This window comes from Amphiura filiformis, chromosome 9 (assembly GCF_039555335.1).
Source record: "Amphiura filiformis chromosome 9, Afil_fr2py, whole genome shotgun sequence".
In the NCBI taxonomy this organism is placed as follows: domain Eukaryota; kingdom Metazoa; phylum Echinodermata; class Ophiuroidea; order Amphilepidida; family Amphiuridae; genus Amphiura; species Amphiura filiformis.
The window spans coordinates 54,132,904-54,421,261 of record NC_092636.1 but is presented as its reverse complement, the minus strand read 5'-3'; the positions used below and the strand labels follow the sequence as shown (position 1 = coordinate 54,421,261).

General features: G+C 38.0%; 9 protein-coding genes, 1 long non-coding RNA gene and 2 other non-coding genes across 17 annotated transcripts in view; 4 read left to right on the top strand and 8 right to left on the bottom strand.

Annotated features, from left to right (window-relative positions):
• The window catches only part of LOC140161180 (proteolipid protein DM gamma-like), a 170,156-nt gene extending 151,439 nt beyond the window's left edge, over positions 1-18,717 (top strand). For all 3 annotated transcript variants that reach the window (XM_072184629.1, XM_072184628.1, XM_072184627.1), the window contains exons 5-7: positions 7,992-8,074; positions 14,836-14,901; positions 16,590-18,717. In XM_072184629.1, the coding sequence (XP_072040730.1) occupies positions 7,992-8,074; positions 14,836-14,901; positions 16,590-16,760 (320 nt within the window). In that variant the 3' untranslated portion in view covers positions 16,761-18,717. The remainder of the gene's footprint in view (positions 1-7,991; positions 8,075-14,835; positions 14,902-16,589) is intronic.
• Positions 18,718-29,933: 11,216 nt separating this feature from the next.
• On the top strand, positions 29,934-51,779 carry LOC140160153 (acid-sensing ion channel 1C-like). The gene is made up of 6 exons (XM_072183430.1): positions 29,934-30,335; positions 31,440-32,004; positions 32,719-32,817; positions 50,249-50,396; positions 50,606-50,662; positions 51,616-51,779. Exons 1-6 carry the CDS (start codon positions 30,049-30,051, stop codon positions 51,777-51,779), a joined length of 1,320 nt encoding a protein of 439 aa, XP_072039531.1. The 5' UTR covers positions 29,934-30,048.
• A 2,818-nt stretch (positions 51,780-54,597) lies between these two features.
• Positions 54,598-76,867, bottom strand: LOC140161179 (ribonucleoside-diphosphate reductase large subunit-like). Its single transcript, XM_072184626.1, has 18 exons — positions 76,722-76,867; positions 76,509-76,597; positions 73,183-73,360; positions 71,872-71,972; positions 71,052-71,111; positions 70,357-70,396; positions 69,818-69,894; positions 68,886-68,971; positions 68,347-68,488; positions 67,627-67,710; positions 65,891-66,132; positions 65,381-65,582; positions 64,035-64,187; positions 63,164-63,385; positions 62,720-62,932; positions 61,653-61,748; positions 60,980-61,168; positions 54,598-56,679 (listed from the first exon to the last, which is right to left on the bottom strand). The coding sequence occupies exons 1-18, from the start codon at positions 76,738-76,740 to the stop codon at positions 56,479-56,481; spliced, it is 2,394 nt and encodes a 797-aa protein (XP_072040727.1). The 5' UTR covers positions 76,741-76,867; the 3' UTR covers positions 54,598-56,478.
• Positions 69,197-69,344, bottom strand: LOC140161448 (small nucleolar RNA SNORA79). Its single transcript, XR_011860137.1, has one exon. It is a non-coding gene; the product is annotated as a small nucleolar RNA SNORA79 (small nucleolar RNA).
• On the bottom strand, positions 70,501-70,648 carry LOC140161447 (small nucleolar RNA SNORA79). The gene has a single exon (XR_011860136.1). It is a non-coding gene; the product is annotated as a small nucleolar RNA SNORA79 (small nucleolar RNA).
• Positions 76,868-91,308: 14,441 nt separating the features above from the next.
• Positions 91,309-124,273, bottom strand: LOC140161178 (metabotropic glutamate receptor-like). The gene is made up of 2 exons (XM_072184625.1): positions 122,134-124,273; positions 91,309-92,950 (listed from the first exon to the last, which is right to left on the bottom strand). The coding sequence occupies exons 1-2, from the start codon at positions 124,162-124,164 to the stop codon at positions 92,447-92,449; spliced, it is 2,535 nt and encodes an 844-aa protein (XP_072040726.1). The 5' UTR covers positions 124,165-124,273; the 3' UTR covers positions 91,309-92,446.
• A 37,211-nt stretch (positions 124,274-161,484) lies between these two features.
• On the bottom strand, positions 161,485-200,409 carry LOC140161177 (97 kDa heat shock protein-like). The gene is given in 19 exon segments (XM_072184624.1): positions 161,485-163,049; positions 163,846-164,007; positions 164,480-164,599; positions 165,157-165,264; positions 165,934-166,059; positions 166,551-166,766; positions 167,101-167,384; positions 167,878-168,011; positions 168,417-168,520; positions 169,575-169,726; positions 170,358-170,434; positions 171,169-171,279; positions 171,281-171,411; positions 179,399-179,532; positions 180,360-180,459; positions 181,229-181,351; positions 189,428-189,567; positions 198,523-198,581; positions 200,092-200,409. Coding segments are annotated over 19 exon segments (2,598 nt in total). The 5' UTR covers positions 200,199-200,409; the 3' UTR covers positions 161,485-162,839.
• A 1,629-nt stretch (positions 200,410-202,038) lies between these two features.
• On the top strand, positions 202,039-229,489 carry LOC140161176 (asparaginyl-tRNA synthetase-like). 2 transcript variants are annotated; one of them, XM_072184622.1, is made up of 13 exons: positions 202,039-202,217; positions 208,033-208,142; positions 208,547-208,667; positions 209,863-210,021; positions 210,602-210,664; positions 215,300-215,421; positions 215,908-216,040; positions 217,380-217,478; positions 218,505-218,542; positions 219,168-219,234; positions 220,034-220,165; positions 226,253-226,377; positions 228,829-229,489. In XM_072184622.1, the coding sequence occupies exons 1-13, from the start codon at positions 202,053-202,055 to the stop codon at positions 228,971-228,973; spliced, it is 1,479 nt and encodes a 492-aa protein (XP_072040723.1). In that variant the 5' UTR covers positions 202,039-202,052; the 3' UTR covers positions 228,974-229,489. The 2 variants fall into 2 exon arrangements, with proteins under 2 accessions (XP_072040723.1, XP_072040724.1); XM_072184623.1 differs by lacking the exon at positions 202,039-202,217 and adding an exon at positions 206,381-206,646.
• A 153-nt stretch (positions 229,490-229,642) lies between these two features.
• On the bottom strand, positions 229,643-248,611 carry LOC140161175 (protein-cysteine N-palmitoyltransferase HHAT-like). Of its 2 annotated transcripts, none has more exons than XM_072184620.1 (11): positions 248,229-248,611; positions 246,435-246,706; positions 244,572-244,639; positions 243,176-243,292; positions 242,305-242,502; positions 241,266-241,457; positions 239,670-239,841; positions 235,241-235,427; positions 233,875-234,076; positions 232,622-232,766; positions 229,643-232,090 (listed from the first exon to the last, which is right to left on the bottom strand). In XM_072184620.1, the coding sequence occupies exons 2-11, from the start codon at positions 246,661-246,663 to the stop codon at positions 231,975-231,977; spliced, it is 1,626 nt and encodes a 541-aa protein (XP_072040721.1). In that variant the 5' UTR covers positions 246,664-246,706; positions 248,229-248,611; the 3' UTR covers positions 229,643-231,974. The 2 variants fall into 2 exon arrangements, with proteins under 2 accessions (XP_072040721.1, XP_072040722.1); XM_072184621.1 differs by having other exon boundaries at positions 246,435-246,674.
• Positions 248,612-254,318: 5,707 nt separating this feature from the next.
• On the bottom strand, positions 254,319-268,160 carry LOC140161174 (protein-cysteine N-palmitoyltransferase HHAT-like). Its single transcript, XM_072184619.1, has 11 exons — positions 267,935-268,160; positions 265,048-265,320; positions 264,606-264,673; positions 263,496-263,612; positions 261,832-262,029; positions 259,926-260,117; positions 258,981-259,152; positions 257,315-257,501; positions 255,940-256,141; positions 255,181-255,325; positions 254,319-254,624 (listed from the first exon to the last, which is right to left on the bottom strand). Exons 2-11 carry the CDS (start codon positions 265,274-265,276, stop codon positions 254,509-254,511), a joined length of 1,626 nt encoding a protein of 541 aa, XP_072040720.1. The 5' UTR covers positions 265,277-265,320; positions 267,935-268,160; the 3' UTR covers positions 254,319-254,508.
• A 3,049-nt stretch (positions 268,161-271,209) lies between these two features.
• On the bottom strand, positions 271,210-274,749 carry LOC140161173 (ankyrin repeat and SOCS box protein 16-like). Of its 2 annotated transcripts, none has more exons than XM_072184618.1 (2): positions 274,684-274,749; positions 271,210-273,273 (listed from the first exon to the last, which is right to left on the bottom strand). In XM_072184618.1, the coding sequence occupies exon 2, from the start codon at positions 273,260-273,262 to the stop codon at positions 271,919-271,921; it is 1,344 nt and encodes a 447-aa protein (XP_072040719.1). In that variant the 5' UTR covers positions 273,263-273,273; positions 274,684-274,749; the 3' UTR covers positions 271,210-271,918. The 2 variants fall into 2 exon arrangements, with proteins under 2 accessions (XP_072040719.1, XP_072040717.1); XM_072184616.1 differs by lacking the exon at positions 274,684-274,749 and adding an exon at positions 274,455-274,593.
• A 1,607-nt stretch (positions 274,750-276,356) lies between these two features.
• Positions 276,357-286,729, top strand: LOC140160362 (uncharacterized). Its single transcript, XR_011859970.1, has 3 exons — positions 276,357-276,473; positions 284,960-285,057; positions 286,145-286,729. It is a non-coding gene; the product is annotated as an uncharacterized lncRNA (long non-coding RNA).
• The last annotated feature ends 1,629 nt before the right edge of the window (positions 286,730-288,358 follow it).

Genomic DNA, 288,358 nt, shown 5'->3' with positions numbered 1-288,358 from the left:
TGATTACGCCCGCCTAAATTCTACGTACAGACTAAAGCGTTACTTTGATCAGTCATGTTTTTGCGCACTTTCTATATACTCTATTTCTAGGTAAAAGGCAAAAAACACCAAAAGAAGCCAATGCAAGCAATAAAACGTAAAAACGAGACGTAATTCTTTATCATCTGTTGACTTCGCAATCAATTCAAGGTCAATTACGTTCATCTACTGGATTTGTTTTCATAATATTGTGCGCGCCATAAGGCCTGTATTGGATTTCTTCACTTTATTTCTGCATTCTGTTATCTTCTACTTTATTCTGGAACACATTGTGGAACAGGTAATTGTAAATGTTGCCTGCGCTTTAAAGGATTGTAAGAAACCGCCCAAACTTGAATAGTGAACATATATCAGGTAATGTCACCGTATCCACGTGTTTTTAGAATGACTAATGGTAGCTCAAAGCAACCACTACATTTCGACATTTGTGGTTTGAGGGATGTAGATAATTAAGACAAAGACATTCAGTGCTGATTTCTTTCATATCTTGCGGCTAACGATGAATGAAAATTACACACGAAGTGTGGCAAATGTTAAGAATCTAATTAGATTGCATACGCAATATTTTTGCGCACTATGTGTCTTTGAACTGAGGTTAGTAGCCGCGATTATCGTTTACTTAGAACAAGATCAAATTTTGCCACATTTTAGTTTTGGCAAAAATGTAAACTCTAGTGAATAACTGGTGAATAAGCTAATTAAAAGTGGGCCATAGCGTATAGTAACGATTTTATTGCACAAAATTAATAGCAACAATCGTTTTCCAATGTAAGAACAGCCCGTAATGAGTTGAACAACCTTTTCGCAATCTTTAAGAAATGAACGACATAGTTTACATGGGATGGTGTATTCTAAATGACAGAATGACCAGCATCTCATGTTAATTACCACGTGGTACTATCTAATAATGTTGGGTGTCATGACATCTTTGTACGATAGCATTGTTTGTGTTTAAGTAAGTGAATGATAACAAGTTGCCAAGTACTATTGTGGAGACACTGTCACAAAAGCAAAATGAAACATTTGCTCAAATCACACATACAACACAAGCTATACGAATGTCCCGGATGACTATAAACAGGTTCATCATAGAATCACAGAATACCTATTTAGGGCACTCCAACATCGTACTATTTACTACGAAACTTCTCAAGATTAAACGTCTTATCATATAGTTCAAGTTGCTACAAAGCGTTGGCTAAACTGACACTTTAACATACCGTTTCATCTTTCAGCCACCAAAGCGTCATTCCTTGATGTATAATATGCAACGATCAATTCAACGCTTTTCCAAGCTGACTGATATACCAGGTTGAACCATTCAACTTTGTGTTAACTCATAAAGATGTTCACGCTACCTCACGATTACCCCCATAGTATTGAATTTCAATGAAGACACTTCGAAACGTCGTCAGTACATGCATTGACTTAAATGTAGGAAGTTCCTGTAACCGAAAGTCCATATATCTGAAGCCCGGGAGGTAAAAAGAGGAAAAATAAAAACGCAAGAAAGCTAAGATTGTGACAGTTTCCGTTAGCATGTGTGTTTATCTAACCTGCTAAAAACTCGGCTATATATATGTATTTATTAGTATCCGGCGGGAGTATAAAACAGCCTCAGGTATCGAGGAACTGTTGACATTCTGTGTATTGTTTTGTAACCGATACAAGGGAAACACCTCACAGGCGTAAGATTTAACAACGCTTTTGTTGCTGAAAAACGATCAATATTCGTTGCTCATCTTAATATAAACATAATTCCATTATGCTTTACTTGCAAAATACAAAAGGATATTTCGGAGCGATTTGGCGCGAATTCATCGCGGAATTCATATGAGGTTTTGAAATGCATATTTTTTCTGACAAATCAGTCATCTAATCGAGCAATAAACACTCGAATGTATCAGTGACTGAGAAATGCTAGTGGTATTATTTCCACATGGCTCGCGGCTATAATATGCTAGGTACGTGCACAATTTGTTCACATTTTGAGATTTTGAGAGGGCGCTGTTCAGCTGCGGCCATAATGTTATTGTTTCCTATCTCAGTTTTGTGTCGTATTTTTGCTGTTTTAACTATTTTTAATTTCTACTACCAACACAAGTGCAATAGTAAGTATTCTGTGAACTTGATCAATGAACATGAATTTCCTGAGACGATACGTTCTGCTCAAACACGACATGTTCGTAATGCGTCACATGAGAGGTGCAAAATTTGGCACCCTTGCGAAGACATCTACATACACGATAACTGTAGTAGTAGCAGAATTTTGAGCCCAGTAACTTTACCGATATTGACTGAACCTGTTACATATTCTACTATTCCTGAAATAACACGCCCTACAGATGCATGTATTACTTACACGAGAACTGATCTTTTGCTTTTCAATCATGGCAAAACCCTTCCTGATTTGTCTCCAGAAGTGATGGCCAATTTGCACGATCTCGGTATACAGAAACGTTACCGTGGTCGCCGTGGTGGCCGACATATACACAGGAGCATTCCTGTCAGAATTACTGAACATGTTTCACAATCAGTTTCTGATTACCATGATGAGTACGTACAACCATCTGTTGACTTTCGTCCTAGAACTTTGATCAGTATTCCTTTGATCGATAGCCATGCCAGCAGAGAACAAAACAGAACAGTTACCAATAGCAAGTCCTCACGACACAGTTTGCCCACAATTTTTATGACCAATGCCCAGTCGCTTGGCAATAAATTTGATGAAACTGCTGTAATTTTTGATCAAAATCAGGTGGATATAGCTGTGATAACTGAATCTTGGTTTTCTAACAACATCCCCGAACATCAGTTGAACTTTGGTGGTTACACAATGTTTTCAAAACACCGTGAACATCAGCGCGGGGGAGGTGTAGCAATTTACGTAAAGGAGGACATTCCATCATCTCCCATTACAGACATCATTGTTCCTGACCAACTCGAATGCAGGTGGGTGAAAGTTCGTCCGAACAGACTTCCGCGTGGTGTGTCAGCTGTGGCAATTTGCGCCGTTTATATAGTTACAGACTCGCCGTACCAGGAACTTTTAACTGAACATTTATTACAAAGTGTTGATTTCTTACGTTCTAAATACCCGGAAATAGGGATTGTTATAACAGGTGATTTTAATCGTATGAATATCGCGCCTATTACAAGAGGTAATGACCTGTTTCAGTTAATTGACTTTCCTACACGGGGGAAAGCAACGCTTGACTTTATCATCACAAACAGTAAATTACAAGAGTATTATAATAAACCTCAACCTATTTCACCTCTAGGTTTTAGTGACCACAGCTGTGTTTTGTGGAAACCAATTGTAAATGTAAGAACTAAAAACAGTGCTAAATATTATGTTGGTCGCCCAATTACAGATTCTGGAATTGAAGTCCTTGGTAGTTGGTTACAAAATCAGGACTGGCATGATGTTTTGAATTGTATTGGTACACAGAACAAGGTTGATTTATTTTACTCCATGCTTGAATCTGTCACTAATGTGTGTTTTCCAATCAAAAGGAAGAAGGTTCATTGTAATGATAAGCCCTGGATTACTACTCATATTAAAAATCTCATCATAGCTCGTCAAAAAGCTTTTGAATCTGATGTACATGAGTGGCGTAGATTACGCAATGCTGTAAAAAGAGAGGTAATTAAAGCAAAAAAATCTTATCATGCTGATAGAATCAGAGTTCTTCAGGAAACCAACCCTCGTAAGTGGCATCAGCAGATTAGAGTTATTACAAACAACACTAAATCTGAACTCAGATTAAATATCCCAGGTATAAAAGAGGATGACTGTGCAGGTAAAGCAAACGCTGTTAATAACTTGTTTGCCAATGTGTCGGCTCACATTGAGCCACTTGATAGAAAAAAGCTCACGCCTTTTTTACCTGCTAAATCAGAAATCTGTCAATTATATCCCTGGGAGGTTTACTCTGAACTTCAAAAAGTTAATCCTTCAAAAGCTGGAGGTCCAGATGGTATAAAACCCCAGCTAGTCAAAGAGTTTGCTTATGAACTCAGCATCCCACTCACAGACATTCTCAATAGCTCTTTTAGAGAGGGAATAGTGCCCAATCAGTGGAAAAAAGCTATTATTGTTCCAATTCCAAAACAAATCCCCCTAGTATTGACAAGTTAAGACCTGTGTCTTTAACATCCATCTTCTCTAAAGTTGCTGAAGGCTTTATCACCAAATGGATTTTAGATGATATTGAATGTTTGATAGATGTCCGTCAATTTGGCAACGTCCCAGGGGTTTCCACTAGTCACTATTTACTCAATCTCATTCATTTCCTTAACCTGGGTGCTGAAAAATCACAAAACGTGGGTACGGTAGTGCTTACAGATTTCTCCAAAGCTTTTGACCTGATCAACCACACCCTCCTCATTGAGAAGATGATCAACATTGGTGTGCGTAGATCCATCATACCCTGGATTTGTGATTTTTTACACAACAGGCAACAGTGTGTTAAGTTAAATGATACCCTCTCTGAATATGTTTTTGTTAACGGCGGGGTACCTCAAGGTACAAAACTGGGCCCGCTGGGTTTTCAGATTTTAATTAATGATGCCGCATCTGATGCAAAAACTGAGTATTGGAAGTATGTCGATGATATGACTTTTGCAGAAAACCGTAATGTAAAGCAAAAAGGTGGCTTACAGGATGACCTAACCAAATTTGAGGATTGGTCTGAGACTAATGGTCTGAAACTCAACCCTTCAAAATGTCAGGCTCTTCAGATTAATTTTGGCAAGTCTGAACCTCTTTTCTCTGAGCTCACTATTGGCAATGAACCCCTTTCTGTCGTTAATAAAGCTAAAATTCTTGGCTTATGGGTGCAAAATGACCTTAAATGGGATGCCCAGATCAATAATATGCTTGTGGCAGCCAATAGGAGGCTCTTTATGCTCCGTTCTTTAAAAAATTTGGCTTTGACAAAAAGGAGCTCACTGTAGTTCTCAAGAGTTATCTCAGACCTGTCCTTGAATATTCTGCTGCAGTCTGGCATTCAGGTATTACTGTTAAACAAAGAAATGAATTAGAAAGAATTCAAAGAAGGGCATGTAAAACCATTTTAGGCCCTGATTACACCACCTATAATGATGCTTTGTTATCGTGTAACCTTGAATCCCTTGATACTAGGAGAACAAATCAGTGTTTGAAATTTGCCATTGGTCTCCCAGATAATATCAGATGTAAACACCTGCTGCCACCAACCCGTATTCAATCGCATGGCAGGAACCTCCGTAATGCAAATTCTGTTTCCCAATTTAAAATCAGAACATCTCGTTTTCGTAACAGCCCAGTGCCCTATTTTATCAATCTTTTGAACAATCAAGGTAAATGTAACTAGTGGCTCATCATGTACTCACTTTGTGTTGTAATATTAATTTTATTCATTGTATGCTTTTGTTGATGTTTGATGTGCAATAATACATGTATTGGGGCTTTGGTTGGGATTGAGAAGTGTATGAAAGATGTCTGATTTAGTATGTGTGAGTAAAGGGTCTTGTGACTTGAGTGGTGTTAGGTGTACATGGTAAGTGAGAGAATGCAAATGAGTTTGTGAATCCATATTTTGTTTGTGTTGGCTGTATGGAGTTTGTGTACATGGTGTAATTAAGTTCTGGCAAGTTTGTGAATGGTGTGCTATACATGTGAGTTTGTGGTTAGTGGCGTGCCTGTGTGTGAAGTTAATGTGTATGTGTGAGCAGGGTATAGGTGAATGAGGTTTAATTGCTGTGGACATTGATTATTATGCAATTTTGATATTTTTTATATTGTGCAATATTATTATATCTTTTTTCTTAATTAATGCTATTTTGTTCATTTATGTGTAATAATTTGGTTGCAATTTTTTGATGTTTTAATATTTTTATATTGTAAAAAATGGCAGCAATTTGGCCGGTGGGCCACGATGTTATTTTTAATAAAATTGAATTGAATTGAATTGAATTTTCCAAGAATTTAAGAGCTATCTAATTTCGATAATCATTGAAAGAAAGCTTTGTTCCCATTTAAATGTCTTATTAAAATCTTGAAAATGTGGGGAATTTGAGTATGGTTCTATTATTTGAGCGGCAACAGTTTGGGCGTTACAACCACTACAATGATAAAATTATTAGCATGATTTTTAACCTTTATTACAAGATTTAACCTTGATGTAGACTTCTCCGTAGTCCACTTGCCCATTTTGTATACTTTGGCTGTTACATTTAAGCATAAAACTCTGATTTGTATTTAATAATTGTGTGCAATTGATAGAATTTCACATCTGATCTTTTCAGTCACCGTACTCCCTCTGTTTACTAGCTTCCTAAGTGGACTACTTACTTTGGGTTGCGGTTAAGATTCTTAACACGGGACACGAGAGTTAGGCCAATTTCTGGCCTAACTAAAATTGGCCATGATGTAATGCATCTTTAAATGGATCTGGCCAATACCATTGATAACTACACCGTACACAACTATGCGGCCCTTTGTGTACTAGGTGCATGGGCGCGTCTTGTACGTCCAGGCTTTGTGCCTGCGGTTAAATTGGATTGATAAACAAGTATGATTGACAGTGTGTGTTAGGGACTAAGTCCCCTGTTAAAAAGGCAATGTACATAGTCGATTTTTAACACGGGCTTTCGCGATTAATAACCTGGTAGATTCTAAAATCAGAATTGTTCAGTATTGAAGTGCAAGTGCCATTATAATTATGCCGTTATAATATGTTGCATTCAATAATATAAGCCTACGTATAGTTTACTGTTACAAATGAACTGTCAAATATAATTATAATAAACTTTTTCATAACCATTTATTAGTATTTTGATGTCATAGATATAAGTATAATTTCCAGTTCAACTGAATGCGTTCATCATGATTAATAACATAATTATTTATCAAAAATCGACTATGGCATAGTCTAACCTTGAGGCTTGATGTTGATGAAGATATATTTTCGATACCCAATGTGTTTGCCAATTTTGGCAACAGAACCTTATTCTCAAAGATTGTCAAACATGCATCAATATGTAATATCACAAGGTAATAAAGATAGGATGCTGGTTATTATGTCAACTAGAGTACATCACTCCGCGTCAACAATGTCGTTTATTCCAGAGAATACAGAAATATTATGGTATATGTGGTACAAATCTATTGTTTATTTGCACGCCCTACTACTTATATAGATTGACTGTGATGCACATGCCATTGTCAGATGTTATTGTTAACACAGGTGCATGTAAACCACAATGCATAATGACGTAATATGTCAAGGTTTTGACGCTATTTAACTGTTGCCACTGTGCGCCGTACCTGTCCCCGAGACCTGTAACAACAAAAAAGATTTATTACTTGACGTATTGCCTTACAACAGGCTGCTGCTGCTCATCTTGGTGAATGACCTCTGGATATGTAATCCAATACAGATAATATCTTTTAAGGTACCTTTTTACCATTGTATCCAACAGGTTATATTGGACTGCTAAAAGGTTCCTGTGTAGGTGGTCAGAATTGATACGCTTATGACAGTAATAAATTGGCTAGATAGATTGTTGAAACTGAGCTATACTACGTGTTGAAGATGTGCCCTAAAATACTCGTTTGCTCTTTTCAGAGACTGCTGAGGGCATTACATTGATGATATTGTTGGATAGTTTCGAATTTATATTATGATTACCACGTCAGCACATATTATAGGGGCAGTATTAACACATTGTATGCAAATAGAAAATAATGTTATCTATATCTAAATGTTCCAAATGTTCTAATTTCTATATATTCTATATCTACTAGGAAGGTGATTTGAAAATAACTCTTGTAGACTACAAATTCTGCCATAAAAATTAAATCTTAGATTTTGGTACACTTACAGGAAAGAAACTAAGTTTAGTATCGTGTGATTTTTTTTTCTTATTAGTCTTTTCTTTGTTATATTTTATCTTTGTGCATACAGGATTAGTGACTCGTGAAGGCGCGCCTACCGCTGCATCGAACACGACCATATGCGGCGATAGCCTCAAGAACTTCTGCGGACAGGTAATGAATAGGTTTATAAAAGTATTACACAATAGTATTGCGGGCTATGATAAATCCACGTTGCCACTTGTGGTCGAATCATGTTATTTTTGAGTATATTTTTATGGCTGATATTTTGTGGGTGTGTGGGTGTGTGAGCTCATGGATCAGGCTGTGATTTGTGTGTTTGTTGGCGTTTGCTTTGCATTACTTCCGAGGACTCCTAATATAACAACACACCGACACACCACGCGTCCTCCCTACGTAAAACTGCGAAAAATGAGATCTTATACCATACTACCCCTCTATGGCTTATGTCCTCGCAGCGTTAACCTTATGTTTGCCTGCTTCTGGCTCACTTGTGCAGGTAATAGCCAAATATAGCTAAATATCTTTAGAACAAAAACGTTTTCAATTGATTGAGCAAGGTTCGCTTGCCTGTCATGGAAAGAGGGTCAACTATCAAGCTGACGATTAATAAATCTAGGCACGTTTGTGAGATCTTAATTGTTAACTGGTTGTTGTAAACCATTCCGATGATCTAAGCACTGGGCACGCATTAAATCAGACATAGATCTACCCATCAATATCCGTGTGATGCTCCTTGGTTACAAATTACAAGTTGATATTGGTTTTTATTCTTTTTATCTGAAGCTAGGAAGTAATTAGTATAAATGTACAGAATATTTCAATTTGTTTGATCGTCTTAATAGAAAGAAGTATGCAGTTTTAAACAGGACTGATTTTTTAATTTTCATGAATATACTCTAAAATGCATTACTCAATTTGTAATCGCCTATAGAAGTGGAGCAAGGTTGAATTAAAGACGTGTTGCAAAGCTTCTTTTTCATGACTGCTCGAAAACGTGCGAAATAAATTATATATTTTTGTCTTAGAATGATTATGATAATAAATATAGCTGAATTTGACCTACTTTTTCTGGCAGACCATTATAACTTTTCATAGGAATAAAATGCGTCTATTGAAAATGAATTTTGCAATGTCTGTATTAAATAATTCCATTAAAGGAAGAAAGATGGACTAAGTAAAACGACCGGTTTTTTTACTGAAACTGATCGAAAACGTCATTATTGGCCTGACGAGCGAGACGTCTAGTCGCCATTTTGATTCAATATGTCATCAAAACAACAATCCACATAATGTTTTAACAGAAACTGAAATAACTGGAAGGTTTAATGGGCAAACGAATATCCACAGAAGTGCCTAGTATGGAAGTAAGATACACCCTAATTTACATCCATTAGATATAAAGACAATGCTGGACTATTTTAACATCTTTTAACAGTTTTCCGTCATGGAAGGAAATTTCAAAGGTAACCAGTTGCCCTATGCCCCACAAATATGTACAATGCGGGTACGGCAAAGAGAATAATAATTTTAAATCATTTGCTGCATGTACTCAATTTATTCTGCTTCATATCACCAAATATATCGTAAGGAATTGACCTTTCAATTAATAAATTGTAAATGTAAAATTCTCTTTTTTTGAAAAGGTTGAAACACCTGACAAGTAAGAATATTTACTTACGCCTCGTCAATGAATCATTTATAGCCGGGATTTATAGTACACATCAGCGACTTCTCAGATCTGAATGAAAGCGATATCTACAAGCAGTCCTATAAACATACAACTACAAGTTGATTCAAGGTGTGACACAGCGAAAATGTACTATTGACTACACCTGCTTTGATGAAGAAAACACAAGCATGACAACATGTTTAAACTTCTTACTTCTTGACATAGAGTCACAACATGGCTTACATTCTTAGAGCTCCTGGGAGTTGATTATTTGAAATATCACTCTCTGCTGTTATCGCCTACCCAATATAGTATGGCTAATCTACTCATTCATGAACACGATAATCTTTAATCCCGACATTAGTTCATCTCACATAAACTCAATGCATTAATTACTCAGTAATGCAAATGGAACAATAGACAAGAACCCTGAGGAAATTAACGATGCCAAAGTTGTATACACTAAACACTCACAGTGGTGTAATCATGCGAGCTACTAATTTTTTCAACCAAAATGAGAATGACATTATGCGTAAAGAAACTTATGTAAATCTCTTTTGCGTCATTACGAAGTATAAGGTTGGGGTCAATGCTCCAAGATACAATAGTTAACTGAGGGAAGATCTGATATTGTAGCCCACTTATCTCCGAGATAGGCGCGTTAATTTGCATCGATGTTAGATACTGTTCCCTCGCGGCCCTCGGCTTGAATTGACAAAGGGAACAGTGTCCTATATTTAACTCTATATTTCTTTGATAAAAACATTGAAATCGTGTTTTATATAGACAGAATGAAAGTTGTTTTGAACAAAAATCGATTTGTTGTACGCGGGGTTGTACTATGCAGAATCCATCTGTTGTAAACAATAATAAGATTAAAGCCCAATAAGGGAAATACATGCGCAGAAACATACCCTTCTATCGAAGAAAAAATACATACACATTTTGATGTTTACTAAGAACAGAATTCCATTCACTTCGTGGCATCAGAACATCCAATATGTTTTAAATTGCATTTTATTCCATAAACCTCTCATTATACGATTATGTTATACAGTTTACAAAAGTAGTAAGCCCTAAAACATCTCTCTGAATAGAAACCAATCACCTTATACCATACTATCATCACGTGAATCGTTACTCGAATCAGAGAGAGAACGGGTCATCGTATGAATAAAACAATCAATTTAGTGACTTCCTGACAATCTTTTGTTTCTACATTTTCGATTTACCTTACACATATTTACTGAACTTACAAAACCCTTTGAAGTACACAACTGTACTCATAAAAACACTTTTATGTTTAAATGAATGATAGAAATATGATTAAACAGGATTTTTCATGAATATACTTCTCTAAAATGCATTACTCAATTTGTAATCGCCTATAGAAGTGGAGCAAAGTTGAATTAAAGACGTGTTGCAAAAGTTTTTTTTAATGACTGCTCGAAAACTTGCGAAATAAATTATATATTGTTGAATGTCTGCGAATGATTATGATAATAAATAGGCCTATAGCTGAATTTGACCTTTTTTTCTTGCAGGCCATTGATACTTTTCATAGGAATAAAATGTGTCTATTGAAAATGAATTTTACAATGTCTGTATTAAAAAATTCCATTAAAGGAACTTTTGAAGACCGAATTAAAAAGACTAGTTTGCGTATGACGTTCTGTTAACCTGACTAAAATGTTGCTCTGCGCAGGTCAGCAACCAATCACGTCGCGCCTTTGCCCTGGCGTCAGACGCAAACTAGTCTTTTAATTCGGTCTTCAATATTAACAGTTTTCCGCCATGGACGGAAAGGTCAAAGGTAACCAGTTGCCCTATGTTCCACAAAAATGTACAATACGGGTACTTCCGCTATAGCGATCATGATGGTTATGTTCGCGTTCGAACGCCGAATTGTAGCATCGCGTTGAAAACCCGTGCGTGGACATGAGAGTGTCTGAACCATTGGAACAATGGAACGGTGTTTGACAGGATAATAATAATTAGTTTATACGGCAAAAATAATAGTTTTAAATGATTTACTGCATGTACTCAATTAACTCTGCATCATATCACCAAATATTCACATGGAATGACCTTTCAATTCAAAAATTGTAAATGTAAATTTTTTTTGAAAAGGTTGAAACACCTGACAAGTAAGAATATTTACTTACGCCTTGTCAATGAATCATTTATAGTATATATCATCGACTTCTCAGATCTGAAAATGATGAGAAATCGATTTCTACAAGCAGTCCTATAAACATACAACTACAAGTTGATTCAAGGTGTGACACAGCGAAAATGTACTATTGACTACACCTGCTTTGATGAAGAAAACACAAGCATGACAAAATGTTTAAACTACTTACTTCTTGCCATAGAGTCACAATATGGCTTACATTCTCAGAGCTCCTGGGAGTTGATTATTTGAAATATCAGTGTCTGCTGTTATCACCTACCAAATATCTTATGGCTTAATGTACTCATTCATGAACACGATAATCTTTAATCCTGTATTAGTTCATCTCACATAAACGCAATGCATTAATTACTCAGTAATGCAAATAGAACAATAGACAAGAACCCTGAGGAAATTAACGATGCCAAAGCTGTATACACTAAACACATACAGTGGTGTAATCATGCGAGCTACTGATTTTTCCAACCAAAATGAGATTGAGATATGCGTAAAGAAAGTTATGTAAATCTCTTTTGCGTCATTACGAAGTATAAGGTTGGGGTCAATGCTCCAAGATACAATAGTTAACTGAGGGAAGATCTGATATTGTAGCCCACTTATCTCCGAGATAGGCACCTTAATTTGCATCGATGTTAGATACTGTTCCCTCGCGGCCCTCAGCTTGAATTGACAAAGGGAACAGTGTCCTATATTTAACTTTATATTTCTTTGACAACAACATTGAAATCGTGTTTTATATAGACAGAATGAAAGTTGTTTTGAACAAAAATCGATTTGTTGTACGCGGGGTTGTACGATGCAGAATCCATCTGTTGTAAACAATAATAAGATTAAAGCCCAATAAGGGAAATACATGCGCAGAAACATACCCTTCTATCTAAGAAAAAATACATACACATTGTGATGTTTAAGAACAAAATTCTATTCACTTCGTGACACTAGAACATCCAATATGTTTTTCATTGCATTTTATTCCAGAAACCTCTCACAATGCTAAAACATCTCTCTGAATAGTAACCAATCACCTTATACCGTACTATCATCACGTGAATCGTTACTCGAGTCAGATTTCAAGAGAGAACTGGCCATCGTACGGGCCATCGTATGAATAAAACAATCAATTTAGTGACTTCCTGACAATCTTTTGTTTCTACATTTTCGATTTACCTTACACATATATACTGAACTTTAAAAATAGACCCTTTAAAATACACACCCCACACATTAAAACATATTCTGTTTAAATGAATAAATATTCAGCATAAAAGTTCTAAAACTTGTACGTAAGAATCCGCGTTACGCAACCAATATAGTTTGATGTTAAAGCTTGGATATTAGTTATTCTGTCATCTCGAATACATCATCCCGGACTCATTCCGCCGAGAATATCAACCAGGAGATGCTCTCGCAGGATTCCAAAGAAAGGAATCCATTATATTTGCGTGTTGTATACAATGTCCTGATTGGCTGATTATACACCAGACCTTCTGCAAGCTATATAAGCGATGTTGATCACTTATTATAGCGTAATGTTCTCGTAATATTTCAGCAAACGCCCACATTATGTTAAATTTCGGTTTGTATTATATTTCAATTTGGTCAATGTGTTTTTGTTTTTTATATATTATGTCATGTCCTACACAGAGAATTAACAATAAACCATTATAACATTCAAAACAGATTGATTCATTTAGAATGCAAACTTGCTCAAGAATAAAATAAAAAATAAATCAGTTTTATTGTTTGTGATATTATACTCGTACACATCTGAATTTACAGTCTTTATAGTGATTTCAAATACTTAGTGCCACTGCTGATTAATTATGAATGATGTTTTGAAATATCATCCATTTAAAGGCGCTATGTGCAACCTGCCTGAATTGAAAATTGAAAACAGACGCAACATACAACCGTTATTTTTAAAAGTGTGCATTTATTTGTGATTGTACAAAATTGTATAAATTTGTATACAATTATTGTATTGAAAACAAACCAAATGAGCGTTACTAAGATAGAAGAGAAAAGTGTGTATTTCCCGTTTTCATTCTTATTATAGACACACTTTATGAGGTTAAAGTTTTAATTTGGCTACTTTTCCCATTTTGATATGATAAGAATATTAGGTGCAGAGATTGAGCGTAAAACTGTAACGGTCCAACCGTACTGCAACGCTTGAGCCAATAGTTAATTTAACGCAATCATGAAAACAATTTGTTGATATTAAGTCTCTGTGTTAAATGCAATACCTTGTATAATTGTCTATACGAATTAACCATCCTACGCACACACCTCATGCCTACCAGCCCATTCAGTGCACACATAATACAAGATAGCTTACAGACCTATGGTTCAAGTGCATTTAATCACTTTATTATGTTAGAATTAAGAGTACGACCCCTATATCAAACATTCAGCGGATAAATTAGTCGAATCACCGTAAGGTTTTCTCATTAACTACATCATACTATATATTGCATAAAATGTCAACTTGTGAAATCAGATCCAACGATTTAAATTACCTCTTAGCTCATAGCAAAAATCCAACAAACAGTGTAATTCTCTATAGCATTGAAGACAAGTGCGTATTGATTACCCAGCCTGGCGGATATGCCTGATAAATCCAGCTCTGTTAGGGACCACCAATTCTTTCTATTTTATTATGTTTCCGTGGGAGGACACTTCTTGACCTCTATTCCGCAATATATTCGATGCTTACGGAGGAGCTTTTAGGTTTGATGAATAGAATGAACAAATTGAATAATAAATTTTGGGAATCTTCCCAGATTCTTACCTCTTTCTGAAGAATCAAACATGTTTTATCCCCTATTTATAAATAGATCGAGGGGACCCATCAACCAAACATGTTAATAAAAGGCAAAGTTATCATCATGTGCAAATTGGAAGCTATGAAATGAATTGAAGCAGGTTAACGATTATAATAGTGACAAATACCGATGAGTCACCTTTCTTTGACGGGATTGGGTCCATTTACAAGTATTATTCTGTAAGTACTTAACCATATCTTTTATTTTTGTCCTATTTCTCTAGAATGAGGAAATCCATCTATGTGTTTATCTGATCATGGTTGCTTGTGTCGTCATAGTCATCGGAATGGTAAGATGTTGTGAATAGAAATATGAGTACTAGTATTTACACCCAGTTATGGACTTTTGTCCATGTTTTAAAATTTGCTTCTTTATAATAGCAACATTGTTTGTGAATTGGATGTTATTCCGGTTAGAGTATATCGGTATCTTACACCTTACAATGACTCTTTCTCATTGATCTTCGAGATGATCACGAGTTTAAAACACCACACCAATTCCATCACGTAAAATTAATATGTAATAATAAAACAAAGTATACGATAAAGCATGGCGAGTAAAACAAAAATAACACTCAGGTCATTAAGATTTAATTTAAATCTGGTCAACCAGACATACCTATTTTTGACGGACGAACCGACGTTGCGACTGAAACCTTCAGTCTTCAGCTGGGTTGTGATGCAAATGACCTTGAGTACTGCACACTTCCGGTATTGATGACAATCGGCGAGGAATGTCCTTTATGATCCTGCCCGGACGCCTCCCCCAGGGTTGAGGGATGGTTGCTCAGCCCTCACCCAGATTGCCTCTTTCACACCACCCTCAAACCAACGCTGCTTCCGATCCAAAATTCGGACATCCTTGGTGTCAAAATGGTGTCCGCTGGCTTTCAGATGTAGTGTTTCCACTTGAGCTAGCTCTGCGATGTTGTAACATGCGATTATGTAAGATTCTTGACAGGCTTGCTCTCCAGAACAGTGTACCCCGTAGACCACTCCACTGATCCTTCCCATGGGCTGTTTGTCCTTGGGATGTACTAAGGACTGGCGGATCGTGTTTGTGGGTTTAAAGTGAGTGGTAATCCTGTGGTCGCAATAATTCCTTTTGAGTGTCCGGTACTCAAGGTCATTTGCATCACAATCCAGCTGAAGACTGAAGGTTTCAGTCGCAACGTCGGTTCGTCCGTCAAAAATAGATATGTCTGGTTGACCAGATTTAAATTAAATCTTAATTTCAACATACCCAGATGAATGAGAGTCTGCACAGTTTAATACTCAGGTCCATATCAATGGTATCATCATATAAAGCAATCTCAAAGAGCGTGGCGGGTTTTTTTTATGTGTACGCCATTTAAAAAACTGTTAAGTATGATATGGACATAACAACATGAATAATAATTTTTAGATGCTGATAATTAGTGGAATTATGTTATTATCTTCATTTGTAAAGTTTACAATATGGTTAAAAATCTCATTTCTTGACATGCTTGAAGGAGAGCGTCAAAATCCACACGATGGTCGATGAATTTAGAGCTGTGTTCCTTTTGTTCATATTGGTGCCGATCTTACGATTAACGATCGGACCAACCTGTATTCATCGCCGTAGCCCGCGGTAAGAGGGATGTCCATGATCGAAAGTATTTGATGAAGGTTTATTTATTCAATCAGGATCTGTGGTCCAATGGTGCGCGGTAGACTTCAATTCCTTATAAGAAGCTGTCTCATAGAATAATAATGTCGCTTCACTGGTGGTTCGTTTTGATTTGTTACATATTACAATCAACCATCAAAAGTTGCACTTCGGTAAATTACCGAATGCACGGTGTACAATCCGCGTACATGGCGTAATTACTCAGCGAAACTTCAAGCAAGCAACAAGTCATGTGAATAGTGGATGTTGTATACGAACAAGGATAACAATTAAAAATAGCGCCACTTGTATATTAAATTATTGTTTTCTATATGTTTTACTCTTCAGATCCACTTCTTGATGTCTTTGGCTGCAAATCACACGTATCTTAAAGTCTTTCAGAGAAGTGATCCTCCCCGCACTAAATATGGGAATGATTACCGTAGAACGTACACTGGCAACGACTATCCGGGCTTACAAGAACCACTGAACATGTCAGACGAAACAACGCGCTTCTGAGAGCTGAATCAACTAACACTGATAGTTCTCAATGACAACGACAGTGGGATGTATGTCATACCAAACTATAAACGCAGCGCCCTTCCCTCCCCCCTTAAGTGCGCGGGCGGCTAGCTAGGGCCGGCGCGGCGGGGAGAGGGGAATAAATCCAGTTGTTATTAACTAAGCAGGGTTGGTCGGGAACAAGTTGTGGCAATATCTTTAAATGGTTCGGTTACAAATATGCGACCAAGTTTAATACGCACGTTTCTTTTGATGACAATTTCATAGGTTTATTTCGTGTGTGTGTGAAGAAATGGCGTGGCAGCCCCTGTGACCGGCAAGTTTGATGATGTTGCGACAAATATTGTTCAATATGTTTGATGTATATATATTACGATGGAGAATATTTTTAAAGTCCGAATTCTGTGAAGACTGTGTAAGCACTTTACAGAGCAGAATTCGGAAAGGTCTGCCTGCCCTGCGCCATCGCAATTGGACAGTACTGGTAGTTTCCTTCGTTGTGTTTACGGTAGCGATGTATTGTTTCAATGCTATAAGCAACTCAATCTATTCTTTAATATTTTAGTAAAATTGTTAATATGAATTTGCTTTGTACCAATACAATTGTCTGCGTGCTCTTGTTGCGATATAAAGACAAAAGTTTAAAACTTTTGGATTTTAATCGTTAATTTGCTAAACACCAAATATCTAATAGCGTTTTGTAGCCAAAATTGTTTTAGTTTTGTATAGCCCTCCACAAGAAAGTTGTACACTTATTGTAGCCAACTTAAATCAGTAATAGCTGTAGTTTGGCGCCAAAAGAAAAACCAGGCGGATTCGTTAATTTCTCTGCGTTGATTCCCGCCATTTGCCATTTTTGAAGATAGAATGAATCAAACATGTTTACCCCTATTTATAGATCGCTATCTGTATCAGATAATATTATTAGAAACTTTGAATCGGAAAAAACAGAATGATTGGCAATGTGAATGTTACTATTGTAATATTGGAATGTATCAGTTGTGTTAAGTTAACACGTGCTACACTCGAGGCTCAAAAATCTGAGTAAATACAAACGGCAAAAACCAAGGCTTGTCAGAAGGTTGTTTTGTCTTCTAATATTACAACTCTGATTGCTCAAATCAATGTTTTTGCAATAAAAACACAACCTCAGACGTACCTTTAGGTTGTAATTCGTGTGTGCAGATACTACCAACCAGTTTCCTTTTCAAAAACACAGTTTACTAACCTCTATTTATAAATTAACTCTTGGAAATTACCTCTCTTTGGTATAGGTATGAGATTAACAACAATACTAGATGTCATTTCATGGGTGCTTATGGATATTCACGGTAACATAGCTGTGTCTCAAGAATATTTGCTATATTGTAAGATCTTAGAGCCTGAAGGTACTAGAGCATACTTGATGAAAGTGTCCAGAATCACATACGGCTATAGTGCACATTGGCGGCACCTTCTGCGTGATCACAAAGCTGCATCGGCAACGAGGTTGTTTCGCTGGAAGGGTTAAGGTTTCTTATAAAATGAGAGTATTTTACCAACCAATCGATAAATCATCGCAACCTGTTGCCTTCAGCTGAGCTGGTGCAATACACATGATCATCTCCTCATATCGTTATTAAAGAACGGACACTAGCTTTAGGTTATTGGAAATATGTTCAGTTTGTTCAACCTTGTCGTTTCAACAACCAACCATAATTATTTGGCTTCTGCCTGGTAAACAATTATGTTAAGAATTATCTTAACATTAAAACAAGTTTGTGTTAATTAACATAAGTGTAATCATTAACAGGTTAACAAAAACACAAAACAAAAGTCCTTTAAACAATTAATATTCAAATCAATTGTTTCCACAAAAAGGGCCACCGATTAAAGTAACATATCCAAGAGCTAGCAAATTGTTTAGTTTTGTTTGATAATATTCTGCACCTTGTTAATATTTTGTCTTTTAATTTTTTTAAATATAAAGTTAAGGTGAATTGACACTGATTGGTCGAAAGCCAGTTGCTCGTCGTTCAAAGGCGGAGTGTAAATTCAACTTTTCATGTTTGTAGTAGTATCGTTAGGGTCACGTTTTGATGCACACTCGGTAGTTCCTGGTTGATTTTAAAAGACTTGCTTTATTGACTTTGTTTAAGCAACTTCGGCTTATAGAATCGCTGAACAAGAAACTCCGAAAGCTTTGCAAAACATTTCCCTAACTAAAAATGTATGTGCCTCCCAATGCAAACATTGTTTCTGTTATTAAATGTATATTTTGCAATTTGTTCTGCAGATCGCTAGATCATGTATATTGTGATCTGCCTGCATCGCTATGTTTTAATAATATACTGCACAGGTAGGACGTCAGTACGTGACGTTACTTGAACGTTTTGTATAGAAGATACATTCATACAATCAGCGCTCATCAATCTACAATGGAGGCGTCTTGACAATGTCTTGTTACTGGCATGCACGGGGTCAAAACATTTTATCCAATATCAAAATTTCGCGATTCGCAATACGATGCGCCGCCAGCGGTTGTTCTAGCCAGTCAATTATTGAACGTCTGGTCGACATCCCAGTTAGAGTTTCCGACGTACGTAAATTACGATGAAAACAGCTCAACAAAGAATCCAGAGTGGTATATACATGTAGAAAGAGAAATGATTTAGTATAATCAGGGAAGTACACTTCCCTGTGTGACCATAATATTACTAAACGTAACAAACAATGCTATAATCAGTGGCACCGTCCCTGGTATAATATTCCCATGTAATATCAGTATTACGCGAGTTTAGGATTTCCCATGATGCATCACGGTGACGTCGCTTCTCAGAGCAAACCGTTGGTGGCGCAACGTTATTTCGAATCACACAAGTCATTCTATGGGACATAAATGCAACGACTGATTACACAGCCGTGACGTTAGTCACGGCTGTGTCTTTTTTCTTACAGGTTCTTACAAGCCGACGACGGATGTCGGCTTGTTCTGTCTCTTCTCAATTCTTTCTTCTTCTTCTTCTTCTTACCTAGCTGGGGGGTTTTCAACCCCCCGAGCTAGGTACTGTTTTGCTATCCGTTCTTTCTTTCTTCTTCTTTCTGGCAATAAATTTCAAAATGCTTCTACTCCTACACGTTACACCCTACAATTACGTAACTTGCACATATGTATTGGCTATATCCAGTGCCCATAGTGTCTAAACAGAATTGGGGGCAAAGGTCATTAAAGGGGCATTTCCGGTATTTAACCAAATATTTTCAAAATGCATCTTCTGCCACATATTATATAGTACAATGATGTCATTTGCATATATGCATCGGCTATACCACACGCCTATAACTTGCATACAAAATTGGGGCCAAAAGGTCATTAAGGGGTAAAATCTTACAATTGCATTATCTGGACATCTGTAAGGGGTATGGGGCTCAAACTCGGTGACAACAAATCTCATGACCAGGGGAACAATTTACAGGGGTCAGGTCAAATGTCATGCTGAGGTCAAATCTTATAATTTCTTTTTCTGGACATCTGTAAGGGTATGGGGCTCAGACTTGGTGACAACAAACTTAATGATCAGGGGAGCATTTTGGAACACTTTGCAGGGGCCAGGTCAAAGGTTATCTGGGGTCAAATCTTCTAATTTCATTTTTGGGATATCTGTAAGGGGTATGGGGTTCAAACTCTGTGACAACAAATCTCATGACCAGGGGAACATTTTGCAGGGGTCAGGTCAAAGGTCATGCAGAGGTCAAATCTTAGAAATGTACATCTGTAAGGGATACAGGGCTCAAACTTGGTGACAACAAACTTAATGACCAGGGGACATTTTTGAACATTTTGCAGGGGTCAGGTCAAAGGTCATCTGGGTTCAAATCTTAAAATTGCATTTTCTGGCTGGACATCTGTAAGGAATGTGGGACTCAAACTCGGTAACAACAAACCTTATGACCAGGAGAACATTTTTGGAACATTTTGCAGGGGTCAGATACCTCCACAACCCCCACACGCCCCAGCTAGGTTTGTGGTCTAAGACCACCATTTGCCACTAGTTCTTCTTTCTTTCTTTCTTCTGGCAACCGCAATCAACTGCATGTAGCTCCGCAAGGGATTGACAGATTTCAACCAAAGTTGACCCAAATGACCATTGGGCTAGGCCAAACCTTCCATTTGACTTTGACCTCGCTGTGACCTTTGACCTAGCTATAATGGTCAAAAATGTGATTTCACAAAAAATGCTACTCCTTCCACAAATTTCATGCAATGATCATGTGACTCATGCATATGAATCAACATGTGGCAGTGCTTAAAACTTCCTAAAAAGAATTGAGGTCAAAGGTCATTAAGGGGGTCATTTCCGGTCTGAAAGCTAAAAAAAAAAAAAAAATCACTGTCTTTACAAAATATATAGCAGAGAGTCGCCATTAGCACACATGCATTGCTACTAGCCAGGGTCTTTAGGATGCCTACAGGTTTGGGGTCAAAGGTCATTAAGGGGTTACTTCCGGTCAAAAACCAAAAATGTTCAAAAAAATTTTATCTCAAAATGTAAACAGACCAGAATAATATAACCAACATACATGAATTAGTGTTCCCTGATGTATGCATGGTATTTTTATTTTGGGGGTCAAAGGTCATTAAGGGGTCACTTCCTGTTTTTAGCTGAATAACTTCAAGAATTTTTATCTCAAGAATTGAACATGTTAGAATTTTTTAATTAAAATTGGAACAATGCATTTTGTCGGTGTAAATAAGGTTTTTTTTACATTGAGGTCAAAGGTCAATAAAGGGGTCAAAAGGTCAATCAAAAATTTTCAAAAAATCAAAATCCATGTATAAGTTCCGATTAAGCTGAAATTCACCAGGAATATTTCTTATGACATCCTAAGCACAGTGCAAGAGCAGTTGACCCCATCCGTAACCCAGGGGTCAAGTTATAGAGGTCAAATTGCGGCTTGTATTCAGCGTCTGTTGACTCTAGTTTCTTCTTCTTCTTCTTCTTCTTCTTCTTTCTTCTGTCAACCATTACATTTGCTCTAGCACTCACATGCTTACATCGATTTTGACCTAACTTGGTCACAATGATCATTGACCATGCCCCTACATGTCACATGAAACTTGTGGGGTCAAAGGTCATGCAGGGGTCACAGGGGTCAAAAACGTGATTTCAACTAAAAATGTATCTTCTCCCACAACTTACGTAGGACAGCGACCCTACTTGCACACATGCATTGCTATTACCCAGTGTCTATGTGGTGTACACAGATTTGGGGTCAAAGGTCATTAAAGGGTCACTTCCGGTATAAAACGAAAAACCTTCAAAAATTTGTATTAGCTAAGTAAAACATAGCACAGTAACGGTATGTTCACATATGATCTGCAGTCACCCAATGTATATGTGGTATTTTTTTATTTGGGGTCAAATCTCATTAAGGGGTCACTTCCGGTATAAAACGAAATACCTTTAAAATGCATCTTCTTCCACAGATTCTGTAGGACAGTGATGCCACTTGCACACATGCATTGTTATTATCCAGTGTCTATGGGGTGTACACAGATTTGGGGTCAAAGGTCATTAAGGGGTCACTTCCGGTATAAAACAAAAATCTTTAAAATGCTTCTTCTTCCACTAATTACGTAGGACAGTGACGCCACTTGCACACATGCATTGTTATAACACAGTGTCTATATGGTGTACACACATTTGGGGTCAAAGGTCAGTAAGGGGTTACTTCCGGTATAAAACGATATACCTTCAAAATATCCTTCTGCCACAAAAGCATAGCAAAGTGATGCCACGTGGACACGTGCATTGACATTAACCAATGTCTATGGGGTTTTCATATATTTTGGGGTCAAAGGTGATTAAGGGGTCACAACACGGCTGTGTTCGTGGTCTTAGACCACAGCTAATTTGTATTGTATTGAGTATTGATAGGCATTTAATAACTTCGCAGTGTAAAATGTATACCCCTTTCCCCTATTGTTTATCACAAGTCCACTTTAGTCAATATTGTGGACGCTTTTAAAAAGGTGCTGCTAGCAAATAAATTGATATAGTATATTACGCTAAATATGCTATAGAATGAGATTACCAAAAAATAAGAGCTGTGTTATTTTGTAGGTACCTAAAAATTGTATGTTTTTAGACGAGCTTAAATTAATGACAATGAGTTTGTTGTTATTTCAAATTTTAAATATTCACAATGATGTAACATTTGTATATATTTGCTATAATCCTACATGCTGTCGTTAATGTTATAATTATGTGTTATGCAGTTGATAGAAGTTTTGTTTGTATTTTGTATTCATAATATAATAATTTCACAATCTTATAAGATATTCTGTAATTCGGAAGGTTTTCATGCTAATGCTTCTGTTAATTTGCATAAGATTAAGCATCAGAGTTGTCATCTCTCCTTCAATGGATATCACATTCAGTATATTTCAATACTAGATTTCACCAAGACGTGAAACTCGAAAAAAACACCAAACCTTATTGTAACTGAATTATTGTAACCTAATTGTAATGAAAAGCTAAATGAATACTCCAATTGACAGAAACAATGGGGTTTGTTTGGAACTATTTGGTTGGTTCTCCTATGCTGCTATGTTGGTTAATAGAGTGGTATAAGATGTTTATTCTGTAAGAATACCATTAGCTTTAGAAGTATTGGTAGCCGTGTAATCGATCTCAGTGAGAATATTGTCCTTGGCAGTATCTTTAAACCCTCCACCACAGGGCTAACAATACTTACTGCACAGACAGACCTGGCTATTGAACCCCGGATAGAACCTCAGCATAAGATAATAACATTTATTTGAAGCCGGTCATGACATTAATTAAATTGTATCCTCAGGGGCACATATTTTGGTAGCTATCGACACAAAAATATTCGAATCTTTTCCTAAATTCAAATTATTACCTGCCTTTACAACACTACCATGATGTCCATCGATCTTTATCATTGCCTCGATCCATACATTGTATAGTTGCAAAATTGAGGCATTTTGCGGTAAAGCTAGTATGAGACAGCACTGATTAAGCCATCCATCTGAGCAGTGTAACATTGTTGTGACCCGTGATCATCATTCAGCCGTTAGGTAATGTTTTGAAGACAACCCTAAAGACAATCAATTTTATTAGTGCCTTGAATTAACCAATCATCCATATAATGATACGAACATCGAGATAAATGAATAGTGCAAATTAACAAGCTCAACCTTAGATTGCTATATTAATGTTTCTTTATTGTTTAAATTTGTTAGAGATGACTTCAAAACCCAACCGTCGGTCGACAACTGGCTAACCGGCTGGTGTAACCGCGAACTATTGTTCCGAACAGTATAAACCATGTCCTGAATCGCCGATTCTAACAGGGCGCCGGCGGTCGACCGGTAGTTGGATTTTGACGCCATTCCTTATGTAAATATATTTAAATCATATAAAAAAAATCCTTGTTTGTTTATTGCAATTATATATTACATATTTCGTATTGACTTTTGTAGTATGTACATGCCAACACTAGTTCCATCTATAACTCAATAAGCGCTATCATCAAATTAGTTGCTAAGGCTCCACTTCTACGCTTCATAAAGTTTTTTTTTAATTCAAGCTGACAATCGTACTAAACCGCTTCACGTTTTTCAAGTGAAAAATTCCTCCAACCATAACCTTATTTATGTCTTTCTTTAGTTTATAGCCAAGATTTGGAAGATTTACATAAGATTTAATCAATGTGTTTTTGTTTTGTTTTTTGGTGAAGAACTTTTAAGATATTAAAAGTAATATCTTTCAAATTAATGATCCACCCAAGATTGTAACTGTCGATATTTCACGCGAGATAAGGCAGGTTATGTGTTATGAATTTCAACACCAATCGTACTTTAAAAACAAGGTTTTACCGATGATAATAAGTTGATATAATTCAGATAGTAACTTAGGATTCTGCACATTGACATTACTACGTGTAGTAACGCTTATGATCATTCCTCTTCGTTCCGGCAATGGTTTTTTTCTTCTAATTTTGTATCATTCTGTATTTGATTTTATATTCTCAGAATCCAAGTTGACTCCGAACTGTAGACAATAAAATACCTAGAAGTGTATTTGTTAATATAGGCCAATGTTCATACATAGGTATGCCCTTAAAGTAAGGCATACCGAATTTAGTTAAAATATGCCACAATTTGGTCAAAAGTCATGTTTAAGACTTTCTAACATTTAGTTTGCATCACTTGAAATGTGCAATAACTCTGAAGAACTTTCTTGTAACCTATCAAGACGGTGTCCCAAAATGTATCTTAAAAACGGACTATTCTCGTTTACTTCTATTTACTTCTTTTTTACAAAAAGATCGATGATTAAGATTGTTTAAGGTCAGCGCCAGTCATCTTGCCCCATAGCGTCTGTGAACGACCCAATTTCACAGCGATTTTTATCGCAACAACATGAGCCCTATCAAGCTTCCCCCTTTCTTTTAATCAGTGTTGACAATACTTGTACATTATATAGGCATCGAACAAACATAAGAACCCTTTTGGCACAACACGCGTTTTATCCATTCTACAAATGGACCAATGGCGGCAATGGCTGTGCGCCTGCGTGATGGTGTTTAGTAGTAGCTATGGTAACCATATTTACCAGCAATTTTTTATGCGTTCATTGCTTGGATATATTTTTAATCAGCATGTTTTGTATGATATATTTTAAAAATCATACAGATATTTATTGTTGTAATGATGTAAAAACTTCCTACAAAAATGTATATTGTAAAGTAATTCTGTGTCACCTCAATATTTGAGGGACGTCTTTTTGGACTTTTTATACATAGATCTGTCATCCGTTATGTCAGGGTATTGTGATGAAGTGCATCATGGGTAACATTATTTAATGCAACAAAACCTGGCTTTTTAATCATAAAATATTCTTTTGATTCATTAAGATAGTTTCGTACTTTCCCAAAATCCCTTTGAATATATCACGCAGTTCTGGTGTTACACGTTTAGTTGCTACATTTTTCAAGCAAAGGCTATTGATAGAGTTCAAAGGAATTTCGAGAAATTTATAAATGAACAAATACGTAAGCACAGTTGCAGTTATCTCTAAGTGGTGCTTTTGACCTTTTGATTCAAAACATTGAGTGAATACAACCCCGAATGCACTTCATACAATAAACATCTTTATACACATAATAGTATTCATCTATTCATCTATTCGACAGAATGTTCAATATTTTACTAGAATACGAACAGTTTAATATGACTTATGTAATTGTATTTCATATTCTCTATGGATGTACTTTTGAGCTGGTTTATCGTATTTAATGTCATTTGTGGAATATGCTTAATAAAACAAAACAAAACTTAACTAATATACCGGTTCCATTATTATTAGTGTCAAATCGTCATCTGTCATCCATAATATTATGATGAAAACTTGGGGAATAACTCCTTTCATGACTATACAAATACGATATTTACTTCGCACTATATAGTCGTGCGGAAGATTCTTTCCATGCTCATTCAACTGTATAGAAACGGTCTTGATGCACGTGGAATAGGGAAATAACAAAAAGATAGTTCCGAAATCTCTGTGTAGAAGCTACGGAAGCGTAAACTGTCTCATTTGCATAACAAGGAACGACGATGTTATAAACAAAACGTCTTTTACAATGGCATAATCTTATGCACGAGTAATGGTCTCAGCCGCAGGTAGGTGTTGCATGGCATATATAGTGACAAGCATGAACAACACTGGGTATAAAGTTGGTAACAATTTTGATCAAATGTGTCACTGAAGCAGATAAGGCGACAGTATAATAATTGCTACAGGTAGACCACGCCAGACGCCAACATACCCCACTGAAGCACAAGATTTATACGCTTTTTATACATAATTTGAAGTTACAGCGTAAAATTGCTATAAAGATTTTGTTCAAAAATATTGCCGAAACAAGCGCAAGTACATTTTTCTGTTACCCGAAACATTGATTTGGGGCTTTACCTTCTGTGCACCGTATTTTCTTTAATAGTACATGTACATGTACATGTTACAATATAACAATTCGATATGCTTGTTTTAGTTTCAGGGCATGTAAGACGTTTATCTTTTTGTTGTTAATTTATATTTAGACTAACAGGAAGTTATGAAGAAATTATCTCGGTCGCACCATCAACGTTTGAATGTAACAAATAAAATAAAACAAGCTCAAATGGGTCATTGTCACATTGTTTGAATAAAAAATTCAATTTTACTCAACAGATCATTTCTAATCTAGTACGGTAAATCGTGTGAGACTTTTACTTCTAATTTCAGTTGATAAACAAATGTCACTCTCAGCATCCTTGATGAACTTGATAAATAATTTAGGTATACTTACAAACTCGAACTCGTACATTTTGAAGACCTTAAAATTTCTTGTCACATTTCACGATATCCCATGGTTCCAAGCTCCACCCAGTATATAAGTCATGTACTAACATGTATCTTCATTTTCAACGCTGAGCAAAATGCAGACGAGAATGATGTCGTAATAGGTCTGTCACACTACGACGGACTGGATCAACGTACATCACCGAATACAAAAATATTTTATTCGGTGGAAAAATCACCAGTCCGGCAGAAGATTCGGTGGGATTTTGGGTCCGATTCCCGTTCGTCGCTCTATGCGTTGTGGCCGCTAATAATCCTGCAGGCGTCTTATTTTCGATCGTTCAACGTCCGACAAATGACCGGATTTGGGGGTCCGATTCCCGTTCGTTTCTCTATGCGTTGTGGCCGCTAATAATCCTGCAGGCGTCTTATTTTCGATCGTTCAACGTCCGACAAATGACCGGATTTGGGGGTCAACGTCCGACAAATTTCCGGATTTGGGGTCCGATTCCCGTTCGTCTCTCTATGCGTTGTGGCCGCTAATAATCCTGCAGGCGTTTTATATTCAATCGTTCAACGTCCGACAAATGACCGGCGAATCCGTCGCATGTGGCACCAACAGGGATGTCCACCCTATCAGAAAAGTGGGGGAGGAGAGGGTGTTTGAGAGGGTTTTGACCCTTAGAGGCAGTGACGTAGCAAGCACTTTTTCAGAGGGTGAACAAAGTGGGGAAAGACAACTTTTAAGGGGGTAAATTTTGACGAAAATGGTCAAATATTGGCTAATAAGTACCAAAGGTCTACAAATCTGATATATCAGGGCAACCAGCGTCCGGGGGCAATAGAGGTGAGAAACCTTTGGACAATGAAGGCCCAATTGAAGCCATTTGTCATTTTTTGGATCAAGCACTATTATTGGGTACTATTTTAGTTTGAAACAGCCGCAAATTGGTGAAACGAAAGCCTAATTGAAGCCATTAAAAAGTTTTCACCATTATTGTATAATATAAACAATTGTTTTAAAAATAACACGTGGATGTCCATAGCAGAAACAAAAAGGAAGACTTGTCCATTTTTGAAAATGAAGGTCCAATTGAAGCCATTTGCATGGGGGCTGTAGGGCCTATTTACATTATTAGGCCTAGGCCTATTGTGTATAAATTTAGTTTTAAAAATGGAAAATTTGGAAAATTGCATCATTTGTACACTATTATTGCCTTAAACAAAAAACAAAGAAGGCCCGATTTGAATTAGCAAAATTTAAAATGTTACACTGATCCACTGACACTTAGATATAAGACTTCAGACTCGTAATTTCAGGTAAAGCATGCATGGATTGATATGTTTAAGTCAGGAATAGGCCTATAAGTCCGTCTTAAATACCGACTTTGGTGACAAAATATCACGGGCCCTGCATATGGACTGGCCGGCAGTAATTTTCACAGGCTTTTGAGCCAAGGAACCACATTTAAGCACTGTCTATAATAATCACAGGTCTATACTTAGGCTTACTAGTACTACTATCCTGGGCCTACTCAATAACGTATACAATTTAACCTTTTCCATGTTTTCTCTTCTTTTTTCTTTCTTGTCAATCACTAAAACTGGTAGGAATTTGATATTGCGTCCTCTACCCTTCAGAAAGTGCCCCTCCCTCAATACTACTTACATGCATAGGCCTACTACTAAATTACGTGCAATTTAACTTTTTCTCTTCTCTTCTCTCTTCAATTTTTCTCACTTTCTTTTCTTGTTTTCTCTCCTTTCCCCCTTTTTTCTAAAGTACTGGGGGAAATATGATATTGCGTCACACACCCTTCAGAAAGTCCCCCCCCCCCATGATCGATGCACATGTTCGCCATAGGCCTACATCCGGCACAAGCGCCTGCGAAACCTTGCAAACACCCGCGGTATATAAACGAAAGAATAACGAACAAACCCAGGGTATATATACAGAACAGTACGAACACACATCGGACAACTTCCGAACATGTGTATTCGAGCACACTCCGTTTCAAGTTTTGTGCATGCACAAAACTTGAAACGTATTAATCGACGGACTAAACAAACATCACCTAACACGAAACGCATTTGGCGGATAATAACAGGACATATGAAGAACATAAAACGAACACTGACGAACACTAACGGATTTGCTAAAATACCATCCGTTTCTTATACGGAAGACCGATCCGGTGTAGTGTGACACTAACACGGTCTGGGTCAACGTACATCACCGAATGCAAAAATATGCTATCCGGTGGTGAAGGCCTCACAGGAACGTATTTGCAACGAACACGGGCCGAGTGCAACGAACAAAGAACGAATATGAACGAAAGGAGAGCGAACAAACTCCGGCAATATGCAGCACCATACGAACACACATCGGATAAATACCGAACATGTGTATTCGGTACACACCGTTTCAAGTTTTGTGCATGCACAAACTTGCCGACGGACTTAACGAACATCACCTAACACGAAACGCATTTGGCGGATGATAGCAGGACATAAAAAGAACATAAAACGATCATTGACGAACAACAACGGATTTACTAAAATGCCATCCGTTTCTTGTACGGAAGACCTATCCGGTGTAGTGTGACAGACCTATAATTGAAAGCTAGTGCTGATCTCTGGGATTGCTATAAATTGACAAATTTGCGCACAAACGAACAAATTAGAAATGTATTGATTTTTCTGCTAGCTAGCCTTCATAGTGTATTCTTACAAACACGAGTGACATACATTTGACATTATGAAACAAATTGAAATGCACAGCTGACGCTTGGATTTTGGAAACAATCAAAATATTATGCCGTTTTACATGCAATGGCAACCATACTTTACGAACAAGGCTACTTATTTGAGCGGTAACCATTATGATCAGTAATATATTTCAAAATACCCTTTTGGAGTAACAACTAAAAATGGCGGAAAACATACTTCCGAATTCAGTCACCCCAGCGGAAGACAATAACATCATTCCATACGAAGGAATTTTATCTCGACGAAAAGTACCATCAGAACCAACAAGGAGACATTCAACAGTGATTGAAATGGATGATAATGGTGAAAATCAAGGTACAACTGAACAACAGGAAACCGGTGAATTATTGGTGAAGAGTTACAGCGAACATGCGGAGGAATTTTGTGACTCAACTACACTACATGGAATTAGATATGTGGCTACAAGAAGATTTCACATCATACGAAGGTAACCCATGAGCATCGGCGTCAATCCGGGGAGTAGGGGCATGTCCCTCCATCTTTTGGCAAAATGACAAATTTTTTTTGTTCTTTTCAGCCACAATTTGACAATTCAGGTCGATTCAGTCCCTATATTTCAAGACGGATTGACGGTAATGCCCATGAGTATTAAACAATGGAGATAAATAAACCATAACGCCAAATACGATTATAAAAATACAAGAAGATTTTAGGCTTTCTTGTATGTAAAGTCACATCTGGCATTTGACAAAGGTAACCTATATGAAGATATTCATTGTACAAATCACCAGTACTTTGTCAACCTTATAGCACCTGAATATCAGCCAATCGACCATTTTGGAATATTAAAACCCTGATGACGTTTGCGCACATCTTTACTGCGCATCCATCGTGATTATTCAACGTTAGTCTCCTCCGCAGCCAGTTTGGTTACGCTCCCTCCACACAAACAGTCTGCCAATGATCACGAACTGGTCCTTTTTGATTCGCTAACGGTTTTCTGCCGACGTCATCCAGCTTGACGTCAAACAAAGCTTTCAATTGGTCGATCGGCTAGACGGCTACTTTATTATTCATGAGTAAGTTTGACCCGCCATCTCGCGGCATTCTCGCCAGCTGACTGAGGTCAATCAAGTTCCCGTATGTACAGCTCTACGGCTACATTCGTGTAGCTAATCAGAAACGGCGTTATAAGTGGCAATTGGCAGACTGTTTGTGTGGAGGGAGCGGAACCAAACTGGCTGCTGTGGAGACTAATTCAACGTGCGCAGTAAAAATGTGCGCATCGACGAAATGTCATCACGGCATCAACTGCAAAGGCTTTTGGGATTTTCCGAAAATGGTCTATCCATATCCGCGTAGTCATGGTAGTCGAACATGCAACTTTATAGCACCTAATATTTAAATGTTTGCCTATTCTCTCTATAAAAATATGTTAAATATGGAATGTTGCACTCCAAAGGGTAGAATAACCAAATTATTCTAGCCAGCTTGTTCCTATATATCACACATAGACTAAATTCATTAGTGTCACTGATGCAAACATAATCCTTAAGAGCTCTTAAGACTCTGTATTTTTAAATCTCCTCAGATTCATGTGGTTACTTCTTCTCTTAGCGATGACGGTATGGTTAATCTATGGCATGATGGATAGCATATTCAAGTTTTTCAGATACCCAATGTCTAGCGTAGTGACGATGAATTACGTAACGTACCTACCCTTCCCTGTTGTAACTCTATGTAACTACAACCAATGGAGAAAATCCACTATTGATCCAGCATCAGTTGTGTTGTTACAAAAATTGTATAACCCTACGATGCAATCAACAGGAAACGACGAGTCAATCAACTGGGATGCGTATGAAGACGCAGTTGGGATTAGCCGTTGGAACCTAACTGAACTTGCGTTTAATCAATCACATCAAGCTGAGGATATGATACAGAAGTGTTCATGGAGAACGGTAGAATCTTGTGGTCCGGAGAATTTTACTCGTGTGATTACTGACTCTGGTGTATGTTATTCGTTTAATCATCATTTATCGATGAGAAAAACTCTAGAAGTACGACAACCCGGAAGTCAAAATGGGCTTTACTTACGATTGAACGTAGAACAGAACGAGTATACCTCCTCTGAAAATGCTGGCGCTGGGTTAAAGGTACTAGTATTGATTGATATAAACATGCAATACTTATCAGTACGGGCCAACTGCCTGATCAGGCAACTTTGTAACTCTTCCGAATTTGGAAGTTAACCCGAAATTAGTCGCGGCAATCGGGCGATATTTTTCTTTTACACACTTGAATGACATCTCGTTTAGTGAATCGCCATCAAGAGAAAATATTACTGAATGCAAAAGCCATGGATAAAAGATTAAAATTAAACTAATTTGAGCTCTAAATCAAGAAATAACGAATATATATATTATTTGAATTGGAGTATTACATGTTTCCGGAACAGGCAACATGCTGCACTATTAAAAGCGTTTCCCGATCAGGCAGTTGGCATGGACGGCTTCCTTTATATCGAAATACTTTTATAATACAAAAATATTTCGCACAAGGTATTAAAATATTGCACGAGTCACAGGCGAGTGCGATATTTTTATTTGAACTTTCTCACATTTTTATTTGAATGTATTCTCGCATTGCCCGTTCAATATTATTATTGTAACGATCATTATTTGTAACAGAACTACTTATAATTAAAAAAGATCCAAACTTAACAATAGGTATGGGTGTGTGTGAGGGTGATCTTACCAGGGTCCTTGCGTTTAATGGTGATCCTAACCAATTTGTAAGACGCTGCAACATACATGTACTGTCTTTTTCGCTTAGGTTTACATATTTGTATCTTGGCAATTTTTCGTCAGATATTGATGCATCCTCAAGGTCAGCCTGCTCTGGTGAAATCTCTTGGATTTTCTGTGGCACCAGGCTTTGCTTTTTCCGTGAGCTCAAGATATACCAAGGTAAATAAACATATTTTACAACACTACTCGCTGTTACATAATTATAATAACATTAAAAAATGTCATTATGCTATTTATGTCCTAAATTATGGTAAGAATGATTAAAGGTATAGGAAATACAATTAGATGAAACAGCTACAAACGAGCCAATATCTTGTTGAAATTAAATCTGTTCAACCTGAAATACTATTATTGGCGATCTAACCGACGTTGCGACTGAAACCTTCAGTTTTCAGCTGGGCTGTGATGCAAATGATCTTGAGTACCGGCAACGTCAAATATATATTATAATCGACAGGGAATGTCCTTTATAATTCTGTCCCAGGCGTGAGAACATTTTGTCCGATTGCCATCTATAGCGGAAGTCGCCGGTACTCCAGGTCATTTGCATTGGAACCTGCTGAAAACTGAAAGTTTCAGTCGCAACGTCGGTCTGTTCGTCAAAAATAAATATTGTCTGGTTGACCAATGACAAAGACTCGGCTCGGCTCGGACTCGGACACAAAAGGACTCGGACTCGAAGCCGAGTCCGGTCCGAGTCCATGCAATTAAATCCATGTTAAATGTGAACTGATTATACCTAAAAATGTCAAAATAGATCTAAAATTTGATTTCAAATTTGTTGAATTCACTTTATTTGCTCTTTTCCCTAAAATTGGGGGCTGTCAAATAAGTCATCTGTCATGTATCCTACATATCCACCATATTATTTAATAATATCTGTGAATTAGCATAATCATATTATTGTTAGCAATGATGAAATAAACAGGTTAGGTCTTGATAATTAATTATGCATGATTTTAATAAATACTGCATAAAATATCAAAAATTTCTTTCATGGAACTTTCTAATTCATGCAACTCAGTGAAAAAGAGAAAAAGTGCACACTGGACCATGCAGTATGCAATGCATGGCAGCTCATCCTAATGTGTAGTAACTTTGTGCTCCTCCGTTACATACATTTATGTATATGGTTATTACATAGGGTATTTTACATTCTGTCGATCACTCGCGATAGATTCGGCTATTCCATCTTGCGCTCTCAGACACAGGGGACACTCACCGTACGGTTGTACTCAATGGGGGAAATCACAAAACATGTCATAATGATAAATATACCTCTTTGTGAAACAATTTAAAAATGTTTGATTTCTAATCAGGGGAGTACGCTTATAAATTACAAAAGGAAAATTAATGCACATTGATGTGTTCTATGTGGAGAAAATTGACTGGAAATCAAAGGCCCTGTACAATCCAATAGGGATGTCATGAGGGTGTCCCCTTTGACAGATCTGAGAAATGGGTAAGTGCTCTAGATGGAACAACCCTGACCGAGAGAATACATACATGTGTAGTTTGTATGTGTTCACTATTCGCTGCACATTTGTTCAGTTTTGAAAAGATATTTGGAATTAATATCACAGGTACAAAGCATACCGCATGCTTGAACTTTTGTTTGGTAACAGCATAATCCCCTAGACTGACTGATAAAAGTGTGTGTGTGTGGGGGGGGGGGGATGGGTCCCACCCCTAACTGATTTGTATACATACAACAGTAGTTATTCCAAATTTTCAGGCCTGCTTTAATGAATGTGGTAAAGGTAAAGCTATACTATAATTTATCCCACCCCCATTGAATACAATGCTCTCCATGACCATGTACATTTATGCTGCACACAGCCTGGTGCCCCTTCCCGAGTCCCTGTGGCCTGTGTACATCTGTGAGTTACATGTCACTAATGTGACACACACACACACACACACACACACCAACACCTCCACATTTACTGTTGTCTGGTACATGTAGATACATGAAGTTTTTAGAGAACTTTTAATATCTGTGACCCCTATCGTTTAAAATGTTTACCCAATGACCCCCTTTTTCATTTTTTATAACCAGTGACCCCCACCCCCACTTTTTAGGCCCCTACTTCACTGATAGACACATACATGTCAGATATAAAGTTTAGTGCCCCACCACAGGCATGGACTCTGACCGAGTCCGGACCCGAGTCCGGACTCAGGTCATATTTTTGGTGGACTCGGACTTGGCTCGGACACGGCACCCCCGGACATGGACTCGAGTCCGGACTCGGACAGAAAAGGACTCGGACTTGGCTCGGACTCGGGTTCAACTGGACTCGGCTCGGCTCGGACTCGGATGAGCTGGACTCGGGTACAAGTCTGATGACCAGGTGTATGTTGTTGAATATTGACACTTGCAAAAGTATCAGCTTCGTCCATTTTTTGTATGCTATTTTTTCTCTTCTAAAACACTCCGTCCCACCCCAATGTTGAATCAAGTTCTTGAACAGTCGAACAAGAATCACGTTTTGGGCTATCTATAGATAGCTTAGAATACTTAAACTTTAACTCTAACCCATAAAACCTAAAGTCAAACCCGAACCCCAACACCGACACTTGAAACAAACCCAATTCCAAATTTTATGCCTTAGCCCTAATCATGCTAATATTCAGGTTGTGCATTGTAGCCTATTGCACATGCATTCAATTTTTAAACTCTAAATTGAAATACTCCATTACCCGTCAGAAATTAGATATAATTTTAGATATAAAATTGCTATTCTTATTCAACTTTAAGAAATTCAACTTTGTAATCGACTATTGACATTCATATATGGGTTGACAGAACAAACGTTAAAGTCACGAAAGTCATGTATTAGGGATATGGTTTAAAGCGTTTGCGTGTCTCTGGCTGTCCAACTTCATACTCAAATGCATCTGCGGTAAAACTGCCCATACTTATATTCACAATTTCTAACCAATTACGAATATTTATGTTCCGTAAACGTAATGCTCACAAAAATTGCTACTAAGAACCACGATTCGTGATATTTAAAGCGACCAAGCTTATGGTAGATTTGGCCACATATTCTTATTTGCTGATTATGGCGACTACAGCGTAGAACATCACACCTAACAGGCAGTATTCCACGAGAGCATGAGATAGAAACCAAAGGTAGACAAAATAAAAGTGTTCTTGCATGTATAAAGGCGATCAGCAGAATGTCAGGCCAAAATAATTGATGTACGTTGAAATACAATAAGCTTCTTTGGTACAATTTGAGCTAATTTGTACTCGTTCTAATTCTGCAAAGCAAAGAAAATACAATAAAAAGTCAAATTTCGGACAAAATGTCTAGCATAATGAACCGGCAACAGAAGGCGTATAGGAATTTCTGCTTCTTCGTAGTTTGTTGGAGTTTCATATCATTTGTTATCACGTTCATTTATCATCAGTCAGTTGTGGAAAGCCTTAATAGTGATGATCATTTCGATAAAGATACCATCATGTCTAGAGCCATTGATATTGGTTCAGATAGTGAGATTGCATACGAATCATACGTAGCCACGGATAGAAAGAAGGCAACAAAGAGTGCTTCCTGCCTTTGTTGTAGGAAGGACACAAACATTACAAACTTATATACCATGGATAATACAACTGATATCGAACAATGCGTCCATAACAAAACATTCTTCATGCCAGAGGTGATCAATCCGCATTTTACGAGATACATAATCCAGAATTCGCATATTTGTCAACGGACTAACAAAAATGACAGCGAGGTGTTTGTTCTGTTGCTTATTCTGACTGCAACGAGTGAGAGATTGCGTCGGGATGCGATAAGAACGACTTGGGGAAAACTTACCCGTGAGAAAATATTAGGTAAAAAAGTAGCTTACGTGTTTCTCTTGGGTAGAAGTTTAAGCACATCGGATGAAATCAATATCTTTAAAGAAAATAAAATATATCATGATATTTGTAAGGAAAATTTCATCGATACCTAGTACCTATAACAATCTAACCTTAAAAACATTGATGGGTCTCCGATGGGCAATAAATTTTTGCAAAGAAGCAAAATTTGTTTTAAAAATCGACAGTGATGTCATCCCGAATCTTCCTAATTTGGTAAAACATTTAAAGGAAACTACGCATGAAACTTTCGTGGAAGGCCACCTCCATTTTAATTACGCACCAATAAGAGTCTTCGATAGCAAGTGGTATGTGAACATCTCAGAATACCCTTACTCAGTATACCCTCCCTACGTCAATGGACCGACCTATCTCATATCCAACGATCTACTTCCACTGATACTGACAATATCGACACACGTGAAGTATTTTAAACTTGAAGATGTTTTCATGGGGATGGTGTTAAACGTGATAGGCGCTGAACCAAGGCAAAATCATAAATATACATTAATACCTGTATCTAAATATTCTAAAAGTAAAAGAAAAGATAGTATAATGTGTTATTTTTCTAAAGCAATTACCGGGAAAAGTCCCCACGAGAAATTCCTAAAATCATTTTGGACGAGGTGGAAGCATTTTAATATTGATAAATGCCATGTTACGGAAGACATGTTGTATTATGTATAATGTGCATGGCTACATTTCCGGCATTGTATATGTATTGTATTGTATTGTATTGTATTGTATAATGTTATTGTATTGTATAATATTTAATTTAGATCTAAATTGTCAATTAAAACTGTTTAATGGGAATATTATTTTGCTCCCGTCGATCACAGAAGTTGGTCCAAAATATTCGGTAAGAAATAATTCCCTTCGTCTCGATTTCTTACCGAATTTTTTCGATCAGCTTCTAGCGCCACCAACGGTAGCAACTCAGGAAAGAGGAAGAACCCTCGTGGGAGAATCATATTTCACAATAAATTATAAATTCATATTCATAATTCATATACAGTATTGTGAAATATTTATTATATAATTAATATTTATTTGAACAAATAACAATGCTTTTAAAACTGTCAAAACTGTGCATGGTGTCTTTTATGGGAAATATCCGTCAACAAGAGGTATGACTCTTTTCCAACTTATTCAATACACATTCCTTTGTAATCAGCTATTGACATTCATTAATGGGTTGACCAACCTGACGTGAAAGTCACGAAAGTCAATACTTAAAAGGATATGGTTTAAAATATGTGCGTGTCTCTGGCTGCTCGACTTCATGCTCAATTGCATCTGCGGTAAAATGATCTATTTATTCACTTTTTTTAAACCAATTACGAATATTAATCTGTGTGAATTTTAATATATAGTGTCAAGAATCCCTCGTTGGAGAGAAAAGCAAATGATCACATAGTCGTTATTAAACTTATAAAGAGGTGAATTCAGAACCACAATTCATGACGATTAAAACGACAAAGCTTGTGATATCTATTTTTCTAGATATTTATATCTGCTGCATCTCAACTATAGATCAACACACCCTACATAGAAAACTCTACATGTAGAATTTCACAAGCATAGGCTTAGGAACCGGGGGGTTTGCAGCCCCTCAATAATTTTGGTCGGGGCTCAGCCTCCCCCCCCCTAATTCGAGATGAAGTAAATAATATGACCAGATACTGGGGAAAATGGGCGTTTTTGACCTATATTTCGCAAAATTTCCTGACACCCAGGGGGAAAACCCCGTCGGGCACCCCCAGGATGGGTTACCAAAATTGTTTGTTTGTTAGCCCCACATGTTGAAAATCGTCCTAAGCCAATGACAAGAGCATGGGCCACTAACTATTAAACGCAGATAAACAACTTGAAAATCAGAGGAATTTTGTTTTTGTGCTTGTGTGTAGACATAGTGGAAAAACTGTTTGATTACAATATGTCATATCGGCAGACCCCCTGCAGACCAAACTTGATTGATTGATTGACGCGCGGCAAATCAAAAACCCTATAGAAATAAAAGATGCAATCGGAGCATAACTAACACCTATTCACCAGTTTTGAAGCGATTCATGAAATGATGTGGTGATGTGTTTCGCCTGGTACAAACCAGAAAACAATTACGATCAACGTACATAAAAAAAAACTTGATATGAAATGACTGTTAAATAAAAAGTAGAAAGAATGACGTCCGCTCAATTCAATCGGATCCAATGGTGCGTTTGGAACAGGCAGGATTTTCAATAACAACAAGAAACGGAGATCAATTATTTTGATACAACCTGTATACCGACCATTAACCCCTGTAAATCACATCTGCCAGAGAATATAATACCATACCATCAAAATCTGAGACAAATTCGTCTCAGATCAAAATATCATTTTGTCTGCTGCTAGCATAATCTCCAGTTCTTGCGTAAAATGTAAAATTCTTGATGAACTGAAGTGGACTTTCACTTCGTAGTTACAGGTCTCTACGATTAGCATGATCGGATTTAGAATTGCTTAAAACATTTGGTACAAGTTGTACTGGTTCTAAATCGTCATGCAAAGAATGTACAGTGAAATTTTGGATACAATGACCAGCATCAGGACCCGTCAAGCGATGGCGTATAGGAATTTATGCTTGCTCGTAATTTGTTGGAGTTTCATATCATTTTTCATCGCCTTCCTTCATCACCATTCACTTATTGAGGAATATCTTCATACCGAGAGCATACCCGGAACCATTGATACATTCTCAGAAATTGAGATTACACATAAATTCAAAGTAACCAGGACCAGAGTGATAGCAGGGGATGACACTCACCTCATTTGCATGGCAAAATTACCCGTCTCCTCTGCAGCCAATTTGTTTTCGCTCCATCGAAATCAAGCTGGTCACGGAGGAGACTACCTTCCTTTGTGTTTGTTCATTTGTGTATGGAGAGCCCTTCTTGGAGTCCGTTTGGACTTAGGCTACGCTCTCAGCTAGAGTCCGACGCTGTATTGTACTAGAAACACCTTCTCTGTGAATTCGCTAGAGCAAGGAAAATAAAAACTGGTTTCATTACTAGGCCTATCTGTTTTTGAGCTTTTTTGCATGTCTGCGACCATGGTGTTACCACAACTGTCTTTGCGTCATTAAGCCGTTTCTCATCAAAATGTCCGTTTTCTCATCCAAAACTTCCTTTAGTGTATTAAGTTAGCTTACGCCTAATGATCCTAAATTTGCTGGTAGGGTAAAACTCGTTTTAGGGGGTGTTTAAAAAAGTCATGCGTTTAGGCCTACACTATCATACTTGAGTGCCCCCCCACCCCGGTGAAATTTGGGACTCATTTGGTCACCGTCCTTGCCCACACGAGTCGCCCAGGAGTAGGCCCTACTCGGCATTATTAATTATTAGTGCTTAGCCCCTAAATACAGTCGCGTATCGTGTTGTCAATTATCGTTACTTGTGTCCATGGATATGACCCTATGTATAAGTAGTCTTCATAGAATTCACACAGTCTATGCCATGTCATTTAACGGATACAAAGAGGATAATAATGTTGAGGGCGCCCACAAAATCTTACACCGTCTTACACAATGTTCCAAGGCAAAGTTCAGTTTAATATTTACTCATCGTACAAATACAGACGTTTTATTATGTTATGATCAGGGACAGGCGATTTGCGCGGAACTTTCTTTCCGCGCAATTCCGCGCAATTTAGGTATACATGATTTGCACTGAAAAAAAAAGTTCCGCGCAATTTGCTATTTTTTTCCGCGCAAATCGCCTGTCCCTGGTTATGATGTTGTCTGGATGGGTGGACAGTTGTCACACTGTGGAAAAACAACAACCGGGAATCCGCATTCATTTACAAATAGCATTAAATTAGTATCACATAGTGGCCTCCGTGCAGTGGAAAACCTTAATTCTTTCATCAAAAAGAAATGAAAATGACCAAAAAACCGGATCCACCTGTACGCCTATAAAATGGGCACAGAAATTTGTCTCAAATATGAATGAATTTTAAGAAACATACGGGATATGATGAACCAATGACCTGACGCCATGATAGCAGGATCTATTAGTTGTTTTATATACAATGCATATACCGTGTTGTCATAATACCAATATTTGGCATAATATATAACGACTAATATTTAGTATTGTAAATATGCAGTTCATATGCACAAACGAACACTGATCTTTATGATATTCAGGTTGTTGTACATCTCATATAACATGTCATATAGGAGGTCATATGTGTTGACCTTCTCCTATTGTATTTGTTCATCTGTGTATGGAGAGGATTAGCGCCATTAAACGCCATTAAAACTCCATCAGTATTAGGGCGTAGTTCAGTGAACTCACCAGATTGCTATTCCAAGTACTTTGATAAATACAGATAATATGTATTGATGGGTCGAGGCGATTGCATTGAAAACCTAATACATTATTCATAACAGTTACGTAATCAATCGATAGTGCGGACACTTTTCATTTGCAAACCACCAAAATTCGTGATCTTTTAGCGTTGGAAAAGAAACCACGTGAATAGAGTGCCCTCTCAAGAATATCAACTCTCTGGTGATAGGAACAAAGGGTGTTTCTTGTCCTTGCTGTATGTTATATGGAAAGAACAACATCGTTACAAACTTATATAACATGGATAATACAACTGATATTCAACAATGTGTTCATAATAAAACATTCTTCACGCCAGAGGTGATTAATCCGCATTTTACGAGATACGTAATCCAGAATTCGCATATTTGTCAACGGACTAACGAAAATGACAGCGAGGTGTTTGTTGTGTTACTCATTCTGACTGCACCGAATGAGCGAATGCGTCGTGACGGGATAAGAGCAACTTGGGGAAAATATACTCGCAAGAAAATATTGGGTAAAAGAGTAGCTTACGTATTTCTCTTGGGTAAAGGCTTACGAACATTGGATGAAATCAAAATGCTTGAAGAAAATAAAATATATCATGATATTTGTAAGGAAAATTTCATCGATACCTATAACAATCTAACCTTAAAAACATTGATGGGACTCCGATGGGCGGTTAATTTTTGCAAAGAAGCAAAATTTGTTGTAAAAATCGACAGCGATGTCATCCCGAATCTTCCTAATTTGGTGAAACATTTAGCGGAAACTACTGGTGAAACCTTCGTGGAAGGCCACCTGAATTTCAATCACGCGCCAATAAGAGGCTTCGGTAGTAAGTGGTATGTGAACACCTCAGAATACCCTTACTCAGAATACCCTCCCTACGTCAATGGACCGACCTATATCATCTCCAGTGATCTACTTCCGCTGATACTGGCAATATCGACACACGTGAAACATTTTAGAATTGAAGATGTTTTCATAGGGATGGTGTTGAACGTGATAGGTGTTGAACCAAGGCACAATTATAAATATACATTAATACCTGTTCACGAACTTGTATCTAAATATTCTAAAAAGAAAAGGAAACTAAATAACGTAATGTGTTATTTTTCGAAAGCAATTAGCGGGAAAAGTCCGCACGATAACTTTTTAAAATCATTTTGGACGAGGTGGAGACATTTTGATACTGAAAAATGCCATGTTAGGGAAGACATGTTGTATTATGAATAATGTGGTATTATATTGTATTGTATTGTATTGTATTGTATTGTATTGTATTGTATTGTAATGTAATGTATTGTATTGTATTGTATTGTATTGTATTGTATTGTACGTTAGTATAGCATCTCGACTGCTCAGTCCCAGAAGCTGCCATGTCTATCTGTCATGTGTAGATGAGTATAATATACGACGTGTATTGTAAAATGTTCACAGCGCAGCTATTGCACTTTCCGGCACTTCTGGCACTGAGCCTGAGATTCTTATCCTTCATACATTTACAATCAAAGAGATTTTCTCTTAAAACCCATTTGGTGAGAGAGATAAAAGCCCACAAAATGGAACAAAATATCATTGCAGATCTATGATTCCAATTTAACACCATCAAAGATATCACACTTGGCAATAAATATCGGATGTTGAGTACAGCACCACACATTAGAAATATCAGTTATTACGCAGAGAATAAAGTCCATAGTATTGGGTATTTTAAGGGATGGGGTATGAACGTTTGGACAGTATTTATTGCTCATTCCAGATCCCTTAACCACATTGAGTTTTTTAAGCTTTTTTACACACAACTCCATGTTGCCATGCTCATGTACGCATTTCGTCATTGTCAATAATTAATTTATACATTCATATCCATAACATTGTGAATAAAAAATTATTTTACCAGTGTTAAACTGTGTTTCATTTCTTCTTTTTCTTAGGTTGTTTAAATATTTTTAAACACCCCTAAACATGCGTCATGAGAACAACTTGTTTGAGTTGGGCTTCCATGGTGAAATAAAGCTTCCTATCTTAAACCTATCATATCCTAATATGACCAACACCAGAAACTAAATGTTGCTTTACCTGCATCTATGCTACAAATAGGGGAGACAATCATGCTTTTACTGGGCAACCAGAAGACCAATACTATAAACAAACATTGGTGTTTTACCCGGATGACCAGTTGGTGTTTACCTCACCGGATTACCATAAACAGAAACAACTGCGCAAATAGATTCATCAGGATTGTCCATTAAAATTATTTACAAGGTTCTAAAACAAATCCACTAAATATGTGCTGTTGGCATACCTCAATGACGTTTCGTGCTGTAGCACAGCATTTTCTCAAGTTTTGACCATCGACGTCTGTTGCTTCCTATTGGTAGTTGACGTAGGTGGCGCTGTTAGTAACTGATCATAAATATGCGGAAGGAAGTAGTTCCTTCCGCAAGAAAGAGTTCCTTTCAAGCCACACAAAACGCTTAAAAACCACCTAGTTCACCCCAAAGATAAAGCTGGACGTCGAAACTACAGCAGATTGTATGTATGAAATCCCCTGCTTAGGTTGCCCAAAATCTTACATCGGTGAAACTCTTTGGCACGAGAATGAAGAGTACAAATCTAAATCGGAAAAACATAAGCTACCATACACCAAGGCCCAAAGAAAAACATCTGTTGAAAATGCCCCTAGGAAATCGTTCTTACGGATCATGTCGCTGAAGACCAAACCAAAATACATGAAATAAGAGACATTGAAACCAACAGAAAAAGAAGACACATGAAGGAGTCAATTATGATAAGAAAGAGGGGGCAGGCTAATACACTCAACAGGGATTGTGGCAACTACTTCCTTCCGCATATTTATGACCAGTAACTAACAGCGCCGCCTACGTCAGCTACCAATAGGAAGCAACAGACGTCTAAGGTTTTAGAACTTTGTAAATAACAGAAACCAAAAAAAAAAAAAAAAAAAAAGATCAACGCTGTGACGGGGTTATTGTACATGATTACAGTTCACTTTTAGCGTCTACTTTTATTTCCATATAATATCCCTGATCGTCGCACATCGTCCACGCCAGGTAAAGAATTATTTTGTATAGGCATCAGTGAAGCAATTCCGGAAAAAGTATAAACAACATCTTATGCAAAGCTATTCTTAGTCTTTCAATCATGTGTACCTCACCAATATTTTGTTCACTAATTTCATTAATTTACTTTCAATAAGGCCCATGAAAGTCAATTCCGAGTTTATCGTCCCTTTTTTTTCCCAGGTTGGTGAGGTGACTTTTTCATTTTTCATTATTTCATCAGATTTCATTATTGACCTAATGTGCGTGTTGATTTAAAGCCACACTCATACATGTTATTTATAAACATGTTTTTATATGGGTAGGGACTAGAAAAGTTAGAAAAGAGCCTGGTTTTGGTTGCAAGTTATAAATTTAGATGTTTTACAAACAAAAATATATGTTTCCAATTGCTAAAACTGGTGAAAACACTGATACTTTGAAAATAATGAATTATTTTGGCATTTTTGAAAATTTGACGCGGGTGTTTTTGGTGTCCAAAAAGTGACGCGGGCGGGGGACGATAAACTCGGAATCGACTTTCACGCGCCTAATTAGTTTTTGATATGTGCATTTTGTTTTTCTTTGTTTTTTTCCTTAAATGTTAACATAGGATATGTCATTGATGGACATGACAGCTGGTTGGTTGGACTCGGCATTTTGTTGTCTACCAACCTGCTGCCATGTCAAATAAATGCCATATACCTGTATCAAGGGGTTACAGAGCTACAGGCCTTTGGGCCTTTACTGTAATTCCTTCACTCATCGTTGTATTATGCATTTCCATAGTTTATTATATATGTATTATTCCTGATATCTTTTATAATGTATTATTCTTATGTATTATTCTTGTATCATGTAATGAGTGAAAAGATAATAATAAATCTATCTATCTATCTATCTTTGTATAGGCATCAAAGCACGTGTCTTTATAAACTGCTCGCCGGATGTTGAGCGTAGCTTCTATTACAAAATAAGCTTATACAAGGTGTCCCATAAAAAGGTTACATGTAGAGAATGAACCGCATTTTGTGATGGTACAACAAAACAATGTAATTTTTTCAGATATTATTTATTGATACTTCTTGTAACTGTTTGCTAAGTTTCAATTCCGTACCTAAAAGCAACTTAACCTATGAGCGCAAGATGACAGGGGTGTCAAGAGTGGCTAACCATCAAAATATCGCACAACAATAGTTGAATACACACACATCTTTGTTTTCAGATTTTTTTTCTTTATTACTTTTATGTTTTTCTTATTTTTCATTGTTGAACTTATTGCACAAAAGAAAGATATTGAACAACTAAATATTGTACACTGAAAATAAATCAGTTTTATAACTTCTTGGACTCTTGGTGGTAACAAATAAAAGAAGATGGTCATTAGAGAAGAACACGTTTTTGGTGAAAGAAGTTCTGCACGCTGTAACTCCTGTCATCAACATAGTGAAATGAATAACAATCTTTTGCATTTAGGCCTTGTTTGGATTTTGTTGACTTGAAATCGCTGCTCTTTGTTTTTAAATTTCTGCCTGAACTCTTGAAATAAAACTAAACAAGTTTTATTCTTTGTTTATCAGAATAAAATACTGCATCTGCCATGGCTGAGCCTACTCAAGTGCCCCGCCAAATGCATGTGGGCTGTGACGGTAAATGAACCGCGGGGCGCGTGTTGCATTATGTCATGTAAAGAGCTTGCTCAGGAATGCGTAGAATGCAGACAAAGTACGTAGGTTGTGAACTTGACATTCACAGGGGTACTAGTAGAGGGTACATAGATTATGTCATGAAAAGGATATTTATATTTGTCAACATTAACATAGATTATTTTCAAAAATCTACATATAACCTTTTTTTGGGACACCCGGTACTATATACTCCGCGCTCGGTGACGATTGGTTAAAACCTAATCATTGGCTAAAAACCAATCGCCAATAGCTCAGCGGTGTAATTAATTCAGCTATGAGTTTTCTTTCAAAATATCCAGGCTAAACCTATTGTCAACGTATTGTTTAAGGTCGAGTCTTTTAATGTTTGTATAGAATAGTTAACTCGGGGACAAAAAGATCACATTCCTCAGTTGCATATTGAGATGAATTGGTTTTATTCCTAGTTATAATGAAAATGATGTGGTGATCTGTTGGTGTAGATTCTTTTGATATGATTATATTATCCTTGAATATATCCCGTTATTTTTGGTATTTGTACAAAACTTTTGTAAGACTTGCAGTTGAATATATGTGTTGAAAGAATATGATAAGCGCCACTGTGCATATTGACTACCCAACTTGCGTCTTGAAAACAAAAACTGAAAAAAATTGTTGAGTTGGCAACATTACAGAGGGTTTTAAATGAGCATGTGCAGATCGTAAAAATGAGTCATTTCAGCTGATAATTTGCATTTGTAACGGAGAAGAAACGTATATTTTTTATCGTAACCGGTGGTGCGCTTAGCCTGAGTCGATCGGCCTTTCTCGAACAAAATCGCCATGTGGGACTGTTGAAGAACTAGTGGATTCGCCCTACTATCATGGCAATTTCTGACACGAAGATATAGGGATGATGACGCCGTGCATCGGCTTTTTATTTTTACCAATCACATTTAGATCTTTATCTCGACAGCCTTGATCTTAATCCTTTTATACTGCACTAGTCTTTTTTACCATCTTTATCTCTATACAGTAGCCCCATCACAGCATCAATAATTATGAATATTTTCATAGTACTGTTGTGGGCTAGGTAATGTGCTTACAAGTACATATGCCTTATAAAATAATCTTTTGCAGTCAATGTATTACTATCCAGTAATAACGGAGAAGATCTAGAATAGGTCAAAGTGCGTACTCTTCCAAGAAAGGACTATATTCGTCTGTCGACTTGTTGAAGTTTGGTTTATGAAACAACACATCTGTCAACGTAAGTGGAAAGCAAGACAGGCTTGTTTTCTATTAGAAATTGAAAGAAAGGTGAACATATCAATTTGTAAGCGCTCTTTAGAAAAGTCATAGTTCATTGAATTTATAACCGTATGACAAAACAGGCAAAAATGGTAACTTTTTGCACAATATTTGCAATTTAAAGAGAATTGGCCATTGCTCATTCTAATGACGCTAGTATATGGACAATATAAGTGTGCCTTTTCATTTAATGACATAAAATTTGAAAAAATATTGTAAGGAACACTTCAGGTTTTGACTTTTAAAAAATGTGTTTGGATAGGTAGTTTTCAACAGATTTACCACGTTCGCCTTGCTATAACATTGAATTGCGTTATCTGTTGACCTAATGACGAAAAGTGCTTTTAGGGGGAAGTGTTAGCTTAGTGTTAGTGTTATATCCTTTGATATAAAACAAAATTCTGATTGGATGAAGAGGACACTTGAGGTTCTCACAAAAACCAATCACAGAGGCCCATTTTCCAGCTAGAAGCTCTACAGCTCTTACGATGCTGTGCACTCAACCGTGTAGTAAACACTGCCAAAATAAAAAGCCTCCACTAGTTCCATCCCCATTTAATCAGAGTTTTTAATTTGGCTGTGTTTATAATCAAAGACTGTGTGGAGACATTTCACTGCTTGTTTGGAAGATCTTGGACGAAAATGTGCGCTCATGTGTATCGATGTGGAAACTGTGCATAGATGGTTTATAAGAGAATCGTTTTTGTATAGAAACCTTTCCATATGATTGCAGAGATTGTCATCGGTGCGAGGATTTCATACGCAAAGGATATATTCAAGTCAACAGTGGACTTCGCTGCACAAGTGAATTAGGATAAACACCATTAGTCCAGAACCATGTAGTGAATCAGAACGTTGCAATCATTAACAAGAATGCTGCTGGTGAAGTAACATTCCTAAATTTATGCATTTGATTCTAAATGATTGTATGTATTTTATGTTCGTTTGAAATATCAACGATGAATCATACTTTACTTTTCATTAAAATATTCAGATATTGTTAACTCGATCAAACACTGCGTTTTGTTGTGCATTCTGGGAAAAAGGTGTTTTATTGTATAGAGATAAAGATGCTGAAAGTGAATTACATAGAATAAAAATAATAAAGATCAAGTCTGTGGCTATTATACAGGGTGTAACAATAAAATTTATACAATTGCATTTTGACTTCTCAGGAAAAAACTAAAAGAGTTATGGCACAAATGTTATATGCAATACAATCAGTAATATCTTGGCTAAAAGAACACATTTAGTTGGTTTCTTTTCTAGCTTGGGTTCAAAAGTTATGTCCGATTAATTAAATCGTCCAGAAAACGTGTTGGGCCACTTTTGCCATGTTTGCGCATATCAAGTTTGAAGCGCGTAGATATGCTTATCGTGTATTAAACATCAAAGAACTGACACAAAAGAATTATAAGTGGTATTTCTTCATATAATTAACATGAACTTAATAATGATAATTATGATATTTCTTTAAAATAAAGGAAGTCATGACATTTCTTTCAAATAATCTTATAAAGTAATTAATTTTCTCATATCCCTGAGATACTCGTATCATTGGTAAAACTGAGAACAGTTTTTGCATCCATAAGTACAAAAATTTTGAAATTAAGTTCAGCTGGGCTTCTAGTTGTTTTAGGGCGACCCTAATGCCAGCATTTTTGTTAACAAATTCTACACACTTCTCACAGTTCTATGTAATTGTATGTCTTGATGGAAGACGTGAGTTTGGAAAATGAGCTGTAAACAATCGTATGGTTTCTGCTTGACTCCATGTGCTACCGAATGTCACAACCATAAAAATACGCTCTTCCAACGTGAATTGCGGTTGAAGTTGTTAAGCTGCAGCCACGATTTCTAGTAAATGAGGTTGTTATATCAGTGCTTAGTTGTGACTTTCAAAAACTCAAGGAGATATTCTATTATGTAATCATTTCTACCACTTTGAATACCCCATTGTTTAAAACTAGCTATCATAAGAGCACCGTCCAACTGGTCCATGGTTCAACTCTATTCAGTCACTTTTGTAACCCTTAGACAAAAAGTGGCCCAAGCGATTTTAAGACTAGGTTACATAATTGGCCATGTCTTCACTTGTATACCATCGATTTTATTGGAACAAAGCTTATCTGGTGGCTAAAGAAATTATCTTGATAGACATATAAATATCAACCCAAAAAATAAGCGGCATACTTGTGTCATTCTATTATCAAAATTGTACAAATTTTATTGTTACACCCTGTACACAGACAGGTAATGAATCTGATACGTACAGAATAAAGAGTAAGAGAGTGTGATGTATATAGAATAAACAGATAAAGATCAAGGCTGTGATAGAGCTATTGTATAAAGAAATAAAGAAGCTGAAAGGTGACTAGTATATACTCAGTTAGCTTCAGTTCATGCCAAAACAGACTGAGTGTACACCCACCCTCTTAGATTTTGCTCTCCTTTGGCTCAAACTGGTACCAAGCCGGCGGCGATGCTCTACTCGTACACATGTTGGTTTTACTCGCGGGTATTAATCAGTTTTCCAGTTTGTATTACAGGAGGGAAGATTTGGAATGGAATATGAATTATTTTTTGTAAAAATTAAGCTGGATTTCTGTTGAATAATGCATTGAATTGAAGGAGCTAGAGCAAGATTTTTTTTTTATGTCGGGCATATCTAGGCATTTAATAACAGCTGAAATCTAGGAGATAACGCTGACGAAACTTCGGCGAGGCACAAGTGACCTGGTGAACGAAGGGGGTCGCCGTAGATAGCTGGTCGGGGTATTTTTACAGGACAGGCAAGTGTAGCCGACAATCGGGCGTTACCCTGATCGGAACCGCCTGTAAACGAGGTCTTTATCATGGATCATCTGCCCCGCCAATACCAGATGAACCACGGGGAGAGCGGAGATTTTTTTTGGTCCTGCGGGGAATTGAACCCGGGACCTCTCGCACCAAAGGCAAAGACCTTAACCAGTGTGCCACGCTGGTTTAATCCTAATATTGGAAGAGTGGTAGATAATCAAATAACTTCTCTTGCCCAAACTTATTTTCGGTTCTCAGCATTAAACTCTCACAATATTCAATTTTATTGTTTTCTAAAGAAATTAGCTTTTTTTGATAGTAGCGACTGCTTTGTGCCTTTCGTGATTTTGCTGTGTTCCACAAAAGGCTACCCAGCACATTGCAGCCCATTCGATGAATCCTCTTAAATGAGTCGGACGGACGGGCATAATGTAGTCACAATGGCCAATGATCCTGACCCTTAGTGCATAACCCTCTGATCCAATATCGCTCACTTCTTTTAAGAATTCTGAATTTTCCTGTTTCTTTTCATGTCTCCAGGTTGAAAATCTACCTTGGCCATTCCAATCTAACTGTACCAACGCAGACCTTCAGTATTCCACGGTGTATACTGTTCCATTATGTCAACATGAATGTAAAATTAATTATGTGTTAAGGAAATGTGGTTGTCGGGACTACCGCTATCCAGGTATGTAATGGGGTAACTTTGACATGCAGGGGTAAGTTTGTTAGAATTTTGAAGAAATTTTGTGATATATATTTAAGCTATTAATATTATCCTCCTGTATTTCATTAAATTAAACTAGTATAACATTGTATTTCATTCCTCTTTTCCCCTATTTTTTTTCCCCTTGACGTCTTTTTTTTTATCTTCCTCAACCATCACATCTGTAATAGGAGAGGTGCGTGTGTGTTCACCACGGGAGTCTTACGAGTGTATTACACCTGCTGAAGGTTTGATGAATTTCTTTAATTACTTAAACCACCATCAGTAGCTATCAGTGTACTTCGGTTATATATAAATGCGCGTTTATAAATGTGCACGTGATCACCTCCGCGCTGCCATGACAGTAATACATAGCGAGTGGTCTTTCTATACATTTGAATGCAAAGACGGAACAACGTCAGACTGCTGTGCAGCAAAATTGTCTATTTTGTTCAACTTTGTGATTATATTGTAAAAGTTTCCGTCGTTGAATATTTATTTCCGTCGTCAAATACTTTCAAAATGTTGTTTTTGATAACATATTACAAATTCGGAATTGCGAAATGTGTAATAATTTTGCAATTCAATTAATACTTAAATTTTGATGATATTTATCTACAGAGTTCCTATCCCTTTCTGTGTAGTGGTCAGTGCATGAGGATTTGGTCACGCTATTTATAGATATAACCGAAGTACACTGACCATCGGCGCGCCATACTATGTATCAATAGTTTGATTCAAGTTTTTGATTTTGGTTTTTATAATTTGTAATTCCATTGAATGTGCTTTGCACCTTACGTAAGACATGATCAACATTATTGTGTGTGAATTACACAACATTTGGACGACACTTCCGTTAATCATAATAGGCTATCAACAGTCATATTTCATGATGTTAATTTACTAATCTATAGTCAAGAATTTGCAACTTCATGGCCAAAATTTTACTGTTTGATACTAATTTGAAGTGAAAGTTGATACACACACATTGGGTTTATTTCGCGCGAAATGCGAGAATATTTGCAATTTTACACTATTTTCTTTGGCCGCTAAAAGCAATAGTGGACCGACAATATGTGTGAAATAAATCACCAAGGTCAAGGATATGTTCCCATAGCTCATGTTTTTACCATGTTTTTTAGAATTATCATCATTGTCATTAATAAAGTATTTTTGTTGTTTGTTGTTGTTGTTGTTGCAGCCAATTTTACTGCCAATAATATTCATTGTGATTGCCCTGTACCCTGCAATTCTAGTTATTATGATGGATTAGTGTCTATGGCATACTGGCCTAATACACACATCACTCAAGTATTGATAGAAGAATATGGTAATCTCAGCGAAACCACTCTCAGGTACGATTAATCCCCGTTAAAAACGTCCGTTCATAAATCCATGTATATTCCATATTTCTCTCTCTTAATGTAACATAATGAAAAAGAAGGGTAAAAATCAACCCAAACGAGTGAACAACACCCCGGCTCTAAAAGACTGATAAGCACTCCTAAAAGAGTAGGAACCAAAGACATTCCAAGATATGACATGACAAGCATGAAAGGTATGAAATTTCTTGAAAAGGAGTAATGTTCCTTTATGACATATCTTTGATTATTTGATGTGACATGTTCATATCGTGTTGCATATCAATGGATAGCTACTTTATTCATCTTTACAATGACACCACATTTGAAACAATCACCTTTTTCATGCCTGAGTACACATCTTGTGAATGTAGTGGGGTCTCAAACAGAATGTGCCACATTAACCATTAATCTGTGCAGCAAGCTATAATCCCATATCTCCATAATCTGGGGCCAAATGCAATCCTCCAAGATGAAAATGCTCGCTCCTACAATTCAACATGGTCAACGACTACCTATAGAATATGGGAGTAGAGAGAATGGAATGACCTGTCATCAGCCCAGACCTCAACCCGATTGAACACTTGTGAGACCAGCTTGAGCTTGGTCGTGCTATATGCGTGTCAGAGAAGCCAATGCAACCACATTGAATGACCTGCGACGAATCCTAGAAGAATGGAATGCTATTCCACAGCAACGTGTGACCAGGTTGGTGAGCAACATGAGGAGGAGGTGCCAGGCTGTTGTGGCTGCGTATGGTTTTTCCACCCGCTATTGAGGTCAGTGACTAGTGTTGTTTGAGCACAGAATAATGGTCAATTTGGCATAAACGTGTATTATGCCGTGAAAAAGGTGATTGCTTCAAATGTGATGTCATTGCAAAGGGAAATAACGCAGCTTTCCATTGCTATGAAACACGATATGAACATGTCACAAATAATCTGAGATATATATAGATGCTTGAAAAAAATTCCAAACTTTTGTTGTGGAGTTTAGAAAAGAGTAATGCCCCTTCATCTTGAAAGGGGGGTGTCCTCTCTGGAGTTATTTTTACTTTTCTCACTTATAGAGTGAGATGTTTTACTCTTTTACATTAGAAGAGACAGGGTAGAAGGAAAGGGAGAGAGTTTCTAATTGCAAAACCAATTTACCAACAAGTACATTCGTGGGCATATCAATCAAGGTCAGGAAAAGATGAAGATACATTTGTCGAGATTTTTATAAACTCCTCAACAAAAGTTTGGAAAGTTTTTTCAAGCATCTGTATCTCAAATTATTTGTGACATATTCATATCGTGTTGCATATCAATGGATAGCTACAATACTCCCCTTTACAATGACACCTCATTTGGAACAATAACATTTTTCACGGCTGAGTACACGCCTTGTGAATGTAGTGGGGTCTCAAAAAGAATTTGCCAAATTGATCATTATTCTCTGCAGCAAGCTGCAATCCCACTTCACAATCTGGGACCTAATGCAATCCTCCAAGATGACACCGCTCGCCCCACATATCCACGGTAGTCAACGACTACCTACAGAATATGGGAGTAGAGTCAAAATGGCCTGCCATCAGGCCAGACCCGGGGGCCAGACCTCAACCCGATTGAACACTTGTGGGACCAGCTTGATCGTGCTGTGCGTGCCATATGCAACCACATTGAATGACCTGCGACGAATCCTTGTTGACGAATGGAATTCCATCCCACAGTAACGTGTAACCAGGTCGGTGAGTAACATGTGGAGAAGGTGTCCGACTATTGCGGCGGCCTGTGGATATATGGGATTACTGTGTGGAATGAGCTTGGTAACTATTGTGGAATTTGCGGATTGTATTATTGTAACATGTTGTATAAGATGCCATCAAAAGAAAGGCAGGGCATCGCGGACATGAAGCGGATGCATTACACCCGACAGAAATGTGGTAACCAACCCGATGCTATAAGTATAAGCCTTCAGATTCCAAATACTGTCCAACTCTAAATCGAGGCAGCGATATTTCCAGGACTTGTCCAGGATTTGCAAAGGAATGGTTGTATACAACTTTCAAGGGGGACAAATTAGACAAACTATCACGGTGGCCAGCATCACAAGGGTACAAGATATTGCACAGGGGACGTCTACATCACTTAATAGTTGTTGCACAAATGGGTTCTATCCGCATCCCTATTCACTGACGACTGTAGAAGTGACGTAATAATCGGATTAACTACCATAGCAATAGATTAATACAATTTTTGAATAGATCGCCCTGCACTACAAGCAGATTACACTAATTGCCTGTGTATGTCAGCAAACATTGAATACAATATCGCTCTTTTCAAAGATACTAATCTTAGAGGTGCATATTATCAGCCTTTCTTTGACATCTATGGTTCAATGCATCGGTACCGCGTGATTAATGTTATAGTGCAAAATTCAAAATTGTATTCATCTATTGCTATGGTAATTAATCCGATTAATTACGTCACTTCTACAGCGTACTGAAATTCAAATTGAGTGTCTAAAGCGCTCCACAGATGTACAATATTGTATGTAACATATCTACGTTATTTAATCTATTACCATTCTATTTCCAGTAATGTTTAAGTTCTAACGAATGTTTGATGACGAAAAATCTATATGTTACATACAATATCTAGCAGAAATATATTATCGATTTTACGTCATCAAACATTCGTTAGAACTTGGAACATTACTGGAAATAGAATGGCAATAGATTAAATAACGTAGATATGTTACATACAATATTTTACGTACAATAAAAAGTCTGCATACTGCTTTATGTACACACATACATGGGTAAATAAATAACACAAATCTGATGTCTCCACAATTCACTTTATTTTCTGTAATTGCATCTTGTATTGTACTACATCATTATAGTACATGGGTGCATGTAGTATAAAACATTAGTATGTTATACGGAATTTCAAAGAATGTATTTGCAGACATTGTATCATACTTGTAATCAGAAGTTGCAATTGTTTCTAATTACAGGTATTGAATAACATACCATGAATACAAGTTAACGAATATTTGACTGTTCAATGCAAGGATTCTGGTACTGGAAAAAATATTACATGTTGTCAACTTTTTGTGACAAATTTGGTCTGCTGATTAACTTGCTTGCATTAATGTTATTTGTTAACATGTGGGTAAGAAAGATCGATTTTTTTCTAAAATTTCAAATAAAGATGTACATGTTGTCATGTATCATACAAAATAACAGATAGTAACTTGCTTGGTAATGGATCAATGTTATCAGTTGCATTTGTCAGTAAGGAGAGATGGTTTTTTTTTATACAAAATAACAGCTGCATTATTTGAAAGATGGTTAACATACAAAATATTTTACCACTAAAGATGACAACTCATTTATGGTTTTTGTTTTTCTCAAGCTCAATAGAATACAATAAATAGTGAATAATTTTATTTAGAGCCTAAAGCAATTTTGGAGATTTATCGTTTTGTTTCAAATATTATATAATACATATGAAATCTATAACAAACAAATAACTATCTACTTTAAGCTGTGTTCAAACTACTCATTTATCACACATGCTGTGTTGGATACATGAAAACAGAAAATTGCAATCCTACCGGTAAGTTTATTAACCTATAATAATTACACTCAAGTATATACAAATGAAGACCTTTTAAAATGCTTTACATGTATATCCTATACTAAATTTGTACATGGTGCAGAATAGCTGGAGAAAAGCCAAAACTAGACTTACTGTACGAATATTAAGTATAGAATAATGCTGTATAGCTTTTCCTTCTTCCAAAAGAGTTAAACAGCCCTTACAAGGGCTCTCTTTTCCACCAAGATTGTTTATCTCAGATTTTCGCCAAATACAAGTTTGATTACAAATATATATCTCTGATACCTTTCAATTGCAGTTTTCTATCCATCCGAAACCCAATCTACAGATGCTGAATAAAATCAGTAAGTTTAAACACAGCTTCATTATTAGTCCTGCCGTGCCCTGTCAACACTCAAAACTCTCAATAAATACAAAACATTTGCCTTCAAAAACTTGATACAAATCAAGGACTTTGGTTGCAGGCAAATATTATACACACCAATATTTCAAATCAAATTTGCTTTCAATAATTATATTCTGTAAATAAAGGACATAAATCTATTTCATTGATATATCTCTTTCTGGAAGAAATGTTTGTGATCATGTTTGTTTTTGATGAGGTACATAAATAAACTCAGTATATTATTATGTCTGGTTTTAGTTTCAATTAAATCTGAAACAATTTTAACCAGCCAGATGGTCCACAGAATCTATAAAAATAATGAAAGGCTGAAAATCGTGTCTGTTACACATTAAATCTTGAAAAAAGACACCTGAAACTGGTATGGAATTTTTAAATGACTAGTCCATATGTGATGCAACCAAACATGGTAGCCCTGTCACGCCATCAAACAGACAAAAGACATTAAAACTTTCATATCTCCCATGTCTGTTGGATAGCAATGTTCTACATTTACTTCAGGTACGAATAGACACATTTGCTTGATTTATCACATATAATAATAGTGGGAATGTATTTCTCTAGCAATTTGCATAGCATACACCACAAAGACTTATTGCTTCATGATATTTCCACCCTAGTATTAGGCCTAGATAATAAACCCTGTTATAGCAAATCCCCACCCCACCCTAATTTCAGTACTAAGTCTTCCTCTATCCACTGCATGCCATGCAAGCTTCTTTGTTGTCTATTGAGCACACCATATCGGCCTGGTTCTGTGCTGCTTGATCTGCGGCATTCTTCTTGCCACCCTTGAGTGGAGTCTTGTTCTTTAGACTCAGCTTGTCGAGTGTGAATTGGATGGGGTTGGCAGCTGGCTTGGTACGGAGGTAGTACATGCCGGTCTTCAGACCCTATAAAAGAACAAACAAGAAATAAAACCCTAAAATTAGCTGTGTCTTGATAAACAAGGTTTCCTTGTTATTACTTAATCAGATGCAATGTTGCAAAAACCATCATCCGTATTCAACCTAATTAGCTCCTAGCGCTATAAAGTATGCTAAAAGTGTATGATATGGGTGTGCTTAAACAGGTGCATATTAGGAAAGTAGCACCATTTTGGTTCCAAATGGTGCATTTAATTTTCACTAAACAAAAACTTCAAAATCTATACTTATAATCAATTCTTCCTTGTCATGTGGTCCTGTGATGATGCAGTCCCCAGTCAGTAATGCTACTTTGTAATTGTTTTATATCTACCAAGTTGTTTGCAACTATTTTGAGCAATTATGATCAAATCTGAAACTTCGTTCAATGGAAAAAAAACCCTACTTATTCGGCTTATAACAATGGACTCAAAATTGTGGGATTGAAATGTGTAATGTGGTTGGGCAGGGACTGCCTTTTGAGGAGAGCGAGAGCAATTTTAAGCTCTCCTTAGTTGACCATTCGTATATTCTATTGTAAATGCTCTAAACAGCTCTCCTGCAAATTTCAAAAGACAGTCCCTGGTTGGGTCAGCAGCTACAGAACATTTGCATGGCATAAAAACTGTTTTTGATAACCGATGCAAGAATCAGTTGGAACTGTATTGATGCACAGATTGATAAATAAAAATCCCTTTAAAAGGGAATACCCAGGCCGTACGGAGGTCACATGACTGCACAACCCCCCCCCCCTGGACTGCCCCACCTTGGCTCCACAGCTGCAAAGAGGTAGGCAGTATATGCAGTAAGCCTATATAAAACACATGTCTTCTGATCAGTCAAGAAGGTGGTGATTCAACCAAAGAACTAGTACTCCACAACTGAGCTATGATTGCTGAATAAGTATATGAACTACCTGTATGCTACTACTAGCCATACTGGTACTACATGTAGCCCTCTGACTGCAGTCAGAGAACATCAATCCCCATTATGCCAATATGTTTGTATATAAATGTATATGAATGCATGTGGTGTTACTATGCTATAGAACATTTCGCTCAGAGGTCACAGCTATGATATCAATTTAAAGTAAATGATTTGGTACATGAAGAACAATCAAAACTAATTATGAACTTGAGGCGGCCAGATTTAGTGACCTTCTCTGTCAAACATTGCACAGATTCTCATGTTGAGTATCTGTGATTTTTGTGAGTGAGAATGTTTCACTGGCAAATGCTTAATCAATGCTTAATTATTTTGATAAAAGTAGGCCTATATCAAACAGTCTAAGTGGAATAACTTGCATGATGGGAGCATGAGGATTTTTACAATTAATTTTAAAAGTGTCCGATTATAATAGCAGACTTTAATAGTAGTAGTTTAATGGTTCCTTCTAATTCAGTCTGTGATGAGAACAACAATGCAATTCAAATCATATGTTTAAGAAGTGTGACCTCAGACCAGCCAGCCAGCCAGCCAAGTTCATGAATTAGTGGCCATGGCCATTCACCGGTCAACTTTCATATTGCAACATCATCCCTATATGTCAAAAAATAACTTCATAGGCTACAGAACAGCTGTACGAATAATTGTCATGGGGACTTGAATGAGGTTAATATTCCACCCATTCCTTGGGTAGCCTAAAGTCAAGCACTACTAAATATAGTTTTATGAATTTTGTCATGGGGAGTGAGGTTAGTTTTTTAGTAGCCTGCAGATCCATTAGATACTCTGCATTATCCTGTAAAATAATTTTAATGAGGACGAAGCAAATGCATTTGGCTACTTCGTTTCAAAGTAGCCAATTTGGGTTCAAAGGACAAGGTCTAAACTGAATGTAATATCACCAGGCTGAAGCCTGGGTGAAAAAAGCTTTCACTAATAACTAGCTGAATAAGTATAGTTCTCAACTTTATCATGGCCCATTCCATGTCAACTCCAGGGATGTGCACCGCAGCACCTCTTCAATTTTTTTTTTTTTTCTGTGTGGTGGTAGATATTGATGAGAAAGTAAAATCCTGAAAATTTGAGCTTCATACTCCATTTCGTTTTCCTGTGGCATCAATTTGAAATTTAGGGGGGTCAACGTAAAAAATGTGTCGCAACGCGAAAGACGACGTTTGGAGGTCCATAAATGTATAAAGGGAACCCTTAAAAACTTGGGTTTGCCTACTCCATAGAGTTGTACACATTTTTGATTTTGCATGTATAATGATTTCATGTACAACTCTATGGAGAAGGCAAACCTTACTAATGTGTTGAAGCCATCAAGAACCAAAGCCAATATCTCTCAGAAATGTTGTCCAAGAACATATCTTCAACATACCTGAAGTTGATGGTGGGGCAAATTGTCTGACATTGGTTTTCAGGGGGGTCAAAATGTAAAAAAAGTGGTTTTCCATGGGTAATATCTCAGCTAAATGTATTCTAATATGCTCAATATTGGATAAGAGTAATGTCCTACCAAAGGGCTCTGACTGGCAAAAAATTGACGCTAAAATTATTTTTACTTTTTGAGTTCTGACCCCCCAAAGTTGGTCCTGGTTGGACGAAGTTGCATTTTGAGGGCCCTATATCTTTTAAAGTAAAGGAGTTACAAGTTTTCTGATAGCAGATTTGAATTCTACACCAAAAAGTACCCCAGGATACATACTTTTCAAAGTTTTAAAGGGTTCCTTTATACATTTATGGACCTCCAAACATCGTCTTTTCGGCGTTGCGACACATTTTTACGCTGACCCCCTAAATTTCAAATTGATGCCACGGGAAAACGAAATGGAGTATGAAGCTCAAATTTTCAGGATTTTACTTTCTCATCAATATCTACCACCACACAGAAAAAGAAAAAATTGAAGAGGTGCTGCGGTGCACATCCCTGGAGTTGACATGGAATGGGCCTCATGACAAAGCTTCACTACACAACCGATAGTCAACCAGGTGCACCAGCAGTCTGGTTTTGAACAGCCCTCGAATTAAGGATCTGAAGGGGCACGGCAACTTTTTTAGGGCAAGTTGATAACTGCCTTGGATTTTGACTGAAAAGGCAAGGCAGCACAGCAATTTGTAATATTTTAAAAGGGCATCATGGCAACTGTTGAAAATTTGAGAAGGGCACCAAGGCAATTTCTCAAAAGCGAATAGATGCATTGCTGTCAGCCGAATTCGACACCAAAGTAAAATCGACTCTCAACTTCACACTAAAACGATTGCTCAAAAAACCTGCTTAAATAATACAAAGCATTAAAAAATCAACAGTTTAATTTACTTAAATTTTGCGATCCCTAGTTCTGAGCTGCAAAACTGACTCGAAACAGCTGTAACTTTGGTAATATTAATAATAATATTGATCAAATTCGCCGGGATAAAAACTATTTCGTGCAAAACATATCGTCGGTCGCAACACATAGTGGCGTACCTGAGGGACAAAATATGTTTCCGAGCAAAATGTTTTTGACGGATATGCTACTATTAACGGAGTCGATTCTCCTCCACTGTTATCTCAGTGGCCCGATTCCATTTGAAATTGAAATTGAAGTTTAAGGTTAAACTGTTCAACTGCATCTTTAATAGTTATCGCCATTATATGATAATAGCTAGCTCTAAACCTATACGCCACTATGTGAAACGGAAAATTTGCAAAATCGCTCTACGCCACTATGTGTTGCGACCGACGATATCTAGAGATGGGCTCACATGTACAAGATAAGACGATACCGAAAGGGTATCGCCATCGGTTTGCAATGGGAAGTCAATGTTTGCTAATCGAGAGATCAATTGATTTGCCCAGCGCTCGGATTTTGTTCACGACAAGAGGAAGCTTATTTACTAACAGCGTTTCTGATTGGTCGATAGTAAGCTGAAGGCATTTCTCTGACCAATTGGGAAAATGAAGTCAGATTTCTAGCAACCAGATATTGTATAAAAGCGGATGTAATTGGCTGAATATGTAAGGGGTAATGAATATTAATTTACAACAAACTATTGATTGATAGCTGGGTTTACGATGCTGAAAATAGCGATTGTGTTCAAGATTTTCGATTTTAATTTGCCACAATTTTCGGGGTTTTAACCAGTACTTGTTAATGATTTTATAATCATGAAGGGGCAGCGCTAGCCGGGCGGGCACCCACGGCAACTTCATTAAAGGGCACGGCAAGTGACTGCCGTCGGTAAAGGACATATTTTGAGGGCATTACGGCAATGGGGGTGGGCACCCACGGCAATATGCCGTCGGTACCGTGGGTTAATTCGAGGGCTGGTTTTGAAGCCATCTCGATATCCAACTTACAAGTTTCCATCCATAGAAGTGCATGCTGGTGAGTTTGCCATAGTTGGGCTCATCAATGTGTACATTCAGTGACTGACTCTGGCAGATGTAGGCACCTCTAGCTGCAGCCATCTTGAGCACTGTCTTCTGGCTAATCTCCCACACAGTCTTGTACAGTGCCTTGAGGTCATCAGGAATTTCATCAATTTTCTGCAAATTTAGGTAGATAAATAATACAAGGGTAGGTTTAAGAGCTACATTGTGATGAATGGCAAATGTGCAATGTGACATTTTGATAATTCTCTTTTCCCGTCATTTAAAACATGAAATGTTAATGTCAAGTCTTATGACCACACAAATTTATTCATATAATTATCAAATTCTGACTTTTCAATGAAACAATCACAAAATTTCAAACCGACCATTCCTCATTGAGCCAACATGTCCTCCCCAATTTATAGAACAAATAGTGGATCTTTTTCTCTTTACACTTATTTACCAATTTCAATGCTCACTTTCTCCTTAAAAAGTATTCCATGGCCATTGACCTCTTTCTGGGTGATGTGGTCCCTTAAAATTTCCAGCACAGAATGTACAATTTATGTTATTAAAGTCCTAATAATGTGTCAACTCACTACCCAACCAATTTGGAATAAGAAATATCCTGATCCATTCACTCAATTTATGTTCCTACCTGTATTGATCCATTGTGTGCAATCAGTTGATTCTTCATATCGTCATTCCATATGCCAAGTTCTGTTAGATCTTTGAGAAGATGTTGGTTCACAATCTATAAAAAAAAATACAACAAAAGGTTAGTTACCATAACTGACTCGCACTTTCAGTTGGTGTACTACTCGAAGGGGTCTGTTTAAAAAAGATAATTGGGAAATCCTCTGGCAAAGATACAAACTTTTTAAAACTCAAACACAAGACTACAACCATGCTGTCCACTATTGAGCATGACAGTACTTTCTTTTGGTTTTTTAACATTAAAGACACTGATGACATGTATTGAGTCACTTTGGGGACCATAAAGCAAAGTTTAATTTTCCCTCAACCAACGTTGTCACATCACAACCAGGGTTGGCGATTTTTTTGATTTTTTTTTAAAAATCAAAAAAAAAAAAAAATTTAAATCGGATTTTTTGATCCCAAGAACTGCTATACCCCATGATTAAGTCTAAAGAGATCAGTGGAATGCTAGACATATGCACAATCCTATCAGGTATTTACAAAAAATCAAAACATGTTTTCAGATGTGAAAATTTCAAAGAAAAAATTTGGTAAAATCATGGGAAAAAACCTGTTGAATTCTGCACCTTGAAAATGATTTTTTAGCAAGAGATAAAATGACATAGAGGTATTTAATTGTATCCAAAAGGTGTAGAAACATTACAAATGAAGTAAAACAGGCAATTCAAGATAGAAATGAACTTAAATTTATCAAAAACGGTAAAAACTGAAAAATTTGATTCAAAAAAAACCAAATTTGATTTAAATCGTGATTTAAATAAATCGCGCCAACCCTGATCACAACTCAGCACATTGGACGGCAGCATCATCAGGTGTGTTGGGAGAATTAAACATGGAAGTAGCTGTTGAAAAAACAACCTGTAAGCATAGTGTGAGCTTGCTCAGGCACAATCTTTTTAGCGAACCAGAGGGATCAGGGAATTGGCTACAGGGAAAATGGAAATCTGTTAAAAAATGGAAAAACTTGCATCCCTGATTAAAACTTTCTTTTTGACTATTCCTTACCTGGAACTCTCCAGACAACACTCTCCTTGTGTAGATGTTGCTTGTGTAAGGCTCAATGGATTCATTGTTACCCAAGATCTGTGCAGTGGATGCAGTAGGCATTGGTGCTAGGAGAAGACTATTGCGTACACCATACTTGGCAATGTCAGCCTTGAGTGCTGCCCAATCCCAGAGGTCAGTGGGTTTCACGTCCCAGAGATCAAATTGCAGTTGCTGTAAACAACAATGAGTGATTCTTTCATTAAAACTGAATCTAAAAATGAAGTACTTTGTTTCGATAAAAACAATTAGGTCTAAATAACAAAATCGCATGCCAAGACATAAAATTGAAACGTGTAATCCATAGAGACATTCAGTAAGATTATTTGCCATCATAGCACATGCAACAGAATAATCAGCTTGTGTTATATCTACATTAAACATTAATCTTTAAATCCAACTTACTCCTTGGCTGATTGGAGATCCTTCATACGATTCATAGGCTCCAAGTTCTTTAGCTATTTCCATACTAGCTTGCAATGATCCATAATAAATAGTCTCAAAGATCTGGATGTTGAGTTTCTGTGCTTCTTCACTCTCGAATGGATAGCGCATCATGATGAAGGCATCAGCTAGACCTTGCACGCCAATACCAATGGGACGGTGGCGCATGTTACTGTTACGGGCCTGTGAAATCAACACAAACATGCTCGATTAATGACACAAAGCCTAAAATACAATTTCTTGTCTTTCCATTATATATTTGACATTGACAATTGTAATGAAGTTTCTACTTCTGATCTTTAACTTCTCATCATATCCGAGTTTTGTATGTAGCTCTATATAAAACATAGTAATTTTTGCCTGTAGCGATATTTGACCAATATAAATTTTGCATCAATTCTGATTAATTAGTTGATAGTTCATTAATAACAAGTATTTAAGTAGCATTGACGGTCAATCCATAGATCGAACAAATTTGTTTCTGTTGCCGTAGGCAATTCACAGAGTGAAGGTAGAGACTGTGGCAAAAACTTTCTCACTGCAAGCATTTGATATGTCGCCCTCTACAGGCAGCAAAAATACAATGAGATGGTTTCTAATTATTAAGGTTTCATCATTATGAGTAAACCACAATAATTAATAACATTTGGGCTAGTTTGAATGTCACTAGATGCAATCTAAGCAAACTGCAGGATATTTCCCTGCCAGTACCTTCTACCTCGCTTTTTAATTTGACTACACAAGCTGTCTATAAGGAGAAGAAATACACATACATTTGGACGATTCAATGATTGCAAGTTAAGTATTAATCACAAGTAAACCTAGTCCTTACCTCAGGGACTGGGTAGTAGTTGATCTCGATAATTTTGTTGAGATTGCGTGTGATGACTTTTGTTACTTCAAGCAGCTTCTGGAAGTCAAAGGTCTTGGTGTCCGTTTTCACGTACATTGGTAAGGCAATAGAAGCCAGATTACATACAGCTACCTGCATGGGTGAGAGAATATCAATGGTTTGTTAACCCTTACACCCAAAAATACCACGATGAAAAAATCAAATCATGCATGCATCCCAGGGTCTGCGATGATGCAATCAGCCTAAGTGTCAAATGCTCACGGAATTGCTGGCCGGGCAGCAATTAGCTGTGTAGCTCCCGGTCTGCGATCGTGTGGTTGGCATGCGGGGGGTCAAAGGTTCGAATCCCGGGGGTGCCAAGTCAAAATTCTTCTTCTTCTTGAAAAAATCAGATCTTCTGTGACTTCCGATAGCAAAAAACCTGGGTCAGTGTTAGGGTTAAGAAAGATGTATTTTTCCACATTAGATATGTTAACCCTTACACCCAAAAATACCACAGAATACCACGATGAAAAAATCAAATCATGCATGCATCCCAGGGTCTGCGATGGCGCAATCAGCCTAAGTGTCAAATGCTCACGGAATTGCTGGCGGGCAGCAATACCCGTCTAGCTCCGGTCCGCGATTGTGTGCTTGGCATGCGGGGGTCAAAGGTTGAATCGGGGTGCCAAGTCAAAATTCTTCTTGAAAAAAAATCGGATCTTCTGTGACTTCCGATAGCAAAAAACCTGGGTCAGTGTTAGGGTTAATGCTGACATAGTATTCACATGATGAACCGCAAATGTGTAAAATTAACTGATTTAGTAAACATGAACTTAATAACAGAAAAGACACTGGGCCCTTTTGAAATGCCAGGCCCAAGGGATCTGTACGCACCTGTTGTTTAGGTTTCAATGCGTTAGATTCAATATATATAATGTTGGGAAAAATTACTAAAGATGCTTCACTTGCAGATTTATATTTTTCTTTAAATCTAGATTTTTGGAAAAGGGCGTATCACAATCTCACACAATTTGAGGTTGTTTAGCTATACCGCAATACATTGCCACGAATGGCGTATGCATAAGGCTCATCAACATAATACGGAATATAAATCGCAGTACCAATATCATGTTATATGGTATGTCTTTCTTAGTAATGTTTTTGTACATCCCTCAAAAAAATCTCCAACACTGATGAACATCACACACAAAAATATCAAACAATATTGAACTTGTCACAAGCAGTTTTCAATAGCTAAAAACTACTAATTTCATACACTTTGTATTAATTTTCCCTTTTAAAGATTCCATTTTTGTTGTTGAATATTTTACCCATTTCCTTACCTCATCTTTGCTGGTATATTCCACAATTTCAGTGCACAAGTTGCTGCACTTGATGGTTCCCAGATTCTTTTGGTTACTCTTCTTGTTGCAGTGATCTTTGTAGAGCATGTATGGGGTTCCTGTTTCTGTTTGGGATTCAAGTACAGCATACCATAGCTTCTGGGCCTTGATTTTCTTCCTGTATCTGCCTTCTTTCTCATATCTGCATAGATCAGAGTTAAATACAAATTTATGGGCATTACAAATTGAATCTCAGGTGACTTTTTTCATGCCATTTATGATAAGTACCAGTAAATTTGTACCTCAGTCAAAGGCATAGATTAGTATATATCTGCAAAGCACGGCAGTGTGAATCCATGCCGCACGCAATATTTTTATGCATACTTTTTACAGTCTTGCATGCACATTCATGTTCAGCTCGAGTACAGATAGAGCCAACATACCCAAATTTGGTCTCAACATGCCTGCTTCAATGTGCGGGCTTGTAAATCTGTGTAACTTTTTGCTTACTTTTCATAGAGGGCTTCAAATTCTTCACCGTAGCAGTCGGCCAATCCAGGGCTCTCGTGGGGGCACATCAGACACCAATCTGCATTTTGCTCCACTCTCTTCATGAATAAATCTGGGATCCATAAAGCATAGAACAAGTCTCTGGCTCTGCTTTCCTCTGACCCTGTGTTTTTCTTGCAGTCTAAGAAGTCAAAGATATCTGCATGCCATGGTTCAAGGTAGATGGCAAAAGCACCTGGTCTCTGTATGTAAAGATGCATGCAAAATTGAAATTATGAACATGCCTGCTTGAATTTACTACATGTATGGCAACTGCCTATCAGGGTTGGCAATTTTTTTTTTGAATTACCATATTATTTAGACAAATTGTTTTGATTTTGTCCCCCTTTCCAACTACATTACCACTACTAAAGTTGTCCAAATGTGTGCTTTTACACCAATACAGGCTTTTTTTTTATAATTTAGATTCATCGACTTATTTTCATTCAAATTTGTTTATATATCTTGCATGAATAATTAACAAGTTACCACAATTATCTCTTTTAATTGTTAGAAATGGCTAGGTTACTGTACTTTTTGGGAGAGATTTCTATAGCAAATTATTTTTCAAAGAGCAAAAGTGGTAACTAGGGCTCAACCGATATGGAATATGGATTATGTCTACCGATCCGATATCGATTTTATAATATTGGCCGATATCTGATCCAATATTGGTATAAAAAAAAATCAAGAAAAAAAAAAGGTTTTAGACGACTTTGGAGAATCTCTGTAAAGATGCATGCAAAATTGAAATTATGAACATGCCTGCTTGCATTTACTATGGCAACTGCCTATCAGGGTTGGCATTTTGGTTTTTTAATTACCATATTATTTAGACAAATTGTTTTGATTTTGTCCCCCTTTCCAACTACATTACCACTACTAAAGTTATCCAAATGTGTGCTTTTACACCAATACAGGCTTTTTTTTTTTTTATAATTTAGATTCATCGACTTATTTTCATTCAAATTTGTTTATATATCTTGCATGAATAATTAATAAGTTACCACAATTATCCCTTTTAATTGTTAGAAATGGCTAGGTTACTGTACTTTTTTGGAGAGATTTAGAGCAAATTATTTTCAAAGAGCAAAAGTGGTAACTAGGGCTCAACCGATATGGATTATGTCTACCGATCCGATATCGATTTTATAATATTGGCCGATATCCGATCCAATATTGGTAAAAAATAAAAAAAATCAAGAAAAGTTTTCGACGACTTGGAGAATCACTAGACCTATTCTGAAGTGCCAAGATCATTCACAGTTAATTGGAAAAACATTACGAAAAAAGTACATCTATCACATTATAAATGCATTGGTTTTCCATGCATTTATAATATGTGATAGATGAAGAGGTAAACATTACTTTGTGGTTTGCATATTAATAAGGGTAACAAACTAATATTTTTTCCAAATTACATGTGAATGGTCCTAGCACTTCAGAATAGGTCCAGTGGTTCTCTAAAGTCACTAAATTTTTACCGATATCCGATCTTATACCGATATTGCAAATATCGGGCCGATACGATATCCGATAATCGGTTGAGCCCTAGTGGTAACACGGTGTTACTAAACACCACTTATCCTAAAGTTCTAAAATACCCCGATTGGCAGATTTTCATCCAAATATTGTCCAGTAAATAAATGAAGTCCTGCGCATGCATTTGTTGCATGATGATTGAATGACTATCTCACCTTATTACCTCCCTGGTCCACGTATCTAGCAGTGTTGTTGTATACCCTTAACATTGGAATTAACCCATTGGATGTACCATTGGTCTGCAAAAAACAAAACATCGGATTACTTGGGCTACATCTACAAGGTCAGTGATGTTCAAGTTCCAAGTAGCATGCAAGTTGTAACCCTAACCGAACATTTATTTCCAAGGCCTTTCAAGCTATCAATTCATTAAATTAATGCAAGATTTGATCTATTAATCCGTGCATTAGTGTCGACTCTCTCTGGAAATTGGGTGCGCCAAATTAAGCATTTCCCCCCCCCCCAATTTTGGCTCAGTAATTCCTCAAGTTGATTAATTTTAACATGTCCAGCATTGCAAATTTGTGTATGCCAAATACAATTGTCACTGGGCCAAAATTGCAACATAAAGCCTCCGAGTAAACACTGCAGTGCATTTTATATATAGTAAGTTCTTATTAAGATGTAGTGACAGCAGGCCTAAAAAATTGTTTGATTGGCGTAACGGTCGTAACCCTACCAACCCTAAAAGTAGGTCTGACCCAAGACTTTTTGCAATTGTTTGATTGGCATAACCCAACCACCAAAAGTTCTAAGGTTCTATCAAATGCAATTTACAGCTTTAGAAGTGCATGTTTAAAAAAAAACCTACCCCAATTTTTTTGTTACGCCAATCAAACATTTTTAGGCCTTACTTTTGTGACATGAAAACTTACACCAGCAATATAGCTTCCAGATGCTCTGATACAATGTACATTGAGGCCTACACCCCCTGCTGTTTTGGAGATGAGAGCGCACTGCTTCAATGTGTCATAGATGCCTTCTATGCTGTCTGATGCCATGGTGAGTAAGAAACAACTAGAAAAGAAAAATTGACAAAGTATAAAAATGTATGCACAAAGCACAAAAAATATCATGGATACAAATAACCTAGACCACTAAACTATACAGTTACTGGCGTCAACTTGCATGATTTTTGTGCATTGATTTGTAACAATATGCAGTACAAGTTTACAACAGTGCTTTATTCAAATTCTGTTCAATCTTATTGTTTGAATCACATAAATATAACAAGACTCCACATTTAGAGAAATTGCATATCCCAATTTTCACTAGTTCCAGTAATGTTTGCTCCAAAATGTGTTTTTGAGTTATCTGCAACTTTTCAATTTCCTTAATTATTTTCAAATTCTAGTTTAAAAGCCTGGGTAATTTTTTACAACCGCTCTAGTTTTAGGGTTTTTGCTTAGCTTACCTTGATAGCTGTGGTCTGCAAGTTCCAGCATTAAATAGTGTGGGCGATGCATGGGTAAACCACCTCTCTGATAGCAAATTGTAGGTCTGAAACAAATAGGAATAAAACATTTAGGCTACATGCAGCAATTTGAACATACGGTTAACAGGTAAAACTTGATTAATACTTCAGTTAATGCCCACATCCCCAGGGGTACACAACAAATGAGGTCAGATTAGACCTGTTGATCACATTTACATAAAGATCAATATCTAAGCCCTATAAAGCATGGTGAGTACAATGTAGGATCTATATTTAAAATCACTCTTAAGGTGTGTTCGAATACGCAAAATCAGAACTGCTTGAGTAACATACTATCCACTGTATGTTTTGCTGTCCTGAGTGAAGTAGATTCGAGTTAGTCTATGATGGCATAAAATCACACCGTCACTACTCATACGGTGCGAGGAACGGCCATCAAAGGTAGGCAAAATCACAGTATTGCAAAATGTAAACTCAGTTTGCAAAAACGGTTATTTCAAACGCTGTGAATCTTGCTTTTTAGTGCTTTTTACAATCTATTTCTGTGGTGCATGGTTGCAGAATTCGACAACCATTGCCACTAAAAAAGTTTTGACCTGATTTTCCAGCCTGAATTTACAAAAATGGACCACTTTCTAGCACATCCAAGCAACAACAGCTGATTTATGAGGACAATATTTGTGTATTTTTGATGACAGTCCGGTCCGGTCGGCTATTTGTTTTGGTTTTTAATGGAGTCAAAAAAAAGAAAGAAAGAAAGAAATACTGCCCTCAGCGGGGATGGAGTATTTTTTAATGTTATTTTTAAGCCAATTTTGGGGCATAAATCTCACTTTTTGAAGTTGCCATCTCACATTTTTGGTAAAAATAGTGTTTTTTTCTCTCTCTAAGCCTAACTATTGGATACATACCTCAATAGCTGCATCAATATCATTCTCATGGATGCCAACTGCAACTCTCATCAACATATGCTGGGGACGTTCAGCAACTGAAACAAAATATTTACACAATTCATTACTGTTTAGGTCGTTTGCGAATGCTTGACATTGCTGTAAAATAAATACACTACTGATCGGTGTTATCTGCTACTCATAGTTGGGCACAATTACGTCCCTCCCCAATCCCCAAAATGTTTTATTTTATATTTACAGGACTTTATAAATTCTTATAGACTCACTTTATTCATCATCATACATTGTAAATTTTAAACTTATGATCCAGTCACTATGAATAGTATAAGTGTTTAGTACTATTTTAGTGACTGGATCATGAGTAAGTTTAATTAGCATACATCGTCGCTGGGCAGGAAAAACCTGTGCTTTTGGCCCCTGAACATGTTTAAAACAAAACTGCCAACAGGTTATAAGAGGTTTTGCTTTAAACATGTTCAGGGGCCAACGGCACATAGGGAGGTTTTTCCTGCCCAGCGACTTCATTAAAGTTCACTTACCTTTCCCATCCAGCTTGAGGAGGTAGGAACGTTCCAATGTCTGCAAAGTTTTTAAAAAGTACACCATTGTATGACATTACCACTTACAATCATGATATTATGCAAAATCTGGTTAGTACATGTGGGATTTGTTTTAAAATCACTCTATGTTCGAATATGCAAAATCAGAACTGCTTGAGTAACATACTATCCACTGTACATTTTGCTGTCCTGAGTGAAGTAAATTCGAGTTAGTCTATGATGGCATAAAATCACACCGTCACTACTCATACGGTGCGAGGAACGGCCATCAAGTTTTTTATTTTTTCGGTTTTGTAGTGTCCCTGGACCCTAGACCTAAATGCTAGGATCATTCATGGTTGACCTAAAAAAAAAAATTCAATTTTGCAGTGTTTTGTGTTTTTAATATGAAAATTGAGACTTTGTTTTCATGTCATACTCTATTAATGATATGATCATATCAAAATGCATTGAATTTGAATGCATTTTGGGACCCACTAGTCCCACTTCTAATTTGGTTACGGATGGGCATGTTTTCAATTAAACACAGCGGACCCCATGAATTATTAATAGCTGAAAAATGACGCTGACGCCAGCGTTGACTCATGGTCAAATGTGACGTCACTGTCCTGAGATTGAGTTGCGTAGTTCAATACAGGTGATTCCTTCCTACAAGTAGGAAACCAAATGCTTACCTTAAAACCGAAATACTGGTACTGGAAATCGCGATCATAAATTACAGCAGAGTCCAATTTCTAGAGGAAAAAACAAAATAAACAAGACAAATTAAAAAGACGGACAAATGTGCTTACTGCTTCTGAAGTTGACAATTGTTTATCGTATAAAAATCCAAGATGGTGGACTCGATCTCAAAGTTCGCGATACGGCCAAAACGGCTGAAGTTACTGTAAATTCAACTTCACAAATCAGAATTATTGTGTGATATATTAATTATTGAAGTAAATTATAATTCACCATTTTAGGGTTTCAGTTGCTTGGAAAATGATGTGCATATTTATGCAATTTGGGGCCTAGAATGCCGGACTTTCTGCAAGTTTTGGATGGCTAAAATAACGACCGGCGACGATATGAACTGAAAAACAAATAAACAGTTACGGTAACATTGTTAAATGGGGAAGATATTTATTTCTACACAGTAAATCAGGCTGCGATTTGATTGCGTCCAGTTGAGATTTTTTGGACCCCCTAGGCCCCCTTGAATTTAGAGATTCAGTGCGTCCATATTTACCCATTTCCAAAATTTTGCACCCAGGACGCAATGACGGCACACATTAAAACGCGAACCCTGATTTGCACTGTGCAGCACTCAAATGCAGAAGTCCTGTCATTGCAAAGATCTCCAATTCTAGATTAAGAATGTCTGCCAATTCAAGTCTAAAAACTGTATAAGCTTACAATGTACAAATAAAAATTTGGTCCCTAAAATGGGCACATCCAAATACCAAATAAGTACAAAAAATGCACAAATAAAAAACGATTCTCTCTTTCACTTACCGCTGCATTGTCTTGGATGAGTTTATGGGTTTTTTCAGAGATGAGAGGTGAATGCAGGTTGTTCTTGGGATTTGTATAGTTGTATAAGTCGGCCATCACAGCTGAAAGGAAATTAAACACAAAATAGCAGGTATAAAATATCACAATAGAAAACATGCCTGAAATAATTGTCACCTATCCTGCAGAAGCCTAATTTTATCTTTCTCCAGATTAAGTTGATACATTACGTGAAGTTCGTGAACGACACAAATAATATTTCAAAAAACATACTTATTAGTAAGAACAAATTTTGTTTTTGTTGGGGGCAATTTCCCAAACATCAACGTATTCAGCAAAACAATATACCCACCCTTCTTCTTCGACCATTGTAATTTTGGGCTAACTACCCACACGTCACAACACATTAAAAATGTTTTGGAAGGATGGATATTGTGCATAATGCAATGAGCATACATGTACCGTAAAAACTCGACAGTTAGCAATTATGTGCTTACTATCAAGCGCTTTTGAAAACATGAAATTGTACCATAGTCCGGCGTTTTAGCAACTGAGCTAATGGGGCAAGACACAAATTAGCAGGTTTACTTGATCGTATAACTATGTGTATCGATAATTGCTCAAAACCCTTTACACTTTTGTTAATGAGGCTCTTCATGTTTGCATGTTTAAAAGTGCTCGATAGTAAGCACTATCGAGGTTTTTACAGTAGATCGCAATATTCAAGGAGTTTTCTGCCAAGTGCTGGGTTTTGTGGCCTGTTTTGAAACTTTGTTGCGTTGACACAAACTACAATGTACCATATTTCCTCGAATAAACGCCCCTGGCGGGGGCGTTGCATTTTCCAAAGGGGGGGTGGGCGTTTAATAGGTCATTTTTCCTATTAAAATCATTAGGTAAGCTTAAAAATAAAAATCACGCTAAAATGATGAACTAGAAACACTGACATTTGGTTCACAATTATTGCTGCTATTTATATCGAACATACTACTTGGTAAGCTTACTATACAAGAGAGCATGGAAATATCGGCATTTTTTGAAACATCTTGGTTGAAGAAAGTGGTGGGGGCGTTTATTTGAGGGGGGAGGCGACTATTCAAGGAAATACGGTAAACATACAATTATCTCATTTTTCTGCCCATCCATTCCATGACACGTTGAGGAATTGCCTGAGATGTGTTCCTGGCCAACACTTTGATTGCCTTGAATTACGAGCATATTAGTATTACTTGCAAACTAAGACTTAAAAAAATGTTCAATGAAATCTTGGCTAAAGACTTGTCAAAAAGAATTGTGTTGTATAATATAGCTTACCACTGAATAGTTTCTTTGTTTCTTTATGAAGATTGGAGACAGCGATACGAGCTGCAAGTATTGCATAATCGGGATGCTTTGTTGTCATGGTGGCAGCAGTCTCAGCAGCAAGAGTATCCAATTCAACTGTGGTGACGCCATGGTAGATCCCGCTAATCACTTTCATGGTGATTGCAGTCTGTGGAAAAAAACGTTAAAATATCATCTACTACTTTGTATGTTAAGCACTCACTTGCATTTCTACGTACAAACGCACATAAACGGTTCCAAAAAAGTAAGTCCCCCCGAAGACATTTTGGTATAATCGAAAAACGGCTTGATCAATTCTCTTGGTTTAAAGTTTGGAACAGACTGATTAGTTATGCATCAAGTGAGCAGAATTTTGTTGCTACTTTTTATCATCTTCATTGCAAAAATACAGCCATTTATGAAATTTTCAGCCAAAAAAAAGTTGAATTTTTCTACATTTACTTTTGATGCTTCAATTTGTGTTTGACAATTTTTCCCCTTTTAAAAGTGAGTAATTCAATCAAAAAGAAGCATCTTTAATTTAATTAAATCTAAACATTTGCTGATTTAGGTGTCACATTCGAAAACAGTTTTTATGGTTCAGTGAATAAATTAAAATGAATGCTGAAGCTCATTAATGTCTTTCAATAATGAATAGGCCTTCCTTCATGTGAGATGGCTTCCAAGCACGGTCTTCTCTGCTGTTGGTCAAGCTGCTTCCCCGCATGCTGCAAAGGCCTTTAAGGTGATGTTGTCCCTACACTTGTCCGCTTGTAAGAAGTTGAGTCTTGATAACGGCCACCCATATAAATGATTTTTGAACCATTCAAGGAATGACCAATGAAAAATGTATTGGGATCCAGCATAAAAAGATTTAACCAAAAATCTGTTGGTCCATTAGTTAAATTAATCAGTGAACTCAAGATGTATCATTGAAGTTAACAGTTGTTCCTTTGTAATAAATTTACCAATGTTAATACATGCATAAAGCATTCCTTTTTGATTAATTTGCGTAAGTGAAAGAGGTCTGAAACCAAAAGTGATGCATAAAAAGCCTACAATGTATGTAGAAAAGTGCAACTTTTTTTGGGCCGAAATTTTTTATAAACATGCTGTATTCCTCAGTGAAGATGATAAACAATAACATTAACAACAAAACCCCATTCACTTGACGCATAACTAATCAGTCAATGTTCCAAACTTTAAAACAAGAGAATTGATCAAGCCGTGTTTGGATTTATACCAAAATGTCCACATTGCTTATTATAGAGGGCGACGTTCAGCTCAAAAAGTTGCGACCACAGTAAATGGCTTAACTAGGTAGTGTAATCCCCATAAGTAAATACAACATTTGGAAATTTGGACACCAGAAACTGGAGTCTAAAAAGGGCTGGTACTTTATCCCGTATACAGCAGAAGTCATCATGCAGTGATACTAGCTAGATTTCATAAATAAAATCGCCTTTGTGTAGAACAGATCGCCATGATGAAAAATGATGCATTACTTGGTTTTTGTACAGTAAGTCATTGTCAATGATGGCCGCAGAAAAATGCAGAATTTTAAATTTTAAAAACGTACATTTGCCCATAATGCTTCCGTCAATTGCAAGGCTAAGCAAGCCCGGCTACCAGGGACCCGGGCACAGCGGGGACGTAGCGGGGGAGATTACCAAAGGCAATTGTAATAATCCCGCTATGCCCGGGTACCGGGCACAAATTGGGTGAAACCCCGGTACTGTCCCTGCCCATGCCAGCCGGGTTTCAAAGTGCTGTATTAATTTTCAATGTTTTTAATCAGCAAATCCAAAATTTAAGTATTTTCATGGCCCCGACTGATTGTACATCCCGGGTACAGTCCCGGGTACCTACTTTCTGGTAATTTCAGGGTGACAGTCCCGGGTATTGTGTCTACAGTGCCCGGGTCCCTGGTAGCCGGGCTTGCAATTGACGGAAGCATAACTTTGCTGATTTTTGTCCTACAGACATGGTTGACCCCTCATTTTTAAAGTTAAATAATCGCCATTTTAGACAAAACAGGGCTGTCAACTCTCACGCATTGGCCGTGAGTCTCACGCATTGGGTCACTTTCTCACGCCAAGGTAGTATAATCTCACGACTAGGTAGTAAATCTCACACAAAAAGCTGGAAAATGAGTAAAATCTCATGCATATTCATTGTTGTTCCTACCAACCCCCCTGCTTTTCACATTCTCGAGCGCCGTGGCTCAAATACTCATGGTTCAAAATGAATATTGGAGTCGGCAAATCCCGGTACGCCTGTCTCACGCCAAGCAATTCCAAAAAGTTGACAGCCCTGGACAAAATAATTTCCATGTGAAATATCCTATTTGGAAAATTTTGTGATCATATTCATGCCTAGCATGCATGCATGGGTCCAAAGCATTAAAAAAAAACTTAGGGGGGGGGGGGGGGTCCGTGCCTTCTAGGGCTCTCAACTAACAGGTAATTATGTACTCGGGTACCCGATCAAATTTTCGGGCAGGAATCCTGGTCCCCGCCCGAAAATTTAAAAAAAAAGTAAATAAATAAAAATATTTTTTAACCAGGCCTCAAAATTCAATTATTGATCTTTCATATTCATGTATTATTTATTTCACTTACTATTTTTTTTATTAAAAGTTTTATTAATTATAAACTTTTGGATAATTTCCTTTTCATGAGAATAATGAAAGGTTTGCATGTTTGGCCAAAATGAAAAAGTGATGGGGGGACTGGGTCTGGGGTGAACAATTTTAACTTTTTTAAAATTCAATTTATTATTGTCTCTCAGATTGTCCACATTTCAATTTTACAAAGCATTATTCATCATATCAAACAATGGTACTTGGTATTGGCAAGGACAAGTAATATTATTAAACAGTCATGACAGTTTTTCATGTAAAAATTAACCGTACATGTCATGATAATCGAGATGCCTGTACATTGTTCATGTGTTGTGCTGAGCGAAACGGATGACTGCCTTCCCATATATTTCCCGCGCGTATAACGGTCCCTAATTAATCGATCGATTGTTGTTTCGATTGCACCACATCCACAACATAACAAAACACAATTTCCAAAAAAAAATACCATCAACATGTATCACATAAGCATTTGAAACGGAGTTCATGACAATCAGTTCGACACAAAAACATTTAGTCGAACGTGCAACGGTACATGTCAGAAATAGATTTCCCGCGGTTTAAGGTTATCTCGCGCCATTTCCGTGACTTAGCAATTTTACGCTTATTTTGAAGTCCAAATGCCATCAATTTCGCAAGTATTATAACCAAATGTTACACAATACTATAGACTTACCGGATCTACAAAGTCGGCGTTCAGGCCATAGCAAAGCTTCTGAATTCTTGAAGTTATTTTGTCGAAGTGGACGATCTCTTTGCGGCCATCTGTAAACAAAATTTACACAAATCGTCATTGCTCTGCGTGATCACACGAAAACATTACAATTTCACGAATCGGACACGATTCTATGTACCATTATTAAGTCCAATGTGAAATATAGTATCTTACCTCTCTTTAAGACGAACATTTTGGAGGATTAAGTGTAATAAACAAAGGAATTTTACAAAGAAATTTGGGACAACAGGACTACGACAGGACCGTCTAGCTCGAATCCAGCGCCAAAGTGATCATACTCGGCTGCTGAGATGCCCGCGTAGCATGTGATCAAGTTTCAGCCAATCAACACAGCCGTTTCAACACCGGCTTTGTGTCAACCTGTCATCAAGGCCTCCAGGCGGTCAAAAAGGACATACTTATTTAGGTGATTGACAGCACTAAAAATAAATGATGTAACCCGAACGACCAAACCCTAGATACATTCATCCCCTATTCATCCGAACCAACCTTTATTGTTTATTTATTTATTTATTTATTTAGGGACCGTTCATTATTTCTACCGGAGGGGGGACGGGGAGCAGACAGAAAGTCACTGCCGAAAACTATGTGACCCCTCTTCTCCGATAACAAAAACCATATGACCCCCCCCTCCGAGCTACATGAAAATCATATGACCCCCCACCTGACGTATGCACACGCGCAATGACCCGCAATAGATGCGAGCATGGATCAGCTGCCTCAACGCATCACGTCACTGCCACATATGCCTTTACTGTTTTTGCCACCCGGCTGTCAGTAGGCCTATACCAATTTTTCACAAAAAGCACCTAAATTTACCCTAATTGCAGTAATTGGGCACTTTTCTCCAATATAGGCCTATTGGTCTTTTATACATCAATATACCAAAATCGCTGAAAAGGACCCCAAAATGGTGGCACATCCTCATATAGGGCCTACCTTCAACTAGGTAGAACCCTACAGGGTATTTTAACTTGTTTTATTTATTTTTCGAAAATATTATTTAGCCCCCCTATTTCACATGCATGTACACAGCTTTTTATTTTTATTTATTTTTAAAACTGCCACCCTGTGCTCCAGCTAGTATGTAGGCCTACATGTAGGCCTACTTCAATACCACAGGCCCCTGAACAAACCACAGTGATATTATCCATAGGTTTTTTTGCACCAAGAACAATCTTTCAAGTGGCAGGTTTGGAAACTTGGGGTCAAAATTATTATAATTCATTAGTTTTATATTAGGCTAAAATGGCTGTAAACAAATTAATTTCATTTTTTAAGTTGTAATTTAATTCAATCATACAGAACTATCAAGCTGATTTATTAATTTTCAATCTTATTGTAGGCACATTCTCCGATAAAGCGTCCAAAATGCCAAATATGTGTCGCCCATAGTTTCAAGTCGTATTCAGACTTGTTTCGTCAGAAAGAAATAACTTTTAATAATATAACTTATACTTAGGAGTTGCTTTTTAAAATGTGTGAGGCTAGAGGTTGTAACATGCCTAGAAAGTATAAAACAATAAAGATGATTATGCATATCCACTGTTTTCCTCCATGTCGCCAGCCAAGGTGTGTTCAGTATAATGTGTCCCTGCTCTCTAAACATGCGCGCATATAATGGATTATAGGTACTTTTCATTAGCTGGTATCATGCCCTAATTATAAAGTAGGGGCCTATAAATCATCACAACACAGATTATTAAATTTTTCCAACAGGTCTTTCAGACTATGTCGCCAATATTGTTCACAGATACGTTACCATATTTCTAATAGATAACAATCTGTGAAAATAATTGGCTAGATGAATGTTCTCATATGTGATGGATCAAGCAGGCTCCATAGTTATATTATATATATGGAACAAAACATAATGGTTTCAAAGTAAACAAAATCAGGTCTATTAATGGCAAAAAGTCCTGACTTTACGTTCATGCCTTCACAGATACGTTACCTAAATTAGACTCCCCTCGGAAAAAACGCTATGATAAATGAAGCCAAATACCATACCAGACTTTAGTACATTGGGTGATGACTGATCAAGTATGGGTATTAATTCGGTCAGTTTTTACACTTGCACGATTAAGACAAAGATAGGAAAGGGTTTCACAGATACGTTACCACTGATACGTTACCCCCAATACGTACAAGTAATATTGCTCAAAAATGAAGTATTGTTGAACAATCACCCATGCATTGTTTTGTGTTCTTAAACTATTAAAGTTTACGATTCTGAATGAATTTTATTAATTCTTTGTGGTTGGCATTTTGTCATTCCTGAGACCAAACTTGGACGCTTTAACGGAGAATGGGCCTGTAAGTATGCATCAACTTCTCATACATGTTGATACTGGGTGCAGTACATAGCCCCATTTGGTGTAAAATGAATGAGTTGCAAAATCTTCTTCATCAGTAGGCCTATATTAAAAGGAATAAAAAGTAGTTTGTGACATCTTACCATAAATTAGTGATGTACATGTACAGTGGCGTAGATTTCTTTTTTGACATTGGGGGGGGATGGGATTGGAAAAAATTCTTGAAGTATAGTGAATCCAGCACCTTTTGGCGTCAAAATAAGTTTAGGGTACAAATGCGCGTGAAGCGCACGAACATTTTTGATATTTTGTAGCTAAACTGATGAAATATGGTGCAAAAGTGGAATAATAAATGCGGGCGAAGCGCGCGGAAATTTGCACTTTTGGGGCTAAAATGGGCAAATATGTGGTCAGAAACCTATATTTAGGTGTCAACATTGGGGGGGGGGGGGTGATTGTATGGGGCATCCCCCTGGCAAAATATTGGGAGGGATCTACGCCTATGGTGATGTATCGATCAGACTCAAGTCCACTTTTTGCCGGACTCGGACACAAAAGCTCACAAACAGACTCGGTTCGGCTCAAACTTGGACACAGAAAGTCCAATTAGATCCATGTAAAATGTGAAATGATTATCTAAAAATGTCAAAATAGATCTCAAATTTGATTCAAAATTTGTTATCACAATATCCAACATATCCACAAAATTATTTAGATTTCACTTCCCAGAATCATTACTGTTATCGTTAATGAAATAATTGATAATTATACATATTTTAATTAATATTTTGACTATATAAAAATATCTAAAATTCCTTTCATGGAACTTTCTAATTCATTAAACTCTTGAAAGAGAGAAAACATGCACACAGACATGTACACCCCATCCATAGGGCTAGGGTGTCTGTGGTTTGTATGTGTTCACTACTCAGTGGCAGTCACTGCACATTAATTTTGTCCGAAACATTTGTCCATCACACAACCATAATATAATTTCTGAAAAGGTGAATTTCTATTAGATGGGGGTCCAGGGGGCGAAGCCCCCGGAAGCTCCAGGATTTTTGAGATGCAAAACCATCTGACCCCCCCTTTCAATAACTAAAAACCATCTGACCCCCCCCTTTTTGCCTGACAAAAACCATCTGACCCCCATGTATTCTCCCGGCCCCCCTCCGGTGGAAATAATGAACGGTCCCTTATTTATTTATTTATTTATTTATTTATTTATTTATTTATTTATTTATTTATTTATTTATTTATTTATTTATTTATTTATTTATTAACCAACCTTTATTGTTTGTTTATTTATTTATCTATAATATTTATTTATTTATTTTTTATTTTTTTTTATTTTTTTTTTTTTTTTTTAGCTCTTTTTCTGACTACAAAAAATGGCTCAGTAGAGCTCAGTACTTTCAGATCTGGTAGGCACACCCCGGTGTGCATTTTGTAGAGGACGCCCAGATAACAATTAACATTGGCCCAATGTAAGTTCAAACATTGGACCAACATTGGCTTGCAACATTGGGCCAATGTCTTTTTTACCATCGGGCCTATATGTTGGCCAACTGTCTAGATGCCAACCAAGGTCCAACATTGGTCCAATGTTGGCCCAATTTTTTACTAATTAAGTCTAAACATTGGACCAACATTGGGCCAGTGTCTTTTTAGCCATCGGGCCTGTGTTGGCGCAATGTCAAAATGCCAACCAAGGTCCAACATTGATCAAATGTTGGCCCAATGTATTAAGTCCAAACATTGGACCAACATTGGCTTGCAACATTGGGCAATGTTTTTTCTGCCATCGGGCCTATGTTGGCCCTATGTCTAGATGCCAACCAAGGCAAATAAGCCCATTGAAGCTCATTGAGACAAAATCATGAAAAAAAATCAAAAATAGTAGTTAGGCGACGAAAAAAGGAAACCCTATTCTACGGGCGGACGGACCGTGAGTAGGGTCACCAAAATCTGTAAATAATTTGCAATTTGAGAAAATACCAAAAAAATAAATTTGTTCCTGAAATTTCCGAAATTTGTGTCGGCATGCATTTGTACAGGAAAATTTGTTTTCCCCAATTTGTTCAAAATCTGGGTCGGTCGGGCCCGTAGAACAGCCTACAGGGTTTTCTTTTTTCGTCGCCTTCGGTGAATACTGTCCTTAGGGGTGGTGCAATAATTATGTGTACCCCCAGGGTGGTGAATTATAGGGGGGGGGGCAAAGATTTTTTGGCAGGCCAAAAGGAGGGGGGGGCAAGCAATTTTTGGCAGGTCGAAAGGGGGGTCAAGCAATTTTTGGCAGGTCGAAAGGGGGGCAAGCGATTTTTGGCGCCGTTTCTATATATTACGCCCTAAAAAGATGTAGGAAAACGTTAGGAACACGTTCAAATATGCAAATGTCTTTTTTTGCCATCGGGCCTGTGTTGGCGCAATGTCGAAATGCCAACCAAGGTCCAACATTGGTCAAATGTTGGCCCAATGTATTAAGTTCAAACATTGGACCAACATTGGCTTGCAACATTGGGCCAATGTCTTTTTTACCATCGGGCCTATATGTTGGCCAACTGTCTAGATGCCAACCAAGGTCCAACATTGGTCCAATGTTGGCCCAATTTTTTAACTAATTAAGTCTAAACATTGGACCAACATTGGGCCAGTGTCTTTTTTGCCATCGGGCCTGTGTTGGCGCAATGTCGAAATGCCAACCAAGGTCCAACATTGATCAAATGTTGGCCCAATGTATTAAGTCCAAACATTGGACCAACATTGGCTTGCAACATTGTGCAATGTTTTTTCTGCCATCGGGCCTATGTTGGCCCTATGTCTAGATGCCAACCAAGGCAAATAAGCCCATTGAAGCTCATTGAGACAAAATCATGAAAAAAAATCAAAAATAGTAGTTAGGCGACGAAAAAAGGAAACCCTATTCTACGGGCGGACGGACCGTGCAAGTAGGGTCACCAAAATCTGTAAATAATTTGCAATTTGAGAAAATACAAAAAAATTGTTCCTGAAATTTCCGAAATTTGGGTCGGCATGCATTTTTGTACGTCGCCTTTGGTGAATACTGTCCTTAGGGATGGTGCAATAATTATGTGTACCCCCGGGGTGGTGAATTATAGGGGGGGCAAAGATTTTTGGCAGGCCAAAAGGAGGGGGGCAAGCATTTTTGGCAGGTCGAAAGGGGGTCAAGCAATTTTGGCAGGTCGAAAAGGGGGGACAAGCGATTTTTGGCGCCGTTTCTATATATTACGCCCTAAAAAGATGTAGGAAAACGTTAGGAACACGTTCAAATATGCAAATTATTCTGCTCTGTACACTCGCATTATATGATAAGACAATTTAAGGTTTTAAATTCAGGTTCCCCAAAATCTTGCATGTGTAAGAGGGGGGGGCAAAGATTTTTGGCACATCAAAAGGGAGGCAAAGGGTTTTTGGCACGTCAAGGGGGGCAAAGATTTTTGGCACGGCCAAAGAGGGGGAAAGCGATTTTGGCGGACCACTTTCAGAATTCACCACCCGAGGGTACACCCCTTACATTAAGTGTTACATTACAAAATTGCCTAGCATAATTTTATACAAGTCACTTACCTTACTTTACCTAACGGGATTTGAACCAGGGACCTTCTGTATGAGAGTCTGCTGCCTTACCGTACCGATTGAGCTAACCTGGGTGTGTACATTTGATGAAGTGTTTTAAGTTAATATAGGCAATATTTTGATGACTAAACCGGCCAAAGTGCATTGCTCTATGAATATTGATCAAATGTTGCAATGCCAACTATCGAAACAGGAATGGCATACCAACATTGCCCCACTGTTACAATGCCAACTATCGAAACAGGAATGGCATTTTAACATTGGCCCAATGTTGCAATGCCAACTATCGGAACAGGAATGTCATTCCAACATTGGCCCAATGTTGCAATGCCAACTATCAAAACAGGAATGGCATTCCAACATTGGCCCAATGTTGCAATGCCAACTATCGAAACAGCAATGGCATTCCGACATTGGCCCAATGTTGCAATGCCAACTATCGAGACATGAATGGCATTGCAACATTGGCCCAATGTTGCAATGCCAACTATCGAAACAAGAATGGCGTTCCAACATTGGCCCAATGTTGCAATGCCAACTATCGGAACAGGAATGGCATTCCAACATTGGCCCAATGTTGCAATGCCAAATATCAAAACAGGAATGGCATTCCGACATTGGCCCAATGTTGCAATGCCAACTATCGAGACATGAATGGCATTGCAACATTGGCCCAATGTTGCAATGCCAACTATCGGAACAGGAATGGCATTCCAACATTGGCACAATGTTGCAATGCCAACTATCGGAACAGGAATGGCATTCCAACATTGGCCCAATGTTGCAATGCCAAATATCAAAACAGGAATGGCATTCCGACATTGGCCCAATGTTGCAATGCCAACTATCGAGACATGAATGGTATTGCAACATTGGCCCAATGTTGCAATGCCAACTATCGAAACAAGAATGGCATTGCAACATTGGCCCAATGTTGGAATGCCAACTATTGAAACAGGAATGGCATTCCAACATTGGCCCAATGTTGCAATGCCAACTATCGGAACAGGAATGGCATTCCAACATTGGCCCAATGTTGCAATGCCAAATATCAAAACAGGAATGGCATTCCGACATTGGCCCAATGTTGCAATGCCAACTATCGAGACATGAATGGTATTGCAACATTGGCCCAATGTTGCAATGCCAACTATCGAAACAAGAATGGCATTGCAACATTGGCCGAATGTTGCAATGCCAACTATCGGAACAGGAATGGCATTCCAACATTGGGCCAATGTTGCAATGCCAACTCACAGGGTGAGTGAAAAAAAAGTGCAATAGAGCAAAGAATTGATATTATGCAAGAACCAAGTCGAACTTTCCCATTATTGAAAAATTCTGTAAATGCCACACTCAATAGTCACCTTCTGTGAAAATATGAAGTGAATCGCGACTACCGTTTAATTTTATGAGTCCTTTTGCTGCGATACCCAATTTCTTTATTTGTCCACGAGGTACCATGTATTTTGAATGAGAGCACGCAATGCCTGGTAAAGAAAGGCACCAGCTCTGAAACTAACTTTAACTTTTTTTAAAGTTAAAGTTAGTAAATAAGGTTGATTTTTGCGTTATTTTTTTATTTTTATATTTTTTTGTTCAAACAAACTTTCTAACATTACTTTAAGGCCTTCATACCTCACTCGACTCAAACTCAATTTTTTTTTAAATCCCTATATGTCCAACTTCATTAGGAAACGAATTTGGAGAAAACCTTCTGTTAATAAAATACTATGCTGAGCCACCAGCCTGGGTGGCTGACGCTCCAGTAATTTCAGATGATTGAGCTCAGTAATACACCAAAGAATGTCTTCCAATTCATGAAAACAAATAGATAATCAGCTTATCGGATTAAAAAGCTTAGAGGGAATGTCTTGCTGCTCAGCGAGTGTTTGTAATTATCAGAAGGTTTTCTCCAAATTCATTCTCTAATGACTGGATATTTTGTAATTCAGTTCACTTCAATTTGCGAACATTGCATTTTGACATTTGAAAAACCAGCCTACAAATGTGTATATTTTTGATAGAGAATAAACATCTTTTAAAGTGAAGGTAAAATGAAAATAACAACAAATAATGTTTCTTCTCAAACAAGACCAATGGCAATATCATTTTGGGTGTTCCATTTTATTTCAATGCCAATGAGGTTAAGAAAATGGCAGTTGTTCCTAATCTACCTTACACAGATCAGAGTGGGCTGACATTCAAATTTTAGATGCCTCTTGGACAAGACCTTCCCGGTCAGCTTGCTGTCAACTGTGAGTCTGTGACTCCCAGGATCTCCAGCTCCTCCTTCTCAGCCAATTTGTTGGTACCAAACATGAGATCTAGCTTGGTTGGATTCCTCTTTCTTGATATTGTCATTGTCTTACATTTCCATCTGTCTGCCCAGATCCTCAAGTTTCTGTTCATTGCTGTTGAGTTTAACAGTAACAGCTCCAGGTTTGTCTGTAGATGTAATCTCACAGAACAAGGTGGAATCAATAGAGGTAGAGTTGGTTTTCACACTCATCACCAAGGTCATCAATGAAGACAAAGTGGGGCCAATATTGACCCCTGGGGAACAGATGCATTGATGGAGGAAGTACTTTTTTGGAACTTTTTGGAATTTTTATAGAACGATCTATCAGGTAGCTCTTAATTCAGGTGAGCAGATTGCCGGATACTCCTTTTGCCATGAGTTTCGAGCAAAGGCCATTATACCAGACGTTGTCAAATGCTCCTTTAATCGCCAGTGCAATTAGACGCACTTTGTTGCCTGGAGTTGGACCACTCTTGGGTCAGTACTGTAAGGATATCAGCTGTGCTGTGATGTGGCATGATGCAGTCATGTCTACAGTCATGACAGTAGAATTCATCTCGACCTTTGCAGGACTTAACCCCATTAAAAGCTATTAAACCAAGATAACACTCATTGAAACAGCTCAACTGATTAAATCGGATCTTCTCTGGCTGTGCACATGTGACTGTTTTCATGTGCGATATCGCAATCAAGTTTGTATTATAGCTTCAGTTGGGTAACCGATTATAAAGGAAACGAAAGGAAACAATGGTATGTGTACTTTTGTTCACGAAATGAGACAATGGCGTGCTTTTTGTAAACCAGCATTCTTGAAAATGAGCAACATAATGATTGTTGACTTAACACGGTTTGGAAATAATTTCTTCATATTTTTGGTGTTATCTGTCGTTTACATATCCTTCCTAAAACACAAAAGTACGACCCTCTCCAAACACCTAAATTAGCTAAAAATTTAGGACATGTTACAAAACTATATTGTCTAGAATTTTAGAAGAGTACTTTTAATATTGGCCGGTTATTTTTCACACAGCGACGTTAACTAGGCAATGTACTATTACCTATAACATTAACTAAAACACCAAAGTACGAATATTTCCAAACATCTAAATTAGCTAAAAATTTAGGACATGTTAAAAACTATATTTTCTAGAACTTTAGAAGAGTACTTTTAATATTGGCCGGTTATTTTTCACACAGCGACGTTTACTAGTCATACCCCCATACATTTAACGTAGGGCTATTTGTAGAGGTCACGCGTCAATGGGAAAGAGCACTGTGTATTGTGTATAGGAAAACGGACAGTAACTGCAGTATGGCCTAAATCCAAATTGCCTATCCAATATCAGTTGGTTTCCAAGGAGGTATTCCTGAAGTTGGTTCTGTACAACAGCCTCCATGACCTTGCTCATGATGTAGAGCAGAGAGATGGTGCGGTATGCATAGATGGATTAGACTTAGAATCTCTCTTGTGAATATGGATGACAGACGTAGTCTTCCATTGGCTTAGGAAACCTCCCTGGGAGAAGCAAAGCTCAAGCAGCAGGCTGAGTGGTCTTGCAAGTTCTGCGCTAAGTGGCGTAGATCATTCTTTTTAACATGGGGAGATGGGGTTGAAAAAAAATTGTTGAAGTATAGTGAATCCAGCGCCTTTTGGCGACAGAATAAGTCCAGGGTACAAATGCGCGTGAAGCGCGCGAAAAATTTTGCCATACCGAAGCTAAACTGATGAAATCTAGTGCAAAAGTGGAATAAAATTCGTGCGAAGCGCCCAAAAATTGGCACTTTTGGGGCTAAAATTGCCAAATATAAGGATACAAAATACTCAAAAATAGTATAAGAAAGTTTTAACTTACGTCTCACGACTATTATATTCAGAGCTGTGGTAGCCTGCGGCTTGCATCCACAAGCCTTCGGAGCCACTGGTTTATTCCGTGGTCGTCACGTGACCGCTGGTGTTTCTCGGGGCACATGACGTGATGATGTTGTCATAGCTGAGAGGAGGATGTGCCGGCCCTGGTCCCTGTTCACACCATTTCTTGCTGCTGAGGTTGCCATCTGAGAGTTCTTTCCCCTACTTGTTGTTATAGCTCCTTCTGGCTACCTTCTCTGCATGATTGTAGTCCTTTCTAGCTTTTGTAAACTTATCCTTGTTTTCTTTGGTGTTGTTCTTTTTAGCTTCCTGAATAAGCGTGGCTTCATGTTACGCATGAATTATTGAACAAGGGATTAACACTTTAACTCATGAGGGCAACATATCAATTTCTTAACGGTGATAATCGTTGACTGCGCTGCACCTCTGGCGCTGCACCGGTAGCTAACCCTGTATGCCGTCCTCTTTCGCTACTTATCACACTGAACATCGTTGGAGAACAATGATTTGAAGCAAAAGAGCATTGCGATTTCAATGTTGGAGAATTGATATGCTGCCATCTAGAGATATTTTATTATTGCAAGCATTTGATCTCTAATTCAAAATAATTTTATACTTGTAATAACATGACTTTATCAAAAGACGAATCATGATTCGGCCGTTTGCCACATAATGACGTTATTGAAACAAAACTGACTCAACAAGAACTGACTGTAATGTAGTAATAATGTTAAGATAATTATAGACTAAATCGTTCTACTAGAATGGTAGATAATTTCTGGGAGTATAAACTTAACGTTACCATGGCAACAGTAAAATATAAGACTCACTTTATTTTACTATATATGGTAAGTTTTTATCAACCTTGACATATCTGCAAAGTTTCAGATCCAAGGTTAAAAAAAATAACGGAGTTAGACTCATTTAAACCGTTTTTTCCCTTGATTTTCATCAAAATCACAAAAATTATGGTTTTTTGACGTTTTAGCTAAGATTTTGGTCACGTGACCCCGGCACGTGACTTGTAAATGAGAATTGGTATGCCCAAATTTGGAATCATTATTGTGTTAGCTTTTAATATGTGTACGTATAATGAGTTTGGAGGTCGTTTTTTTAAAGTTATGACCATTTATATGCAAATTGGCAGGATTTTCCCATAGACTTACTGTATAACTTTAGGAACTATTTTTACCGCATGCGGTACTGCACATATAGCGGTCGGTTTTAATACCTGACTTTAGACACAATTTGGACACAAAATGGCGGATTTTTGGAAGTTGTCGCAACTCTCCATATATAGGGACTCTACTTAAATGGGGGTTATATCCCCCTCAACAGGCGCTCTATCCTTTGGGCTACATGTAAAAACCGGTTAAAGAAAAATGGCCCTAAAATAAAAACGCCACATTCATTTTTCCTCAAGTTTTGCATATGATGTAGATTTAACATCTGGAATGTAATGCAAGTGGTGTCGTTGCTGCTCTTTTAAATTCATTATAACATGTCCGCCCCAGATGACCACGGTGATCTAGTGCAAGGCGATACATTCAAAGATAGTATGCACCCATTGCTACGATAGAGATTGCGATTTCAAACGTAGCATCGAACATACGTGGAATCTATTCAAAATCCCGTCACAGGAGAGTGGTTTTTAATATATTCCACGTACGTTCGATACGTACGTTTGGAAATCGCAATCTCTCTGATAATTACGTTTACGTATAATTACGGTTACGTATCTACTTCTACGGTGAATAGCAGGGTATACAATGTTTATAATGATTTGGAGATGTCTACATAATGCAGACTACAATATGAATATCGTTGTGCCATGTGGGAGCCAAGGAAGTTGATCTAGAAGGTATGTTACCCCAGTTATAGACGAATCCAATTTCACGCATTCCTACACCTCAATAGCAGCCATAACTGGGTCCCCGCTGAGTAAATCCCACCAGAAATGTAAATGATGCGTCCTTGGCGGGAATTTTAAACTGCATTCCATCACCCGTGTTACACGTAGACAAAAGAATGATGAAAGTTTACAACACAATACAATATAACATCGATTTTTAAGCGGGTTTTAATCCACCCAATTGGGCAGTCACAACACCAGTTAGGTGCACCCGGAACCCAGTAATGGCCGACCAAATCCTAACCATGACTTGGCTAGTTGGATTCGTATATAGACAAGTATGGTATAATTGACCCTTGCCACGTGCTTGGGAGAACACCATCATATCATATCACCAGGAATCACAACACCCACCCCCACCCCACACACACACACAATGAGTGGGAATCTACGGGTTTGGAGGATCACCACGCGGTGAGTGGGAATCCTCCGATGTCGGAGGATCGCCACGTACAGTGTAGCGTAGCAAGGAGGTGGACAGGGTGGACGAAGTCAGGGGCCCGAGGGCAATGAAATAGAGCAAAAGCGAAAAAGATGGAGCTGATAAGGAGCTGATAAGGGCTCCCGGGGCAGTTGATACGCCCCTGGCCACGCAATGTTTAGATTAGTTTTAAATGATCGGAGAATCGCCACGTGACGATTGTCAGGCAACGTTTGTATTTGTTTACCATAGGCTGAGAAGTAGGCCTATATCGCGTTTTTTGCAGGTTTACATGGTCCAATAACTATCTGATGACTGACATGTGGTAACATGTGATACACCATAGCCTTTTCAAAATATAATCTGTGTACAGACAGATCACTGTGTGGGTATCATTATATTTTTAGAGGCGTGTCCAAAAATAAGTTCACACCCGCACACCGACATCGCCCGGTTAATAATTACATTACACAGCAGAGACATTGAAATGAATACCCGGGATCGATATACGTGAATGTGCTATGCACGATTTGATATTCAGACGATAAATCTTTGGATACCGCGGTAGAAAATGATGAATATCTCCCGTAATTTATTTAGTCTGAAGAAGCCAGATTTGGTTCCTTGCACTTGAATATATGTATTGAACGGATATGATAGTCGTTAGCTTGCGTCTTGAGAAAGAAGCTTGCGTCTTGAACTCAAAAACTTACAAAAATTCTGATTTTATATGTGCCGTACTATAGCGCAGCGTATAGGCTAGCTCCACTCACTCGTGCAAGCAGTCTAAAAGCATAATATGACCACTGACCTCAGACATGGCGTATACAAGCTCACTCACACACAGAAAGGTCAATTACCAGGATATTGTCAGTAGCCTTAGTCGGATGTCGTTCGGCTCATTATGCGTCTCAAAGGTCGGAACAAAATGGTCATGCGTGGCTGTGGATTCCACCTACCATGGCGATTTCTACCATGAAGATATCGGGGCGATGACACTGTGACCCGGCCCTTCATATATGAAGATATACTGACGACCATCATAACCATATGAATGTCCGGAAGATCGTTACGCAGCGAGTGGGAATTCTCCTATGTCGGGTGGTGTCAAGCAGTATTAGAATTTGTCCAGATGATCACCAGGTGAACCCTTAGAGGATTTCCACACACTGCAGCGTAGCGATTCGTTACCGTCGGTGGGTCCCATAAATAGACCCTGGAAAAAAGGCCCGTTCGCCGCGTGGCGATCTTCCGGTCATTTCAAAGAAATCCAAACACTGGGTGGCGATCATCCAGCACGTCATGAGGACGTAGCTTGTGATGATATTCCACCATTCCATACTAATTGGTTATATTACATCTTTTCTTATTTTCAACCTCTGACTCACATAACTTCCACGCACTTCACTCTAACTCTGCTGTCACATTTGAAGTGCCTCGTACTAAAAAAATATAATAAAGCTGTTGCCCATCACTGTCCGTGGTCAAGAACATAATAATATAACCACCTTAAGTCACATTGTTTACGTTTATGTTTTATTCACTCTCAAAATACAAACAGTCGTTAATCAACGTTGTTAGTCTTAAAGGGGTATTTCGTGATTCTAGCTTTTAAGAGATGGTTCAATATACATGATACAGTTTGATCAGCTCGTATTCGGCGGGAATTGTTAGGCTTTACGCCGAAAAGTAGACCCAGGTTAGAAGTGTCATAGTTGACCTGTCTGGTCTCTATTGTGTGTGTTAAAGAAAATAGACAACGTATCGGAATTGAACGAATAATTTGTGATGCTTCTGGCAAGATGTCACGAGACCATTCTCGTAACAATATACATAGATATTAATCCGCGATGTTATAAGGCCCGCCGATTACGAGCTGATCAAAGTATAGATACTCACGAAAAAGTTATTTCCATAATGTCAGTTGATTCGGTCATTGAATTTGCAAGTTACGCATAACTGCACTGAGTTACGGTGCCCCATAGGCTAATGTGTTGGAATTTCAGGAAGTTAACGGGCGGGATATTGGACGATGTCTTTGTCAAACGAATGAATCTACAAGAAACGTTTCAACACAAAATAATTGTGTAGTTCTAGGTTTCTGATGGTATCAACATCTCAACTTGTTTGCAAAAACTTTAAAGGCTGGGATGTGGATCACGAAATGCATGCCCATTTAATCTGGACTCCAAAATAGTAATCTTGTACACTTTACGCAACAAAATTTCAACCATTTACCATTTCAATGGCAAGGCTTGACTGTGCCTTGGTTGGGCGAAGAAACTTGAGGATTTTCACAAATTTGTGACTAAAATTGGGGGTTGTGGATCACGAAATGCATGCCCATTTAATCTGGACTCCAAAATAGTAATCTTGTACACTTTACGCAACAAAATTTCAGCCATTAACCATTTCAATGGCAAGGCTTTATTGCGCCTTGGTTGGGCGAAGAAACTTGAGGATTTTCACAAATTTGTGGCTAAAATTGCCAAGTGGATGACATGCTGAAAATATATTCATTTATAAGGTAACGCGCGAACAATTCATCAGTGGAAGACTGTAGTGGGAGAGGTGCCTACGTTTGCGGCTACGAGTAAAAATAGTTCTTTAGGTATTGACTCAAATAGGGTTCAGAAACTTCACTCTTTGTTTTTGAAAATTGTTGTGTTAATAGGTCTTGTGTAATTTTCATTATATAAAAGCTTATAAAAGAACAAAATTAAATGAAAAAGTGGAACTTACATGTTTCGTCAACATGCACGGCGACGACGTTGCGTCCAATAACATATGACATCACCAGGCGACGAATTCAAGTCGATTGGTCACGCAAGAGACGGAAATCAACTCCGCTCGACCTGATTTAGTCACCTGATGACGTCCGGTGGTAACGGGCGTAATGTCGTGTTAACGAAATATGTGACGTGTCATGTCAAAAGGAGACACTTTTGGGCATGATCGTAAATGGAGAAATAGCCCAAAATCGGCACGGGGTGATATTTTCACAATTTCCCGTTTTTGATTCAATTTACCAACTTTGATTTACCAACTGGATAAATAATCTACACCAAGATAATTTTTATCTTTGCACACAAGTACAAGATTCCTATTGGGGCCGTCTGCACAGGATTACCGTCGCCAAGGTACTTGGCTGGTACTGTGCAGTACCAGGATCAGGAGGAGAGTACCAGTGTAGTACCAGTGCAGTACCACATGCTGGTGAGTGTAGTAGCCTGTGCAGTAGCAGCATTGGTATTATGTAGGCACTCTGTGTGTATAGCAGTCAGGTATCTTGGTGATGGTGTACATGTGCAGGCGATCATATATGTACATGTATGTATGACAACATGATTTTTTATAACTTAGAAAAAATATTAAACAAATTGGATCATTTTTCTTTTCATACAACTATTTCTGAACTACTTCTTCCACTACAGTCTTTATTGAAATGCTTTAAAATGGTTCTAATCTCCACCACCGTCATTATTACCACTGCTGGTATTTTGTGTCGGTCTGGTGCTTATCTCAGTCCCTATCCTGTTACTTGTGCGCCAATTCTGTATCTGTAGATCCTCGTCATCGCTCACAAAATGAATGGCATAAAGCTTTGGCAGATACAAACTAATCAAGGTAATGTAGGCTGTCAAGAGAAGAGCAGCACACAGGGCGGACACCATCTGAACAACTCCAACTGCTGTTGTGTAAACTGGTATGAGTGATACGCACACTACCACTGTTGAATAGACACTTGCGGCAATGAACTTGGATTCGTTGTAGTTACTTGGTACTTTGCGGGCTTTGAAGGCGTAGAAGCAGCAGGCAATGATGAGAATGGCATTGTAGGCGATAGATGCTAAGAAACCAATGCCAAGACGACAGTATAACTCAACCGTGTCCTTCTTGGATGAGGTGTAGAGATACTGTGGTGTGGATGGGTCAATACTGGCCGTACAACACACTAACACAATCTGCAACAGTAATACCACAAGAGATAAAATATTAGATACAGGGTGAGTAAAAAAAAAGTGCAATAGAGCAAAGAATCGATATTTATGTAAGAACCAAGTTGAACTTTCCCATTATTGAAAGTTTCTATAAATGCCACACTCAATTGTCACCTTCTGTGAAAAAATAAAGTGAATCACAACTACCGTTCAATTTTTATGAGTCCTTATGCTGCGATATCCAATTTCATTATTTGTCTACGAGATACCATGTATTTTGAATGAGAGCACACAATGCACGATAAAGGCACCAGCTCTGAAACTGACTTTAACTTAAGTAAGGTTGATTTTTGCGTTATTTTAATATTTTTCTGTTCAAACAAACTTTTTAACATTACTTTAAGTCCTTAATACCTCACTCGACTCCAACTTCAGTTTTTTATATTCCAATATGTCCAACTTACTTGATATTTTGTAATTCACTCCACTTTAATTTTGCGTGCATTTCATTTCGACATTTGAAAAACCCGCCTACAAATTTGTATGGTTTAGATAGAGAATAAACATCTTTAAAGTAAAGGTAAAATGAAAATAACAACAAATAATGTTTCTTCTCAAACAAGAACAAGGGCAAAATAACACTTTGGGTGCTCCATTTTATTTCAATGCCTAAGAGGTGAAGAAAATGGCAGTTGTACCAAATCTTCCTTACACAAAGTGAGCTGACATTCAAATTTTAGATGTCTCTTGGACAAACATTAAAACTGGGTATCGCTATAAAATGTGTCATAAAAACAAAACAGTAAATGCTAATTCCATAATTTTTTCACACAAGGTCACTAATGGATATATAATTTATAAAATGTTTTAAAAGTTTCAACTCGGTTCTTAAATAAAAATGGATTCTTTTCTCTATTGCACTTTTTTTGATTCACCCTGTATTTGGAAGAATTAAAAATATGATAATGCTCATAAATGTAAAATCAGATAATAATAATAACACAAACAAACAAATATCAAAATATACGATTTATTGTTGCATATATTTTCAAGGTTAGTGTCTATATTAATCGTCGTGAAGTGTCTAATGGCTATGACATACGTTACTGTAACTCACAAATCTGTGGACAACCCCAAGTTTTGTTTCTTCAAATCACATAAAATTTTGGACACATTTACGCTTCGTTAAATGATAATGTCAGGTTTGATAACTGACTGACCATCAAAGTTGACTTCTTGTTTTCCACTCTCGTATCTCAAGCAGAAAATTCTATCAGTCATATATAGATCTTTCACCATTTGTAAGCTTGTTTATACGCGACTTGAGAATAATAATAGATTATCAACGACAAGGACAATCCAGAATTTGGAGATACAAACTGTAGCATGATACATTTAAATGTCACACAAATCAAAATAATTGATGACTATTTGCAGATGAGTGTGAAGATTGGGCTATTCCAGTTGAAATCCACACTACCCCTGGAAATATCTTCCACAGGGGGAGTATGTTTTTCAAATGTAATTGGTCAGGGTTAATCATTTTGAAACCCATACGCCCCCTGTATTATGGTTTTACCTATATCTTGTGGAAGATTTTGGAAATATCTTCCACACGGGGAGTATACTTTTAAAATGTAATTGGTCAGGGTTACTCATTTTGAAACCCATACTCCCCCCTGTATTATGGCTTTAAATGGAATAACCCATTGGCTGGAGTGCAGTCATCATGGAACCACAAAGAACTGGACCCTGTGGCCTGATTGGCTTCGGCAATTCGAAAGCATCTAGTAAAAAAACCACCAAACGTGACGTAGTGCCCTTTTAAGGCCATGTCCCTTTAATTAAGAAATAAAGGGTAATGCATTGTCCTTTACACCCAAATAATGTACCCGAGGCAGTAAAAACGTAAATATTGGGCAACTTAGTAAGTAAGTAACTAACTAAGAAAAATATAATTGATATTCGATTTGTAAGCTGCACCCAGCAAAACTGTCAAATGGTATCATAATTATTGCAAAATGGCGTCCGATGATTGGCGTAACTGGGACGTTGAAAAAACAGCTTAAAATAAACCTACACAAATTGTCTCTTTGACGGTTTTTACTAGCTGAATATATCTGCATTTTCACTCACAATCCATCAATTAATAAGACTTCACTGATTTCGTGTGCCCTGTTATAACAAAATTGACATAATGTTTCACGTGTTGTTCACAAATGATTGTTTCTGTAATAACAGGAAGCTGCCATGTCTACTACTAGGCATGTCACAGTGGCTGCACAATACTTCTGCCACACTGTGCATGCAAGCATAACAGTAAATTGAAAAGCGCGCGCATGAAAGTTGTTCAATTTTGACAAACATCCATGCCGAAAAATTAATTTCCTCATATGTGCTATTTATCACAATTGTTTGAATTTTTGATATATGGTGTGTGAAACCTTTTGTGACTACTATCAGGTTTTTTAAAATAAATATTTCTTCGTTTAAGAGCTACTACCTGTTTTTATGGATTGTTGAAGATCCCTCATAAATCAATAAATATAGGAATTTTGAAAAATCAAGATCTACCACCATTTAGCTGAAATACTAATCTTTCTAAGCATGTAAATTATTTCCATCGACAACGAATGGCACACTTGAGGAAATCGATTTGAAACAAAACATTTTTTAAGTGAGTTTAAAGGGAGTAATATTCCAAACCACAATAGCTCTAAGCCATTGTGTGTGTCTAAGGCCACACCATTTTTGTATACACGCTATAGTAGAGGGGCTGTTCCTTTTACCGTTTCTATTCCCTTGTTAATCCAGATAACACAATGTTAATTTAAAGTCTCATTGCAAATGAATTTTTATTTTTACTTTTCGGATTTGGCTTTGAGCAATGGTGGCACATACCATATTTACAGAAAAATTTAAAATTCTATTCCAGACACCATCAAAATGTCAAAGTTTGTATTTTTTGTATTATATTAAAGTAATTAACTGCAGATTCTTTACTCAACATCATAACAGGTTCATACTTGACAAATTCATGATGAATGAAAAGACTTTCATTAAATATTGAAAAAAACAACAAAATTACTCATGCCTAATTTACGTAATAATATCATGAATACATAATTAGCTGTAATAAGCTAATTTGCATAATTGATTACTTTTTTTGTTATCAATTGAAAGAACTTTGTATACATATGTTTGTGAAAAAAACCGCACCCTGATATCATGTACGGTTTTCTTTTGGCATCAATTTTGCATATTAATTAGCTGAACTTAGTCATTTTTTCAACTTTTATTTGTCTGCAGATTGGCCGGAATTGCTAAAATAGTATATTTGGTTAATTTATTATAATTATTTAATGATAGATTTTTTAATTTTGTTTTCTTTGGCGAATTTAAAAAAGATAGGCAATTAACCTGTGATACTTAAATTAACGTTGCTTTTTCAAGCAAGTGTCCAAATAAACCTTCAAAATCTCGAAATGTGTCAATTTTGTAATTATAGCAATTTGTGGCAGATTTGCATTCCATTTATGAGCATCTTAAAATTGAGACTACGTCACAATGCATTGACCGATTTCAATTCGGTTTTTTTATTTTTGATGCTTTAATAAAGGTCATTCATGTAGAAACATTAAATAACGTGTTTCTGCTGCCCTTATTTTTGAGGTGATATACCTACTACTACAACAGATAGCATTATAAAAGGCGATGCAGATTTATAATTTAAGTGCCATTCCTAGAAAGCTATAAGGCCAACAAAGACCAACATTTGGCTGCGATTAAAATGTAGTCTTTAAAATAATAATTGTCACTATAGAATAGTGATGACATATCAAAATAAATGTTTGCTAAAACGTAGCCAGTTTTTAGCCTTCGAGACTCTGACATGTGAAGAAAAATATTTCCAAGGAGACTATGAGCTTTAATCAGGTTAATACATGGTTTTAAATAACGGTACATTCTAACTCTTACCAATGACAAAGGTGTAACTTAAAGCTTGTCCCGTAGGAAGCAGCCTCAGTAAACAAAGGTTGTTTGTATGTTCAAGAACCCTAAAAAGGCTGGGAGTTTAAACATCATTTGGAGAAGTTGGTATTTGAAGAAGGTAGAACCCCTTTTTTTTCTAAGAGTGCACTGGTAATATTACGGCCAAGGATTTTAAGTGTTGCACTAGCTGTATTTCCTGTAACTTACAAACCCGATTAATATTAGCAATAGGTATTTTTATGAACAGTGTTTGAATGGCCAATTTTTGCTTTACTCAATACAACCAAACATTGCATCCTTCTTTCACACCAAATATTTAAAAGGGCGGATAACGAGAGCGACTCATCCAACCAATCGTAATTGTACTGGTACAAGTGGGTGGAAGTTGAGGAAAATAAATAATACGGTATTGATTGATCAAAGCAAGTTTATAATATTGTAGTAAATCTAATTTAATTTCTCACGTTTTGTGAAATAATGAATCTCTATCTAATTTAAGGTCACTCTGAAAAGTTGACTCTTTCTTGTTATAATTCTATTAGTAAGTAAGTACTAAATGTAATAATACTAGTAGTATTTGTAAAAGCTGTTTGGTCGTACTCCGATCAATCAACTGCTTTGATTTTAAATAACAGAAATATATTGCAATTCTTTCAAAGTATAAGACAGAATCCATATTATTTGAACAGTAAAGAGACCAGTGCTCGGTTTCGTATATAGGACAGATGGAGACGAAATACAACGCACGGGGTACAAATTTGCCAGAAACGATTCACCGCACTCTTCTAAATATATAATTTGTCCATATGAAACATGTGTCCAACACCGCGAAAATGTCATGTCCTGTGGCCCCCATATTGAGCATACCACAAATATTTTAAATCAGAATCTGACAATCTTGATTTTACCTTCTATCTTTTTTGTTCATTGTGCTTTTGTGTTTTTGAGCGTCAAGGGACATAATACTTGTAAAGCAAGAGTAACTGTTGCCTAAACATTGCCATGCTTACTGAATGAAATGATACTCATCTGATTTTTCAGCTTAATGCTGTTTTTGCGAAATTCTAATAAATCAAACTGAATCTTTAATTTCTTTGAGTAGTGTATTAGTTGATTGGTTTACGTGCTTGAATGCAATCCAATGAGAAAGTACCCAACAAGGGATATCACATGAGAAAATAAAGAATCCTTTATATTGCCTTAGTATCTTTGGTATAATTTTTAAAGACGTTTTTGTGATAAAACAGCACAGATCTTTACAGAAGTGCAAATCTTTGAAATATTTTCAAGGATATTGCGAAAATACAATATAAATAGAAATTAGTACAAGACTAACAATTGTATTATCACGTATCGGCGCATCATAATATCAAAAGACAGCCATGTTCAATTGTAAAATAAATTTGAATCTATTTAGTGGAATAGAATGATGAATTTCACAGCCATGTAAGCATGATATTTATAGAAAAATGCTGATTGAATTTGTTTTTTTACTTTATTAATAGACAAGTTGATGTAACAATTGTTTAATCAACACAATTGCTTTGTAAGATCATTTGCACAAACATTATTAAATCATGTTAAATTAAATTACCTCTCGATGTAATTACTGGTAAATAAGCCTTCATGTATTACACACACAGCCGTTTTAATATTTAACACTGAACAAGAGAAATTGAATTTTTATCGTGTGTTTGGAGGTGTTGTATTTTGACATTCGAAAGTGCATAACCTGTGTTAAAGTTTGAGCACATCAATGCATGCCTGTGAATAGAAGATTGTAAACGTACACAAAACACGAAATACAATTTAAATTTTTCGTGATGATTAGTCAGAGTACAACTTACACTACATCTTAGACTACATAAAACAACTTTTCCCCCTTTTCTACCCAATAGCCATAATGTGGAGGTATGTGGTCATGGTTAGAGAATAGTCTGGAGAATGGTTATGTTTAAGAGTTTAGTAAGAAGTAAGGAAGAAAGCTAAGATTAACGTTGCAAATATTATTAATAAAGTTTACGCCTTGACGTCATATCATCATTCATCAAGCAAGGATCGATTGGCATTCACCATTGGATTGCCGAAACTCTATGGAAAAGTGAGTTTTTCTTGGAAATTTACTATAAACTCTTTTAAAGCTAATGTTAAATAAATGTTCTTTTATGTCATAATTTATGTACCATTTACTAGTACTCCTGTTAATGTAAAGTACACAGCTTGCGTACTTAGCCTGCATTCCACGCATTCCTGAGCAATCTGTTTACGTGATATAATGCAACACGAATTTCATTACCACCGTTACAGCCACCGCGTACATTTGGCGGTGCATTTGAGTAGGCCCAGCCATAGCATGTCAGATGCTGTATTTTATTCTGATTAATACAAAATAAAACTTGTTCAGTTTTATTTAAAGAGTTCAGTCAGAAATGTACAACATTTTTACACTATATAACCAAAGACTCTGAAGTCTTCAGAGGCTATGATATACCACAGCAACGATTTCAACTCAACATATCCAAACAAAACATAAATGCTAACGATTGTTATTCATTTCACTGTTGATGGTAGGATGTGCAGCGTGCAGAAAAGCCTAATTAAATATTATTACTTGATTGTTTAAGGCATGGGGTATGAGCGACCTTGAAGTACAGGTATCTGGGAAGCATCAAGGGAAGCAACGAGTTACCCCAAATCACAGCGACAGGTAGTGACTGGGTCGCCGAGTGCTAATATATATTTATTTTGGAAGGTTCGTGTTTCTTTTAAATTTTGGGGCGTTTTTCCAAAATTTCATATTTTTGGCGATATTTCAAAAAAGCGACATGCCAAAGACAACTCTTTGGGCACATAGTTTGTTATTGTTATTGCAGTTCTTTTCCACATACCTACGTTACCATTTGCTTGGGTGATTTAGTAATATTATATATTTTATGTCTGCAATTTGGCGTTTTCGATGCGTTTTAAATGTATCACGAAATTAACGCAAATATCTAGTCACACTACTTTTAGAAATTTTACCTGATCGTCGGCTTTTGCAGGCAACAGAACGCAGATTGGCTCACGATAGATGTCGTATTCCTCTATGTGGATCTATTGATGATAAAATTACTTTGAATTCCTTGTAACAAGATGATAACTTACCTCTGTTTATAGGGTTCGTCGCTGACGTCTGGAAAAGCCCTAGCCTTTAGCGCCGTATCAATATCTCGAAAAAGGGTACGACTAGCGAGAATGTGTTCATATTTCCCGCATGAGAGCTTGCGTTAGCGCCTAAACTATACTATTATGGATACGTTGGTTGCCCATTATCAAACATGTGCTGTGATTGGTGCTGCTCTATATATAATAATAGAACCGATTAGCAAGCCGCCAATGACCGACCTTGTTACAGACTTTTAATCTGTTATCATGGTTATAAAGCATACAGATAAAAGACTTATTGGTTTAGAAGCTGGTCAATGGATAATCCGTCAGGGCACACACCAGTTTGACTATGTAGTGAAATACCCATTATTGATTAGGCGCGGATATTAAATGCACAGCTCCTTTGCGTGTATATAAACAATAGAATGTTTGGAATTTAGTAACTATAATACTAACTGCATTCTGCATTATGTATTTATTTATTTATTTACGGGTCCTATGTCTATTTATTTATTTGTTTATTTTCTGACATTTGAATCGCATCGTACATTAGATAAATATCAGCATTGATTTATTATATTCAGCAATATCAAGGACTACTATCAAACTTCTCACAGCAAATAGCTAGTTGGCTTAGTGGTAATGCATTGAGTTACAGAACCACGAGGTCCCGGGTTCGATTCCCAGCTCTGCCTAATAATTTTTCAAGGCTGGGAAAAAATCAATTTCTGAACTAGTAACTTATTTGGCGCGCGATCTGAGCTATTCCTTTTCTGATGGCTGTGTCTCTTGCAGGCACACTCCCTCTGGAATCCAAACCAGGTTCCTGCCCATAACCCCTCCCTTAATGTGCTTGAATGCAATTCAATGATAATGGGACTTAAAAAGAGAAAATAAAGAATCTTTTGTATTGCCTTAATATGATTTTAAAGACGTTTTCGTGATGAAAGAGTACAGCTCTTAAAAGAAGTGCAAATCTTTGTAATATTTTCAAGGATATTGGCAAAATCAAATAGAAACAGAAATATTAGTAAAACTAACAAATGTATTATCGGAGCATCATAATATCAAAAGACAGCCATAGTCAATTTACAAAATAAATTTGAATTTATTTAGTCGAATAGAATGAGGAATTTCACAGTTATGCAAGCATGGTATTTAGAAATCATTATGCTGATCGATTTTGTTTTTTATTTTGTGTTGAAGTAACAATGGTCTAAAACACGTAGTTGCTTTGTAAGGTCATTTGCACAAACATATTAAATTATTTTCAATTGAATCTGCAGTTCCCAATCAAATTACGATCAAATAGACCGGGCTTCTGATTACACACACAGAATCGTTTTTATAAAACACTAAACAAGAGAAATTTATTTATTATATTGTGTTTGCATGTATTGTATTTTAACATTCGAAAGTACACACTAATTGTTTAATTTTCGAGCATGCCTGTGATCAAAAGATGATGATTGGTTAGCTTTGTGTAGCGAATCTATGACTTCCTTGTATTTTTTAAATGTCAATGAAAGTAATTGCACTGATCGTAGCTTGCACAACGACGTCCCTTGTATTAATCTACAAGAATAAAGATTATCAAAGAAAATTCCACCAACAACTGCAAAGTTTACTTATGGTTAGCAGCTATTTTAAACTGTTGCGATTTGGTAGTTCACCTGTTCACAGCATCTTGCGGATGGTAGTGAGCTTTGGCAAAAATTGGTCCTCTGGTTCTTGAGTCATGTTGTAAAGAGGGCTGAAACAACGTCACCTTTGTAAAACGTACATAAATCATTAACAACAATAAATCAAGTTTTCAAAGTATATGATTTGTAGAATGAACTTGTGCAAAACATCAAAATGTTATTTTTCAATAATACATTGAGTTAGATAATGGAAATCGATATTTTGGCTGCTTCGACCAACAATACTGCGGCTACCCTTAATTGACGATTTTAATCATCAATTAACTAAACCCTGAAGTATAGTAAACCATAAAAACGTTTAAGCCCAACACCACTCCCAATTAGTAAAACAATACTTTATTTTTCAAACAAAACTATATAGGGCCTATATAAAATTGCACAGTATCTAAAAGAAGAAAATTAATATATGCCATATTTCTTTACGTGGTCGACCTATCATGGACCTTCAAATCGTAATTTGAAGAATTACACTCAGCCTTGAAAATATTAACTATGTCAATATTAAAATAACGTTAAATGTCCGCTCACTGTTTGCCTATGTTTAAAAACCGAAACCGAAATCATATTATTTGCACATGATCGTCATGATCGTTTTCACTTTTTTTTCTTCAAACATCCGCATGAGAAAGATACTACTCGTTTGAATGCAGACCAAACTTAAGTCTACACATTGTCCAAATGCCTTTACAATGGTCGCCAAATGGTTTAATTGGTTTCTGCACTTTATCAGAGAAATGGTGTTGGGAGAATGATTCCTGGAAGTGCAGGATGCAAGAAATTACCAGCGTTAGAAGACAAATGTCCTTCAAGGTCCTGGGGATTCAGAAGAAACAAAAGTCACGGGGTACATCATGTACCGGATGACCTTGAATCATATCAAAAACATTGGTTTGTGTGTTCACAACATGTTTAACTGTCATTATCTCCTTTATGGAGTAACCATTATTATTTTTGCAATTGAAATCCCTGAGTCTCCCAACCCTGCCAAGACGTCGACCATCTATGACTGTTATTTTTGTCCGAGCATAACTTCCGTGGAACTTTCTTACCATTTGTCTGATACCTTTCAGAAATCAATCAAAACATTTGGCAAGCATTATAAAGGCATTTGAACATTTTGTGGACTACTGATTCTTCGTCTCTGCGTTCAAACGAATCTCCGTTACTCCGAAATTGTAAGCACTGGAATAAGCGCATAATCACTTCAGGTGACACCTTCCATTAGCCTGACCTTACTTATTACATGCCAATATCATTGCCATCCAGTACGTAATATGAAATCGACAGGATATTAGATGAATTTTCAACTTACATTTTTCCGTATTCTTCTTTATTCAAAGATGTAATACTTTCAATCGGTGTAAAAGTTGTATCTCAAGCGCCGAGTTTAAGGTTATTAGCTATTTTAAACTGTTGTGATTTGGTAGTTCACAACATCTTACGAATGGTAGTGAGCTTTAGCCAAAACTTCATAGCGAGCGTGTAGAAGAATTAAAATATCACAGATATACTTTTATAGGTGATGCGGTTCTTTGAGTTACGTTGTATAGAGGGATGAAACAACAACACTTTTGTGAAACGTACATAACTCATTTAACAACAATAAATTAAGCAAATTTGCAAAGTATACGATTTGTAGAATGAATTTTGCAAAACATCAAGGTGTTATTTTTCAATAATATATTGATCTAGATAATGAAAATCGATTTTTAGGTTGCTTCAACCAACAATACCTCGTCTACCCGTAATAATGGAGACTCGTTGGCTTTTATATTAGACGGTTTGTGAGTTGAAACCAATGAACGAATGAAATTGTATTTTTAGAATTAGACTTTTCAGCCTGATTTACTCAACGACGTTCAACTTATTTTAACTGTGAACAAGATAAACATGAGGAATACGGCTCCATTTAATTAATTAGGAATTGTTGCACAGATGCTCTACATGTTTTTATTAAAATTAAAATAACAAAATAATATAGACGAAACTGAATAACTATTTTAATTTTAATGATAAGATTGTTTTAAATCCTACGTCGGCTCATCTTCTTTTGCCTCGGCCAGAAATTGTACGTTGAACGAAGGTTCAATATAGTAGCAATCGTTTCCTTTCTTCGCAAACATGCAAGTATATTTCAGCATATTATAAGGAAATATTTCACAGATCCAAATTAATATTTAATTGCAGGAAAAAAAAAGATATTTCCGACGATATTATTTCTTGGAACATATTGTAGAGTCAGTTTATTGTACTCCACTATTTGCATGCTTTGTTTCATGTATACTTTTTCCCCTGACCTTGAAGGTAATCTAGTGTAATGTAATAGTTTTCAGCAGACGATATGTCGCTTGTGTTCGAGCAACTAGAGGTGTTTAATTCATCGGAACGAGCGATACAAAATGAAGGATATCCGCTGCCAATTGAAAACAAAGTCTAATCAAAATTAAGATCCATCTCAGAATTGCGATTTTTCAAAAGAAAGCACATTGTTGGTTCCACCATCATATTAAAAAAAAGACTCAAGTGTCTGAGTTTCATGGAGGAAAGACATGAAAGAAGACAGATAAAGCAAGACTGGTCATTACCCGAAGATTACCCCTGCAATTGGTTCTTGTGCAACTTTTTGTAAAACATAGACCGATTTGTTCATGATTTGTATTTTAGTTAAACACGGCCTTGGTATCGTGCTGAATAAATACTGATATTGAAACTACAGTAATATTCAATTTAATGTGCAAGGTTTACAACATAGTAGGTCGTTATTTACAATTTACATGTACATTAGTCGATATGTAGTCCGGGTATTTGTAGCGAATATTGCGTCAGTAAACATAACAATTATACGAGTATACTGCGAGCAAAACGTATTTACACTTGAAAGAGAGCTCATAATTTTTATACTAAAAACTTAATTATTGCGTGCAGCTATTATATTTTTCTTGCATTTTTCTATTTTAATGAAGAATAATGTTCTTTGCCTTGGTACTCGTTCGATTTCTCCGGATACTTGGAATATCGGTCACCTCTGCTGTCGAAGCTTCCGGCCGGGGCTTTCAGTCACTACGTAGAGAGCTTGCGATTTCCAAATGCCGTGATCGCACGCCCGCGGATCTATTCAAAGCATGGAAATAAGTTCAAAGTGACTCTCCTGTATCGAAGCGACGTTGCTTATTTAGCCAGTTTTGAAGATTTTTTGCACGCGTACAAAATTTACGTGGAAACTGCGTTGAAAATGCAGAAAATTTGTCCATTTATAGACATATTCAAATGAGTCAAGGATAATGAACATACGAAGTAAAGTCTATCTATATGATCCCTTTTATTTGTAAAAAATCATTATAATAAAGCAACATTGAGGTGTGAAAATTTGATTTCATTCATACGCGCGGTTCATACGTATAGATTGTCCATTGAAATGCATGTGAGATTGGTCGTATAAAATTAGATTGCGATTTGCCTTTTAATACAAACGCACACCTAAATACGCACGGTCCAATTTACATGCAACACGTCTAATTTTCACAACGAAAAAGTCTCATTTTGAAAGTAAAGTCAAATATATGAACATGATGAATGCAGTGGTTCTTAATCTACCAAAATATACCATAATATTGGGGAAGCAATGAAATACCATTAATTTTTAGCAACATTTTAAACTTGTTTTTAGTCAAAATCAAAACCATGCTGTATTGAACATGTTGAAGTAGACATAATACCGATGACGATGACCATTAAATTTCAAGTGTCTTCATCCTCTAGTGCTCAGATCAGATGTTAGTCTTTGTTCCAGCCGCAATGTTCTCCATCGTGACGAATGAGCACAATGCACCTTGGAACCGAGACTAGCAATATTGAACGCCGTTTTGAACTCTGTACATTCGGACGGTCCGCCGTCCACGCAGCACGTATGGAACATCGCAATCTCTCTGGTATAATACGCTCGTAGAGCATAAACTATGGGCAAAATATGCATAGTTTCTTTTATAATCCTGGAAACGAGTCAATAGGTTTAAAATCTAAACACTAAATGGGTAAATTTATGTTTGTAATATATGCAATTCATATTCTGAACATTTTGATCTCTTGAATGTTTTTTATGTGCAGTATAATTATTATATAATAAGTATATGATTACTGATGCATTCCTTGCTATATCAATGTAAGTAACGACCTATTTTGTAACACATTGTTCATTAGACTTTATGTACGCAGTTTATATGCTCTATCTATACTGACAAGAAGCTTCGGCAGTAGAATTGACCGAAAATCCAAGTATCCGTAGAAATCGATCCCGCAAAGAATATTACCAAACATTGCCTTTACATATTAAAAGTCAGACATGCCAATAATAAGAGAGATCATTCAAGGTCACCAGACTGATAAATAAAAACACAAATTACATGGCCGTATAAATGGCAAACAGTTGCTCTCTACATGTTATATCATTTTTCATTTGGTCGTGTAAAATCACGCAATTTGATACCATGTACTGTGATTATGATCCACTCTGTCAGTATATTAGGATTCACAAGACACCCAATAACTATAAACTTGGATTATTCTGAAACATACATTTTGTTAATTGGACTTTGCTTTCTCATTTGACACCCTGTTCGTAAAAATCGAGCAAGAATTGACCAAGATATAGGTATGAGAGGCAAACCTTAGTTAACACATTTGCTAGTCAACCAAATTCGCCTGGGCCCAAACACAATACATATTTACATAGAAATTTAAAAACAAACCAGATTGGACAGGCTGGTCAAGGAAACCTACATAGATATGTTTTCTATACTTCACTTGACCCAAATATATGATTTTTTATGGTGATAAGACAATCGCACATGGAATTTTAGAGGGATTTTGATAGCAGTTCCATTAAAAAAAGCTGCTATCATCATGAGACTAAGATCTAGAAACACCACCTAAATGCTGTTTTGTGGAATTTTGCTAGCAGAATCATTTTGATGAAAGTCAATCTTTGACAAGATGTAACTTTGCTACGGAAAGTGCTATGACAAAAAGGTTTTCAGTTTTGGCTTTCTTTACTCAAGAGCTTTAATTTGATATATAAAATGATGCCGTTTGATGGCAAATTTGAATTCACACCTACAAGATATGCGCCTCCAACCCTCAAACCCTAAAACGATTTTCAATGGGAACGCATCGTTGTATTGCCGCACACAAGCACCACGGGCCAATCAATAAAGCACACAATGTAACAGGTGGCACAGTTAACAAGGTTTAGGTCCTTGGTAAAAAAGTCCTCGGTGTGTCGGTGTGTTTTTATGTCGGAGTCCTCGGAAGTATTTGTAAGGCACACGCATGGCTTCCAGTTGATGAACGTACCCACACACATGCAAATCAAAACCTTCTCCAAAATTAGTGCCAAAATAGTAAAAAAGGATAAATTTGATGGCATCAAAATGTGATTGATACTGCTGACAAATGACGGCTCTAATGGTCGGTCAGTATGTGGACTCTTTAAAAAAAAAAATTATAGCAGGTTAATAAACCTAGGCCCTACTTGTATTTCTGTCTTATTGTTGGTAACCTTTACTGTGTTGTGCGTTAGGTTTGTAGAAATCTCAGAACCCAGAAAAATTATGTTTTACCATTGATTATTAGCAAAGCATTGGGTTGTCGGTAAGATAATCAAGTGACGCAAAACAAAAATAACTTGGTCAATAATTAAGGCGTGGGGTATGGACGAACATGAAGTACAGGTATACGGAGAGGGGAAGCAACGAGTTACCCCAAATCACAGCGGCAGGTAGTGACTGGGCCGCCGAGTGCTAATATATATTTATTTTGGAAGGTTCGTGTTTGTTTTAAATTTTGGGGCGTTTTCCCAAAATTTGATATTTTTGGTGATATTTCAAAAAAGCGACATGCCAAAGACAACTCTTAGTTATTGTTATTGCAGTTCTTTTCCACATACCTACGTTAACATTCGCTTGGGTGATTTACTAATATTATATATTTTATGACTGCAATTTGGCGTTTTCAATGCGTTTTACACGTATCATGAAATTAACGCAAATATCTAGTCACGCTGTTTTTAGAATTTTTACCTGATCGTCGGCTTTTGCAGGCAACAGAATGCAGATTGGCTCACGATAGATGTCGTATTCCTTTATGTTGGTCACTTGATGATAAAATTACTTTGAATTCCTTGTAACAACACACACATTGTCGTCTGGAAACCGGGTCTGGAACTGATTTTGGAATAGCTTTAGACTTCAGCGCCGTATCAAATCTCATAAAAACCACACGACTGGCGACTATGTGTTTATGTTTCCCGCACGAAAGCTTGCGTCTACATCTATTACTATACTTCTTTGGAAACGTTGACCTTTGACCATTCTTTGTATAACGCCCTGATATGACCTTGATATGTTCGCTTGATTGGGTACGTTATAGCATCCATTTCATTGAGTTGTTAGGACCTGGTCAGTAGATAATAATACAGGGATACAGTAGTTTAACATGGTGTGTGAGCATGGTGAAAGACTCATTATTGATTAGGCGCGGACATATTAAAGGCACAGGTCCTTTGCGTGTATAGCAGAAAATTATAATAGAATGTTTGGAATTTTGAAAATAAAATACTGACTGCATTCTGCATTATGTATTTATTTATTTATTTAGGCCCATGCCTATTTATTTATTTACTGACTTATTTATTTATTTATTTGGTATATTAGTAAGTAATTAGTAATATTCCATGATACATCGGTTTATTATTGATTGATTGATTGATTGATTGTTGATAAGTTGAAAACTTGATTGATTGATCGATTGATAGTCATTTCACATTATATTCCTAGTTTACAGGCCCCTATGGAACGTCTATTAATTTTGAATAGCATCGTACATTAGATAAATAGGCCTAATAGTATTGATTTATTCTATTCAGCAATATCAAGGATTACTATCAAACTTCTCATAGCTGATTGTCAGTTGGCTCAGTGGTAACGCACTGGGTTTTACAACACGGAGCTCCCGAGTTCGATTCCCAGCGCTGCCTATTTTTTTTCAAGGCTGAGAAAAAGAAATGAAATTTCTGGACTGCAAACTTATTTGGCGCACGATCTGAGCTGGTCCTTTTCTGGTGGCTGTGTCTGTTACAGGCACACTCCCTCTGGAATCCAAACCAGGTTCACGCTCATTACACCTCCCTTAACGCTTGACTTAAAACGCCGTAGCAATGAGCATTCAAAAATAGTCCGAAGTGTGTGTGACGTGAATGCGGGGTAAATTGTGTCTTCCTTCGGATCATGCTCAGTTGGAATAATGAGCATTTTACATGAAACATAGTGATTTGAGATATGGCAATTCACACGATGGCTATTATAAAATTTATTGTCTTTTTCCTTGGCAGCATTTCAAAATTCACTTAACCGACATTCAACACATAGTCTGATTCAATAACCTATTTCATTGAAAACAACGGATTACTATGTGCAATGTTATTTGTGATGTGATCATATTACGACGCAGCTAAACAATGGGCTTCTCACGCACTTTCATATCAGTCCACAATTAATGTAAAATATATCGACATTAAAATTATGAAAAGAATAAGACCATAACCCCCCCACACACACACACCCACACACACCCCCACACCCCCCCCCACCCCACACCCCACACCCACACATTCATAAGCTTTTAATTGTATGATATAAAATTGGATCGATTGAGCCTATATTTATTGGTCGAGTTATGAGTTTTAAAATAGCGAGACCAATAAATATTGGGCTAAAAGCATTCAATTTTACCATTATTATGTGTTGGATCCAATATTTTCACACACGTTGATTCATCAAAACATAATAATACACTAAATTGTACTCTAACTGCTTCTTTATTTAACGTGGGGAAACACCATAAACCCATTACACATAAGCAATAATTTGGACATTTCAAAATATTTTCTCTGGAAAAATATCGTATTGTGGTAGGTTTTTTTTCAATTGTTTTTGTATCATTTCTTCATACAATTGTGTCTGTTACTCTCTTTTGCGTTCCTATTGTTTTTTTGTTTTTTTATTTGCTGAAATGTTCGTCATTTTAGAATTTAGATGGTTGGTATGGAACACATTTGCAATACATTCAAAAGTTATATTTATCTACCGCTATGCTAATTAATCCTGTTACATCACTACTTCTACGGCGAATAGCTATTGATCCACTCTTCACCTACCTCTATCCATTTTCTGTATTCACCGTGATACGCGATATTTAAAAAAGCTCTTTCACAGTGTATCTTAATGAATACAATTAAGATCAAAAGACTTTTTCAAACCATAACAATAAAACATTATGCAGTCATGTCTACAGCAGAATTCACCACGACCTTTGCAGGATTTAAACCCCATTAAACCAAGATAAACCTCATTGAAAACAGCTCAACTATGTTAAATCAGGGATGTGTCTCATAACCCTGGTTAAATCCATAAACATGTTTCTGATTTACCTGTGCGATATTTCAATGTGCTGTGATGAAATAGGTATTATAATTTCAGTTGGATGCACCATTACAAAGCAAACGCACATTAACAATACTGAGCGTGGCCTTTGTTCCCGAAATGAGAACAATAGTCTGCTTATTGTTATCCAGTCATGTTGATGGTACAACTCATGTCAAACTTGTCACAGTTATTGTGATCGTATCACACAAGTAAATCAGAAACATGTGATTTTGGACTTAACACGGTTTGGAAAAAGTTTTTCCATTTTTAGCTCCCTATCGGGCAGTCAGAACTTCATATTTGGGAGGGCTCGACAACAATCGCATTTTAATCATTTTTAGATGACCATAGAGGGAAAGAATTGAAGATTTTTACAGCTTCTATGGCGAAAATTGATCAAACCGATCACACGATGGTGCTCGTTCGAAGTTGGAGCTATCGTGAGTCAGCTGTTGAGCACAATTTGCCATTGAAATTACACGTCCGACTGTTATGAAATTTTGAAGACTCTCTTCGGGAAAACAGCTCGACAACAGCTTTCCCGTGACATTTTTTACTTCAAATTGTAGTATGTTAAGGATGAACATTATAATTCACATGTGAGCTTCTATGGCTATTATTGGGTAAAGGGTTTTCCTACCAGCCCACTAACTAGTCCATTGTCTATACCGACAGTACAGTGAGTGAGCTAGAAGTCAATCATCAATTGGAGCACTCTGTGTGTGCACTGAATAGGAAAAACGGACAGTAACTGCATAATGAGAGGTATTTATTATATTTATACCAATTGCATTTACAGGATGCGTAAAAGGAAATGTTCGCAGTGCGTCAAATAAAATGTATTATAAATTATGATAGGAACTTGATAGGAACTGAAACCCATTTTCATTATGAAACACAACTCTCTAGTGTGATAATGAAATGGGTACAGCGCTACATCTTCTACAGCTACATGTCCTTTGCCGCATTTAAATTAGCCCAAACGCTATAGGTTCTGTACTTCCATGATTCGAACTCCTCACCCTGGATAATATATTCCTGTGATCTACGGAATAAACATCAGTTATTAAAGCAATATATCTGACTATTTCTTCTTACAAATAAATAAAGAACCCGTGTTAGTAGGGTTTTGTGTGGGTTTCGTTTTTTGTGCTTGTTTTGCGTGGGGGTGTGTGTGCAAAGGGCCCGAGCATAGGATGATTGTTTCAAGCCATTGTGTTACTGTGATGTCCCCTCACACTATGAAAACTGTCAGAGGAAAATGTCAGAGATATGATCTTATCTTACACATCATCTTTACAGAATCAATCAGTTATACTCGTACATGATATACGGTATATCACCTGAAATGTTAGTTTGTTGACCCAGGGCCCTGCTTTGATAAATCACAGAAATATATTGCAATTTTTTCAAAGCATATTCAAGTCATTTTGATTTAAAAACTAATAAGACAGGATCTATATATAATGAAGTATTTATGAATTGGTTGATTGAATGCATTTCAATGAGAAAAGTAATCAAAAAGGTAAAAATCACAAGAGAAAATAAAGAATCCTTTGTATTGTCTTTTAAGATATTAAAATATCTTGATATAATTTTGAAAGACGCTTTCATGATGAAACACACAGCTGTTTTAATACAGAAGTGAATCTTTGCAATATTTTCAAGGATATCGGGATAAAAAAAATAGAAATAGAAATATTAGTAAGACTAACAATTCTCGCTATTCGCAATAAGGGCGCCGCCAGCGGTTTGCGATGTAATCGTGATGTATCATGGGAAAAGGTCGACATCCAAGTCCGCGAAATACGAATATTACCATGCTATTACATAGGAACACGTGACAATATTTTTTAGTTTGTCAATATAACGGTATTACACGCAAATCGATAGAGAAAAATTAATTGTGCACATTTCAAATCACATTATTATATTATTGAGTATCGATTCGTGATCGAATTAAATATATCTCCCCGAATGATCCTCATTTTGTTCTTTAAAAACTCCCAGAATTTTGAATTTCAACCAACATATTTCTGGATGCTCCTTTTCTGACATTCTTATTTTTTGTAACAAATAGGCCTCCTCTTTTAATAATGAATAATTTGGTTGACATACAATACCCATAGGCCTATAATATGCGTATAATAGCGTGGCACATGTTAGACCAGCTTTCTGCTGAATTGGGGTACATAATGTAGGCCTAAATGAATAAAATAATAATTAAATAAAATACCTGAACAGTACAAACATATTTGGTTATATAGAGGTGTAATTATAAGACACGCAACGTTGTAAAAAAATGTTCACAGTAGCTGCAATTCGCAGTTCACTACACTGCTGGGTCGCGTAAAATCAGTCCATTTTACTGGAACTTAATCCCCTTGGCGTTGAAGTCAAGCCAAAAACTTGGTTCCGCAAGCTGATTTGGTGTACGTCATGAGCACGCACAAATGTATATATCAAGTGTGACGTTTGGAACAAAATTTATTTTGATCTAATTCAATCAGTAATTTTTAGCATCATGTGGCATGTTTTTTACCCAAACCAAATTAGATTTCCAATAATTGGTCTATTAACTAGACAATACATAAGTGGTAATTATGTAGTATATGAGGAAATATGCAAACCATTGTTTTAATTATGACGTATTTTCATCATAGTTTACGGCACACTATAGATTCTGGCGTTAACTTTAACTTCAAGCGGCTTTAATGGCAGAGTGGTTTTGAATACATAATCCTCTATAATCCTCTAGACGTTAAAGTTAAAGTTAAAGTAACTCCATTTCGCAAGCTCTCTAATATCAAAAGACAGCCACGATCAATTATAAAATGAATTTATAGTCCTACTAATTCATGGCATACTGGATTTCCTAGGGGAAGGAAAGTTAGCCCGTATTTGCAAAACTATCCATTCCTTCAAGGTAAAACAAACCTACTAATGTTACCATCTGGAAGTTGATGTCTGATCTTTCCCTGGGAAAGATGACAATCTGATCTTCCCCTTGCCTTCCACCACCTAACAGATTTGCTTTCACCTGGTGCACCGAAACGCTCGAATACTAGCGCTCAATGCCTTGGGGTAATCGTAGGTCCATCCTTTACGTTTAGGGTGCTCGGTCTCATGAGTAACGGGTTTGTTGAGGCTCATGGATTTTTATTTTTGCTCTTACAAAAATGTAAGGTTATATTATTATGATAGTGATTTTCATTTATATTCCTGTAAACATCACTTGTTTGTACGATTTGTTTTAGGGCTCACTCACATTATTACGTCAAAGCGCCATAATGTGAAGATTGGTACTTATTTTGATATCAGCGGATAGAGGAGACCCAGTGCAGGGTTTTTGTATATCCATATGGGATGGGCATATCTTTCCCTCCTTAGTAAAGCGTGTACGAAAAAAATACACAATTAGTGTTTAAATGCTCCGGCCGGGTAAATATCAACATCATCAGTTTGTGCAAGCTCTCTTGTGTATTTATCTACAGCTCAGTAAAATAATGTTGCCTGTGTAAGTTAAGTGAGACACAACGTAATTTTATAAAATCTTTGAACAACCTTTCAGTAATAACTTCAATAGTATACAGCCCGAATTGAATGTAATGCATTGATGTAATCAAGTAAAATGTGGGGTAAAATATGTCAGAATAATCAAATTTGGTTACATTAGCGTTATTCTTTTCACATGAAATAATTTGAGATGTGACAACTTACACGATGGCTGCGATTAAAAACAAAATTAGTCGTCCTTTTTCCTTGACAGTATTTCAAAATTCAGTTAACATGCTTAACCGACATTCAACACATAGTCTGATTCGATAACCTATTTCAATCACATTAATTGAAAACATCGGGACATGCAATAGTTACATTTTTTGTATTGGAAATATTCACATACGGGCAACGTTATGCGATTGCGCTATTTCGGTTGAAATTCATACTCCTAATAAAGGAAGACAAGATATCAATCTCCCATACCGTGGGTGTAAATTTCAAATCTCCCATTCAGGTAACCCCATTTGATATTCACACTCCCTGTGTAGAATAATAAGGTCATGTCTTCCATAAGAGAAGTATGGATTTCAACTGGAAAAGCCATAACACCATAAAGACGTACACATTTATCTTATTTAATTGTATGTAGATCTTACTAAATTGTATTTCAATTACTTCTTTGTTAACAAACAAAACCCCGTTGCCATGTTGGCAAACAAAGTAGGGTGCGGCGAACGACACTTTTTTCTAGAATTGACTTGGAACTCTCGGATAATTTACTAGGGTACGGGGGTACTGCATAACTATGTAGAGAAATCAATAGGAACAACCTGAGCAAAATACGTATTCAAATGACATCATTATATTTTAACACTTTGGGCATGTTGGGCGGCTTGTTTGGACCCTCCAGTCTCAGTTGAGTAGTCTCAACTTGGTTACCGTTATCAGGCATGAGAATGGATTTTTTTTGAAAACTGCCTCAGTGGGTAAATTCGGCCTTAAAAAGATGTAGATTTCCTTTCTCATACAAATGTATGGTCCCCCGTTATTAAAGCTTGTACCGGGTTAAAAATTCAGATATTTTGAAAAGAATAAGTAAATAAAACATAGAGCAAGTACTAAAATCATAGCTTTTATACTTTTTGATATATGACGCTAACTAGTTCATCTCCTATATCTACAACACAGCGCTACCAGTACGGGTCAATTGCCTATTGTGAGTGCCCCTGTGTTGTGTGCATACATGTAGTTAACAATAACTGCATGATGGACTGAATAAAATTGGGGAAATGCTCCATAATTTTACCCCTATCCCTTAATTTAGCAACTCAAATACCATCAATATTTAACTACATACAGGCATCAGCAACAAATAATGGTATTCTAATTTGAGACTAAATGCTATCTGGTGATGTTTTAGAGGGTTCAAACAAAGTATCCAATGTGTTTACATTCGAACCCTTATACATAATAGATTTATATCTATTCGCTCTTCTCTAGCGTCATGCTATAGTATTACGAAGGTCACCGGTTCGAATCCGACCAGATGCACTATTTTATAAACGTTTATGTGCGCTGGCTGCTCTGCGTAAAGAGTACAATTTTGTTCATCCTATCAACCCGTAGAACTAATAATTTTCACGTGTGTTTTCTGTCATGTTGGTCATTTTAGATTATTGGTATGTTACATTACATACATCACAAAACATCACAATCCAATTACTCATATACTTATAAGGAATGGAATCTAATTATAACCAAATCTAAATTTAATTATTATTCGTAAATTCTAAAGCACATACAGATATATCGATCCCTACTTTTTCATTTTTATCGTTTTCTTTATTCACCGTGATATATGTGATTTAAAACTTTTTACAAATTTGACTTAATGAATACAATTAAGATCAAAAGACTTTTACAGAACATAACAGTTACATTGATTGCATTCACAGGATACTTGATAGGAAATGTTCGCAGTAACCTTCATCTGTTACGCTGAGTACCAGGAAGTGCATCAAATAAATTGTATTATTTGATCAATTATTTAATGTTGCTTTACATTCTGTCGAGCGTCTTGATAGGAACTGAGACCCATTTTCATTATGAAATGCAACTCTCTGATGTGATAACGAAATGGGTGCAGCACTGCACTACAGCTACTAAGTCTAGTCAAATTAGCGCAATCGGTAAGGGGTTGTACTCTCATGGTTCGAGCATGGCTGGCAGGGTCCGCAGTGTCGGAAACCCCACACAGTGCCTACACAGGTGACAGCATTCTGTATGATATCCCCTAGAATTATGTGATATACGAAAATATCAGTTAAACTATCTGACTTTTTCTACCTAAATGTTAAAATCTGTTTAATATGTACAACAACATCCAAAATTTAGGTTTAAAAAGACAAAAAAAAAACTTTTCTTTTTTAAAAACCTAAATTTTGGATGTTATTGTACATATTAAGGGGGTACTACACTCCTTGATAAATTTGTGACTATTTTTGCATTTTTCTCAAAAAATAATAACACACTGGTAACAAAAAGTATGTATATTATACGTTATTTATGATAAGAAAAGATGTATACCGATAGAATGTACCTCATTTCTTAACATATATAATGAACCACTTGTCTTGAATAACTGAAATTTCAGTGAAGTAATTGGATTTCTTGCCCCTATAATTTACATAACTTTTGTTACCAGTGTGTAGTTATTTTTTGAGAAAAATGCAAAATTAGTCACAAAATTTATCAGGGGGTGTAGTACCACTTTAAACAGTTTTTTAACATTTATTTTCCTTGGTTATGTACACTATATACTTGAATCTTTTAGATCATTCAAAATTTATATTTTAATTCAGATATATTGCCCTGGCACCTAGACCATTCTTTCACTTCTGCATTATTCAATCCACACACCATTTCAATTTCAATTGCAAAACAGTCAATTCACACAATGGCATCGCTGAAAGAAAGAATAATTCAGCAAACTGTAAGTTGAGCATTCACCTATGTCCTGTCGATTTGCATGAAGTAAGTATAATGGGATAATCAATGTGATAGAAGGTGTCACCTGTGTTGACATCATGCACGTATGTCAGTGCTTACAATGGCGGGAAGACGGCAATTCGTTTGAGAGACAAAGAGACGAAGAAACCTTAGTATACAAAATATCCAGATGTATTAACAGTGGTCGCCAGATGCATGGTTTAGTTGGTTTCTGCAAGGTATTATGGTGGTAAGAGAATGATTCATGGATCTTTCGAGTAGAAGGAACTATATACCAGCCTTGGAAGACAAAGGTTGTTCAATGTCGGAAGACCCAGAAGAAAGAAAGGTCACGCGGTCACCCAAAATTCACCGGATGACCTTGAAAACTTTCTTAATCTCCCAACCCTTGCAAAACGTCGGACATATTTGGCTGTTACCTTAGTCTAAGCACCTCTTCCGCGCAACCTTCTTCCGTAACCACTGTCCTGACATCTGGCAGAAACCAATTAAAGCAATTGGCGATCATTGTAAAGTAATCTGGACATTTTGTAGACTACAGGTTTGTTTGTCTCTGCGTCCGAACTGATTTCCATTATAATACGCGCTAATGTTAGCACAGTGGACACATTCCATCCCATTGATTAGCCTACTTATTTCATGCAATGAACAGTACAATCTAGTATATAATATGAAATGGACAGGATATTGGATAAATTGACATCCTACACACCATAATCTGCAGCAGTAACTGTAAGAACAAGTATCTCACAAGCCAAATGAAACAAACTACAACTTGGCACAAGTGTGTCACACCATGCCACAATGATGAGGCAGAGCAAAACACATTTTAACATACACAGATACATAAGCTATCTGAGCTATGGTTGATAACCCTGACAATCTTTCAAATCGTAAAATTTAAGCTAATTGTAGGAATATGTTTTGGGAACAGGTTCCTAAGAACAAATAAAGCATTATTCAGGATTTCTTTCATTCATTTGTTACCCATAATATACATAATTTATAGAATTTAAACATATTCTCAAATTATTGCCCGTTAAAAAGCCCCGCTGTAGGGAAAGGAATTTTTGCAACGTCAAATATATCATTTGGAACGTTGTCACTAGGGCTAATTTCACCCATTAACCATTTATAGAATACAATATAGTGATAAACTCAATATTGTCATTTTTATCTAATTTTTAATTTTAACGACACCAACAGAAAAATGTTCCAAAATCAAATAAACTTGTTTTGTTGTTTTGCTAATGTTGAAGGTCACAATAAAACTAGGACATGTCGTGCAAAAACTCATAACCTGAAATATATTGATTTTTATTCGTGAACATACGCGACAGCTCCAAAATGAAGCGAATATTAGCTAACACAATAAGTACTGATAAAACATGACGAAGTCACTGTGGGTCCTTTGCAATAATGTAGATCGACGTCTGTTGGCATGGAAATGGTTTATTAACAATGCACAACCTGAATAAGATTAGCATCTCAGTGAAAGCACCTTATTTTCCCTCTTTACTATTGTTTAGGCAGAACCGCAAATAGTAATTTGCTGATAAAAGTCACAAGTGCGTTTAAATTAAAAACATTTATCTTCATTACAATGTTATTAGAATGCCTGAATCAAAGATTATAAGAGAGAAATCCATTATAGATCGTTTCAGTAATTACTGTTACAAACCTATAATGTACATTTTGTTTATCTACGACAATACTTGATTGATTTATTTATTATGAGTAAAAATATCCAAACAATTATTGCGAAACTGCACATTCTTTATAGAAAGGAACATAATATAAGATAATAGATTGATAAACATTACAAGTTAAAAATATTATACTTATTAAAGGATAAACAAATTTTGATCTTTACCCAGAGCAGCCAGCGCAGGTAAGCGTTGAAAAACAGTGCATCTGGACTGATTCAAACTGGCGACTTTCATAAAGTTAAAATTGGTACCAAAATTCACAAAATGCTGTTAACTATTCTTCATTCTGTTTTGATTTAGATGACTCAGTTTGCAAGCAATTATAATTAAAATTTCAAAAGCATAATATGTTGTGAACTTTTTAACCACAGCGTGGTTTAAACCAAAAATCACTTTTCAGTGTAGTGTCATCTTGTTGTTAACAAGCACATGCTTCTTAAACCTATATCAGAACTAATGTTTCAGATAATATAGTTTAGGTGTAGCCTATGTGTGAGAAAATGAAGCATTGTCGTCCTGGATTGTCGTGAACACATGGCAATCAGAATCTACACTAATGGCTAGTTTTATCGTTTATATAGCGTAGAAATAATAACGGACAAAGGATGCTACCCTGTTGAACCCCCGCGGGTGATATCAAGCGGTTAAGACACAAACGTTGTGCCTTTCTGACAGGTTATATCTAAATCAGTCCACTGACTAAATTCCCGTTGTTTCTTGGTGTAAACAAGGATGTCACGATATGTAAATTATTATAATGTTACCGGTAACACTGGATTCACCGTCTTTACTGACGCTATCCGTCTCAGTAAAAACAAAGAGTCCCAAAGGTGCTCACTTAAACAGAATCAGGATAATATCATTTAACTAAATTACCAAATAAAATATCAAATGCCGCTTTTATCTCAAAATGACGTCTTGTCATTACGTAATGACGTTTTGTAATTATCATGCAATTTTGCACACTGCTTATATATTTCATGTACCGGGTAGTGCATATAAAAATCAACGTGGTGTAAAATGTAATACGGTATTAACTTACGATCATTTTGACCAATAAGTTTCCGATTATCCATGAGCTTGAGATATAAGCCTACGTAAAAATTACCAAATGTAATGGATTCAGGGTTCAACTGGTTGAATGCCAAAGTAAAATGAATGAGTACTAAACGCAAATTTTATAAAACACAAAATATGCCGTATCTTTTGGCGTAATTGAGGGGCTCAATATAAAAACGACCTATCCCACATTTTGGTAAAAATAGAGGGCGCTGCTGAAAAATGTAAAGGTCACCAAAGGTCATTATTACAAACATAAAACATCATGAATGTAACTTGGTGAAGTTGTTAAATCAACGTTTTAAGATGTGAAATTGTTATGTATTGTATTGAAAATTAGCACACAAAAGTCCAGTTTTCTCAGAATAACCCAAATGTGGGATAGGTCGTTTTTATATTGAGCCCCTCAATTATATTATACTTCTAATTTATCCAAGGCAAATGATCTGAGAGTACACTTACAGGTCAGGCAATACATGGAGAAGAGCATGCAAATAAACATATGATTTTACCAAACATTCTTGTATATATTGTCTATAGAATCAAAAATATTGTTAACACACGGGTGCAAGACAACCGGCATCCCATATTCAATACTGTATCCTATATCATGTATATTGGGCAAGCAAGTATGAAAAACAAATGTGAGTGACTTCTCATAAAATGCGCCAATGTGTGCACATAATGCGCATTTCAATTCTGATGATATAATAAGAATTGTAGACAGAATTGCAGTCAACGTCTTTTCATTTTTCCTTTATTTTATTACCCTTGCAATGTGAAAGTTGACAGCAAATAATTGAGTAATGATCAAAATCTGATGCTTAAAAGCCTTGCAATCAATTTGAAATACAGCCACTGTAAAAATTCGAAAGAAGTGAATTATGAACATATACGTTGTGTAATGATGAAAAGCAAATTGACATCATGATATGTTATCCATTCTATGTTGGATTCTCTTGGAGAATATGAAATTATAGGATTTTCTATACAACATTCTAAGTTAATATACATTATTATAGACACATGCGAGAATATTATTCTCTACCATGTCTATAATCGGAGACATAATTAAAAAGACTTTGATTGCGTCATTGTGAATCAAATCCCCCACGATTCATGATTGGTTAGCTGCGCGTTAAAGAAGGGTTGATCCATCTGGTGCTTTCATCGGAGAAAAGGAATCGCAGAAAATGGCAAAAAATACTTTACTATAAATGTCAGAAAACAACGTTTCTAGACATTGTTAACATGCAGCTACCTTACTGCCTTCGGAAAGAAAGTTTCCCATTACTAAGACCTACCTTTTGAGACGGTTTGCATATTTGAAGGTGCAAAATGAGCCATAAGGCACGCTATTATCGCTGCGTTCTAAAACGCAATCATCATGATACTCGTAAACAAACCGTGCCCAAGTTTGATCGACAGATGACGCCAGACGCAAACTAAAGTGTTTTTACATGTTTTAATTCTGTATTTGATTGTACTATGTTTACCAATACTGTAAACATGCAATGCGAACGATTATATCTTCTACGGATAATCCAGATACAAATAAAACAACACTTGTCCCTGATATTGGTCACCCGAATATTTATATTAGGTAAAACAATACTCGTTTTACCGATACATACATCACGGTGCTCTACGGTGTTTTTGGCTTCCCGGATGCCACATTAATACTAGTCTCTTACTATTGGCTATCCAGCAAAGCAACACTATGTTTTTATAGTAGCTAATTGGTCACGCAGCTGCAGTTAAAACAACTCTAATCCCTGATATTATCCAGAACAACATGGTCTGTATGGACCTAATAGTGATCCGAATACACTCTATATTTTGATACTGGTCACCCGGATACAGGTAAAACAACACTCTGATATTGATCACCGTGTAAAATTAAGTAAAGCAAAACAAACCTCTAAATAATGGTAAATAAATTCCCACCGCTTCCCTTCTTTCCTTCCTCCCTTCCGTTCGTCCTTCCTTCCTTTCATACTCAAGATACTAGTAATCAGTATCTCGTGTTTATTAACGTAGATGTGATATACTAGCATATACGTGGCATGTATCTTTTACGTAGCTATGATGTATTTGCCTTTAGTGCGTGAAACCGGGTTTAATTCCCGGCGGTGGGGATTTGCTGGGAAATTGACTTGGGGGAAAAAATGCCTGAAATTAATTGGCAACCTCTGTAGATTAAATTCAGACTTCCGCTCTTCCTGTGGTTTATTTAGAATTGGGTAAATGAATGAATCATGAAAGTACTCCGTCCATCGGAGGGGACGTTAAGCCGTTGATGTGTTAACACCTGACTGCTCCAACCCATCCCGGTGTTCAAATGGACCCAAATGGAAATAAGCTTCAATAGAGGCTTAATCTAGGGTTATCCAGGGTTGTCAAAGCCCGAACAAATCAAATCAAATACTACCGTTACGGGTTCTTTATTCAAAATGTGAATGTACATTTCAAATAAATATTATACTTGCTAGAATTCGTAATTCGTTATTTACGACACTTACTCAACCACAAGGGCAAAATTTAGTCTGATCGTTGCAAAAAGTACGTTTAAGTTCGAAATAAAGGAAGGAAAATAAATATTACTTTACCTGAATCGCAAATGCAATTCCAAGTAGCATCAGTTGTCCTTTCGGTCCGACAAACTTTGGTCGCTTCACCGATTTCTTCCCGGATTGAAAAATCCTGAAGATGCGGTTGACTTTCAGCAGAGTAGGGGCATAAGTCAAGGTGAAGCTGGTTGTCATCATGGTTTCCGCAAATGAGCACGAGGTATAGGTAGGGGTCATTAGAAGAGGCACATGTGTGAGCAGAGCCAGGAGAATTCCAAACAAATTACATGCTGAAAGTTCTCGACTACTTGCTTTGATTAAGGCATGATTTTTGTGGTATATAAGACCGATAATTGCAAGCGATGTGAGAAATACACCCAGACTTGCTGATGCGATGATGACGATGATTATGGGGTCGTTGTAACCGACTGTACGCGGAATGATTGGAATACATTCGCTGAAGTTGTAATTTGGCCATTCAAGTTCAGGACATAATAAGCATTCTGTGTCATTGACGACAATGGCATTATCCGGACATTTACGGCATCCCCAGCAGCATTTACGGGAAAGGGGCACTGGATAGTACCCTGGGGAGCACTCCTCATGACACGTCGAATCACCGGGATTAGAATTGTCCTCTCCCCATTGGATTGAATCTTCCCATATCACGAAACTATCTTCTTCACTTGAAGGGTCCCAAATACCTATATCGACCATTTGGTAAACGCCGTCTTCAAACTGTAGATTACGATATTTGTATTTGCCTGCAGTGTCGCCATTCTTGTCAAAATAGAATGGGTCGCCATTGGCACCTTCAAAAGACACATTTAGTAGATAGCCCAGGAATTCTTCACCGTCAAGTGAATTAAGCTTCTCACATGGCCGTTGTTCCGAACAATACTCCTCAACATACGCATGAAGAGCATGAGCAAAGACGTACACAGAATTTATAGTCACAATGTCCAATGCTATAACTGGGACGGGATAGCTTGTTTCATCCACGTTATTCGACGAAGCTCTAAATCTGTCCACGTATTCGAGATACCACGGGTAGTGACTGGCATTGTTCAAATAGTTATCCCTGAAGTAAGAATGGAATTCAGGCACAATTTCGTTAAATAGTTGAACAAAAATACTTCCATGCGCTACGTGGTTTACCGAACTACCAGCAATACTGCTGCCCCAGCCATCGCTGCCTACCCAAGTAATCTTTTTCATGAACTTTGCTTTACTCACCGCTGTTAACAACGACTCAGCCGCTTCTTTTAGAGACACAACTACGACGACATCAGCTACGAGACTACTATTTAAAGTATTAGTAAGGTCCACAAGATCAGATTCTCGAGCAAACCCAGGGATTGGTAGAGTAACACCTATACAAATACCCCTTTCTTCCGCTAGTAGTTGGAGATGATGCGCTCCACGGATACCGTACGTGTCGGCCGAATACAACAAGGTAATGTACCTCCAATTGAAGTACTCTAATAAGTCTAGAATGGCACCTGCTTGAAAGTTGTCAGATGGGACAGTTCGAAGAAAGTAGGGATACTCTTCTGAGTCAGACAATTCGTCACTTGTCGCCGCCATTGATATGACTGGTACTTCGTATAATCGACCTATTCTTGCTACAACCGAACTTGTGGTGCTACGAGTAGGGCCAACAATACCGATAACAGATTTGGAAGGGATTCCAGTGGTTCCAGGACATGCCTTAAGGAATTCATCTCTGCCGGTTGGAGCGACCATAGTCATCGCAGACCACATGGCAATGTCTTGATTGCCACAATCATTTCGTATTTCTAACCCGATAGTTACATTTGGTAGCAAATCGTCTCTTTGGTTGATGGATTCCACGGCGTACAACCACATTTCGGCTATTTCGACGGTAGGAACGAGTAGCGAATTGCCACATGGTGCACCCCCTGGATACATTGGCAGCATACCCCCAATCATAACATCGCCTGGCTCATAGTAAAACTCACACACGTTTCCTGACAACACGCTACAGCATACTGTAATGATACACGTGAAATATACAAATAACCCTAGGAACATACTACACTGTGCCATTGTAGTTCAGATAAATTGTGTATTACGAATAAATGGACGAACTCAGGAACATCGTGATTGGTGCTGTTCGTGGAATCGATAGTTACTCGATGAATGCCATACACATATTACCCCGTGGGGTAGATCAAATACTATTTCTCCACCTCGTGATACAAACAGCTTCTCACGAATTAAACACTAGTTTGCAACTACTGCTAATAAATACCTTGGCGACTATATAGCTAGTTTGTATTGTCAACAAAACAACATCACTCAATCAATTAGGTGTACATGCGGGACTGTAGGTATAGTTATTAAATGATATGTAAATCAAGTTGTTTCAAAATGCCGTGATGGATATGAATACGAGCATTGTATATAAGCAAATTAAGCAATATGATAATTAAATTTGAAAAATACTATAGCTGTCGAAGTCACCGACAGTAGCTTGCCACTGATTCGATAATGAAACGGGCTATTTTAGTAGATACCTCAAGACTGAGGCGACACTTTATGCGTACTTCATTACATGGATAAACACAAGTGTCAACGAGTTGGTTGTTAAAGGCGTCAATGGCAAAAGACGAACCCGTAGTCTTACAATTATTACCCGCCAAGGTCCTAACGTAATTGATGTCCCAACATTTGTTTAAGTACTTCAAATGAAGCACTTGTTAAGGTCCAAGGCTCCGACTATAAAAATAACGAGTGCATTCGGATATAACATACAATGTATACAGTTCAACATGGTTTGACTTGACCAAAAATGTTCAGAACATCGCGGAAACCTTTGCACATACAGGTGATTGCACTGTCTAGTTCTCACTTTCCGTTCTACTTTATGATTGTTGTTCATTAATAACGATGTATTTTTATGAGGAGCCCCGGCGAACGGAAAGCCTACACTAGTATGATAGTATCACGAACGTGTATAGTGTTGGGGTATGTGTGTGCGGGGGGGGGGGATTGATGAGAAGTGTGGGGTGGCTTAGGTCTGTTATAGGTATAGGGTTATTATCTTGTTTGGACTTTTGCACGTTGTGTGTTATCTTTATGGAGATCTCGCAGATTCCTTGTGGAGACAAAAGGATGCATAATTTTTACCATGGTTTAAATAAGTAGCCTACCGGTAAGTATTATAGTCTTCAATATTATTCAGGGCATTTTTTAAGGTAATTGCACTTGTTTATTAGTAATGACTGTCCGTTTTAATTCATAAATTGCCCTTCGTTAGTGTTAGGCTGTTGATTTTTCGAATTATTTTTGCGAGGAGCCCCAGCTGAAGGAAAGACTACACTAGTAGTCCTTGAACAATGAGTGTTCATGTAAATTATATTATATCTCTGTGTGGGGCTGTGCAGGGGTGTGTTTGGGGTTGTGTGGGGTGGGCGGTGGTGCATGTGCATGGTTGTGGTGCAGGGGTGTGCTTGTGCGGTGTGTTTGTTTGTTTGTTTGTTTGTTTGTTTGTTTGTTTGTTTACAAGTGTTTGAACTTTGTTTATGCATGGGGTGGATATATCTGCGATGTGATTGCAAACGCTTGTGATTCTCGCTACGTATAAATCAAAAATCAATCAAAACAAATGTAACAAACGTCTATCTGTTGGTATGGTTATATTCAGGATACACAACTCTATTTCCTACTTTCTCTGCGAACAAATTAAAATGCTTCGATGTAAAATACTTCAATATTTAAAACGCAATCAGTTATATTACTTGTCAGTGTTGGAGGATATTTATTGTCGCTGTACAGCATCCGGCTGCTAGTGACTGATGAATTATATATTAAAGCACATACAATAACACAATATATTTTCCTAAAATCCCAAACCAAACATACACACACTTAAAACTACGGGGTCAAAATATAACCCCAAATGATACCTAAGTCAACTATGCACCGACTAAAAAAGGGTCGAATTTAACTCCACAAACATGGTTTGATCCCAAATTGTGGTTCAAATTAGCCCCATGACTAACATAATAATGGATCAAAGCTCTCTCTCTTTTTTAAATAACCCTTTCGGAGTCAAAAATTACTACACTTCGGGTGATTTTTAAATGATCATTTAGAGGGTCATTTCAAAAACCCAGGATATGACCCTCAATGTGGTTAATTTCAACCACAAAAAGCGACAAATAAAGGTAACCCCGTAAAAGGGTTACAATTTTGACCACATTATTGTTTTAAGGGATCTAAAATGAGCGTTTATTGCGTTTCGACAGTATTTTTTGTGGGACATGAGAGCACCTCGGACCTATCGAATTGTATTCTGAATACGAAGCATGTCTTTCTAATATCAAATAATTTTCATTTTTGAAAATCACAATATAATACAAATTTTATGACAAATTATAAAAATTTGATATTTTTCAAATTTTTGATATAGGCCTATAACAGTCCTCGAAGTAAATTATATAAATCTAATGATATATTCTTAAAGTGTATGTAGCAAGGAGGAAAAGCCGACGGTCAATTGAAAATTTTGACCTTTCATATTGAAGATATGGATTTTTTTCCCAAAAAGACCTAATTTTTTTTTGGTGTTTTGGGGAAAAAATCCATATCTTCAATACGAAAGGTCAAAATTTTCAATTGATCGTCGGCTTTTCATCCCACCTACATACACTTTAAGTATAAATCATCAGATTTATAAAGTTTACTTCAAGTACTGTTAAATATCAAAATATCAATTTTAATGATTTGCCATAAAATGTGTATTAAATTGCGAATTTCAAAAATCAAAATTATTTGATATCAGAATGACATTCTTCGTATTCAGAATGCAATTCGATATGTCTGATGTGATCTGATGTCCCAAAATAAATACTGTCCAAACGTTCATACCCCAGCCCTTAAGAGTGCAGAAACAAATATATAACTATAAAGAAGTAAAATATTTCTGCAGGCAATGAATTGGAACTAAAAAGTTAGTTTCCGAAACAAATGTAGGAACATGAGTGGTTTAATGTTATATGAAACATAAACTGAACGTCCTAAATTAATGAAGTGGACTCCGGTTATGTAAACTCAATATTAATACAACGTACTATTAGTTAGGCAATACAAAGCTGGTTCAAACTGTGGACAAGCCTTGTAATTTTAAGACATTAACCGCCCTTCAAAAACACAAATTTTCTTAAATGTTATTTGCCACCAACACCGTGACAAACAAGCATTGTTCAGTTTTTATAATAACTCCTGCAAGCCTGAAATATTAATATTATAAATATAATTATTTTAAATTATGTTATTCTTATTGACTTTAACGTCCCTAACTTAACTTGAGAAAATGACGGTGTAGGTTTCGGCCTTATAATTAATACCGTCAATATAGTTTGATTATGTTAAATGGTGTTTTTCCTCAACTGCCCAATGTGCTTGTGTAGACAACATTAACTTGAGAAAACAACGGCTTTAATCTAAACAATATTAGGTATACTCATTATCAATGTATACAATTATTAAACGTGCTTTTCTTAATACGTTATTAATGAAATGGAATTGATCAAACGAGGTAGAAAAATCACTCTGAAAATAATTAATAATAATTAGGTATATTTTACCCTTGAACATGCATTATTGAAGCCTGAGGGTGGTTTACTTGTTACTTGAGGAAGGGCATAATATGCCCATAATTATGGCCTCACACAAGTTATGTGAAATGTCAGTTGTATAATAATAGCTCCAAATTTATTTATCAAATATAAAATTGAGGACTTCAACGGTTTCGCCGCCGAACAAACGTGAAGCGGTCTTGCTTTCTTCAGGATTAGCCTCTGACTTATTCAGGACAAAATATTGGGAGTTCTGCACTGGACTGCCACTTGTCTGGTAAGCTTCTCCTTGCTTGCTCAATTATATTAGATTTCCCTTTGTCAACTTAAGAGATAGTGACTCTGAAAAGAGCATTTATAGCAGGTGCCCTTCTTCCTACTTAAGATTCAGTGGCTCTGAAAAGAGCTGTTGTAATAGATACGCCTGTTCCTACTTAAGATTTGATGGCTCTGAAAAGAGCCGTTCAAGCGGACATTGTTCACTAACAGGTTGGCGGCTCTGAAAAGAGCCGTTTATAGTAGGTGCCTCTTTATAGTGCCCCTTTAGCCTAATTGCTATAGGGCACAAACGATATTTTCGGAGCCCTAAACTTTCAGTGGACAAGGGCAGTCCGCATGCACAACTCTTTTCAGAGCAATAAAATCTTCAGAAGGAAAGTGTTCAAGTCATTCAAATGGACCTTAATTATGGAATTTAAGTTGCATTGTGACAACAAAAAATAGTGTCAGAATACGGATAACAATTGCATCCATGCAGATGCAGCTATGCATGGAGCCTCTTATAAAGTTTCATATAATTATTTTCTTACAAATATCTTGTGCGCAGTTAATAATGCGCTTAAAAAGGAAGTGCCAGTAACAGGATTTCACCGTTATACGTGCTTGAGAAAGATTGTCTTTGCTTGTCATCAAAGTATAAAATCTATCAAACGATCGTTTTGAGGCAATGTACTGAGAATATCCATACAGATAAACAAGTAATGTGATTGAAATGGCCTTCACTAAAGCATATAATCATTGTTACAAATCACTATATTGTATTATATACTTCAAACTCAATATAAACGTATTCGCTGTAGAAGTGACGTAATAAATCGGATTAACTACCATAGCAATGAATGAATACAATTTTGACTATATCGCTCTGCACTACAAGCAGGTTGTACTCATCATGGAGCTAATAAAGATGGAGAAGCAATAGATTTTTGGTTTCTGAACAAAAGAGAAACCAAAACTATATATTTGAAATGAGGGACTGAGCCCCCACACACACACACACCCCCCAATCTTCTCCCTCTATCTTCTACTTTTTGCAGTAAAAAGTAAAAGTCATTAGGTTATTAGAGGTCATATAATGGCCTTCCATCGATTCTGGTACATGGGATTAAGGACATGAATCGATTTTGTTTATAGCACCTATACAATTACAGTAGTGGCCATGTTGTAATGGCGAATGCAAATATTTGGATGGTCTATATATTTTCACAGTGAAATCAGCTTAGGCTATTTCGTAGTCTCAAGCCAATGCTTTCAAACTAAAGCAATGCTTTCAAATGTAGACTGTTTTGTTCGACTTCTCTGCTCGTGAATATTGCACTGCGAAATTTAAACATTTCTTTTGTATACTTAGATCAGGTAACTCGAAAATCCTGTAATTTTATTCGTCCCACCACTTATAAGAAACTGAAACCAAAACCGAAACTACCTGTCACAAATGTTTAGTTTTAAACAAAAGGTAGAAACAAAGAGTTCGATATCTTGTGATTCAAGTGGTTAGGCAGGACAATAGTCTAATAGGAAACCACGTGACCAAAACCAAAACCAAAACTAAAACTATATATTTGAAATGAGGCACTGTACCGCGTGAACGTTGTAGTGCAAGGCGATATAGTCAAAATTGTATTCATCCATTGCTATGGTAGTTAATCCGATTATTACGTCACTTCGACAGCGAATTCGCTATGCAAGTTTGGAACAACTTTTCGCGAAGGCCAGTTAAATCAACGCGTCTATTTCGTCGGATGTTTAATGTTATGTCTAATAAAAAAAAAGGAGAGGGTGCGATATAATACGTGTGTATCACCAGAGGAATTCTAGAGTGGGAAAAGGCTATTTTGGTAGGAGCTTCTCGAAGGGCTTGGGGAAATTAATAGAGGTTATCCGTGTTCTATAAGCTGCATATCCTATCAGCGACTGCTATACCTTGTTTAGGACTTTCAAAAGAAGTACCTGCATGTGCAACCATGACTGTTTCAAAATATCCCGCCAAAGTCATGCAGGTAACTCCGAGGTCGTGCATTGAATTGGTTTGAATGAGGAATTCTACGGGAACCGGTACCTATTGTTTCAGTTTTCAGTTTCAGTTTCAGTTTAGAAGTCACACTTGAGTAACGTGGATAACCTCTATTACGGAGAGAGAAAACGATATAAAAGAGGGGGAGGAGAAAGATAGATATAGAGGAGCGAGAAAATGAAAAAGAAAGATATAGAAGCTTATAGTGAGGAAGTTCGAGAATAGAGCAAGACTCAGAGACAGATAAGATAAGAGAAGAGAAGAGAGAGGAGGGAGTGAGAGAGATAGAGAGAGTTAAAGAGGGGGGGGGGAGACCAAGAGCTACCAAGAAGGTCAATAAGGATTTTTCCCTTGACGCTACTACACTACAATTTATTCATGAACAAAATATTCAACAGTGTAATCATGGTAATAGTAGACAACGCTGTTTTATTGTGATGACTTTTTTTTTTTTTTTTTAAAGAGTCATTATACCCATGACAATATTACACTGTAATCACTGGTAATGACTTTCCTTGTGTGATGAAACAGCTCTTTACAAAGATAAAAATACTCTTCAGCAAAGATGTTTTATTGTTTTCCTGCGGAGTATTATTATCTTTCAATTGTGAGCGCAATGAGAAGCAAAATTGTAATAAAGAAATATTATCATCGGCGCCGGATATACAGGTATAGTGTTTTTTTTTTTTTTTGTTTGTTTTGTCCCAACAATTCTTGTGCTGAAGAGTGAAGATATACACCAATGGTCTTTTATTCATTTATCTTGATCAATGCATTTCAACGTTTACCTTGCGGAATAGTTTGTTTTTTGTATTTTATTTTACAAAAAAATATAAAGTATATTGAAGATTGTATATGGCCAATATTCAGAGATGAATATTTGATCACAGTTGATGATAAAAGCAAAGGCCCGGATATCCTGGATAGAGATAACAGCGGCAATAGAGTCTTTGAAAAAGAAGGCAGCAGAAGGTGCGGATGGTATAGCAAGATAATAATTGTGATAAAGAGCCTTGGAGACAAGAGCACTACAGAACTGAAGGAAACCTGCAAGCAAATTCATATCATGAGACAGGCCAGATGACTTCATCATGAAAGGAACACTGATCCTACTGCAAATGCCACCGAGTGTATATAGACTGCACCATCAGCGTTATCACTCTGCGAATCCTTAGGGTGGAATCAAAGGCTAAACACTTTATTGGATAAACCCAGCGTTCTTTTTACGAACATTTTGGTATGTTTAGAAAGATATTTTGCCTAAAAGTTCATTTGTTCTGGCATGACCAAAGCATGATGTCCAAAGCAACAATTTGCTCACCTGAACTTTTGAATATATCACAATAGGTAGTGAGGGGTGTAGATGTAACCTAAAGCGTTTGTCATCTGGATACCCGAACTGTTCAGAATCTCAGGATGCTTTCAGTTTAGGTCACGTATAGTGCACCCCCACCCCACCGCACCGCTTAGGTGTGTATCTGTGGTGAGGGGGCCAGCAACCCCACTCTTCAACTTCTCTCGCTAAGTTAAAGAAGCCTCGAATGGACGGATCAAAACGGAAACGACCCTTGCCTGCCCAATGACTACTGGAAACGGGCCTGACTTTACTATATCAACATCAGAGGACTACGTTCAAACATCGATGAGCTGTCTAATCTGTGCCATGAACGAAAGCCATCCATTATTGTCATCGTGGAAACCTTCTTGGATGCTACTGTGAATGATGGTGCTGACTGCATAACTATACCAGGATACTCCCTCAGCTGTCGTAGAGACAGAGCTACATCCAACAGAGGAGTGATCGCCATCTATTGCCTGGAGTGTATCGCCATATCATGACAGTGCTATTGATCCAGAGGACATGGAGCTGATGTGGTTCTCAGTGACAATGAAGTCGCAGAAAATACTCTTTGCTGCTGTCTATAGATCATTCATTCATTCATTTCATTTCATTCGGCTGCGAAGCAGGCGACTACAAAGTTTCTCCATGTACTTCGATCTGAAGCCAAAGTGGCAATGGCATCTGTCAGTAGAAAGTTGTCGAAATCCCCCAACAGTTTTTTTTTTTAAGACAAGTAGGATGTTCTTTGCCTTCCAGGTCTTCTTTTACCATGTAATGGGGTGTAGAGAGCAAATCTTCTGTATGGTTCATCTTCCTGCATCTTCAGGATATGTCCCAGGAATGTAGTTGTCGTGATCTGACAGAATTGATAAGAGGCACAGTGTTGGTGATGGTATAGACCCTTTCATTACTAACATGGTCAGTGCGCTTGATGTTCAGCATTATCCTGTAACATGATGTACCAAAAGCGGTGATCTTATTTTCCATGTCAGTAGATATCATCCAGGACTCGCAGCCATAGAGCAATACTGTAACACAATAGGTGTAAAACAGCTTGACTTTTATTGCAACAGTCACTGTTGGACTTCTCCACAGATGCTCCAGTTTCCAAAATGCATACCAAGCAAGCGCCTTCCGTCAGGAGAGGTCACTGGTGCTAGAGCCCATCATGGTACCAAGATATTTAAAATCGGTGACATACTTGATGGGTTCTCCGTATACTTGGAGTGGTGGCTGAGGATTGCAGTTGATGGTCATATACTCAGTTTTGGGAACACTGATCCTAGTGCTAACTGCTAACAGTGATATTATCAGCTATCTGAACCTTGTCAAAGCTCTCTGAATTCAATGCACAATCAATGGTTCTTCTGGGCGACTTCAATGTCCACCACGACGAATGGCTTGGCAGCGCAGAAGAATCTGCTCCGGAAGTTCAGCATTCAGCAACGTGCTCAATGGAAAAGATAGCCTTCAAGGTCAAAGATGTTAGGAAGCTTCACTGGAATCTGCAACCAGATAAAGCTACTGGTCCTGACGAAATCCCTGCAAGAGTCCTGAAGAAGTGCAGCGCAGAACTTGCAAGACCACTCAGCCTGCTCTTTAAGCTTTGTTTCTCCAAGGTTTTCCCAAGCCAGTGGAAGACTGCATCTGTCATCACAATTCACAAGAGAGATTCGAATTCTAATCCATCTATGTACCGCCCATCTCTCTGCTCTGCATTATCAGCAAGGACATGGTCAACTATTTGACCCCAAATTGTGGTTAAAATTAGCCCCATGACTAAAATTAAAATAACTACATGTAATAATATGAATCAAATCTCTCTTTTTTTAAATAACCCGTTCGGGGTCAAAATTACTACACTTGGTGATTTTAAAATGACCATTTAGAAGGTCATTTCAAAAACCCAGGATGTAACCCTCAACGTGGTTGATTTCAACCACAACAGGCGTCAAATAAAAGTAACCCCGTGTTAAAATTTTGACCACGTTACTGTTTTAAGAGTGCAGAAACAAATAACTAAAAGAAGTAAAACATTTCTGCAGGCAATTAATTCATGTAATTAGGACTAAAACGATGGGACAAATGTAGGAACATGGGTGGTTTAATGTTGAAGCATAAACTGAACGCCCTCCTAAATTAATGAAGTTGACTCCGGTTGCTCCGGTTACGTAAACCCAATATTAGTACAACGCACTATTAGTTTATCATAGGCAATACAAAGTTGGTACTGCGGACAAGCCATGTAATTCTAAGGCATTAACCGCCCTTCAAAACACACATTTTCTTAGATGTTATTTGCCACCAACACCGTGACAAACAAGCATTGTTCAGTTTTTATAATAACTCCTGCAAGCCTGAAATATTAATATTATAAATATCATTATTTTAAATTATGTTATTCTTATTGACGTTAACGTCCCTAACTTGACTTGAGAAAATGACGGTGTCGGTTACCCAATGTGCTTGTGTAGACAACATTAACTTGAGAAAACAACGGCTTTAATCTAAACAATATAGGTATACTCATTATCAATGTATACAATTATTAAACGTGCTTTTCTTAACGCGGCTGTGTACTCTAGCCATTGTTTCTTTCTCAAAATTGAGTTTTTATGATATGTTTGTACCTTGTTATGTTTTTTATAAATACAAGGAATGAAAATCCAGATTTGTAAACTCCAACTGGAATATTTTAAGGATTTTATTTCACTATTCCACTCGTGTTTGAAATTGAAAAGGAAAGAAAATCTTTGTTGTACCAGCAAGGTACACGCGCGCAACAACTCATCGCGTTGCGTATCGCGCAATTTGTTAACGCACAAATACGCGACGCTTATCTGCATGCGCGGCGCATCTTATGGAAACACCACGGAAGCACTGATTTCACAAAAACCTAGTGGTCATTTAATGGCTCCGTTTTAGCTGATAAAATGTGGGTTTTTTCAAGTTCTTTCCCCGATTTAAATATCAAGTTATGAATGGATTTCGCTCAAACTTCTCAAGGGGCTGTGGATTTACCCGATGTTCACGTAATATAAGTTACAAAAACGAAAACTGTCGCATTCTCCTGTGAGATTCGATGAAAGTGCAAAATGTGACCACTTTAAACTTCAACGGCCATTATTTCAATGTTCATTTTCTCGGTAAAATGACGATTTAGGTACACGATAACTCAATAAATACAGCATCTATAGGTAAGCAAATATGATCATCGTAAAAAGCATGATCGACTCAAGAAACGGTTTTCTCATTTTTTTATATTTTGGTCTATTTCCGATTTTGGGCATCATTTTGTGCAAATAGGCGTTTTGAATTTTAAAAAGTTCATTTTGATGCCTTATATGGTCAATATCTCAAAAAATAAGGCCAATATCAAAAAATTAAAAAACCGTTTTTGGAATGGAGCCTCAAGATTGAGCTAAAAACTAAATAAAATATTTTGGAAAGAGTGTTTTTTTGTTATGATGTACCTAACAAATATTGCCAAAAACTCACTTTTTGTGATTTTCTTCAAAATTGTTGTTTTTACCCCAAATCTGTATTTATATTAAGATTTATTGATGTCTTGCCTTCATAAAAATGTATACTTTTATATGTTTTGCGCGAATAATTACAAAGTTATTGCACTTTTACTACATACATGTCTGAGAGTACACAGCCACCTTAATACGTTATTAATGAAATTAAATTGATCAATCGAGGTAGAAAAATCACTCTGAAAATAATTAGGTATATTTTACCCTTGAACATGCATTATTGAAGCCTGGGGATTGGTTTACTTGTTACTTGAGGAAGGGCATAATATGCCCATAATTATGGCCTCACACAAGTTATGTGAAATATCAGTTGTATATTTCAAACAGGTCCAAAAATTTTATCAAGTATAAAATTGAGGACTTCAACGGTTTCGCCGTCGAACAAACGTGAAGCGGTCTTGCTTTCGTCAGGATTAGCCTCTGACTTATTCAGGACAAAAATATTGGTAGTTCTGCACTAGACTGCCACTTGTCTGGTAAGATTATGAGCTTCTCCTTACTTGCTCAATTATATTGACCTACCTTGACCTAAGGCGTCGGCACGGAGGTTGATATGCACTCTGCCTTGCCGTCTGATCCATGGTGATTCCATGCCATACCACTCGGTCTTTGGCTAGCCTTTCTGCTGCTGCCACGGAGGTGATATTTCGAGCTAAGCAGTCTGTTTTGATAGTGTCCATCCATCTTTTGGGAGGTCTTCCACATGGTCTTTTCCCATGCACATTGCACTCTAGCAATTATATTAGATTTGCCCTTCTTCATACTTAAGATTCAGTGGCTCTGAAAAGAGCTGTTGTAGTAGATACGCCTTTTCCTACTTAAGATTTGATGGCTCTGAAAAGAGCCGTTCAACCGGACATTTTTCACTAACAGGTTTGATATTTCACTAACAGGTTTCAAATTTTTGATATAGGCCTATAACAGTCCTCGAAGTAAATTATATAAATCTAATGATATATTCTTAAAGTGTATGTAGCAAGGAGGAAAAGCCGACGGTCAATTGAAAATTTTGACCTTTCATATTGAAGATATGGATTTTTTCCCAAAAAGACCTAATTTTTTTGGTGTTTTGGGGAAAAAATCCATATCTTCAATACGAAAGGTCAAAATTTTCAATTGATCGTCGGCTTTTCATCCCACCTACATACACTTTAAGTATAAATCATCAGATTTATAAAGTTTACTTCAAGTACTGTTAAATATCAAAAATATCAATTTTAATGATTTGCCATAAAATGTGTATTAAATTGCGAATTTCAAAAATCAAAATTATTTGATATCAGAATGACATTCTTCGTATTCAGAATGCAATTCGATATGTCTGATGTGATCTGATGTCCCAAAATAAATACTGTCCAAACGTTCATACCCCAGCCCTTAAGAGTGCAGAAACAAATATATAACTATAAAGAAGTAAAATATTTCTGCAGGCAATGAATTGGAACTAAAAAGTTAGTTTCCGAAACAAATGTAGGAACATGAGTGGTTTAATGTTATATGAAACATAAACTGAACGTCCTAAATTAATGAAGTGGACTCCGGTTATGTAAACTCAATATTAATACAACGTACTATTAGTTAGGCAATACAAAGCTGGTTCAAACTGTGGACAAGCCTTGTAATTTTAAGACATTAACCGCCCTTCAAAAACACAAATTTTCTTAAATGTTATTTGCCACCAACACCGTGACAAACAAGCATTGTTCAGTTTTTATAATAACTCCTGCAAGCCTGAAATATTAATATTATAAATATAATTATTTTAAATTATGTTATTCTTATTGACTTTAACGTCCCTAACTTAACTTGAGAAAATGACGGTGTAGGTTTCGGCCTTATAATTAATACCGTCAATATAGTTTGATTATGTTAAATGGTGTTTTTCCTCAACTGCCCAATGTGCTTGTGTAGACAACATTAACTTGAGAAAACAACGGCTTTAATCTAAACAATATTAGGTATACTCATTATCAATGTATACAATTATTAAACGTGCTTTTCTTAATACGTTATTAATGAAATGGAATTGATCAAACGAGGTAGAAAAATCACTCTGAAAATAATTAATAATAATTAGGTATATTTTACCCTTGAACATGCATTATTGAAGCCTGAGGGTGGTTTACTTGTTACTTGAGGAAGGGCATAATATGCCCATAATTATGGCCTCACACAAGTTATGTGAAATGTCAGTTGTATAATAATAGCTCCAAATTTATTTATCAAATATAAAATTGAGGACTTCAACGGTTTCGCCGCCGAACAAACGTGAAGCGGTCTTGCTTTCTTCAGGATTAGCCTCTGACTTATTCAGGACAAAATATTGGGAGTTCTGCACTGGACTGCCACTTGTCTGGTAAGCTTCTCCTTGCTTGCTCAATTATATTAGATTTCCTTTGTCAACTTAAGAGATAGTGACTCTGAAAAGAGCATTTATAGCAGGTGCCCTTCTTCCTACTTAAGATTCAGTGGCTCTGAAAAGAGCTGTTGTAATAGATACGCCTGTTCCTACTTAAGATTTGATGGCTCTGAAAAGAGCCGTTCAAGCGGACATTGTTCACTAACAGGTTGGCGGCTCTGAAAAGAGCCGTTTATAGTAGGTGCCTCTTTATAGTGCCCCTTTTAGCCTAATTGCTATAGGGCACAAACGATATTTTCGGAGCCCTAAACTTTCAGTGGACAAGGGGCAGTCCGCATGCACAACTCTTTTCAGAGCAATAAAATCTTCAGAAGGAAAGTGTTCAAGTCATTCAAATGGACCTTAATTATGGAATTTAAGTTGCATTGTGACAACAAAAATAGTGTCAGAATACGGATAACAATTGCATCCATGCAGATGCAGCTATGCATGGAGCCTCTTATAAAGTTTCATATAATTATTTTCTTACAAATATCTTGTGCGCAGTTAATAATGCGCTTAAAAAGGAAGTGCCAGTAACAGGATTTCACCGTTATACGTGCTTGAGAAAGATTGTCTTTGCTTGTCATCAAAGTATAAAATCTATCAAACGATCGTTTTGAGGCAATGTACTGAGAATATCCATACAGATAAACAAGTAATGTGATTGAAATGGCCTTCACTAAAGCATATAATCATTGTTACAAATCACTATATTGTATTATATACTTCAAACTCAATATAAACGTATTCGCTGTAGAAGTGACGTAATAAATCGGATTAACTACCATAGCAATGAATGAATACAATTTTGACTATATCGCTCTGCACTACAAGCAGGTTGTACTCATCATGGAGCTAATAAAGATGGAGAAGCAATAGATTTTTGGTTTCTGAACAAAAGAGAAACCAAAACTATATATTTGAAATGAGGGACTGAGCGATCTAGCGATAGGCTTCTAGCCAATCAGATAGGACTCCTTTTCTTGCGTTCGGAAAGGCGAGGTCTCTTATTAGTGAAATACCAATCGCCCGTCGCTCACCAACGGAGTATTAGGACGTGATTCATTTCAGGGAAAAAGTATTTATTTAGACGCTGTTGACACTCCCTCATTTCAAATATATAGTTTTGGTTTCTCTTTTGTTCAGAAACCAAAAATCAAGGGATTAAAAAGTAGGGCTGATCTGATCTGCAATCATAACACTATTATGCTGGGAGGACACAGTATAGGGTATATAACCAGAAGTATACAATAGCCTATTGTGCTAACATAATTATTATCATGATTGATATCGGAAATCTATCCTGCGGACGACAGTTGATGCTCTCTGTCGAAGGTAGGTGGCATATTACACTCACGAGTTCTAGGCCTAGAAATCATATACATGCGCGTATACTGAAGGATGGGGTGGGGTGGGGGAATTTGTTTGTTTGTATGAAACATAAACGAAGCATGGAGATGATTGATTATGAATTAGTTTATTATCCCCGGGAAGCACAACCCATACCTCTTTAAGAGGGGGCTCCCTCCCTATATAACCACCTCTTTCCTAAATTACCCCTTTCCCCCTCCTCCTCCCCTACATTCGATATCTTCATCTCGAGCTCTCCTCCCCTTCTCTTTCACTTCCAATGCTCTCTCTCATATGTTTCTCTCTCTCCAGGCCCATATCCCTCTTGCCCTCCACCCCCCCCCACACACACACACACCCCAATCTTCTCCCCTCTATCTTCTACTTTTTGCAGTAAAAAGTAAAAGTCATTAGGTTATTAGAGGTCATATAATGGCCTTCCATCGATTCTGGTACATGGGATTAAGGACATGAATCGATTTTGTTTATAGCACCTATACAATTACAGTAGTGGCCCCTTTTATAATGTCGAATGCAAATATTTCGATGGTCTATATATTTTCACAGTGAAATCAGCTTAGGCTATTTCGTAGTCTCAAGCCAATGCTTTCAAACTAAAGCAATGCTTTCAAATGTAGACTGTTTTGTTCGACTTCTCTGCTCGTGAATATTGCACTGCGAAATTTAAACATTTCTTTTGTATACTTAGATCAGGTAACTCGAAAATCCTGTAATTTTATTCGTCCCACCACTTATAAGAAACTGAAACCAAAACCGAAACTACCTGTCACAAATGTTTAGTTTTAAACAAAAGGTAGAAACAAAGAGTTCGATATCTTGTGATTCAAGTGGTTAGGCAGGACAATAGTCTAATAGGAAACCACGTGACCAAAACCAAAACCAAAACTAAAACTATATATTTGAAATGAGGCACTGTACCGCGTGAACGTTGTAGTGCAAGGCGATATAGTCAAAAATTGTATTCATCCATTGCTATGGTAGTTAATCCGATTATTACGTCACTTCGACAGCGAATTCGCTATGCAAGTTTGGAACAACTTTTCGCGAAGGCCAGTTAAATCAACGCGTCTATTTCGTCGGATGTTTAATGTTATGTCTAATAAAAAAAAAAAGGAGAGGGTGCGATATAATACGTGTGTATCACCAGAGGAATTCTAGAGTGGGAAAAGGCTATTTTGGTAGGAGCTTCTCGAAGGGCTTGGGGAAATTAATAGAGGTTATCCGTGTTCTATAAGCTGCATATCCTATCAGCGACTGCTATACCTTGTTTAGGACTTTCAAAAGAAGTACCTGCATGTGCAACCATGACTGTTTCAAAATATCCCGCCAAAGTCATGCAGGTAACTCCGAGGTCGTGCATTGAATTGGTTTGAATGAGGAATTCTACGGGAACCGGTACCTATTGTTTCAGTTTTCAGTTTCAGTTTCAGTTTAGAAGTCACACTTGAGTAACGTGGATAACCTCTATTACGGAGAGAGAAAACGATATAAAAAGAGGGGGGAGGAGAAAGATAGATATAGAGGAGCGAGAAAATGAAAAAGAAAGATATAGAAGCTTATAGTGAGGAAGTTCGAGAATAGAGCAAGACTCAGAGACAGATAAGATAAGAGAAGAGAAGAGAGAGGAGGGAGTGAGAGAGATAGAGAGAGTTAAAGAGGGGGGAGACCAAGAGCTACCAAGAAGGTCAATAATGATTTTTCCCTTGACGCTAATACACTACAATTTATTCATGAACAAAATATTCAACAGTGTAATCATGGTAATAGTAGACAACGCTGTTTTATTGTGATGACTTTTTCCCGTGTGATGAAAAGAGTCATTATACCCATGACAATATTACACTGTAATCACTGGTAATGACTTTCCTTGTGTGATGAAACAGCTCTTTACAAAGATAAAAATACTCTTCAGCAAAGATGTTTTATTGTTTTCCTGCGGAGTATTATTATCTTTCAATTGTGAGCGCAATGAGAAGCAAAATTGTAATAAAGAAATATTATCATCGGCGCCGGATATACAGGTATAGTGTTTTTTGTTTTGTTTGTTTGTTTTGTCCCAACAATTCTTGTGCTGAAGAGTGAAGATATACACCAATGGTCTTTTATTCATTTATCTTGATCAATGCATTTCAACGTTTACCTTGCGGAATAGTTTGTTTTTTTGTATTTTATTTTACAAAAAAAATATAAAGTATATTGAAGATTGTATATGGCCAATATTCAGAGATGAATATTTGATCACAGTTGATGATAAAAGCAAAGGCCCGGATATCCTGGATAGAGATAACAGCGGCAATAGAGTCTTTGAAAAAGAAGGTAGCAGAAGGTGCGGATGGTATAGCAAGATAATAATTGTGATAAAGAGCCTTGGAGACAAGAGCACTACAGAACTGAAGGAAACCTGCAAGCAAATTCATATCATGAGACAGGCCAGATGACTTCATCATGAAAGGAACACTGATCCTACTGCAAATGCCACCGAGTGTATATAGACTGCACCATCAGCGTTATCACTCTGCGAATCCTTAGGGTGGAATCAAAGGCTAAACACTTTATTGGATAAACCCAGCGTTCTTTTTTACGAACATTTTGGTATGTTTAGAAAGATATTTTGCCTAAAAGTTCATTTGTTCTGGCATGACCAAAGCATGATGTCCAAAGCAACAATTTGCTCACCTGAACTTTTGAATATATCACAATAGGTAGTGAGGGGTGTAGATGTAACCTAAAGCGTTTGTCATCTGGATACCCGAACTGTTCAGAATCTCAGGATGCTTTCAGTTTAGGTCACGTATAGTGCACCCCACCCCACCGCACCGCTTAGGTGTGTATCTGTGGTGAGGGGGCCAGCAACCCCCACTCTTCAACTTCTCTCGCTAAGTTAAAGAAGCCTCGAATGGACGGATCAAAACGGAAACGACCCTTGCCTGCCCAATGACTACTGGAAACGGGCCTGACTTTACTATATCAACATCAGAGGACTACGTTCAAACATCGATGAGCTGTCTAATCTGTGCCATGAACGAAAGCCATCCATTATTGTCATCGTGGAAACCTTCTTGGATGCTACTGTGAATGATGGTGCTGACTGCATAACTATACCAGGATACTCCCTCAGCTGTCGTAGAGACAGAGCTACATCCAACAGAGGAGGGATCGCCATCTATTGCCTGGAGTGTATCGCCATATCATGACAGTGCTATTGATCCAGAGGACATGGAGCTGATGTGGTTCTCAGTGACAATGAAGTCGCAGAAAATACTCTTTGCTGCTGTCTATAGATCATTCATTCATTCATTTCATTTCATTCGGCTGCGAAGCAGGCGACTACAAAGTTTCTCCATGTACTTCGATCTGAAGCCAAAGTGGCAATGGCATCTGTCAGTAGAAAGTTGTCGAAATCCCCCAACAGTTTTTGCACATAAGACAAGTAGGATGTTCTTTGCCTTCCATGTCTTCTTTTACCATGTAATGGGGTGTAGAGAGCAAATCTTCTGTATGGTTCATCTTCCTGCATCTTCAGGATATGTCCCAGGAATGTAGTTGTCGTGATCTGACAGAATTGATAAGAGGCACAGTGTTGGTGATGGTATAGACCCTTTCATTACTAACATGGTCAGTGCGCTTGATGTTCAGCATTATCCTGTAACATGATGTACCAAAAGCGGTGATCTTATTTTCCATGTCAGTAGATATCATCCAGGACTCGCAGCCATAGAGCAATACTGTAACACAATAGGTGTAAAACAGCTTGACTTTTATTGCAACAGTCACTGTTGGACTTCTCCACAGATGCTCCAGTTTCCAAAATGCATACCAAGCAAGCGCCTTCCGTCAGGAGAGGTCACTGGTGCTAGAGCCCATCATGGTACCAAGATATTTAAAATCGGTGACATACTTGATGGGTTCTCCGTATACTTGGAGTGGTGGCTGAGGATTGCAGTTGATGGTCATATACTCAGTTTTGGGAACACTGATCCTAGTGCTAACTGCTAACAGTGATATTATCAGCTATCTGAACCTTGTCAAAGCTCTCTGAATTCAATGCACAATCAATGGTTCTTCTGGGCGACTTCAATGTCCACCACGACGAATGGCTTGGCAGCGCAGAAGAATCTGCTCCGGAAGTTCAGCATTCAGCAACGTGCTCAATGGAAAAGATAGCCTTCAAGGTCAAAGATGTTAGGAAGCTTCACTGGAATCTGCAACCAGATAAAGCTACTGGTCCTGACGAAATCCCTGCAAGAGTCCTGAAGAAGTGCAGCGCAGAACTTGCAAGACCACTCAGCCTGCTCTTTAAGCTTTGTTTCTCCAAGGTTTTCCCAAGCCAGTGGAAGACTGCATCTGTCATCACAATTCACAAGAGAGATTCGAATTCTAATCCATCTATGTACCGCCCATCTCTCTGCTCTGCATTATCAGCAAGGACATGGTCAACTATTTGACCCCAAATTGTGGTTAAAATTAGCCCCATGACTAAAATTAAAATAACTACATGTAATAATATGAATCAAATCTCTCTTTTTTTTTAAATAACCCGTTCGGGGTCAAAAATTACTACACTTCGGGTGATTTTAAAATGACCATTTAGAAGGTCATTTCAAAAACCCAGGATGTAACCCTCAACGTGGTTGATTTCAACCACAACAGGCGTCAAATAAAAGTAACCCCGTGTTAAAATTTTGACCACGTTACTGTTTTAAGAGTGCAGAAACAAATAACTAAAAGAAGTAAAACATTTCTGCAGGCAATTAATTCATGTAATTAGGACTAAAACGATGGGACAAATGTAGGAACATGGGTGGTTTAATGTTGAAGCATAAACTGAACGCCCTCCTAAATTAATGAAGTTGACTCCGGTTGCTCCGGTTACGTAAACCCAATATTAGTACAACGCACTATTAGTTTATCATAGGCAATACAAAGTTGGTACTGCGGACAAGCCATGTAATTCTAAGGCATTAACCGCCCTTCAAAAACACACATTTTCTTAGATGTTATTTGCCACCAACACCGTGACAAACAAGCATTGTTCAGTTTTTATAATAACTCCTGCAAGCCTGAAATATTAATATTATAAATATCATTATTTTAAATTATGTTATTCTTATTGACGTTAACGTCCCTAACTTGACTTGAGAAAATGACGGTGTCGGTTACCCAATGTGCTTGTGTAGACAACATTAACTTGAGAAAACAACGGCTTTAATCTAAACAATATAGGTATACTCATTATCAATGTATACAATTATTAAACGTGCTTTTCTTAACGCGGCTGTGTACTCTAGCCATTGTTTCTTTCTCAAAATTGAGTTTTTATGATATGTTTGTACCTTGTTATGTTTTTTATAAATACAAGGAATGAAAATCCAGATTTGTAAACTCCAACTGGAATATTTTAAGGATTTTATTTCACTATTCCACTCGTGTTTGAAATTGAAAAGGAAAGAAAATCTTTGTTGTACCAGCAAGGTACACGCGCGCAACAACTCATCGCGTTGCGTATCGCGCAATTTGTTAACGCACAAATACGCGACGCTTATCTGCATGCGCGGCGCATCTTATGGAAACACCACGGAAGCACTGATTTCACAAAAACCTAGTGGTCATTTAATGGCTCCGTTTTAGCTGATAAAATGTGGGTTTTTTCAAGTTCTTTCCCCCACTTAAATATCAAGTTATGAATGGATTTCGCTCAAACTTCTCAAGGGGCTGTGGATTTACCCGATGTTCACGTAATATAAGTTACAAAAACGAAAACTGTCGCATTCTCCTGTGAGATTCGATGAAAGTGCAAAATGTGACCACTTTAAACTTCAACGGCCATTATTTCAATGTTCATTTTCTCGGTAAAATGACGATTTAGGTACACGATAACTCAATAAATACAGCATCTATAGGTAAGCAAATATGATCATCGTAAAAAGCATGATCGACTCAAGAAACGGTTTTCTCATTTTTTTATATTTTGGTCTATTTCCGATTTTGGGCATCATTTTGTGCAAATAGGCGTTTTTGAATTTTAAAAGTTCATTTTGATGCCTTATATGGTCAATATCTCAAAAAATAAGGCCAATATCAAAAAATTAAAAACCGTTTTTGGAATGGAGCCTCAAGATTGAGCTAAAAACTAAATAAAATATTTTGGAAAGAGTGTTTTTTTGTTATGATGTACCTAACAAATATTGCCAAAAACTCACAATTGTTGTTTTTACCCCAAATCTGTATTTATATTAAGATTTATTGATGTCTTGCCTTCATAAAAATGTATACTTTTATATGTTTTGCGCGAATAATTACAAAGTTATTGCACTTTTACTACATACATGTCTGAGAGTACACAGCCACCTTAATACGTTATTAATGAAATTAAATTGATCAATCGAGGTAGAAAAATCACTCTGAAAATAATTAGGTATATTTTACCCTTGAACATGCATTATTGAAGCCTGGGGATTGGTTTACTTGTTACTTGAGGAAGGGCATAATATGCCCATAATTATGGCCTCACACAAGTTATGTGAAATATCAGTTGTATATTTCAAACAGGTCCAAAAATTTTATCAAGTATAAAATTGAGGACTTCAACGGTTTCGCCGTCGAACAAACGTGAAGCGGTCTTGCTTTCGTCAGGATTAGCCTCTGACTTATTCAGGACAAAAATATTGGTAGTTCTGCACTAGACTGCCACTTGTCTGGTAAGATTATGAGCTTCTCCTTACTTGCTCAATTATATTGACCTACCTTGACCTAAGGCGTCGGCACGGAGGTTGATATGCACTCTGCCTTGCCGTCTGATCCATGGTGATTCCATGCAATACCACTCGGTCTTTGGCTAGCCTTTCTGCTGCTGCCACGGAGGTGATATTTCGAGCTAAGCAGTCTGTTTTGATAGTGTCCATCCATCTTTTGGGAGGTCTTCCACATGGTCTTTTCCCATGCACATTGCACTCTAGCAATTATATTAGATTTGCCCTTCTTCATACTTAAGATTCAGTGGCTCTGAAAAGAGCTGTTGTAGTAGATACGCCTTTTCCTACTTAAGATTTGATGGCTCTGAAAAGAGCCGTTCAACCGGACATTTTTCACTAACAGGTTGGCGGCTCTGAAAAGAGCCGTTTACAGTAGGTGCCTCTTTATAGTGCCCCTTTTAGCTCACCTGCTATAGGGCATAAACGATTTTTTCGGAGCCCTATTAAACTTTCAGTGGACATGGGGCAGTCTGCATGCACAACTCTTTTCAGAGCAATCAAATCTTCAGTAGGAAATCCGCTTTGAAATACTTTTATAAGTGATTAAAAGCATGCAAGGTTTGGTCAAAGTTTAAAAGTGTTCAAGTCAATCAAATGGACCTTAATTGTGGAATTTAAGTTGCATAGTGACAACAACAAATATTGTCAGAATACGGATAACAATTATTGCATCCATGCAGATGCAGCTATGGAGCCTTCTATAAAGTTTAATGTAATTATTTTCTTAGAAATATCTTGTGCACAGTTAATAATGCGCTTAAAAAGGATGTGTCAGTTACAGGATTTCACCGTTATACGTGCGTGAGAAAGATTGTCTTTGCTTGTCATCAAAATATAAAATCTATCAAACGATCGTTTTGAGGCAATGCACTTCAGAATATCTATACAGATAAACAAGTAATGTGATTGAAATGGCCTTCACTAAAGCATATAATCATTGTTACAAATCACTCTATATTGTATTATATACTTCAAACTCAATATAAACGTATTCGCTGTAGAAGTGACGTAATAAATCGGATTAACTACCATAGCAATGGATGAATACAATTTTGACTATATCGCTCTGCACTACAAGCAGGTTGCACTCATCGCCTGAGGCTGTGTATGTCTGCAATCATAGATACAATACCACTCTTTTCAAAGATATTTATCTTAAAGGTGCGAGTGATCAGAATGATATGGTTCAATGTATAGACTAATCCAATATCACGCATTCCTAACATCTCAATGGCAGCCATTGCTGGGTCCCCGTTTGGTCTATCACACCTGAAATGTTAAATAATGTGGGCTTGGCGGGAATTTTAAACTGCATTACATCACCCGTGTTACATGTAGACAAAAGAATGATAAAATGTACAACACAATACAATATAACATCGATTTTTAAGCCACAACACCACTTTGATGTAGAGGGGACCCAGTAATGGCAGCTAATGGCCGAATGAATTCTGACCATCACTTGGCTCGTTTAGGCATAATAGGTACCGCGTGAACGTTGTAGTGCAAGGCGATATAGTCAAAAATTGTATTCATCCATTGCTATGGTAGTTAATCCGATTATTACGTCACTTCGACAGCGAATGCGCTATGCCAGTTTGGAACAACTTTTCGCGAAGGCCAGTTAAATCAACGAGTCTAACCTCTATTTCGTCGGATGTTTAATGTTATATCTAATTTTAAAAAAAGGAGGGGTGCGATATAATACGTGTGTATCACCAGAGGAATTCTAGAGTGGGAATAGCTATTTTGGTAGGAGCCTCTCGAAGGGCTTGGGGAAATTAATAGAGGTTATCCGTGTTCTATAAGCTGCATATCCTATCAGCGACTGCTATACCTTGTTTAGGACTTTCAAAAGAAGTACCTGCAAGTGCAACCATTACTGTTTCAAAATATCCTGTCATGCAGGTAACTCCGAGGTCGTGCATTGAATTGGTTTGAATGAGGAATTCTACGGGAACCGGTACCTATTGTTTCAGTTTTCAGTTTCAGTTTCAGTTTAGAAGTCACACTTGAGTAACGTGGATAACCTCTATTACGGAGACAGAAAACGATATAAAAAGAGGGGGGAGGAGAAAGATAGATATAGAGGAGAGAGAAAATGAAAAAGAAAGATATAGAAGCTTATAGTGAGGAAGTTCGAGAATAGAGCAAGACTCAGAGACAGATAAGATAAGAGAAGAGAAGAGAGAGGAGGGAGTGAGAGAGTGAGAGAGTGAGAGAGAGTTAGAGAGGGGTGAGACCAAGAGCTACCAACTTCAATAATGATTTTTCCCTTGACGCTAATACACTACAATTTATTCATGAACAAAATATTCAACAGTGTAATCATGGTAATAGTAGTACAACGCTGTTTTACTGTGATGACTTTTTCCCGTGTGATGAAAAGACCCATGACAATATTACACTGTAATCACTGGTAATGACTTTCCTTGTGTGATAAAATGGCTCTTTACAAAGATAAAAATACTCTCTAGCAAAGATTTTTTATTGTTTTCCTGCGGAGTATTATTATCTTTGAATTGTGAGCGCAATGAGAAGCAAAATTGTAATAAAGAAATATTATCATCGGCGCCGGATATACAGGTATAGTGTTTTTTGTTTTATTCGTTTGTTTTGTCCCAACAATTCTTGTGCTGAGAGAGTGAAGATATACACCAATGGTCTTTTATTCATTTATCTTGACCAATGCATTTCAACGTTTACCTTGCGGAATCATTTCTTTTTGTATTTTATTTTTACACGAATATAAAAATATAGAGTATGTAGAAGATTGTATATGGCCAATATTCAGAGATGAAGAAGAAATCACAGTTGATGATAAAAGCAAAGGCCCGGATATCATGGATAGAGAGATAACAGCGGCAATAGAGTCTTTGAAAAAGAAGAAGGCAGAAGGTGCGGATGGTATAGCAAGATATGATAAAGAGCCTTGCAGACAAGAGCACTGCAGAATTGAAGGAAACCTGCAAGCAAATTCACATCATGAGACAGGCCAGATGACTTCATCATGAAAGGAACACTGATCCTACTGCAAATGCCACCGAGTGTAAAGACTGCACATTACCATCAGCTTTATTCCGAATGTGAGATCACTCTGCGAATCTTTAGGGTGGAATCAAAGACTTGCTATAGGCCTGTGTTTAAAGATATTTTGCCTAAAAGCTCATTTGTTCTAGCATGACTAAAGTATGATATCATAATATCAACAGCGACAATTTGCTCACCTGGGCTTTTGAATATATCACAATTCATTATGGTGAATTGTGGAATGACGTTATATAGGCCTACTGGTCAGAGACCGTCGTGAGTCAGGTGACCGTGTGACGCTGACGAAGGAGACGTAAGCACGGTGTCGAAGCGGTACATGCTCTACCTCGCAATCGGAGGGTTGCGAGTTCGAGCCCCGGCGGTGTCATCGTGTTGTGCACTTGGACAAGCCGTTTTACCTCACTTGCCTCTCTCTACCCAGGGGTGAAATGGGGTGCTGTTAGGAATATTGTCCGTTGAGCGCCGCCCAAAGGTATGAGCATGCAATAGGCATTGTATTGTAGCTGACATGACAGCGGAATAAATGTAAAGCGCTTTGATACATGTGAAAGGCGCTGTATAAATGTCAACATTTTAAGCTCTAGAAAGTTTATGGTGGCCCGCACCTGGTCCCTGAAGTCACTCGGGAAGTCACTATGATTGATTTAAATCATTGATTGCTAGGTTTAGGATTTAATAAAAAATTATTTAGTGAGCCTGGGTGTAGGCCCTACATGTACAGCTTCGCAAAAAGATATTACAATGAATACAATCGTTATAAGAGCCAGTACAATCATGAAGAAATCGTTAGAAAAGTACAATCACGAAGGACCAGAATATTTCATAAATAATACAATGATTTAAACCAATGCACTTTTGTTCAAAGATGCCTTTCCGTTCATATTTACGGTTATACAATATTATTAAAGTTCATTGCAATGATGAGCAGCATATAAGTGGAACTACTATGTTTCAAGTTAGTATGAATAATATGCATGATAAACAATTATAGCGTGCTCAGACGTCAACCGTCGACCACTCAATGTGTCAAAAGCCATGTTAGTCGGGTAAAACTTGCTTATGAGTGTAAAGTTGGGTATGACTAACATGTTTTGCTTTAATATTGACATCTGGAGTGTATTGAATACGAATATAACACCCTTAGGCATTCCAAGAAATACAGGGTTAAAGTTTACACAGGAGTCAAACTCAAAATTGTTCTGATTTGGTTCAAACCTATTCCAAAATATTCCTTAAGTCACAAGAATTCAAAAAATATATAGTTTGACCTACCTGCGACTAATCAGTGTGGAGTTATTAGCAAAAAGGTCAATCATGTGGACTTTGTCTCTCTTTCTGTATCTCCAGCTAAGCCAATGTCCCACAGTATTAATAAGTTATTATCATTTAATTTGAACTTGCTTATAACCCCCATTATGTGCAGACACACAGAATCACTTATCATCATTGAACTTGCTTATAACCCCATTATATGTTAACAGATAGAGCCTCATTAGTATTATACTTATAATGGCTCTTAGAAATACATTGCATCCCTTATAGTAAATGCTGATTTAGTGATATTGTTTTATTCGAACATTCCACCATATAAGAGAGCTCAGATAACATCGCGATCACGTCTACTTCAATTGCACCAAGAGTAAAAGTTCTTAAAAATGCATTTTCTGAACATCTGTAAGGGGAACCGGGCTTAAACTCGGTGACAACAAACCTCATGACCAGGGGAACATTTTGCAGGGGTCAGGTCAAATGTCATCTGGTGTAAAATCTTAGAATTGCAATATATGGACATTTGTAAGGGGAACCGGCTCAAACTCGGTGACAACAAACCTTATCACCAGAGGAACATTTTAGAACATTTTGCAGAGGTCAGGGTAAAGGTCATCTGTGGTCAAATCTTAGAATTACATTATCTGTACATCTGTAAGAGGCGCGGGGCACACCGACACCGCCTGGCTAATAATTATTTGGTGCAGAAGGGACACTAAAATGAATACACGGGATCGATACACGTGAATTGCTATGCACGATTTTGATATCAGAGGAAAATCTTCTGATACCGGGTTAGAAAATGATGAATATCTCCCGTCATGATTTTTTTCTCAAGAAACCAGATTTGGTCTCATAAACTTGGAAATACGTGTTGAACAGATATGATAGTCGCTAGAATGCGCTTTGAAAATTGGCCGTGCGCTTTGAACTCAAAATTTGACCATTTTATATTGCGTTGGTCCTGTTATGGACTACAGCGTGCAGCGTGTAGTACAGCTGCACTCACTGTAGGCAGTATAAAAGTCGATGACCATTGACCTCAATGGGGTATACAAGCTTAATCACGCACAACCAAGATCGATTACCCGGCTATTGTGAGTAGCCTTAGTTATGTCCCTCGACTAATTATTAGTTTAAAAGAGCTTTAAAGGTTTGAACCAAATGGCTAATCGTGGCTGTGGATTTAACCTACCATGGCGATTCCTGCCATGAAGATATAGGGTCGAAGACACTGTGCGGGGCTTAAACTCGGTAACAACAACCCTCATGACCAGGGATCTGGGGTCAAATATTCTGGACATCTGTAAAGTGTATGGGCCTCAAACTGTCTGGACAGTACCAACTATCTCACACATATGATGATTTTCTGAAACAGGGATCCAAAACATCCCTTGGAGGAAAAGCAACTGCCAACTCCAAGATCAACGCTGGAACTACTTCTAGCGTAGGTTGCCAATAGCAGTCACTACCCATCAAGTGTTGATAAAGACAACAGGTGTTGTTGAAACGTACACAAGTAGGTGAACATTCTGGATCAGATACAAAGAACTTTGTTAACCAGTTTACTATACCGATCCTGATGAATCTGTTCAATCAAATTATAGTCAAGTTTTCGTCCCCATTTGTCAATTTTTGTCCCATTGTGGAAGGCAAAGCCAAATTTGTGTCCCCATTTTTGACCTATTTTCAGTTATTTTGATGAAACTTTACTGTTTCCGTGCCGTCCCCCATGCCCTGCAAATGATGGGAGGGGACTTCCCCACCGGCACCACCTGACTACGCCACTAATTTCACTTACAAAGAAATCTTTGTAAATAAGTCACAAGATATCAGAAAGACAACAATTCCACACATTTTGAGTTATGTTTATACTGTTTTATGAACGTAACCAGACCCAGTCAAGTGTAGTGCAACCCCCTGAAACGCACTTCGTGCGATTTGATTGGGCTGAGATTTTTCATAGCGATAGTAAAAGGTGGGTCTGCTTCGTTCGCAAACTCTGATCGTCATCCAATTTTCTGTGAATTTCTATAAAACATGTCTCAACCTAAATCTGAAATCTGGAGGTGTAAAATTAAATAGAAAGTGATTTTTGAGCGTTATTTTAGCCACTGTTTCTGTGTCGGATTTAACAGTTTTATGTACAAAACGTACTCGCATGCTCGCTCGTTCTTTGGTCGAGTGTGATTTTCAAAAGCGATAGTAAAAAGTGAATTTCTAGAAATCATGTTTGAACATAAATCTGAAATCTGGAGGTTTTTAATTAATGACAAAGTGATTTTTGAACGTTGTTTTAGCCACTTTTTCTGTGTCGATTTGTGTACAATACATATTCGCATGCATCTCGCTCGTTGTACATGTGTGGCCGAGTGCGATTGAAATTAGTCTCAGGCCGAGACTCATTCTGAGTTACAGAAAATTAACCCCAACAAATCTGGGGGACCTGATCGTATCCCTGGTAAAATCATCAAGGAATTTACCTATGAGATGAGCATCCCCTTGACAAATATTCTTAATTCCTCATTTACTGAAGGTATTGTACCAAGTCAATGGAAACAAGGTATCGTTGTGCCTATACCAAAACAAAGACCCCTACTCTTGATAAGTTACGGCCAATTTCTTTGACCTCAATCTTCGCCAAAGTAGCTGAGGGTTTTGTATCGAGATGGGTAATTGATGATATTAGTCACAAGTTAGACATCAGGCAATTTGGAAATGTAGCAGGTGTGTCAACTAATCACTATCTAGTCAATATGATGCATTACCTTCATACTGGTGCTGAAGTGAGTCACAATACCGGAACGATTGTCCTGACTGATTTTTCTAAAGCCTTTGATTTGGTCAACCACACCATTCTCATCACAAAAATTATTCAAATGGGTGTGCGTAGGAACATAGTACCTTGGCTTTGTGACTTTCTTCAGCATCGACAGCAATGTGTACGATACAACAACATGCTTTCAGACTTTGTGCAACTCACAGCTGGTGTACCGCAGGGCACCAAGCTTGGCCCAATTGGTTTTCAAATCCTCATCAATGATGCCGCCGATGATGCACATGCAGAAGTCTGGAAGTATGTTGATGATCTCACATTTGCTGAAAACTCTACTAGTGATTGCAATAGTCATATCCAGGAAGATCTGAATAAGTTCTCAGACTGGGCAGCAACTAATGGCCTAAATCTTAATGCCAAGAAATGCCAGGCACTTGAGGTTAATTTCAGTAAAACCAAACCACATCATGCAGACTTGAGCATTGGATCTGACAAGCTTGATTATGTTGACAAAGCCAAAATCCTGGGTATCTGTATTCAAAGTGACCTGAAATGGCAATCTCAGGTTAATATTATGATCAAGAAAGCAAACACTCGTCTTTTCATGCTTAGATCCCTGAAAAGATTTGGCTTTGACCAGGATGAACTTACGGTCGTTTACAAAAGCTATGTCAGACCAGTGCTCGAGTATGCTGATGTGGTTTGGCATTCGGGGCTCACATGTAAACAAGCTAGTGATCTTGAGCGCATACAAAGAAGGGCAATTAGAACCATACTTGGTTATAAATACATCTCATATTCAAAGTCAATACAACAGTGCAATATTAAAAAGCTAGAAGACAGAAGAGTTGAGCATTGCCGAACTTTTGCCAATGGACTGAGAGACAGTCTGAGAACCAGTCATTTATTACCCCCACCAGAATCTCGGTCCATGGCAGAAGTTTGCGCAATGCTCAAGATCATACACAACTCAGGGCCAACACGAAACGCTTCAAACAGAGCCCCATCCTTTTTATGTCACACTTTTAAACATGCATTAAATGCCCCACTTGCTTTTATCTAAATTCAATTTGTGTGCATCCATGTCAGAGGGATGCGCTTGTCGGCTGCTACATGTGTCTCATTTCGCATGGTAGCTGGGAGTAGATGTCGGACTTGTCTCGGGTGGGTGTCGCTTTGGGTCATCCCTAGGTCACATGGTTTGGGAGTACAGTGAACATTCCTTGGCCATGTGACTTGCGGATGATTTGGAGTGGCCTCCGCTTGGGATGGGTTTGGTGTTTGTTCCTGGCTGTTGTGCGGGGTGGGACGCATGTGGCGTCCGACGGGTGCATCATTTTGTTATGGATGTACACATTTTTTTTCATAAAGGTTTTGTCCTGCTGTCAGGTTAAATTTTGATTTTTAGTGCTTTTTATTCAAATCTTTTGGTGATATTTTACATTGTAATTGGCCTATTTTATTTGTGCAAATTTCATATCTTTATGTCCTTGTAATAATATATTTTCCAGGTGTCATGTTTATTTATACTACCATGTGCAATACTTGTGTATTTATAAATGTTTTAAATTTGTGTGTTATTCTAAGTATCTTTAATTATAATTATTTGTAATATTTCTCTGTAATTTGGCCCATGGCCACGATTGTGAAATAAATATATATGAAATGAAATGAGATTTTCCATAGCGATAGTAAAAAGTGGGCCTGTTTTCGTTCGCAACAACGTATCGTCATCCAATTTTCTGTGAATTTCTAGAAAATATGTCTCAACTTAAATCTTAAATCTGGAGCATATGGAAAGGTTTAGCTATAAAACGATTCTCTTATAAACGCATCTATGCACAGTTTCCACCTCGATACACCTGAGTACACAATTTCGTCCAAGTGCTTCCAAGCAAGCAGTGAATTGTCTCTACAGTCTTTATGTACACTACACGGTTGAATGCATAGCATCATAAGAGCTGTGTGAGCTTCTAGGTTGTGACTAGTGGAAAAAAAGGCAGCTGTGATTGGTTTTTGTCAAAACCTCAAGTGTTCCCTTCATCCAATCAGAATTTTTTTTATATCGAACGAAAGCTAACACTTCCCCCTAAAAACGCTTTTTTCATTACGTCAACAGATAACGCAATTCAATGTTTATAGCAAGGCGAATGTGGTAAATCTGTTGAAAATGACGGCACAATTTTGACCAAAATGTAGGTCAAAAGCTCAAGTGATCCTTACAATATTTTTCAGATTTTATGTCATTAAATGAAAGAGTACACTTATATTGTCCACATACTAGGTTCATTTCAAACAGCAATGACCAATTCTCTTTAAATTTCAAATCTTGTGCGAAAAGTTACTAGTTTCGCCTGTTTTGTCATATAGTTCTAAATTTGACCTTTGTTGACCATATGCTTTTTATTGGTAAGATCATCGATATGGGAGTCCGTAGGCCGTTGATCCTTGGATTTGCGATTTCCTCCGCAACCGTCAACGGTGTGTCAGATACATCAGTGTGCTTTCAGATTATACAACTCTTCATGGTGGTGTACCCCAGGATACAAATTTGGCTCAATTCAGTTTCCAATTAATCTAAATGAAGCTGCCGAAGACGCTGGTAGTCGGTATTGGAAATATGTTGATGACTTGACATTTGTTGAGAATTTTCCCGGTGGTTGTGCTAGTTCACTTCAGGATGATCTTGATTAGTTCTCAGACTGGGCTAGTGAAAACCACTTGAAATTGAATCCCGAGAAGGGTCAAGCTATGCAAATTGCTTTTTCTAATCCATTGCCACAGCATCGCGACTTAAGAACTGGAACTGAACCACTATCCTACGTCACTGCAGCCAAGGTACTGGGTTTATGGCTACAGAACAACCTTAAATGGAATGTCCAGATGGACACTATGTTTAAAAACAAAAACAAATTCCCGGTTGTTCATGCTACGAACCCTAAAACGCTTTGGTTTTTCCACCAAAGAGCTTGGTGTCGTGTATAGTGGATATGTCAGGCCAATTCTTGAGGACGCTAATGTAATGTGGCATTCTGGTATTTCAGCTCAACCGAGTAAAGAAATTGAGGTCATTCAATACGTGCCTGCATAACAACCCTGGATCGGCACTATTTAACGTATAGTGATTCTCTTCAAGTTTGCATATTTGACACCCTCTTGATAGGAGGGAGGAGCACTGTTTTAGGTTCACCACATCAATCGCACAAATTCTTTTATCCCCCTACCAGGAAGGAGCGTCGTGAATGTTCTTTGCGTGATAGTAGTAATTTATCTCAGTTTCGGACCAGGGCTGTTTTAGAAATAGTCCTCTTCCCTTTTTTGTTGATCTTCTTAATACACAACTTACGAGTACAAGTGTACAAGTGTTCATTTGCTTCGCCATCCAGAGTTGTTCTGCATAATATTCATGTCATTTTATAGAAATGGCAGGTCAGTCAGTGAGACCACGGAAGTGATGATGGAAAATCCGCCTGACCCAGGATCGGTAAAAGTGTACTTCCCATGGATCAGGGAAGTGGGCCTAGCCACTTCCCTGCATGGATTTATTGGAAGTGGAAGACAAACTATGGATAATATCGAATGGTCCATGATTATATAGCATAAGTTATCTCGCCAATCATTATCCATGAAACCCAGGGATGGTCTCGTTCCATGGTTGCGAAATTTTGCAACGTCAATGTGATTATTCAGTTGATCTAGTTGATATAAATAAAGATTTTTTGTTTATTTAGTGCTCATATGACAATGTTCCATGTACTGTTTACACTGATTTAAACTTTGGAGTACAAGTAAAAAAATGAATAACGTCTAACTAATGTGGGCAAAAACTTGTTGTTGATGTTTTCTACTCATGGATATCAATATGGTGGCTAATAATCTCAGTCCTGCTTTCGAGGTTTTCCTCGATACCCGTTCTCTGCCGTTATTTACGGCAGGGGGGGGGGGGGAATGGGTGTTTTGGCAAAAATATCGACAAAACATTTCGCGTTCACCCCTCACGTCCGCTCAAAATTTTCGCGTTCCCCCTTGTTTTCCCAATTTTCTCCATTTAAAATTTAACAATCCCCCTCCTGGTTCAACTAAAATTTCAGGTTCCCCCTCAAGACCACAAAAACATTTCGTGTTCCCCCCCTAAATTTACCCATTCCCCCCCCCTGCCATAAATAACGATCGCTCCCTTATAATAAGCAAATAATATCAACATTGTAATGAATATACCCAAATTATGAACTCTCTGTGTAATTTGTCTAAAATTAGGCTCCAAAATTCAATTGTAGAGGGAAAATGTCTGCTTTGGCCAGAATGAGATCTCTTGAAAAGGTCTGCATTTCCAAAAATCCTAGATTGCCTTGTAAAATATTTCTTCACGAAATAACAGCACTAGCGCGCGAGAAGTTTACACACTCTCAATAATTATTCCTACATCTTAATTATAAAACAAATCTGAACTTGAACGAGAAGTTATGAAGATATGTACGTACACCTCTAATCCCCTCACATATCATCCCCTCCCACACCTACTCAAGTTTTGATAACATCTCTATACAAATGAACAATTTGGTTGATTAAAAAGGCGTTGACAAACTTTTAATGCAAAGCGTATAAGATAATATATGACGATTAAAAAGAACAAGAGTGTTGTTATTTCTTTAAAGACACCATTGACCTGTGATTGATGTAATCTATGTCGAGATGGTAGAAAAGTGGAAACTAATCCTTCATCTTCATCCACGAGGATGTCAGTCAAATTTCGCTAGCATTACCGTAAAAAAAGATTTTAATCTTTTCAAACGCAGTAAGATGAACAAAGCAGTAAGATGCTTGAAAGCAGTAATAAGATGAACAAAGCTATTGAATCAAAGCAGTGCTGCCAACTCTCAATGAACAATACATTAACAAATTTCATCTTGACTTTAAATCAATGACCTTCCTGAGCATCAAATAAGACTTTTTTTGACAATTTTTTATAGAAGTTTGCGTTCACGCCAGAGACGTCTCGTAATAATGATTTGAATAGAGCTATCGTCGATCAGTACTTCCGTCTACGTTGTAGTGAAAAGAACTTCAAATCTGCCTGGGAACGTTTGATGAAGAGACTGGAAACTGCTTTGATGATGGCTATTGTTATCAGATTGTTTTTATGGCCTTCGCATTGTTTGATTTCTTATTGTTTCCTAATGCTGCAAACTGCCAAAATCCATTAAAATATTCCACGGTCATCAAATCAGTCAATAGAAATTACACTTTCTTGTCATGGGTTGCACGTGACGGAAAAAAAGTTTCAAAGGGCAATTCAGAGAAGATCGATAGGCAGATACCTGGTTCTGTTTATGGTGAATTAAATTTACCGCACATAATATTCCCTTAAGTGCGAGACATCTGCTGTGACCTGCTCCCACTGTAAACACGCGTTGTAGTAGTATCTTTAAAATAAAAGCACTTCAGCTTCTTTGGACGGCATTGGGCTATTCCAGAAAATAGGTGCACACCCCCTAATAGAGGAGTAAATTTCCAAACAAAGAAATGTCCGGATTTCCAAGTCTGCTTTCTGAAAACGACTGGAATTCCAGTTGCCAATGTTACTGGAAAAAGCTTGGAAATCCTATCTAATGCAGGAAAAATCACGGAAATGTTGAAAATGAGCTCTCAAATTGAGGATTTCTGATTTTGAACTATTTTTCTGTCGGATTTTTTTGCCTTTGAGCACTTTAAAAGTCTGGATTTCCAACAGTCACGACTGGACAAAAAGTCTGGATATCCGAACTCCTCTATAGGGGGTGTGCATCTATTTTCTGGAATAGCCCATTGATGAGGAAACTTGTTAGAAGCAGAGGATAAAAAGTATAGGGAGAGGAAAATATCTTTCTTAAACTGATATTGATTCGAAGTCCAGTTCTTTGTTAAAAGCGACCCAAAATTCAAGGTGTCATTCGGTTGTTCTCAGACCGTGTGTACGTGCCGATCATGGAGTGTATCGGCTCCAAGTCACAGAGACGGAACTTGGCATGGCTTCCTTCGCACCGGTACTAGGGTCTGCATTGTCAATACCCATAATACTTGACCTGGGTCAAATATACTATGTTTTCAGCACCGGGCTTGGTTAACTTTTTTGTTATGGATCCTTTGGCCAAAAAAGAGATTGTCTCTGGTCTCACGGGAGGTTGGAATTGCAATGCAGTATGCAGGGATTTTTTCCTGAATGATTTTTCAATCATTATCAAACTTTTTGATGCTTTTGTTTTGTAATTTTTTACAAAAAAAAAAAAGGGGGATATGATAACAAAACCAATTCTAATTCAAATCATCTCACTTACTGGCATTTGGTCACATCCCCAAAGAAAATACAATATGTTTCACAGAAAATGTTTAAATGTCAGTAAGGGTATAAAAATCAAATGTTTTAGTAACACTTGAAAACTTGCAACACATTGTAACATTATGTTATGTGTGTGTTGGCAAAATATTTTGCAAAATATGTTTGTAACACATTTTTAAACAATTTTCTGATTTTTTTCAGTTTGCTTTGATTTCACAGGCTCCACTAATGACTACCAAAATATCACACAAACAATTGCAAACATGCATCCGATCTGTGATTGTTGTGAATCCAACACAATTGTTATTTATTCATCTTGTCTCCTGTAAGCGAATCAACACAGGATCAGGGTACATAGATCTTCCAGTATCTATTACTGATTATCATATAGAATTTACACAATACAATTAGTAGTACAGTAGCATCATCAATGAAACATAACTTCTTCATTGCCACTTTTCAAGCGCACCTGCCAACATAAGGAGTCCGATATACGGACGCTAGGCAAAAGCAAAAGCTGTGTCCAGCCTAGGCCAGTAAAGGTACATGGAATTAGAATATTTAAACAACAATTTAAGCATTTTTATAATTCAGGAAAGGCAGAAGCTTGGAGGCTCATGTCCCCCAAGCTTATCACAATTGATAAGGCATGCTGAGGTAATGAAATTTACGGTAACTGTGTTGATCTATGGTTAATATGTATATCACAAAGACTTTCTAAAATAGGGACTGTCCCATAAAACAGGGACAGTCCCTATAATATTGGGACAATAACAATTAACATTGGAACAGTCGCTATAATAATTATTATTGGAACAGTTGGCAGGTACGCTCATGTTACAAACACACATCCCAATCTATACAACACATTCAACTTGGTGTACTAACATTCTTCATTAATGTTTACAAATCATTTTTTGTTATTTTATGCATTAAAATGCAATGTTGGTGTTCTGCAAATACTATATACCATGCATTAATTGATTACATACAACAACAAAAATCCATTTCTCTTGAGAGGTCCAATTTTCTTGACGTTGTTCTTATAGGGTTGCTAAGTCACTCTAGAACAACCTCAGGATTCGCCATCCCAAACAGATTTATATTTTCATCAAGTGCCTGAATTTAAATAAACTCTTTTATTAAATACATGTACATATCTTTTGCATTTACATGACCTTTTTTTTTGATATTTTGAAACACTAAAAAAAACACAGGATTATAAAATGAACAGTTGAAAACTACATTGTTGGGAGTCGTGGTGTGGGAATACTGTCCATCATATACATGCAATAATAGTTAATATCTATCTAGGTGACATTTTTGCTTTCATTTAACTCCATGAGTAATACACCCTTTCTTACAGTGTACCTGATTGGTCAATTGCATGATACAATCATCAGAGTAACCAATTAAAATTGAGTTTTTAAATATCTTGAGTTTGATCCCTTCCAGCCCTAACTTTCTTACCAAGTTATTATATCTCTGATTGGCTCAATATATGATATAGCCCTCTTTGAAACCGATTAGAAGTATTCATAGAGGCCAATATTTTGGCCGGTATTGCTCATGGGTCCAACTACTCATGCTGGGAAATGTTTTTATTAGGTGCAGAAGACAAATCACACAAATCACATTTGCACCATGAATTACCTCTTTGGTGTTTTCACATTAGCTTGGATAACATCTTGTACTTGGGCTATATTTTTTCAATAATTATATTATATTTTAGCAAGTTGTTGTTCAAATCCTTTTGAAAATGCTTTGAGCTAACATCAACACTGTCATTTCTAGTATGCAAGCATGTAATTACTACGACTATTGTATATCGTGTATGATTCTTTAAAAAACATTTTAAATAGGGTCTATAGCACCTGTTTTTGTAAATGATGGTGTAGTATAATTTAATGAGTCCAAAATTGGCCCGAGACCAAAATAAATTGTACAAAGTGCAAAAAAGAACATGCAAATACTTGTGCCGTCTATATGTAAATTAAACATTTAGGCCAAAAAACACACTTCTAACTTGGTTACATCGTTTGCTGTTACTATCAACTGTGTTACAGATGCAATTAAGCTTTGCTTTACAATAAGATTATTTCAAAACTTCTGCTGATAAAAATTGCAGGGAAAAAATGTAATACCTCTCATTGGAGAAATGTTATAAATCCAGTTTACTGCTTGACCTGTCCTATGACATTACCAAATCATCAATGTGTGTTCTCTACATATAATTTCCTTATCTCACTCTGTGAACTGAGTAGCATGGATGAACGAGAATTATGGGTTGATAACAATGGTGTGAAGAACATGATAATGGTTACAAAATGTATTGGGAAATTGATATCAATGAACACATATGTGTATGTAAACCAAAAGGAAGTTGGGAAAGCAGTTTACAAACAATAATTACAAGTGAGGAATTGTTGATAATTAGTTGTAATTTGATATATTTATATGGGAGGATTTATTTACATTGTTAATGTAAATGTGAATAACATAACACAAAATTTATCATCTAAACTTTTTGAAATAATTTTTTGTCATTTGAAGGGAATTAATTAATATTGCCACTTTTTCCTACAATCATAATTTAATCTACTATTCAGTAATCTAAAATTAATTAACAAAAAAAACAAAAACAAAACAAACAATTTACAACATTTTCTGACAAATATTTGTTTATACATCATTTCATTGCTGACATATAAAATTTGGCGAATTTGAAATAACCCGATATGACATGATCAACCTTGACCTAATATAAGAGTTATGACTTGTGACTTGAGGTAATAAAGTGAGATGATGAGTAATATTCAGCTGACTCCAAACCATTGAATTTGTACAGTGATTCATTTGACTTGACTTGAGCTAAAAATTAGTCAAATGACTTGACTTGAATTTTTAGTGACACATTTTGGTACCACATATTTATTGGAATTCAGGAAATCTTTAGCATTTGACCATCTTGGGCACAGATTAAGAGCCACTCGAAGGAAGACCAACAAAAAATATAGAGCTGTTCTTGCTGACAACAATTGTGTCCCATCAGGGACTCATATTTTCAAAATGGAACCCAAGTGCTGTGCAGCCATTGTTATGCTTACGTCCATCACATAAAGATGCTTGACCAGACTGACAGCCTCATCCCCCACTTACTACATCAAAATGCAGACATGGAAATTTTTGGACTAAATAGTAGTTTGGTGGTTACCAACCCGGAAGTCATGTACTGTTCTATGGGCCACTGTGATACACATTTTTGCTTTAAAAAATTTTAATTTAAAACTTGGAATACAAATGTTTGGGTGATGCTGGGCCTCAATGTGAGGTAGAAAACATAATATTTTACAATTGCACCACAATCTGGTCATGCACCTTTAATCCTTGCTAATCTCAAAAAAAATAAGGGCAGTCGCCATTTGATGAATTTTGTTGATCTAATCAAGTCATTTTAGAAGCACACAAAATGGAAAGTGTATACAACTCCCAGCATACACTAAGTTTTCCATATGCTTGCATTTGTTTCTAATGTTACAGTAAATGCATTGCTTTTGTGCTATTCTGATATGAAAGTGATGTAAAATAACTACTGCTGTGACAGTGTATGGAGACTTCACAGGACTCTTTTGGCACACCCTACATGATTTGATACCACAAAGTTTCCAACACCACATTGACATCACCTTCAATTGGGCTATAGCAGTTGAAATCCATACATCCCCTATGGCAGACATTGACATTAATCTCCCACAAGAGGGGTTGTAGATTTCAAATGAAGTCAGCTGCATTTAAAACTCACACTTCCTGTGTGGGAGATTAAGGTAATGTCTTCCATACTGGTGTGTATGGATTTCCACTGGAATAACCCATTCGGAATAACACAAAGCATAGGCTATGGCTGTTGTCTGGCCATGCAAGGACCAGCCATATTAAATGCCCCTGCATATCAAGTTATTATTCCACATAAAGCTTTATATAATCTAAGCAACAGCCATGTCAGTTGTCTAGATGGGTATGACATTATCATCAATCTAACTCCATATCAGCTGCATCCTCCTCAGGTGGTGTTGTTTGGTCCTTATCACCTGATTCACCTTCCTGTTGAGTTGGCTCTGCCTCCATCTTCTCCTCTCCTGCTTTTTCTTCTGTTTTCTTGTCACCATTATCTTTAGGAGGCTCCTCCTTTGGTTTTGGTTTTGGCTTATTTATAATTGGATCACACACTGCTTTTAATACCTGAAAGAGAGTGAAAGTGTTTTGAGAATGTTAAGGAAGTTGTTGTTCATCATTATGTAGACGAATAAAACTTGGTTTAGCAAAACTCAGGGCATGGCAAAGTTGATTTTTTGCAATATCAAAATGGCGACTGTCAGACTGTCATGCTATGCTACAACCACGATAAAGCATCTGTCAGAAATTGCATTTTTATAGACATATATTTTAGTGGCTGTGCAGGTTGTTGATTTTATCAACATTCATTTTATTTGCCTATCCATAAGACAGGTTGAAGATTTTCCCACCCTTCTCATAGGCATAAAAACCCAAGCGGATGGGGGTTAATTCAATATTTTGATAAGATGGATGGTCCATACAATCACCCCCCCCCCCAATGTTGATGCCTGCATGTGGGTTTTTGACCAAATTAACCTCGTATTGGGCCATTTTAGCCTACAAAGTGCCAATTTTTGTATGCTTCTCATTCATTTTTTCTCACTTTTGCACCATATTTCTCCATGTTAGAGCTTCAGTATGGCAACATTGTTTGCAAGCTTCACTCGCCTTTGTACCATACACTTATTCTGTCGCCAAAAGGTCCTGGATTCACTATACTTCAAGAAATGTTTTCCAAACACATCTGCCCATTTCAAAAAGAAATCTATGTCACTGCTACTTCCAAGTTTTGTTTGCCCATCCAAAAGATCTCTGGTTAACACATTGCACCTGGCCGACCCTGTTTTTCCATCTTGTTATGACAAACAGCAATATTTATGTTAGGTGTTAGCCAGTGTGGGCCCAAAACACAGTTACTTACCCCTAACTCTGTGATAATTTGTTGTGTGAGGACAGCAGGATTCTTGTGCTTTGGAAGTTGGTTCTGTGCGTTAAGTTTACCATCTCTCCACTCCCTCTTCTCTGTGACTTTCTTGCTTAACAACTCAATGTCCTTCTTTTCTAAGTGAGCATATTTCTCATCCTACAAAATAAACAAGGAATTGACAATGTTAAGTAGTTTCTGTTTTGCTTTTAATTCTACCACACTTTTCTACATTATATCTCTCTCTTTTTTTAAAGGAAGAACTTTCTAGAATGTCCCAGCCAGCAGGCTCTAATGCTATCCCCAGAAGATCATGCTTGCTTTCCTAGTCAGGATTGTCACATTTGATTGGCAGGTTAGAATGGTGTGCACGGAACTGGATGCAGCACCTACTAGTTGCACTTTGTGTAATGTGCGACTAACATGCACTTATGGGAACATACACACTTTAAGTATAGTGATGTATATAGACGATATACCATCTTACAATGTTAGGGCAGTGCACACTTCCCTGTCAAGTTCAAGGTTCAGGATTCACTCCATTGCTCAATAATTGTGTGCTGCATTTCATTGATTTTCACAGATGAGCTGTGCACCTCTATGTTCTTAATAAGAGTAAACAGACACTTACCCCTTGTTGATATGCATCAACTGCTTTCTGATAAAGCATAATGGCTCTTCCTAAATCTTCAAAAGCAGCAGGTCTGTCCTTTGATTCCTTATACCGGTCCACAATAGGTTGGCCAATTTTCTGTGTTGGAAAAACACACAAAAATTATGTAAAATATGGTACCAAGAGCATATTACAGTTTGACTGGCTGAAAGTGAATTACGACTTGCATGTTTGGAGCAAGATCCATACCACTCTACTGCTGGAGAGAGATTACACTGTAGATCCGAGTATATGCTTAATAGTAATAAATACAGCAGTGATGATGGAGCTAGATATATAAAGCCATAGAATAACTCACATGATATCCAAAGGAAAAGTTACATTGCATTTGGTTCTGGTACCTTCTGTGTAAGCTGCTGACCTGTACTAATGTTACTTCTAATTTTAGCCAAACAGTTAGGGATTTATTACCTTTCTTTCCATTCTTGTATCATTTCAAAGTGGTCAGAGAAGTGTAAACAAATTCAAGTCCATATGTATTAGTGCTCTTTCTATTTTAACTTCATAACTGAGCCCCAACTCTAGCCACCTGGTGTTGGAACACAGGTCTCCTATTGTTGTAGTGAACTTCAGCAGAGCACAGCAGAGCATAAAATCACTCGACTACAAACTCATCCGATTGGCAGATTACATACCTTGAGATCTGCTAGTTTGTTGACGTATGCGGTTTTGGTTTCATCCTCCCCGTCTTCATACAGCCAGTTCTCTGTATCATCTAGAACTTTGATTAATGTGCTACGGTCCTAAATGGTTGAACATAAATAAAACAATATATGTTGAGTAAAAATTGTAAAGCCATTTAGCTCAAGTATTTCAGCCCCTGCAGTGAATTTACTTTCACAAAAACAAAAATTGAACTTGAAATTCTCCTGGACAAAGACCTGCTGATGATTGTCCAGGTTACACATATGAAACTGGCGGCAACAATTTTTGTTGAATCTTTCAGGTAAGCATTTCTTCGCTGAAAATCCATAACTTATCACAGAATGTCTTGGACCCCATGATCATGATCAGCAGCAACCATCAGGTTCAAACGATATATATCACATAGCATACTTTGAAAATCCAGCCAACCCCAAAAGAGGTGGGGGTAGTTGTTGAGAGTTCTTGGAGTCTTTTAATGCATTCTTAGAATCAGTCGTGACTGAGATTGGTCTTAAGCATATTAGAGGCATGTACACCTTGTCCCACCAGTCTGTAGTATTTTGTGTCCAGAGCAGTCAGTAACATAAACATGTCGAGGCAACTATTTCCTTCACATATCTACATGCCAGTATGCGACTTTTGAATGCCCACTATTAACACTTTTGAATTTGCGATTCGAAGCTCTGCACAATGAAATCGCTCTAATGTCACTAACTGCAATGGTGAAAAGGACCATTATATTTTAACTAATATTATCTCGCCCTTACCTCATCTGATACGAATCCTTCATATATATCGTAGACCTTTTCTCGCATCTCGTACACATATTCTTCCACAGCATTCTTGGCATCACTCTTCTCTTTCTCTAACCGGTCTTGAGCGATCATTTTGTGCTACGAAGAAATAAAGCGGATAACAAAATTAATGAAAATTTACTATGAAGGTATATAAATATAATCTTGGCTTCATTTTAAAGTTTTTTCAGATATTTTCTACTTCAGTTGAAACTCCCTTATCCGGACAGCTGTGAAGCATTTAGAAGGTTATTGTCTATCTTACATACAATAAAATATCATCATTCATCATTACCCTGTACTGAGGACTATTTGGTCAAATTGTAACACTTCCGAAATTCTTTACGGAATTACAATTCACTTATCCAGATTCTTCACTTATCCTGCCAATGTTTAACGTACCATGGCTGGAAAAACAAGAGGTTGTACTGTATATTGTGACTTGTTCCTGGTTTTGTCAGAGGAGGTCACATCTTGTGTCTCCTACAAAATTCAAGTATCAGTTTCAGTCAAAATTGTCAATGCCAAATATGTGCTAAATTTTGAAATCAAATGAAAACGTTTACAATAAACAATTGAAATGGCTGTACCTCCAATTCGAAGTATCGATTCAGGTCCTCTGTTGGAAGTTTGTGAACCGTAGATTCAATAGGAAGGTCATGATATTTGACTGTTTTCTTGGCCTTCTTTGGTTCCTTCTCTCCGTTGCTCCCATCTTTCTTGGCAGCACCATTCTCTTTCTCGTCTTTGTTGTTTTCTGTCGTTGAATCAGTATCACCTTGGTCTGTATTCATTGGTTGAGGTTGCTATGGAAACAAGGATCAGAAAATGTGTTCCTAAATTTAAACTCCTTTTAAATTTACCTAATTTTTGTCAAGTAAACTGACTGCTGCTAATAGAGGTTTACATCATGATGTAAGAGTTGATATTCATGTGTTTCATTTTAATTATCTCATTACACATGACATGGCACACCACAAATTAGTTAATAATCAAGAAAGGTAAATTAATTAGCCTCAGTTTTGCGATTGATCGGCTTGACGCTCTGAAAACGTAAGTAAACACTGAGCATACGTGAAAATCGCTTTTCTGCGAAAGCGATCAAGTATAAATTAATTTTTGATAGTTCAATTAACTTACCTCAGCTTCAGGACTCTCATCTGAATTCTGGTTTTCTTTCTTCTCCTTCTCTTCTGAATTCTCTTTACTTGCAGTTTCTGCCGCTTCCATGGGAACATCCTCCGTTGTCCCATCAGTCTCTGCTTTTGGTTTCTCTTCCTCTGGTTCTGGTTGTGGCGGTAGTTTTTCTACTAGTGATGCTGATGACACCGAGAATATTCCATGACCATTGACTCTGACCTTGACTTTCACCTTTGAACTTTCACCCTCAGCAGTTGGTTTTACATTCTTGATGACAAAGCGACCTATTGCGAACAAAGAAACATTACAAATTCATGTTTACATGTCTATGAATAATTCAAAATGTTACAAAAGGTTCATTTTCTCAACTTCATATTTGCAATACCATAGTTTGTGATGAAAGAGATGAAAAGTCACACTGAACAAAAACAGTACAATAGATTGGTCTTACAATAATACATGTTTATACATGTATCAGTAGTTAAGTTGCCCAAACTCTAAATGATTTTTTTGTGGAGGGTGCCTGCCTTCCGTCAAAAAAATTCTCATTTCGAGGTATATATATTTAGTTGTAAATGGAATTCTACTACGGTGTTTGATATTGTGAGTGTATGCTTATAACATGACAATTACTGTAATGAGTGGCTTTACAACCAAACTGCTGGTTGACTGCTGCCATACTGGCAGAACTGGTGGTCAACCAGCAGTTGGGTTATGAAGCCACCCATCCCTAATTTACAACCAACAATAAAACATTTGACTATCAATTAAGCTTACCTATAACTGCCTCTGGATATGGTACCAAGTCAGGTTGGGCATATCTCGCAATCAGTTCAAACTGTTCCTTCCTATAAAATGTCAGCATTTTGGAGAATGGGGAGGCATGATTCCTGCTGAATACCTCCATCTCACTGTAAAAAAATCAAAATAAATCAGTTAAATTCATCGTCAAAATTACGCCTTTGATTGCGTGATTACACAAGTTCTTCGAGTCAATGCACACAATTTAATACTGCACCCACTGGAGCACACAATGATGTCACTGCCACGATGAAGCCAAATAGACTACAGTACATAGAGATTACAATTAAGGATACGGACCTGAGAACATAATATGTAAACAGGTAAGCAAACTCGGTGAAGTGACATATTATACTAGGTGAGAGAACATATTAATTTTTAATTTTTACTTTAGGAAAGTTGGAAACATGTTAATAACTTGAAATAGAAGCACTCTATTTCAAAAAGCTGATGAGAGACTTTTTTAAAGATTTTCGCAACCTTTCATATGACACCTCATGTTGTGCATCACTTACCCGTCTTCTCCTTCCGATGCTTTCCACAAGAGATTGATGGGATACGGCGTCAAATCGGTGACATTGAACTCTCTCACACGGAAGGTTGGTGACAGGATGGCACACTGCAATGAATATTGGATTGATTCGAATTATTGATAATCCAGACAAGCAAACATACAACAAGCAGAAAACGGGCAATATTTCTTCATCATGTGTGATTTTAATGAATTATGAAGTTTGGCAACTTTGCTCTGATTGATTCAGACTCATGTCACAAATACACACACATATGCACCTACAGCCAAACTCAAAGCTTCCAATTTAGTACCGCTTTGGTTGGAAAAGTTGGAACCTCGGACACCAAAATGTTTTGATCCCCCATAAAAAAAGGGTGGATTTTTTTTATCCCCCCTTTTTATGGTCTAAAATGTTTTGACCCCCCCACGTCTTTAAAAAGAAACCAAAAAAAACCAAAAATATAAGTCATTAACTCATTAGCTAAAATTACCATTTGGAGTTACTACTCATTGTAGTCATAGTGTTACCAGGGTCAGAGATTCGCGACCAAGTGCGAGAATCCTTTTGGCAAGAATCTATGGATCCTTGCCACATAACTTTGTATGATAAATTGAAATATTTACGATAATCCATTTAGATTTTTGCAATTTTGTTGACGAGAATCTTTGCGAGAATGGATTCTCACCGAATTTCTGACCCTGTGTTACACCCAAATTACACCACACATTTTGAAGCTTGAGAGTACACAATTGAATATCATTCAAAAAATTTAGAATGTGCATACCTTCTCGTACATTTCACCTCGGACTTTTTTTGGTCCCCCATTAAGGGCTGAATTTTTTTATCCTCCTTTTTAGGACCCAACATTTTTTGATCCCCATATTTTCCACCCCCCTCCCCAAAGTATTTATGAACACTCCCTAAGAACATAATGAGTTAAACACATGTAATGTGCTATTCCTGTTGAAATCCATACACCCCTATTGAAGACATGACCTTAATCTCTCACACTGGGGGGTGTAGATTTCAAATGAATCAAACACCAATTCAAGTAAACCCCATTTGAAATTCACATTCCCTATGTATAAGATTAAGGTCATGTCTTCCATAGGGGGTGTATGGATTTCAACTGGAAAAGCCCAGTACAGCATCACTTACCTGCAATGCACAGCCCCTGGAGACGGCTTCATCTTGATTCAGTGTTGTACTAGCATCCTTCTTGAACACTTTCTTAATGATTTCTTTCACACCAGGAACACGTGTGGATCCACCAATGATTTCTATTGCATAAATGTCATCTAATTTGAGCTCTGTAAGTATGGTGCAAACAAATTCAGAATTAAAATCTTTGATTAGATTCATCACATACTGGGCTAATCCGTTTAAAGTTCACACTCCCCCTGTAGAAGATTTTGGAAATCTCTTCCACAGGTATATGAATTTAAAATGGAATTAGCACATTTACCAAATAGATTTTAAACTCGGATTGAATCATTCTCAGAGGGTGTGTGAAATTCAAATGCCTACAATGTGTTCATTCCTTTTAAATTTATACTCCCGCTGTGGAAGATATTTCTAACATCTTCCACACAACATTGTATCATTTTTATGATACACAATATAGTGTATAGACTAATCTACAGAGCAATGTCTGGGAGGGAAAGTAACAAGGCTGGCATGATGTCGTCCACCTCATCAAAAGAACTCCCACCATTAATTTAGCACAAGTGTGAAAGTTCTATGTCATCAACTTAACAAGAAGCCTCATAGAACTGCAGATATGTGCTTAATGCTATAACATTGAAACAAACAATACAATGAAACATTAACAACAGGTATTTATTCACTTAAGATGGTTATCTCTCTACTCTTGGATTAGGTTAAAAAATACAAATTTACTAAAAGTGTTTTTGACAATTAATGAAAAAAGCAAGCCCTTACTTGTCTGTTCCAGTATTGATCTGAGTGGTGCTTCTACTCTCTTAAACAGATCTGATCCTAATTTTTCAAAATCGGCCCTGTGAAAAGTGACAAAACGGATGTTAGTATCAGAGATTACACACAGCTAAGTTAATGATAATTATAATGGAATTGGTGATAATTTCTACAATTCTTGATTTAACCCTTTACATCTATAAGGACAAATTAATGCCATCCAGTATGTTTAGCATTTAATTGTTGAAAAAGGTTGAGTTTACCATTTGTCCATCGCTTTTTGTCAAAAACTAGCTGATTTTGAAGAACATTCGGATAATAGCATGCTTCATGAATGTCCGTCTCCTGCAACCCCTCACCCATCTTTTTTTTAAATTGTTTCACAAAACCAACCACAAATTTCATCTTGCTGTCTAGGCAACAAAACAAAAAACCTGTTTTACGTGTGGACAGACTTTCCAAGTAGGGTCAGACGGTCAGGATTTTTTTGCTTGAAATATCCGATGAAAATCTGAACATTTTGATAAAACAAATCAAAATAATATCAGTCAAAATAAATCCACTTTGCCAAAAAAGAGCTGTTTTTATTTGCATACAGCTAATATGGGGAGAAATATCCAAACAAGCAAATTCTGGGTCTGTCCTCAAACTGCCCATCTTCTTCATATATTCACATTGAAAGAAACAAAACAGAAATGAACTTTAAAAAAAAAAATGTGCCTACTTTATCATACCAAAAAATCTCGTTCACCTTTCACCTACAGCAACTTCTTTCGGTTCTTTTAAGTGAAACATTAAAGAAAAAAATGCACCTTACCTTTGCATTCTGCCTGTCACATCCTTATCATCCATGAGCATTTCTATATTCATTGGGATAACCGTTGTATTTGCACTCATCAGCTTTTTTAATTTCTCGCACCCTTGCATAACGTAAAGTTGCTCTTGGGCTGCTCTTACAGTCAATTTTGTATTTCTCTTTGAATTCTTCTGCAAAGTGATCTACAAGGACATCGTCAAACAACCTGCCTCCTAACTCTCGGTCTGATGCTGTGGCTAGCACCTAGGTATAATAGTACAAAATTAACACAACTTAAGGGGTGGGGTATGAGCGTTTGGACAGTATTTATTTTGGGACATTAGAGCACATCAGACTTATCAATTGCATTCTGAATACTGAAGAATGTCTTTCTGATATCAAATAATTTTCATTTTTGAAATTCACTATATAATACAAATTTTATGACAAATTATTAAGTATAAATCATCAGATTTATAAAGTTTACTTGAGTACTGTTAAATATCAAAAATATCAATTTTTAATCATTTGCCATAAAATGTGTATTACATTGCGAATTTCAAAAATCAAAATTATTTGATATCAGAAGGACATTCTTTGTATTCAGAATGCAATTCGATAAGTCTGATGTGCTCTAATGTCCCACAATAAATACTGTCCAAACGTTCATACCCCATCCCTTAACACAACTTGGTTTTTTTAAATAGAATTAGTGCTACAGAAGCATGAAAGTATTAGTCCCAAACAAAAATGTTTGGTAGACTCATAACCGGTGCGATCTTACCTTTCCGATGTTGATTAAGATACTTCTTGCATCGATCCCGAGATGCGGAAAAAACCAATAGTCATTTTGTCCCACATAAATGAATAAATAACAAAAACCCCGATCCCCGGTGGACTCACCCAAAAGGTGACGTCACACCATATGATAAATCCCTTATCCGACTTGGGATCCCCTACTCGGACCAAACTTGTAGGGGTGGCGGGGTCGGGATAATCAACATCGGAAAGGTAAGATCGCACCGGTTATGAGTCTACCAAACATTTTTGTTTGGGACTAGACTCAGTACACCGGTCGATCTTACCGCTTCCGATGTTGATTAAGATACTTCTTGCATCAACATCTGAAAGATCGATCTAGCAAGTAACCGGACGGATGGAGGTACAAGATTGGTCAGCATCTGATCAGGGATCGGGAGCGGTAACGATGGTTTTCGCGAGGTCAGAAAATATTTTCCCCAACGGTCGGAAACAAAAAGACCACGCGATCACAGACATAAACCTCCTTACTTAATAAGTTTGGTGGTTAAGAATAGCGACACTGGTTCTTACCATGCTGAGTATTCTGTATAGTCTGAAAACCTGGTACCCGTACACCACCGTATTATGATCGCCGAACAATGTCCCGGTAAACCTCCGCCCGTCTCTGATTACTAACGTAAGCGGAAGTATCGTAGAGAAGGCGAAGGTGGCTTCGGGACACCGCCTGCTAGATCTCCTCAAGGGACAACCGAGCGGTATACCCAAGATGATGAGATAGCTCGTGTCGAGTGGGTGGGTGGGACGCGAAACCTTCGCGATCCCCGGACCCCACCAACACCTGGACCAGCCATTGCGACAGCGGCTGGACCGAAAGGCTCTGTAAGGGTGATGAATGCGGTCGTGAGTCCCTCGCAAGGCTTGTGTTCGGAAGAAATAGTGCTGCAGCGCCTTATCGGACACCTCAGCCTATCTTTGGCTTCAGCCGAACCTTGCCCAACCCTGGGGATTGGAGAGGGACGAATGTCGGTATGCACCGCGCCCGTTCGTAGTCACGAGAACAGAGCGCCGAAACAGTGTCGCTCCAGTGTTTGTGAACACGGAAGCTAACCTCGAGACCGTGTGCAACCCAGCACCGCCGTCCCGAAGCCAACGCCAAACCGGAAAGCCATCTTGAGAGTTACGTATTTAAGCGTCGCTTTTGACGGAAGGTCAAAAGGGTGACCCTTAAAGTAATCTAAGACTGTGTTGGGATCCCTTAGGAGGATCACTGTCCTTTGGTAGACACTCGTTGAACATACCGTCGAGGCGTAGACTAATAAGGTAACCATCGGCTATGATAGTCGACCCGTCTCGAAACCTCGGTGAATGGAGAGGACAGCTGACTTATAGCTGGCCCCAGTGGCCCGCTGAAGTCTTGCTTGGAACTTTTCTGTCAGAAACTCGGAACTAGCAGCACAGAGGCTCTAGCGGGAGAGCTATTTGTCTCATTGCACCAAGCGTAGTATGGAGCCAGACTCTGGCTATACGTACGGAGGGTAGACTTCCGTCTAGCCCGGCGATGAGAAAAACAGCTTCTGATGAAAAGTATCCCTCCGCTGCGTGTTCCCTGGTAAGGGCCATGCAGCTAACTGCAGGTGCTCTAGTGATAGACTGGGTACCTCTGCTCCGGGCATCCGGAGTAGATCTGGTACCTCGGGGAGTGCCAGCGGCCTTGCCGCTAGCAGAATGACAATGCAGTCTTCCCACCCGATCTTGGCCACCACCCTCATGAGTAGTGAGATCGGAGGGACTGCATAAGCTGTCATCCCTCCCCAGTCTATGGACAGAGCGTCCACGGTGAATGCTTGGGGGTCCGCGACCCTTGAGCAGTACACGGCAGTGGATGATTGCGATGAGATGCGAACAGATCTTTCGAGGGGTGGTACATCCCTTGAAGATCGTCTGAGCGACCTTGAGCAAGGGACCATTCTGCTGGTCCCGACACCCTTCCTCGTGACAGATTGTGCGCGAGGATGCTGGTGACGCCCGCGATGTGTATCGCTCTCATCGTAATCTGCCTGAACTTGCACCACCCTATCAGGTGTCGTGCATGCAGGCTCAATCGTGGTGGCCCGGAGTCCCCTTGTCTGTCGGGGTAGGCTACCACGGTTGTGTTATCCGTCAGGACAACGGTATGTGATTCCACGATCACCTCCTCGTAAGCGAGGGAGGTTGATGTGAAACTCTGTCTCTATGGCCCCATAGGCCGAGGCGGAGTCTCCGTGGATGTGGACCCCCAGCCCCGTTTTGGCGCTATAGTGGTCACTCACTACGTGACATACCGGGGTGCAGGAAACCTGACACCCTGGGTCAAATTGGGCTGATGGGTCCACCACCAGAGTTCCTCTCGCGCGATCTCCGACAACGGAACCGCGAGGGATATTGGGTGACGACTGGGCCTGCAAGCAGGCTAGAAGGTGTAGTTGGGTAAGCCTAACGTAGAAACGGCAGTACAGTACGAGGTCTACCATACTGGCCATTAGGCCTACCACCTTCATCCATGCCACAGCGGGTTTTGCCCGAGACTCGGCCAGGAGTCAGGCACACCGCACCAGGTTCGTCACCCGCGCGGGGGAGAGCACCGCGAACCCCTCCGTGGGGGTGATCTGGGCCCCTACAAATAGTGGTGTCTGCGTCGGGACCACGCTGGACTTTTTTTTTTTTGCTGTTCAAAAAAAATCCATGAAACCCGTAGTCTCCATTGGACTGCGTCCGTATATGAGCCTACGTCCAGGTAGCAACTGATGTTGACACCCCTGTGCTTCGATGCGCTGCCACCGCTCTGACCAAGAGTGTTAAACACCCTGGGAGAGATGGACAGGCGGATGGCGGTATCAAAACTGGTAATTTTGATCCTGTACCTAGAAGCGCAGATGCCTCCGATCTTGAGAGGCGATTGGCATATGCAGATAGGCGTCCGAGAGATCTAGCGATGCTGTTCCCATGCCCCTGATGGGGCAGGCTAGCACCGAGGCGAGAGTCCCCATTCTGAACCTCTTGGGCCTGAAGAACGTGTTCAACAGCCTGCGGTTCGGATGGGGCTCCCGTCGCCGGTCTTCCTTGGAGCCAATGGCTCCAAGATCACCCGTAGAACGGGGGGGCAGACCGGGACAATCGCCCGCTTCGTGAGAAGCTGTGTGATCCCTGTCAGTAGTGCCCGCCGCTGGGGGCCGTCTGACGGCACTACTGTGGACCTCTGAAATGTGCAGGCGAATGTGGGGAGACTGGGTTGCCAGTCTGTAACCCCCACTCACCACTGACCATACCCAGGCGCTCAAAGAGATGGTTTCCCACCTCTGGGTGAAAGCCATAAGCGGTGAATCCACTGGGAGATCCCCTGTGGAAAAACCGCTGAGCCCCCAGGAATGCTCTGCCTAGCTTCCCTTGGAAGAGCGCTTGCTCTTCTTCGGGGCTTGCCAGCTGTTCCTGTGCTACCCTTGCGCCTCCCAGAAATGGGTGCTGCAGAGGTAGTGGGCTCGGGTACTGTTGGTGGTGCACGGCCTGCTGAAGTCGGAGCTCCTACCCATGGTAAGGGCAGTTTCCGACCTCTTCAGAGTGCTCCGTTGGTAGCTTCTTTGCACGGTCCTCCACCGTGGCGCAGAAGCATCAAAGAGAAAAAGGACCCTGCCTTTCCATCGCGTTGAGCGATTGGAGTGGCAGGCCCCTCCCCGGCGCTGAGTGGACACCCTATGGGCTAGGCCCATGGAGCTCTCGTTGAGGCTAGCTGTTAGCACCGCTAATAGGCTCACCTGCGGAAGAGCTCAGATGTTGTCTGAGCGTGATACGCTTGAGCGACATCTGGGTCCCTCTCGGATCCCCTCAGGTAGGTCCCGTGGTCCTCCCAGCGTTACACGCAGAGGAAGCGTGCAAAGCGCGGCGTCATAGCTCTACTGGGCGCGGCAGCCCTACGATGTCTACCCGTGAGGTTTGCCGGGAATGAGAGTGCAGGCGTCCCCTGTGAGGAAGCAGCAGCTGAGCATCCTACTGAAAGGATCCCTGGTCCTCCTCCATGGACTCCCCCTTAGGGGGGTGTCCGGAGGAAGATCAGTGCTGTTGCTCCCCTCGCGGGGCAGCGGGGAAGGAGACTGTAGTGATGTCACTACCGGACTCAGCTTCCGACTCCTTTCCCTCGCCCACAGTATCCGTATCATGCTCCGATGATGACGGTAACTGAGGACGGGCATCTGAAAGCGGGTAAGAAGGCATAACCACTGTGTGGCTCGCCGACTACCTGCCAGCAGAAGAGGGAGTACTCCCGCAAGACCCTGAGGTATCCGCCATGGCACCACTGGGTCCGCATGCTCTCGCAACCCGTCGTCCTAGCGCTAGCAGCTGCGGGCCTACCCTGATCAAGATCTGGGTTAGCCCCATGCCGGCTGGCCTGGTCAACAGCTGATGTTGGTACTGCGTGGCCATCGCTGGCGACACTTGCCACGGTGCTAGGCCGTGGAAGAAACACCCTGCGGCGGGTACCACGGGGCATACCCCGCCGGCAGCTGACCCTGAAAGGATCCGCCACCAGGGTAACCCCATGGTACTGCAGTACCAGCACCGCCTCCCCCCCCCCCCTTGTTGCCACAGAGACTGTGGCGACTAAGGCGGTGCTGCGGTACCGGTGCGGTATCAGCGTGGGTACCCGTGAGGGTTCCCAACTGTGGACCGCTGTACCCTCGCCACACTGCGTTCCCTGTTTGGGGATCAAGCTGTGTGCTGGCGTGGTACCGCGCGGCGGTACTAGCGTAGGTGCCCGTGAGGGCTCCGGCTGTGTACCACTGTACCCATGCCTCACTGCGTTCCCCGCAAGGGGATCAAGCCGTGTGTATGGGTACCCCGCTATACTGGCTGTCCCTTGGCTAGAGGGAGCTTGCCTAGTACCACGGGTAGCTGAGCGTGCATACCCCGATCAATCACCTCGCCACCTGAATAGGCAGCGTCAATCAATGGAGCTATGCCCTGTTGATTTGACAGTGATCGATCAAGAGAGGGTAATTGACCCATTGACGGTAATGGATCACCCACGCTCCGCTGGCTCTCGAGGACATAAGTGGGTTGTTGATCAGCTAGGCTGTTCAAGCTACTTACTGTACCCTCTAGAGCTTCGCCCAAGGTCGCTGTGTGTGGCGGACCACTCACGGCAGCTATGGGCGGGTGCATAGCGGCTACCACTGAAGTCAAGCCGTAGCTCGTCTTTGTAGCTGCCACCGAATGCACCTGGGTCGCTGTCCCGTGAGAGACTGCGAGCCCAACCCCTGAATAATCGCCAGCCAGTCCCTGTGGACAGCCAGCAGCTATTCTAGGGCCCAGGGTATCACTCGGCGGTCCCGCCATGGGCGCTGCCGTGTGACAACCCCAGTTGGTTCTGCTAAGACTACACCCACAGCGTTAGCAGCGGTATCGTCTCTGCTGAACCCATGCATGCTAGGGTTCAACCCAGGCAAGCCCGGGTACCCTTGCATGCTGCCCGTCGCTGGCTACTACTGTGGCTGTTTGAGCCCGTGAGACATGCCTGCAACAGGCGGGTGTCCTCCTGCTAAAAACCCGTGAGGATTTTCGCTAGAGGGCTGGTATCCTCCTGCTACAAAACCCGCTAGGGTTTCCGCTGGTGGTTACCGCTCTGCTGCCTGCTACTTTGCTCCGACGTATAGTCAGTGCTTTCGCTGGCTGCTGAGCCTTTGGACGCGCTAGCAGTCCCGAAGGAACCGCCTGCTTGTCCGGGACGGAGCCCCTTAAGCAGACCTGCCATGACCCATAGGGGCTGTCACAGCAGAATCTACCGTGTCGACTGGTATCCTCCTGCTGCAAAACCCGCTAGGGTTTAAGCTGGTGGTTACCGCTCTGCTGCCTGCTACTTTGCTCCGGCGTATAGTCAGTGCTTTCGCTGGCTGCTGAGCCTTTGGACGCTTAGCAGTCCCGAAGGAACCGCCTGCTTGTCCGGGGACGGAGCCCCTTAAGCAGACCTGCCATGACCCATAGGGGCTGTCACAGCAGAATCCACCGTGTCGACCTTACCAGTGCCCTTGGTAGATTTCTTCTTCGTCTTATGGCGATGACGGAGCCTATCCCAATCGTCAAGCTGGAACTCGGAGAGTCCTAAGCAAAAGAAAGACATCTAGAAGATCGTGAGCACTCCTGTGGGTGAAACAGAGCGGGTGTGGGTCCCGCTCCGTCACCAGGAAGGGCAAGCCCGACAGGGCGAGGCGAAGCGAGGAGAAAGGGAGGGGCACTACCCCCAACACGCGACTCAAGCCCAGTAAGCAAACCTGAGCACGGAGGCTGGTCGCTAACGTTAGTGGTAAAGTAAGGACTGGCTAACTTTATTACTAAAATGTCAGACGGGTCCCTACCAATCCCCACCGTATGAATATCTGATTAACTCGTCTTTATTGGACGGTAATGAAGACATAACGATAGAGTAATCACCCTAACATAGCAACAATAACCTACCGTACATGAAATACAATGTGTATGTACAAACATCTATTGTAACTTACAGGCTGCAATGGTTGTTTTACGTGGGAAACAAAATGAATGGCGTCAACCAGCGGCCATTTTGAATTGCTTTCGTGTGTCCCGTATACAAGCGGAGGCACGATATGTAGCTAAGTTTTGGATCGTTTTTTTGTCACTGTTTCGCCAGAAAATGCCGTCAAAACTATCCTCAGCCGAACAATACCGGTTTGGTTTTACCTAAGGTGTGAAACTACAACCGTATATCTCGCCTTTGGTCGAGAATTGATACACAGTGCTATGAACAATCGATAGGCGCGTCTGTGTCAGTCGGAGACCAAGGAGGATAAAGGCGATCATATGGTGTGGCGTCACCTTTTGGGTGAGTCCACCGGGGATCGGGGTTTTTGTTATTTATTCATTTATGTGGGACAAAATGACTATTGGTTTTTCCGCATCTCGGGATCGATGCAAGAAGTATCTTAATCAACATCGGAAGCGGTAAGATCGACCGGTGTACTGAGTCTGTGCATTTTTCCGGAAAAGCACCAAATTTGGCCCAGTTGTAACATTTGATGTGCTGAACAAATCCTGAGTAAGGGCCAAAATGATTTCCTTTTGCATCTTCTTGGTATCGATTGTGCTAATTTTTCACCTTTTCATATCCGTTTACCGTAACTCACAGAAGTCAAATTTTCTTGCTCCGGGAAATTTCAAACATGGACTGTTCCAATGCTTTTAGCTCCCATTGATTGATTCCTTATTCAAGCTGGGAAACTGTGCACTAGTGATTAGGTATGGGCTCTATGTTCTCTACATAGATGTTTCACATAAAATTATTGGGATTTCCTCCATGTCTTTCTTGAAATTGTTTTCTGTAGCCCTAAAAATGGTTTTTTTTTCTGGTGGTCCAAAAAAACAACAACCTGTAATTATTAACAGGAGAGGATGCATCAATCTGTATCTGATTATCACCCATAGAATAAAATCCCTGCAATGTTACCTTTAATTTGCCTTTGTTGAATGCACATGCTGCTACTTGTAGTGAGGAGTGTCCAAAATCTACAAAGACCACATTACGTGGCTTATCTTCTGGTGCTGGTAAGTCTTGCTTATAGATACCATATGCAAGAGCAGCTAGATAAGAAAATCAAGAAAACAAAATATTAGGTACATGTAGTGCATCAAAGTCCTAAAATCTAAACTAGCATCTTTAACTTTACATTCCATATTCTGGTTATATTGTTAATTTCTTTTTGTTCTAACATAACACAAATGTTTTATAAAATGTTTCTTATGCCATGGCAATCTCTCTAAGTGAACGCTAACTCTAATGTACTAATGTACAAACAATGTCTGGGAGGGGAAAGTAACGAGGCTGGCATGATGTCGTCCACCTCATCAAAAGAACTCCCACCATTAATCTAGCACACATGTGAAAGTTCTATTTCATCAACTACTTTCAAGAAGAAGTCTCAAAGAACTGCAGATGTGTGCTCAATGTTATATCTGATTTACTGTCTTAATACCCTAAATCTAACTCCTGCAAATGCTTGTTTGATAGGTTTGCAGATTGAAATAGTAGTTGCAGTATGACAAGAGAATTAGATATTAACGGATTTGGGTTGATTCCTAACGACTTGATTGATTACTTATAACATATGATTTGTTGTGAAAACACCTTAAGGTGACATAAAGACTGGCCGTATGCATGTCAAATCAGTCCGTTTTTTTAAATGGACAGTTGATATTTTCAAAAATGAAGCCCCAAGAAAAAAGTACAACTGGTCAAATCCACTTGGGTGTGTCCGCTGGACCCTACTTAGGTCCGTCTGTCGTACAGGGTGGGTTTTCAGTCCCAAAAGTCCCAATTTAGATTTTTGATTTTGAATGTATAATTCAGGCAGTCAGTGCCATCAGCACACTGAGGAAGCACTATTAAAAGCACTATATTAGTGACTTACCAGCAGTAGTGTCATTTATGACCCTTAGACAGTTGAGGTTGGCAATGGAGGCTGCTCCCAGGACACACCGTCTCTCAGCATCAGTGTAATATTGGGGAACCTGTCACAAACACGTCACAAAAACACTCAGTAACTTCATTGAATTCTATAGGCATAACTGAACAATTTGGCATAATATGATATTATACTTCTTTGATAGTTTCAAACTTGTTTGCTGGCAATCTGGCAAACGTATCCAAATCTTTCACATTATTCATAAATTAGTGTTTCAATCCAAATTTCTAGTTACATATGTTGGTGAATTATTTAAGACTACTGAGATGGATTTTACTTCTTGAACGGAAATAATTCACTATAAAGCGTTAATACTTCATATATTACATGATAGATATAAGGTTCACATTTATGATACACAATGTAAGTGGATATTGTTTCTACAGAACAAACAATGTCTGGGAGGGGAAAGTAACAAGGCTGGCATGATGTCGTCCACCTCATCAAAAGAACTCCCATCATTAATGTAGCACAAGTGTGAAAGTTCTATGTCATCAACTTAACAAAAAGTCTCTAAGAACTGCAGAAGTGTGCACAATACTATCGTAAATACTCACTAAAAGTGGTTAACTTTACTCTAATTACAATATTATTTTTATATTTGTATTTGATAACATTTAAGATGCAATTTACAATTCAATTCGTTCTTTTTTAGATGAGGTAAAAATATCAAAATCTATGCTAATTCAACAAGTCATGTAAAAGTAGGTAAATATTTGGCACCAAAAAAACCACTGAGTGGCCCTTACTTTAAAACCCATTTATAAACCATGCTTGGAGTTGAGGTCCTCTTTCAAGAGACAATGGGAACTTACCGATATGACACAATCCACAACTTTAGTGTTAAGTCCAGCCTCAGCTGTCATCTTAAGCTTGGTGAGAAGCACAGCGTACACCTGTTCTGGACTGAACACTTCACGTTCAGCCAAGTAGCGCACCTGACATGAAAAATGACGAAAAGGGGATTAATTAACACCATGAAAAATATTGTCACTGACTACACACTCATGCGTGTTCTCTGCCAAATGTTTTATAATTATATTACGAATAAAACATCTTGGTTTTTGTGATGGTTGCTCTGCGTGAACATTAACTATGTTTAACAATGTCTGGGAGGGGAAAGTAACAAGGCTGGCATGATGTCGTCCACCTCATCAAAAGAACTCCCACCATTAATGTAGCACAAGTGTGAAAGTTCTATGTCATCAACTTAACAAGAAGTCTCAAAGAACAGCAGAAGTGTGCACAATTCTATCTGATATTTTTTGATATCTACAATTGGCTTGTTTTTTAAGTTTGTACTGTGAAATAAACTTGTAAACATCAAATATTGGATTGTTTGATAGCTTTGAACTGCAATATGAACAGTAGACTTACCTCAAACCCCACCCCACTAATTGAATTAGTCCCAAACAAAAATGTTTGGTAGACTCATAACCGGTGCGATCTTACCTTTCCGATGTTGATTAAGATACTTCTTGCATCGATCCCGAGATGCGGAAAAAACCAATAGTCATTTTGTCCCACATAAATGAATAAATAACAAAAACCCCCCGATCCCCCGAGTGGACTCACCCATTCGGTGACGTCACACACGATAATCACCCCTTATCCGACTTGGGCAGCCCCTACTCGGCCAAACTTGTAGGGGCGGCGGGTCAGGATAATCAACATCGGAAAGGTAAGATCGCACGGTTATGAGTCTACCAAACATTTTTGTTTGGGACTAGACTCAGTACACCGTCGATCTTACCGCTTCGATGTTGATTAAGATACTTCTTGCATCAACATCTGAAAGATCGATCTAGCAAGTAACCGACGGATGGAGGTACAAGATTGGCCAGCATCTGATAAGGATCGGGAGAGTGGGTAGCATGGTAATCGCGAGGTCAAACTATTTCCCCCCCCTCACGGCCGGGAAACAGAAAGACTACGTGAACAGACAAAACCCTGAACTGAAAGTTCAGTGGTTAAGAAATAGAAACACTGGTTCTTACCATGTTGGAATTCTGATTGTCCATAAAAACACCTGATACCCAACCACCATATTATCTCCGCAGAATAGCCCTGGAGAACTTATCGCCTGGTCGTTGGTTTACGTTTTTGTAGTAAACCGTGGAAAAGGACGACGGGTTCTTCCAAGACACAGCCTGACAAATCTCTTCTATGGGGACCCCCCCTATGGTAGGCCCACGAAGATGAGATAGATCTGGTTGAGTGGGCCTTGGGGCGGCGTCTTTTGCCGCCCGAGTCCACCAACACCTGGACCAGCCACCGTGCCAGAGTCTGTTTAGCGGCTGGACCGTGCGGTTCTGCGTGCGTGATAAATAAGCGGTCATGAGCCCCTCTTAAGGTTTGTGTTCGGCCAAGGTAGTGCTGTAGCGCCCTCACCGGGCACCACAACCTGTCTTCGGCTATTGACGAACCCTGCCCAATACTGGGGAGGAAGAGGCGCGAGTGTCGGAATGTACTTCGCTCATTTTTTGCAAGGAAATCCGGGCGAAGAAACAGCGTCGCTCCGTTGTTAGTAATCACGGAGGCTGACTTGAGACTGCGTGCAACTCTGAGCAGCGCCGTCCGAAGCCAACGCCAGAAGAAAGGCCGCCTTAAGAGTGGCGTATTTAAGGGTCGCTTTTGACAGGGGCTCAAAAGGGGACCCTTAATATACTCCAAGACTGTGTTGAGGTCCCATGGAGGGACCACCTTCCTTTCGGGCGCTCGTTGAACATACCGTCGAGAAGAAGACTTAGGGACCCATCTGAATTGATAGTCAATTCCGTCTTCAAATCCCGATGAATCGAGAGAATGGCTGACTTATAGTTGGCTATCGTTGCCTGCTGAAGTCCTGACCTGAACTTTTCTGTCAGAAAATCTGCCACTAGAGGCACAGGGGCTCTAGTGGGAGATGTATTTCTCTCATCGCACCATGCGTAGTAGGGAGCCAAACGCTGACTATACGTACGGAGGGTAGACTCTCGTCTACCCCCGGCGATGAGAGAAGCAGCTTCTGATGAAAAGCCTCCCTCCGCCGCACGTTCCCTGATAAGGGCCATGCAGCTAACTGCAGGTGCTCTAGTGGTAGACTTGGTACCTCTCCTCCGGGCATCCGGAGTAGATTTGGTAACTTTCGGGGAGTACTCGCGGCTGAGCCGCTAGTAGATCCACCATCGGTCGAAACCACAGGTGTTTCGCCAGAACGGTGCTATCAGAATGACGTTGCAATCCTCCCTCCCGATCTTGGTCACCACCCTTGCGAGCAGCGAGATCGGGGAAAGCGTAAGCAGTCATTCCTCCCCAGTCTCACGGACAGAGCGCCCACGGCGAATGCCTGTGGGTCTGCGACCCTTGAGCAATACACCGGCAGCTGATGATTTCGATGAGATGCGAACAAATCTATCGAGGGGTGGTACATCACCTCGAAGATCGTCTGGGCGACCTGCGGAGCAAGGGACCATTCTGTAGGTCCCGACACCTTTCCTCGTGACAGATCGTCCGCGAGGATGTTGGTGACTCCGCTATGTGCATCGCTCTCAACGTAATCTGCCTGGCCTTGCACCACCCTATCAGGCGTAGTGCGTGCAGGCACAACCGTGGTGACCTGGTGCCCCTTGTCTGTTGAGGTAGGCTACCACGGTTGTGTTGTCCGCTTGGACAACGATATGAGATCCACGATCACCTTCTCGAAATGCTGGAGAGTTCTCTCCACTGCCCAAAGTTCGAGAAGGTTGATATGGAACTCCGTCTCCGTGGCCGACCATAGGCCCGAGACTGAGTCCCGTGGATGTGGCCCCCCAGCCCAGCTTTGACGCGTCGGTCGTCACTACGTGGACCGCTGGTGCAGGAACCTGACACCTTGAGTCAAATTGGGCTGATGGGTCCACCACCAGAGTTCTCTCGCGCGATCTCCGACATCGGAACCGCGAGGATATTGGGTGACGACTGGGCCTGTAAAAGGCTAGAAGGTGTAGTTGTATAGGCCTCATGTGAAACCGGCAGTACGGTACGAGTTCTACCATACTGGCCATAAGGCCCAAAACCTTCATCCATGCCACAGCGGGTGCTCCCTCTGACTCGGCCAAGAGTCGGGCACACCTCGCCATGTTCGTCACCCTCTCGGGTGAGGCGCCGCGATCCCTCCTTGAGGTTGATCTGGGCCCCTAAGAATAGTGGTGTCGCGTCGGGACCAAATTGGATTTCTTGGACGTTGATCAGAAATCCCAGGTCCCGCACCGCACGGACTACTAACTCCACGAGACACTGTGTCTCCAGCGGGTGCGTCCGTAAATGAACCAATCGTCCAGGTAGCAACACATGTTGACTCCCCTGCGCTTCAGGTACGCTGCCACCGCCCTGACCAGGAGTGTAAACACTCTGGGGGAGGCGGACAAGCCGAATGGCAGGCATCGAAACTGGTAAGTTTGACCCTGTACCTTGAAGCGTAGAAACCTCTGATCTGGAGGTGCGATCGGAACATGCAGATATAAGGCGTCCGAGAGATCTAGCGATGCCGCCCACATACCCTTGATGGGGCAGGCTAGCACCGAAGCGAGAGTCTCCATTCTGAACCTCTTGGGCCTGATGAACTCGTTCAACGGCTTGAGGTTCAGAATGGGCCTCCAGTCGCCGGTCTTCTTTGGAGCCAGATAAAAAGTGCTCCAAAACCCCTTGGTGAAGGGGGGCAGACCGTGACAAGCGCTTGTGTAGTGAGAAGCGGAGTGACCTCTGATAGTAGTGCCCGACGCTGGGGGCCGTCTGGCGGCACTACCGTGGACCTCTGAATCGTGCAGGCGCACGAGGGGTGGCTGGTAAATTCCAGCCTGTAACCCCCACTGACCACTGACAATACCCAGGCGCCCGGTGAGATGGCATGCCATCTCTGGGCGTAATGCACAGCGGCCGCCCACAGGGGAATCCCTGTGGAAGTCCAAGGCCTGCCGGCATGGACTGTCGACCGCCCGTGCCCTCAGGACCGATCTGGTTTGCCACCCTTAGAAGAACGGCTCTTCTTAGGGGCTTGCCATCGATCCAGCACTACTCTTGCGCTTCCCAGATTTTTTGGGAGGTGCTGGAGTAGCCTCGGGCTCGGGTGTAGTCTGTGGTGCGCGTCCTGCTGAAGCCGGAGCTGGCGCTGGAGAACGCTTAGAAGACTTCTTCTTCTTGTGCTTCTTCTTCGCCTTACTGCCCTTCCCCTTGGTCAGGGCAGCCTCTGACTTCTTCAGAGTGCTCTCATTGGTGGCCTTCTTTGCCCGGTCCTCAACCGTAGCGCAAAAGGCCTGTCCAAAGAGTAGCCCCTGTCCCACCGAGTCAGACTTCTTCATTGCTTCAGCAAAGTCGGAGCCGTAAGTTGACTGGAGGGACAGACAGGCATTCTCCCGGCGGCGAGATGACATCCTATGGGCTAGGCCCATAGAACTCTCGTTGAGGTTAGCTGTTAGCACCGCTAGCAGATTAACCTCGCGGAAGAGTTCCGACGTTGCCCCGTGTTCGTTCGCTACCTTCCTACCGAGGTGCTCGGCAAGCGTGGTAGCGACGCTAGAGACTCTGATAAGCGAGCGTGCTCGCTTATCTATGAGCTTTAGCTCCTCCTCCCACTGGGGGAGAGCGACCCGCGCGCCTTTGGCCGCAGCGGCAGGCGCTGGCAACGCTCTGGATCCATGTCAGGGACCCTGAGGTAGGTTTCAGTAGTCCTCCTGCGAAACACGCAGTGGAAGCGTGCAAGCACGCGGCGTCGAAGCTCCAGCGAGCCTGACAGCCCCACGAAACCTACCCTTGAGGTCCGCCGGGAATGCAAGTGCAGGCGACCCTTGTGTGGACGCAGCTAGCTGGGCATCCTACTGAAAAGATGCCCTGGTCCTCCTGAACGGACTCCTCCTGAGAGAAAGCCAGGCCCAAACCTTGGGCCACACGGCTCATCACCTCAGCGGTGTCCGCAGGTAGACCATTGCTAGCGAGTTCCTCACGGGAAGCGGGGAAGGATACCTGAAGCTAGCTGCACAGCCTCATCAGACTGTGAGTCGCTACTGGTGTCATCTTCCGACTCCTTTCCCTCGCCTTCAGACTCTGACTCACTCTCTGATGAGGAAGAGATCTGACGACGGGCATCTGAAGGTGGACAGGGAGGTGTCGCCACCGTGTGGCTAGCCAACTGAACACCAGCAGAAGAGGGAGTACTCCCGCTAGACCCCGAGATGCTAGCTATAGCACCCGGGATCCGCGACGCTCTCGCTGCTGTCGCCTAGCCATAGCAGTGTGCGGCCTACCCTGAGCTGTATCAGGGTTAGCCACTCGCCGCCGGGTTGGGTAACAACTGGTGGTACTGCTTGCCCAACGCTAGGCGGCACTTGCCACGGTGCTAGACCGTGGAAGAAACCACCCTGCGGCGGATACCACGGGCATACCCTGTTGGTAGCTGACCCTGAAAGGATCCGCCACCAGGGAACCCCCTGGAACCGCCGGACCAGTACCGCCTCCCCCCCCCCTGTTGCCACAGAGACTGTGGTAACCAGGACGAGTACTGCGGTACCTGCGTGGTTGTAGCGTAGGTGCCCGGTAGGGCTCCCGGCTGCGTACCACTGTATCCATGCCTCACAGCGTTCCCCGCTAGAGGATCAAGCCGTGTGTATGGATACCCCGCTATACTGGCTGTCCCTTGGCTAAAAGGAGCTTGCCTAGTATCACGGGTAGCTGAGCGTGTATACCCTCGATCAGTCACCTCGCTACCTGAATAGGCAGTATCAATCAATGGAGCCATGCTCCGCTGAATAGATAGTGATCGATCATAAGAGGGTAATTGACCCATTGACTGTAATGGATCACCCACGCTCTGCTGGCTCTCGAGGACATAAGTGGGTTGTTGATCAGCCAGGCTGTTCAAACTACCTACCCTAACCTCTTGAGCCTCGCCCAAGGTCGCTGTGTGTGGCGGACCACTCACGGCAGCTATGGGTGCGTGCATAGTGGCTACCACTGAAGTCAAGCCGTAGCTCGTCTCGGTAGCTGCCACTGTTTGCACTTGGGTCGCTGTCCCGTGAGAGACTGCGAGCCCACCCCCGGTATAGCCGCTAGCCAGTCCCGGAGGACAGCCGGCAGCCATTCCAAGGCCCAGGGAATCACTCGGCGGTCCCACCATGGAACGCTGCCGTGTGACAACCCCAGTTGGTTCTGCTAAGACTACACCTGAAGCGTTAGCCCCGGTATTGTCTCTGCTAAACCCATGCACGTTTTCATTCGACCCTTGCGGGGAACGAAAAGCGTGCTGCGTGCCGTGGATCAACCCAGGCAAGCCGGGTTCCACTGGCACGCTGCGTGCTACAGACCGGCCGAGGCAAGTCCGCTGCACGCTGTATGCTAGGATTCAACCCAGGCAAGCCCGGGGTACCCTTGGCATACTGTCCGTCGCCGGCTACTTCGCGGGTGCTAGACCCCCTCGTTCGCCAGCAATAGACGGGTGTCCACCTGCAAGAAACTCGCTAGAGATCTCACTGGTAGACTGGTACTCGCCTGTTAGGGCAAGTACCGCCCTGCTGCCTGCTACTAGCTTAGACGTTAAGTCAGTGCTTTAAGCTGGCTGCTAGGCCTTCGGGCTCGCTAGCAGTCCCCGGAGGGTCCGCCTGCTTGCCGGGACCGGAGCCCCAGAGGTTACCTTAGCGTGGCCCTTGCCGCCTCGCTAGTACCTACCATATCAATCTTACCTGTAGGCTTCTGTTTCTTAGTCTTCGTCTTCTGTCTGTGTCGAAGACCTAAACGAAGCGCTACTTTCTAAATCCTCGAAGTGGATGTCCGATAAGCCTATGCAAAAGGAAGCACACTTATTTGATTTAGAGCAATCCCTGTGGGAGTAGCAGAGTGGATGCGGGTCCCACTCTGGTACAAGGGAAGGGCATGATTGACAAGGCCTAGACATTGTAGTAATCGGGAGCGTGCAGCACTACCCCCGAACACAAGCTCAAGCCCAATAAACAGACCCACACGCACAGTGGCTGTCGCTGATGTAGTGGTATGATATAAAAATATATATACAAAGGGATGAAAAACTGAAAACCTTTTGGGAAGATTTGTCAGGCTGGTCCTTCGAAACCCACCGAACTCTTAGCAGTAACTCGGCGTCATCAGACGCGTACTGAAAGATATAACGATAGAGCACACCATAAACATAGCGATAATCACTCACCATACATGTATACACAGTATTGTACAAACATCTATTGTAACTTACTAGTCTGCTATAGTTGTTTTACGTGAGAACAAAAAATAAAATGGCGTCCTAAGGGCGGCCATTTTGAAAACGTGTGTCCCGTATACGAACGGAAACACACATACAAGCTAAGTTTTTGGATCGTTTTTGTCACCTTTCTAGCCGAAAAATGTCGTCAAAACTATCTCCCTAGCGACTATACTGGTTGGTTTTTACCTCAGTGTAACAAACAAACTGTATATCTCGTCCTTTGGTTCGTAATGATACTTAGCGTTGGTAAAGAAAAATCCACACGTCTATCTCATCTAGAAACCAAGGAGGATAAGGGTGATTATCGTGTGTGACGTCACCGAATGGGTGAGTCCACTCGGGGATCGGGGGTTTTGTTATTTATTCATTTATGTGGGACAAAATGACTATTGGTTTTTTCCGCATCTCGGGATCGATGCAAGAAGTATCTTAATCAACATCGGAAACGGTAAGATCGACCGGTGTACTGAGTCTGTATTATTTGATAGCTTTGAACATGCTGAATGAACTATGCTATATAAATGGATCAGGCATGGGACTACGCATTTATGAAAAAGTCTGGAAAAGTCTGGAAAAGTGCGTAAAATTGAAAAAAAAACACCTGAAAATGGGCTGAAAATAAATAAAACTGCGGGAATTTTGACATCAAAAAAGACTGGTTCCAGTGTTTCCACTGGAAAATCCAATGCCTGAATTGATACGTAGATAGACTTACTTAATAATCTAACTCCTCCATTGGACTTTTGGATAGATTTGAACTGTGCTACACGATGAATGGTGGTAGACTTACCTCAAATCCAACTCCTCCATTAGACTGTTTGATAGCTTTGAAGGGATGTCTTGTAATCTCAGCTTGTACTGCGGGGTCATCGTACTTCCGGCCGATAAACCTCTTAAAATCTGTTAAAGTATTCTTCAAATTTGTGACAAAAAAAAAAAAAAATAATGTATATTTATAAAGTCATTAATTACAAGTTTATCTTGAACACAAAGTAACCTTTCATGTAATTATGAACCACATTGTGTTACAAATATTTTTTTTAATTCCTATCAATTTGTTCTGTGTTCTGGTTTTACAGAGTCAAGAGCTCCCCTTCAGCGTGCAACACCCCCATTTGGAAAAGTATACAAAAAGTCCCAAAATTTCAGAAATCGGGTTTTTTACACTTTTTTGGACCAAAAAGTTTCAAATTTCTGTCCACTTTACACAAAATTGCCCCCCCCTGGAAAAAAGTCCACTTTTTGAAATCAGCAACCCCCCCCAATGAAATCCTGCGTGACGGGCCTGTGCATCAAATACATAAGTTGTAAGCATGCTCCTTTAATGATTGCCTTGACATACATACTTCTCATCTGCCTCATACCAATGCATTCACTCAACATATGGAGAGGGCTAAATTAAGAAACTGGGTTATTTTTGTCCCTGCATTGTTTTCATACATGGTATTAAAGGGCAATTACTTGTAACAGTAAAGCCAACACTGAAATTAACATTGGCTGAAACCTATACTACAATTGCAGTATTTTATATTATTTGTTTGGATAACATATCCTCTACATGTATCCTTGAATTTTTACATTTTGGGAAACTAGTAAAAATAAACACCCTGTGAAAATTGTTGCGGATTAAATGCCACACTTAATCTCATCCTTTCCAGAGTAATTTGTTGAGGTAGAGGGATTGCTTTACTTTGTATTTAATCATCTCATACTATGTCACAAGTAGACTTGCACTGCCCACAGACCCTAGAAAAACACTGCCATACTCCACAGAAGATGGGATTTTTGGGTAATTTTGTGCCCAGGTACCCAAGTAATTTACAGGCTCATACCTGGATATACATGACCAGGGATCAGGTGTTGGGAAGTGCTCTACACCACATGCATGTTTTAAACAGACTTATTGAGTAGGGCAAAGAATGCTTATCAATATGCCTTTTGTTTGAAGCTAAATACGGTTCTTATAATACACACATTTTAAATTTCTTTGTTTTTATCAATAATCAATACAGTTAAGGCTGTACTACACCCCTCGATAAATTTGTGTCTGTTTTTGCATTTTACTCAAAAACCATTAACACACCGGTAACAAAAATTATGTTTATTATTGGGGCAAGGTATCCAATTACTACACTGGATTTTCAGTGACCCAAGACAAACGGTTCGTTATTTATAATAAGAAATAAGGTACCGCTAGGATGTACCTCATTTCCTATCATATATACTGAACCGCTTGTCTTGAGTCCCTGAAATTTCAGTGTAGTAATTGAATTCCTTGCCCCAATAATATACATAACGTTTGTTACCAGCGTGTTATTGTTTTTGAGAAAAATGCAAAAATAGTCACAAATTTACCACAGGGGTGTAGTACCCCCTTAATGAGCTAATATGACTTGAAAGTGCTCATTAATATTTTAGCCAATATTTTGCTAAAAACAATGCATAAATGTCCATAATATTTTTATTTAATAGAATATTGGTTTCAAACTTGGTCAAACTGCTCCTAATAACCTTAATTAGCTAGCTGCCCTATTAATAATTAATTAGCTAATTATGCAAATTAGCTTATAAATTAGACTATAATACATCTAGAACAAATTAGAAACATTTTGAACAAGTTTCAAGCAAAAGTCTGCAAAATAAAAGTATCATGAACATTTATGCATTGATTAAATTAGCAAAATATTGGTAAGAATTACATAGTAATGAGGCTTTTCACTGATTTTAGCTCACTAACTATATAGAATAATGGAAACCATACGTCCAATAAACTTCAAACAAAAGGCATATTTATCTGTGTACCTACCTGTACTTTACCCTACTCAATTAATCTGTAAATTAAAACATGCTCAGAGCATTTACTAATTTCTAGCATGTGCCTGAAATACCACCTTAAGGCTAATGAAATGAAATGATTAGTTTCCCCGTAACATATTTTTCAGTGAAATACAAGGTCATGATTTTATTATTCATTATTTTGGAAAATTTCATTGTCAAAACTTTCATTTATGGCTATTACCTATATTGTTGATGAAAGACCATCTCAAAACAGGTATTAATTAATTAATGCTTAGATCATCATTACAGACATTTTGCAACAGATTGAGAAAAGATTTGAATTTGTTCTTATTAAAATGAAAAGTAATTTCCAAGTTTTGTAATCACTAGAAACATGATGAGGTAATCCTTAAATTTCCATTATTTACCACATCCTCTACCCCTACAACTAAGACAAGAGCACCACTGGTGCTGCAGCTCATTTGTTATGGGTTATGGTCAGGAATACCATGCATAGCTATGTATAGCCATGCATAGCTATGTATAGCCATGCATAGTTATGTATAGCCATGCATAGTACACAAATATATACTGCCATGAGAGGTTCTGGTTAAAACTATGGGCCGAGGTGAGATCATTAGTACTATTTTCCTGAGGGCGCAGCCAGAAGGAAAATAGTATTAATTGATCTCAACGAGGACCATAGTTTTAACCAGAACTTCGAATAAAGGCAGTATATATTTGTTTTATATACTTCATTAAAATGTTCTTGGTTCATTGATTGGTTAAAAGAAAATTATTTGACGTTTTGACTCTCCAGCTTCTATCCTGAGTGAACAGCACGACCAATTTAAGCACAACCTATATTATTTTGCCCTTCAAAAAAAATCGAATAGGCTAAAATTTGGCTAACCAATTACAGCAGCGCGAAATCGCGCTATGGCAGTATCGCGTGCGTGAACTGTTCCGTCGCATCGAATGCGCGCACGCGGAAGGCATGGTCAAAAGTACTATTTACGGCTTGGAGGTACTATTTACGGCTCATCCGGGACATTGAAAATACTATTTACGGCTTACAGGTACTATTTACGGATAGGAGTACTGATGGTAGAACTATTTTTGGTCATGTGATCCACTTTTAACCAATCAATGAACAAGAATATATTAATGAAGTATATAATTATGTATAGCCATGCATAGCTATGTATAGCCATGCATAGCTATGTATAGCCATGCATAGCTACATGTATGTATAGCCATGGATAGCTATGTATGGCCATGTATAGCCATATGTAACCATGTCATAGCCATGTATAGCTATGTATACAGCATTAGCATTTTGAAAATATACTTACGGTTCTCAAGATATTTATTTATTCAAGGCATTTATTTATTTGTACCTTTTGCTTGTCCAGTATCCTTTGATTTTATTTTGTTTAATACAGTTTTGTTTGTATATTTAATGTCTTGGATGCACCATCGGATAGATGAGTGCCACTGATGTAAAAGCAATTTCCAAATAAAAACTTGAAACTTAAAAACTAACAACACTTTCATGGTAAATGCCATGCATAGCTCTATGTATAGCCATGCATAGCTATGTATATCTATGGATAGCTATGTATGGCCATATGTATAGCCATGCATAGCTATGTACAGTGTATAGCCATATGTAACCATGTCATAGCCATGTATAGCCATGTATAGCTATGTATAGCCATGTATAGCTATGTATACAGGGCTGCTAACTTTGAAAAACACATTTCAGTATTCTCAAACCTCAAAATCACCATAGTGCTGTGATCAAGAACAAATCAGCATTTTGAAAATATACTTACGGATATTTATTTATTCAAGGCATTTATTTATTTGTACCTTTTGCTTGTCGAGTATCCTTTCATTTTATTTTGTTTAATACAGTTTTGTTTGTATATTTAATGTCGTGGATGCACCATCGGATAGATGAGTGCCACTGATGTAAAAGCAATTTCCAAATAAAAGCTTGAAACTTAAAAACTACAACACTTTCATGGTAAATGAAATGATTTAAAAGAAATAAAATAAAATTTTGCACACACATCTAATGTTCCTGACTTCATATTTCAAACGAGTGCTCCCTTCAATCTTCAGAACAGGGGAAAGGCCACTAGCCTAGTGTTTACCCCCAGCACTTCCCTGTTCAGACTTTCTGTTTGTCTGTTTTGTAATGTCAGAGAGGGGTTGTCATGGACATGGTCCCATATACTGATATATACTAGGCACTGAAAAAGTGCTAGTCAAAAGGACATTTCACCTTGTGTAAATGTTTACATTTACTGATTGGGTTTAGTGACTGGTCAAGATGAGTGAGATGTTTGTTCATAGTCAGGGTTGCCAACCAACAATTTGGTAGCCCAATTAGTTCTGAATATGCACTAATTGGGAGAATTTGAGACACTATTTGCTCATGGCTCGTGCACAGAAGTAAGGGCCTATGGACAGCACGAGCCCAATTGGTGCTTTATCTATTGACTTGCCGAATGTAAGGCAAAGCAACACTGAAAAGCAAACATTGTAGCACTGAAGCAGTAAAGTTCAACATCTCTTTTACAAAATCGCCAGATCAAAGAGTTTGTACAGTGTTTGTAATATGAAAAGCACCACAAACAGTCTGCATAAGAGACTATTCCATGAAATTTGGTAAAAAATTTCGTAACAAAATGCTCCAAAAATGACACTTTCCGTCCGAATTTTCCTAGCTAAATAAGTAACAATCATGAACAATCATGCAAAGATCGCCGCCTCAAATTACCAAATCCATTGCTCAAACGATGTAGCAAGAGAAAGAAAAAAACATACAGAAATCCGGATCATGCCTATAGTTAATTGCATTACGCAATGAGCTAAAAAACTGCTGATTATGATCAGCAGGGGATGCCAGACATTTTGAGAGTTTCAATGTTGAACCATTTCCATCTCAAATTTCAGATAATTGAATTTTTTATGAAAATAATGAAAGTTTTGGTCAAATGATAAGGTGTTGCGGGCGGGTGACGGGAAACTAATAATTTCACTACATAGGCCTAATGGCGATAATGTGCAAGTAATCACAATATGCTGCAATTTTAATTGGATATTTTAACAACAATTTCCTGTAACTTGCATGGACTTTTTAAGACAATTGATGTTCATGTATAATGTATTATGTATAATTTTACTTTTGAACGAAGAACAAAATTGTGACACTAAGGTGGTACTACACCCCTTGCATTTTTCTCAAATAATAATAACACACTAATAACAAAAGTTAAATATATTATAGGGGCAAGGAATCCAGTTATTACACTGGAATTTCAGTGACTCAAGACAAGCGGTAACAGAGGTACCACTAGAATGTACCTCATTTCTTTAAAACATATTTAATGAACCACTTGTCTTGGAATCACTGAAATTTCAGTGAAGTAATTGGATTCCTTGTCCCTATGATGATATACATAACTTTTGTTACCAGTGTGTAGTTATTTTTTAAGAGAAATGCAAAATTAGTCACAAAATTTATCAGGGAGTGTAGTTCCACCTTAATTAGTGAAATGTGCATGTATTTGACTCGTTGTGTAAATATAATACATAAATTGGAACTGTTCAATTAAAATTATTTTTGCTACAGCCTATTATGGTCATGAAAACATTTTGTTTTGTGTTTATTTCAGAAACTTAAAAGTTTCATGAATCCAAGAAGGCTACTTGTTGTACCTTTTAGCTGACAGTTTTAAAAGTGTACAATTTTGTTTCATTAACTCTAACTGCTGGCAAATTTATTTCTGAAATTAAAATATGCAAAATGCAATGAAAATTATTGACTTTAAGGGAAGGGGTATGAACGTTTGGACAGTATTTATTGTGGGACATTAGAGCACATCAGACATATCGAATTGCATTCTGAATACAAAGAATGTCATTCTGATATCAAATAATTTTGATTTTTGAAATTAGCAATGTAATACACATTTTATGGCAAATCATTAAAAATTGATATTTTTGATATTTAACAGTACTTGAAGTAAACTTTATAAATCTGATGATTTATACTTAACATGTACATGTAGGTGGGATGAAAAGCCGACGATCAATTGACAATTTTGGCCTTTTCGTATTGAAGATATGGATTTTTTCCCAAAACACCAAAAACAATCAGTCTTTTGGAAGAAAAATCCATATCTTCAATATGAAAGGTCAAAATTTTCAATTGATCGTCGGCTTTTCCTCCCAGCTACAATGTACATACACTTTAAGAATATATCATTCGATTTATAAAGTTTACTTCGAGGACTGTTATATCAAAATTTGAAAAATATCAAATTTTTATAATTTGTCATAAAATTTGTATTATATTGTGATATCAGAAAGACATGCTTCGTATTCAGAATGCAATTCGATACATCTGAGGTGCTCTCATGTTCCATAAAAAATACTGTCGAAACGCTCTAAACGCTCATTCCAGCTATCCCTTATAACTTTGTCTCCAAAGAATAATGATCAAGTTAATTTTATGATTCATTCATTCATTCATCTACACGTGGTCAATCAAACAGCATAGTCAGACAATGTTATACATTGTAACCACAAGTCATGTTGTAAAGGATGCAACCGATTGTACCATTTGATTTCCAGGGGGTTGAAAAAAAAACTTTCCCAACTACATGAGCAAAAAAAAAACCATCCCCACTAACACTAAAAACTTTCACCACCCACCAATAATAAAACTTTCCCCACCTACATTTATACTGTGTATACAATAATGAATGAAAATTAAAATAAATAATACACCCCCTCAAAAGTCAAATGGTGCATCCCTAAATGCTTGAGGACTAGTATTTATAATAAGTTTGAACTATTTGGCCAAGCAGATTTTGTATTTCCTGTCACATTTTTAGCAGACAAGCAGGGTTGTTTGATTTAAGTCATGCCGATTTAAGTCATTGATTTAAATTGCAATTTTGATTTAAATCACGATTAAAATCAATTGATTGTTTTTAAAAAATCACTGATTTAAATCAACAATTAATTTTTTTTACCATTTTTGATAAATGTAAGTTAATTTCTTTCTTGAATTGACTGTTTTACTTCTATATTTCTACAACTTTTGGATACAATTAAAAATAACTCTATGATGACACTTTATCTAAATTGCTAAAAATTCATCTTCAAGGTGCAGAATTCAACAGGTTTTTCCCCATGATTTCACCAAATTTTTTCTTTGAAATTTTCACATAAAAATATGTTTGTTTTTTTCCGTAAATATCTGGTAGGATTGTGCATGACTAACATTCTACTGGTACTTTTTGACTTTATTATGGGGTATAGCAGTTTTGGATTAAAAAAATATATTAAAAAATCAACTTAAATCCAAAACAATCTGATTTAAATAAAATTAAAAAAATATTTTGATTAAAACAGAAAATCAACAACCCTTGTGACAAGGTGACTCTTTCATTGTTCATTATATTTAAAATAACCAACAAAGAATATGACAGAATAATATACCCTGCCTTACAGTATGTTGACCTCTATGCAGAGGTATCTGTACACAAGACACTATAAAAAAAATAGAAAATAAAGAATGGCAAAAAAAATGATTTCTGTCACCTATAAGAAAAATCACCATTTCTGATTCAATTTTTAGAAATCTGATGCTACAAGGATACCAGATATGCTAAAATTATCATTTCTAAAGAGTGTCCTGTGATAAAATGTGATGAGAATTACTCAAAGGCAACTCTGATGAAAGGGGCACCATCTGGATAATTTAAGGGCTGTTTTTACAACTGGACACATGGGCAAGTGCTTGTGGCATTACAACTTGTCCAAGGCATTTACAATGGACAGGTGTGCCAGAGTGCTAATATGATCAGGGGTAGCGTTAACCCCAGATCAGGGGTGAATGACCCCCTAAATTTAAAAAATATTAATTTTTCACCCTCCATATATTGGGAATGTGCAAGCTCGGGGGTGACCCTGTAATTTTGGACCTTACTCCTACCCCTGACTACACTGCAAAATATTTTTCACCCCCGAGATTTAATTTTCACCCCATGTATTTCGATTTTCTGCAAGCTCGGAAGTGAAAAACACGGGAAAACAACCCCCGACTTTCGGGCCTTAATGCTACCCCTGCTTATGATGAAATGTGAGGACTTCAAAATTGAGAATTTACACACATTAAAAATACAGATCTGAAGTCAAAATCATCACAATCAGAAGCCGGAAACTTGGGTTGTAGCTAGCCAAAAGTAGTGCCGGCTAAAATTAAGAGAAAATTGAACCAGAATGCCAATTACTTGACAGTAATGGCATTTGACAGAGCTCTGTTTTGAGGACAATTTGTCATTTTAGTGCTGGTCGGCAAGACCTATAATTCCCTTGAGTGCTGGTCGGTTAGCCTGAGTACTGGTTACTGCCGACCACCGTGGCTACAACCCTGTGTACAAGTACATGTATATGTACAAGTCATCAGTCATGATCAGTGGTTAAGATTCTAGAATCAAATGTGTATAAGAGTGGCCCACTGAATAGTTACAGGATACAGGACTTCTGTAGTTACACAGACACACACCTTGAACAACTTTATAACACAAACAAATGGACTATTCGCTGTCGAGCCTGTCGTAGTGCACGTTAGAAAGAATATGACTGTTGCTAGGTCAACTGGATCACCCTTTCTTTATTACAAACCACTAATCGAAGTGCCAAGCTTTGCCATTTGAGGAGAGCTACAATGTAGATCGATTGCTCCCCATCACCCCCCTCAAATAAAGCTGAGGAGAGCTTTTTATTGCTCACTTATCTTAGGTATAACAATAATAACCACATAATACAGTACAGTAAAAATGCTCTCCTTGTGCTCTCTTGTAACACTCAAGGAGAGCGATTAAAAGCTCCCCTGCAAATTTCAAACGACAAAGCCTGAAGTGATCACAACACAAAGCCTATGGCATATCAAAATTTGGAACAGTTGTATGAGCCCAGGCTTGGAGCAGTAACCAATGGTTACTAACGTGCACTACAACAGCGAATAGAGACAACACTACACACAGGGATTTTGTTTGTTAGTCCTTTTTTTGTAACCAACCTGGTTCTTAGCTTGTGTTCCAACAAATCGCTGCTTATCACCAAAACTGACCACAGACCTGTATAAAATAATTAAAAAGATTAAAATATTATTAATATTATCTTGCTAAATCCACTTTTTTGAACCAACATTATTTTACAAGAAACAACTACAAACAACTAAGGTCCAAAAATACATGGCAGCTAATAATGAATTTGACCCTAAATTTGAAAAATGTAAATCACTCAGATATATTTGCAACATTCAACCATCATGTTATGCACTGCTGTATTTGATGCGCCTGCCCAGTACTTAAATATTAAAGCGACCACTGGTTCGGTGGAGAATATTGAGGATGAAACCCAAGGTAATCACATACGGTATATATCTGGAAAAAAAGTGATGAGGACTTTTGCACTGAGACTTACCAAATTTCACGAAAACCACACTACAAATAGTAAACTATATATGAAATCCTTGCATCAAGAGGAAGAATTTGACATACATGTACTTTGAATGTTGACAAATTTGACCCCATGCCAGGGGTAGCGCTAACTTGCGCAATGGGGTCATAGGCACATTCTTGTAGGTTTTGGCGCACAAAATTATCATTTAGAGGTAGCTAAAGGGTCATGTGAGCCCTTTATTACTATTGTTTTGGATCCATAGTTTCACAAAATTTCAAATTTTTGACCCCTTGTTTGAAAACCTAGCGCTACCCCTGCCCCATGCAAAAGGTCATTGACCTAAGACTTGTTTCAGCCTTATCTCCAAAAACTAAACATCTCAGAGTAATGAGACTTTTTTGTTCCTTGTATCAAGAGGGACATGTTGAGATACTTTTGAATGTTTGAATCAATTTTGAGAATTTCGAAATTCTTACTCATTAAATTTATAAAACATTTATATGGCGCTCCACAAAGCACAGAGCGCCTTATAAATAGTTATAATACAATATCAATTCAAGCAAATATATAAAGCAATTCCAACAATTGAATCAAAAATACAAAAACAAGCAGCAATACTAATCTGGATAAAGATGCGTTTTGAGCATGCGCTTGAACCCAGACACTGACTCCGCCTCTCTCTGATCTCAGTAGGGAGCTCATTCCATATTTTGGGAGTACCTATGGCAAATGAAGCATCCCCAGCCTTTCTAAAAGAGCGAGGAATCCAAAGGCGGGTGAGATCAGATGAGGAACAAAGCCGAGATCTGAGACATTAACTCCTTGTGAGCCCCCCCCCCCCCCTTGGAGAAGTTCAGGAATCCAAGCATGCATTTTTTTTTTTGGTTTAATACCTGTATTAATAATTAATATAATGTTCTAAACAATGTGAATACAAACATGGCACTTGCATTTATTTTTTTAATTGCTCAATCACACGAATAAATTAATGCGGTCTATTGAGTACTTTGTTCAAACAATGCAAATCCATGAATGATTGAAAATGAAATCAGTACACACAATAAAACTACATTTAATAGTACCACTAAATCGTCCTATAAAATTAATATTTAAGCTTCACTAGATCAACAGAAGAACAAATAAAACTATAATATTAATATACACCAGAGAAATGAAACTTACGGCGTAAGTCTGTCGCTGTATTCATTGGGTAGTGTCTCAATACCACCGCCTCTGGCCGTAGCAATGTACGACGACAGATTACCTATATCAAATCCTACCACGGACATTTTTAATTAAAAACCGATCTAAAAGAAGCCTTTCAAATCGAAATGATGCAATGAACTGGAGTGTCTCAATTCAGCAGTCAATAATGCACAACCAGATCTCACGATATCTATAAAAATGTTGATTAAAATACTACTAGATTGCCGTAGAAATTTCTAGAGACATGTTCTCGATCCTTCGACCCGGCGTGCACATTCACATGTGATAATGAATTGGTTCTCGGCATTTTATTCTTATTGCATGAATTGTGTTTATTTTCTATAGGATTTCCGGTTTGGGAAATATTGGGTCCAGCCAGTTTTTTCGACCAAAGTTGCCAGCCAGAAGTGAAACTGACACAATCATTGACCTCTGTCTAAACTTGATAAAATCGCAAATAAATACATGTAGCATGCAGGGGCTACAATTTTTGAATTTTATGAGCCCTTCAGGGGCTGGGGGGAAGGGGGGGGGGGCCACATTTACAAAAGGTCAGCGTCAATAAAATTGCGAGTCCCGGGCTATTTCAGCAACAAAAATTGTATGACCCCCAGTCCCCCACCACTGCACTGCGCCGATACACCCGGGTATTAAACAGGCTAAAATTCTATCAGTCTTTTTGAATAAAATAAAACACACCGTAGGCCTACTTGTATCTATGGTCATCTTGTGACACCCTACATTTTGGTCTCAAAAATTTTATGACCCCCTCCCCTATTTTTCTTTCCAAAAATTTATAGGCCTAAGTTAACCCCCGCACCCGGGGGGGGGAGGTAAAATTTCTGAACGCTCTGCCCGCAAAAATGCTTGCCCCCCCCCCCCCCTGTCGTCCTGCCAAAAATCACTTGCCCCACCCACTGCCCCGAAAATCTTTGCCCCCCTTTTACACATGCCAAATTTTTGGGATCCCAATTTGCAAACCTTATTGGTGTAGATGTTGCGTGTAGAACAGAAAAATTTGTATATTACGGCGTTTCATAAGCCCCATGAATGTGTGCCAAAAACCACTTACCCCCCTCTCGCCTGGCTAATTGCTTTCCCCTTTCCGGTTCGACAAAAATTTCTTCCCCCCCCAAAAAAAAATTTACCCTCCCCGAGCTCATAATTATTGAACAGCCCTAATTTTTAGCCTAAAAAAGGTGAATTTTGCTAAAATAATGGGTCAGTGCATGCAAAGCGTGCAAAAGCTAAAAGAAAAGATGCAAGGACAATTTGGGGGAGGGGTGATTTTCCATTTTGAGAATTCACTATTATAAGGGTACATACATATAAGAATGCAAACTAAAGGAGCTTAAAAGGAGCCTGGAGCCCGGGAGGGAGGCCGGAGCTTTTTTGGCAATGCAGACCCCGGGTCACAGACTCACTGCACTGTGGAGACAACCCGGAGCTAGCCGGGGAGACAAGGCATTGTTATCATGGTTTATATAGGCTAATAAACTTTGCTTGGACAAATTTGTGCACTCAGGAATGAATTGTTGAATGAATTGTTGAATAAATGAATTTATTTATTTATTTGTTTGTTTGTTTGTTTGTTTGTTTGTTTGTTTGTTTGTTTATTTATTCATTCATTCATTTATTCATTTTTTTATTTTTTTTATTTATTTGTTTGTTTATTTATTTATTTATTTATTTATTTATTTATTTATTTATTTATTTATTTATTTATTTATTTATTTATTTATTTATTTATTTATTTATTTATTTATTTATTTATTTATTTATTTATTTATTTATTTATTTATTTATTTATTTATTTATTTATTTATCTAGTTCAAACTTTAATTCACAAAAACAAACAATAAACATAATATACTTGATTTGGGTGATCACCTAATATAATGTGGCAACATTGTTCTTGACAATCGCAGTGATCCAAGATGGCAGCCTCCATTTGGAAAACATGTCAAGTTTGCCTTTGCAGAAGTATTCAGTATTCAAGTCGTGTTGGTCCTATAACACGGACCATCAGCTCACAAAATGCCAGTATTTCACATTTGCTACGAAGGGATCCAAAAGAAATGTGTGACACGGTGGTTGCAAAAGTAAGCATTTTTTTGTAAGCTTTGCCTTACGTAGGTAACCCAGGCTGCCCGGCAAACCTTTTTTTAGTTAACACATTTGCTGGTCAGCCAAATTCGCCGACAATGTCAATGCATTTTTACATAGAAATTTAAAACTTGTGCCCGAAGAAAGAAACCTACATAAATATGTTTTCTATACTTCACTTGACCCAAATATATGATTTTTTATGGTGATAAGTCACCCGCACATGGAATTTTAGAGGGATTTTGATAGCAGTTCTATTAAAAAAAGCTGCTATTGCCATGAGACTAAGATCTAGAAACACCCCGAAATGCCGCTTTGGGGAATTTTGCTAGCTGAATCTTTTTTGATGAAAGTCAGTCTTTGACAAGATGTAACTTTGCTACGGAAAGTGCTATGAAAAAAGGTTTTCAGTTTTGGCTTTGTTTACTCAAGGGCTTTAATTTGATATATAAAATGATGCAGTTTGATGGCAAATTTGAATTCACCTAGGATACCTAGCTTACGAGGGAAACAGGACGGTTCGCACCCTTTCAATTTCGGACCCGTGCACTTTCGCCTCTTTCAATTTCGCACCGTGCACTTTCGCCCCTTTTTAAACCGCGGGTAATGTGCTGCTGTTGATTGATGATGCACGATCGATCGCTTCAACTCCCGCGGTACAGTGGGGTGTTGTATGTGTATAGTATTGGTTGACTTTTGAGTGTTGATTGTCTGTGTTTGCAGTACCGGTACTGGGTCCAGCGTGTACAAAAGCAAATAGTATGTTGATGGACTCTCCGGTTCGATTGAATTTAATAGGCCTATATTATTACGATATATTAAATGTGCTTCGACTAAAGATTGGTATTCATTATGTTTTTGATTTGTTATTTTGTTTTACTTAGGCCTATTTTATTTTATTTCATTTCTATTTTATTTCATTTTAAGCCTATTAATTATTTTTTATTATATTATTATTATTATTATTATTATTATTATTATTATTATTATTATTATATTAATTATTATTATATTATTGTTATTAGAATTATGTTACCTTATTAGTACTTTATGATAGGCTATATAATTTAGTGTTAAATTATTTATGGCCTATAAAGTATAAAATTTATATAGGGTCTAATATTGATATGGCCAAAAATATGATGGCTTATAATTTATAATTTTATCCCATCTTTATGTTGCCGAATTGATCTTCTTTGACATGACACTAATGGAAAAAAAATATTTAGCAAATTTCTCAAAGACAAATGCGCACAAGCAAAACAAATGCCTGCAGCAGCTTTGCGATAATGCTGTGCCGACTTTCACCACCTTTCTTCACCATGAGTATTAGCTGCCACTAGTACGCGAAAGCGCCGGCCGTGACACGGGTTCAATCAATGCAATGGTAGCCCACGGTGACTAGGCAGTAGCACGCATATATTCGTCCCAGAACACACCCGCATCGGATCGATTGCTTGACAAGTCTCCGGGCCACACGGCCAGCGTGATTGTATAAAGTGTGACTCCTTCAACCCATTATGTAATGAATGACTTACGCGAAAGCTACCGGGTATGGTGTGGGTCCAATCAATGGTAGGGTACCGTAAACAGACACATAAAAGTGCCTCTTGACGCACGATCGTAAAATATTATTAATCAGGAAAGTTTCCTGTTCGTTTTAATGAGAAATGTAAATAATGAACCAAATGTTTTAACTTTTATGTCTTTTAATGAATGATGTATTTTGTCTGTGTTCTTAATTAATTTAATATATATATTTCTACAAGTGTTACGTAAATTGTAAGCCTATAAAACAAAGAAATGTAAATACTTTTAATGAATTTTGATATATTTGATGTATGATTTTTTGATGTTTATGCATTTTAATGTTTAAAAAAAAAATCTTACATATATAGGGCTTATGTATAATTCTACAAATTGTTATGTATATTGTTTTTATGACACAGAGCCCCTGTAATAGCAGATTTATCTGAAAGGTAGCCCTGTATAAATATGGTTTTAATAAATAACATAAAGTAAATAAACAAATTTGTGGAAAATGCTATCCAATTCTGCATTGTAAATGATTGACATTTATGTGTTCATGATTCATTTTGTTTACTGGCCTGTCAATCACGGACTCATTATGACGATGCTTTATTAACACCACGGTACATCTTATATCTTAATCTGCTAAATATGCCGACAATTTTAAGGCGGGATGTTTGAACTCGAAGATGTCAATAATGTAATATAGCATCTATTTCTTAGATAATAAAGATCGTGTAAAGGAGATGAATTTCTTTCTTTATTTTTCTTTTCTTTTTCCTTTTTTTCGTTTTTATAGTGCCTTTTTTCTTCTTTTTTTTAATCAAGAAAGCTGCTTTGTCTTTTGAACCCTGTTTTGTTTTTGGATGCTGCACATAATAAACAGTTTTAAACAATCAATTTATTTCTATCAATTAGATTTGTTCAGTTCATCTTAATTTCTTTGGATTTCGTTTTTTCTTTCCCTTTCTTTCTTTATTTCCTTTCTTTCTTTTTTTTTGTTTGCATGATCAGGCTATAGGGCCCGACGCATAAATGACATCTATCTTAAAGGAGTATTTCGTGATCCTAGTATCATCTTTTTATGACATTTTTTAGTAGACATGGTAGATATGCTTGAAAAAATCTTATTCCCAAAATTTCAGTTGATTCCGATTTTGCAATATGCGAGTTATGCATGACTATGTGTATTACACTGCTCCATAGGCCACTGTTGTAATTTCGTTAGAACTGGTACACCAGAACGTAATTCAAAATTGACGATATTTTTGCTACACGAATTAAATCTGCAAGAATTATTTTTTTGACATAAACATTATGTAGCCAGAGGTTTACAGTGGTATAAAAATCTCAATTTTTTTGAGAAAAGTGAGGGGATAATAATAATAATAATAATAATAATAATAATAATAATAATAATAATAATAACTTTAGTTATACACGGTAAAACATGTTCAATACAATATTGATCTTCCACATGTCCGTGTGGATATTAAAACATTACTAAAATATAAAATATAAAAGTTTGTTAAAAGATAATTATAATGCAAAATGTACATAGACTAATACAATATTTCACTAAGAGACAAAAATTTATAATAAATGAATATGATAAAATAATCTGCATTCATCCTCATATCATTGTTATTCTTCTTCTTATTATTATTATTATAATTATCATATTATTATCATTATATTATTAAATAAACTTTGTTTATATTATTAACATTGTTATTATTATTATTATCATCATATTATATTATTAAATTAACTTTGTTTATATGTTTTGTGTTACTCCCTCATTGGATGTTGTGTCATACTTTCATCGTTTTTAATTATCAGCCCTTATTTAATTTTTGCTTTTGTGCCGGGGCCCCTGAACCCTCGGGGCCCATGGACTTCGTCCACCCTGTCCCCCGCTTGCTACGCGCATGGTTGACACTTGTATCCTTTTGGATCCATCCTGTGGTCGTCAGTTGGAACAAATTTTCACTGTTTTTATACATATTATAATTAATAATTAAATATAAATTTATTATTATTATTACTATTTATTATTATTACTATTTTTATCATTGAATTTTAATTATTTCATTATTTTGGGTAAGCCTGCTGCTAAAATATCTGGCCTGTAATATATACTGAGAAAAAAAATCGTTCCTCTATTTTGTTATAAAATATCCTTTCTTTCCTTCCTTCCCGGGTTTATCATGACTTAATAAGTGCATGCCCGACGGCCCAGCACTATACGCCGCACCGCCGGGAGTTCTAGCAATCGATCGTGCATCAATCAACAGCAGCACAATACCCGCGGTATAAAAAGGGGGCGAAAGTGCACGGGTGCGAAATAGAAAGGGGGCGAAAGTGCACGGGTCCGAAATTGAAAGGGTGCGAACCGTCCAGCATTCCTTACGAGTGTTTTGGCAGCCAGAACAAATGAACATCAACATGCAACATGCATCATGACCCCGGATCATCATGACATGTCATGTGCAATGCATGAGTGACTAGTTCCAGTAACTGTAACTCAGTAATCTTTATTTAACATTATGACATTATCTGATTACTAATTCAGGTCCGTAGATGTCATTATGTTGATGATAAAGACTGAAATCTTGCTGGCAGGACTAAATGCATGACATGCAGCCGCCTTTATCATGTTTTTATATAGACAAGCCATGCATGCATGAATCAAATCCCGGATCACGTCATCGCATGCATGGGGGTCATTAGCCCTAGAACTCTGGCCATAGTATTCGTTTTTACTTCTACTAGAGCCTGAGGCACTTTCATTGAAAAACTTGTTGAGCATGCTTGAACGGTCCAGTACAAAAGTTGAAAGCATTTAAATGCTTGATCGAACCAATACACATGTCATACAAACGTGTACATCAGGTTTGTAAATTCTAATAACACACAATCGTCAGTCATATGCATTTATACTCAACCACTTTTGCAGAAAACTGAATCACACGCATGATCAGTGTACTATATCATGTATATCTAGGTATGACAGGCAAACCTTAATCAACACATTTACTAGTCAGCCAAATTCGCCTAGAACACAATACATACATAGAAATATAAAAGAACTGACCGGTCAAGGAAACCTACATAAATATGTTGTCTATAACCCAATGATATGATTTTTTTATAGTGATAAGTCACTCGGTCATGGAATTTTAGAGGATTTTGATAGCAGTTCCATTAAAAAAGCTGCTATCAACATGAGGTCTAAGATCTAGAAACACCACCTAGTGCTTTTTTGGGAATTTTGCTAGCTGAATCTTTTTGATGAAAGTCAATCTTTGACAAGATGTAACTTTGCTACGGAAAGTGCTATGAAAAAAAGGTTTTCAGTTTTGGCTTTCTTTACTTAAAGGCTTTAATTTGATATATAAAATTATGCAGTTTGATGGCAAATTTGAATTCACCTGGCATAGGCCTACCTACAATATATCACCAATGTATTAGCATGCTGAACATGTGCATGATTCACTGTTTTTCAAAAGCGAGGCTTAATAAAGATAAACACGACCATGTCCTTTTTTGAGGTGTCCAATTGGCAACTAATGAGCCATTTCCAATAGCAATAGCAAAGAGCCCTTGAAACTTGATTTCCTGTTTCCCATCACTTTTTTTCAGCTCATAAATTATGTTCATAATGAGGCAACTTTTTTGTTATTCATTATTTTCGCGATTTCAATTTCTCACAAAAATTAACCCCTTTGGCACCCCCCCCCCCCCCATTAATGTTGAAGTGACTGATACAGTGAAAAAGCTTGAGGGTGAAGTCCTGTGTAAACTTGTAATACCTTTTACTTCATCAGAAAAGCTACTAGAACGTCTCGGGACCAGTATTAATAGTACGTTATACAATAATTTGTCATAAAATTTGTATTATATCGTGAATTTCAAAAAAAAATCAAAATTATTTGATATCAGAAGGACATTCCTCGTATTCAGAATGCAATTCAATAGGTCTGGTGTACTCTCAGCTCACACAAAAAATAAGTGAAAACATCGCTAAACGTTAATATCCCATTCCTTAAATACATGTGTATTAGATAAAATATTAAAAGCACAATTTTACGATTTTTTTTTTCAGATTCTTGGTTCACAAACACTGGTGAAATTTCTTAACGCGCACAGCCGCACAGGTGATGGGAAACAAGAAATTAAGTTTCAAGGGCCTAATCAATGGATAAAAATTGATGTTTTAGCAAAAATTCCCACATCCACTAAGTTTATGATTATCGTTTGTCATTTCTAACACTGCAGGGTTGGATTAAATCAGTTCGTGAACAGAAGCATGTGATGTTTCTTAGTCTTCATGACGGCTCCTGTATTGACAGCCTCCAAATTGTCGCCAAGGAACATGTGTGCACTGAGTAAGTCTATTCAAATAAATGACCCATTGCAGGAATTGGCTATTCCAGTTGAAATCCATACATCCCTATGGAAGACATGATGTATCTATTTGGTTTTTAATTTTATGCAGGGCCCGGTGTAAGAACAGCATTTTAGCTGATCGGGCCACCCTGGGTAAATATGATGCAATAAATAATAAATAAATGACCATTGCCCAAGTAATCATCCAAACTGACAGGGAATTTGAAATGTGAGTTTGAGAGGAACCAACTAAAGCCAGCAGAAAAATGCATTTTTGCTGGTTTAGGTACTGGTATACAATTTATTCTGTGCAAGTAAACAAACGGGGGGGATAGATATAGACCAGCATCTGAAATACTGTTTACTCACATTTTGTGTTTGTTTATTGTTTGTTTGTATCTAGCGGAATTGCATTTGGCTGTTCTGTAGAGGTCAGAGGTCATTTGATACCTAGCAAATCCAAAGGTCAGAAAGTGGAACTTAGTGCTGAAGAAATTAAAGTGATTGGTCCCTGTGACAATGAGGTAAGTTAAACCACCCCTTACATACACACCATAAGACATGCCAGTAAAAGAGAACAAATGTGTTCATGGGTCAGTACCGAAATATCAACTTTGGCATTTGTTGTAAAATTGTAATTTTTCCAATTTTCCACTTAGAAAGCTCTTAGTCTTACAAGCTCCAGTGATTTCAAATTGAGTTCATGATTCACCCTTCAATGTGTTTTATGAAAAGTATCAATCATTTTGTACATCACAAGACTGTGAGTTTGAGACTGCATAGATGTGCATAAATGCTAGTCTTGCAAAAAATTGGTTCCAGCATATATTTGCTATTTTGGGTATAGTTTAGGAATTGGAGTATGATACAGGTTTGGTTGAGGCCTGCATGTGATTTGCTGTTCTCCTATTCTGTAAAAAAGAGTGTGTTCCAGATTAAGTTGTTTATGAATTGAGTATTGCTGGTTTATATATATTTGTTGTTGTATTTGTTGTAAACCTTGCAGCTGTCTTTTGGGTCATTTGTGTGTCCCATAGTGAGTTTTGAGTACCGTACTCAACCAGTGGTCTCACAATTGTTTTAAAAGACTTTGGACGCAAATATAAGTTTCTTCTTATGAAACCAAATGATCTATTTGCAAAAGATTGTTTGAAATATTGATACCAAGCCATTTGCTAGTTACCACCAGTATGCATCCTCCAAGTTTGTGCTTGAACATTTGGAGATTTTTTTAATAAACAAAATAAAAGTCTCCCCAAAGTAATAAAAAACATAAATATACCTTTTGTCATGAAGAATCTTCATACTGGAATTTCATGTATGTGTGAGCGTGGACGTTTGCCACCACTCTAACGAGGCCGTTAGTAATATAAAAAAGAGTTCTGAATGCGGTAGGCCACTGGTATTAACAGGAACTTGGTTTGGTAGTGATTTATTTCTTCATCTCCATATACAAATACATAAACGATAATTGAGTGAATACGAAGCGACCCATTATTGTACGTGTTGACTCGCCAAGAGCGTGAGTGAGAGAAAGATTTTCCCCGCACCTGACTTTTATTGCCGTCTCCCTATTGATAAACAAATTTCTTTTGTTAATAAAAATCGATCGGAATGACTCGGCAGTTTATGTGAGTTTCCCAAACAAGAATATCCTGCAAAAAAGTATGGATCCCCCATCAACATTCTGCACTGTTACCTATGTGTACCTGTTTACAGATATACCCACTGAAAGCAAGAACCAGACATTCAGCTGATTATACCAGACAAATTCCACACCTACGCTCGCGCACCAACACTTTCAGCTCATTACTCCGCATCAGGAATTCTGCTACACAGGCTGTGCATGCATTTTTTCAGGAGGCAGGCTTTCTTCAGGTAAGGCTAAAAAAGAAGCAAGTTGTTTCATGTTGGCTGTGAGCATTTCATTATTTTGAGCAATTGTACTGCATTTGTTTTTTAATTTGAAAAAAATCCATCAAGGGTCTTTCACACTAGTTAAAACTTCTACATGTAATGTTTGTTCACAATGTATTACTCCTGCTGTTAATATGTATGATGCTGATACCAAATGAATGATGAAGAATGTTTTTGTCAAGAATCTGTTATTTTTTCTTCAAATTTTAAAGAGGAAACAACTCATCTGGATTTAATCATAAAGTATTACAACAAGATCAACACGTTATGGCAAAACATAATCCATGATAATTGAAGTGTTCAACCTACCAAGGTCCAGACCAGCGTTAAGAACATTGTGATATGTAAGGACAAGGTCATCTGCCCAAATCCTAGTATAAACATTTAGTAATTGCTGGTAATGGATACTACCACCTCTCTGGTCAGTTGGCCCGACCAATGATGTTTCCTCTTTAAATGCAAGTTTATGAAGTTTTTTCCAGCTTCCTTGTAATTAAATAAGGAAAATGATATTATTCTCATCATTTTCTTTCTTTTTCAGGTGGATACCCCTATCATCACATCTAATGATTGTGAAGGCGCTGGAGAGACATTTACAGTTCAAGTATGTTATTGTTTTAAATATTTTGATCAACCTGCGTGTGTCCTTTTAAAGGTTTTTTTTTTGTGGTTCATAGCCTCATCCCTCACTTTTCAAAAAAAATGTTGAGATTTTGATACCACTGGAAACATTTTACTATGTAATGTTTCTGTGAATAATTTTTCTTGCAGATTCATTCACTTTAGCCAAAATATCATCAATTTATATTTATTATCAATTGGGTGGTGGGTGACATATGTCACAGGGGTAGGTGATGCGTCTAGTGCACATAGTTGTAGTTGTAGATGTAGTTAGCTGCTGTTTCCCTATCCTTCATTCTTAGCTTTCTACCCTACTAACATTCTCCTAGCTTCTCTTCTATCCATCTCCTCGCTTCTCTTTTTTGCTTGCTTGAAACGCCTCTATACTGCGGATCAACCCAACTTGCCGCTGGCTAGCCGCAAGGCTTAAAAGGGAAGCAAATTACGTAAGTCTTCTCCTGCCAGTACATAGCCTCTCCTTACTCAAGACTCCTCATGGCCTCCCAGCGGTCACTACCGGGCAACTGGCATCTTGCGATACCAGGCAGACATGAGGGGATCTGGGAGCAGCAAAGGGCCCCAAAGGTGTGGCACGCAGGCCCACCGGGCGCGTGGACACGCCCTGGTTACACACCAACCTTTGCCCCAGCTATGGGTCAAATAGCTGAGGTAGTTCACTACCTCAGGCGTAAGGGAGATAGTATCCTGTAAACGGCAAAAGGGCGTAGTGATTAGACTTCACCATACCGGCCAGTGAACAAAAGCAGGGTGTCCTGGAACCTGTACTGTTTCTTGTTTTCTTTGGTTGGAGACAGAGATCACAAGTGTGAAGGGCGCAAGAAAGATGTCTTGTATGTACATTTTTATACGGCCACTGGACAAGCGGAGAGGAAAACTCTGTTAACAAAGCTAGCTGTAGGAGTTGCGACCACAGCTATAACAGCAATCGAAAAACTATGATGGCGAACCAAAACTACACTAGGGTTAAAGTCCCTAATTCAGTCTTAACATCTCCTGGTGCAGACATCGATTTGCAAAGATCACATGACGCCTTGCCTCAAATCCTGATGGAAGGGACAAGTCTGATGAAGGTGCCTGCAGGAGGAGAAACCTTGTAAATTGCAAGAAAGTCATTTCAATCTCCACCATGAATGTACGGACAATAAGAGAACAGCAGTGTAGAGAGGAGCTAGTTTCTAATCTCATCGAGTACAATGTGGAAGTATTGGGAATACAAGAGCATCGTATTATTCACGATGAACCAATTAAATATGAAAACATACAGGGCAGGACACTGATTACAACATCAGCAACTAAGAACGATGCGGGGAGCTGCAGTTGGAGGGGTTGGAATTCTACTGAACAAAAATGCTAAAAATTCACTAGCCAGCGTAAGATCACACAACAACAGAATTCTTATTGCAAACTTCCAGGGTAACCCAGCAACAACTGTCATCGTTACATATTGCCCAACCAACGAGCTGATGAAGACATAGTAGAGAATCACTACGATAGTATGAGGAGAGCCATTGAATCCATCCCAGCTCATAACCTCTTGATAGTAATGGGTGATTTCAATGCTAGAGTTGGACTGGAAGACACTAAATTTACATACCATGACACCACTAACAGAAATGGAAAGTACCTTGTGGAACTAGCAACAGAGAAGAATCTCATCATTGCAAACACACAGTTTCGCAAGAAAGCTGGAAAATTATGGACATTTACAAGCCCAGGAGGGAATAAATACCAACTAGACTACATACTCATACGAAGAAAATGGAGGAACAGTCTGCAGAACGCTGAGGCATACAACACCTTTGCTAGTGTGGGCTCCGATCACAGAATAGTGTCGGCAAGAATAAGACTAAGCCTCAGAAAGAGCAAGACTTTACCAAGGAAGAGCCAGTTCGATTGGAAATCCCTGAGCACTGATAGAAATATCCAAAAGAGGTACACCATAGAAGTGCACAACAGGTTTGAAATCCTTGAAGACATGGAGGAAACAGCTACAGATAAGTACAGCCGATTTATCGCTGCCAACAAAGAAGCAGCTGAGAAGATCATCCCTGCAAAGAAGCGATCTCGAAGGGCAAACTTTTCTCGTGATCCAAGAGTCATAAAGGCAAGAGACCATATCAGGGAGACGTATGAGGTGTATCAACTGGACACTACTGATTGTAAAAGAGAGGAGTACAAGAAGGCGAAGAAAAACCTTGATGATGCATACAACAAAGTTATCGAGGCAGATCTAAGTGGCAAGTTGCGAGAGGTTGAAAGAGCGCATGTCAACTCCAAACATGGTGAAAGTTGGAAATTGATCAACGACATCACTGGTAGAAAAGCATGCAGTACAGGTCAGTTGAAGGGAAATACACAAAGTGAAAGGGTCACCAATTGGTACAACCACTTCAAAGGCCTTCTTGGAAGCCCTCCTGACATTGATGACGAGGAAGAAGAAATTACACCAATTTTAGACGAGCTTGATATTAAAGTGGGGCCATTTGACAAAGAAGAATATGAAGAAGCTAAGGCATCTTTGGTTGAGGGAAAGAGCTGTGGAGAGGACAACATACCTCCAGAAGTGCTGAAGAGATGCAACCTAGATGACATTGTGTTAGGGTTCTGCAATGACGCACTTATCAAAGGGAAGAAACCGGATCAATGGTCCATACTTAATATTGTTCCTATCCCCAAAACAGGAGATCTCAGTTCAGGAAACAACTATCGCGGTATCAGTCTAAGCTCCATCGTAGCCAAAACCTACAACAGAATGATACTTAATAGGATTAGACCTGAAATTGACCAGCATCTGAGAACAAATCAGAATGGATTTAGAGTTGGTAGAACGACTGCTGGACATATCCTTGCACTACGTAGGCTGATTGAAGAGGTAAAGGCACATAACCTGCCAGCGATAATAACATTCATCGACTTCAAGAAAGCTTTCGACACCATCCATAGAGGCAAGATGTTGAAGATACTCCATGCCACGGTATTCGAACTCATCGTTGAAGCTATTGGCAAAATGTACCAAAACACAAAAGCGAAAGTAATATCACCAGATGGCGAGACAGATTTGTTTGAAATCTTAGCAGGAGTACTTCAGGGGGATACCCTCGCCCCATACCTGTTTGTGATCGTCCTCGACTTTGCACTGAGAATAGCTATTGAAGGAAACGAAGAGGAGTTAGGATTCCATCTGGAAAAGAGGAGAAGTAGGAGAGTTGGTCCAGTCGTGGTGACAGACTTTGATTTTGCTGACGACATTGCACTGTTGTCTGAGGAAATACACCAAGCACAAGAACTGCTTCATAGAGTTGAGACTTCAGCTGCTAAAGTGGGCCTGAAGATGAATGGAAGTAAAACAAAGTATATGTCCTACAATAACAGGAGAGAAAGCATCACAACAAATGAGGGTGTAGAACTAGAGGAGGTAGATGACTTCAAATACCTAGGCGCTTGGATGAAAAGTACAGAAAGGGATGTAAAGTTACGGAAAGCAGCAGCATGGAGGGCGTGCAGTAAACTAAAGAAAATATGGAGGTCAACTCTTTCCAGGAGTTTCAAACTTCGAATTTTTGCTGCAACAGTGGAGTCGGTGCTGCTTTATGGATGCGAAGCATGGACCATCACCCCTAAACTTGCAAAGGGTCTGGATGGCTGTTACACCCGTATGCTGAGAACTGTACTGAATGTGCATTGGAAGGAACATATGCCAAATGCAGACTTATATGGAGATCTTCCCAAATTAAGCCACAAGATCAGGGAAAGAAGAACCCGGTTTGCTGGCCACTGTTCCAGAAGTGATGAGCCCGCATCAAAAATGGTTCATTGGACACCCAAGCATGGGAGGCGGAAACCTGGAAGACCTGCTCTGACCTACATTGACATTCTGAAAAATGACACTGGACTGGAGGTAGCAGACTTCAAGACAGCAATGGAGGACAGGAAGTTGTGGAAAGCCATCACAGTTCGAGGACACCACTCGAATTAAGCAAGTAAGCAAGTAAGCATCAATTAAGAGTAGAAAGACCAAAATTTCAACATATTATAATGACTTGAAACTTTTCTTGTTTTAAACCAATGAAGTGCAAAGACCACATATTTGCAGTGCAGCCTCCTTTTGGGGAATTGAGGTGGAAAAATTGATGTCCATGGGATGAAGTTGGGAAACTTTTTCATCAAAACCATAAAGTAACGGTAGAAAACATGTCATTTTCTGCATGTTACTCTGCCATTTGTTGACTTAATAGCTTGTTGTTTTCAAGCACCTTTTTTAGATGCATACAAGTAAATAGCCCCCTTTTTGTCAAGTATTGTTCAGCTCTAATAAGTGGTATTTATTCTTAAATCTAATCAGCATAATCAGGGTTATAGCTAGGCAAATTTTAGTGCCGGGTGAAATTTATATGAAATGGTAAAAAATTGAAATTTTGATAAGAATTGCTAATTTTTATACTGATTTGGCATTGCTTTTGAAACATTTGAGACTGGAGTGCCGGGTATTTGGGCTCAAAATTAACTTGAGTGCCGGGTGGAAATTAAGAGTGCCGCCCAGCGTAGCTACAACCCTGAGCATAATTATGTATTGTTCATGACACTTTCTTTCCAGTAGCCAGCTAACCCAGTTGTACTGGAGGATGTGGAGAAGAATTCCAACGACAAATCAGGATTATTTTTTAATGTGCCTGCGTTTCTCACTGTGTCTGGGCAATTACACTTAGAAATAGTAGCAAGGTAAAGAAGCAGAAATACACTTTATCATGGTCAACATAAACAGGTCAATTTAAAGCCATATTTGTAACATTTGCTGAGGAGGAAGCCCTCAAGTTTTGTCAACATTCTGATTATTACATGATTGACATGATTGATGATTACATGATGATCAAACTAACATACCCTCAAATATCAAGGATTTAGATGCTGTGTTTGTGACAAAATATGCCTGATATTTATAATAAAACAATGTGTCCTGTTGTTTTACTAATACGAATGAAATATTGGTTGAATGCATATGCGATGTTGATATACCAGAATTATACCAACAACATTTGCTAGACTGGAATTAGGGAAACTTTTATGACCTGTACAGTAATATTTATTGTGGGCCAAAAAGATAATTAATAGTAAACCATGAAATCTAGAAAAGTATAGTCTTTTATTTGTTTTCCAAAAACAAATTGTTCATCTATATTTTCTGATTTAAATATATTATATTGACAGTTCCCACCAGAAAGTGTACACTTTGGGGCCAACCTTTAGAGCAGAAAATTCTAGCAGCAGACGACACTTATCTGAGTTTTATATGTTGGAGGTTGAGGAAGCATTTGCAGACAGTGTTGAGGATATTATGAAGGTGAGAAATGCACAATATGTTACCAATACATGTTAGCACCTTAACTAGAATTTTGTGTCACAAACTTGTACATACTGCTCCTGTAACGAAGTGGTTAGCGTGACATCGACACAAAAGTACAATCATTTGATATAGTTCTATCATTAAGCGTAACTATTTTATTTCTAGATATCGGCTTCATACATTTCAATGCCGTTAAATTTCTTTATCGATCACCTTGGACAGGTGATCTCCGAGTCAAGATGTAAAGTAGACTGAAGAGGAGAGGAAAGTCTCTCCATATACATACAATTATGGAATCATTAGATAATTAATCTCATCCAATAGGAAGCTTTCTAGCAGTAATTGGTACTAAACTTTCTTAACCAATCACAAACTTCCAGGTATCAACTTTATATATTAACTTTTGACCAATCACAGGACTGGTGGATTCGGATCACCAACAAAGTGGGCGGTGTCCCTTGAGCTTCTCTGAATCTCGGAAAAGGGGTGGTTTGGTCAATAAGAGGCCTAATTAATAATATTCTGACATGTCACTTCCTTGGCCAAAACCACATTCAAATGGATTTATGATTATTTCAGTTGTGTTATTAATTTATCAAAATATCCCTCAATTAGGGATCATACTATGTCAAAGCTCCATTACATAGGGGAGATGCATGACATGATTAGGGTCCCAGGTTCAATTCCCGGAAGTGATAACTTGCCAAAATATTGACATGGACAAAATTCTGAATTGAATTGTCAGCATCTGTAGATCAATTTTTGACTTCCACTCTCCCCATGGTACATTTAGAGTTAATGAACTATGAGAGTAATACGTCCTTTGGAGGGGACTTTAAGCTGTCGGTCACATGTAAAGAGTACCAGACCTGCTGTACATGCAGCTCACAATCAGTTTCAAAAAGAGTAGGTTTTTAACCCCTGGACACTACTGGTCATCTAACAGCATTTCTGATTAGTTGATAACTTGAAATGCTCATTTCAATTGTCAATTATGACTAGGCTTTTAAACTATTTATGGTCAAACTTGATTTTGCAGATGATCTTATTAATACCCTCCTTGATTCGTTCAAAATTGGACACAATATTCATTTTGGCCAATTGGCAGGTAGTTCTCATGAGGTTAACCACTGACTGTCCCAATCCATCTTGATACTATTCAGACATTCACAGTCTGAGTACTGATTTGAAATGCACTGTAAGGTTGCTGTCCTGGAGGTAGTGAACTGATTCTGATATCCATAAACAGCAGTACTTTATGATTGTAGAGTTTGGAATAAATGCTTTTATTATAATAATAATACATATTCAATAACATTTTGTCTCCCTATAACAGCTTACTGAGGACTGTGTGAAATCTGTGACACATAAAGTATGTAATCAATCACAGGATGATGTGGAGCTATTTCACAAACATGTCAGCCCAGGACATAAGGTACATCATAGTAATCTTATTAAGGCCTTCAATATTGTATACTCTCTGCCATGTCCAAACAACCCAAATATTTGAGACTGCATGAAGAAAGGCTTTTACTGGACAAGTGAATACCAACACTTACTTTTGATAAATCAGGAAAGCTTCTTTCTTATTAAACAGTTTTTTACACACTTCACTTATTTGTTAGAGGTTAATTAACCCTAACACTCAAAGTGGTTTATAGCTATCGGAGAGGAAAGAAGGAACAAAGCAGGTGAGAAGATGAACAAAAACATTAGAGCCCCCCCCCCCTTGGGTTTTGACAACAAGACCCTTCGCATGCCAAGCACTCCATCTGCGACTGCTAGCCATTGGTGTTTTGCTGGCCCGGCCAACAAAACAATGCATATATTTGAGTTGCGGTGATTGCATCATCGTATGCATGCACAATGGTTTTGCTTTGTAAAATTTTGTAAGATTTGAGCTAAGTTAGGGTTAGGGGTACACGATGTATTGTTGGTCGAAGCAGCCAAAAAAAAATTTCATTATCTAAATCTAAAAATAACACTTTGATGTTTTGCATTCATTCTACAAATCATATACTTTGAAAACTTGTTTGATTGTTTTTAATGTACGTTTTACAAAAGTTTTGTTGTTTTAGCCCTCTTTACAACATAACTCAAGAACCACAGGGTGTATAAAAGTATATAATTTGTGATATTTGAATTCTTCTACACACTCGCTATGAAATGATTAATGCAATTATTGCCAAAGCTCACTACCATTTGTAACATGCTGTGTACTACCAAATCCCAACAGTTTAAAATAATTGCTAACCTTAATGGAGGTCTCAATGCAGAGAAATATTATATAGGCTATTTAATCCTAACATTAAAAGTGTTTTTTTGGGTATTGAACAGGAAAGAAGGAACAAAAAAGGAGAGAAGATAAATAAGAACATAGATGCCCAACACAGAGGGTGTAGGATGTAAGCTACAGCCCTGCTTGTATTTCTTCAGCTAATATTTTTCCCTCTCTTTTCAGGATGTAATAGACAAGTTACTAGGAAAACCGTTTACAGTGTAAGTTTTTAATGACTTTTAAGACTTAAAAAAATGCAAACATGACTGCAATATGATCAATATACACAATGCATTTTATATTAACTGGAAATGAGAATTCCTTTTGAAATTAATACACCCAATATTTGTGTCAATTTTAATTCAATGAGTTTGGGTGAATTTAAAAATGCAATTGGTCTGTAAGTTTTATAATAATCTGAGCTATACATTGTTGCATTTTGTTTTTGTATCATGCTTAATTCCTTCATTTTGCAAAATATATATTTCTTATATTCTTATTATCATGTTTATGTATATATAAAATCAGGTCTTCCAGGGAGACCAGTACATTTGTGTTGATGGAATTTCCTGAATAAATAATGAATAAATAAATATAGAAGTCATGACCTTAATCTCCCACACAGAAGGTGTAGATTCCAAATGAAGTCACTCCCTGTGTGGAAGATTAGATTACACTCGGTTTCAGAGAAGAACGGCAGTCGCTTGCTCAGACTGACACAAGCGCCCTGTTAATGAGCAACATACACAGAGCTTTGTTTGTGCCGACCAACGTTTTGATGCGTAATCAGTCAATCAGATTACCAGGTGATATATTTTTGTTTTTATTTTTATTATATTTTAACAGACTCTCATATACTGATGCTATAAATATTCTGGAAAAACATAGGAAGCAATTTGAATTTGACCCCAAGGTAAGTGTCCAAATGGGCTATTCCAGTTGAAATCCATACACCACCTGTGAAAGACATCTTCCAGGGAGTGAGGGATGTTGAATTTGAAAACTACAACCCCTGTGTGGGAGATTAAAGTCATGTCATAGGGGGTGTATGGTTTGCAACTGGAATAGCCTAGTATGAAAAGTTTTGTTTGCTTTATTTTAATCCAAGTTATTGCATAAACATTGGTACTATGTGAAATGTCAAGTCATGTAGTTTTTGGATTAAACTACTTCCAATTCCAGAAAAATACATCACTCATTTGTTTGCATTAAACAAATATATTACTGCTTTGCAAAATGAAATGCACCCTAATCATAATCCTTTATTTGGACCTAACTAGTAATAAAAGTTACATTTTAATAAGTGGTAACTTTTTGGGAAAAGGGGCAAAAACATGACATTTTGTATATGTTTTCGTACAATTACTTATCATACAAAATTTGAAGACTTGGCAGAATTCTAAGCATTTTAGTAATGGCTAAGATCTTATCTTATCAAGTAAATGTTAATTATTGGTTATAAAATTGAATGGAAAAAATGTGATTGCTAAACAGTTGACTGCATAAACTTATACCGGTATTAGCATTTTGTATAAGTTTTCAGGCTTCATTGTAACAGCATAGGACCAAAACACACCATAAAATTTTTTTCAAATATTAAAATTTTGACTTGTTACTTGAATGAGTTGCAAGAATAAAAAATGGAAGCCCAACCTTTTGGACACGGTGATCAATTTTGACCATGGAAATATTGCATATCTTTTTGTTTTTAGTGGGGTTGTGACTTACTGAAGGAGCATGAGAAATTCCTGGTATCACATTGTGACAATATACCAGTATTTGTTGTAGACTATCCCGCAGACATCAAACCATTCTATGCTAAAAGCAATGATGACCCATCAACGGTAAGTATGTGTATAAGGTCAGAGGGGGCACTGGGACAGATAGAGGAGTACTGGCTCTGATTGAGGAAGAGGAGTAGTGTTGGTAATTTTCTATGGAATATTTTGATTCTGATTGGGGGCATGCTGCATGTGCCCCTAAAACCTTTGTCTATATCTGTCCGTTTTTGTTTTTTCTGAGAGCCAATAAAGGTCAGTACCATCTATCTGTATGGTAATCATAATTTTGAAGACAGCCATATCAAAATGATTGGTACCCATCAGTTTCAAATGATTATGAACAAGACTGCAACATCAATCACATAATATCCACCTAATTTGTATAATTATTCTATTATTAAACTAAACTGTCATAAAACTATGAACAGGTATGAAAATTTTCAGCGTTTTAGCTAATTTCAGCGTTTTTTATTATTGTTTTCAGTGTTTTTCAACCTATTTTTGAATCAAATTCACAGAAAATGATAAAAAAACATGGTTTTCAGGGTGTTTTTTTCCCAAGACCAGTTTTCATGCCTGTATGAATTCTGGTCATTTCAAGAGAATCCGATGTTGCATTTGGAAGAAGCAGGATTTTTAATAAACATAAAAACTGATAGGTAGTAATTATTTTGATGCAGCCTGCAATGGGCAATTCCAGTTGAAAACCATACACCCCCTATGGAAGACATGACAGTAATCTCCTATACAGAGAGTGTAGATTTTAAATGGAGTCACCCATTCAGGTAACCTTATTTGAAATTCAGGCTCCCTGTGTGGAAGATTAAGGTCATGTCTTCCATAGAGGGTGTACGGATTTCAACTGGAGCAGCCAAAATGCTCAAATACAGCTATTAGTATCATGTCTAGGCATCTGTAGTTTTAGATTACTTTCTGTCATTAAGTCCCTATTTTGGATAAGCACTAATTTGGACAAGACTAAAATGGGTCTGTGAGATAAGCTGAAGTTGATATTGATCTTTTTCAGCAAGAGAGGATATGCCCCTCCTTGTCTCTCCTCAAAAGTTTGCCTTGCACCTCTTGTGAATCCAGAATACTATATTGTACTGTGGTTGGCTGTTACAAAGAGGAAACATTTCTAGGCAGTGTGTTGATAATAACTTATGTAGTGCTAGTGGCGCTAATCGTTAACCGTAGTTTTAGCACTCGCAGTAACCTCGCCCTGTGCAGGCACACAATAAACAAGTTGATAATACAAGATGGTGTCAGAATAATTCGATCCCAGCGCCGAAGCTTATTTTTCCACGAAATAGGTGGAAATCGGTAATGATTGCAGCCAGCTGACGATGCAAGATTATCTCAAAGAGCCATAGAACATTGCTAATGTGTGACATGAACTAAATTCGTTTGGGGATGGTCTCAGGAGAGCCCTCTTATTGTGATACAGTCAGTGTGTCCTTTAGGAGTAAGCACCAAACGAACGAGCACACAACATAAAAACTCTTGACGTTGAACTCGTGTGAGCTGCATCGTGAAAAAGCATGGCTCAGTTTATAACCCAACCAGCACCGCTGGAGCTACAAGGCAACCTAGCTGAGAACTGGAAAAGGTTCCATCAGAGGTTTGATTTGTATAAAGAGGCGTCAGGACTATCAGATAAATCTGACAAGCAACAAACGTCTACTTTTTTGCACATTATTGGGGACCAGGCACTGGACATTTATAACTCGTTTACATTTGACAATGAAACAGATAAGTTAAAGGAGGTCACCCAAAAATTTGAAGAGTACTGTAATCCTAAAAAGAATGTCACGTACCAACGGTATCTATTTTTCTCACGTAATCAAGAGCCTGATGAGAGTATTGACCAGTATGTAACTGAGTTGAAGATCCGTAGCCAATCCTGTGAATTTGGGGATCTGCTCAATTCGCTCATAAAGGACAGAATCGTATGTGGTATTACTGATATTTCCTTAAGAGAGAGTCTCCTGAGGAAAACAGATCTAACATTAGAGAAAGCCATAACAACATGCCGTGCAAAGGAAGTAACAAAACAGCAGGCCAAAGAGTTGTCCGGAACCCTAACCAAAGAGTCTGCAGATATTGATGCAATCAATCAAGGCCGAGAAAACATAACGCAAGAAAACACCTGCATCTGCAAGTTGTGGAAGGTGTGGGAGAGTCCACGATAAAGACGACTGCAAAGCTATGGGTGAGATATGCAGCAAATGTGGATTTAAGGGTCATTTTGCGAAGTTCTGCTTTACCAAGTCAAGATCGACAGCACGGTCGGCACCACAATCGCGTTCACAGCGACAGTATAGACACAGACCGACTGTGGATGAAGTGAACCAAATTGAAACAGATTATGAACTTTTCGTGGATGTAGTTGAATCAAGTTCCACTGAAGAGGAATGGAATCTTCCATTGATGACACATGGGCAGAGAATAGTTGACAAGTTGGACACTGGGGCAGGAACTACAAGCCATGAAGTCAATCTACTACCGGAAGTTCTGTATAAGCGCCTAAAACCCAGACCAAAGTTGCACCCACCCCACACAAAGCTCACGGGATATACAGGTGTCAACATAGCGGTGATAGGACGGTGCATGATAAAGATCAACTACAAAGGCAAGCAGCACTACTTAGCTTTTCTGATAACTCCAGGAAACTACAAGCCATTGTTGGGACTAGCAGCATGTGAAAGACTTGATCTAGTCATCAGAGTGCTTAATGTCACCAAGGATCCAGACAACACAGATGATCCATTAGTCGCGGAATACGAAGATGTGTTCACAGGACTTGGGTGCTTAACAGGTGAAGTCAAGATTACTGTTGACCCTGAAGTAACACCAGTTCAGCATGCATGCCGAAAGATTCCTTTCAGACTCAGAGACCAGGTCAAAACTGAGCTGGATCGTATGGAGAAACTGGGAGTCGTCGTTAAGGTGGATGAACCGTCTGACTGGGTTAGTAACCTTGTGATTGTGAAGAAAAGAGTGGAGACTTAAGGGTGTGCTTGGACCCCAGGGACCTCAATAAGGCCAGAAGCGAGAGAGATTTAAATTACCATCCAGAGAAGAAGTCATGGCAGAATTTGCAGGACGCAAAATACTTCAGTAAGCTTGATGCTTCCCCTGGTTTCTGGCCACTGCCCTAGATTATGAAAGCAGCAAGTTGACATGCTTCATCACCCCATTCGGGAGATATAGGTACCTCCGTTTACCCTTTGGCCTTAATATGGCCCCAGAGGCGTACCATAAGACCATTCATCGGTTGTTTGAAGGAGTGAATGGTGTTAACACAATGATGGATGATATTATTATTTGGGGCAGCACCAAAGAACAACATGACCAGCGCCTAAAGACAGTTCTAGAAATCACACGACAAGCCAATCTGAAACTAAACAGACAGAAATGTGAGTTTGGAGTCCAGCAGCTGACCTTCATTGGTGACTGTTTGACTAAGGATGGGGTGAAACCTGACCCGTCTAAGGTGTCGGCAATAAAGAACATGACCAGGCCAACATGCAAGGCAGATATCCAGAGATTTTTGGGTATGGTGAACTACAATGCCAAGTTCATACCAGATCTTTCTACCAGGACAGCTCCACTGAGACAGCTGCTAGACAACAATGTGGAATGGACATGGCAGGAAACACAAGAGAAAGCTTGGCAAGATGTAAATACCTTGCTGACTACTGAACCTGTCTTGAAATTTTATGATCCCAATAAAGAGATCAAAATCTCCTCAGATGCATCTCAATTTGGATTGGGATCAGTCCTTCTTCAGAAGCATCAGTCTGAAGAGTGGCATCCAGTAGCCTACGCATCTCGAGCTATGACGATGGCGGAAATGAATTACGCGCAAATAGAGAAAGAGTGCCTGGCATTACAATTCGCATGTGAGCGATTCCATCAGTTTGTGTTTGGACAAGTTTTCCAAGCTGAAACAGACCATAAGCCCCTGGTGGCAATCTTTAACAAGCCGCTAGCAGAGTGCCCTTCGTCTTCAACGAATGAGGATCAGACTTCAGAAGTATGATCTCAAGCTGCATTATACTCCCGGCAAGCTGTTATATACTGCGGACACGTTGTCTAGAGCAGTTGATAACACCATGAGAGAAACAGACAGAGTTTGAAGCCGACATAGAAACATATGTCAACATGGTGATGACTGCATTACCAGTATCCTCTTCTAGACTGGAGGAAATCAGACTAGAAACCAAGAAAGACCCAGATCTTCAGACACTATCTACAGTGATCCAACAAGGATGGCCTGAAACCAAGAAACTGTGCCCAGTCAATACCACCGACTACTGGAAGTTTCGTGAAGAATTGACGGTGGTAGACAACATTATCATGAAAGGTGTGAAAATAATCATGCCAAAGGTTCTGCGTCATCAAATGCTCCAGAAGATCCACGAAGGTCACTTGGGAATGGAGAAATGTAAGCAGCGAGCACGAGAGGTCATGTACTGGCCTAGAATTAATCAACAAATTGATGAGATTGTAAAAAACTGCAGCACATGTAACTCCCACAGATCTAAACAGCAAGCAGAGACATTGCAGTCACGTCCGGTACCAAGTCGTCCATGGCAGAAGGTGGGGACGGATTTGTTTATGTGCAACAATAAGAACTACTTGACGGTTGTTGATTACTTTTTTCAGTTTGTGGAAGTGTGTCTACTAGGAAGTACCACGAGTAAGACTGTGATTAACAATCTTAAGTCAGTGTTTGCAAGACACGGCACCCCATGTGTAGTAGTATCAGACAACGGACCCCAGTTTTCCAGCCAGGAGTTCCGTTGCTTTGCAAATGAGTGGGACTTCACACACAATACTTCAAGCCCACATTATCCCCAGTCCAATGGGCAAGCGGAAGGTGCCGTCAAGATTGTGAAACAACTCATCAAGAAATCTGTTGATAGCGGACAAGACATCTACCGAGCTCTTCAAATCTACCGAAGCTCACCACTTGAGTGCGGAAAATCACCCGCTGAACTGCTATATAACAGAAAGTTGAGGTCAAATCTTCCAATGGTTGATCAACTGTTAGACTTTCAACCAATTGATACTCAGGCAGTGAAAAAGAAAAAAGAAGAAATCAAGTATAAACAAAAACTGAACTATGACAAAACAGCTTGTGATCTGCAGCCACTCCAGCAAGGAGAGCATGTCCGACTGCAGACCTATGATACAGGTAGCAAACAATGGTCTCAACGAGGTGTAGTCATGGCCAAGTTACCCAATAGATCCTACTTGGTTACCAATGACAACGGCGAGGTACTCCGTAGGAACCGTCGTCATCTGCTACATACATCGGGTGAGCACCAAGAAGAGCATCAGAGCGACCAAGGAGCTTCAGCTTTGTCAACGCCTTCGACACCACCAGCATCGCCTGAGGTCAACAATGCAGCCCGTCAAGAACCAACAGCAAGAACCACCAGATGTGGAAGAGTCATCAAGCCACCCAAATTACTTGACTTGTAATTGGCAAACATAGGTGTTAGGCAAAATTTAGTGGTTTGCCAAAACTATTTTCATGTTTTGCAGTTTGGAAAGTTTCCACAAAATTGTTCGGTTGCTAACGTTGTTTATTAGTTTAGCAGTGTTGAAAAGTATTATTAGAGCAAACTTTGCTACTTTTCAAAACCAACTTTTGAATTGACACACATTAAAACATGTGTTTGCAATCTTGTCAATGTGAGTGAAGTAAAGATACATGTAACTCAGACAATTGGAAATTGAAAGGAGACAGAGACTCTGTAAATTAGGATGTTACAGTTATAATAGTTTTATTAACAGATTCACTCAAATAATCAGAAGATCACAATCACATGATTATGTGATATGTTCAGACATTTCAAGCAAATGATTTGACAAGTGCAAATTGAAATTAGCACAATCTGAACTCTGAGACTTTAAAAGACACATTCAGAAATTGGACTGATTTGGTTTTAATCTCCAAAGAAAGGGAGATGTGTTGATAATAACTTATGTAGTGCTAGTGGCGCTAATCGTTAACCGTAGTTTTAGCACTCGCAGTAACCTCGCCCTGTGCAGGCACACAATAAACAAGTTGATAATACAAGAGGCAGAGTAGGTAAAGTATATCTCAGTTTGTCATCTATATATTTTTCTTTGTAGGTAGCAGCAGTTGATCTTCTTGTGCCTGATGTAGGGGAACTTGTAGGAGGCACAGTGAGAGAAGACAGGCTTGATATATTACAACAAAGACTGGATGATTTGAAACTAACAGATAGCTATCAATGGTAAGCTTATAGGGGACTTAGGGTTAGGTAGGCTATACACTTGAGAAACTTTCAAGAATTGCTAGAATTTTGGTGAGAATTTGTGAATCGATTCTCGCAAAGGTTGTGACTTAACAAATGGAAGTGAATCAACCAGGATTCTTGTAATGTTTATACTTTTTATGTTTACACAGCAGAGATTGGGTGAAATTCTAATGATTTTCTCAAAAACTATTGCAAGAATAGTATGATTGGGCTATTCCAGTTCATACAAATCCATACACCCCTTGTGGAAGAAATGACTTTATCATTCCACACAGGGAGTGTGAATTTTAAATGGGGTTGCCTGAATGGGTGACTCCATTTGAAATCTACGCAACCTGTCTGGGAGATTCAGGTCATGTCTTCCATAGGGGCTGTATGGATTTCACCTGGAATAGCCATTTCTCATAATGGAGTACCTTAAGGGGACGGATAACGATGTTTGCACAGTATTTTTTGTGGGACCTGAGAGCACATCAGACACATCAAATTGCATTATGAATACAAGGATGTCCTGATGATATCAAATAATTTTGGATTGTTTCTTAAAGGAAATCTGTACCATAAACTAATCAATGGCTAATATAGTTATATACCCCTAAATTAAACCTACCAGACGGTCTATATGAATTTCGGAATATTCCTAACAAAGAAAAAGCACTTTTAATCCTTCGTTTCTGCGATTCATGGAAGCCGCCATGATGGCTCCTTTCTGCCACAAGCGGTACAGTGTAACCTTTCACACAGACCAGCAAGTAGCGTGTGTTGCTATGGCATTCGCGACCCCCACAGCTTAATTTTGGTTTTAGTGCTGTTTTACTTTTCGTTCTCAAAAGACATTGTTGATCATAAATATTACTTAAAATACATTTTTTATGTTCTTCTATAGTTTTATGGGTAAAAATTGTCGCGTTTTCTTTTGAGCGAATGTTGAATCTGAACTTTGGTAGTATTCGCCCGTGTCACCAAAGTTCACGGCCTTGAGTGCTGGTGGCACGGATTTCGCTGGTTTCAAAATCGGGTACCGTTACAGCGTAATAAAATACATCGGGTATCAATATGGCCGCCACCATGGATTACATTCTGATCGCTGATTGTCGTAAGGAATTAAGAATTTCTCCTTTATTTGGACGTATATAAGCTTGGGACTTTTACTGTTTGTCGTTTTTATTATTACTGCAACTATATAGCCATTGATTAGTTTATGGTACAGATTTCCTTTAAATTTGTGATATAATACAAAATTCATGGCAAAATAAAAAAAGTTGATATTTTTTGACATTTAACAGTCCTTGAGATAAACTTTATAAATCTAATGATATGTGCTTAAAGTGTATGTAGCTGGGAGGAAAAGCTGACCATCATTAGAAAATTTTGACCTTCCGTATTGAAGATATACATTTTTTCCCCAAAAGACCTAAACTTTCAAAAAATCAAAATTATTTGATATCAGGACATTCCTTGTATTCAGAATGCAATTTGGTGTATCTGATGTGCTCTTAGGTCCCACAAGAAATACTGTGCAAACATTGCTATCAGTCTTCTTAACCTCTTGAACACCCCAGTTGATAATTCTAAAATGGTACTGCCATGTCTACATACTTTTGGGAGGATTGGAACCTTTACTTTATTCAGCTTATAATTGGCAAAAATGATTAGGTTTTTGTCCGAACTTACGTTGGCGTAAATTCACAAAAGCACACGCCATTCACACATTACGCAGATGGAAACTAGTGTAGGTGCTGCACCAAACTACCTGGTCACCATTTTAATAAATCTTTTTAATAAAGTTTTTGCAGATTATAAACCAAATAAAGTATGTTCAAATTCTGTTTTGTAAAAATTACACTTTGTTTTTCAATTTTTGAAAACTGAATGTTTACCTGGGTCTGAATGTGTAATTCCACCCACAAGCTGTGATTTATTCTGTGATGATACACTGTTTTCAAAATATTCAAAGGGTGTATGAGAGGAGAGGCATCCCAAATTGCACCATATTTTGTTGTTTATTTTGATATAAGTTTGCCTGATTTAAGCATTAAATGTAACAGCATGTGTTGCCAAAAAGGAATTTCTTGTGATAAGTTTTGCAATTGCTTGAATGTCACACATAAAGTGATGCTGCATGACCAGCGTCACTTTATGTGTGACATGATCTTCTCCATGGGGGCCAAAGGAAGCATTTTTGAAAATTGAGTTACTATGAATTATTACCTTATACAAGGCTATCATATACTGAAACCACTAAAGGTCTAGCATACTCTGTTAAGAAGTCTTATTATGTGTATTTTCCTATGTATTTTTTTACTCCATATTTTCTCAATTTCAAATTTGCCACATTTAACCCGCAAGGACCAGATTGTGTTACATTCTAAATAATTATTTAACTGACATTTTTGTACTTTTATTCTTGGACACCCTTATATCCAGGTACCTAGATCTACGACGATTTGGCAATGTACCACACAGTGGATTTGGCCTGGGATTTGAACGTTACCTGCAATTTTTACTTGGAGTTGAACACATACGAGATGTCATTCCATTCCCAAGATATGCACACTCTTGTTTACTGTAAACTTGGCAGTAAGAGGTTAATTTTGTTTGTTGTTAGTGGTCCTACACATGGACGAAAAAGATAACTGACTGCGTACAAGCAGTCAAAGTTTCAGCAACACCCAGTAATGAGGGCCGATTGTTCCATGAAATTTGACAGGCAAAACTGCTACACACTTACCGCATATATTTACGGTCTATCACATAATTGCGAAGGCACGCAATGCTCTATCACATATACGCGAAGGCACGCAATGCTGAACAGTTGACTGATCTGAGTGTTCTCATATGGATTGTTTAATGACAAAGAAGCACAGGCTGACCGAGACTAATAAATATGCACACTGCATCAGTGTGAAGTGTGTACAGAGCCATGTCTAGAGGGGGTATGGGGTGAGACCCCCCCTCACCTAGATTTGTCAGCAAAAAGTAATATTGTTGGCAAAATAATGTGCTCGTCAACAAATTCCAATGCATCATAGAAATGTTAAATATGCATTGCTGGGGCATTTTTGGAAGTTGTATTGCAATATGAATTTTGGTGTAAAAAATTCATCAGTAAAAAAGGCTGTACACCCCTCAGTCCGACTGGTCTAGTGACGGACATGAGTACAGTTATTACCATCCCTACTGTCTTGAAACAGAGTTGCAATACCAGGTTCCTGCAATAATCAAATTCACAAAAAGTACATTATACATTTCTCTTATAGAAGTGATTTAATCAAAACACATCAGAACATGGATTAATGGCTCTTCTTCCTGATTATTGATTTAGACAGGGACACCCTTGTGATCTTTGGCCCTTTTTTCTGGATCCAGAGAAGGTTGGTCCAAGGAAATTAAAAGATACTTGGTGGACAAGAAACTGAGTAAATATTGAACTTTTGTAGCAAGATTAAATATGTGCTGCTTAGAGAGTTGAAAATAAATTAGGGATCCCTCATGCATATTTGTAAAGAACAAAGTGACTACTTGTGAACTTATTTGTTTGTGTGCATTTATCTTTTTTATACACATTTCTATTGAATTCCTACTTGGGCCATAATGTTCAAGATCCATTTGGTCTGAAATTCGTAGGGTCCTCAGTAACATTTGCTGAGGAGGGCGCCCTCAACGCTTTTGTCCTTCACCAAGCTAAACATTCAATGAAATTACAAAAAGAAAAAAAAAAAATCAAACATGTGAATTGGCCCAGTGTATCTTGGACATTTGGTGAATATGACATACATATTAGCCAAATATATGCCAGCTTTCATATGGACTATATCAAAATGATTGATATATAGCCTGTATTACATTACTGTAATGATTATATTAATGGCAAGTCAAACAGAAACTATTGAGAAGAGATGCAGATTTGCATGATCTCAGCCAACACACCTGGCCTGATAAGCACTGGACAGCAGAAACCTCAGATTCCTCAGAATTATTGTGTAAAGTGCATTGTTTCACAGATTTTAGAATAAAGAATCTGATTGTTTTAAGTAGATATGCTTTATAATTACAATAATAATAAATAATTACATTTTTACAAGCTACTAAACTACAACAATAACAAGAAATATGCAGCATTCATAAATTAATATAGCTTATACATTAACTACTTATATCCTTACAAGAAGTGCATACAAAAAAATCAAAACTTGATATCAATGAAAATGAAGTTACTCCCTATTCCAGAAAAATGCAGCACTAATTTTTTGGAATTAAAAAAATATCCTGTTATGCCAAATAAAACATAGCTAAATCTTAATCCTTTAGTTAGTCCTAACTAGCAATAAAAGTCAAATTTTAATATTTTTGCAATTTGAGGTAAAATGGTCCAAAAACATGCAATTGTAAGACTTGGCACAAGTCTAAGCATTCAAAATCTTGAGTATAGGCTAAGAGTAAGCTCATAATTTTAAAATTATATGTTATTTTTGCTAATTGGTTATGAAAAAGATTGGAAAATGTGTTTTCCAAAAATTAGAATGCATAACTTGAAATTAGTCTTTGTTCAAGTCTTTGGGCCTGATTGTCACAGAATACAAAAAAGGTAAAAAAACACCATAAAAATGCATGTTTTTGGCCCTTATTTCTAAAAATATTAAAATTTGACTTTTATTGCCAGTTATGTTTCGTTTGGCAAAACCTGATAATATTTTTTTAATCCAAAAAAATTAGTTCTGTATTTTTCTGGAATGGGGAGTAGGTCTAGTCAACTATGCAATGTGGTACAAAAAACAATGCAAAAACTAACAGCTGTGTCATACCAGAGAAGATGATCACACCAAGCTGTTAGCTGTCCCTACCAGCATACCATCAAAACTCGATAGTTAGCATATGTGCTTACTATAGCGCTTTAAAACATGCAAACATGAAGTGCCCCATCCACAAAAGTGTAAAGGGTTTTGAGCAAATCATTGATATGCATAGTTATATACGAACAAGTAAACCTGCAAATTTGTGTCTCCGCCCCATTAGCACAGTTGGTAAAGCGCCAGACTATGGTACAATTTCATGTTTTCAAGAGCGCTAGATAGTATTATGCTAACTATCGAGTTTTTATGGTATTATCTTTTTGTGTCATCTTTTTCGGGTCTTGTTGCTCTAACAGAAAAGTGATCATCAGCTAGGAGCACACAAAGGTTACTAGTTAAACAGCTACCAGTGTCAATCGTAACTTTCTTTTTCTTAAAATTTTAGACCACCAGTTGACATTTATTCATCACAAATCTTCCCAAAAATTGCTAGTATAACCCAAATGACCCATATTTAGGGCTTCTCACCCAATTTCTCCCCTTTTTGGATAATTTGGTGTCAAACCCAAAAGTTATGAAATGCTAGTGGTGCATCCCCATCACTTGTAAGATGAGTGCACCCTTCCCTACTGAGCTGCTCCAGGAACCTTAATTACCCAGATTTATTACCAAAAGACTTGGCATGTTAGTGTATTGGCTAGATCAGTATGTTGATATGACAGGAGATGGCTTTTGTAGATACTATATATAATTCAGAAAGCATTTTGTCTATTGAATCTACTATATATATTTCTTGTTGTAGACACGCTCAAAGGTGAACCTCCGGTGCACTTCATAATCAAGTTGAACATTGAAGTAAAAGAAGAAGAAAAGTATCACAGGCATCCATGGAAACCCTAGCAAAAGAAACATATTCAAAACGAATTATTAGTAGTTGTATTTTCTGATAATTTTGTCTGGTATACAACAGACTTATCTGATACAAAACTTAAGGTGGGTCAGAAGGGAGCATGGCCAAGCGGTTAAGTTTGCATTTAAATATGGAGACATATAATGCTAATACACAAGAGTATAACAGTATGGGTTCTATAAAGGAGATCCTAAATGTGCAGCATTTTCCTCGATGGGGGATGCCAAAATCTAATGATGCCAAAAACTGGTGTGGTGGGATAAAGGTGTGGTTGAGTGAGTGAGGCGTGGTGGTAGAGTAATGGGAGAGGCCAATTGGGTAGGGTGGCGGGGTAGGGTTGTGGAGCAGGGCATGGTAGGAGGGGTTGGGTGTGGTGGTCAGGGGCAGGGTTGTGAGAGTAGTGGGGTAGGATAGGGTCAATCGCGGAAGCATCAACATTAGTGGATCAAGAACCGCCTTGTTTAGTAAAATCGCTAAAATAAAAAACTATGGCTCCTGCCTCGTCTTAATGTTTTACCTTGTATAAAGAATCCGTTGAAGTAAATGAAGAATATCGGTAGAGGACCTGCTATAAATATCATGCTGAATAGTGAGAGTAGTAGTTGGTTGGTTGCAGCTACCACCCCGCTAAGTCGTCGGAGCATTGGACCCGACAGTTTACGCTGAAATTGAATTAACAAAAACTATGTTGAATTTTCAATTTGCAGACTTTAATTCGAGTGTCGACTGCTGCCGATATTAAAGTTTTAAACAAATTAATTCAAAAATTCAGAATAGTACATTTTCATGACCATATACCAAGCCTAGTATTGGTTCAGTAGTTCTTAAGATAATATGTTAAGAAAATATCTCAAAATTTGGTACTTTTATGTTGAAGCACTGTGGATGAAGCCTATGGCTAGCATGAAGAGCAACAAACTAATTTGAAAAAGGGGAAGCGCTCACTAAGTTATACTGACAGGATACATACCATGCATACGACCGTATACCCAGCAAACAAAACGTTTTAACAACGTTTTATACAGATTGTATTTTGGTTTTGGCCAGGAGTTTTGGTAAAAACGTTTTAGTAACATTAAATGTCGAGTTGTATGAAGGTCATGAAAACACACCACAAAAGATACAACAATATTTGTAAAATGTTTTAAAAACGGTATTGTAAAAATATGTTTCGCAAACATTTTTTGCCAAATATTTTGACAACACATAAATAACATTATGTTAGAATATTTGCAGTAAGTTATCATAAAATGTTTTTAAATGTTATGAAAGCGTTTTATACCCTTAATATGCCCTTTATATAACCCGACATTTAAACGTTTTCTGGCAACCTTTTGCGAATGATGTCGAAATCATTTTGTGTTTGCTGGGTATGCAGGACACCAGCCGCACTCTTCGACAGATCATCATACTTCAGTTCTTCTAAGCCCTGTATACCCACAAACCATACCAAAAACTTTTATAGACATGTTTTGGTTTCTAATTACCATATTCTTACAAGCTCATATATAGCTTTTATTTTTCCCTCAAATTAGTCGGGCTTTTTTTTTCTTCAATTTAAGACCTCAATTCATCCTAAATCGGACCCATCGATCTTATAAATCAGTGTCATCCATCCCTACAGCAAATTCAAGTTTAGTGTCCCTACGACTCGGGTTTTTTTTTAATCACCAATTATTTATGTGCGCTATACATCGACAGCAACAATTTTGTACACCCTTTCCGACAAAGTCTTTCGTGATGCTGAATGTTGTGGCTCTCAATAATTACCTGATATTCCACGGCTTTGGGTGACCATGCCAAACCCATAACATGTAGCTCTACTTGAATCCCAATCCAATTGAAGAATGCCCATGCGTAATGCCTTGCTGAATTACCATGCCATACACTCATAGCAGCAAACGCCACAAAAGATGAGAACGAAGCCCATTTCAGTCCATACCGGGAACCACCGAGTGGAATATAAATGTACCTTTGAAGAAATCGTGAATTACATAATTTAGGCCTAATCAATAAACTTGGGTGTTCAAAATGTAAATATAATTATGTCTATTTATAACAAAATAGCCATACTCGTAATATCCTGCAATTTATACTTCGCAAATCTGTCTTGGAGTGTCACCAATTTCGAATTTGGCTCACACAATAGGTAGGAAAATAGGCTGGCCCTATCATCAAATTTGGCTGCAGTACTACGTTCTGCCAAATGTTGTCACTTTGGTTCGTACAATCCTGCTTAACCGGCAGTCTTTTACAATCAGTCAATTTCCGGACCGGGCTATCATGCCGAAAATAGGCAATTGTGGAGGCCCGGGTGTGGAGGCAATTAATGATATCTTCCACAAAATCGCCAAATGGGACTATTTTATCCAAATTCGCCAACAATCTTTCTGATCCTCAAGAAATCGACAATCGTAGCAAGTACAATCATCGGCATTTTGCCAAAAATCGGTATTTTGCCAAAAATCGGCATTTTGCCAAATATCGGCAAATCTGCATTGACTCGATTTCCCCCGCCAAAAGTGGCAGTATCGATATCGGTCAATTCAACATTTCTCATTTTATGCTCCAAATCGATAACTTATGCTTTGTATAATGCTGCAAAATTTACAATTTCAACTTCTACATGCAATGTTTGCAAACAACATCCATTTGTCCTGTTCAAAATATGCCATTTTGGTTTGTAATATTGGGCTATTCCAGAAAATAGATGCACACCCCATATAGAGGAGTTCGGATATCCGGACTTTTTGTCCAGTCGTGACTGTTGGAAATCCAGACTTTCAAAGTGTTCAAAGGCAAAATAATCCGGCAGAAAAATAGTTTAAAATTAGAAATCCTCAACTTGAGAGCTCATTTTAACATTTCCGTGATTTTTCCTTCATTTGATTGGATTTCCAAGCTTTTTCCAGTAACATTGGCAACTGGAAATCCAGTCGTTTTCAGAAAGCAGACTTGGAAATCCGGACATTTCTTTGTTTGAAAATTTACTCCTCTATAGGGGGTGTGCACCTATTTTCTGGAATAGCCCATTTTCAAGTGCCATTTTGAAAATAAAACTTTCAAATTATCTTGGCCAAGAAAATCAAAGCAGCACAAAATTACTAGTCAAATCATCGGAATTCTTGAAACTTACCTCATGAGCATATCATGCAGTCCTCTATCAAAGTGTCGCCACATTTCTCTAAATGAATAAACACCCATCGGACACAATGGTGGTTCTGGTACATTTACACGATCAAAGAGTGCCACAACACCGGGTACTCCATACATTAAAACATACTTGTTTTGAAAGAATAACATGTGACAACCGGCCAGTACAGCTGTATAATAAATGAGAAAATGCAAATATGATTATTTTATCACCAAACCATGCAATGAATGAAGTTAAAGCGACATTACATCGATAGCCATTAGGCATATACATTAGTACCCTCCTTATGCGAGTTGTAAGCGCAGCAAAAGTAATGAAACGGTATTGGTAAATCGAGCCAAAACATAATTTTATTTTTGGGTAATTACCTTTTCATCTATCCCAAGTAGTATCCCTTTAAATTTGATTTCTGCTACGGAGAAATGAAACCCGTATGTATGGTTGCTCTGCGCATGTTCGGTTCAATTAGTTATCACCCGCGCTGCGCATATTCGGTTCAATCAATTATCTCCGTCAGCCAATTAGCGCGCCGTACGTATTCAATCAATTATCTCCGTATCCAATCAGAGCGCGCTTTGGCTGGGCTCTGTCAGTCTTCCACGCGGTAATCTTTCTTTTACTCGTTGGATCCGTTTGATAGGCAAGTTCTTGAGATTCGCTGTTAAAAATTCTGATATTTCACATAAATCGCGGTTTGGGGGAATTTGGGTGATATTAGACTGTCAGGAATATGTTATAGATCCTTCTGATGAGTTATTTTGGATGTGGTCTAGTTGCAAAATGTGTAATTTGATGATTATTTTTGTTTGGATTTTGTCAGAATTGCTTGTTGCAGTTCGCACATGGTTTCTATGTGTGAGTTCGTGGTTTCTCAAAATTCTAAAGATTTCGTCTTTCATTTTTCTTTTTTAAGTCATCCTGTGCACGTAATATTGTCAAATTTTTGGGCTCATACGGATCAGCAAATATTCCTGATGACCAGTTGATATCATTGCTGCATTTGGGGCGTTCAGACTGGCCAAGGGGAAGGTATTTTTAAATATTTTGGCGATATAGTCTTTTGAGTCAAAAATCACTACGCGCTGAGTGCGCGTATGCATGTACCATCTAATTAACCTGGGGATGTTTATTTTATATTATTGAAGCGTGATGGTACAAATGTTTATGTTGACATTTTATTGCGGAGATTATTTTCTTCAGGTGGACTTTCCCTTTCGCCATCTTATTAATTGCAATGCGCTGTATTTATTTATGTCATGTCGCCTTGCTCAAGTTTTTCCCAGATATTTATGTAGACTTTTTGAGATTATATATAGGACAGCGTTCAAGATTTGACTTACGTTTGGCGGACAAGCGTGTGAAAAAAGTATTTAGGGGTGAAAAGAACCAAAATTCTTGAATGTTTATATGTTTCCAAGGGTGAAATGTCATCTAGTTTCAGATTTTGGCACTTAAAACTCCCTATCTTATATAGATTTTGAGAAAAAATCATTTTTTGGTCGGATTTTGGCCGAAAATGGCCATTTTGGGGTGACAAAAATTTTGACTTGCAGATTTCCTGTGAGTATATGAACATGAAAACTATCAAATAGTGCCTAATTTTCTATTCTAATTGTGTAACAAGGGTACAATTGTGATATTAAAAGCATTCAATGGAGTCCATATATTTCTTTATTTTTGTAGCAGGGGTAGAAACTTGAGGGTTCGGGTGACAATTGATTTAGAAAAATATACAATATTCGCATCATTTTCAATTTGAAAACGCCATATCTCCACAATGGTATGAGCTATAGGGATGCTTTAAGTGTTTATTTGCTCAGTATTTCATTAGCTAAATGGTGATATAACAAACAAGTAAGCTAGATCTACAGAAAATAAAATAACTTGCAAAATGCTACCCCCACCCCTAAGGATTTTTGGGGCGTGAAAAAAGTCACAGATTTTGCAAAAAAAATAAGTCCTTCAAAATTGGGAGGTTTGAGGCTAAACAAAAGACATGTTGCCCTTACCAATGCCTCCCTCTAGAGCAACATGTTTTTTGTTTAGCCCTGAGTATCCCCATTTTGAAGGACTTATTTTTTTTGCTCCAATTTTTGCTCCAATTTGGGGACTTCGGGCAGAAATATGCCTGTTCAATGCTATGGGGAAAATTTTCAAGTTGATAATTATGCATTTTTTATGTCAGATTCAGTTTCTACACAAAATTTCACCCTAGAAAATGTTCCTTTAAGTAGGATATCTTTCACTTTAAGTTTCCACCATTCTGTCCGCCAAACGCAAGTCAAAGCTTGAACGCTGTCATAGGCAGTTTGGTCATGTTCGAACGTCCTGCATCTTGGATCTTTTAAATAAATGCATGCATGTTATATGTAAACAAAGAATATTGACGTTCTCTAAAACATGTAAAAACAATATAAATTTAGGATTATTATTATCGGTCACACCCATATCAAATATTCTAATTGTCATGTCGGCCACTTTTATATTTATTTCTGCTTTGAGGAAAGATACTTAAAATGTCATGATTTTATTTACGCATTGGTGAAAGTATACTAAATTGTGATTTGTTTATTGAATTTTTTTTTATTCATTGTGTATAACTTGAATTGCTATGGTTCATTTACATTCGTGGTAAGTGCTCACGGAAAAATGTGGCAAGTGATGGGCAATATTTAGTGTGTTATTATTTATTTTATTGATTCCAACAGGGTTCTGTGCATGTATTTTTGGTTTCAGTAGTTATCATAGGCCTACAGGCCTATGTGGAATCTCAGATCCTGAGACACATCTGAGAAGATTGCGGAGTAACTTAAAAGGCGTAACATCACCCTGAGGGGCGGTGTTATACCAAGATTGCGGAGTAACTTAAAAGGGGTAACATCACCCTGAGGGGCGGTGTTAAACCAAAATTGCGGAGTAACTTAAAAAGGCGTAACATCACCCTGAGGGGCGGTGTTATACCAAGATTGCGGAGTAACTTAAAAGGCGTAACATCACCCTGAGGGGCGGTGTTATACCAAGATTGTGGAGTAACTTAAAGGGGTAACATCACCCTGAGGGGCGGTGTTATACCAAGATTGCGGAGTAACTTAAAAGGCGTAACATCACCCTGAGGGGTGGTGTTATACCAAGATGGCAGAGTAACTGGAAAGGGGTAACATCACCCTGAGGGGCGGTGTTATACCAAAATTGCGGAGTAACTTAAAAGGGGTAACATCACCCTGAGGGGCGGTGTTATACCAAGATTGCGGAGTAACTTAAAAGGCGTAACATCACCCTGAGGGGCGGTTTTATTCCAAGATTGCGGAGTAACTTAAAAGGCGTAACATCACCCTGAGGGGCGGTGTTATACCAAGATGGCGGAGTAACTGGAAAGGGGTAACATCACCCTGAGGGGCGGTGTTATACCAACATTGCGGAGTAACTTTAAAGGCGTAACATCACCCTGAGGGGCGGTGTTATACTAAGATGGTGGAGTAACTGGAAAGGGGTAACATCACCCTGAGGGGCGGTGTTATACCAACATTGCGGAGTAACTTAAAAGGGGTAACATCACCCTGAGGGGCGGTGTTATACCAAGATGGCGGAGTAACTTAAAAGGGGTAACATCACCCTGAGGGGCGGTGTTATACCAAAAAGAGACACATCAGAGGATTGAGGTCTGGGGGCCTATTTACTGAGTACAGTATATTTTGTATTATCGGAAATCTGGTCGGCACTTAGAGGGGAGCTATGCTGACCAGATTTTCATTTGGCAAAAGGTGTTGTGTTTTATAGGATTTTCTATGGATTTTATGATGATACCTTACTAATACATGCTTGCATGTGTTCGTAAGTGTCGTCACTATTAGCATGCGCTGAGCGGAGCCATGCTGCCCAAATTTTCGTTTTGTGCTAAATTACTTGGGTCTTTTTCGTACGTCTAATATGTGTAATCATATGTAACGCTTTTAACGTTCTTATAACTTTTTTTTACTCGTTGGATCCGTTTGATAGGTGAGGGCCGGGGGTGAGGGAGGGTGCTAGCCGAGTTATTACAGAAGCATTGTAGGAGTAGGGTGCCAGAGTATTGTGTGACTGAAATCTGTATGTTGTAGTCTGGAGTTATGCAAATAAAATATTGTTGAGGATAAGTAAGAGAACAATCTACGTGAAGAGTTATTTAGAGGCACTCCTGTTTGTAAATGGTATCGAAGGTGGGGTTCTGCCCCCACGACTTGCCCAAGCCTCGTGCAAAACTTTTCGTGTTCCCATTTTGGGAACTGGTGTCAACCCGGCCACCTGATTTTCATAATCAAAATACAGTCCAACCAGGTTTCTTTTCAAAAACACATTGAAGCATTCGTGCTATCTTGGCAATCGGCCGTCCCGCCACAGTAATGTTTAAAAAAATTTTAAACTTCCAACATACCCAAATCACCCGGTGGTAATTTTCTAAATACAGCACGATGTCTGTGGAATGCATTGAAATATAGAAAGTGTAGTGTAATCTCAATGTAGAAAAACCAGAAAATATGACGCAGAGATTGCTTGAATATATGCCACAGCTCCTGTTTACTCAATAAGCGACTTTCTTTGTTTATCTGAAATTTAAGAGGTAAGGAAGTTTAAAAGTATAGACAAAAGTATAGACAATCAAGAAACCCACAACATTCACCGATTTTCTTGGTGCGCCTCTGGTGATTAAGGATTATGAAGTTTTTCAATTTCCAAATTTCCTCATGCCTTTGCAGTAGGTGTAGGCCTATACATCATGATAGCCGAACTTGGTCGTTTACGGTGTCATTTGTAATTGTGGGAGGTGTAAGGCATTTGTATGGTTTTAGGTTAAGGTTGGGGTAAGAATTAGGATGCATAATGACCTTTTGGTTTTAGACTAAAGACCCTTTCAGTGGCCTAACAAGCTGTAATCTCATTGGGCCATTTCAGAAATATATGATACACCCCTATGGAAGGCTGCAGCCAAACAATATTGTTTCGCTTGCCCAAGATCGCAATAGTTGGGGAAAGCTTGTAGTCGCCTACTCAGCAGCCGACTGATGATGATGGAAGGCATACAGACTGAGTGTGAATTTCCAATGGAGTTACCTGAATGTGTAACCGTGACTCCATTTGAAATCTATACACTCCCTGTGTGAAAGAGTCTTCCATGTGAATGAATTTCAACTGGAATAGTCCATTTGTTTTGTACGTATTTTAGAGATTTTAATATATTCCAGCTTAAAAGTTCTATGAAACCCCACTTTTTAGGCCCACTCAATTAAAAAGACAAAATGCAAATAAGGTAATATTTTGCAGGAAATGTCTTTTAAAAAATTGCAAAGATGTTAGTATCTTTATATTCAAACATAGATTTATTAAAACACACTCGGTATTTTGGTCTGTTATAATTGAAGACAGAATTAAAATTAAGTCATTAATTTGCGTATGACGTCCAGTCAACCAGACCAAACATGCCGTACTGCGCAGGTCAGCAACTAGTTTTTAAAATTCGGTCTTCAATTATAGTTTTGTTCTTGGCGCAGAATTGAAAAGATTGATCTCACACATCTCCTCAAAATATTTACAAGAGCCGCTGTCATAAGTTCTGTTTTAAGAATTAAGATCAAATTACAAACTTGAATAAACATTTTGTTTTATCTTTAATTGTTCAATATTTTCTGCCCAAACAAATATGTATTTAGTAAATGTATTTGTAAATACATCATAAACAACATAGATATACCGTAAAACCTCGTCTACAAGCATATAGAGTGCTTCTAATGAAAGGCGCCATAATTGAATTTGAGCAAACAAATTACAGATCCAAGCATATACAAACAATTGTAAGACCAATCTATTCTATTGACATATTTACGCATGTATCGTATTTATTAAGCTTTCATCAAAAACACTTTATATGCTTGTAGACGAGGTTTTACGGTATGTAAACTACACGAGCAAACACAAAAAGTAAAATCTTGGGGAAAAATTAAGGCCCAAACGGGTTGTTGTCCGAACTGCTTACCTCTAACTGAAACTTGTCAAATGTCATCACGGGTCCGAAAGTCCATAATGGGTAATAAAAGTTGTACAATAAGAATTCAAAGAGACCATACTTCTTGGGGTTGTTACAACACTCCAAACCAAAACTTATAAATCGCATGACCCCGAAAGTGAAACCAATCATCTCAAGAGCAAAACCAGGGAATAAAGACTCCTGGTGAGGAAGTGAAATTATAAAATTATCAGTGAAATGAAAAGACCTGAAGACATTGCAGAATTATATACACTGAAATAGACATGAAGACCGTGCACTTACACATATCCCACACCCGGTCCCACAGGCACATACAGTGAAACTTTTGATAAATGCATGATGGCAGAAGGATGATGATATTGCAGAATAATATCTACAAATTCAAGAAGTTAAACAGCGTAGTTTTACCATTGGCTGCGATATCTTTATGTTCTACAAAATCAAAACGAAGAAAACTTTCACCCCCCCCCACACACACACACCCCTACCCCACTGTTTGTAAATACGTTCAAACGAGGACCTCGACTTAAGGAGGATCTAACCGAGGATCTAACCGAGGACTTACACACCCGTTTTTAATCGACACACCGTGGACCTCACACAAACACACCAGACAACTTACTATCCAACTGAGACCCGTCCTATACCCCCTATGGAGGACCTATCTTATATGCTATCTTATATGCGTATTTGCATCATTTACGTCATCCTGGTCATAGTTTCAAACCGAGGACGTCCTCGTTTGGAGGTGTGTCATCGTTTTATGGTGTGTATCCATATGTAGGTCCTCGTTTGGAAGCATTTACAAACGCACCCCCTTGTCGGGCACACTCACCAAAGTGTGTTACCATGGGTAAGAATATTCAATCTCATGTATAGTCAAAAAACTATGTTCTCTTTCGGCAATAGATGTTTCGAATTAATTTTGCAAATTATTGGTTACATAATTATGTAAGTGTCTTGTCTGCCATCCTTGTCTGCAGTCTGTCTTTTCGTCTTCCTGATTAAAGGGACATACAATCTTTACCTGCCATCTGTAGAAAGCCGCATCAGCCACAACTGACAATATTTGCAATGCACCTGTTAACCACACAATGAATGGAACCCCAGTCCTTGATGCTAAATATGCCACAGTAGTGTGTGCCGCGAATAAGCTAATGACACGAGTTGTCATCCTCATGGTTAGAACACCAATGCTAAATACCAAGATGAAATGGTTACGGAACTGAATTGGAATAAAGGAATAAAAAGAAACAAGATGTGAGAAAAAACATTGTGAATCATTAATAAGTCGTACTAAGTCCGGGACTAAGTCGTCTGAATATTATCAAAATTAAATATTTCAGAAAAAAACAGCAATATAGCTTTTCCAATCTCAGGGTATCCGAACAAAATATTTATTTGTAATTTCGCAGCTGCTCCTGCTGCGCCTCCTCTTCGCCTCTTCCTCCACATCTTCATCGCCGTCGTCATCATTATCATCAACCTCAACACTACCGTCATCGTTTGAACATTAACATCAGCGTACCGTCATCATCTGACATCATCATCATATTAACGTCATCATCGTCATCGTCGTCATTATTATTATCATCGTCATCATCATCATGTCATTGTCATCATCAGCAGGAGCAAAAGGAGCAATATTATCATCATCGTCATCACTGTCACTAGTATTACTTTTCCGGGGGGCATTGAGGGGGAAAAGTGAATTTCAGGGGGGGCAAAATCAACGAATTTTGTGCAAAATTACCGCAAAAGGTGAAATTTTCGTAATTTTGGGGTTTTACTGGGGGAAAGAGTTCTGACTGGGGGGCATTTGTCCCCTCATGCCACCCACCCCACCCGTGGCGCCGCCACTGGTATTACTGTCATCATTATTAACATTACTATCTTACTTTTGGAAAGAATGCTTCTGCTAGTCGACCGCCTATCACGTAGATTAATATTTCATAGACCACTGACATGTTCAGAATTTTCTTCTTGAAGAAGAGCCATTCAAAGTCCGCGGCATCCTAAAAACAAAACAAATCGCACAGTAAAAAAGCTCATTCAAATATCAAATGAACTTATAATACGACTTTATAGAAACGGTTTAAATTTTGGAATTGCTAACACTATAAGTTTGATACTCGAATGTAAGTTCATACGCGCTGGTGATAAACAATTTCTAGAAGTTTAAACTGACTTTCAGCACAAAAAATCAACTAACCTTGAATTTCGATGTGTGACACACATCCTCATCAGAAGAAGTCCTAAGATGCTGTGATGGACTTGCCCTTTTGTTGACCATTGGCGACTTTTGGTAAACAAAAGGGCAAGTCCATCACAACATCTTAGGACTTCTTCTGATGCGGATGTGTGTCACACATCGAAATTCAAGGTTAGTTGATTTTTTGTGCTGAAAGTAAGTTTAAACTTCTAGATATTATAAGTTTGATGTTCTAAAATTGAAGTTCATTCAAGTATCCACTGACTCTGTGCGGTCAAACATTAGACTACTCATGCAAAACACCGCGCCCGTTCCGATCGAAAACCTAAGGCAATAGGCATATAGTTATAGTTCGAAGTACAAAGGTTCGAAAGGAGTTATTTAGTGACCCCCTAGCCTGGAACAACCCTTGCACTTCAAGAATCCTTGCTTTTAATTTGAGAACCATTAGATGTCCTGCAGCTTTTTCAGAGAACCGCAAAAGGTTCATCTGTTCATCGGGTTGTACAAAAGATCTGTCGTATAAAGAACCATCGATAAATCTTGTGGATCAAATGGGTTTAGCGTGTATCTCATGTATTGGAAGCAGGGGCGTAGCCAGCTTTCTTGGTCAGGGGGGCAAAATAAAATTTTGGGGGCACAGACGAAAAAAATTGCAGTTGCATCATACAATACATAGAGACTGTGTGTCTTGGAGCTTCCCGAAAAGGGCCTTATTGGGATGATGTGCGCGCGTAGCGCGAAAAAAATGGTATTTTACAATATTTTCGCCCATTATCCGGCTAAAAAAGGGCTTTATTGTTACAATGTGCGCGCATAGCGCGGAAAAATTTTGTATTTTACACTATTTTGGCCCTGAATTTTGCTAGAAAAGGGCTCCTTGCCCTTTTTCTTTTCCTTTGCCCTCCTGATTTTCTCTTTCATTTTTTGTCAGAGGGGCACTTTTCTTTCATTTTTTTGTCAGGGGGGGCACTCTGCCCCCCCTGCCCCCCCCCGCTGGCTACGCTAATGATTGGAAGGGTAAGGTAGTGAGAATGGCATGGTATGTGAATAAAGTATATCAATAATCGGATGAAACTTACTATTTTTCCGATTCCAAATGGTAGCCACCCTTTAGATAAATAAGATAGCTTCATCCGCGATAAATGTTCTGCAAATTAGATGGGGTTTGAACGAGAATGAAACATTTTAGTCTACTCGGTGAATGGTAAATTACACAAACATGACAAATCGGATGACTTTTTTCTATCATGGGCAGATGAGAGATATATTATTAATAAAAGCATGGTTAAGTTTGTAGACAAACGATGTCCCCTTTCGTCAACAGAAACAAAAAGAAAACGATAGTCCGATACCCAATGAATGAAACATTTACTACAAATCAGATAACACTGAAAAATATATATTATATTGCGGTTAAGAAACACATAGGCCCTAAGTACCAATAAGATCATAATTACCCGGCATAATTATGCACTTTTTGTATAAGCAGACGAAAAGATACTAATTGGTTAACAAAACAAATATATTTTATTAGGATCTACAAAAGAAAAAAGGAAGATACCAATTTCTAATAAGACGATAAGATGATAATCATGATATTAATGAGCAATATAGCTCCAACCACTGCGGAGTTTATTATTACTAGTAAAAATAAAGTGGTATTTTTGTCTTATTGGTTGGAGTTATATTTTGGATCAATATCATTCTTATCGTGTGCATTTTGCAAATTGACCCTTATGTAATGCAGCGAAAGAGTCGATTAAAAAGTGAATTTTGCTAATGCATTTATTTTCATGATGCGTATATAAAAGAGCTTCAAAATCTGTAAAAATAGCTGGTCGTTATATTCATTGCTTGAGCGTTTTAATCACACACACCTATGTAGATACGAATGAAAAATTATGAATATACAAATTTGTGCATTTTAAGGTTGGTCTGAACCCTGGAATTATGGAAACTTTCGGGCCTCATAACTGCTAAATTGTTGGTCTAAAGTATATAAAAGTATACATTTTAGAATGGCAAAGACTTGATAAGTTCATCTGTGAGGTCAAATTTGGGCTTAAATGCTCACGGTTTTTTGGCCCACTTCTTTTTCGTAAATCGTAACAAAAAAATTCTTGGGCCACAAATTTTTTTAAATTAATTTGTAAAAACTAGGAAAAATATGTAGGAGCCGTTTTTTTATTTTTTTGAATTTCGACCAACTTTGAGAAATTTGCACCAAAAAGGGTCAACAAATGCTGAATTTTCAAAAAAAATCATAAAAAAGCCTGATTTTCGCCCAAATTTCAAACATTTTTGGTGAAGTTGGTCAAAATTAAAAAAACGGCTCCTAGATATTTTTATCTAGTTTTTAAAAATTAATAATAAAAAAAACCCGTTTTTTAAAATTTTGGGCCAAAAATGAGCATTGTGGCCCAAATTTGATGAACTTATCAAGTCTTTGCCATTCTAAATATGAATACTTTTATATACATTACACCAACAATTTAGCAGTTATTAGGCCCGAAAGTTTCCATAATTCCAGGGTTCAGACCAACCTTAAGCAAATGAAAATCACATATTTTCCTTTCGTAAGTGGGACAAACATTATAAAAGCCATAATTAATCATTTGAAATTAATTTGGTAAATGTTTTTCACACCTGATATTTTGGGTATACATGTATTTGTAATGTTTACATATATCCCAGGTATATGCACCCTAGGCCAACATGAATTTATATTGTCTCAATAATAAATCACATAGAACTCCACATTAAGCAGTAAAGATGGTGTTTTAATTTATTTTATCTCATTAATGCGGCTTAAAGTGTACAGAAACCCTCCCCGATAGTATTATTTCATCAAACAGAAAATTATCGTGTATTATGGCGTTTACTTGTTTTTCTTTTATGTTGAAAACCCGCATTGTCTTTATGTTGTAATTCCCTTCGCCTACCTTTCGAAATAACCCCTGTCCTGTATTTCATGTATCCCAGAAATCCCACCATCATTGCAAAACACAGCATCAACTCCCATTTTGGTAGAGCGGCATGTTTGAATGTCTTCTTTCCGTTCGTGTTCGGGTTACGAAGTGGATTCATGGAATCATCGTCGACGATATTATTCTTCGTCAAGTCCGTCGATTTATTGTTGCCATCTTCGGTGTGCTTTGAAACGCGGAGCATTTTTTGGTATCCTATAAATACGAGAGCTTGTTTGATCTTGCACCTGTAAAATGTACCCAAAAAAACTAATTCCGGAACCATGCACACCACTCTAACCCTTACTATAAGTTAACCCTAACCCTATCCATTAATTTTGAGAACAAAGTAAAAAATATGGTTCAATATGCATCAGTTACGTAATCACCCTATTTCTGATTATGCCCTTTAATTTGTCTCATTATATGTTATGCATGCTTGAATCTTATTTTGTATTTTGTTCTCAAAATTAGAAAAATGACTTAGGCAATTATCGTAGCAGGCTGACGATGTACAGTTATAACATATAATTATTTAAGGGATTTGGAATGAGCGTTTTGAGCGTTTTGAGCGTTTCGACAGTATTTTGTGTGGGACATGAGAGCACATCAGACATATATATCGAATTGCATTCTGAATACGAAGAATGTTTTTCTGATATCAAATAATTTTCATTTTTTGAAATTCACGATATAATACAAATTTTATGACAAATTATTAAAATTTGATATTTTTCACATTTCATAATAATAATGATATATTCTTAAAGTGTATGTAGCTGGAAGAAAAAGCCGACGATCAATTGAAAATTTTGACCTTTCATATTGAAGATTTTTTCCCAAAAAAGACCTAATTTTTTTTTGTGTGTTTTGGGAAAAAATCCATATCTTCAATACAAAAGGTCAAAATGTTCAATTGATCGTCGGCTTTTCATCCCACCTACATACACGTTAAGTACATATTATCAGATTTATAAAGTTTACTTAAAGTAGGCCTACTGTTAAATATCAAAAATATCAATTTTTATAATTTGTCATAAAATGTGTATTACATTGCGAATTTCAAAATATCAAAATTATTTGATATTAGAAGGACATTCTTCGTATTCAGAATGCAATTCGATATGTCTGATGTGCTCTAATGTCCCACAATAAATATTGTCCAAAGGTTCATACCCCACCCCTTAAAGGTATCCCGCGGCCCGTCACTGAATTGACTACGATTTTGAAGGAAAGAATGAAATTAAAAAACTGTACCTGTTAAAACAAAAGAATGTTCTTTCTTAACAATCTAAAGGTATAAGAGTATGTTTTACAATATTTTTTGCCACCACAACTAATATACCCTCATTAATTCGTGCTTCACTTACTCGCATTGTCCCTCATTAACAATATTTTTCTTGGCACGGTAGAATGGTCATGTTGTATAGAAACTTTTTAGACAATCAAATAATTGGTATCCAATGGTGTGCATCTATAGCAATATTTTATCACTAATGAGCATTGTAAACCAAAGTTTCAAATATTATGTGAATTCCAAAACAAACAGTGATTTTAAGGAAAATATTTATTTAAGATATTAATTTTGTCACAAAATACTATATAGATACGATTATTTCCATGGTTTAATCAACAATGCTTTTCAGGCAAAATAACCAGATTCCACTCTCGAATCTAAACAGTGTTGACCAAAATGGGTGGGTTTTTTTTGTAAACAATTCAAATAATACCAATATTAAGCCATTCTATATAAGTACAATGTTCACTTACTGTAAATTTGGTTCCCGGGTTCCTGGCAGCAAAACTTTGTCCTGACAACTGATTGCGCTTATGATGAATGTTGCATGCCCGTGTTACTGCTCATTCTCGAAACGAATTTTAAACGGATTTGGTAATTGGTAATTGGTGTAGGCTTAACTTATTGCAAGCAATTTGTTCAATGCTTCTCATGCAAGATATCACCAACTGGTCACAGTGGTGGAAATAACCAAACACCCAAGTTTCATTAGTCTGGTCGCTCACTGCACAGATCTGTTCCTCTTGTGGTGAATTTCACACAGCAAATGAGAAAAATCATGCAGTGCATGAAGGAAGCTATAAAAACTCAACTTACTTGCGATTGAGTTTTTTTATTCGAAATTGGCCGTCTATATTTGGATGACACAGTGGTCTATGTCATGCCAAGAAGCACTGACCCTGTAGTATCCACGTCATATTGAAATTTGGAATGCATTATGCCTTCAAAATTAGACACAACATGAAAAATTCGACCAGTTTGTTTTGGGTTTTTTAAGTAAATTTATCAAAGGTTTTTGGAACACTTATGCATATACTTCTTCCAAGTGCAGATAAAGGGTTAATATAATCCTCCGAAACAGGAATCAGGAAAAGGACAACTTCATGCCAAAAGGAAATGGTAGGCTATATTCGATCTCATCGCTATAACCATGGAAAATATCCATGATGGGAAATGGGTAAAAAGTTGTATCTGGTTCATAGTTTACCAGTATCATACTTTCGTTCTTCTTTAAGCTTAAATAATACCATCATCTTCCTCTATCGATCATATCACGAGCAAAAAGAATCATAATTGGCACTGAATTGCAGTTCATTATTTGTAGGCTAGGTTACTTATCATTAAATGCCCATTTAGTGATCCCATCGAAAGTGAAGTCATTCAAATTAATTGTCATAAGGTATTTTTGAAGTGAAAAATTTGGCAAAAAGAAAAAAGAAAAGAAAAAAACAAGACAAATAGCAGTATTGCCAAAGTTGAAGCCCCATTTAAAGACATATCCAATTTCTCTACTTAGAGGTCCTTGACCCGATCGATAGCCTCATCCCCCATTTTTCTTCATCAAAACCGAGAAGAAATCTAATACTTTTCTCATTAAGGGGGTACTACACCCATTGATTTTTTTTTGCATTTTTTTGCATTTTGTGACGAAATTACAAAAAAAAATTGGACAAAGTGGTATGGAAAATGAAGGGGCAAATCTTCTCGTTTTATTGGTGGCATCGGTATCAATGTAGCTTACATGCTTTTGAAGATAGAAGCCAAAAGGAGGTACATCACTGATGATTTAAATTCACTTCATTTTGGAAAGCTTACTATCAACGGATTTCGTTAAAATTTTGGATATGTGTTGCTAACACATTAGGGAAATAATGTTGATATGTAAAATGGGAATAAGTGGTCCCTGATTTCTTTTATGAATTCATGAACTTGGTGCTCCACAACTATCAAAAAACGAACCGGTTAAAATGCTTCTATTTTCAATGTCGAGCTATATTTTGTATTTTGAACTTGCGACACTACATGTCACTGAAACTTAATTAAGCCATAGGTAACAGGTTACCACAACCACACTACAGCAATGTTGAAAAAGATTGTATTTTTGTCACCTATACCACCATATTAGGTAGTTTTCCGTAATCTTCATTTTTGTGATTTTGGTAACTATTTTATATTTATTTGCCCAATCCAACTCAACTAGGCAATCTAAATTGTACTCACCATTTACATCCCAAGGTATTTTAGTATATCCACCTCACAAATTTCCATTATATATCCAGTAACAGACAAAATATCAAAATTGATGCCTCATTATGACATGTATGATATCCACAGACTATCACATGTATTCAAAATGGATGCCTGAATTTGACCTGAACCAATTGACCTATAACATGACCTTTGATGACCTTATAGCCTTTTTTAATCTCTTTTCCTAACAACATATTATAGAAGATACATACATGGTGTAGTATTAAATTGTCTATGTGGAAGAGATTAGGTGGATTTAATTTATTCAGTGTTATAATCAGTGAGTACATTTCTATAGATAGTATAACAAAGGATTTAATGTATTCTATTCATATATTCTACTTGGACATGTTCAATGGAATAAATTATGGTTTGTTATGAAACACACATCTCAGTTACCAGGATACAGTAAACAAAAAAATATATAGGGCTAAAATGATTTTCTAAAATGGTTTAAAACCACTTTGTATGTAGAGATATTTTATAAGTTCAGGACATGAGATGATGAACATATTTATATACTTCATAAATTTGCAACAAAAAAAAGAAGATGGGTACTGATGAAAATCAGGGTATTAAATCGCCTTAACCCAGTAAAATTTAACGCCCGGGATATTTTTGGGCGTACACGCTCCAGTGTGTACGCACCATTCTAATATCACTTTCGACATTTTAATGACGTTTAGTATGAGATGAAACTTTCGTCACAATGTTTGTAGTCTGAATCGACGCAAGTGATATTGTGCGATGCAGTTCCGATGGAGTTTTTTATACTAATTACTCACTATAAAATTAATGACCCATTATATACAAGCTAGACACGCACAGTGTCGACACCCTGTATTATAAATATTTTCCCTGCAACTTAATACTCAGCTCCGTTGGTGAGCGACGGGCGATTGGTATTTCACCGAACGAAAAAAAAGGAGTCCTATCCGATTGGCTAGAAATCGATCGCTAGATCGCTCAGTGATGAAGTACAAACTCAAAATGTATTCAATTCTATTTAAATCAATATTCTATTACTGACGCAGATAAAGAAAGTTGCATAGTGTCTCGATATAGTGCATTGTATTATAGACTTGTGATTTAATATTCTATACAGCACGTGGATCTAAGCTGAATGTGTGTGTGTGTGTGTGTTTGGTTCGCTCCTTATGCGGAGCTGGGTCATTGCTTTTGCTTGACCCCTGGATTGCTAAATTTTAATTATATTAATTTACTGTTGTGGACGTGGTTTGTAAATGGAGTAGTTTTTTAGTTCCTGAATCTGAATGGGCTATGCGTGTTCCTTTTATATGATTATAATTCTCAAACAGTTGAATATATCACATTTTTAATGTACGATTTAAAAATCGTTACGGTGAAAATGCAGTAAAATATTTGCGTTTAAAGAAAACAGCAATCGCCGCTGAGTGTATTGAATTTCCATTTAGTGTATTGAAAACAAAACCTGGGTAGTACCTGACAACAAATCGAATTTTCTTGTAATGACATATGGGTACTGAGCATGCGCAAATCGTAAGAACGTATAGAATAGAAACTCTGCGGTATCTCATATCGTGTAAATGGTATGCTTAGCCTGAGTCGCTCTGCCTATCTCGAACAAAATCGCCATGCGTAGCTGTTGAAAAACGAGTGGATTCGCTGTACGATCATGTACTTGACTCTATTAATAAAACCTTTTAAACAACAATCTCGCTCAACTCATCGCAATTTTTGCCAAATTTAGAAATTTAATCGATTGTGAAAAACAACGAAGAAAATTTTATTTCTAAATACACATTGATATGAGTATTTTCGGATTATGGACGTGTGGGGGGGGGGGCGTGTGCTTTTGTTGTTGGATGTGTGTGTTGTTGCTGTTGTTTTCTATTTTATTTCGTTTCTCGCCTTTACATTAAGGAATCGGATAGCACAGTATTTTTTGAGAGACCTGAGAGCACATCAGACATATCGAATTGCATTCTGATGGCGAGGAATGTTCTTCTCATATCAAGTAATTTTGTTTTTTAAGTTCGCGATATGTATACTTAAAGTGTATGTACCTGGGATGAAAAGGCGACCATTAATAATATTATTGTTAAATTTCACAAAATATCAATTTTTAATCATTTGCCATAAAATATCGCAAATTTCAAAAAATCAAAATTATTTGATATCAGAAGGACATCCCTCGTATTCAAAATGCAATTCGATATGTCTGATGTGCTCGCAGGTCCAACAAAAAAATACGTGAAAACGTCGCTATCCGAGACGTTAACATTACAACATAACAATCGGTCAAATGTTTGTTGTAATGTTGTAATGTAAACTTACGCGATTCCGGAGCTTCATGAATGTAGCCTATGCCCTTCGTTGCATTGAAGCTTGGGTGGTATACGATTGTTTACAAGTGGTTATTGTCCAAGATTGGTCCGAGTTTGTTAGGTTGTTTGTTTTTTGTGGTCGGTGGGTGTGGTGTGTAGAGGTGCGTCGGGGGGGGTGAGGAGGTGATGTACGTGGGTGTTAATGTATGGGTGTGGGGGTGTACATGTGAAAGTGTTTTTATTCCATGTGGATATACTGTATCTTTGCATTCTCGTCTTTGTGTTCTTGTATGGTGGGTAGGGTATGTGCGTTTTCCTTTTCTTGCCTTTAAATTTATTGTTCCAATAATTTGTATCATATTTGTGGTGATGATAAACGTACCCTATTCCGGAGCTTGTTTTTAAGATCATTATCAGGCGGCATAGGACACGCAACACGGACGTACGAGGCTGGCGAAGATACAGGGCTGACAGCCCCATTCACAATACACGGTTAGCGATTATAAATGGACAATTAACATACTTGCAGTGGGGTACTTTGCAGAACCCCAACGGTTTTAGAGTAAGATAATTTTGCTTTGACACCACATAACAAATTTAGTGTTTGTGAAGATTTCATCATTATGTGTTAATCCAATGGCGACGTCAAAAATAGCGATATCGCATCCACCATCATCTGATCATTATGTTATATAGCCTATGGGATATACCGTAATGATTCTGTCACATCATTGGTTGTTCTGATTAGTTGGATTGAGTGCATGCTGGGCTGGAGTGTATTGTATTAGAGGTGTGGGCTTTATGGCCGGGTAACACGGTTTGAGGTGGGCAGAGAAGGGGGTTGGGTGGGTGGGACTGGGGATGCGCGTGAAAAAGAGTTTATTGCTCTTTGTAATCCTCAACTCAGTTCATACGTCATCATGTTGACAATACCTCCAAAATAACACATTTTGCTGCTATCTGAAAACTCGGACAACATATGGTTAAAAACATCTTACGGGAAACACAAAAGCATGACACAGATGAATGTGAAAACTAGTGGATAGATCGAGGAGTTTCTTTTTTTCTCTTTTTTTTTTGCACGACATGTATAATGTAAGTTGTTCACTATTTATAATCTATAAATTACATCCCATATCACTCTCACACAAAACACTCCGCCCATACCACACCATATACCCCGGCCCGTGCATTCCCCTCCCCCCCCCACACCCCCACATGGAATCACTTGATAAAAATTATTCAGTGCCGAAACAGATACGACAACATATTTCTGCCGTGGTGACAGACCAGCTTTCGATAAAACGAGTCATTCTACAATTATAAAACAAACACCCCACACCTCCTTTCTCCATCATACACACACACACCCCCACGTCAATATAGTACACCCTACCCACACACCCCACAGACACTCCCCCCCACCTCACACACACATATAGAAACGCGCACACTAAGGACTACGTGCACATCTTGAAAGTTAGTTGTCATGAACAAGTTGTTAGACAATATCATTTAGCAGCATAGAGTATATATTTTGGCAAAAATACCGCACTTCGCACCTAAAACACCTAAGGATCAAATTAACCTCATATTTGGTCATTTTAACCCCAAAAGTGCCCATTTTTGCGCGCTTCGCGGGTATTTATTCTACTTTTGCACCATATCTCATCAGTTTAGCTTATACCGTAAACTTATTCTGTCGCCAAAAGGTGGTGGATTCACTATACTTTTCACCCCCCCACCCCATGTCAATAAGAAATCTACTCCGCTGATGATGCGCATGCTCTGTGTAAGGGCTGATATTTCCGCACGTTATTCAAAGCCACAATTGCTCTATGGTTGACAAGGAGCTGCGCAATTGTAACTTGTCCATGTGCTGCAACATGATGCAATGCCGATTTACCAAAGACATATTTTATATTTGGATCTGCACCGTACAGCAGTAGTAATTCCGTAATGCCCATTTCCCCTCCAATAACCGACAAAACGCTGGCCATCTATCAGCTCAGGATCAGCACCATGATGAAGTATCAATTCCAGACATTTGGGCGTATCAGCTGGAAGCCGATGTATCTCATACCCCACGTGCTTATAATGCTTATTTGGATTGGCGCTCTTTTTTCAACAACGCCTCTGAGATACGACCTGTTATAACTCATGAAAGCATTTTGTTTGTTTGTTGAATCAAGTATTATAAATACTTCTTGTTGTAGACACGCTCAAAGGTGAACCTACGTTGCACTTCATAATCAAGTTGAACATTGAAGTAAAAGAAGAAGAAAAGTATCGCAGGCATCCACGGAAAACCTATAGCAAAGAAACGTATTCAAAACGAATTAGTATAGAGCCTAAAATGATATTTGAATTTTATGAAGGATTTTGTCACGTAGACAACGGACATCTCTGATACCAAACTTAAAACGGGTCAGAGGGGAGCATGACCTAGCGGTGTTTGCATTTAGGCTCAAATATACACAAGAGTAACAGCATGGGTTCTATAAAGAAGATCATAAGGCTTGATGTGTCATTTACTCCCCATGTGCATGATTTTCTCGTGGAGGGTGCCAAAAACTTGGGTGTTTGAGATAATGTGTGGTTGAGTGAGTGAGGTGGTGTGGTAGGGTAATGGGAGAGGCCAATTGGGTGGCGGGTAGAGTTGTGGAGTAGGGTGTGGTAGGACTAGGGGTAGGGTGGGGATGGGGTAGGGTGTGGTGGGCTGGGTTAGTTGGGCAGGTTCAGTTGTGATAGTGTATCAGTCGCGGAAGCATCGAGGCTACTGGTTCGAGAACCACCTGGTTTAGATACATCACTAAATGAAAAAATATGGCTCCTACCGTCCGACTCGCCTTAATGAATATTTTACCTTGTATAAAGAATCCGTTGAAGTAAATGAAGAATATCGGTAGAGGACCTACTATATATATCATGCTGAATAGTGATAGTAATAATTGATTGATTGCAGCTACCACCCCGCTAAGTCGTCGGAGCATTGGACCCGACAGTTTACGCTGAAACGGAAAGAAAATCAGTAATATAATAAAGAAGGTTACATTTCAATTTTCACACTGAAACATACTTTGCAGAAGGGGAAGCACTCACTTTTATTAATAGATCATCATACTTCAGTTCTTCTAAGCCCATGTTTGCATATTAAGCGTTTCCGTAGCCTTTTAGAGCGTTTTATTTAAAAGGCGCCCCACGAATGTGTGCCAAAAATCGCTTGACCCCCCTCTCGGCTGGCAAAAAATTGCTTCCCCACCCTTCGGCTTGCCAAAAATTTCTTACCCCCCCCCCCCCCCCTAATTTTACCCGCCCCCAGGGCTCATAATTATTGCACATAGCTTTCATTTTTCTACGGAGTTCTTAATTCTCTAAAATCAGTCGTTTATTCCATTCAAGACCTCAATTCTTAAATCGGACCCCTCGACCTTACAAATCGGTGTCATCCCCCGGGTGTCATCCACTACAGCAAATTCAAATGTCCCATCGACTCCTGAATTTTTAATCACCAAAATAAATTATTTACTATTGTACATGTACAACACAACGACATCAAGAATTGTTTGCACCCTTTCCGACAAAGGCTTTCGTGATACTAAATATTGTGGCTCTCAATAATTACCTGATATTCCACGGCTTTGGGTGACCATGCCAAACTCATGACTTGTAATTCTACTTGAATCGCTATCCAATTGCAGAATGCCCATGCGTAATTGTTTGCTGAATTACCATGCCATACACTCATAGCAGCAAACGCCACAAAAGATGAGAACGAAGCCCATTTCAGTCCATACCGGGAACCACCGAGTGGAATATAAATGTACCTATGGGGAAATTGTAATAATTTAGGCCTAATTAATAAACTTATGTGTACAAAATGTCACTGTATGTGTACAAAATAGCCATACTCATATACTCTGCATAATGTGCATTGCACATCTTTCTCAGATTCTACATCAATTTCTTATTTAGGCTCCCGGATAGGCTATATAATGCAAATAGGGAAAATAAGCATGGTCCTATCATCAAATTTAGCTGCAGTAGGGGCCTACATCCGTTCTGTCAAAAGTCGGCATTTCTGCATTACTTTGGCTTGTACAATCCTGCCTAACCGGTAATTTAAACTTTCACGATCGGTTAATTTCGACCCGGCTATCGTGCCAAAAATAAGGAATTGTAGGCCTATAGATTCTCCACAAAATCGCCAAATGTAACTTGTGTACAATCTTATTAAAATTCGTCGGCAATCTTTACTTTCTGATCCTCAAAAAATCGACAATCTTAGCTCGTATAATCATTTAGCCAAAAATCGGCATTCTTGATATCTCTCGATTTCCCCCGCTAAAATTGGCAATATCGGTCAATTCAATATTTCTGATATTCTGCTCCAAATCGATGATGTATGGTTTGTATTATGTTTCATGCTGCAAAAAATTACAATTTCAACTTTTACATACAAATATTGAAAACAAAGTTCATGCATGTATGACATTTTTAAATTAATAACGTTTTCAAGTGCCATTTTGGTAAACAACGTTTTCAGACTATCTTGGCCAAGAAAATCTAACTTTCTAAGCAACAAAAAATTACCGGTCAAATCATCGGCACGCTATCGCCTACATTTGGGATCTCCAGCAATGTTTCCTTAAAAAGGTTCATTTTTCCGGAGTTCTTGAAACTCACCTCCTCATAAGCATATAGAAATTGGCAATATATCAGTCAATTCAATATTTCTTATATTTTGCTCCAAATCACCAACGTATGATTTGCATAATGTTGCAAAAATATACAATTTCTACATGCAAAATAATATTGCAAACAACATCCATTTATCTTGTTCAACATATAATACCATTTTGGTAAACATGGTAAATAACGTTTTCGGACAAGGAAATCAAAGCAACACATTCCTGATATCATTGATCATCGTCAATGTCTCATACATGTTTTTGGGATCTTCATAAAAGGTTCTTTTTTGCGTAGTTCTTGAAACTCACCTCATAAGCATATCATGCAGTCCTCTATCGAAGTGTCGCCACATTTCTCTAAAGGAATAAACACCCATCGGACACAATGGTGGTTCTGGTGCATTTACACGATCAAAGAGTGACACAACACCGGGTACTCCATACATTAAAACATACTTGTTTTGAAAGAACAACATATGGCAGCCAGCGAGTACAGCTGATGTATAATAAGGGGAGGAAAAATACAAATAATATGATTATTTCATCAAATCATCCCATTCATAAGCTATAGATCCTGGGCAGTGATTGAAAAACAAATTCTTGCAGGCCAACTGAGAAATTTAAAAAAAGGTGCTTTAAAATCCCTAAAACATTCCAAGCTATATAACCAAAAATGTGCAATTTCATAGTAACATGCAGAAATGACATGTCAAAACTGTAAAATACAATTAGGAAGCGTTTTTTTACAGTTTGCTAAAAAGGCCCTCCCCCATTCACGCGTTGGACATCGATTCTGCCTCCCTACACACACCTAGTTTTCCATTGTAAACTGTGTAATAGAGAATTGGTGGTATTTGACCAAGGTATAAGGCCATCTTAATTTAATATATTTTGTGATGTGCCCTGCGTAATTTAATTTGATTATTTATCTTTGTTTACAAAATTAGAGTTATTTCATTTTGGGGAATTCCCTCATTCATCATGTTAATCAAAAACAAAGTCAAAGTAACCAAAGTCAGGACTATCTATGGATGTGGGATCCCTAAGAATATAAAGTAGATGTGACATCATGGGAATACCCACAGGAAGTGTTTTTTATATTACAGAATGGTCTATTAATAGATTGTAGTTTTTATGAGTATAAACGTTGAATCACAGATTATATAATCTGCGGTTGAATTCATTGGAGTTTGCTCTTTACAGAATATGAAGACAGTGTAAACTCTCAACGTGTTGGTCGTCGTTGTGCTTCAAAAAGAGGTACATTTGAACCTGTTTGTATAGCCAATAATGTGCTGTTTTAATACAGTAACGAAGGAGATTTTGAGTATATGAAGGTACTCCCCAAAGGATTAAAGTTCTTCTGTCGACTTGCTGGAGTCTGGTTCTTAAAACAACACATCTGTCAATAAAGTGGAGCAGTGCAAAAAGAAGCCTATAGTATTTCCTGGAGAAAGAGTGATTGGTGAAAGAAGTACCATTTTTGGAGATTGTTATCTGCCAAAGGAGTTAAGTGTTTGGAAAGCTGCGCAAGGAGTTAAGTGTTTGGAGAACTGTGCAAGATGTTACAGTGTTTGGAGAAAGCAGCACCATTTCTGTGCGAGGATTTTATACGCAAAGGATTTATAAATGCAAATGTATAGTGGACTTCGTTGAACAGTGATTTTCGCAAGGACAAGTGAACAAGGATATAATTATATCAGCCGTCCAGAACATTATATTTGTTTGTGTGGTGGATTTAGAAAAAAATAGCGGAAAAACTGAAATTTACTCAATCCAGCAGAATAACGCGCAAAAAGCTGGTGATTTTACTAATACGCGTGGGAGCTTTAAGACTACCGGTAACTATTTAATTAAGGTGGTCTAAAATGACATTGATAGCCATGGTATATAATACACGAGTGCCCCCTCCTTCTGTGGGTTAAAAGCAAGTATAAAAGTAATGTACAAAATAAAACACTAATGTCCAACCTACCCAAATCACCCGGTGGTAATTTGCTAAATACATCATGTTGCATGTGGAATGCGTTGAAATATAGAAAGTGTAGGATAATCTCAATGTAGAAAAACCAGAAAATATGACGCAGAGATTGCTTGAATATATGCCACAGCTCCTGTTTACTCAATAAGCGACTTTCTTTGTTTATCTGAAATGTGAGAGGACATACATGTATACAAGCTCCGTCAGTTTTTAAGTAGAAGCTAATAGATATTCAAGAAACCCACAGCACTCGCCGATTTTTCTTGGTGCCTTAAAGTTTTCCACCTTTCAACATGCATTTGTGGTAGGCCTATAATGTACATCATGTATGATATTGTAGAGCTTTAGCCTCATTTGTATGCATTTTATAGATGATGTTTTAGCTCAATACAAAGCCTCACTTTTCTATTGGCCCGTTCTATGAAAAGGACAAAATGCAAGTAGGCCTAAGGTAATATTTTGCAAGAAATTTTTATTCAAAAATCAAAAGTGATATTACGATGCAAAGATCTTATTATCATTATTTCCAAGCACAGATTTATTAAAAGACACATAAGTATTTTGTCTGTTAGTCTTAAGGCGCAGAATCGAACCCGGGAATCGAATTAGGTCGATCTCACACGTCTCTTCAAAACATTACAAGAGCACTGCTTAAGTAAAGAAAACAGGACTAATTTGACAACCTTGAATAATTAAACATTTTGCTTTCATCTTTAATATTTAATCAACATTGTTTTGCCCAAACCTCAATCTGGAATTTACCAAAGTTATTATTTAGTGAAATGCGTTTGAGAAAAATAGGAGAACATTTCCTTATTATGTCATTGAACAACGTTAAATACATATTGAAACTCAAAAAGTCAAATCTTGGAGAGAAAAAAAAGATAGGGCCTATCAATGATCTGGTCGGGTTGTTGCATGTCCTTAATACTAACTTACCTCTAACTGAAACTTGTCAAATGTCATCACAGGTCCGAATCTCCATAGTGGGTAATAAAAGACGTACAATAGGAATTCAAAGAGACCATACTTCTTGGGGTTGTTACAACACTCCAAACCAAAACTTATAAATCGCATTACCCCGAAAGTGAAACCAATCATCTCAAGAGTTAAACCAGGGAATGCAGACTCCTGATGAGGAAGTGAAATAATAAAATTATCAGTGAAATAAGAAGACATTACAGAATTAGATAATTCCACCCCACACCCATCAACACCCACCCTGCATTACCGTGCAGGTATACAAGAATATTCAATCTGTTGTTGTAGTCAAAAAGGCCATAATTTATTTTATTTTTTGGGTATTTCAGATATATTTATTAAACACTCAAATAACAGCCAAAATGGCTGAATTGCTTGGTGAATAAGCCCAATCGCCATTCTTACTTCCGGTTTTGGAGAGCAGTTTTAGGACACTTTGACCTCTGACATATCGGGAAAATTTACGTAATTATTATTAATTTTCTTATTATTGTCACAATTTTGATCATTAAAAAAATACCAAATAATTATTTATAAAACACTAATATTTTTTATATGTTTTAAATATTGTAAAACATTTTTAGATTATATTTTGTACGTACAAAAACCCAATATTTCTGAATTTTCTGAAAGGTCAAAGGACAAAGTGTCCTAAAACTGCAAAAACTGTCCTACAATGCATTGCAAACTTCCAATGCCGATTGGGCTTACAATCAAATTTATAAAGATAAACAAATAATAATAATAAAATACATAAAAAGATTATTGAATTATTGCACGATACATACGGTACTCAATGAAATAATTCTAAAAGTATAATCAAAGAATTAAAGGTCAAATTTAATATAGTTGTAGCTCATACTCAACCGTACTCACCCCATCTCAAACACACACATGCACCCCCCCCACACACACACACACACATACACCCCTCCCCTCGCCGTACAATAGGTCCCATGATAGTGCCCTGAGGCACACCACCATGTAATTCTACCCACTCAGAGTAAGTAGCCTATTTTTTCACTCTTTGTTTCCTCCCAGAAAGGAAGTCCACCACCCACTGCACAAGAGAAGGAGAAACACCAAGTTTGAGAAGCTTTATGTGATCTTATGGTCAATCAAATCGAAAGCCTTCGAAAAATCTGACATCAAGTGGTGATAGACATCAATAAGGCAGTGGGTGGAAGACAATCCCTTCTGGTTACCAAATTGTCTTTCATCAACATGGGGATGAATGGCATCCACAATCCATTATTCTCTTTCGCAATAGATTTTTCGCATTAAATTGGTTAATCATGTGTATTCATAAGTATCAAATTAGTATCAAATTTCACGCATTCCTACAACTCAATAGCAGCCATAACTGGGTTCCCGCTGAATAAATCCCACCAGAGATGTGAAATGATGCGTCCTTGGCGGGAATTTGAAACTGCATTCCATCACCCGTGTTACACGTAGACTTGGCTCGCTGGATTCGTCTATGAGCCAAGTGATGGTCAGAATTCAGTCGGCCATTACTGGGTCCCGTCTACACCAAACTGGTGTTGTTACTGTCCAATTTGGTGGATTTAATCCGCTTAAAAATCGATGTTGAATTGTATTGTGTTGTAAACTTGTATCATTCTTTTGTCTACGTGTAACACGGGTGATGGAATGCAGTTTAATATTCCGCCAAGGCCACATCATTTCACATTTTACTAGGGTAGACCTAAGGGGGGACCCAGCTGAGGTGTAGGAATGCGATTTGTCTATACATAATTATGTGAGTGTCTGGTCTGCAGTCCTGGTTTGCAATCTGTCTGTTCGCCTTCCTAATATAAAGTGAGACATAATAACCCATAATAACAAGGGACATAGTCTTTACCTGCCATCTGTAGAAAGCAGTATCAACCTCAACTGACAATACTTGCAATGCACCTGTTAACCACACAATGAATGGAACCCCAGTCCTTGATGCTAAATATGCCACAGTAGTGTGTGCCGCGAATAAGCTAATGACACGAGTTGTCATCCTCGTGATTAGAACACCAATGCTAAATACTAAGATGAAGTGGTTACGGAACTGAAAAGGGAATAAATGAATAAAAAGAAACAAGATGTGAGAAAAAACATTGGGAATCATTAATAAGTCGTATTAGTCTATACTTCTCTGAATATTATCAAAATTAACCATCAGATCAAACCAGCAATGGAGGTTTTCCAGTCTCAGGGTTTCCGAGCAAATATAAATATATTTATTTGTAGTTTCGCTGCTGCTCCTACTCGCCTCCTCCATATCCTCCTCCTCCTCCGTCTTATCATCGTCGTCATCAACTTCATCATCATCATTATTTCATCATCATCATAAGAATTATTACTGAATTCTTTGTTGCGGTATCTGATTACCAAAAGCAAAATATGCCGCCTGTTTCTCTTCGGATTGGTGACATGGAGATTCTGCCGACTGAAAATGTTCGGAACTTAGGTGTTATTTTTGATCGTCAAATGACAATGACATTGACATCACACATCAGCTCACTGTGTTCAAGTTTGAATTACCAGCTTCGCAATATATCCCGTGTTAGCATGGTTAGACGCTTCTTGGATGTTGACAAATGCCACCTTGTTGTTAGAAGTCTTATACTGTCTCGCATTGACTATGGAAGTGGGCTCCTTCTGGGTAGTAATACATCTAACATTCAAAGGTTGCAAAGAACCCAGAACTGGGCATCAAACTCATTTGCCATGTTTGCTGCAGAACAAAACAGGACCCTGCTACGCCTTGTTTACAAGAATTACATTGGCTTCGGATCAGAGAGAGGGTCATTTTCAAGATCATGATGATTATTTTCGAATGCCTTAATAGATCAGCCCCTCTTATGACTGATCTGCTCTCTCTGTATACTGTCCAGCCAGATCTGGCCTCAGATACAACACGTCTTTCTGAGATCAACAGCGTCAAATTGCTGAAAACTGCTACAAACAGGTCTTTTGTTCATTCAGCACCACATATTTGGAACAATCTGCCCACTACCATCAGGGAATCAAATACATAAAAAAAAAAAAAAAAGGGTCTAAAAACTTACTTATTTGCTGCTTATGAATAGTTTGTTCCACAGTGGTCATAATTTTTATGTTCTTTGTATTTAATTAATCTGGTTTCATCTTTTGCCATGTTATTCTGTCATTTTTGTCATATGCGCTGCGCTATCTACAATGATGTAGCGCTATATAAATGCCTCAAATGTATGTATGTATGTATTATTATCATCAAGCTCAACACCACCGTCATCGTTTTCGTCGTCATCTTTATTATTTCCAATGTGTGATTATCACTAACATCAGCGTTACATCATCATCATCATCATATCATCATCATCATATCATCGTCGTCGTCATTATTATTATTATTATCACCGTCATCGTCATCATTTATTGTCATCATCATCATCAGCAGCAGAAAATGCAGCAATATTATCATCGCCATGACTACCGTCATCATCATCACTGTCACTAGTATTACTGTCATCATTATTATCATAAATTTACTTTTGGAAAGAATGCTTCTGCCAGTCGACCGCCTATCACGTAGATTAATATTTCGTGGACAACAGACATCTTCAGCATACTCCACTTGAAGAACAGCCATTCAAAGTCCGCGGCATCCTAAAACAAAACAAATCACACAATTAAAGCATCAAATGAACTAAAGAAATGTTTTAAATTTAAGAAACTTTGCTAACACTAAGTTTGATGTTATAAAATATATAAGTATCCACTGACTCTGTGATAAAATCTATAAGTATCCACTGACTCTTGAGATAAAATCTATAAGTATCCACTGACTCTGTGATAAAATCTATAAGTATCCACTGACTCTGTGATAAAATCTATAAGTATCCACTGACTCCGTGATAAAATCTATAAGTATCCACTGACTCTTGTGATAAAATCTATAAGTATCCACTGACTCTTGTGATAAAATCTATAAGTATCCGCTGACTCTTGTGATAAAATCTATAAGTATCCACTGACTCTTGTGATAAAATCTATAAGTATCCACTGACACTTGTGATAAAATCTATAAGTATCCACTGACTCTGCTTCTGCAGAACACCGTTCCGATTAAAAACCTAGGGCAATAGGCAATGCATATATAGGCCTAGTTAGTTCTTAGTGCGAAGGTTCGAAAGGAGTTCTTAAGTGTCCCCCTGGAACAACCCTTGCACTTGAGCCCTTAAAGGTTCCTGAAAATTCAAGAATCCAAGCTTTTAATATGTTTAATTTGAGAACCATTAGATGTTCTGCAGCCTTTCCAGAGAACCACAAAAGGTTCCTCATGTTGTACAAAGATCTGTTGTTTAAATAACCATCTAGGGTTCTCATTAAGGGATCTGGAATGAGTGTTTTGAGCGTTTCGACAGTATTTTTTGTGGGACATGAGAGCACATCAGACATATCGAATTGTGCTCTAATGTCCCACAATAAATACTGTCCAAACGTTCATACCCCATCCCTTAATGAAGAAATCTTGCGCATCTTTTTTCTTCTTTGGAGTTCAGTTAGCTCCGATAAGTTCAGACTGTATAGCTTAGGGATTGGAAAGGTAGGGGTATGGCATAGTATATAAAAGTATATCAATAATCGGATGAAACTTACTATTTTTCCGATTCCAAATGGTAGCCACCCTTTAGGTAAATAAGATAGCTTCATCCGCGATAAATGTTCTGCAAATTCAATGGGGTTTACGTGTACAAGAATGAAACATTTTAGTCATAAGTGTATACTCGTTGAATGGATATTGTATTACACAAATCAGATGACATTGTTCACAAAATATAGTATGGGGTTTTAATAAGACAGTAGCGCAGCGGGGTAGGAGGGGTGGCAGACTGCCCCCTGACCAAAAAAAAAATGAAAGAGAAAAGTACCCCCTGACAAAAAAATGACAGAAAAAATTGGGAAGGCAAAGGAAAATAAAGGAGCCCTTTCCTATCAAAATTCACCCCATAATTTATGGCGTTTACGTGTTTTTCTTTTTCTTTGTTGAAAACCCGCCTTGTGTTTTATGTTGTCATTATCAGTAATGCCCTTCACCTACCTTTTGAAATAACTCCTGTCCTGTATTTCATGTATCCCAGAAATCCCACCATCATTGCAAAACACAGCATCAACTCCCATTTCGGTAGAGCGGCGTGTTTGAATGTCTTCCTTCCGTTCGTGTTCTGGTTACGAAGTGGATTCATGGAATCATCGTCGACGATGTTATTGTTCGTCAAATCTGTAGGTTTATTGTTGCCATCTTTGGTGTGCTTTGAAACGCGAGGCATTTTTATATCCTAAAATTAATATGTGCGCTTGATATCACTCCTACCTGTAAATATATTTAAAAAATGGATATGTTCTGGAATAGGCTACCCTGGGCACCATAACCCTAACCCTAACTATAACCCTAACCCTAACCAAACTAGTGAGGCATTGTCTGCATTTCATACGCTCTTAGATCGCGAGAACCAATCAGAGCAAACGTTAGAAAAATGCAAACCATGCAGAAATATTGTAAAATTGCACAGCGTCTCTGTCGGACGTGTTCATTTTTCCTGCGGTTGATGCATTTACATTTGCTTGTATTTTCCAACATTTTTAGTGACAATTTTGTTATGAGATAGAAAAATCATGGAATTTTTTCTTGTGTATAAAGGTTATTAAATGCGTATCACTTGCTGCTCGAGAAATTGTACAAAATAATGCACTTGTACTGAGACGTTGATGTGTCTAATGCACCCCCTCCCAACAACAAGTGACACGCATTTATTAACATAATTGTGTCACTTTGCGTGAATTCCCATATATCAGTACTTTTTTTGATGTTTTGATGTTTTCTCAAAATTGCTCAAGTGGATGTAAGGGGTTTTGCAACAAAGCTCTTCAAATATGATACGCATTTATTGAATAAACCTATTTCGTACACGAGAAAAAAACCCATAATTTTTCCTATCTTATAACAAAATTGTCACTAAAAAAATGGAAAATACAGGCAAATGTAAATGCATCAACCCGCAAGAAAAATGAACCCGTCCGACAGCACTGCGCGTAATACGCAGAGTGCCAGAGTGCGGGCCGTGCAATTATGCATGGTCCGCATTTTCTAACGTTTGCTCTGATTGGTTCTCGTTATAGTGTATGAATGACTGACAATTCCCAGAGAGTAATCGATGTTCCCTGATAGTATGTTTTAACACACAAATGTATACTATACATGTATATAATAAAGTCTATCTCGAGGACAAACGCACAACCTTTACAATGAAACAATAATTTCCGGGAATAATTTCCAGTTCATTTGGTTTGAAAGGTTACTTCACGTAACCAAAATCAAATCTGCATAAATTCAAAATAGCTCAAAATATGTTGAATACACGCACATTGTCAGCATTATTAATGCTCATTATCTATGGACTGTCCATGCTACTACCTTCATGGACTGACTTACTCGAGAACTCTAGCTTCGAATTTGCACACAATAGTTCTCGAGTAACATGTAGATAAGATTATTTCCATGGTTTAATCAACAATATTATTGCTTTTCAAAGAGAATATAAATAATTGAATAAAATAACCAGATTCCACTCTCAAATCTAAACAGTGTTGTCCAAAATGTTTTTGGTCTTTTTTTGTAAACAATTCAAAATAATACCAATATTAGGGACCGTTCACAAACACTTGTAAGGGGGGGGGGGGCCTGATGCAAAAAAATAATCGCAAAAATGTTCGGCCCCCTCCCCCTTTACAGACCTCAAAAATGTCAGGCCCCTCCCCCTTTTTTGACATAAAAATTATGGGTCAATCCCATAGAAAAGCATTTAAACTCAATTTTTCCAGGAAAATTTGTGGTCATTTTTTCAGGGCCCTCCTTAAGAGGGTCAAAAATTTTCAGGGCCCCCCTTTTTGCATCAGGACCCCATAACAAGTGTTAGTGAACGGTCCCTTAAGCCTATACGCGGAAAATGGTATCAATTAACAATCCACATGGAAACTAGGAAATCATGATTTCCATGACATGGCCATGTGCAGCAGGTTTTTACAACAAGTTACTTACTCACCAATGTCTTTTGTTGCTAAACTTGATAAGGAGAAGTCCTTCTGTAAGAATATCCTTTTAAAATAACAATTTGGTTGAAATTTGTTGCCAAAAATGATGTATAAATGTTTTAATTCCACCACATAAATTCTTCTGATCAAACTTGCCACCATTTTCATTTGGCAAACTACAGCCTGTAGGCCTTTATGTACAGCATGTTGCCTAATAGTCTGTATCAAGTCTTTAAAAAACAATTTATTTCTTTGATGCACTTCACCGAACATGTGCTTTTCAATACACTGGTAACAGAGATTTCATACTCACTGAAAGAGCTTGGCTTAGGTCTGCCATGTGTATCACATGTTTGGTGTTGGCCAATTAAAACATGACATGCTGTCATCTAGCCTTAAGTAGATTAAAGGTGTTGCTTGGTCATGCTTCAAAACACATTATGGATGGGGAAGAACAGCCTAATCTATCATGTGGTTGGTCAAATTGACTTCTTGTAATATCATTTGCTCCACATGAGGGGTTTAGCACTGACACTTGGGTGCAATATATGGAAACATTTATCAGTCTACAAAATATAAACATTCTGAGACATGAATTTGACAAACTGGAATTTGGTTTTTGCTGAACAAAAGTAAGTAAACATTAGGGATCATATTTTTCAAAAATGGAATATAGGGTTTCAGTGTATTTTGAAAATGATGGGTTTGTGTAAATTTTCATAATGGGCGCAGTTATCCTGGTTTTGAAATATGTAATTTTTGACAGCTCCTCCATGGATATCCATGTACACTGTCTTTGTATATACTGCTTATTCGTACCCATGCTGTGCATGGGTACGAATCATTTGTATACCTTAAGCCATACTGTATATTGTATTCGTACAATGTTCACTTACCATTTGGTTCCCCGTTTCCAATCTGGCACCAAAACTTTGTCCTGTTTGCCACACGACTAATTGCGCTTATGATGAATGTTGCATGCCCGTGCTCATTCTCGAAACGATTTTTCCTCGAAAAGGATTTATTTGGGTAATTTGGTGTAGACCAGCTACGAGCAGCTGTACGAGCACATCACTAAAATCGATCTAGTCCAGGCACGAGCTCACCCTCTCTAAAAGTGGGTTTTGTTATTTTCTAAAGATTGGTAGCGCATTCATGAGATGCTAGTTTCTACCGGGAATTTCTATTGTGTTAACACGTAGGCCCTGTCTATTCTCTCTCACTTCAATGGACACGGTGAATAAAAATGATGACCATCGAGGTCGCGTCACTGAAGTCATGAAAAGATTTCGTGTTTGTAGGCCTATTGTTCTCAGAAAAAAAACTATGGTGCTCTAGCTGAAATACAGCAAGATTATGTAAAGTCGTGTTCACACAGTCGGATTTTAGTCGCTTAATACCGGTTATAAAGCAGTATTCAGACTTTTTATTGTACGTAAAATATTGTATGTAACATATATACGTTATTTAATCTATTGCCATTCTATTTCCAGTATAATGTTAGTTCTAACGAATGTTTGATGACGAAAAATCGATAATATATTTCTGCTAGATATTACATGTAACATATTATCGATTTTTCGTCATCAAACATTCGTTAGAAGCTAAACATTACTGGAAATAGAATGACAATAGATTAAATAACGTATATATGTTACATACAATATTGTACGTCTAATACTCGGAGTCTGTGGAGCGCTTAAGTCACTAAAACCGGTAATAAGTCGCCTATTACCGGTAATAACTCACTTATATCCGACTGTGTGAACACGACTTAAGATAGTAAAATGTAAACCTGTATTTTAGCTATAGACGAATCCAACGAGCCAAGTCATGGTCAGGATTTGGTCGGCCATCTTTGGTTTCCCGCTAGCACCAACCTGGTGTTTTGAGCGTTTGATTGTGCAAATAAAAGCCGCCTAACAGCTAGAGAAGATGCAAAGACGAGGAGGGTTAATAGAATAATATATACAATAGAGGTAATCCGGCCGCATCTATTCATACATAGTCCTTTTGTTCATCCATTTGTACATCTATGAATAGATGCGACGGGATTACCTGCGGAATTATCTCTATTGTATTATTCTATTAACCCTCCTCGACCTTCTCTAGCTGTAAAGCAGCTTTTATTTGCACAACTGTTGGAACTGTGTGTTGTAAACTTAAATCATTCTTTTGTCTACCTGTGTTTTCGCGGAAGGTGTAAAACGGGTGATGGAATGCAGTTTAAAATTTCCGCCAAGGCCGAATCATTTCACATTTTGGATGCATTGTAGCCGACGGGGACCCAACTAAAGGCTGCTAGTCAGGTGTAGGAATGCGTGTATTTGGATTCGTCTATCATGTCTATAGGCTATCTCGAGCTAGGTCAGTCTTATTTCTAAAGAATGTGCGCATTCATGAGAGACGCAGGCCTACATGCAGCTTTATTCAATCATAGACCATTTTTTGTTTTAAATGGTCTATGATTCAATCACGTAAATGGACATGGTGAAGAGAAATAATGACCATCAGGGTCGCGTCATGAATTTGCCGTAGAAGTGACGTCATAATCGGATTAATAACTACCATAGAAGAATACAATTTTTGAATAGATCGCTCCTGCACAACAATCAGATTGCAATAATCACCTGTGTATGTCAGCAAACATTAAGTCACTTAATACCGGTAATAAGTCACTAATACCGGTTATAAGTCGCTTATTACCGGTACACAGTGTCATCATCCCTATATCTTCGTGTCAAAAATTGCCGTGATAGTACCATGAGTACGGCGAATCCTCTCGTTTTTCAAAAGCTACGCATGGCGATTTTGTTCGAGATAGGCCGAGCGACTCGGGCTAATCATACCATATGCACACGATATGAGATACCACATAGCCTGCAACAGAGTTTCTATGTTTTTACGATTTGCGCATGATCAAGTACCCCATATGATATTGCCATTACAAGAAAATTCGAGTTTTGTCAGGTAAATTGATGTTGATGTAAATTCACAATAAATTTCATAAGCTTATTCCTGTTTCACCCGATTCCTTTCGTGTTAGCCGTTCCCATTCGAGTTCATTATTCTCTCCTTTGGGACTCAAATGAGGTTCCTTGCGCTTTTCCCTTTGGTTAATTTCCCAGTTTAGCGTCATAATAAAAGCATGACACAGATCAATGTCAAAACCCGAGGTTTGTATTAGATCGAGGAATTTATTCAAATTAATGTCAAACCTGTACATGTTGTACTTCCCCTCTTTTGAACTCATTAGTCAAACTATCAAGTTTAATGCATGCATTGTTTTATTTTGCACGATATGACAGCAGGTCGCCTATGCATAATAGTTAAGCTTTGTTTTTCATTATAGAATTTAAAAATATTACATCCCATATACCTCTCTCACACAAAACATCCCACCCCACACGTACACACGTGTAATGGAAGTCTTGACAAAGGTTATTCATTGCCGAAACTAGTACGACAACATTATAACATTATATTATTTCTGCCCTCTTGTAGAGTAAATCCGCCTTCAACAAAACGAGATATACCAAGTACAAATAGACCAACACCCGCCGCACACTCCTTCCCTCCATACACGCCCCCCCCCCCCACACACACACACAGGGAAACGCTCACGCAAATCATGACAAACCACCCAGCAAACACAAAACGTTTTCGACATCATTCGCAAAAGGTTATAAAAGGTTGTCAGAAAACGTTTAAATGTCGGGTTATATAAAGGGTATATTAAGAGTATAAAACGTTTTTATAACCTTACAAAACATTTTTGATAATCTACTGCTCAGCAAACAAAAATGTTTTACAGAAAACGTTTAAATGTCGGGTTATATAAAGGGTATAAAAACGTTTTAATAACATTCCAAAAACATTCTTGAAAACTTGATACAAAACATTCTAAACAGAATGTTATTTTGGGGTTGAAAAAATATTTTGCGAAAAATTTTGCCCAAAATATTTGCAATAACGTTTTAAAAACGTTTTCATGACTTTTATATAACCCGACATTTAAATGTTATTAAAAGGTTTTGAAAAAAACATTTTAAGAACATTTCTGTGTTTGCTGGGTTGAAATATTTTAACATAATGTTATTTAAGTATTGACAAAATATTTGGCAACAATGTTTGCAAAAATAGTTTAAAATAACATTTTTGGAAAACATTTAAAAAATATTGTTGTAGTGTGTTTTCATACAAAACGTTTTAAAACGTTATCATGACCTTTATATAACCCGACATTTTAATGTTATTAAAACGTTTTTACCTAAACCAAAAGCCAAAATATAACTTATTTCAAACGTTTTTAAAACGTTTTTGTGTTTGCTGGGCAGATATCAACTAAACTGATATAAAGGGCGTTTGCTCTTATCAAAGTGGCTCCTTGTTTTGTAAATGTGACGGTTAACACTCCATAGCTTTTAGATTAGGGGCTTGCTTTTTGTTATTTCCCTATTTCACGTGCTCAGGGACATTTCTTTACAGATGAATGAGCATGAATATAATCTTCCGCACGACTGTATGGTGCGGAGAAAATATCACATTTGTATACTCAGGGTTTGTAAATATACGTGCACATCTTATCATCTTTATAAATAAATTTACTTTCGGTCCAACATCTATTCAAAGTTGGTATGTGTGGGGTCGTTGTCATCGATATCTTTCCGAGGACTTCAACACAGCAGCTCTCCGATATAGGACCTCGAGAGTTCCAAGGGCTGGATACACTGAATATGTACTTCGTTTTAACAGGTCAGAAATGGCAGGTCCTATTATAATACCCGTGCCATTATACGTTACCGTAGAATGTCATCATAATGTCATGCAATGACGTTCCGAGATCTTCTTTCGGTAAAGGACTTGTTAAAACGTTCCAATCATGAATAAAGAAGATAATTCTTCAAAGATTTAGGTATTTCTAGAGCATTTACATTGCGACTGTTGCACGGTGTTTCTAAACATTGTCTGACGACTTTCCTCGCAAGGTGCTTTAAAGATCGAACATTTCTCGAAAGCATCAAAATATAGTCTCTAACATATTCATCAAGACCTTGAAGAAGATCAGTCTCTTCTGGTGGGATGAAAATCTCTTCAGCAACACCAAGAAGCAGTCTAATCACAGCAAGATGATGGATTGATAAAGGTAGCAAAATGGAGATGATGTTATCAGTGTCATTGTTATCAGATTTTATAGTAACACGAGCTCCGTAGTTAATCAAACAAAGAACCTGCTTCTGACAATCTGGTGAAGCCGATGCTGGTATATTTGTAATGTGACTCAGCAAGAGCTGCATTGGTGTTTCTAGAAGTATTGTTTGAGCACGTGCATCTGCGCCATTTTCTAACAATAACGTAATCATATCAGGATCTATTGATGATGCACATGCTCTGTGTAAGGGCTGATATTTCCGCTCGTTATTCAAAGCCACAATTGCTCCATGGTTGACAAGGAGCTGCGCAATTGTAACTTGTCCATGTGCTGCAACATGATGCAATGCCGAATTACCAAAGACGTCTTTTATATTTGGATCTGCACCGTACAGCAGCAGTAATTCCGTAATGCCCCTTTCCCCTCTAATAACCGACAAATGTAAGGCTGACCATCTATTATGACTCGTCATCGTCGCACAGGTTGCATTCGAATTCGCACCATGTTGTAATAAGATATAAACATACAGAATATTCCCACCTTTGATAGCAACATGAAGAGCGGTAAGCCCTTTTGGATTCCTCAACTCAGGATCTGCGCCATGTTGAAGTAACAATTCCAAACATTTTGGCGTATCAGGTGGAAGCTGATGTATCTCATATCCCACGTGCTTATAATGCTTATTTGGATTGGCGCCTTTTTCTAACAACGACTCTGCGCATTCTTCATATCCTTTTTGTAGCGCCAAATTTAACGCAGGGCAACCAACAGCATCTTCCGTTTCAAGATTGGCACCGAGTTGAAGCAATTCTCTCATCACATCCACACGGTTGTACCTCGACGCCACGTGTAATGGTGTAAACCCACATTGATCTTGCACATTGATGTTACAACCATGGTTGACAAGATAGAGCACACACTCAGGACGGTTTTTGTAGACCGCGTGATGAAGAGCACAGAGTCCCATGTCACCGACGGGTTCATTGATGTCAATACCAGTTTCAACAAGGGTCTCGATTTCATTGAGTGGGGCTTCATTGTTGATCAGTTCGATTAGTTCTTGGATGCTCATTATTGGTTTATCTGTTAAATTAGACAAAAAGAACAACGGATTACGGTTATTTACTGTTTGTGCGTACAGTGTAGAGGGCCGAGAGGATTCACTTTATCGTAATAAAAAAAGAATCTTAAAGAAAGCAAAGACGTGTCTCTGAGTACAGAGTGAAAGTTGTAGTGCAATGAATGAATGGCGTAATTTTAACCAGTGAAAAGAAATATTTTCATGATCCATCAAAAACCTTTTATATCAATTTTAAATTTAGCCTAAGTACATAAAAAACCGGTTGAAACGTGTTCATGGTCTTTTTTCAAATGCGTTTACCCTTAAAAATCACGTCGAGTGATTGCTTTCTCCTTTTTTTTGTGTATTGTACTCGTAATATCGTGCGTGGCCTAATTGATAGAGCGTCAGACTATGGATCTTTTTTGAGATTCAAACCTGATGATGGGTTAATTTCGAGCTATTTCATTTTCATTTAAGGTTTATTAGAAAAATGCATATCGCAGCCAAAAGCTGAGTTACATACATTGCACATATAAAAATACATACTTAAATTAACAATAAAATGATGACATATAAATATAATTTCATTAATAATAACTTCATTGATTGATTGATTTCACTTCATTGATTGATTGATTCGACTTCATTGATTGATGAATTGATCGATCGATAAATTGATTGATTAATCATGATTGATAAATCGGTTGACTTAATTGTTCTTTCATTCATTGATTCGTTCGTTCGTTCATTCATTCATTCATTCAATCATTCGTGCGTTCAATCAATCAATCAACATTAATTCATTCGTTTTATTTTTATATATGGTCTATGCCTATACGGAGATAGATATCTTTTTCCGTCCATAAATGATTGCAGTTTCGTGCTTTTAAACGTGATACAAATTATAGATTGAGTTTTGGAAATCCTCAAAACGATTTCATGTAAATTTATTTTACTAAATCTTTCATCTGAGAATGCTTTACAAAACCATTCCCAATACTCCCAAGCGTTAACAGATCATCGCGCGTGCAAACTAACATTCACGATACAGAAACTGCGTCATTGAATTTAATGAACTGGTATATCGGGTGCTTGCGATAAAGCAATATCAAAATGTCATGAACACGTTTAGCAGAAGGAATAGCAACATAAATGAAAATAACATAAAACTTATAACAGATATTAGTATTCTAAGCCTTACCTTTACCATACTTGTTGTAACACTATAACAGCAACAATTAATTGAAAATTCAGTACCTCTAAGTTACTTCATGTTAAGAAAATCTGATGAAGAAGATTATGGAACCTCTTCCACAGGCTTGATGATATTACTTAGTTTACATTCCTCTGCATACAATAATGATAATAAATAGAAGACTGTGTGTTAGTTTAAGGCGTTAATAGGTCAAAAGAAAGGGTTAAATACTAACCTTTAAGGGTTCGTGGGATGCATGCCACCCTGTTTTCTTTCTTTTTTAAACAAAACGCGTCGCGTCCTTCCATTATAGCAAAACACAGTATAAAAGGTTTAATATTTTTAAATAATTTTAAAATTTTGTTGGTTAATTATTTTGACAAACCCCTTACGATCTGCTCTGAGCTATACCGTAAGTGAGAAGTAAAAAACAGTCAAATGTGATTTTCAAGATAGCAAACTTTACAATAATAGTAGGGTCAAAAATAGTTTGAACCAAACAAAATTCAAACCTGAAGGAAAAGCGCAAGGAAACTTTTTAAGGTTTGGAGCATCAATATTTTTTCCTCTAATTTATCCGTCTCATCTTGTAATTGATAAAATGGTGTTTCTATAAAATTGTAAGATCACAATAAATGCAAAAGTGCAACGGTGTTGCTGTGTCTCTAATCGTGCTAATGGGGGTATTTTATTTAGCATGCTAATAAGATCATGAAATGTTGAATTTATAGAATGAAATAGAGATGTATGTTTATGTATTTATATTTTGATAAAGAACGGTCAAGAAACATTTATACTATTTTTACGGTTGATATTTTTACTGAAGTATCACATGTCGTCTTGAACACGCAAGAATGACTGGAATGCGAGATGCTCGTTCACTGCCAAGTTCATGTCTGTTACTATAGATTGCATCAAAGGTTGCCAGTTTGTTTATACCCAAACGTTTAATAAAGTGTATGAATTATTTTCTGTGTACATGCAGGCCTATATATAAATGCTATCTTCAGTTGATAGGTAAGAACATAAAACATCCAAATATACCGCGAAAAGACATACCTATAAGCGTTCTGCGTGCTTTCAGAAAAAAGTCATTAATGCTGCGCTATATGAAAGGCCAAAATGAAAGTCAAAAAATGAGATGAAAGTCATGGGACATGATGGGGAATTTGATACAAAGATGTCAATTCTGAACGGGACTTTAGTAGTAGGAAGAGATGCATTCGGTACGTGGTGGGACTAAATTATAGAGAAAACAATATATAAGAAGTAGAAAATGATGACTAGATTTTTGACGTGATGGGGCTATAATAATGGACAATGCAAAAAGCTTTAAAGCATGTATGAATATACGCCTTAAATGCTATCTTCAGTAGATAGCAAACAAAAGTGGAACTTCAAAATATACCAAAAGACTTTCCTAACACACTCAGTAGCGTAGCCAGGATTTTTAGTGAGGGAGCAAAGCCCAAAGCTGACAAGCAGGAGAAAGAGATGGAGATTCGAGAAGTGACGGGGGGGCTATTATAATTGGACGATAAAAATGTGAAATGCTAAATGTATTAATACTATTTCATTAACACTCATGAGGCCTATATAGCCTATAATTATTCACAATATCGTTGAACCTTTAGCCTGGCCAAATTTGCCGAATTATATGAGATCGTAGCAACACTTGGTAACATTCTTTACGCCAACAATCTAAGTTAATTTATATCGATTGAGGATATCAGGGGTCACCGGTGTCGTGTGCCAGACCCCTCTCATGAAGAAATCGTAGTAGTATATATGAATATTAATGAACTCTACGTCATCCGCGTCATACATTTTTTAATAATCGACTCGTACAGATCATGAATGATGGTATTAATACTATAGATCTTATAGCTCGTCACCACACTGACCACAGTGAAATTAATTAACACACACACGGCGGTTGAATTTTAAACCACAGTATTATAGAAAAGTGTACTTTTGTTCCAGTTTCTAACCAGTAATTTCGGAATTCAAGCATTTTAAACAACAGTAAGTGTACATTTCGTCCAGTTTCTTACCAGTTATTTCATGAAGTCAATGAATTATGGTAGTGTAAGCTTACCAATATTAATACCAAAAGCTGTGATAGTTTATGCACTGTGACATGGTGACTGTATATACTGTACAACTCTGTACAGTGTGAGTATTTACGCGAGTATAACAACTTGAGCAAGTCACAATATTTTCTCAAGTTGATTTATCCTTTCTATAAATAGCGATGTATACAGAAAAAATATACACAACCACGTTCTCCGAGTACTGTACATACTACATAGTATAATTTAAAACTCTAGTCCGGGACTCTAGCGGGGTACACCCATCGTATGTGTACATGGACCTAATCCATGGGTTCCTACAAGGCCGATGACTGGACCGATGACACACATTCGATGGGTGTATCGTATAATATGTGTGAGTTACGGCTTTTGACAATTGGCTCCCTAGTCCTAGCCCGACGTCCGTCACTACGATTTCCACCAGGGTAGCGGGGGTGAATGACCCCCTAAATTAAAAAAATATTAATCACCCTCTATTGGGAATATGTGCAAGCTCGTGGGGTGAAAACTGACCCTCTAGCTACTTTTGGACCGTACTCCTACCCCTGACTACACTGCAAAATATTTTTCACCCCCAAGATTTAATTTTCACCCCATGTATTTGGATTTTCTGCAAGCTCTGGAGTGAAAAACACAGGAAAACAACCCCCGACTTTTGGGCCTTGATGCTGTACCCCTGATTTCCACTGTCCTTCTCCGTACGAAGGTCTGAGACTCCTGAGCATATCTGGTCCAGGGTACACATAAAATACCACGTTTTCTCATAAATACCACTTCCTACCATTCCTCACGTGAAGATGAGACTTTTAAACAAAACATATTTGGTGCATGTTCGTAAATTTTGAGCACATTTGAGGATGGAAAATGTTTTGAATTCTTTCTATAAATAGATGCCGTCAGTGTGACGTCATCACCGCTGACGTGAGTTCACGGTGCCCCGTTTTTTACGTGACGTAGGGCATTCATGGCCCTAGTGAGGAAGGAACAGGGCCATGATGTTTCGGGCTACCCTAGTCCATACATTCGACATATAGCGGGGACTCTAGTCGTCTCTACAAATATGTCAATGACAGCAAGAACATGATGAAGTCTAACTTGGAATTTGCACATCATCTTGATCTTGATACTGCCCAACAGTCCTAGAGGAGTAAAACAGTTAGGTTGATATATGCATGCATGCAAATTTTAGTCTACTGTATAGATTTCTTGTAGATGTTGGGTTATGTTGGTTTTAAATTGTGTGGGATCTATTATGTTTAAGGGGGTACTACACCCCTAGCCAATTTTTTGCTTATTTTTGTGTCATAGTGCATTGGTGACAAGTAAGATATAGGGCCTAGATATGTATATTATAGAGACAAGGACTATAACTACTGCACTGAAAATTCAGCAACTCAAGGCAAGTAGTTATTGATTTATTGATCAAATATTGGTTTTCCCTAATTTTTGACTTTAACTTCACCAGGGTTAGCATTAAGGATTGAAAGTTGGGGGTAATTTTTCACTCCCGAACTCCCATGAAAACCAAATATGGTGGGTGAAAATGAAATTTTGGAGGTGAAAAATATTTAATCATTTTTTAGTTCTGCTACTATGTGAATGAACAGATTTTGCCAATCAATCATGCACCCACAATGTTGCTCATTCACTCCCGAACTACTGAAGTTACAAAATTTATGAGTGAAAAAGCTTGAAAATGTAATTGTGGTGAGTGATTCACCCCCAAACTTGAGTTAATGCCATCCCTGAACTCCACAACTGCTGTCTGTGCTGAAATAAAATTTCCAGTGTAGCAGTTGTAGTCCTTGCCCCTATAATATACATATCTTACTTGTCACCAATGCTCTATAATTTTTGAGAAAAATGTAAAAATAGGCACAAAATTGGGCAGGGGTGTAGTATCCCGTTATCCAAATGATTTGATCGAGTAATTTATCAACTACATGTTTCCACGACAACACAATACTATATAGGGACTGTGCAATAATTATGTCTACACCCAGGGTGATGTCTACACCCTGGGCCCTTAATTACTTAGTAAACTCGGGGTCTGAAACAGTAACTTGGACCCCGAGATAGTAACTCTTTGTGAACACAATTCAGAATATTGATTGGGAACAAGTAAACTGTATTGATGATGTTGATGACGCTCTATCTAAGTGGCAATCATTGTTTGATGAAGCATGCGATGAACATGCACCTTTTAAAACTAAGCGTATAAAGGGGCATCTATCTCCCTGAATGGGTAGACAGTAATTTTCTTAAATTGTGTAAGGATAGGGATTATTTTTATGCCAAGGCTCATAAAACCAATGACCCTGATGATTGGGAAAAGGCTAAGTCAGTTAGAAATAGAGTTAATAATATGACATTTTATTTGAAGAAGAAGCACTTTGAAAGGACAATTAATGATAATGTACATGATAGCAAAAAGTTATGGAAAACACTTAAAAAAGTAATTCCAAGTAAAAAAGGTAAGCCAAATGTGCCTAACATTATAAGCCAAAATGGGCAGCAGTAAAGATAATTGTGTATTTTCAGGCTGAATTTCGGTAGAAAAGGGCTCCTTGCCCCTTTTCTTTTCCTTTGCCCTCCTGATTTTCCCTTTTATTTTTTGTCAGAGGGGCACTTTTTTCTTTCATTTTTGTCAGGACTCTGCCCCCCATAGTAACTCGGGGCCTCGTCTTATTAACTTGGGGTCCAAGATTGTAACTCGGGCCTCGACTTAGTAACTCGGGTCTGAGATAGTAACACAGACCCCGAGATAGTAACCCGGGGTCCGAGATAGTAACTCGGGCCTCGACTTATAGCGTGTTTCTACTGAGCAGACGGTTGCGGGTTAATTCGAGTGAATTCGGGGTGATGCGAAGAATACGCGGTAACGGCCCCAGCAGAAACAGATCGGGTGAAGGTTAATGCGTGTAATGCGAGTGAATCCGTCAACCACCTATTGAGGTGGTTAATAGTGGTTAATCGCGTAACGTTCGCAGTAGAAACAGTACGGGTGACGATTTTGCGGTTGACACCGGAAGTTAGCCTATTATAATACAGTGTGAGCATTCAAAATCTGACCTTGAAAGGTCACAAAAACTATTTGCTGGACTTCCGCCTTCCCCACTAAATATGTGGGTAGTGAATTGTTACCCTACATTAACAGCGCAGTAGAAACGACCCAGTGAATGCGAGAGGATTGAAATGCGGGTGAAGGTGAATTCGCGGTAATGCGAGGTGCTCAGTATAAACACGCTCTTAGTAACTCGGGTCTGAGATAGTAACTTGGGGCCTCAACTTAGTAACTTGGTATCTGAGATAGTAACACGGACCCCAAGATAGTAACTCGGGGTCCGAGATAGTAATCCTGGCCCCCGACTTTATAACTCAGGGTCCGGGTTAGTAACCCAGGGTCCGAGATAGTAAGTCGGGGCGCCGACTTGGTAACTCGGAGTCCGAGATAGTAATTTGGGGCCCCGAGATACTAATTGGGGATCCGAGATAGTAGCTCAGGGTCCCGAGATACTAATTCAGGGTCTGATATAGTAACTCGGGCCCCGACTTAATAACACAGGGCCCTTAGATAGTAACTCAGGGTTCCGACTTAATATCTTGGGGTCAGAGATATAATAACTCGGGATCCGAGATAGTAACTCGGGGCCTCAACTTAGTAACTCGGGGTCTGAGATAGTAACAAGGACAACGAGATAGTAACTCGGGGTCTGAGTTAGTAAGTTGGGGGCGAGAACTTAACTTGGGGCCCCAACTTAGTAACTCGGGTACCGAGATAGTAACTCGGGGCTTCAACTTAGTAACTCGGGGTCTGAGATAGTAACACGGACAACGAGATAGTAACTCGGGTCCGAGTTACTAACTTGGGGCCCCAACTTAGTAACTTAGGGCCCCAACTTAGTAACTTCGGGGTCGAAATAGTAACTCGGCCCCGACTTAGTAACTCGGGGTCTGAGATAGTAAACCGGGCCTCGACTTAGTAACTCGGGGTCCGAGATAGTAACTTCGGGGTCTGAGTTAGTAACTTGGGGCCCAACTTAGTAACTTAGGGCCCCAACTTAGTAACTTCGGGGTCGAAATAGTAACTCGGCCCCGACTTAGTAACTCGGGGTCTGAGATAGTAAACGGGGCCTCGACTTAGTAACTCGGGGTCCGAGATAGTAACTCAGGCTTCGACTTAGTAACTCGGGTCTGAGATAGTAACACTGACCCGAGATAGTAACTCGGGGTCTGAGATAGTAACTCGGGCCCTGACTTATTAACTCGGGGTCGAGATAGTAACTTGGGGCCTCGACTTAATAACTCGGGGTCTGAAACAGTAACACGGACCCCGAGATAGTAACTCGGGGTCTGAGATAGTAATTCAGGACCCCGAGTTACTACCTCGTACCCCGAGTTACTAAGTCGGGGCCCGAATTACTATCTCGGACCCCGAGTTCCTATATTGGGTCTGTGTTACTATCTCAGATACCAAGTTACTAAGTTGAGGCCCCAAGTTACTATCTTGGACCCCGAGGTACTAAGTCGAGGCCCCGAGTTACTATCTCTGACCCCCAGTTACTACGTCGGGGCCCCGAGTTACTATCTTGGACCCCCATCTCAGGGTCCGTGTTATTATTTCAGACCCGAGTTACTAAGTCGAGGCCTGAGTTACTATCTCGGACCCCGGGTTACTATCTTGGGGTCCGTGTTACTATCTCAGACCCCAAGTTACTAAGTTGAGGCTCCGAGTTACTATCTCTAACCCCTAATTACTAAGTTGGGGCCCGAGTTACTATCTCAGACCCGAGTTACTAAGTCGCCGTCTGTGTTACTACCTCAGACCCGAGTTAATAAGTCGAGGCCCGAGTTACTATCACGGACCCCGAGTTACTAAGTCGAGGCCCCCCGAGTTAATAAGTCGAGGCCCCGAGTTACTATCACGGACCCCGAGTTACTAAGTCGGGGCCCTGAATTACTATCTCAGACCCGAGTTACTATCTCGGGGTCCGTGTTACTGTTTCAGACCCGAGTTATTAAGTGGAGGCCCCAAGTTACTATCTCGGACCCCGAGTTACTATCTCGGGGAGAGTGTTACTATCTCAGACCCAAGTTACTAAGTCGAAGCCCAGAGTTACTATCTCGGACCCCGAGTTACTATCTCGGGGTCAGTGTTACTATCTCAGACCCGAGTTACTAAGTCGAGGCCCCGACTTACTATCTCTGACCCGAGTTACTATCCCGGACCCTGAGTTATAAAGTCTGGGGCCCGAATTACTATCTCGGCCTCCGAGTTACTATCTCGGACCCCGAGTTACTATCTCGGACCCCGAGTTACTATCTCGGACCCCAAGTTACTATCTCGGGTCCGTGTTACTATCTCGGATACCAAGTTACTAAGTTGAGGCCCCAAGTTACTATCTCGGACCCCGAGTTACTAAGTCGAGGCCCCGAATTACTATCTCGGACCCCGAGTTACTAGGTCGGGGCCCTGAATTACTATCTCAGACCCGAGTTACTATCTCGCGGTCCGTGTTACTGTTTCAGACCCCAAGTTATTAAGTCGAGGCCCCAAGTTACTATCTCTGACCCCGAGTTAATAAGTCGGGGCCCCGAGTTACTATCTCGGACCCTGAGTTACTAAGTCGAGGCACCGAGTTACTAAGTCGAGGCCCCGAGTTACTGTCTTAGACCCTGAGTTACTAAGTCGAGGCCCCAAGTTAATATCTCGGACCCCGAGTTACTATCTTGGACCCAGAGTTACTAAGTCTGAGATACTATCTCTTACTAACTCAGATATCGAGTTACTAAGTCGGGGCCCGAGTTACTATCTTGGACCCTGAGTTACTATCTCGGGTCCCGAGTCGAGGCCCGGGTTACTAAGTCGGGCCCCGAGTTACTATCTCGGACACACAAGTTTTAAGGTGTATTTTGACGAAAAGAATTCCCGTTTCATCTCTACATAATCATATGACCTATTTTTTCGCGATTTCACGAACAAGTATACGTAATTCGTGGCAACACTGATTAGTGTATATTTCTATGCTGGGCTTTTTTCATGAGCCACTCCCGCCTAGGCGGAAGTACCTATACACCCTACGCAAGTCAATTGAAGCCGTACAATTTATCGCTAATTTACGACCATAAAATTGAGACACTTCTCTTGTCTGTATTAGCATCAACTCTCTCATGTCACGTTTTCATGTCAGAAATTAACATAACTCCCGAAACCGAAAACAGAAATTATCTTCGTTCAACTTTTCAGTAGGCAACAAAAGACTAGAATAAACACTCTAGTGTATGCCACAACTTTATCATGCTCACAAGTGAAACAGGACATTGAAGTTCATGATTCCCATTGTGCTACATGTGTATACCACACTCTCATGTGTACAACAATATTATCACTATAGATGATTTCCATTGTGCTATACAACATTCCCATGTATACTACAACTTTTATCACAGGTGGAACAGAGTACTATAGATGATTTCCATTGTGCAATACAACACTCCCATGTATACTACAACTTTATCACAGGTGGAACAGAGCACTATAGATGATTTCCATTGTGCTATACAACACTCCCATGTATACTACAACTTTGTCACAGGTGGAACGGAGCATTATAGATGATTTCCATTGTGCTATACAACACTCCCATGTATACTACAACTTTATCACCGGTGGAACAGAGCACTATAGATGATTTCCATTGTGCTATACAACACTCCCATGTATACTACAACTTTGTCATGGGTGGAACAGAGTATTATAGATGATTTCCATTGTGCTATACAACACTCCCATGTATACTACAACTTTATCACAGGTGGAACAGAGCACTATAGATGATTTCCATTGTGCTATACAACACACCCATGTATACTACAACTTTATCACAGGTGGAACAGAGTACTATAGATGATTTCCATTGTGCTATATACAACACTCCCATGTATACTACAACTATATCACAGGTGGAACTGAACACTATAGATCATTTCCATTGTGCTATACAACACTCCCATGTATACTACAACTTTATCACAGGTGGAACATAGTACAAAGATGATTTCCATTGAGCTATACAACATTCCCATACTACAACTTTATCACAGGTGGAACAGAGGACTATAGATGATTTCCAATGTGCTATACAACACACCCATGTATACTACAACTTTATCATGGGTGGAACAGAGCACAAAGATGATTTCCATTGAGCTATTCAACACTCTCATGTATACTACAACTTTATCATGGGTGGAACAGAGTACTATAGATGATTTCCATTGAGTTATACAACACTCCCATGTATACTACAACTTTATCATGGGTGGAACAGAGTACTGTAGATGATTTCCATTGTGCTATACAACACTCCCATGTATACTACAACTATATCACAGGTGGAACTGAACACTATAGATGATTTCCATTGAGCTATACAACACTCCCATGTATACTACAACTTTATCATACAACACTCCCATGTATACTACAACTTTATCATGGGTGGAACAGAGCACAAAGATGATTTCCATTGAGCTATACTACACTCCCATGTATACTACAACTTTATCATGGGTGGAACAGAGTACTATAGATGATTTCCATTGAGCTATACAACACTCCCATGTATACTACAACTTTATCATACAACACTCCCATGTATACTACAACTTTATCATGGGTGGAACAGAGCACAAAGATGATTTCTATTGAGCTATACAACACTCCCATGTATACTACAACTTTATCATGGGTGGAACAGGGTACTATAGATGATTTCCATTCAGCTATACAACACTCCCATGTATGCTACAACTTTATCATGGGTGGAACAGAGTACTATAGATGATTTCCATTGAGCTATACAACACTCCCATGTATGCTACAACTTTATCATGGGTGGAACAGAGTACAAAGATGATTTCCATTGAGCTATTCAACACTCTCATGTATACTACAACTTTATCATGGGTGGTACAGAGTACAAAGATGATTTCCATTCAGCTATACAACACTCCCATGTATACTACAACTTTATCATGGGTGGAACAGAGTACAAAGATGATTTCCATTCAGCTATACAACACTCCCATGTATACTACAACTTTATCATGGGTGGAACAGGACACTATCTATTGTGCTATATAATGTAAATTATTTGTAGTATCCTGTCCCTCCTGTGACAAAGTTGTGGTATACAAGGAATGTTGTATAGCACAATTAAAATTATGTCCCTTCCCACCCGTGACAAAGTTGTGGTATACAAGGGAATGTTGTATTGTTTAAATCAAATCATCTTTACTATCCTATCCCACCTGTGACAAAGTTGCGGTATTCATGGGTATCTTGTAAAGCACAATTTTAATCTTCTATTTTACCCACATGTAACATTTATGTTTTTTGTGTTTTATATTTTAAAGAATGGTGCAAACTTCATGAAGTAAATGAACATGTGAAGCCATTGGCTGCGAGTTTGGGTGTCAGGGCATCTGATGTTTTGCAATTGATCTTCCTAGAGGTGAGTTAAGGTTTACACTATATGTTTTGGGCAGAATTTTCGGCGAATGTTAAATAAGTTTAGCTTAGATTTGCAAGTTTCATAAATGAAAATTTTCAATTATTTCTTGATATTTCTTGATTTGTTTTTAATATATCTAAGCAATAGTTTTGCCATTTTAACCCTCCCAAAAAACATCATGCAAATGGGGTGGAAATGACACTACTTATATCAATCATTGGGATTTCCTTAATAAAACCAATACCATTCCTCACGTGTGTCAGCTTTACTTGTCTCAATATTCGAATGCAAATGCTGCTAGTTCATGCTACCTTCTAACTCGCCTTATGAAAGACGTATATAGAACATATTGACCATTTTAGGTGGCATTTTGTCTTTATTTGTATTTTCAGATAGCTAACTCAAATACTACACCTTACAGATACAATAGCTAGCTATGTCAAATCCATTATGTTCATTTAACTTAAATCAGCAAAGAAAAGTGTTTAAATGGGATTTTGTGAATTTGCATAAGTCAAAAAGCTGTTTTGAAAAATCACATCCTGTACGATAATTTTAAAGCAATTCTGTGCACAACACCATAGTTAAGTTTGCCACCTTAAATATCTACCGTAAAAAAATTTTAAAAATTCTGTGACTTATTTATAATTCTATTACTCTTACGACCCATTATTCAAAATCGCGCATTGTGATTTTTTTAAACACGTCACATGAGAGCCCATTATTCTGCAATAATGGGTCAAGCGCCGTAACACACTCTACGGTCAGCATTACGCTGTGCAATATTTCCGCGATACACGCTCCACCTTGAAGTAAACAACTGAAAATATTTGTGCCAAAAAATGATATTTTCTCTTTAAATCGCACTATTTTCTGGTAATAGAATAAAAGGGTGCAGCATTATCCTTTACACGCAAATAATGTGTCCTTGGCAGTAAAAACGTTTTTAAATAATGGGTGAGGATACATTATTTGGGTGTAAAGGATAATGCATTACCCTTTATTTCTTAAATAAAAGGAAGGTCTGAAAATGTTGTGTTAATTATTATTAATATTCATGTTATTCTCATTAATAACTTTTCTGCAGGCACTAGCACTGTCTAAGGAGTAAGGATTCCTTCAATAGTTTGCAGATTGAAGCAGCCTTTTAACAGCTAGGCAACAACACAAAGAACAAGAGAGTATAGAGAATCAAGAATGCAGCAAATAAGAACTGCCCTGAAGTCTTTGGATGTCATTATTGGAACTTAATAACAATCCATTGCCATAGTCCATTTGGGACAAGATCAAGGCACAAACCACCAGATAGTAGATGCCATGGTCCTTGAAACCAATTGATATTTTATGTAGTTGCTAATTTATAATAGATTACAGGGATACAATGTAGGCCTATATGATATGTGCAGCCACTGTCATCTGTGTATCAAATAATTATAACACAGAGGTTGCATACTGGATTGCAGAGCTGGATTGATGGAATCATCGCCAACTGTTAGCATAGCAGGAGATAAGCTATGTGTATGATAATTTGATGCGCCAATAGAAAACTCTATCTCCTCATCATTTAGCTTCCAGAGATTTTATGGTCATCCAGTGTTTTATTCAGTGATGCTAGATGAGGCTGTTTTCATGGAGTTTGGATAAGATACATTAAAATATCTGTATAACTGAATGTCAGTTAGAGAGGTTTCTTGATTGACAAGTGTATAATATTATGGTGAATGACATACATGTAACAGGGCCAATCATGGATCCTTGTGACAGGCTTTGTCGTCTAGATTTTAAAGGGAGTGGTTACTCACTCTCTAGTATGATGCTAGGCGAGTGGTCAAATCATTCTCTAGCATGATTGCTAGGAGAGCTGTTAACATTGTATTTGAACACAGATATTGGAACATCTGTGATTTGAAGTGATGATTTTTATGTGAGCTGGCTATCTGGTGAATATAACTGGTATTACCATAATAGTCACATAACAGTAAAAAAATTAATTCTTAAGGTTGGTCTTAACCCTCAGGGAATTATGGGCCTCATAACTGCTAAATATTTGGTCTTTTAAATTGACAAAGACTTGATGAATTGATATGCGAGGTCAAATTTGGGCAAAAATGCTCAGTTATGGAGAAAATTAAAAAACAATTTTACCCAAATTTTCATGGGCATTGTACCAAAAAAATTCTTTACAAAATTAATTTTTGGCTCTTAGCGGAGCTAATGGGCCTAAGGAGTCCAACTCGATGGTAGCCATATTTTACCTCATTTTTCGGCAACTTCCGGCGCTGCTTTTTTATACTAAGGCTTTTTTGTGTGTGATATTTAGATATCAAATTGGGTTCTAAGCTTTGCTGAGTTATTTTTCAATCGATTGCACTCCTTTAGAGGTGAATTTGGGGTGGGGAAAGTACTTATTTTGAAGTGATGAAAGTCAAAAGTCGTCACGAGAAACAAGTCATTTCTATCTTTTGTTTGGTTCCCTGTATGCGCTAGAGATTATTTTGGTCTGAGTAATTTAAGTTGCGAGATCATGGCGGGAATTGACGGATTGCACTATTTTTTCTTTGGGATAGTGACCTTTTATCATGAATTTTGCGGTGATCTCACGTGGCTAGAAACGTGATTGGATGATTCCTTTGTCCAGATTGTTTATTGAGTTCTCGGGAGTTTCGTCACCACGGGACAACACTTCAAAATATTTAGAGACCAGTGGCGTAGTAATTTAGTTAAATTAACGCTAAATAACCGGGGTTGCCAAAAAAAATTCAGCCCGAATCAAATAATCGAAAAGTCGCCCAATTTTTTTCTTTACCCTTTGTATTCTATGGGGCAGGAAATTGTCCCGGTTAAAATCTTCAAAAGTCGCCCAATTGGGTTACCAAATCGCGGGTTTGACAACCCTGATAACAACGTCTCGCCAGCGAAGGTCACAGCTGGCATTGTTTGTGGCACGCTTTCTACCAGCGTGGGGTTGGGAATTCTGAAAATCTTTAAAAAGGGTGGGGGTTAAAATTTTGTGGAATAAATGGTGGGTTTCTAAAAAGCGTGGGAGCAATATATAAAGCGTGTGGGTAACGCTACCAATTGAAAAAATATATATAATAAAGTAATTTGATGATCTGTTGAAAAACATTCATATTTTCTTCATAAATCTCGAAAGAAAATGTCGGAAATTAATTTGCTGCTGTTTTCAATTCGTACGACGTCACCCATATAGTAGAATCGACGCGCCGTGAATTTTATGAATGAATCAGGAATGAATATAATTTTCAGTCTCTACACCAGCCGCTTTGGTCCGCTCGCTCCC

What these genes read in the sequence shown, in the direction of transcription:
- LOC140160153 (XM_072183430.1), top strand. Translation starts at nt 30,049, where the DNA reads ATGGCGGAAAACATACTTCCGAATTCAGTCACCCCAGCGGAAGACAAT. An exon ending in ATGCTGGCGCTGGGTTAAAG is followed by an intron (nt 32,005 to 32,718) that starts GTACTAGTATTG and finishes ATTTTTCGTCAG; the next exon opens with ATATTGATGCATCCTCAAGG. An exon ending in TGAGCTCAAGATATACCAAG is followed by an intron (nt 32,818 to 50,248) that starts GTAAATAAACAT and finishes TCATGTCTCCAG; the next exon opens with GTTGAAAATCTACCTTGGCC.
- LOC140161179 (XM_072184626.1), bottom strand. An exon ending in ACCAGTATTTCGGTTTTAAG is followed by an intron (nt 70,397 to 71,051) that starts GTAAGCATTTGG and finishes AAAACTTTGCAG; the next exon opens with ACATTGGAACGTTCCTACCT. An exon ending in GATCTCCAATCAGCCAAGGA is followed by an intron (nt 62,933 to 63,163) that starts GTAAGTTGGATT and finishes TGTTGTTTACAG; the next exon opens with CAACTGCAATTTGATCTCTG.
- LOC140161178 (XM_072184625.1), bottom strand. Translation starts at nt 124,164, where the DNA reads ATGGCACAGTGTAGTATGTTCCTAGGGTTATTTGTATATTTCACGTGT. An exon ending in GAATTGCATTTGCGATTCAG is followed by an intron (nt 92,951 to 122,133) that starts GTAAAGTAATAT and finishes TTACTGTTGCAG; the next exon opens with ATTGTGTTAGTGTGTTGTAC.
- LOC140161176 (XM_072184622.1), top strand. Translation starts at nt 202,053, where the DNA reads ATGGCAGCCTCCATTTGGAAAACATGTCAAGTTTGCCTTTGCAGAAGT. An exon ending in GAGAGACATTTACAGTTCAA is followed by an intron (nt 210,665 to 215,299) that starts GTATGTTATTGT and finishes TCTTTCCAGTAG; the next exon opens with CCAGCTAACCCAGTTGTACT. An exon ending in AATTTGAATTTGACCCCAAG is followed by an intron (nt 219,235 to 220,033) that starts GTAAGTGTCCAA and finishes TTTTGTTTTTAG; the next exon opens with TGGGGTTGTGACTTACTGAA.
- LOC140161175 (XM_072184620.1), bottom strand. Translation starts at nt 246,663, where the DNA reads ATGCTCCGCGTTTCAAAGCACACCGAAGATGGCAACAATAAATCGACG. An exon ending in CCAAAGCCGTGGAATATCAG is followed by an intron (nt 232,767 to 233,874) that starts GTAATTATTGAG and finishes ATTCAATTTCAG; the next exon opens with CGTAAACTGTCGGGTCCAAT. An exon ending in CAACGGATTCTTTATACAAG is followed by an intron (nt 232,091 to 232,621) that starts GTAAAACATTAA and finishes TTCTTTTGCTAG; the next exon opens with GGTTTCCATGGATGCCTGTG.
- LOC140161174 (XM_072184619.1), bottom strand. Translation starts at nt 265,276, where the DNA reads ATGCCTCGCGTTTCAAAGCACACCAAAGATGGCAACAATAAACCTACA. An exon ending in GACAGGAGTTATTTCAAAAG is followed by an intron (nt 264,674 to 265,047) that starts GTAGGTGAAGGG and finishes TTGAATTTGCAG; the next exon opens with AACATTTATCGCGGATGAAG. An exon ending in CATTTGGAATCGGAAAAATA is followed by an intron (nt 263,613 to 264,605) that starts GTAAGTTTCATC and finishes GTTTTGTTTTAG; the next exon opens with GATGCCGCGGACTTTGAATG.
- LOC140161173 (XM_072184618.1), bottom strand. Translation starts at nt 273,262, where the DNA reads ATGAGCATCCAAGAACTAATCGAACTGATCAACAATGAAGCCCCACTC.